General features: G+C 54.9%; 1 protein-coding gene and 1 pseudogene across 1 annotated transcript; one reads left to right on the top strand and one right to left on the bottom strand.

Annotated features, from left to right (window-relative positions):
- The first annotated feature begins 77,933 nt into the window (after window positions 1-77,933).
- LOC121291674 (muscarinic acetylcholine receptor M2-like) lies at window positions 77,934-82,564 on the top strand. Its single transcript, XM_041213169.1, has 2 exons — window positions 77,934-77,941; window positions 81,229-82,564. Exons 1-2 carry the CDS (start codon window positions 77,934-77,936, stop codon window positions 82,562-82,564), a joined length of 1,344 nt encoding a protein of 447 aa, XP_041069103.1.
- Window positions 82,565-88,896: 6,332 nt separating this feature from the next.
- Window positions 88,897-282,962, bottom strand: LOC121291265 (annotated as a pseudogene).
- Between the last annotated feature and the right edge of the window lie 5,396 nt (window positions 282,963-288,358).

Genomic DNA, 288,358 nt, shown 5'->3' with positions numbered 1-288,358 from the left:
ATGTGACCTGTATTGGACCCCTCCCACATTCAGCACGAGCCCCGCCATCCATAAGACCATAAGACATATGAGCAGAAATTAGGCCAATCAACCCATCGAGTCTGCTCCGCCATTCAGTCATGGCTGATAAGTTTCTGAACCCCATTCTCCCGCCTTCTCCCCGTAACCTTTGATCCTCTTACCAATCAAGAACATATCTATCTCGGCCTTAAATACACTCAATGACCTGACCTCCACAGCCTTCTGTGGCAATGAACTCCATAGATTCACCACTCTATGGCTAAAGAAGTTTCTCCTCATCTCTGTTCTAAAAGGTCTTCCCTTTAGTCTGAGGCTGTGCCCTCGGGTCCTAGTCTCTCCTACTAATGGAAACATCTTCCCCACGTCCACTCTATCCAGGCCTTTCAGTATTCTGTAAGTTTCAATCAGATCCCCCCTCATCCTTCTAAACTCCATCAAGTATAGACCCAGAGTCCTCAAACGTTCCTCATATGTTAAGCCTTTCATTCCTGGGATCATTCTTGTGAACCTCCTCTGGACCCTCTCCAGGGCCAGCGCATCCTTCCTGAGATACGGGGCCCAAAATTGCTCACAATATTCTAAATGTGGTCTGATCAGACCCTAATAAAGCCTCAGCAGCACATCCCTGCTTTTATATTCTAGTCCTCTCGAAATAAATGTCAACATTGCATTTGCCTTCCTAACTACCGACTCAACCTGCAAGTTAACATTAAGAGAATCCTGGACTAGGACTCCCAAGTCCCTTTGCACTCCAGATTTCTGAATTCTCTCCCCATTTAGAAAATAGTCCATGCCTCTATTCTTCCTACCAAAGTGCAAAATCCTGCCAAACAATTCCCCCAAGGCTTCTTTGTCTGTCCCCCCTCATCCTATAAACTGCACCACCCGGACGGACAAGGACAGCAGACCCATGGAACACCCCGCACCCCAAGGTCTCCTCCGAGTCACTCACCATCCTGACTGGGAAATACATTGGCCGTTCCTTCATCGTCGCTGGGTCAAAATCCTGGAACTCCCTCCCTCACGGCAGCGTCGGTGTACCTACACCACACGGACTGCAGCAGCTCAAGACGACCACGCAGATGGCTAATAACTGAATGAAATTAAAAACTTGTCTGCAGCCACTTCATCCTGTTCCCCATTTCTTGGGCTTTTCGATTTTCCAATTCTAACAATCCCGAGCTGGACATGCTGAGCGTGATGAAGTTTGTGACTGTGTTAGCTATGAGCAGCCTATCACCTCCATTGCGGTAAGGATAAAGAGGGGATTATTGTGGGACAGAGGTCAGTGAATTCCAATGAATCAGAAGATGAAATGAATTCGGCACTTGTCAGTTATACAGAGCACAGAGGGAGGGCGGCTGAATGTGTCACAGAGAGAATTCGTACTGAGAAATCCTGACTGAACTTTCAGTCACTGGTGAATCTGCGGTGTGTGTGGGAATGGGGTGGTGAATGGTCAGTTGGTCGAGAGGCTGCATTATGAAGTTAAGAATTTTACACTATGGAGCTGTCAGCTGTGGCTCAGTTGGTAGCACTCTCACCTCCGGGTCAGAAAGATATGGGTTCAAGTCCCACTCCAGAGACTAAAACCTCTAACAGGCTCATCCCCAGAACGTTCACATTACAGAATTAACAGGACGCTGCCCAAAACGATCCCAGTGCACAATGAACACGGCCCCTCCCTCAATGACCAGTACAGATTCAACAGTGAACCTTACTGAATGAGTGCAGCTCCAGCAACACTGAAGAAGCTTGACACCATCCAGGAAGAAGCAGCCAGCTTGATTGGCATCTTATCCATCATCTTCACTGTCCAATCCATCTCTACTGCCTTCAACTCACTCACCGATATTTCTTGTGTGCACACCTTGCTGACTCATTCACACATATCCCATTATATCCTGAAAAGCACTCCCTTAGTATTCATCCACAGGTTACAGTATATCACGGGGGAGAAAAGGAAAGAAGAAGAAATGGGAATGCTTCTTGGGTCATGCAAACTCTACCTGATAAAGACAAACAGCTCCTGACCCCAGCACAGAACTGCTCCGGTTGGCAGGGAGAGCTATTATGATACAATATTGAGACCGCTACTTCACATGAAAGCAGTTGAGCAAAGGAACAGGGGTAGGCCAGTCAGCCCATCGAGCCAATAAGATCATGGCTGATCTGATTGAGGCCTTAACTCCACTTTCCTGCCTGTTTCCCATGACCCTTGACTCCCTTGTAGGTCAAAATTTGTCTAACTCAGCCTTGAATATATTCAGTGGCCCAGCCTCCACTGCTCTACAGGGTAGAGAATTCCAAAGACTAACAACCCTCTGAGAGAAGAAATTCCTCCTCGTCTCCATCTTAAGTGGGAGACCCCTTATTTTTAAACTGTGCCCCCTAGTTCTAGAATCCCCCACAAAGGGAAACATCTTCTCAGCATTCACCTTGTCAAACCCCCCCAGAGTTTTATATCCTTAAACAAGATAAACTCTCATTCCTCTAAATTCCAATGGGTATGAGTCTAAACTGCTCAAACTTTCCTCACAAGACAATGCCTTCATCCCATGAATGAACCAAGTGATCCTTGTTAACTAACCATTTCAATCAATCTCTATCAATGAGACTACGACAGACCCAGACACAAAGTGAGGTAAGCCTCAGTAATGGGGAGATTTGGGAACTGTAGGTCCAAGGTCACGAGCACAGGCTGTGTCCACTGTCTACGGGGCTATGATCCACATTATTCACTGCTCAAAATAGTCATATCATCTCTCAACTTTCTCTTTTTCAGTGAGAACACGATCAATTTACATAAACTGCTCCTTATAATCCAATCTTTTCATGGCCTCAGATAAGGGATCCAGTCATTTCCAAACTGTCATAGACCAGAGCTAATTCATGAGCGGACTCCTATTTTCAGGTTAACTGTCTTTAGATACAGCAATTATTTGAAGAATGAAAGTAGATCACAATACAAGGTGGAGATGTAAAGAGGAGGAGCAGCCAAAAGGGCTGTCGGCAGGTTACACACTCTCGAGTCAAATTGTGAAAGGTGAGAGGCAGGTTCCGGCTTTACCATCAAGTCTGATATCGCAAAAAGTTTGAGTACTCTCCCTAGGGGCATATAACGATCGCCCCACAACTCTATTCACCCCTTTGGAAGAACGCATGTGAAAATTCTCAACGTATATTCTCGAAAATGACTTGTCCTGAGGATATCAAGGCCTAATTTGATGAGGATCTGGACAGTTACTGCAAATACGCCACAAAAGAACAAGCTCGTTGTGATCGAGACTCCAGTGCAAGGGCACTTACTGACTATGAGGCTTGGGATAGTGCCCTGGAGAGTAGAAGTGTAGGAAAATACAGCAGCAATAGCATGGTTCTCCTGAGTCTTTGCACCCACTGGATAATGTCAATCATCAACACCATCTTTAGACAGAAGGCAAAGTTAAAAAGATGCACCCAAGAATAGAAAGGTGAGTAGGAAAGTAAGTTGTAAAGAGCACATAAGGAGGCTACGAAGTGACATAGATAGATTAAGTGAGTGGCAAAGATCTGGCAAATGGAGTAATGTGGGAAAATGTGAAGTTGTCCATTTTGGCAGGAAGAATAAAAAGGAAGTATATTAGCTAAATGTTGAGAAATTGCAAAGCTCAGAGATTCAGAGGGATCTGGGTGTCTTAGTGCATGAATCACAAAAGGCATGTATGCAGGTACAACAGGTAATTAGGAAAGCTAATAGAATGTTATCATTTATTGTGAGGGGAATTGAATACAAAAGTAGGAGGTTAATGCTTCAATTGTATAGGACATTGGTGAGACCACGTTTGGAGCACAGTGTACAGTATTGGTCTCCTTATTTAAGAAAGGATGTAAATGCATTAGAAGCAGTTCTGAGATGGTTTACCAGACTAATACCTGGAATGGAAGGGTTGTCTTATGAGGAAATGTTGGACAGGTTGGGCTTGCATCCACTGAAATCAAGGCGACTTGATTGAAACCTTTAAGATCCTGAGGGGTCTTGACAGGGTGGATGTGGAAGGGATGTTTCCTCTTGTGGGAGAATCTAGAACTAGGGGTCACTGTTTAAAAATAAGGAGTCACTCATTTCAGACAGAGATGAGGAGAATTTTTTTCTCTCAGAGGATTGTGAGTCTTTGGAACTCATTCTCAAAAGGCAGTGGAAGCAGAGTCTTTGAATCTTTTTAAGGCAGAGCTAGGCAGATTCTTGATTAACAAGGGGGTGAAAGGTTATCGGGGGTTGGCCGGAATGTGGGGTTGAGGTTACATTCAGATCAGCCATGACCTTATTGAATGGCAGAGCAGGCTCGAGGGGCCGAGTGGTCTATTCCTGCTCCTAATTCATATGTATATTTGTACCTAGGCACAGGCCATCAGATTGACATTATCTTCACCGGGCAGAGCAATGTAAAAGGTGTTACGATCACCAGGGTTATGGGAGGAGCAGCTTACTCTACAGACCACAGGATGCTGCACTCTAAGGAGAAATTTACCATCTCATTAAAAAGAAGACCAACACGCACTAGACCCCCAAGAAACACAGAACTTGGCAACCACAGGGTGCAGTGAACAGCTCAAGCTCGGACCTGAGGAACAGCACAGCAGCAAAGAGAACCTAAGTGATCATGTTGAAGGGGCACAGTCAACCTTCAAATCAACAGGTTCTGGCAACTGCCGATGGTATCCTGGGAACACAGGAAAGGAAACTTCGGGCCCGGAAAGATGAGAACCATGGACAGGTTAAGGAACTGCTTACTGGAGAAAAATGACAGAGCTGCTAAAGCAAAACCACTCCAGGAGAGCAAAGATAACCCGCGAACAGATGTGGAGCAGGATGCAAGGGGCATGGTGGGTCATTCAAGCCAGGGTTTTACCCGTCGGCCACAATGGCAGCTTCTCACGACGTGTCATCCCAATCCCACCATTCCCGGGAAGCATGCCAATTCCATGGTGAGTGGGCTTTCATTCGCCCACCACACTATTACCTAGTCGCTTTATTATGCCGGGCACCATGTTTAAAGTCCAGGCGCGTGCACACCTCTCAGTGCTTCCAACCCACAACTGCTGCACGGAAGACAGGATAGCCCTGAAAGGCAAAAAAAACACTGCAGACCCCCCACAGATTAGCGGATCGTATCTCGAGCACCTTTGGATGTCATGGAGGCCCCGTCTTGATGTCCTCTACCTCCACTCTGGCAACAGGAGGGGCAATGACATCACCAATCCAACGTGGGAGATGGTGACAGTGGAGATCAGTGCCAACACCCTGCAAAAGGGGACAGCCACCCAGTGCCGTAGGAGGATGAATAGTCTCATCCGTTCCATCAGGGTAAGTCACTCTTCTCATCACTCTCAACTCACACACTGTCAAACCCCTCTCACATCCACAGGGATCTCACACCTCAACGGGCAACACCACTAACTCTCACACACACCCTCACATCTCCATCAGGCTCATATCCTCTGGAGCTCATGTCCTCATCTTGTCCATGGTTCCACTCACCACATAAACATTCCAGGCAGTGCCATGCGCCCTTCTCACACTTTCTCCATCTGTTTTCATGCAGGAGAAGCTGGCTCACTTCAGCAGGGAGAGGTCCCAGACTGAGGGTGGAGTAGCCCACATTAGGTCCCTCGCTCACTTTGAGGAGCATGACATTGCGCTGACTGGGGAAGACGTGGACCATTCCTGTGGTGACGGTGAGGTCGGTGGCAAACACCCTCGTGAGGATGCTTGCAGCACATCATCCCTCTCTCAACGCAAATGCAAGTGCTTATTCTCCTGCTTTTGACTGTGCTGCCATGCACTAATTATCTCTAGTTCACAGGGAGCTCTGCCAAGTGGCCAACACCCTCAGTTATCCAGTCCCTCAGCTCCATCCAGCTACTCACCTCCAGCCAAGAGGACATCTCCTCCATTGAAGAGCTGGAAATAAGCAGCCTGAAAGACCCGTCACAGCACTTACCCGAACCCTGTTCCAGCGCAGAGATACACAGCTTGCTGGGACCTGGGTCTAGAGCAGGCTCGGATTCACAATCTGGTGGTCACCGCATGGACAGATGTCCGCAGCAGGAGGAGGCAGGTTCAGCTGAGCTCCCTGGGACTCAGGGGGCTGTTGGGGAAGAGGCATCTGTGTGGCCTTAGTCAGGTGACAAACCTCTGGATTTGGCCTTCCAATTCATCATGGAGTGTCAGCAGAAGGTGGGAGAACACCACACAGAGATGTTGGAAGCCCTCAACAGAGTGGCACGCAAGTCGGAGGAGTCTGATGAAGTGATGCCCACATGTGCGTGTATGGATGTCTCCATGGGGAGGAAGGTAGTTGCCATGGAGACCCTGGTCCAGTAGAATGCGGAGATGTGTGCAGACCTGCGCTCCATCGCAGAAGCCATGGGTGAGTTCCTCGCATTGGCAACGCGAGAGTAAAATGGGCACCTCGACATCCCTCCAGCTGCTCCTTCCCCTCAAGGAGTCAGGACGGGCCCCTTGGGCACCAGGAGGGAGGAGGAGTGGCGGCTGGACACCCCTGGGTTATCCACTCAGGAATCTCAGAGGCTGTCCTCTCCCTCCAAGTCCCCTTTTGCCTGTGACCCCCTCAACCTCATCCTCTATCGCCAATGAGTGATTCTGGAGGAGGAAGTGTGTGTGGGGCAGGGCCTTTCAGAGCTTCGTGCAAGCATTCTCCCACACACATGGAGCCTTCATCCATCACACTTACCTCAAGGGCCTGAGCATTTTCAATGCTGCCTGCTGGGGTTCACTTTCTGTTGTCCATCTGAGCTGACCTGCATCTCCACACATCCACTGGTCACACTCCCTTGCAGGTCCTGATCTCACCCACCACGACTCTCATTTCACTTTCGATTTTGACAACATGATGGTGATACAGTATTTTGTTTGCTCCCCCATCCTTTCCCCTCCCCCAGTCACCCATTTCCTTTCCCCCATCACAGTTGACACCCCAACATCACCTTCCATTTCCCTTCCCTGACCTATCAGCCACAATCCTTTTCCTTCGGGGATGACCAGGTGAAAGTATATGTTCCCTTCCTTCCCAAAAAACCCACCCCTCAATCCACATCAACCTTCCTGACCCCACTCCTTCCCACCCCAGGGTCCCTGTCTGCCTCCAAGTCTCCACCAGTAATCCTCGCCATACCTTCTACCGATACCATTGAACCCTTACCCTCCCACCCTACAACCTCTGCCCTCGGTCATTCTCACCCTTCCCTCATACTACACCGACCCTCAGTTCGCTCCCCAGGAGGCAGTCATGGACTCACCAGAGCGCTCCCTTGCACATTTACCTGGAAAATCACCCCTCCTTCCCCCCCTTGGAACCTCTTGCCCAGTCCAGTTTAGCCAACTCTGTCTTCATACCATTATCATTTGGGTGAGAGATCAATTTCTGACACAGGGTCAGTTTGGGGGAGATGAGTGGGGTGAGGGTTCACTTTAGGATGAGTCTCCAGTTTGGGTGAGAGAGGTCAGTTTGAGGTGAAGGGTCAGTTTGAGGTGAAGGGTCAGTTTTGGAGCGAGGGTCAGTTCAGTGCATGAGCAGTCAATTTGGGATATGATGCCATTTTGGATGGTGAGGGGGTCAGTTTAGGGGGAGAAGGGTCATCTTAAAGAGTGAGGTGTCATGTTAGGGGTTGAGGGGTCAGTTTAGAGGTGAGACATCAGCTTGGAATATAGGGTCAGTTTGGGGTTTAGGGTCGGATCGGGGCAGTGGTTCTCAAACAGACACATCCTGTGAACCCCTTGCATGAAAATGCCAAATCTCGAAAGTCAACTGCTAAGAATAAACTATTTCCAGAGATTTTCTCCCTTACCTGAGTAAAAATTATAAAAAAACAGTGAGCTTGGAAATATTAAGTTTGCTTTTCTTGACACTTTATTGCACACAGTTCATAATTACATGAATGTTTATCACTTCATTATTAATTTTATTACATTATGAAAAGAAGCAAAATTATGAAAGTGGCAACACTCTTCCAAGATTTCACTCTTGCAACTCGAATCACTTTAAATAAACTTGTTGTTGAACTAGTTGTTTCCATCTACTCAATCAGTGTGGCGGATGCGGTTTGCTGCTTTGATTGATATAGTTCTTGGAAATTTGGAACAATTGGAGAAAGGTAGAGTCCCAAGCCTGGCTCAGCATTGGGTCTGCTTCTGTATTTGTGCACACAAGGAAAAAGCTTCCTTGCGTCAATACGCTGTTGAAAGCGGTTACAAAACTGCAGTGGCTTTTCCTGCCAGCAGGGGCTGGGGGGGTTTGGGGGTTGGAGGGGCGGTGGTGGGGGGAGGGGGGTGGGGGGCACTCGTTTCTTCACCTCCGCCAAAAGTTGACCAAGATTATGGACTCCCAAAACTCATTTTCAATTCGTAATCACCGGAGCTCTCAATCAACTTCTCTCTTTTCCTCCTTACTTGATAATCTGCGACAGGAAAGTGGTATCATCAAAGGGGTTGTGAATCCACTCATTATCGCCTGACACAGCTGGCTGGGAAGTATTCCTTGTAAGTGTGATGTTATGTTGATCTCAGCGCACCAATCCGATCGACATTCCTTTTCTGCCAGGAAGTCACAAAGTGTACCGAAAGGCTCAGCCCAAAAGCAGGTCCTCGAAAACGTGGCCCTCAGGGGTGCTATTTGTTACTGTTATAGGTAGGCAATGGTCTTTATTAATATTATATGTTGGTGAATGACTGAGGGCTGCTCCTCTCCTCCATAGGGACAGCTGGGCAGCCATATTGTTTTTCCGGCCCTTTTCATGGCAGGGGGTACGGGGCAGTAAAATGCTGCCAGCCGTCCCAAAGCCCATTGACTTCGGCGGGACCGGAAAATTCTGCCCATGATAATAGGCCACTCACCTGCTTGCTTGCAACCTTCTGCCTGCATCCCCTCCCCCCATCCCCTTCCTCATTGTCGAGCCCCCTCAGACCTCCTGTACACACACCACTTCCCCCTTCACCTTTGAGATGGCAATTCAAACAAATTAGCCCCAAAGGGCGTGAGATAGAGGAGAAAGCAGAATACTCATTAGGGTGGAGGTCAACAAGCGGCTTCAAATGGCCAGTGCACAGCAGGATCCAAAAGCCGGCTTTACCTTGCAGCATTTACTTTGTTTTCTACTCTCTTCCTGTCAATGACCCCAGCCGAGCAGGAGGACACATCCTGCCTTTCATGCCTGTGTGTTAAGCACCACCTGAGTGGAACACGGAGAAGAGGATTGGTCAGCCTTCAGCTGCTCAAGACACCAAGTTGAATTAGAGTCATAGAGGCCTACAGAACAGAAAAAGGCCCTTCAGCCTATAAAGTCTGTGCCGATCGGTCAAACAGGTACCTAACTATTCTAATCCCATTTTCCAGCACTAGGCCCATAGCCTTGTTTGCCATGGCATTGCAAGCGCACATTCAAATACTTCTTAAATGTTGTGAGGGATTCTGCCTCTACCACGCTTTCAGGCAGTGAGTTCCAGATTCCCACCACCCTCTGGGTGAAAAAAAATTTCTCAAATCCCCTCTAAACCTCCTGCCCCTTACTTTCAATCTATGCCCCCTGGTTATTGATCCCTCCACCAAGGGGATTCAAACCTGGGTCGCCAAAGCATTACCCTGGGTCTCTGGATTAATACTCCAGTAATGTTACCATCCCCACTACCGCCACCGCCTGTCTCTAATTTTCTCACTGAGCAATATCTCCTTTAACTTGTCTCATTTCCTCCAAATAGAGGTGTTGCAATGGGTACCCACGTGGACCCCAGTGATGCCTATCTTTCTATGGGGTGTGTGGGACATTCCCATTCCTTGTTCCAGTCCTACTCGGACCCCCTCCCTTAACTCGTTCTTTTTCCCCAGTACATTGACGGCTGCAACATGCCTCTTCCTGCTCTGAGTTAGGACTATTTTTTTCCGAAAAGAGGTGTTTTGGGGAAACCAAATCAAGGAGGGATGGAAATGATTGCGCCAAAAAGCTCTGATGAGATCGATGAAACATTGAACTATAGAACCGTTGGAAAGTTACAGCGCAGAAGGAGACCATTTAGTCCATTGTGTGTGCGCGCTGGCCAAAACCAAGAGAAAAGAAAGCTAGCCGCTCATTTTTAATCCCACTTTCCAGCACCTGGTCCATAGCCTTGCAGGTTACAGCACTTCCGGTGCAGATCCAGGTACCTTTTAAATGAGTTGAGCATTTCAGCCTCAACCACCAACTTAGGTAGTGAATTCCAGATGCCCACCACTCTCTGGGTGAAAAATGTTTACCCCATGTCCCCGCTAATCCTTCTACCAATCATCTCAGACCTATGAAAAGGGAGGAGACTCGCGAGGAGCTTAAACAACAGTACAGAGTTGGGACGAATGGCCCGTTTCAGTTCTGCATACCCTATGTAATCTGATCCCCCAAACAGCAGCTCAGCTCTGCCTGCTTACCAATGAAGGTGGCGGTGACTCTGGATGCTGCAAAATGAATTCCTCCATGAAAAACCCAAACTCATTTCCCACAGAACAACTCAGATGGAATGCAACAAACTGGCGGTCCTGTCTGGGAGAAAAATGTGAGAGCGTCAGTCAAAAAGAGAGCTATGTCCTAAATACCGGATTTCCCCTAAAACACTTTTGGGGGTATTTTCAGATCCCCAGTGATTCCTGGTGTCAGTCAATTGGTGGAAGTCTGAGGATAAATGTTAGATTCAGGAACTGGAATCACTGGCACCTGCCTCTGGGCCACTCTCAGTTGTTTTGTTTATTCATTAATTGAATAATTGATGTAACTGGATATTTCACCGACCTCTTGAACTGCTCCCTGAACTTGGACTGAGTCATCCCATAAATAAATGCATTTGTACAACACGTCCGCCAACACAATTCCAACTTCTGCAAAGATATATTGAAAAATCATTATAACAGTCAGGGTTAATTCCTGTAATGATATAATATAAGAAGTCTATAACATATAAAAAATGCAGGAGTATGAAGCTGCCGGATATGGTGAAGAGTAAAATCACAGACTACTTTCTGCTCTCCATCTCTGGGTCACTACGATTCTCCCACGTGCTCTGACCCCTCAGTCCCTTACGGACTCAACTGGTCACTAAAATGTATCTGACTGTTAATGCGTTGAGCAACAGAGTTAAAACTCATGGGAGCAATGGTGTTAAAACCTTATCAAACCAGTCAAATCCTGCCCATGCAGAGTCAATATAATAAGTTGGCTTTTCATTACAGAACCAGGGAACACTGTCGATTATCTCTCCAGGTTCAAATGTGAAATACATGGGAATGTTTTTTAAACAGAGCAGAATGCAGGTTGTTGCTAGAACCACAGCTGCAGTTTTCTTAGCGCAATATTTTGTTTTCAGATTCTGGCAACAAATGGCCACAAATCGATCAAAGGAGAAAGTGACGGTGAACCAGACAGAACATTCTCCAGCTGCATAAAGCAGGACAAAGATAATACTACTCACAGGTTTCTAGGAAAGATCCAGGGAAATAGTAAGAACTCATCTGCCACAGTTTGACCTCAGCGATAGTGAACAGTAGACCCACGATCGCCATGGCCACCAGCTAGCGAGTGGTGCAGGTGGAGGGACCGTACTTTCCCCAGGACAGGATCACAATCGCCGCTAAATCAACTATAAGAGAGAGAGAGAAGGGAAATGTGGCTGGAAATTACTAACCAAAACACTCTCCATGTCTGGCGGGTTGGGGGTCAAAATTTTAAAAATCACTTCACCAACGCAAATCCGGCCTACTTTTGGGTTTAATGGATGTGGGCCGGGTTTGACCAGCCAATCCATTTCAATGCTCTAATGAGTTTGGCAGCCTTAGATTTTACCTATTTCACAGGTAAAATTAGTCAAGGTTTCCAGGCGTAGGGGAATGTGGCAGCTGAGGTGGGTTGAGGACAGACTCTAGGAGAAGCTAAATGCCTTCAAAGCCCTGCAAAAGGTCTTCCTTCCGACCCCCCCGACCCCACCCCCCCCCCCCCAACCCCAACCCAGGATTAAACACCTACCCTATGCACATAAGGACCCCCCCGGTGTCAGGGATCGGGCCCACAGGGTCAGGTCACCCCATCCCTACTGGGGTCAGGATGTGGCCGGGCTGCTTCTGTGGAATGTTCTGGGGTCTTCCACCCCACTCACAGTGAGACTGCAAATCAGGCTGACTTCCGGGGAGGGTGGGGGGAGCAGGGGACCTGTCGTGGGTGACAGAAGCACACCCTGGAGTTACACACAGGGAAACGCCGACTTTGAGGTTTTCCACTTGAAATACTACCCACGCTTGAATGTCACGACCCGTTAACAGCCAGATCTAAATAATTGAACAAAAGCGAAATACAGAAGCTGCTGCAAATGGGATACAAGGCAGGGAATGCTGAAAACAATAAACTGCTCAGGCAGCTGGTTCCTTCACTGTGGCTAGGTCAAAATCCTGGAACTCCCTCCCTAACAGCACGGTGGGTGTACCTACACCACAGGGACTGCAGCGGCACAAGAAGGCAGCTCACCATCACCTTCACAAGCAATTAGGGACGGCCAATAAATGCTGGCCCAGCCAGCGAAGCTCACATCCCGTGAATGATTGACAAAAAAAGCATCTGCGGAGAGGGAAACAGCGTTAAGGTTTTGAGTCGAAGGCCCTTTTGACATGAACAGAAGACAGCAGAGATGAATAGCTTTCGAGCACTGATTATGCCAGGGAAATATAGGGTCGGGGAGGATAGAACAAAGGGGAAGATTAGTTACCAGGTGGAGGCCAGTGGTGATTCAATGTGGAACAAGATGAAGATTCAAGCAAACGTGATAATTACGGAAACTAAAAGTAGATCCAGAGTACAGGGAAATGATTGAAGCAGAATAACAGAACTGGAGTGAAGGTGGCTCCATTGAAGAGGGAATGTGATGGAGGACAGTGGGTCGGCCCCCGGGGTGTAGACCAGCCCACAGGGCAATGGCCGTGAGAGAATCTGCACCCCAAGCATGAGCCCACGCACCTCCTCTGTTCCCGGTGGCAGGTTGCAGTCGCTCCCCCATCACCAGAATACGCCGTCTGGGAAAATGGGAGCACCGCGTAAGATCTGAAGTTTGTAAGCTGAGCCTAGGTCAGCACCTAAAGCACCTAACCCAAAAAGAAAAGAAAAATAGGGCGCCATTCCTCATTGACTTTAAAGGTACGACAGTGAAGCAGACTGAGGACAGAGAGGTCAGAGTGTGAGTGGGATATAACATTAAAGTGGCAAAGTGACCAGAAGATCGGGGTCACATTTGAGAACTGAATGGTAGTGTCCATCAAAGCAATCACTCAATCTCTGTTTGGTCTCTCTGGTGCAGAGGAGACCTCATAGTGAGCAGTGAATATAGTTACTAAAAAGAAAGTACAAGTAGATCTCTGTTTCATCTTCCCCGAGTGCCTGGAGCCCTGGACAGCGGGTGGGAAGGAAGGAAGAAGGTGAAAGGTCAGCTGTTGCAGGTCATGTACTTGTCTCGAGAGTTGTCAGTGGAAGAGGAGCAGATGTTAGGTGAAATGCAAGAGGGGACCAGGGTGTTTCAAGGAACAGGGGGCAGAAGTGGAGAGGAAGGTGTGTTCGTCAGTGGAATTGCACTAGGATTGGCAGAAATGGTAGTGTAAGTTCTGTTAAATGTGCAACATGTAGACAAGGGAAACCCTATCTTGGTTCTGGCAGCGAGGGGAAGAGGTGACGGCAGTAACACAGGGAATGGGATTGGCACGATTGAGGGTTCTGTCAAGCACACATGGAATCTGAGGGGAAACCAGCCATTTTGGAAGCTCTGATGTGGAAGGTAGCATTGTTTAAACAATTGCTGCAGAGATTGAGGAACTGGGAGAATGGAGCGGATGCCTTCCAAAAGGCTGGGCAGGAAGAAGCCTAATTGAGAGACCTGTGGGAGCTATTGTGTTCATAGTCGAGATTGGTGAACAGCCTTTTCCCTGAAATGGAGATAGAGAAGTCGAGGAAATGACGGAGAGTGCCAAGTGCTGAACTATATGAAGGTGAGGGAGGAGGAGAAACTAGAGGCAAAGTGATTAAATTCAGTTCAGCATGAAAGAAGGAAATGTAACCAACTTAGACATTAATACACCAGAAAAAAAAATATATTAATGACTTGGATGAAGGGGCTGAGCTTTTTGTCAACAAATTTGCTAACAATACAAGTCAGAAAGCAAATTGTGAAGAGGGTGTGGAGAGTCTGCAAGGGGATATAGGTAGGCTAAGTGAATGGGTCAAAATGTTGCAGATGGTCTATAATGTGGGAAAAAAGTGAGGCTGTCCACTTTGGCGGGAGGAATAGAAATGCAGAATATTATTTAAATGGAGAAAGATTACAGAAAGCTGCAGTAGAGAGGGATCTGGGTGTCCTTGCACATGAATCACAAAAAGTTGCAGGTACAGCAAGTAACTAGGAAGGTGAATGGAATGTTGGTCTTTATTACAAAGCAGGCAGGGGGAGGCGGGCGGTTGGAGTATAAAAATAGTAAAGTCTTGCTACAACCGTTCAAGGCATTGGTGACACCAAAGCTTGTACTACAAACAGGTTTGATCTCCTTACCGGAGGAGGGATACATTTGCAATGAAGGCAGTTTAGAGAAGGCCCACTATGCTGATTTCTGAGATGAAGGGGTTGTGCTATGAGGAAGGGTTGAGCAGGGTGGGCCTAAACTCATTGGAGCTCAGAAGAGCAAGAGGCGTTCGTGTTGAAACATATAAGGTTCTGAGGGGGATCAACAGGACGAATGTTGAGAGGGTGTCTCTCCTCAGAGAATCTAGGACTGGGGGGGGGCACAGTTTCAAGATAAGAGGTCTCAAATTTCAGAAGGTGGTGAGCAGGGATTTGTCCTCTCAGAGAGTTGTCAATCAGTGGAAATCTACACCAGAGAAGGGGGTGGCTGGGTCATTGAATGTGTTCAAGGCTGAGTTTGAAAGATTTTTGGTCTACAAGGGAGTCAGGCATCATTGACGGGGGGGGGGGGGGGGTTGCATGGAGGGAACGGGTGTCGGGGTGGGGTGGGGGGAGTTGGTGACAGGCAAGTGGAGTTAAGGTTGAATGAGACAGCAGACCCGAGCAGCTAAAGGCCTGCTCTCATCCTGTTTCTTGTGATCTTACTTTAGGGGATTGAAGTAGAACTGAAACAAAGAATGTTCCATGTATCCCACAGAGAGGCAGCAGAGCTGGGACTCCTTGGGCTCCCACATGGGTAGAATTTCCATGCAGAAGTATCCCAGCCTTTACAGTCTGCACTTAGCGGCAGTAACAGCGTGCAGGAGTCCAGAGCAGGATCAAGTGAGGATTTACATTCCCGACTCAGAGCCAGCAAGGGAGAAAGGAATTCCAATGGGAATTTGCTAACATGTGGAACTAAACTACTCAATTCCAGATAGGCCCCGGGAAGCTTACTAATGGGCCGACAATAAATAAACCTGGTCAGGCATCCACCTTGCAGTAACAATCAAGTCAGACAGAACCAAGCAATCGCACAACCAACAGATCAAATCAAAGCTCTGCCTGTCCTGTCAGATTCAGTTGCGAATGGTACGGACAATTTTTAAAAAACTAACTGGAGGAGGAGACTTCATAAATATCCCCAGCCTTAATGATTGGAGAGCCCAGTGCGTCACTGCAAAAGACAAGGCTGAAGCATTTGCAACCATTTTCAGTTAGATGTGGCGAGTGGATGATTCAACTCAGCCTCCACCGACGGAGGACCAGCTTCGTGGATGCCAGTCTTCATACAATGCGATTCACTCCATGTTCCAGCAATGAATGTCTGAAGGCACTGGATACGGCAAAGGTTTTGGGCCCTGACATCATCTGCAGTAACACTGAAGACTTATGCTCCAGAACAAGCCGCGCACATGGTTAAGATGTTCCAGCACAGCTACAAGCCTAACATCTATGCAAATAATGTGGAAAACTGCCCAGGTATGTCCTGTCCACCAAAAGCAGAACAACTCAAATCTGGCTGAATAATGCCCCATATCAGCAGAGTGATTGTAGGTGCCATCAACAGGGTTATCAAGCGACACTTACACAGCAATAACCTGCCCACCAAGGCTCAGTTTGGGCTGTTCAGGGCACTAAGCTACTGAACTCCTTACAGCCTTCATGCACACACGGACAAACCAGGGATCTTAAAATGTGAGGTGGGACTAACTGATCTTGACATAAAGGCAGCACTTCACCATGTGTGGCTCCAAAGAGCCACAGTAAAATTGAGTCAGTGATAATCAGGAGGCAAAATCTTCAGTGATGGGAGTCATATAGCTGAAGGTAAGGTGGTTGTGGCTGTTGGAGGCCAATGATCTCAGCCCTGGGACCTCACTACAGGAGCTCCTCAGGGTAGTGCCCTCAGCCCAACCACCTTCAGTTGCTTCATCAATGACCTCCCTTCCATCACAAGGTCAGAAGTAGGGATGTTGGCTGATGATTGCACTATGTTCAACACCATTCACGATTCCTCAGATACTGAAGCAGTCCATGTTCAAATGCAGCAAGACCTGGACAACATTCAGGCTGGGCTGGCAAGTGGCAAGTAACATTTGCACCACACAAGTGCCAGGCAATCACCATCTCCAATAAGAGAAAATCTAACCATCGCCACTTGACGTTCAATGGCATTACCATCACTGAATCCCCCACTATCAACATCCTGGGGGTTACCATTGACCAGAAAATGAACTGGACTAGCCATATAAATAAAAACAGAATTACCTGGAAAAACTCAGCAGGTCTGGCAGCATCAGCGGAGAAGAAAAGTGTTGATGTTTCGAGTCCTCATGACCCTTCAGCAGAACTGAGTGAATCTTAGGAAAGGGGTGAAATATAAGCTGGTTTAAGGTTGGGGGTGGGGGGAGAGAAGTTGGGGGGGGCTGGGGTGGTTGTAGGGACAAGCAAGCAGTGATAGAAGCAGGTCATCAAAAGATGTCACAGACAAAAGAACAAAAGAACACAGAGGTGTTGATTTTGGTGATATTATCTAAATGAATGTGCTAATTAAGAATGGATGGTATAGCTCTAGTGGGGGTGGGGTGGAAAGGCTAGCAGGGCATAAAAGATTTAAAAATAATGGAAATAGGTGGGAAAAGAAAAATCTATATAAATTATTGGAAAAAACAAAAGGAAGGGGGAAGAAACAGAAAGGGGGTGGGGATGGAGGAGGGAGTTCAAGATCTAAAGTTGTTGAATTCAATATTCAGTCCAGAAGGCTGTAAAGTGCCTAGTCGGAAGATGAGGTGTTGTTCCTTCAGTTTGCGTTAGGCTTCACTGGAACAATGCAGCAAGCCAAGGACAGACATGTGGTCAAGAGAGCAGGGTGGAGTGTTAAAATGGCAAGCGACAGGGAGGTTTGGGTCTTTCTTGCGGACAGACCGCAGGTGTTCTGCAAAGCGGTCGCCCAGTTTACGTTTGGTCTCTCCAATGTAGAGGAGACCGCATTGGGAGCAAAGAATGCAGTAGACTAAGTTGGGGGAAATGCAAGTGAAATGCTGCTTCAATTGAAAGGAGTGTTTGGGCCCTTGGACGGGCCTTCACGCCTTCTCCTCCCTCCCAGAAACATGATAGGTTCCCCCTTGTCCTCACTTATCACTCCACCAGCCTCCGCATTCAAAGGATCATCCTCTGCCATTTCCGCCAACTCCAGCATGATGCCACCACCAAACACATCTTCCCTTCACCCCCCATGGCAGCATTCCGTAGGGATCGTTCCCTCCGGGACACCCTGGTCCACTCCTCCATCACCCTCTACTCCTCAACCCCCACCTATGGCACCTCCCCATGCCCACGCAAAAGATGCAACACCTGCCCCTTCACTTCCTCTCTCCTCACCGTACAAGGGCCCAAACACTCCTTTCAAGTAAAGCAGCATTTCACTTGCATTTCCCCCAACTTAGTCTACTGCATTCGTTGCTCCCAATGCGGTCTCCTCTACATTGGAGAGACCAAACGTAAACTGGGTGACCACTTTGCAGAACACCTGCGGTCTGTCCACAAGAAAGACCCAAACCTCCTTGTAGCTTGCCATTTTAACACTCCACCCTGCTCTCTTGACCACATGTCTTGCTGCATTGTTCCAGTGAAGCCTAACGCAAACTGGAGGAACAGCACCTCATCTTCCAACTAGGCACTTTACAGCCTTCCGGACTGAATATTGAATTCAACAACTTTAGATCTTGAACTCTCTCCTCCATCCCCACCCTCTTTCTGTTTCTTCCCCCTTCCTTTTGTTTTTTCCAATAATTTATATAGATTTTTCTATTCCCACCTATTTCCATTATTTTTAAATCTTTTATGCCCTGCTAGCCTTTCCACCCCAACCCCACTAGAGCTGTACCTTGAGTGCCCTACCATCTATTCTTAATTAGCACATTCATTTAGATAATATCACCACCTTCAACACCTCTGTGTTCTTTTGTTCTTTTGTCTGTGACATAATTTGATTATCTGCTCCTATCACTGCTTGCTTGTCCCTACAACCACCCCAGCCCCCCAACTTCTCTCCCCACTCCCCCCCACCCCCCACCTTAAACCAGCTTATATTTTACCCCTTTCCTAAGATTCACTCTGTTCTGCTGAAGGGTCATGAGGACTCAAAACATCAACTCTTTTCTTCTCTGCCGATGCTGCCAGACCTGCTGAGTTTTTCCAGGTAATTCTGTTTTTGTATTGGGTTTCCAGCATCTGCAGTTTTTTGTTTTTAGCCATATAAATACTTTGGCTACAAGTGCAGATCAGAGGCTAGCAATCTTGCAGCGAGTATCTCACTTCCTGACTCCCCAAAGCCTATCCACCATCTACAAGGCACAAGTCAAGTGTGATGGAATACTCCCCACTTGCCTGGATGAGTGCAGCTCCAACAATACTCACAAAGCTTGACACCATTCAGGACAAAGCAGCCCACTTGATTGGCACCCCATCCACAAATATTCACTCCCTCCACAACCGACACACAGTAGCAGCAGTGTGTACCTTCTACAAGGTGCACTGCAGGAATTCACTATGGCTCCTTTGACAGTACCTTCCAAACCCACGACCACTACCATCTACAAGACAAGGGCAGCAGAGGCATGGGAACACCACCACCTGCAAGTTCCCCTCCAAGACACACACCATCCTGACTTGGAACTACATCACTGTTCCTTGACTGTCACAGAAAGAAAATTATGGAACTTCCTTCCTAATAACATTGTGGGTGTACCTGCACCAGATAGATTGCAGTGGCTCAAGAAGGTAGCTCACCACAACCTGCTCAAGGGAATCTACAATAAATGCCAGCCTTGACAGCGATCCCTATATCCTATAAAGGTTTTAAAAAAGAAACTGTCCGCAACAATTTGAGGGCAGTTCGGGTTTAATGGACTTTGGAACCTCATTGCTGAGGACAGACATAGGCAGAAATATAAATGGACGCCTGAAGTGCAGCACTGACCTCAGGGGAAGAAAATGATATGTGTCGTGGGATAGTAGGAGCAGCATGAAGCAGTGGAGGTGGAATCAGAGCCTGAAGAAATGAGACAGAGGGAGAGAGAGAGAGAGATGGTTTGAGTGGCAGAACTAAACTGTCAAATAATTATGGAATAAGTAATCAAGCAACTTCCAAAGATTTAAGGTAAAAAAGGTGGAGATAATTAATAATGTAATTAAAGGAGTAAACTGTTCCAGAGGTACAGATTCACAAATAATTTAAAGCCACAATATAGGTTAACAAAGTCAAAAATATTCCAACAGAGCAACAGAGGAGTAGAATTGAGAATAACAAAGAACATATTAAACCTGAATAGAACATTGATTATACCACAATTAACGCATTGTTGAAGTTCCAGTCTTCATATTACAAAGAAAAGGATTTTGAGGAACAGAGGAAGATGGTACATCTTCTACGAGGATTATATCAGAACTGAGAGATTATAATTACGGTATCTGGAAAGAGAAAACGAGGAGGCTGAGGGCAGATCTAATAGCCTAATAAAATTATGAATGGGTTTTATTGAGTTGACATAGAGAACACATTTCCATTTGGTGGGGTTGCAAATTAGGCATAATCTATATAAGATTGTCGCTATTTAAATCTAAGAAGGCATCCAAGATAAATGACTTTACTCAGAGAATGGTTAGAATGTGGAACTCGAAACAGCTTGGGGCAATTAAGGTAAGTGGCATAGATTTCTTTAAGGGGAATCTAGGTACGGACATGAGGTAAAAGCAGCAGAGGGTTATGTTGACCAAGTCAGATGATTTCATGTGGAGCATAAATAATGACCATGGGGAAGAATGGTCTGTTTCTGTGCTCTAAATTCAGTGTAGTTTAGTGTATGCAACTTGAATATGAATTAATCACAGTTATCAGTTCTTTCAAAGCACTACAGATATTGAAATGGTTTGTTTATTGAAGCAGTACACTATTTACTTCATTATCAACAGTTTAATAATGTCAGAATTTACTGTACCCAGACTGATCCCTACTTTTTGAAAACTTCCTCCACCACCGACGCACAGTAGCAGCAGTGTGTACCAACTACAAGATGCACTGCAGGAACTCACCAAGGCTCCTTCGACAGCACCTTCCAAGTCTATGATCGCTACCACCTAGAAGGACAAGGGCAGCAGACACATGGGAACATCACCACCTGGAAGTTCCCCTCCATGTCACTCACCATCCTGACTTGGAAATATATCACTGCTCCTTCACTGTAACTGGGTCAATATCCTGGAACTCCCTCCCTAACAGCACCATGGGTGTACCTACACCACATGGACTGCAGCAGTTCAAGAAGGCGGCCCACCACCTTCTCGAGGGTAATTAGAGATGAGCAAAAAATGCTGCCCCAGCCAGTGTAGCCCATATCCCTTGATGAATAAAAAAAAACTATTCCATCCTCACAAATATGCATGTCCAGCTTCATCTTAATTGCCTCTATATTCTTCTCTCCAATAACTCCCTGTGGTAAAGAGTTCCACACTTTCAGCATTCTTTGGATGAAAAAGCTTCTTCTGAATTCCTTCTTACGTATTGTGTTGACTATCATGGCCTCTAGTTATAAAAACAAAAAAACTGCAGATGCTGGAAATCCAAAACAAAAACAGAATTACCTGGAAAAACTCAGCAGGTCTGGCAGCATCGGCGGAGAAGAAAAGAGTTGACGTTTCGAGTCCTCATGACCCTTCGACAGAACTTGAGTTCGAGTCCAAGAAAGAGTTGAAATATAAGCTGGTTTAAGGTGTGTGGGGGGGGGCAGAGAGAGAGAGAGAGAGAAGTGGAGGGGGGGTGTGGTTGTAGGGACAAACAAGCAGTGATAGAAGCAGATCATCAAAAGATGTCACCAACTCGAAACGTCAACTCTTTTCTTCTCCGCCGATGCTGCCAGACCTGCTGAGTTTTTCCAGGTAATTCTGTTTTTGTTATGGCCTTTAGTTATGCGCTTTTCCACAGAGGAAACATTCTCTCTTCATTCACTCTACCATAATTTTAAAGACCTCACCACTCACCCTTCTTTATTCCAATTTGTCAATCATTTCATGATATTGTTAGAATCTCCATAGAGAGAGAGAGAGAGAAAGAGGGATTTTCCTAGCTTGAAGCACAGTAAATATTCCAGCCTTTTTTCCCCTCGTGAACTCTGTCTCCAAACTGAGTGTGAGCTCCCACCCGCATTCTTCATGGCGAATGATAAAGTTAGTATTTTCTCCACTTAAGGTGCAGACCTGGCTAACATTTATCTCTTTTGGTCCCTCAGGTCTCAGTTGGCTGCAAACAGGACCAAGGTTGCAACTCCCTATGTCTGTGATATTCCTAGACTGAAAGGGAAGCCTGTAACATGACCTTGAAATAGTTTCCCCTATCCCCTTCTCCATGGCAACTGCTCACACGTCAGCCATTTGTCCAAGTAGAACCGTTAACTGGCTATATCTGACCACACAACCTTTCATCTTAGAAACAAAGGAGCAGATTTCAGGACAAGTATTTACAATCTTAATACCAGTAACATTTTGAATGGTTTCAGAGGACTTAAATTCCTTTTGATTGCGGACATAGCAACAATTATGGTTGTATTCAAACGCAAATATCGGTTACTTCCCTCTCAGTAACAGAATGTGATTCTTCCCTTCAATCCTAACCCATTACCGTCCAGCCTTTAGTCAGGTAGATGCCAGTTTCCTCAGCCCATCCAAAGTGAGACAACTTGCAAACACTATCGATATGCAGGGACAGATCAAAGCACTGGAACTGTCAAAGACAACAGGTCTGGTAAGAAACAACATGCTTTAAAATAGAGATAAAGATTGTGTCCATTAACGTGCTTAGTGTAAAATCTACTACGTGATATGTTGCGACCTTGGACTACCTTGCCAGGGTCAAAGCTGACCTGTTGTTTCTGCAGGAGTGTGCAATACCGCACCTCAGCTCCTACAGGCAATTGTCACGATGGTGGCCCCATGGGCCATCGATCTGGTCGGGAGGAAATGACTCACGTTCCTCAGGCCTGGGTATTCTGCTGTGGGGAGGCAACTTCACCATCTCCGTGGTTAAGGAGGTGGTGGGCGGGCACCTCCTCGTAGCAGATGTAATGTACAAGAATGTTCCACTCCGGGTAATTAATGTGTTCGCTCCGGCTCAAAACAGCGAGCAGCTGGTGATCTTTCAGCATCTCCCACTACTGCAGGCGACCTCCAGGCCGGTCATTCTGGGCTGTGACTTTAACTGCATCATCAATGCAACTGGACGATCCGGCAGGGCTAACAGCAGGCTGGACGCCACATCTAGATCCCTGATGGAAAAGTTAAGGATGCCAAGCTGCAAGACGTCTTCAGCAACCCTGCAGATGGACCGCAGCGTAGATACACCTGGTCACGGCCAGACGGGTCCATCCATTCCAGGATAGGCTTCCTGTTTGTGTCCCGGGCATTCACAGTCAGATCCACCGACGTCCCCGGTGTTCTTCTCTGACCACTGCCTCCTACTGGCCGACTGTCACTTATAGGAAGACCAGAGGGTTGGCAGGGGGTCATGGAATCTGAACGTGCAACTGCTGACCCCAGAGAATATTGAGGAACTCAAAAGGGATTACAAAGAACCGTGAAAGCCCTCTTTGAGTCCCTGACACACTCATGGGAAGTGACCAAGGAGAACCTCAAGACATTTTTCATCCTCAAAGGCACCCAGAAAGCTGGAAAGGAACAGAGGGAAATGTCCCGACTCCAGAAAAACATGCAGAACATGCTCCGGATGCAGTCGATGGGGGTCGATGTCAAGGAGGAACTCCAAGAGGTGAAGAGCCAGCAAGCCTCACTCTTTGCCTCGGAGGCCTCCAAGATCATCTTCCAGTCCAGAGTCCGCTCCGTGGAGCAGGACGAGACATGCTCACGTTTCTTCTTCCAAAAGGTACACAGAGAGAGCACTGTGATCAGCAGCCTGAAGAAGAAGACGACTCAGTAAAGTCACCGCAGTCTGATATTTTGAGGATCAGCAAATCCTTTTATGCCGGATTATATGACGTGAAGCCCACAGACAGCACAGCCTCCCTGTCCTTCCTGTCCTCTATCATGGAGGTCTTAGACGACAGTACACAGGAGAGTCTGGACAAACCGCTAACTCCTGATGAAGTGACTAAGGCCCTTGAGTCCTTCAAGAAGAGTAAAACTCCCGGAAGTGACGGCTTGCCGGCTGAGTTGTATTCGGCTCTGTGGAACTGGATTTGTCCAGACCTGCTGGAAGTGCATGAGAGTATCCGCCTGGCCGGCAGTATATCAGAATCCATGTGAAAAGGCATCATCACCCTCATCTACAAGCACAAGGGGGAAAGGGAGGAAATTAGAAATTGGCGACCCATTTCACTGTTGAAAGTGGACTATAAGATTTTGTCCAAGGTCATCACCAATCGGGTCAAGTCTGCTCTGGAATTGGTGATCCACCCTGACCAGACCTGCACTGTGCTAGGCAGGAAGATCTCTGACAGCCTTGCGCTGCTCAGGGATACGATTGCCTATGTACAGGACAGGGGTGTGGATACCTGCCTCATCAGCCTGGATCAGGAGAAAGCCTTTGACAGAATATCGCACACCAACATGGTGAATATACACTTCAAGATGGGTTAGGAGAGGGAATCCGCAACTGGATCCAGCTATTCTACCCTAACATCAGTAGCGCAGTCTCAATCAATGGCTGAGAATCAGAAAGCTTTCCATTTAAATCTGGAGTCAGGCAGGATGCCCTCTCTCCGCTGTCCTTTTTGTGTGTTGCATAGAACGCTTTGCTGAGTCCATCAGGAAGGATCCGGGCATAAGAGGAGTGACGATCCCAGGCAGTGAAGGCACTCAGGTCAACGCCTCACTGTACATGGACGATGTCGCCGTCTTCTGCTCGGATCCGCTGTCGGTGTGCAGACTGATCCACATCTCCGACCAGTTCGAACTGGCCTTGGGAGCCAAGGTAAATCGTGGGAAGAGAGAGGCCATGTTCTTTGGGAACTGGGCTGACCGATCCCTTATCCCCTTCACCGTCAGGGTTGATGGCCTGAAGATGCTGGGGATATGGTTCCGAAGGACCAGGGATGCGTTAGAAACTGGAAGGACGAGTGTCTATGGTGAAAAGAAAACTGGGCATGTGGGAGCGACGCTCCCTCTCCATTGCGGGTAAGACCTAGTCACCGAGGCACTCTCACTGTTGCCGTATGTGGTGCAGGTCTGGCCCAATCCAGACTCCTGAGCGATGGTGATCACCCAAGCCATCTTTCACTTTATCTGGAGGTTGAAAATGGATCGTGTCCGCAAGGATGCGATGTACAAGCCTCTAGATAAAGGGGGAAAAAACGTGCCCAACATCGCCCTCATACTGATGGCCACCTTTGTGTGCAGCTGCATCAAGCTGTGCGTAGACCCTCGGTACGCAAACACCAAGTGTCACTACGTGCTGAGGTTCTACCTGTCCCCGGTGTTGCGAAGGATGGGTCTGGCCACGCTGCCGCGGAACGCTCCAAGTAGTTGGACTGTGCCTTATCACCTGTCCCTCGTGGGAAAATTTATGCAGAGAAGTACCTTTGACCACAAGTCCATCAGGCAGTGGTCGGCACATAATGTCTTAGAGGCCCTGCGGGAAAAGGAGAGGGTGGATCCTGTGGGATGATTCCCCGAGCAGACTGTCAAAGTCATTTGGCAGAATGCCTCATCGCCAGAACTTTCCAAAATGAACCAAAATATAGCTTGGCTGGTGGTGAGAAAGACCTTCCCAGTCAGATTCTTCCTACACGCCAGGAGTCTTACCCCCTCTGCACGTTGCCCTTGAGGTGGCTGTGGTGGGGAAGAGACCGTTGTTCAAATCCCTGTGGAATGTGCCTTTGCAAAGAAGGTCTGGAGAGGGATGCAGTGGCTTCTGTCAAGGTTCATCCTGAGCAGTTCTGTGACACAGGACTCTGTGCTGTACGGGCTGTTCCCAGGGGCACACACTGAGACAAACATCAACTGCAGCTGCAAGGCCATCAACTCGGTGGAAGACGCTTTTTGGTCTGCCTGAAACTTGTTGGTCTTCCAGTGCAAAGTGTTGCCCCCATTGAGTGTTGTAGATTGGCACATTCCAAAGTCCAGGACTACGTGCTGAGGGACGCACTAAAGCTTGGGGCAGCCGCCGCAATGGCACAATGGGGAAGGGTCACTGTCTAAGACATTTCAGCCATAGTGCACCAAGGGACTGGGAATTGTATAGATCCCTTGGCTGTATGACTCAGAAGGAATGTATGCAGTGAATACTAAATGTATATAATTATATTGAAGCACCTCAGAGCGCAACGTGATCTATGTAGATAACATAAATACCATTGCACTGTCTGACTGTCTGTTATGACCATATTGTCTGTAATGTTCCTTGATTGTGTTGAAGCACCTCAGGGTGCAACATGACCTCTGCGGAAAACTTGAATATGATTGCACTTCTGGTGATGGCCATTTTGAAATATTTTGTAATGTTCTTCCAGATATTTTATGAATAAAGTATATTTTTCCAAAAAAATAAAGGCGCTAGCACAAATCACTTGTTCTCTTGTTTCCCCCAAACTTAAAGATGCAGTCCCAAACTATAAACCTCTCAAATCAAATGATGCACTCCTAAGACAAAATAACCATATAAAATACACCATCATAACAATATATATAACCACGCCTTGCTGGCAACATCCATGTAAATCTCCCTTTGCAGCTTCTCCAATGCCTCACAGAATCACAGAGCAGGAGAGGCCCATCGTGTCTGTGCCGACATGTGAGAAACACCTGACCTACCTACCTAACCCCATTTACCAGCACTTGGCCCATAGCCTTGAATGTTACGATGTGCCAAGTGCTCATCCAGGTACTTTTTAAAGGATGTGAGGCAACCCGCCTCCACCACCCTCCCAGGCAGCGCATTCCAGACCGTCACGACCCTCTGGGTAAAAAAGATTTTCCTCACATTCCCCTCTGTGGGTGGATACCCTGTCTATGCCCCTCATAATCTTGTACTCCATATCATTTATATAGCATAGTGACCAAAACTGCATGCAGTACTCAAAGTGTGGTCTGATCAAGTTTCAATGCAGGTTCAGCACAATTCCCTACATTCCAATTCTAACCTATTAGATATAAAACCTTTTATATCTAGTTCTATTGTATTTATGGCCTTGTTAACATGCAGCATGCAGCACAACCTTTAAGGATCAGTCTATGAATACTCCCAGATCTCTTTGTTACTCTACCCGAACTAGACTTGCAACTATCAAGTAATAAGTGACCTTCCTATTCTTCATCCCAAAATGTACGACCTCACATTTAATTGTGTTCAACCTTATTTGCCAATTATTTTCCCATTCTGCAAGTTTATTAATACGCTCCTGTAATTTGTTGCAGTCCTCCTACATCTTGACTATCCCTGCCAATTTGGTATCATGCACAAATTTAGAAATTGTGCTTGATTTCAAAGTCCAAATCATTAATAGAAATGTTGAACAGCAGGTGTCCCAGCACTGATCCTTGTGGACACCACTTCCCACCTTCTGATAGTTTGCGTGATGACTTTTTACTCTCACCCTCTTCCTTCTGTCTTGAAGCCAGCCAGCAGTCCATCCTGCTACTTGCCCCTTAATGCCACATTATCTGAATCAATTCATTAGTATATATGGACGCTGTATCGGAGGTCTTTTGAAAATCCAAATATATTACATCTACTATATTACCATTGTCTAATCTCCCTGTTACTTTATTGAAACAAAACACTAAGGCAGGGATTTTCCGCTCCCGTTGGTGGTGGTGGACGTGAGCGGACAATATGGGGAGAAGGCCAAAAATCGGTTCTACGCCATCATGAAACCATTTTGCGATTGTCCACTCCACTTGGGCCATGTTTCCCACCACCAGACATCAGGAACCTAATTTCAATACTTTAGCATCTCATTATAAGCCCTGCTCGCCAGAGTCAACACCGCCCTCCCCCCAAACCACCCCCCCCCCCCCACCACACTGGATCATGTGAGCACGCCAGTTTATTTCGCGATGATAAATTAGCACCATGCACCTGATGAGCTGCACTTCACTCGGGACTTCGAGGTTTGTTTGCCTACCTAGCTTCGGGCAGCACTCGCAGTCATAAGCGCCAGGCTTCACGGACAGCACCACATCACTATTAGGGGGGATTAAGGCCGGCCATAAGGCGAGGGTGGCCTTTCAATGGCTGCAGGGCCAGGACTTGCTTGGGGAAGGGGGAGAAGTGACCTCAGGCAGGGCGAGGGTAATACTGGGGAAGGAGGGTATCCCAGGGTGTGTGTGGGGACACATGTTGATCTGTGCAAGTGACCTCAAGATGGTGAGGGCTGAGGAGGCAGTCTCCAGTGGGGATGAGGCCAGATGGAGATGTGAGGGTGTGTGTGAGAGAGTGAGTGTGATGTCCCTTGAGCTGGCAGTGAGTGAGGTGCCATTGAATGTGTGATGGGCTTGTGAGTGTGTGAGCTTAGAGTGATGAGATGGTTGCCTTACCCTGGTGGCTGCATAATTAATGAGTTGGGAAACAGATAATACGGCGTGAAAACCCACCTTTACAGCCAGTGGGTAAAACATTTTGTTCACGCCCGCTACCGCACACAGTTCAAATCTGGGATGATTCCGCCCACAGGTAGGTCAAGCAAAATTTTCCCTGTTGAAATCCATGCTGCCTATTCATAGGAACATAGGAACAGGAGTGGGCCACTCGGCCCCTCACACCTGCTCTGACATTCAATTGGATCATGGCTGATCCATTTCAACACCATTTTGCCACACTTTCCCCCCATATCACTTGACATATTTTAATGTCTAGAAATCTATCGACATCTGTCTTGAACATTCTCAATGATTGAGCCTGCACAGCTCTCTGGGGAGAGAATTCCAAAGATTCACCATCCTCTGAGTGGAGAAATTCCTCCTCACCCCAGTCCTAATTGGCCTAGCCCTTATCCTGAGACTGTGTCCTCTGGTTCTAGACCCCCCCTGAGCCATTAGGAACATCCGTCCTGCATCTCCCTTGTCGAACCCGATCGAGCATAAATAAGAATTTTTATGCTACAATGAAGTCTCCTCTCATTCTTCTAAACTCAAGTGAATACAGGCCTAGTTTCCTCAATCTCTCCTTATAGGACAAGCCCACCATCCCAGGAATCAGTCTGGTGAACCTTTGTTGCACTCGCTCCACGGCAAGTTTCTCCGTCCTTAAGTAAGGAAACCAAAACTGTATACAATACTCCAGGTAGATGCATTGGTGGCTATCTTTCAAAATTCTTTCGATTCTGGAAAGATTCCTTTGGATTGGAAAGTAGCAAATGTAACCCCACTGTTTAAGAAGGGAAGAAGAGGGAGAAATACAGACCTGTATGTTTGGCGTCAGTAGGAGGGAAAATGTTGGAATCTATTATAGAGTATGTGATGACTGGGCATTTAGAAAAGAATGGTAAAATTGGGCAGGGTAAACATGGGTTTGTGACAGGGAAATCATGTTTGACAAATTTGTTAGAGTTTTTTGAGGATGTTACTTGTAAAATGGATAAAGGAGAGCCAGTGGATGAGGTGCTTTTGGAATTTCAGAAGGCTTTGGATGAGGTCCCACTCAGGAGGCTAGTAAATAAAATTAAAGTGCATGGGATTGGGGGAAATATACTAGTATGGATTGAGAATTGGTCAACAGACAGAAAGCAGAGACTAGAGAGAAACGGATCATTCTCAGGATGGCAGGCTGTTGCTAGAGAGGTTCACAAGGAACAGTACTAGGGCCACAGATGTTCACAATTTATATCAATGATTTGGATGTGGGGACCAATTGTAATATTTCCAAATTTGCAGGTGACATCAAACTGGGTGGGAACATAAATTGTGACGAGGATGCAAGGGGTCTTCAAGAGGACTTGGACAGGTTAAATGAATGGGCTAAAGCATGGCAGATGGAACACAATGTGAATAAGTGTGAAGCCATTTGCTTTGCTTAAAAAAAAAACAGAAAGGCAGAATATTTCTTAAATGGTGAGAGGTTGGGAAGTGCTGGTGTCCAAAGGGACCTGGGTGTCCTTGCTCATGAGTCACTAAAAGTTAGCATGCAGGTGCAGCAAGCAATTAGGAAGGCAAATGGTATGTTGGCCTTCATCACGAAAGGATTTGAGTGCAGGTGTAAAGATGTCTTGCTGCAGTTGTATGAAACTTCGGTGAGACCTCACCAGGAGTGTTGTGTGCAGTTTTGGTCTCCTTACCTAAGGAAGGATATATTTGCCATAGAGGGAGTGCAACAGAGGTTCACCAGGTTAATCCCTGAGATGGTGGGATGGATTGAGGAGGCTTGGTCTGTATTCCCTTAAGTGTCGAAGAATGAGGGCTGGCCTCGTTGAAACTTACAAAGTTCTTACTTGGCGTGTCAGGGTGGGTGCATAGGTAAAATGTTTCCCCTTGTTTCCCCTGGTTGGTGAGTCTAAAACTAGGGGACGTAACCTCAGGAGAATGAGTAGGCCATTTAAGACCGAGGTGAGGAAGAATTTCTTTACTCAGAGAGTGGGGAATCTTTGGAATTTTCTACCCCAGAGGGCTGTGGAAGCTCAATCATTGAGCATGTTCAAAATAGAAACTGATAGATATCTGGATACTAATTACATCAAGGGAATGGAGATAGCGTGGGAAAGTGGCATTGAGGTAGATGATCAGCCATGATCTAATTGAATGGCAGAGCAGGCTTGAAGGGCCGAATGGCCTACTCCTGTTCTTACTTTCTTCGCTGCAGTCTCACCAAAGTTTCATACAATTGCAGCAAGACTTCTTTACTCCTATCCTCAAATCCTCTTGTGATAAAGGCCAACATACCATTTGCCTTCCCAATTGCTTGCTGCATCTGCATGTTAGGTTGCAGTGATATATGAACGAGGACACCCAGGTCCCTTCGAACATCAACACTTCCCAATTTCTCTCCATTGAGAAATACGCTGAATTTCTGTTTTCCCAACCAAAGTTGAGAACTTCACATTTTTCCATATTTTATTCCATCTGGCATATTCTTGCCTACCCACATTGTCTGTCTAAATTTTTTGAAGCCTCTTTGCATCCTCCTCACAAGTTACATTCCCACTTACTTTTGTATCATCTGCAAACTTGGAAATATTATATTTTGTCCCCAAATCCAAATCATTGATATAGATTGTGAATAGCTGGGGCCCAAGCACTGACCCTTGCAGTACCCCACTAGTCACAGCCTGCCAACGCGAGAATGACCCGTTTATTCCTACTCTGTTTTCTGCCTGTTGGCCAGTTCTCAATCCATGTCAATATATTCCCCACAACCCCATGTGCTCCAATAACCTCCTGTGTGGGACTTTATCAAAAGCCTTCTGAAAATCCAAATACATCACATCCACTGGTTCCCCCTTATCTACTCTGCTAGTTACATCCTCAAAAAACTCCATGTTTGTCAAACATGGTTTCTATTTCATCAATCAATGTTGATTCTGCCCAACTGCACCATTATTTTCTAAGTGTCCTGTTATCACATCCTTTGTAATAAAGCTCTGAAGAGAGGCCATGTAGACTTGAAACGTTAACTCTGTTTCTCTCTCCACAGATGCTGTCAGACCTGCTGGGTTTTTCCAGCATTTTCTGTTTTTGTTAATGACCTCTTTCAGTTTCTCATTCGCACCAGTGCCTTGGTTCTCTCGTATTTCTGGGGTTTTTTGTATCTTCCTCTGTGAAGACAGACATTCAGGGTGGAATTGTCCCAGATTTACACTAAGTGTGGTAGCTGACGTGAAAAAAGATGTTTTAACCTGCCGGTTGCAATGGTGAGTTTTTGCATCCTTCCTGCCTCATAAATTACGCAGTCACGGGAAACACATCAGATCGCTGCCGGGCGGCTGCTGGTTTGCCTGCCATGCCGTTACCTCGCTGCTTCCTCATGCCGTGCACCATGTTTAAAATGCAGTTGCGTGCTGCTCCAGTGAAGACATGGCCCCAAAAGCCAAGGAGAGTGCAGCCTCCCCCGATTCAGTGATGCATCCCTGGGTCTTCTTCTGGACACTGAGGTGGCCCCCCCGACGTTGTCCTCTACCCTCGCTCCTGCTGCAGGAGGCCCATCAGTCTCACCAGTCTGGCTTGGGAGGCGGTGCCAACACGGCACAGAAGAGGTTGGCCATCCAGTGCAGAAAGAGGATGAAAGATCTCATCAGTGCCGCCAGGGTAAGTCAACCACCTCATCACTCTAAACTCACACACTCACAAGCCCATCACACATTCACTGGCATCTCACTCACTGCCAGCTCAAGGGACATCACCACTCACTCTCTCACACACACACCCTCACATCTCCATCTGGTCTCAACTCCTCTGGATATTGCCTCCTCAACCCATCCACTCAGCACACATGCACGGCTGGCACCTTTCTCATTTGGCCTAGCATGCACCTTGCTCACACTCTCTCCATCTGTCTTTTTGCAGGGCATGACCCCGCACAATCAATGGGAGACATCCCAGACCAGGGATGGGTTGCCGGACATCAAGGTCCTCACTCTGTTCGAGAGTCATGCATTGGAGCTGGCCAGAGAGGACGTGGACCGTTCCTGCAGTGATGGTGAGGTCAGGGCGAACACCCATGTGAGGATCATGTACCACATTATCCCTCTCTCAATGCTACTCTGAGTCCACTGTCCTGTGTAAACATGGCTTCCAAGTAATATTAACCTCCACTTTCTGTCCAAGGTACATCTGCCACGTTGCCCTCAGGCAACCTTGACCCCGACCCCAAAGCTGAGAGCGCCTCGAATGAGGACCCTGCGGGCTGCACAGTTGAAGACCCATCCCAGCGCTCACCCACACCCTCCACCAGTGCAGCAACACACACCTCGGTGAGACCTGGATGTAGAGCAGCCCCGGAATCACAATCTGGTGAGCACAGCACACAATCTGTTCCACAGCAGACGGAGACAGGGATACCCGAGGTCGCTGGCACTGGGAGGGCTGCTGGAAGCAAGGAATGTGCTACATCCCAATCAGATGATGAGCCTCTGGACTCGGTCCCCAATCAGTTGCTGAAGCTGCAAAGACAATCACGGGAACATCAGGAAGGGATGTCTGCTGCACTCCTCAGATTGCAAGGGGCGATGAAGAAGTCTCTCTGCCTTCAGGTTGAGGTGATAGCGCCGGCATGCCAACACACCGAGGTCAACACTAGCAAGATGACAGACACCATGGAGCCCTTGATCCAGGATATCGGTCCTGCACTGCTGCGCGGGCTGAACTCCATCACCGATGCCTTGGTTGGCCTCCAACAATGTCAACGTGAGGGGTGTGGGGCAATTCGATCTCACTCCAGGTTCCTCTTTTCCTCACGGAGTCAGCCAGGGGCCCTCAGGCATCCATAGGAGGACCAGCAGCTGGACACCCCAGGGCCATCCACCTAGGTGACTCCGGGAATGCCCGGCTGATCCAAATCCCCTCTTCCTGTGACCCTTGCAACTCCAGCCCCACAGGCTGAGGAGGGTGCAGTTGAACCCAAACTGGGCATCAGTGAGCAGGTTATTGTTAGGCAAGTGACGCTGATAGCATTGTTGATGACCCCTTCCATTACTTTACTCATGATGGAATATAGACTGATGGGGCGGTAGTTGGCCAGGTTGGATTTGTCCTGCTTTTTGTGTACAGGACAAACCTGGGCAATTTTCCACATAGCTGGGTAAATGCCAGTGTTATAGCTGTACTGGAACAGCTTGGCTAGGGGGCAGCAAGTTCTGGACCACAGGTCTTCAGTACTATTGCTGGAATATTGTCAGGGTCCAAAGCCTTTGCAGTATCCAATGCCTTCAGCCATTTCTTGATATCACATGGAGTGAATCGACTTGGTTGAAGACTGGCATCTGTGATGCTGGGGACCTCTAGAGGAGGCCAAGATGGATCATCTACTCAACATTTCTGGCTGAAGATTGCAAGTGCTTCAGCCTTATCTTTTGCACTGATGTGCTGGGCTCCTCCATCATTGAGGATGGGGATATTTGTGGAGACTCCTCATCCAGTGAATTGTTAATGGTCCACCACCATTCCACAACTGGATGTGGTAGGACTGCAGAGCTTAGCTCTGATCCGTTGGTTGCGATAGTGCTTAGCTCTGTCTATCACTTGCTGCTTATGCTGTTTAGCATGCAAGTAGTCCTGTGTTATAGCTTCACCAGGTTGACACCTCATTTTTAGGTAAGGCTGGTGCTGCTCCTGGCATGCCCTGCTGCACTCTTCATTGAACCAGGGTTGATCCTCTGGCTTGGTGTGATAGAGTGGGGGATATACCGGACCATGAGGTTACAGGTTATGGTTGAGTACAATCTGCTGCTGCTGATGGCCCACAGCTCCTCATGAATGCCCAGTCTTGAGTTCTAGACCTGTTCAAAATCTATCCCATTTAGCACACTGATCATTCCACACAACATGATGGAGGATATCCTCAATATGAAGACGTAACTTCGTCTCCACAATGACTGTGTGCTGGTCACTCCTGCCGATACTGTCATGGACAGATGCATCTACAGCAGGCAGGTTGGTGAGGATGAGCTCAAGTATGTTTTTCTCTCTTGTTGGTTCCCTCACCACCTGCCGCAGACCGAGTCGAGTGGCTATGTCCTTTAGGACTTAGCCAACTCGGTCAGTAGTTCTGCAGTTGAGCCACTCCAGTGATGGACATTGAAGTCTTCCACCCAGAGTACATTCTGCATCCTTGCCACCCTCAGTGCTTCCTCCAAGTGGTGTTCAACATGGAGGAGCATTGATTCATCAGCTGAAGCCAGGCAGTACATGGTAACCAGCAGGAGGTTTCATTGCTCATGTTTGACCTAAAGCCATGAGATTTCCTGGGGTCCAGAGTCAATGTTGAGAACTCCTGGGTCAACTGTCTCCCACCTTTATACCACAGTGCCACCAGCTCTCCTGGGAGGCAGAACATACCCAGGGATGGTGATGGTGGTGACTGGGACATTTCCTGTAAGGTATGATTCCAAGAGGATTACTATGTCAGGCTGTTGCTTGACTAGTCTATGAGACAGTTTTCCAAATTTTGGACACAAGCCCCCTAGCTGTTGGTAAGGAGAACGTTGTCACTTCCCGTGCTGAGGTTGATGCTGGGTGGTCCAGCCAGTCCAATTCCTTTTGGATTTTTTTACCAGTTTGATACAACTGAGTGGCACCATTCACTGGCATTTCAGAGGGCACCATTGCTGTGGATCTGGAGTCAAATGTAGGCCAGACCAGATGTATGAGAATGGTAGATTTCCTTCCCTAAAGGACATTAGTGAACAAGATGGGTCAAATGGTCTTCATCAGACTTTTAATTCCATTTCAGATGTTTACTGAATTCAAATTCCACCATTTGCTGCGGTGGGATTTGAACCCAGGTCCCAGAGCATTACCCTGGCTCTCTGGATCACTAGTCCATTGACAATACCACTACATCACTGCCACTGCCTCCCCTCTTCACCAGATTGATATCCATTTTCTAAACACCTGCCAACCAGTCGAGTCTGCTGATCTCTTCCTACAGTCTGCAGCTTTCCTCATCATTATCAATCACAGGACCAATTTTTGTATCATCTGCAAACTTCTTAATTTATAATCAAGTCTAAATCATTGATAAATGCCACAAACAGCAAGAAACCTGCACTAAGCCCTATAGGACCCACTGGAAACAGCCGTCCAGTCAGAAAAACACCCATCAAGAATTATCCGTTACTTTCGGCCATTGAGGCAGTTTTGGACCCAGTTGCCACTTTCTATCGAATCCCAGGAGTTTATAAGTTTCTGATTTTTTTGCCATGTGATACATATCATCAGCATGTTACAATCCACATAGGCTACATTAACCATGATCCCTATTTTTATGATCTTCACCACAATTATTTAAATTAGTCCAACAGTAGGATAAATGGATTACTCCAGTCCCAATGTTCCTATTCAAAACCACCGCTTAACAAATCTATGCTGAATTTCCTCAATTAATACGCAACTCTCTATGTTATTATTTAGCCAGTAACTTCTAATTTGTTCCAATAAATTGCCAACTGAGATTCTGCTAACATACCTGTAAGTGCTTGGACAATCCCGTTTTAAATATTGGTATAATTCGAACAGTCCCCAAGCCCTCAAGGTGAATTCCAATACATCATGAATATGTATATTTGGGGTTTAACAAGGAGACAGGGGCTGCATTTGATTTAGGGTGTGTATAACAAGGACAGGTACTGCAATTATATTTGGGGTATGTTTAATCAGGGACAGGCACTGCAGTTTGATTTGGGGTGTGTTTAACAAGGGGACAGGGACTTCGGTTTGATTTGGGGTGTGTTTAACAAGGGGACAGGTATTGCAGTTTGATTTGGGGCATGTTTAATCAGGGACAGGGGATGCAGTTTGATTTGGAGTGTGTTTAACAAGGGGACAGGGGCTGCAGTTTGATTTGGGCTGTGTTTAACAAGGGGACAGGTACTGCAGTTTGATTTGGGATGTGTTTAACATGGGGACAGGAACTGCAGTTTGATTTGGGGTGTGTTTAACAAGGGGACAGGGACTGAAGTTTGATTTTGTGTATGTTTAACATGGGTACAGGGATTGCAGTTTGATTTGGGTGTGTTTAACAAGGGGACAGGGACTGCAGTTTGATTTGGGGTGTGTTTAATAAGGGGACAGGTACTGCAGTTTGATTTGGGGTCTGTTTAACAAGGGGACAGGGACTGCAGTTTGATTTGGGGTGTGGTTAACATGGGGACAGGGACTGCAGTTTGATTTCGGGTGTGTTTAACATGGGGACAGGGACTGCAGTTTGATTTGGGATGTGTTTAACATGGGGACAGGAACTGTAGTTTGATTTGGGTTGTGTTTAACAAGGGGGCAGGGACTGCAGTTTGATTTGGGGTGTGTTTAATAAGGGGACAGGTACTGCAGTTTGATTTGGAGTCTGTTTAACAAGGGGACAGGGACTGCAGTTTGATTTGGGGTGTGGTTAACATGGGGACAGGGACTGCAGTTTGATTTCGGGTGTGTTTAACATGGGGACAGGTACTGCAGTTTGATTTGGGATGTGTTTAACATGGGGACAGGAACTGTAGTTTGATTTGGGTTGTGTTTAACAAGGGGGCAGGGACTTCAGTTTGATTTGGGGTGTGTTTAACAAGGGGGCAGGGACTGCAGTTTGATTTGGGCTGTGTTTAACATGGGGACAGGGATTGTAGTTTGATTTGCGGTGTGTTTAACAAGGGGATAGGGACTGCAGTTTGACTTGGGGTGTGTTTAATGAGGGACACAGACTGCAGTTTGATTTGGGGTGTGTTTAACATGGGGACAGGGACTGCAATTTGATTTGGGATGTGTTTAACAAGGGGACAGGGACTGCAGTTTGATTTTGGGTGTGTTTAACAAGGGGACAGGGACTGCAGTTTGATTTTGGGTGTGTTTAACAAGGGGACAGGGACTGCAATTTGATTTGGGGTGTGTTTAACAAGGGGACAGGGACTGCAGTTTGATTTTGGGTGTGTTTAACAAGGGGACAGGGACTGCAGTTTGACTTGGGGTGTGTTTAACACAGGGGACAGGAACTGCAGTTTGATTATGGGTGTGTTTAACAAAGGGATAGTGACTGCAATTTGATTTGGTGTGTGTTTAATGGGACCGACTGCAGTTTGATTTTGAGTGTGTATAACAATGGGACAGGGACTGCAGTTTGATTTGGGCTGTGTTTAATAAGGGGACAGGGACTGCAGTTTGATTTGGGCTGTGTTTAACAAGGGGACAGGTAAAGAAGTTTGATTTGGAGTGTGTTTAATAAGGGGACAGGGACTGCAGTTTGATTTGGGCTGTGTTTAACAAGGGGACAGGTACCGCAGTTTGATTTGGAGTGTGTTTAATAAGGAGACAGGGACTGCAGTTTGATTTGGGGTGTGTTTAACATGGGGACAGGGACTGTAGTTTGATTTGGGGTGTGATTAACAAGTGGACAGGAACTGAAGTTTGATTTGCGGTGTGTTTATTGAGGGATAGGGGCTGCAGTTTGATTTGGGATGTGTTTAACAAGGGAACAGGGACTGCAGTTTGATTTGGGGTGTGTTTAACATGGGGGACAGGAACTGCAGTTTGATTTTGTGTGTGTTTAACAAAGGGATAAGGACTGCAGTTTGACTTGGTGTGTGTTTAATGGGACCGGCTGCAGTTTGATTTTGATTGTGTATAACGAGGGGATAGGGACTGCAGTTTGATTTGGGGTGTGTTTAATGAGTGACAGGGGCTGCAGTTTGATTTGGGTGTGTTTAACATGGGTCATGGGCTGCAGTTTGATTTGGGATGTGTTTAATCAGGGACAGGGACTATAGTTTGATTTGGGGTGTGTTTGACAAGGGGACCTTGCTGCATTTCTGTTTGTATTTCGGTCTTTGATGCCAATTTATTTGTTGTCTTGGATTACAACAGCATAAAGTCCAAGAGACTGCTTGGCACTGTGCCAATGACTGCTGTCCAACTTTGACTGAATATGCAGATGCCTTTGACCCAGGTATAGCGACAGAATATATCTTGGTTCAAAGAAGCGATATGTCCGTCAACAAAGAAAACAGCTCCGATCGAAACAAGACAACCAAGGTCGTCATCTATTGCAACATAGTTGGAACTATGATTGGAGCACTACGTTCAGTTATAATCTGGAGAAAACATTGTCACCAGAGAACATTTGTACACCATAAGGAACATGCTTGTCATGGGAGAGCTGGATATTGAACCTGCAGTGGAGGGAATTAGTGAAGCTATTGCTACACTAACAATTGCCAAATCTCCATGTGATGATGCTCTGCTGCCTGACCTCATGAAGCACAGAGAAAGGCATTGCTGCGGCTTCTGCAGAAAGGGAGGGGGCGATTGCTCAGCTTGTACATAATGCAAAGATTTTAACCCTGTTCAGGCACAAGAGTGATTGCAATGATTGAAACAAGTAGTGAAACATCGCCCAGCTGAGCATCATGGGTCAATGTATTTGCCCTTGTTGGATCATTCATATTGGCTAAACGCATCTACCCCGAATTTCAGTGGGGTTTCTGAACTGGAAGGTTCCCAGTTGACATCATTTGGTCAGTCTGATAGCTGGAAGAGTAATGTCATGAACAAGAGAACACATAACACCAAAGACCTTCCGAACATTGAATTGCCCACTGGGTCATGAACTGATGCACGTCCACACCCCCACTACATGGATACCTGCAAGCGAGATATGAAGATGATGAACATTGGCAACTGCCCCTCAATTGTTTAGCCAAAGGAGAGAAGTAGGGAGGGACCTCCTGAGGCTGACTGTTTGGAGGGGTGTTGGAGGAGACCAGCAGAAAGGGCAAGATCAGCTGGCTGCAGACCCAGAGAAAATAGGGGCCAGCAAATCTTTCACCTTATCAATCCACTGCCTTCCTCTGCAGCAAATATGACAGAGAAAGAGTGGGTCTCCTGGTCCACACCAGGCCATGTTTAACACAGGGAGCACCAAGGTGCAAGCTACTATTTTGACGGGCAGATGGCTGAAAAAGAGGACCACAGTTGGGTTTGTGGTGTGCTTAACCTGGGATTGTGACAGAGATTAAGGCATACACATAGTGTGCATTTCACACATGGCCAAAATACTCAACACTCAAGAAGGTTGACACTGTCCAGGACAAAGCCCACTTGATTGACACCACACCCACAAACATTCACTCCCTCCTCCACTGCACACATTAGCACCAGTGCGTACCATCTACAAGATGCACTGCAGAATCTCACCAAGGTTCCTTAGACAGCACCTTCCAAACCCATGACCACTACCATCAAGGGAGCACTATATGGGAACACCACCGTCTAGAAATTCCCCACCAAGTTGCTCACCATTCTGACTTGGAAATATATCCATGTTCCTTCACTGTCACTGGGTCAAACTCCTGGAACTCCCTTCCTAACAGCACTGTGGGTGAACCGCACCACAGGGACTGCAGTGGTTCAAGAAGGCAGCTCACCACCACCTCAAGGGCAACTAGTGTTGGGAAATAAATCTTGGCCTAACCAGCGAAGCCTACACCCTGTGAAAGAATAAATGCTGGAAGAGGTTAACTGAACCTGTTTGTTCAGTAACTGTAATTAATATCAATCTCCACTGAAGGTTGTCACTGGAGATTATCCCTATTCTATTAATAAGGGACTCTTTTCAATGTGTTTTATATCTTCGTGTCAGCGGCTGCATCACTTCTGGCATTAGGAGGGATCAGCAAATCCACAAAAATGGGCCTTTGGAAGATACACTATTTTGTCTTTGACTTAAAGATTTACTATCCTCTCCTCGCTGTGATTGGTGTTCCTGGTAAGTCTCTATATCCAGTTATTTATTCATTCTATGAACTTTGCGGAACAGCGTCCTTTTAAATCCATTAATTCAGATATTTTATTCAGTGAGCTCCTTTTTAATTCTGGGTGTGCCGTTTTAATTTCATTGATTTGATGATTACACGGTAGCCCATTCACTGAGTTCAACGAATGGCACATCCTCAATTTTTCAACATTCCGGCCAGCTGATGTTTTCTCCTTAAAAGACGTCTGGTGCCCCCAACACACATTGGGAATCAAACCCAATTCTCCTGGGTACGGATAATGTAGAGTTTTAGAAACCAGTCCAGGCAGATGGATCACAGATGAATTCATGCCAACGTTACATTTTCTAGATGGTTTGACTTTAGATTAAGCATGAAATATAAGGTGATGCATCCCATTGACTTCCCTTCCAACCATGTTTGTGAAATGATGGAATTCTATGCTGCCTGTCAGAGGTAAGGGGATCTGCCAGTCCCACAGGTAACTTTCTATCAGCTCACGCTCTCCTTTGACGTGAATGCTTCTTGTCTCCTTTTTAATGTTTGCTCCATCGCTCCTCCTTTTCACCAGAACCTGAGAGAAATTGTTGGACCTGCAGCAGCCTTGATCTGATCTCTTACAAACTGCTTTTCCTCATGTGTTACTGCATCCCACATATTCCTTTCCATTTGCTGATTTGTTTTTTTTTTGTCAAGTAGCCACTGCATCCAACAGATAACGATGTCACAGATATGTTCAATATTGATTTCGGGTTCTCACACCCTTCCACCCGTGAGGGGATGATGGGAATGCAACCTCCAAACTTTGGTCAGGTGAGACCATCTGCTTCATACCGAGCAAGCTGGTTCTGCAAAGGCAAACTCTACCTCTAGTACCCCCTCATCCCTTTGTGCGGGGTGGACTCTGCACATGCCCTGTTTGCAGGGCTGGCGTCTGCTTAGGAGTTTCTGAAACCACATGTTGTGGTGGTGGGAAAACTGCCCACAGCTGGTGACACCATTTGCATCAATCATAAACTAGAGATTCTTTTATTGTGGTGGGTGTTGAGGGCATTCATGACCCGCTTGACCATATCCTTTGGGTGCCCTCTATTCTCTTGGCATGGTGCCTTCCCATAGCGCATCCTTCAGGATACAGCCATCATCCATCCTGGGCATTTGCCCAAGCCAGAAAGACAACTTTTTGTTTGATTAGCACTAGTATTCTCGGCACGTTTGCCCTAAAGAGCGGTCTGCCTCTTGCCTGTGATGTTGAGGATGTGCCATAGATGTCAGAGATGGAAAATATTGAGTCTTTGTCCTTGGTAGGTGTAATTTGTCCAGGTTTCACAGCAATTTGAGCATACAGGCCTCGTAAATAAAACATATTGGGCCAGTGGGTCAGTTGCTTGTTTTTATGTCCATTCTGTTAGTCAGTCAAAGTTGGTGGCTGTCATTTCAATGTGTGCGCTGAGCTCGTCATCAAGAGAAAGGCTTTCTGTCACCATAGACTCAAGGTAGCAGAATTTGCTGACTGCTTCCAGTGGTGGCGTTGAGTCTGATCACAGGCAAAGACACAGCACTCTGTCCCATAGGTACAGATTTCTTGACACTGATGGTGAGGGTCAACATAGCATGAGGATGGCACAGATCCATGCGCCTTTGGAGCTGGTCTCTGTGTGCAACTAGAGCAGCACCTTCAGCACAGAGGTTCTCTGATCAGGACATGCAACACTTTTGTATTGGCTTTTAGCCTTGATGGGTTGAAGAGTTTCCCATCTGATCACATGTGGAGGTGCTCTCATTCCATTATGAGAAGGAAAGCACAGGTCAGTAGGACTGAGAAAGACACCAGAATAGAAACAATTCAATTTATCACTGGATATTGTAAAATATTTTCATATATCAGTAAGAAAAGTGAAACTGGTAACTTTGCTCTCAGCCTAATATATAATTTCTGTTTATATCTTCCTTGCAGTTAATGTAGTGAGAATTGTGATCCTGTCTTGAAGAAAGTGTAGTGTCTCCAAATGCGTTACTCGCTACCTGGTGGCCATGGCAGCGGCGGATCTGGTTGTTATCAACCCGATAATGAGGCCTATTCTGACTGTTTGTTTATTGGAAAAATGTTATTGTGTGCTCTATCCTCACCTGTGAGATCCATGTCATTCTGCTTTTATGTAGCCACAGGATGCTCTCTGGTTCACTACTTTTCACCTTAGATAGATTTGTGGCTATTTGTTGCCAAAAGCTGAAAAGTAACTATTGCACAGAGAAAACTGCGGTTGTGGCTCTGGGAACAGTGACTGTCCTGAGCTGTTTAAAGAATATCCCAGGTTTATGTTAACAGATCAGTATTGGCTGTGGAATGCCCCCCGGTTTTGTTCCGCACCAAGGAATGTTACAGAATCGCGAGTCTGGTTAACAGACGTGCTCCTTCACTACATTCTTACACCGGGGGGTCCCGTTTGTTCTGAGTCTGTTGCTCAATGCTTTCACCATTAGACATTTTATTGAGCAGCAGAGCCCACAGGTGACTCCAGGGTCACAGCAGTGGGGACAGTCTGCGAGACTTAGGTGAAGAGTTGAAGGAAGTTTATCATTTTATTGTTTGTGGTTTTGGGGAATTTCATCCTGTTATGGTCAATATTTGGGGTGTATTCTATATGGGCTGGGATTTGGTTCTTGGAGGAGGAATTTGCGCTGATGTCTTATTTTGTACGAGAAATAGGATTCATGTTGCAGCTCCTGAGTTGCTGCACAAACCCTTGCATTTTTGCCGTGACTCAGAATAAGCTCAGAAGGCGTTTGAAGAATGTGGTCAAATATCCCTTCACTCTAGTTGTTAAATTCATTAAATGATAAGAACTGCAGGATTTCCAGCATCAACACTAATTCCCTGTTCTTTTTGATACTTTAACGATCTGGAGTTGGGTCTACAGACCATCATCAAGTTAAAAAGAGGACATGAAATTCAAACACAGTAAACAGTGAGATGAAGAGTAACAGGACACAGGTTGTCAAAATGGGCAGCCACAAGGCTGATAAATTTAACACGGATGTTACTGGGCAGCATGGAAACCAAATTACAAATGTCCTACATCACCAAGGGAAAGAGTCACTGAGAAGGGATAGGTCCCTTTACCAAGAATCCAGCGAGGGTAGGTGGGGGGGGAGGAGGAAGAGGAAAAGAGTAGAGTGTATACCTTAGAGGTCGTCACCTCCGACCAGTTTGGCCTCAATATTAGTGATCAACTTAGTGGAGAAGAGTGTGGGATAGCCCATTTCCTTAAATGCTGAGGGAACACTCCAGAGTTGGATGCTCAGCACTGTTGGAATTCTGCACTATCAGAGGGTCAGTACTGAGGAAGTCATTTAGGAAAATCAGCACTGAGGGAGAGTTGCACTCGGATTGGGGTGGGGGGAGCACAATGTTGCAGGGCTGGAAGCTGCCCTTTGTCAGATACGATGTTAAACTTAGACCCCTCTTCGCCCTCAGCATGATGCAAAAGATGTCATCTCACTATTTCGAGAGCGTGCAGGGGATTATACATTGGTGTGCTAGCCAATATTTATCTCTCCAACATGGTAAAAAATTTATCGGGCCATTGTCATATTGTTTGGAGGAGTTTGCTGTTTGCAAATTGGCTGCTATGTTTCCTGCACTACAACAATGACTACATTTCAAAAGTACTTCATTAGCTGTAACGCACTTTAGAATGCCCTGTGGTCATGAAAGGTGCTGTATTGATACATTTTTATTTCTATTCGATGACCTAGTTCTTGATCTATGCTATCTCCTGTCCTTATTTCATCTGTTCTTTGTTGTCCCTTGTCCACATATTTTTGTACCTGTTTCATGTTTCCTTAGATCCTCAACATGAATTTCACTCCCTTATCTGTTTGCTCCTTGTTTTTCTGTATTTCCGATTCCCCCTCATTGCTTTTTTACTTCAAAACCAGCTGCTGGTAGTATTTGATTTGCCTCAAATGTTAGACACATGCAATGTGAACATTGTTTTGGTTTTTCCTTGCATTGACCCAGTCAGCATTTAGATGGCATAATTAGTATTGGCTTTATACGAACGCCACTGACAGTTTTGCAACCATTGATCCTTCTAAATCTTTGATGTTATAACATGCGTACAACCCTTGAGAAAGGAACGGCGAGGATACCAGAACAAAAACAAAAAATAAAAATGCCTGGAAAAACTCAGCTGATCTGACAGCATCTGCTGAGAGGAGCACAGTTAACGTTTCGAGTCCTTATGACTCTTCAACAGATGGGGTTGAAGATCCGCAGATCCTGTCAGACCTGAGTTTTTCCAGGTATTTTATTTTTGTTTTAGATTTCTAGCATCCACAGTTTTTTGCTTTTATCTAAGGATACCAGAACACTCTACACCTGCCCTGTCCACAGGACTTCATTGAAGTTTGCACCAAGCTAATCAACATTCATAGTAGTTGATTTTAAAACCATGGCAGAAATGCTTTCTCTGTAGATCTTTCCCGTCCCATTCACCTGAACATGCGTTTGCCCTGCAAGTCTTGAAATGCAATTGACAATGGCACTGATGGGGCAATGGGGCATTTGTGAAAAATGAGCAACAGTAACTTAACCAATGAGATTTAAGGAGAGGAAAAAATAGAAAACAAAACAAAGGGACAATGGGAAGGAAGGGTTAAGGGTTGAATCAGGTACAGAAAGAGAAATAAAGCAGGGGAAAGAGATTGGATGAAAGAAAAGTGGCAAGGGAACAGGGAAAAAAATGTTAATTTTAAATTAAAAATCTATAAAAGAACAGGAGTGACCTGATATTGGTCTTTAAGGTCAAGAACGATTTTCATTGACAAAATGTTTCCACTTGCAAGGGAAATCACAACTGTGGGTCGGAAATATAAAGCAATGGCTGAAGAATCCAAGAGGGAATTTGAGATAAGCTTCTTTCCCCATACAGTGGGCAGAGTGGAACTCACTATCTCACGCTATCATTGAGGTGACTAACATTTAACAGGGAACGAGATGAATGCATAAGGGAGAAAGGAATCTAAAGATATGCTGATGGGGTTAGATGAAGTGTGGTGGGGAGGCTCTTGTGGCGCATACATACATCAACCTGTTGGACCAGGCTGCCTGCTCTGACACAAGATTTGAACCTAAGTAATTAATTGGTCAACAAACATTTTGGTTGATTCCTGCCACAATTCTCAGCTAACGGCATTGGAATTGGGGTGGCCGCAAAACAGAAATTGCTCCACTTTTGTCTTTATCATTGTCCTCTTTACCCACATTTACTTTTATTTCCCTGGCCCAGCTTGTTCACTTGTTCACCTTAGCCTATTTCAATCTCTTCATTTACTCTCTCTCTGTCTCCTCCTTGATTTCTGCCTCTTTCCTTTTCTTCCTTCACTCTCTCTGGCTTCGCTTCTGCTTCTCCTGTTTTTTCCCTCATTTTTGTACCCACCACCATCCCCTCACTTTCACCTCTGACACCCCCTGCATTCTGTCCCTTGATTTCTTATCTCGTTCTCTCCTTTAGCCTTTTCAACAATTTTATTTTTACTCCACATGTTGCACAATTGTGACCATCACATGAGGAGGGTGATGAAGGAGGAGGAGCTGGCTAGTTCTCAAGTTAGCAGCAAGGGGGACTTCAAACGGAGCTTGGGAAACAGAAATTTAGATGAAGCTCACAGACTGAGACTTGCAATTGAGCATGGGGAATGTGACTTTCAAGTAGACATAACGCAGAAGCAAAGCACAAAATATATTTTGGGTGGAAATTGGACCACAATGCAGTGATTTTATTGGTGTAAAACAGATGTAATGAGGGCTAATTTCAGGAAGCAACGCTCCACATAAGCCTGTAGGACCTCCCATATCAATATTGGATCTGGCTATTTTGCAGGTGCCTCTGGTAGCCTCACACTTTAGACACGAGGCAAATTTCACATGTAAAGGCAAGAATCAGGCTGCTGAGAAATAAGCAGAGGCTGCTAACACAAGTGATCTCTAACATTTTAAAATTCAATCCTGTGGAGCCAGCAGGAGCAGGGATGCTCCTCAGATGCTACATTACCCCCGATAGCCACCCCCAAACCCACATTGTCGCTCGATATTTAGAGGACTGGTATGTTTTAATTCTGACTAAGGGAAGGAATGACCTCGAAGAAAGCTGCTCCCAAAGAGCCAGTGACCAATGTGGCATGAGTTTCCCCTCTCTCAGCGCCAGTTTGATTTGGCCCCAAAGCAAAGGGATCCCCAGGTTTCCTCAAGCAGAATAGGCAGCCAATCACATTGAAGCATTCTTCACAGAAAACAAATCAACCAAACCCTTCATTTCTCAAATTAAATTTTAGAAAACAGAAAAGTAGATCACAGAGCAACCCATGGAGAGGTGCTAAAATATCATAACCACACAAAAATAAAAATAGGCTGATTTTTGAAATCATAATGGAGAAATTTGTCATTCTTCAAGAACTGAAGTAGCCTCACTGGCCCTGGAAGATTACTTATCAGTGATTATGATCTTGGTACCCCATTCAACAAGGTCAGTCTGACCTGCTCTTGTAGCCACAGTATTTATATGGCTAGACCAGTTCAGTTTCTGGTCAATGGTAACTCCCAGGATGTTGATCATGGGGGATTCAGTGATGGTGATGTTATTGGATGGCAAGGGGCTGATGGTTGGATTCTCTCTTGTTGGTGATGGTCATTGCCTGGCACTAGTGTGGTGTGAACGTTACTTGCCACTTGTCAGCCCAAGCCTGGATATTATCCAGATCGTGCTGTATTTGGGCATGGTGGGGTTATCTTGAGCAAGGGGTACAGCGTGACCACTTAATACTGAAACCCAGAAGCATATGCTTTACATTAGGGTGGGGGAAATCATAGAATGCAGCCATGCAGAATGATGACGTTTGGCCCATGTCTGTGCCCGCTCCTTGAATGAGCCTATCCCATTTATCCCATTCCACTGACCCCAATCAGCCTGGAATTCAACCTGAGCTCTAAAGTTGAAAGATTTTGCATAATACTTCCACACTCCTGGAAGCCTCTCCCCAAAAGGCAATGGATGCTGGATGAGTCAAAATTTTCAGGACTGACGTCGATTTATTTCTGGTAGTGAAAAGCATCACAGACTATGGAGGTAAAGCAAGCAAATGGTGTTGAGGAGCAGATCAGCCATGATCGAAATGAATGGTGGAAACAGCTTGAGAGGCTGAATGGCCTTCTCCTGTTCTTCCCAGATCTGTCAGGGAATGGTGCGTATAACAGGGGGTGGGAGAGGAGCAGAGAGAAGGAAGGGCACATGACAGCTACAGGAAATAATTTTTTAAACATTTAAAAATAATCTAATAAATAATGAACAAAAGACAGTTGTATTGGTTAAAGCAAGCACAAAGAGATAGAAGCTAAAATTGTGTGTGAAATATTGGGCAGAATCATCCCAGATTCGCACAAGTGCAGTAGCGGGCTGGTAAAACAATGTTTTACCCATGAGCAGCGATGGTGGATTTTCACATCGTATCATCCCAAACCTGTCACATTATTTATGCTTTCCTGGGAAACACGCCATTTCCATGGTGGCTAAGCTCTCATTCGCCCGCCACACCATCATCACGCCGGGTGCCATACTTAAAGTGCAGCCACATGCACATGTCTCAGTGCTTCCAGCCCATGGCTGCTGCAGAGAAGATATCCACAAAAGGCAAAAAGACTGCAGCCCCCAGGTTCAGTGACATGCACCTTTTGGATGCCGTGGAGGCCCAACATGGTGTCCTCTACACCTGCTCTGGCCACAGGATGGGCAACTATGTGACCAACCAGGCTTGGGAGGCAGTGGCAATGGTGGTCAGTGCCAATGCCCTTCAAAAGAGGACAGCCACCCAGTACCACAAGAGGATGAATGATAATCTCCATTCTGCCAGGGTAAGTCACTCTTCTCATCACCCTCAACTCTCACTCACAAACCCATCACACATCCACAGGACCCTCACTCACTACCAGTTCAAGGGACATCACCATTCACACACTCTCACACACCATCATTGTCCTCATCCCTCCCATGGGACCAGCCATAGGTCAGGCACATTATCATCTGGCCTAGCAGGTGTCCTGCTTACACTTTCTCCATCTCTATTCATGCAGGACAAGCTGGCACACAACAACAGGGAGAGGTTGCAGACCGGTGGAGTAATGCCTGAAATCAAGGCCCTCACGGACTTTGTAAACAGAGCCACCTAGCTGGCCAGCGATGACTGGGACCTGTCCTGTGCTGATGGTGAGGTCGATGGTGCTCTACCAAGTGAGGGACCATCAGTGCAACATCCATCAGACAACCATGCCGTGAGTGATGTGTCCCCTTTCACAGGCCACTGCCATGCACTAATTATCTCCCCTTGCTTCTGCAGGCACATCTGGGGAGCAGCCGACAGAGTCCATGACCCAGGGCCTTCAATCAGGCCCCAAAGAAACCACTGAAGGGGAATTTGAAGGCACCCTCCTTGAAGTCCCATCACAGCGCTCACCCACCCCTCCACCGGTGCAGAGACATGCTTTTCGGTGGGACCTAGCTTTAGAGTAGCCATGGGATCAGAATCTGATGAGCACATCACACTGTCCAATCCACAGCAGGTGGAGGCAAGGACTTCCCAGGTGTCTGGCACTCAGAGGACTGCTAGAGGCCAGAAATTTGTTGAGTCTGAGTCAGATGACGAGCCTCTGGACTTGGTCATGCTACAGTTGCTGGAGCTGCAAAGGCCAGCTCGGGAACAACAGGAAGGGATGTCCACTGCACTGCTCAAATTGCAAGGCATGATGGAGGAGTCCATCTGCCTTCACTCTGAGGTGATAGTGCCAGCATGCCAATGCACCAAGGCCAACACTGGTAGGGTAGCGTTCACTGCTGCATGGGCTCAACTCCATCACTGATGCCATAGTTGGTCTCTAACAGTGTGAAAGTGAGAGGGGTGTGGGGCAGCCTGATCTCACTCCAGCTACCCACTGTAAAGGAGTCAGCCTGGGGCCCTCGGGCACCCAGAGGGAGGAGGATCAACAGGTGCACACTCTGAGCCCATCCACCCAGGTGACTCGGAGTGTCTGGCTCATCCGAATCCACCCCACCTCCTGTGATCTGAGCAGATCCAGCTCCGCAGGCTGAGGACAGTGCCACTGCCACACAGCAGGACCCCAAAAGCAGGCCAGAGAACGCCTGCCAAGATCATACACAGGGCGTCACAGTCAGCAGGCTGCCTCCACCTCCACTGTGGATGGCTGGGGAGCCCCAAGACATAGCGGCAGGGTTAAGAAAGCGAAGGAGAATTAACTCTTTTGGGAGTCAAGCAATTAGACTAAATTAACAAAATGAGGGTAGAGGAGAATTAGTTGCACAGCCTGGGCACGGGTGTTAATCACTTGTACATAATGTTCACTATTATCAATAAACTCCCAAGAATGCCTCCCTGCCTATGGCTCCTTGTTCTGATGAGCAGTGTTCATGTCACTCAGGTGTGAAACCTTTCTGCCTCTTCCCTGTGCTTTGTGCAGCCTTTAGACCAAAATGATGGTCTGGCCTCACACTCCCTGGACACGTTACTGATGACTGCACCTTGATGGTGTTTGTCACTGCCGCTAGAATTTTATGGGCAGGAGTCAGAGCTGTCATGCTCTGTGTGCTCTCAGCATCTTTAAGGTGGGGCTGGCCCCCATCACACCAACATCTGCAACCAGTGATGCTGTGCTCCTGAAGGGCTCAGGTGCGGAGGGCTTAGAGGATCAGATACTTTTAAAGTTTCACGGCTGTGTCTCTATGATATGACCCTGATCACAGAGCGCAAGCGAGCTGCCCTCAGCCAGACAGGAGTCAGACATTCTCAGAGGCTATGTGAAGATCTACGGAGTGTCCCCACTGCATTTCGTCATCATCCTCCTCCAATGGAGAGACTATTAAGGCTTCCACTGTAACAGAGTGTATGTGCATTGCCATAAGCCAGACTGGAGTCACAGATGCAATGTGAGGATCTATAAGGTGTCTCCTCACTGCATACCATCATCATCTTCAACAAATCTGGCAGCTATGAGGGCCTCCTGAGTGTGCCTGCCTTATCTAGCCAGTGTGAGGGCCTCATTCCCATTATCACCACCTCCGAGGACCTCCTCACCCTCATCACCATCGGCGTTCTCCTCATCGGAGGAGACCTCCAGCTCCTCCATCTCCTCAGTCAACTCCTCTCCCCATTGCAGTGCCGGGTTGTAATGGGAGCAGCAGACAACAATGATGCATGACAACCCCTGTGGACTACGTTGCAGGGCTCCACCAGACCAGTCCAGGCACCGGAACCTCATCTTCAGAATCCCAGTGGCCTGTTCCCACAACCTCACAAGCCACCTCAACAGCAGGGTTTCCCTTGCTGCTCCCCCCTCCCCAGTGCACTTCAAAAGTGAAGTCCAACAGGCGATCCTGGCGAGCGCTGCACATCATTACTGTGTACTCACCTCTGAGTTCCCCTCAAGCGCAGCCCGCCAAGTGTGCACCTTTTGTGTGCTGTGGTGAAATACTTGGGCATGCTTTCCCGCCGATGTGTGCGGACGATCCAGCGAGATGGGGTGGGGACACGAATCCAATGGGCATGCCTAATAATGATACGCAGATGTATTACAATGAGGTTACTGAGGTCCGAAGAGGGGAAACGCGGCCTGCCTTTGGTGGGACGAGTAGTCCACCGCAAACTAGCTCCACGCTGTTGTGAAACTGCTTTGCGCCATACTGTCCGCACAGGCCACGGGACATGCCCGACGCCGGCAGGCACTGAAAATCCCGGCCATCGATACTGAAGTGCCAATAGATTGGAGATTTACTGGTCAGTGCAGTGATTGACAGGCTAATCGTTCCGGTGAGTTATTCGTTATTCAGAACCGATGACAAAGGCCTCATTTCGCTAAGGTGTCAAAAGACCGATTTGAAATGCTGAATCCAGGCAAACTTTCAGCGCAATTTATGCTACCTCATCCCCAGCCAGATTAGATGCTGGGAAAGAATCGGCAAAAGATGCTGGAAATGCAAAGCAGACCGGACTGTGTAGAAAGAAACAATAGGTTGATGTTTCATGAAGAGGTCTTCTTTCATGTCACACGTATCGCGTGATGATCTGCCGAATTTTACTCCGTTTACCCAAATCTTGCTGTACAACATGCTAGCCCTATCTTAACCTGTCTGCACTAAGCAGGTAAGCCTTGGACCTCAGCTCCAGCAGTGGGACCTGTAAGGGAGGGGGCAAGTGCAGGGAGATAAAGGAGGATAAAGCTCGATGCACATTATTCTGAATTTGGAATAAACGTAATTGAGATCAACAAAGGATGAGCTGGTGATGTCACAGCACATGTAAACGTCAGAGACATTGTTTAGCGAAATAAAATAAACAGTAAGATTTATAAGGGGAACATTTTAGAAATGCCTTATTCCCCTACATGCCACCTCCCTGGACCGGAGCGCAGTTTGGAGATGGAGCTAACTCATTGTTGTGCTGTTTCCCTAATTTGTGTTGAGATAGTTTCCCTACCTCTACAAACCTACTGGGTGCTTGGCCTAAATAGCCAAATGGTTATGGTACTGGGTTTGTAACCCCAAGATCAAGAGTTCAAATCTTACAATGGCAAACTATGAAACAATGTAACTTCATCTGAAACAGATGGAAACGTGTTTGTACTCGAAAGAGTTACATCTAGCTTGGCCTAAATAGCCAAGTGGTTATGGTACTGGGTTTGTAACCCCAAGAGCAAGAGTTCAAATCTCACAATACAGCTGACCTGAATTAGGGGCTGTGCCTGATTTATCCCAATTTTGTTTAATTGGTTTCATTTAAAAGATTATCAAGAGTTCAAATCTCACAATGGGAAACAATGTAACTTCATCTGAAACAGATGGAAATGGGTTTGTACTCGAACGAGTTACAAACCTACTGGCCGTGCCCCCTCGCAGGGCCAGCTTAATGTCAGGCCGCCGGACTGACCTCCTTCAAAAGTAAAATCAATGAGCTGCCTGTGGAAGTGTGACAGCTTCCAGCTGCTGTTAGCGGGTCCTTAAGTCCCCCCACTGGACGAGGCGCCGTCAGTTCACCCCATGCCAGTAACCAATTTCCACCCCTCAGCTTCGACTTAAGGTGGCGTGAAGACCGGTCCTGCCTGTCCCAGAGATGTGCAAACTGCTGAGGTTGCTGGTGAAGCTGTGACACTAATTCATTTACGTAATGCAGGGTTAGCCCTTCTGTAAACCAGGGCAAAATTGTTGATATTTTCTCCCCAATTTGATGCACCTGTTCCACAAACCATGAAGTGGACTTTTTTCTGAATGGTTTTGTTCATTTTATTTTCCAATTCACTTTCCTGTATGCACTTAACTCCAAATACACTAAAAATATGTACAATCAATTACATTGCTTTCTCCCCCTGCTGTGTCCTACTGTGGTGCACGTATAAAAATACTGGTTAAACCTTTTTACACCATGGAATGCTTCTTTGCTTTGCCTTTTACCGCCTTTCTCAGTCTCCATCTCGTTCGACATGCCCCTATCTTCTCACCCTCTGTCCCTTGTCCTTTCACTCTTTGTCTCCTTATTTTTTTCTCTTATTCTGTCATATTCCTCTCTCCATCTATCATTCCTTCCTCAGCATTTCATTCCTGCGATTTTCCTTTCTAAATCTCTCGAGTCGGACAAACTTCAGTTACAGGATTGGTCAATATTGTGCATTCTCTCTGGGACATTTAATAGGCATAACATAAGCTATATAAATATTCAAAAATACACGACACGGAGCACATGATTTTACAGAACCAATGTCACTGAAGACTATTGTCATTGTTAATTTTGTGATGCACTTCCTACATTTAATTTGAAATACTGGCATAAGAGAAAATATCCCCATATTTGTATGTAGCACATTCTCATAAAACATGCAAGCTATACTATTATAGAAATGTGAGAGAATTCAGACTGTTGTTAGACCTCTATTAATATGACCCCCATCACTATCTGTTTTGGTGTGCATGACTGACATAAAATAACTCCACCTCAGATTTATCTCTCTCAGACATGAAGCTACGGCCCTATGTGCCCCCACGCACCCCCTCCCCCACTCCGTCTCTGACAGTTTTTTTGAGAGGCTGGTTGTCCTGTCAGTGAGGGAGCGGTAACACTGGTGCATCTGTTGTTCTTACAGCACTTCCCTGAGTGATAGGGATTTACCTGAGCTTGTGGTCTTGATACATGAACTTAAAGGATTGACTACCCTTGACAATTGAATATGTGGAGAGCACAAAGGAGATTCACCTAGATATATTGGGTCAGCGAAACTAAAATCCTGAGAGACATGTTTGTCATGTCACTCACCAACATCTTCAAGTAACTAACTATGAATTCATAATTATTTGTATAGACATTGGTCTATGAGGTGATTCCTAACTAGAACAAAATTCTCCCTGGCAAGGATTTTGAAGTTTATAAGAGCAGATAGCTTTCAATGTTCTTGCTGGTAGAACTTCAATCAGAGACCTGTTGTCCTTTAACTTGAAGACAACTGAAATCTGTTTAATTGTTTTTCTTTCCTGTGCTACATTTCTGCTTCATCAGTGTTAACTAAACATCAGAAAGCAAACTCAATAGAGACAAATAAATCTCTCAACAACCTAACAGGCTTGATTGATACTGAAAGAGGGAGTCCCTACAAAACGGTCGAAGTGGTCTTCATTGTGATTGTGACAGGATCTTTAAGTTTGGTGACCATTACTGGAAACATTCTGGTTATTGTTTCTATCACAATAAACAGACAATTACAAACTATCAATAACTACTTTATTTTCAGCTTGGCCTGTTCTGATTTGATTATTGGTGTATTCTCTATGAATCTATACACCATCTACATCGTAATTGGACATTGGCCATTGGGCCCAGTGTTTTGTGATTTATGGCTTGCTCTAGATTATGTTGTCAGTAACGCCTCTGTCATGAATCTCCTGATCATCAGCTTTGACCGCTACTTCTGTGTGACAAAGCCCCTTAGCTACTCTGTGAAGAGAACAGCGAAGGTGGCAGGGATGATGATCGCAGCTGTTTGGGTGATGTCCTTTATTCTGTGGGCTCCTGCCATTCTGTTCTGGCAGTTCATCGTAGGGGAGCGGACAGTTAGTGAGGGTGAGTGTTACGTACAGTTCTTCTCAAATCCAGCTGTCACTTCTGGCACTGCTATAGCTGCCTTCTATCTCCCTGTTACTATCATGGTGATTTTGTATATGCACATATCTCGTGCCAGCAAGAGTCGTATAAAGGAGATTAAAATAGAGCCTAAATCAAGCAAGGGAATCATTTCACCCTCACTAGTGAAGGACAACAGAATGAATCAGAATAACAACAACATTCCAAATGCCCCTGATGGTTTACCACATGTCAAAATGGAAACTATCAAAATAACTGGTGAAATAATGACTGACAACTGTGGCCAAGGGGAGGAGAAGGAACTCTCCAATAAATCAACTTCCCCCAACGTGGTCCCATCAAACCAGAACGAGGAAGGGATGAGACAAGAGAGCACAAACGTCTCTACTACACAAAGCAGTTTCAGGATGGACAACCCCAAACTCTGGTGTATAAAGGTAGTCAGCAAATCTCATAAAAGTGACGACTGTGGCACTGAGACAGGAATAGTGCCAGGTGCCAGCAGCAAGGATGGGAGTGACCAAGAGATCAGAGTGGGCAATAGGATCATTACAATGACCAATACCCCTGCTAAGAAGAGGAAGGGAGCTATATCCCGAGAGACGAAGGTGACTAAGACCATCCTGGCTATTCTCCTGGCATTTATCATCACGTGGACCCCATACAATGTCATGGTTCTCATTGACACGTTCTGTTCAACCTGCGTCCCCAACACATTCTGGACTATTGGATACTGGCTCTGTTACATCAACAGTACTGTCAACCCAGCCTGCTACACACTGTGTAATAATAATTTCAAGAAAACCTTCAAGCATCTTCTGCTGTGTCAGTACAAGAACATTGGTACAACAAGATAAAAACAGCTACAAGCACAACTTCATTATACAAATACATTATACATATTTCTGTTGGTGACTTTCATAATGTACATTTAAAAGTATATGTTCATTCTGCCAGATAATGGGTCAGGTAGACATCTATTATAAGTACTATTGGAAGCACATTTGAACTATATCCAATGAATCTGTAATATCTTATAGATAAAGGGTGTGCTGATTATTAGAATATATTTATGAATGAACTGGAAGATGAAGTTGCCCAAAATTTAAGCTTCATAAAATATAGCATAAACATGTTTAGTGAGGGATGTCTGCATTTTTACAATATTACTCAAAATGAAATATATTATTGAGCCCCTAGAGTATAACTGAAGGCGGCAGATGAACTCAATTGGCTACATGACTAGTACGTGGATTGGGTTAACACTGATAGCTTGTGGTTCAATTTTCATTCCAGTTGAGGCAAACTCTGCCCCCTACCTGTAGTAAAAAAAAAATCATGGATTGCCGAATTATAGCCAAGAAACCCTGTTCAGGCAGAGAACTGAGGAAGCGTGGTATTTTATAACTTATCCAGATTCTTCAAATCGTACGACGCACATAATGCTTCTCATGCAGATAAGCTCTGGTTACCATTTTAATAATTCTTTTTAAGTTGTTTAGATGCTGAAAACAGAGAACAATTTCCATTTTAAACTGCAGATGGTGCTCCTGATCGTCTAACAATTAATAACCAGGTGGCCCAGGCTGATGCTAATGCACCACATCGGTTCCTCGAATAAAGAATGCTTTAGTGACTGGAAGCCAGTGTCCGGTGGTGTACCACAGGGATCTGTGCTCCGTACCCTATTATTTGTCATATATATAAGCGACATAGATGACAATGTGGGGGGTAGGATTAGTAAGTTTGCGGATGACACAACGATTGGCCGGGTGGTTAACAGTGAGGTTGAGTGTCTTGAGCTACAGGAAGATATAGATGGGATGGTCAAATGGGCAGATAAGTGGCAGATGGAATTTAACCCCGAAAAGTGTGAAATGATACACTTTGGAAGGAGTAATTTGACAAGGAAGTATTCAATGAACGGCATGGCACTAGGAAGTTGGGAGGAACAAAGGGACCTTGACGTGTGTGTCCATAGATCTCTGAAGGCGGAGGGGTGTGTTAGTGGGTTGGTGAAAAAGGCATATGGGATACTTGCCTATATCAATCAAGGCATAGATTACAAAAGTAGGGAGGTCATGTTGGCATTGTACAGAACTTTGGTGAGGCCACAGCTGGAGTACTGTGTGCAGATCTGGTCGCCACATTATAGGAAGGATGTGATTGCATTGGAGGTAGATTCACCAGGATGTTGCCTGAGATTAAACATTTAAGTTATGAAGAGAGGTTGGATAGACTTGGGTTATTTTCATTGGACTAGAGAAGATTGAGGGGTGACCTGATCAAGGTGTACAAGATTATGAGGGGCATGGACAAGGTTGGTAGGGAGCAGCTGTTCCCCTTAGTTGAAGGGTCAGTCACAAGGGGGCATAAGTTGAAGGTGAGGGACAGGAGATTTAGGGGAGATGTGAGGAAAAACTTCTTTATCCAGAGGGTGGTGACGGTCTGGAATGCGCTTCCTGGGAGAGTGATGGAGGCGGGTTGCCTCACATCCTTTAAAAAGTACCTGGATAGGCACTTGGCACGTCATAACATTCAAGGCTATGGGCCAAGTGCTAGTAAATGGGATTAGGTAGGTATGTCAGGTACTTCTCATGTGTCAGTGCAGACTCGATGGGCCAAAAGGCCTCTTCTGCACTGTGATTCTGTAATTCTAATTCTGTGATTCTGTGAAATTTCTAAACTATATCAGCCTTAAACAGTGCCTTCGACTTAATAAGACCATAACAGCCTTGAGCTCAGTATTCAGTGAGCAACAGCAATGCACTGCCTGTACGCAAACTAAAGTTAATTGGAATCCGTAAAATCTTGGCCGGCCTTCACTGTTGGCATACAATCTCATGTGATGGAAAGTAAGCAATTTGGTAAACTCTGTCACAAAATCCAAAATGCACATCTGTGAGTTTTTATTGTGTCTCTCAAGCTATTGAGTCAGTTCTTAATGTCTTAGTTCTTAGCTGAGAGAGTCAGTAGAGAACAGGGAATCTCACCCCTTTACATTAGGGTTGCTCCCTGATCATGGGTTAGGAGACATGCTTATTATAAAGTGAGATTTAAAACAACAAAGCATAGTCATGCGGCACCTAAAATGTACCAAACCCCACAAGGGAGTAACCAGGAGCAAAAATAACCTGCCAGGACCTGATCCTCCCAAACAAATCAAACAAAACCCACTTACTCAACTCTGATTTGAAGATATGTGTGTATAATATTTGGCCATTTTTGGGGTGTTGTATTTTTAGTTTCCAGAATGCCTATTGATATTCCAATGATGTGTAGTTTGGCTCATGCTTAGTGCAGGTGAAATATTTGACTAACAACTAATCCAATAAATGAATACATTTTAATATATTTATAGCTAGAAACAGAAAAGTGTAATGAATTACTCTCCAGGGGTCAGTGGACCCTTTCCCTCAATCTCTCTGTCCAAGCTGTTATGATCCTGGCTGAGGTTACCCGTGGACAAGTCTGATCCCAGAGTGGAACCCAGCTTGATAGATCCTAACTTTTATTTGTTAGCCGTGGAGAGCGGCTACTGGACAGAGTCACAGGAGTCAGCTGGTGAACATTTAACAAAATAATAAAACATTTATTCAACAAGAAAAGATGAACTATATTACAATACTCCTTCACCAACATATACCTTTACACTTATATACAGATTTGTAAGGATAACATAAGTCACAAAAGCTATCTTATACTTTAATGTTCACTGCAAATACACAGTCCATAGAAACCAACAGCCAAACACACCATACTGTGTCATGAAGATATTAAAGTATATAATATTATTGGAAACTATTTTTCTTTTAAAATAGAGGTTTAGCATGTGGATATATCTTAATTGGATTAAAGCCAGCTAGTCTGAGTGCTTTTGAGATGTAAGAGAGGTAGAGTGCATTTGCATTTGCATCTTTTGAATACAGCATTCAAGAAGTGGGATAAAATCTGGCACCTAGCAGAGACCAAACAATATGTTTATATCATTAATAAAATTGGTACTACAAAAGGGGTTTTATTGCTAGAGGTGGAGTTCAAAGAGGCTGGCGATACAATGAGAACTTGCATTCAATGAGATGTACTGGATATAACCGATAACAGTTTTCGTGTGTGCGGGGCAGAGGCAAGATCAAAACAGTTGTAAGCCCACCATTGTGTCTGCAAGGAACCAAAGTGAAAGGAACCTCATTTTGAATTTGTAAGGTGAAAATGCTTTGCCAAGTGTCTGCTTAAAAATTTAAGGGTTGCTGTTGCCTTAGTGGAGAATAGTCTGGGAATTTGTTAAAAGTTATGTTAGTAATTTGCAGCTGTGTGTATGTGTTTAATGTAGTGTAACTTAATAAAATGTTTCATTTAGTTTAATATAAAAACCTCTCGAGACTGGTGGTCTGATTCCTGAATTTTGCATCTCAAACATTCCACTTAAAAATATAGGCTACGACAGTTGTTTAAAATTTCCCTCTGGGATTTTTAAATAACTCCGATTTACCAACTGTTGGGTCATAACATCTGAGACCAAGTGACAGATCCTGCCTCAGCCAGATGCTATAGATCTCTGCTCCATTTGCCCCAGATGCTTGTCACACCATGAGCCAACAAGTCTCATTGAGCTCTGAGGCATTCAGGAGGGTTTCCAATCTCCATTCTCCAAGAACTTGCCTTGGAATCTTCTCCCAAATTGATGTTTTCCCTCAGATGCCTTCCGCAAGGGTTCACCTCCAGGGTTTTGAACTCTCCTTCATATGTTCCTCTTCCCTGGGTCACCGCATCCATTCAAACTGTCTTCCACACACACTGATTCAGCTGTCAACACTATCACTGCTTCACGTGCCCATAGCAAATAGTTACAGACTTTCAGTTGTCACCTTTGACCTTCTGGCCTCTCACAAGCTGTTCTCACTTTAAATCTGCTTTCTGCAGCTTTTGCCTCCTTAAATCTGAAGCTTAGAGCCTTTCTGTCTGCCCCTTACTCTTAATTTCACTGAACAGGACCTTTTCCAGATTCCTGTCCTTCCTTTGACTAGAAGGTTGGCTTGGGACTTTCCCCTGTTTCTGTCTCACTCCTTTGGCTTTGGGACCTTTTGTTTCTTTTGGAAAATCTGCAGCTCCTTTTCCCAGTGTCTAGTCTCTCTAGAGTCTTGGCTTCAAAACTGAACTTAAAACTGCTGTTTCCTTAGTTTTTCTGTGTGTGTCTGTGGCAGGGACCTGATTCTCTGACCCCATTGCTCGGCAACAGCCTAATCCATCTACTCTTGTTTGTTTAATCCAGCTGCAACCGCTGTAAAAAAAAACCTCATTAGAAATGCGGGCACCTTTTTAAAGCGGAACTAAAACTCCATTTGCTCTTTCTTAACAGACAGAAATACAAATCAAAATTAAACTTTAAAGCTAAAACTCATTCCTAACACCTACAAATATCAATGTAACGTACTTAAACTATCTCTATTTCCTAACAAAGTATGAATCTCACCAAAAGCAAAGTACAGCAGATATTGGACATTTGAAATAGTGTGTGTACCATCTACAAGATGCACTACAGAAACTCACCAAGGCTCCTTAGACAGCACCTTCCAAACCCCTGACCACTATCATCTAGAAGGACTTAAGAACATAAGAAATAGGAACAGGAGTAGGCCATTCGGCCTCTTGAGCCTGCTCCGCCATTCAATAAGATCAAGGCTGATCATCTTGTGTATCGATTTCCACATTCCGATCTTTCCCCGATAACCTTTGATTTCCTTGCCTAACAAGAATCTATCTACATCTGCCTTAAAAATATTCAATGACCCCAGCTCCACATGCTTCAGAGGCAGAGAATTCCAAAGTCGCACAACCTTCTAAGAGAAAAACAATTCTCCTCATCTCTGTCCTAAAAGTTAGACCCCTAATTTTGAAACAGTGCCCCCTAGTTCTGGATTCACCCACAAGAGGAAGCATCCTTTCAGCATCCACCTTGGCAAGGCCGTTCAGGATCTTCAATGTTTCAACCAAATCGCCCCTCACTCTTCCAAACTCCAGTGGAAACAAGTCCAGTCTGTCCAACCTTTTCTCATAAGACAAGTCACTCATTCCAGGTATCAATCCATTAAACCTCCTTTGAAACACCTCCAATGCATTTACATCCTTCTTTAAGTAAGAAAACCAAAACTGCATACACTATTCGAGATGCGATCTTACCAATGCCCTGTATAGCTGCATAACATCCTTAGTTTTGTGTTCAACCTCTCTTGTAATAAAGGATAGCATTCTATTAGACTTCTTAATTACTTGTTGTACCTGCATACTAACTTCTTGTGGCTTGTGTACTGTCGAAGGGTCATGAGGACTTGAAACGTCAACTCTTTTCTTCTCCGCCGATGCTGCCAGACCTGCTGAGTTTTTCCAGGTAATTCTGTTTTTATACTAGAACACCTAGATCCCTCTGCACCACAATTATGCAGTTGTTTTCCATTTAAGTAATACTCTGCTTTTTTGATCTTCCTGCCATATTGAACAACTTCACATTTTCCCATATTAAACTTCATTTGCCAGATCTTTGCCCACTCACCCAACCCAGCTATATCCATCTGCAACCTCCTCATGTCCTCTTCACAACATACTTTCCTACCTATCTTTGTGTCATTTGCAAGTTTAGCTACCATATCTTCACTCCCCTCATCTAATTCATTGATGTAAGTCATAAAAAATTGAGGCCCCAGGACAGACCCCTGTGGGACTCCACTCGTCACATCCTGCCAATCAGAAAAATACCCATTTATTCATATTCTCTATTTTCTGCCAGCCAGCCAATCTTCTATCCAAGCTAATATGTTACCCACTACACTATGTGCTTTTATTTTCTGTAAAAATCTTTGATGTGGCACCTTATCAAATGCCTTCTGGAAATCCATGTGCAGTACATCTACAGACTCCCCTTTATCCACTGTGCATGTTACTCCTTCAAAAAACTCCAATAAATTGGTTAAACATGATTTTTCTTTCACAAAACCACACTGACTCTTCCCTATTGCCTTGAGCTCTTCTAAGTGCCCAGCTATAACCTCCTTAATGATCGAATCTAATAACTTCCCCATGACAGATGTCAAGCTAACTGGCCTATAGCTTCCTGTTTTCTGCCTCCCTCCCTTCTTGAATAGAGGGGTTATATTTGCTGCTTTCCAATCTGATGGAACCCTTTCCAGAATCTAGTGAATTTTGGAAAATTAACACCAGCACATTGACTACTTCATTAACCAACCTCTTTTAAGACCCTAGGATGTAGGCCATCAGGACCCAGAGCCTGCAGCTCCATCAGTTTGCTCAGCACCGTTTCCCTAGTCATTTTGATTTCACCAAGTTCCTTTCTCCTGTTCACCTCCTGATTTGCAGCTATTACTGGAATGTTTTATGTATCCTCTATAGTGAACACAGAAGCAAAATATTTGTTCACTTCTTCCGCCATTTCCTTATTACCTACTACTAGCTCCCCACTTATTTCCTTTTATTCATGAGTGTTGCTGACAAAGCCCACATTTATGGCCCATTCCTAATTGCTCTTCAGGATTATGTCCTGAGCTGTTCTAGAAGGGGTTTTTTGTTCTATAACTATACAACAAATTTATAAGAAGGAGGATACTAGAAAGGAGGTAAACCAACCATGGGTTAACCAAGGAAGTTATGGATAGTATCAAATTGAAAGAAAAAACGTACAATGTGGCAAAGATCAGCGGCATGCCAGAGGATTGGGAAAGTTTTAGAAACCAACAAAAGATTACCAAAATAAAATAAAGAGGGAGAAAATAAACTTTGAGGGTAAATTAACAAGTTGTATAAAAATTGACTGTAAGAGCCTCTTTTAAATATATAAAAAGGAAGAGAGGTCAAAGTGAACATAGGCCCCTTAGAGAATGAGGCTGGGGGAATAATAATGGGGAACCAAGAAATGGCAAAGGAGTTGAATAAATACTTTGCATCAGTATTTATAGTAAAAGACACCAATAGCATTCCAAATAGACTAAATAATCAAGGGGCAAAAGGCAGGGAGGAAATAAATACAATAGCTACCACTGGAGAAAAGTATTAGGGAAACTAATGGGGCTAAGGTCTGATAAGTCCCCTGGACCTGATGGGTTGCATCTTCGGATATTAAAGGAAGTAGCTAGGGAGATATTGGATGCACTGATGGTAATCTTTCAAGAATCATTAGATTCTGGATATGTCCCAGAGGATTGGAAATCTACCAATGTAACACCCTTATTCAAAAAGGGAGGGAGACAAAAAAAAACAGGTAAATATAAACCAGTTAGCTTAACATCGGTCATTGGGAAAATGTTAGAGTCTATAATAAAGGATGTAGTAGCAGAGCATTTAGAAATCAAGCAAAGTCAGCATGGCTTCATGAATGGGAAATCATGCCTTACAAATTTATTAGAATTCTTTGAGGAGGTCACAAGCAGGATAGATAAAGGGGAATCAGTTGATGTAATATATTTAGATTTCCAAAAGGATAAGGTACCGCACATAAGGCTACTTAAAAAGATAAGAGCCCATGGTGTTGGGGTTGTATATTAGCAGGGATAGGGGATTGGCTCACTAATAGGAGACAGAGAGTTGGGATAAGCGGGGCATTTTCAGGATGGCAACCTGTAACAAGTGGAGGCCACAGGGATCAGTGCTGGGGCCACAATTATTTACAATATATATTAATGATTTGGATGAGGGAAGTGAATGCACTATTGCCAAGTTTGTGAACTTCGTAAAAATAGGTGGGAAGGCAAGTGATTAGGATGACACAAAGAGTCTACAGAGGAATATAGACAGGTTAATTGAGTGGGCAAAACCTTGGCAAATGGAATATAGTGTGCGAAAATGTGAGGTTCTGCACTTCAGCAGGAAGAATAGAGGAGCTGAATATTATTTAAATGGAGAAAGACTGCAGAAAGCTGCAATACAGAGGGATTTGAGTATCCTTGTGCATGAATCACAAAAAGCTAGCATACAAGTTCAGCAGGTAACAGGGAAGGCAAATAGAATTTTGGCCTTTATTTCAAAGGGAATGGAGTATAAAAAGAGGGAAGTCTTGCTAAAACTATACATGGGACTAGTTAGACAAAGCCTAGAATACTGTGAACAGTTTTGGTCCCCTTATCATTGGAGGCAGTCCAGAGAAGGCTCACTAGGTTGATCCTGGGTATGGAGGGATTTTCTTATGAGAAGTAGAATAGGTTGGGCCCGTACTCATTGGAATTTAGAAGAATGAGAGGCAACCTTATGGAAACATTTAAGATTCTTAGAGGGCTTGACAGGGTGGATGCTGAGAGGCTGTTTCCCCTTCTGGGAGAGTCTAGGACCAGAGGGCATAATCACAGAGTAAGGATCACCCACTTAAGACAGAGATGAGGAGGAATTTCTTCTCTCAGAGGGTAGTCAATCTGTGGAATTCTTTACCGCAGAGGGCTGAAGGCTGGGTTGTTAATTATATTCAAGGTTGAGATAGACAGATTTTTAATCATTAAGGGAATCAAGGGCTATGGGGAAAAAGCAGGAAAGCGGAGTTGAGGATTAGCAGATCAGCCATGATCTCATTGAATGGCAGAGCAGATTCAATGGGCTGAATGGCCTACTTCTGCTCCTAAGTCTTATGGTCACTGTCACTCTCTAGAGGACCAACACTCACTTTACTTACTCTTTTCCTTTTTAAATGCCTGTAGAAACTCTTGCTATCTGTTTTTACATTTCTAGCTAGCTGCATCTCATATTCTAATTTCTTTCTCCTGATTAACCTTTTAGTCATTCTCTGCCGTTCTTTATATTCTGTCCAATCATCTGCCTTGCCACTCATGTTTGTGGAGTTTGGATGCTTTTTCCTTAAGTTTGATGCTTTCCTTAACTTCTTTAATTAACCACGGGTGGTGTGTCCCCACCTTAGAATTTTTCTTTATAGTAGGAATGTACTTATTCTGAACACTGTCTGGTTTCATTCCTTTTCTGTGACTTTGCAGCGGTTTGTTACAACTGAGTGGCTTGCTAGGCCATTTCAGAAGACATTTAGGAGTCAAATATATTGCTGTAGGTCCAGGTATCCCCTTATCTCTATTGATCTATCCTCTAGCCTAGTTTCTCAGTTCACTTCAGCTAGCTCAGCTTTCATCCCCACATAATTGCTCTTTATTATAGAAGAGGTGATGGCATTGTTCCTTTGTTGCTGGGCGACTAATCCAGAGACCCAGGGTAATGCTCAGGGACCCGGGTTCGAATCCCGTCATGGCAGATGGTGGAATTTGAATTCAATAAAAATCTGCAATTAAAAGTCTAATGCTGACCATGAAATCATTATTGATTGTTGTAAAAACCCATCTGTTTCACTAATGTTCTTTAGGGAAAGAAGCCTGTTGTCCTTACCTGGACCTACAGCAATATATTTGACTCCTAAATGTCTTCTGAAATGGCCTAGCAAGCCACTCAGTTGTAACAAACCGCTGCAAAGTCACAGAAAAGGAATGAAACCAGACAGATTACCTGGCGTCGACCTAGGCACCAGAAACAACAACGGCAATCTCATCCCTGTCGACCCTGCAAAGTCCTCCTTACTTACATCTGGGGGCTCATGCAGAAATTGGGAGAGCTGTCTCACAGACTAGTCAAGCAACAGCCTGACATTGTCATCCTCATGGAATCATACCTTACAGATAATGCCTTGGACACCACTGTCACCATCCCTGGGTATGTCCTGTCCCATCGGCAGGACAGGCCCAGCAGAGGTGGCAAGCCAGCGGTATACAGTTGGGAGGGAGCTGCCCTGGGAGTCCTCAACATCGACTCTGGACCAATGAAGTCTCATGGCATCATGTCAAACTTGGGCAAGGGAACCTCCTGCTGATTACCATGTACCGCCCTCTCTCAGCTGATGAATCAGTGCTCCTCCATGTTGAACACCACTTGGAAAAATCACTGAGGGTGGCAAGGGTGCAGAATGTACTCTGGATGGGGGACTTCAATGTCTATCACCAAGAGTGGCTCGGTAGCACCACTACTGACCGAGCTGGCCGAGTCCTAAATGACATAGCTGCTAGACTGGGCGTGCGGCAGGTGGTGAGGGAACCAACGAGGGAAAAACTTACTTGACCCGATTCTCACCAACCTACCTGCTGCAGATGCATCTGTCCATGATAGTACTGGTAGGATTGACCACTGCAGAGTCATTGTGGAGACAAAGTCCCACCTTCACATCAAGGATACCATCCATTGCATTGTGTGGCACTACCACCATGCTAAATGAGATAGATTTTGAGCAGATCTAGCAGCTCAAGCCTGGGCATCCATGAGGCGCTGTGCGCCATCAGCAGCAGCAGAATTGTATTCAAACACAATCTGTAACCTCATGGCCTGGCATATTCCCCACTTTACCATTACCATCAAGCCAGGGTATCAACCCTGGTTCAATGAAGAGTGCAGGAGGGCAAGCCAGGAGTAGTACCAGGAATACCTAAAAATGAGGTGTCAACCTGATGAGGTTACAACACAGACTACTTGCGCATCAAACAGCATAAGCAGCAAGTGATAGACTGGGTGAAGCGACCCCACCACCAAAGGATCAGACCTAAGCTCTGCAGTCCTGCTACATCCAGCTGTGAATGCTGGTGGACAATAAAACAATTCACTGGAGGAGGAGGCTACACAAATATCCCCATCCTCAATGATGGGGGAGCCAGCACATCAGTGCAAAAGATAAGGCTGAAGTATTTGCTACAATCTTTAGCCAGAAGTGCCAAGTGGATGATCCATCTTGGCCACCCCTGGAGGTCCCCCACATCACCATGTGCCAGCCTTCAGCCAATTTGGTTCACTCCATGTGATATCAAGAAACAGCTGAAGGCACTGGATACTGCAAAGGCCATGGGCCCTGACAATATTCCAGCAATAGTACTGAAGGCTTAAGCTCCAGACCTTGCCGCACCCTTCGCCAACCTGTTCCAGTACAGCTACAACACTGGCATCTACCCGGCTATGTGGAAAATTGCAGGATAAATCCAACCCGGTCAATTACAGCCCCATCAGTCTACTCTCCAACATCAGCAAAGGAATTGAAGGGATCATCAACAATGTTATCAAGTGGCAATTACTTAGCAATAACCTGCTCACTGACACCCAGTTTGGGTTCCACCAGGGCCACTCAGCTCCTGACCTCATTGTAGCCTTGGTTCAAACATGGACAAAACAGCTGAACTCCCGAGGTGAGGTGAGAGTGACTGCCCTTGACACCAAGGCAGCATTTGGCCAAGCAGCCCTAGCAAAACTGGAGTCAATGGAAATCAGAGGAAATCGCTCCACTAGTTGGAGTCATACCTAGCACAAAGGAAGATGGTTGTGTTTGTTGGAGGTCAGTCATCTCAGCTCCAGGACATCACTGCAGAGTTCCTCAGGGTAGTGTCCTCAGCCCAACCATCAGCTGCTTCATCAATGACCTTCCTTCCATCATAAAGTCAGAAGTGGGGATGTTTGCTGATGTTTGCACAATGGTCAGCACCATTAGCGACTCCTCAGATACTGAAGCATGTCCAACTGCAGCAAGCTGGCAACTGGTAAGTAACATTTGCGCCACACAAGTGCCAGGTAATGACCATCTACAACAAAGGGGAATCCAACCCTTGCCACTTGATGTTCAATGGTGTTACCATCACTGAATCCCCACTACCTACACCCTGGGTATTATCATTAACCAGAAACTGAACTGGTCTAGCCATATAAATACGGTGGCTACAAAAGCATGTCAAAGGCTAGGAATCCTGCAGTGAGTAACTCACTTCTTGACTCCCCAAAGCCTGTTCACCACTTACAAGGCACAAGTCAGGAGCGTGATGTAATACTCCCCACTTGCCTGGATGAGTGCAGCCCCCACAGCACTCAAGAAACTTGACACCATCCAGGGCAAAGCAACCCGCTTGATTGACACCACATCCACAAACATTCACTCCCTCTACCACAGACGCACAGTGGCAGCAGTGTGTACCATCTGCAAGACGCATTGCAGGAATTCAACAAGGCTTCTTCGACAGTACCACCCAAACCCACAACCACTACCATCTAGAATGGCAAGAACAGCAGATAGATGGGAATGCCACCACCTGGAAGTTCCCCTCAAAGTCAATAAGCATCCTTACTTTGAAATATATTGCTGTTCCTTCAATGTCACTGGGTCAAAATCCTGGAACTCCCTCTCTAGCAGCACTGTGGGTGTACCCACACCACATGAACTGCAACGGTTCAAGAAATCAGCTCACTACCACCTTCCTTAAGGACAACTAGGGATGGGCAATAAATACTGGGCCAGCTAGTGAAGCCCACATGCCATGGATGTATAAAAAAGAAATGTTTAAGATACTAGTCTTAGACCCGCTCTTCTCCCTTTCAAACTGGATGTAAAACTCAATCATACCGCGGTCGCTGCTACCTAGGGATGCCTTTACGCTGAGGTATCCTGTCACGTACCAGGATCAAATATAAACTGCTCTCTGGTTGGTTCCAGAACTATCTAAGAAACTATCTCAAAAGCATTCTAAGAACTCTTCATCCAGGCTACGACAGCCAACCTGATTTTCCTTGTTTATGTTTAGATTAAAATCACCCATGATTATTGCCATCCCTTTATCACAAGTGCACAATATTTTCTACTGAATACTTTGTCACACCATCCCCCCACCATCCCCTCACCCTCTACCCTCACCCCCCGATATTTGGTGTCATCCGGAAATTTATAAATTGTGTTTTTCGATTCCAAAGTTTAAATCATGAACAAGAGTGTCCTCAGTGCTGATCCGTGCGGAAGTGAACTTCACACCACACGGAATAACTATCCTTTACTCCCCCTCTCTGCTTTCTGTCTTGAACCCAACTAGCAATCCATTCTGCCACTTGTCCCCAGGCTCCACATTTTGTGACCCTATTCATTAGTCTATGATGGGACACCTTATCGAAAATCCAGATAAATTACAGGTCCTGTAAATTATCATTGTCTACTCTCTCTGTTCCCTCCTCGAAATTTAATAAGGTTGGTTAAGCAAGATTTTCCCTTTTGAAATCCATGCTGGTTATTCATTATTTCTCATTTCCCGATGCCCTTCTAATTCTTTCTTTAGCAAGGATTCTATTGTTTTTCCTGATGTTAAACTGACTGGTTTATAATTCTCTGGATTTGCCCTGTCCCCCTTCTTAAATATAGGAATAACGAGCTTTCTGCCAGTCCTTTGGCACTGCACCTGATTTCTAATGAGTTATTAAATAAATATGAGTAGTAATGCTTCTGCTAACACTCATTGTGATTCTTTTAAAAGACATGGATTTAACCTATCTGGGCCAGGGGCTTTATTCTCCTTGACCTCAGTTATTAAATTCAATACAACCTTTTTTTATTTGAAATGCACTCATCTCACTGCTCATCATTCAATGTCATGTCTACCTCTTCTACCTCACTGGGGAAATACAAAGGGGAAAGGAGCATTTAACATTTCTGTCATTTCTCTTATTGTATTAGATATTTCTCTATTTCTCTGTGGTATTATCCTGCCTATCCCTGAATAGTCCAAACCATCACAGCCTTCCTTTTTTATTGTTTTTCTGTGATATACTTTACTATTTTGATTTATGCTCTTTAGTAATTTAAATCCACAGTTAGTTTTTGATTTCCTAACTGTAATATTTTTGGACTTCTAATCTCTTTGGAATTTCTCTTAACATGCACTCCTCTATGTAATTAATGTATGCTTCTTTTCTACCCCTCAGTTGTTCCCTTACATCTTCATTCATACATGCTGTATCTTAGGCTAGCCTTGAGTTACTAGTTTACTTTCACCAGTTGGACAGCAGCAGTTCAGGAGGGGCAGCTCACTACCACCTTCTCCAGGGCAATGATGGGTGCCCAGCAAATGCTGGCGTTGCCAGCGATGCTCAAACCATTGAAATAATAATCGGGAAAAAAAATTAACATCTTTATTCAATACTTATTTCTAGTTGTATCAAGTAGTTTCACTACTTTAGTTCTAAATGCAATACAACACTTACTCTTTCCTGGTCCCAGTTTCAATTGGTGCCCTAGTTCACAGAGAGAAAAAAAGGTAACCTTAAAACTCACAAACCAATCGCATGCCTGCTTACCTAATTACTGCTGCTGACCTTCAGCTCTCAGGCCCCGCCTTCTCCCGCTCCCTCTCTTGGGTTGAGCTCCTCCGAGGACATAGAGGTCAGTGCGAGAGCAAGGTGGAGAATTGCAATGTCAGGCTATGGAAAGCTCAGGGCCATGCTTGCGGACCGAACAGAGGCATTCCACCAAACAGTCACCCGGCCTCCACTTGGCCTCCCGGATGTCGACTCGCCACATTGTGAGCAGCGAATACAGTGTACGCACTAAATTGGAAGAAGTCTGTGTAAATTGTTGTTTCACCTGGAAAAAATGTTTCGGGCCTTGTACAGGAAGAAGGGGGAGACGGACAGAATCACCTCCTGCAGTTAGGAACATAACGTGGAAAGGCTTAGCCAGTTTAATCCTGGCTGTTGACCTGTATCGCTGCAGGTTACGAAACATCAAGTGCATATCTAAGTGTTTTCTGCCTCTATCACTATTTCAGACAGTGAGTTCAAAAGCTCCCCCACCCCACCCACACCCTCTGGGGGAAAATAAATGCCCCCCAATTACCCTCTAAATCTTCTAACAATTACTTTAAATTTATGGTCCTGGTTATTGATCTATCTGCTAAGGAAAATTGACCCTTCCTGTCCTGTTTATTTCAGACCCTCATATTTTTTATACACTTCAATTAAATCTCCACTCAGCCTCATCTGTTCCAAAGAAAAGAACGCAAGCCTCTCCAATCCAATAGGGTAAAGATCTTTCCTCAATCAGTAATCTCTGTACTCTCGAGCATGATCACATCCATCTTGTAATGTGGTGAACTGAACAGTGTGCAGTACTCGAGCTGTGTCCTAGCAAGTGTCTTGTACAGTTCTGGCATAAAATCCCTGCTCTTATATTCCAGCCTCAGTTCACAAAGGAATGTATCCCTCATGTCTCCTTAACCACCTTATCCACTTGTTCTGCTACATTCAGGGATCTATGAACATACATTCCAAGGTTTCTCTATGTTTCTCAATAACCCATTATTTATTGTATGGTCCCTTGCTTTGTTTGCTCTCCCCAGAATGCATTACCTCAAACTTCTCCAGATTGAAATCCATTTGCCAATTTACTGTCAGCTGGACAAGTCCGCTGATTTCTTCCCCCAGTTTACAGTTTTCCTTGTCATGATCAACCACATGGCCAATTTTGACGTCACCCACAAACTCTGTAATTTAGCCCTCTACATTCAAGCCTAAGCCATTGATAAATACCACAATGGCAAGGACACATTACTGAGCCCAGTGTAGCCCCATTGGAAACAGCCTTCCAGTTGCAAAAAAACCCACCGACCAAGCATTTCTCCTTGCTTTCTGATGCTGAGCCAGATTTGGATCCAACTTCCCACTTTCTCTTGGATCCCAGGAGCTATCGCTGATTAGTGTGTCATGTGGGACTTTGTCATAAGCTGCACCACAAACAAGGTAGAACGCACACGACCCTTTCCATTGTCTCCTCAAATCTTCAATTGAGTTAGTCAGGCAGAAGGCTAAATGGCCTACTCCGATTCCTATGTTTCTCAGCACAACTTCCTCTGGACAAATCCACTCTGGCCGCCCTTGATTAATCTATGTCTCTCTAAATGATGACTTACACAATCTCTTGGAACTAGTTCCAATAATTGACCCACCATTGAGATCATGCTCTCAGACCTGTGAGGACTCGAGATACCCCTTCCTCCCTTTTAAACCACAGTACAACATTAGCAGTCCTATAGTCCTCTGGCTCTAGGCTGATAGCCGAAGATGATGGACAGTTTGGTTTGAGGTGTGGTTTAACCAGGGGATAAGCACTGAACTTTGGGGTCCCTTTACAGCCAAGTGACCTGCACTCATTCAAAGGTCCGTGCGAGAAGGCTCTAAGAGCTGCTCCGAGTAAAATCCAAAAGACTGTCAGACACAATAGCCAATGACTACGGTGACAACTTTGCCAGAATATCCAGATACCCTTTGGCACTGGGAACACTCGGGAATGTACGACTTGATCAAAAAGGTGACAGGTCCATCAGCAAAGAAAACGGCTCCACTGAAAACAAAGCCAGGGAAGGTCGCCACTGACTGCAATAAACAGTTGGTGAGAGGAATGGGAAACAACCTTGATTTGTGCTCTAGGGAGAACACTGTAACAAAGAAACTCTGCACACTATGAAGAGCCTGCCTCTCTTAGCACAACTGGATACTGATCCCACAGTAGAGAAGCTGAGCAAAGCTTACCATTGCCAAGGCTCCAGGCGATGATGCCATACGGCCTGACTGCATCAAGCACAGACAGGTGGCACTCCTGACACATATACAGAAACGCCTGTCTTTGCTGGAGGGACGAGGCAGTGCCTCGGGAGATGTGCGAAGCAAAGGTTATGACCCTATCCAAGAACAAGAACAATCGCAGTGATTGCAACAACGATCAATACATCTCCACTGCAGAACATCTTGGGAAAAGTCGTGGGCCCGTGTTGCCCTTGCCGGACTGCAGAAATTGGCCGAATGCACCTACCCCGAATCTCGGGATGATTTCAGAATTGGAAGATGACTGACATGATCTACTCAGTCTGTCAGCTGCAAGAGAACTTCCAAAGGCAAAGGGCACAACTGTATACCCGAAAGACCGGACAGTGAATTGTTCACTATGTCACGACCCATTGAACATCCAAACCTCTATTACAAGGTCACCTGCAAGTGAGATATGAGGTTTGTGGACATTGACAGACAACTGGGAGACAGTGAAAGACTGCCATGACCTCTGGAGGATGTCTAGTTGGAGGGGCACTGGGGCATGCGGTGAGAAATGGAAGGCTCAGTTGACTAAGAAGAGGGCCAAGGGAAAACAGAGGCAGAAAATCCTGCACCCCCTCAACCTCTGTCGACCTCTGCATCTAATGTGACATGGATCAGAATGAGGCTCCTGAACAAATCCAGGCGATGTTTAACAGAGAGTTGAGAACTGAGGGTCAAAGCATCATCTCACGAAACAGATGGCTGAAAAAGAGGGCAGCATTTGGGTATGGGATGTGTTTAACCTGGGAGTATGGAGGACACGGCACACATTTCACACATGTTGAATTGTATGCTGTGACAATATAAGTGTCGGATTGACAGGGGTTAACTGAACCTGTTTGTTCAGTAACTATGATTAATATCAGGTTCCACAGATGCAAATGATGTCTCTGGAGGACTCCACTCATCTATAAATAAGGGGATTGTTTCAATGTGTTACATGTTAATGCCAGTGGAAGCACTACCTCTGGCACAAACAAGGATAAGTGGCCACAGGAATGGACCAATGGAAGATAAGTTATTACGTCGTTGTCTTAGGAAAGTTTTATTATCCTCTCCTCGCTGCTATTGGTATTCCTGGTAAGTCTCTACATCCAGTTATTAATTCCATAAACTTTATTCAACTCCATTACTCTTCTCGTCATTTCTAGGTCAGTAGGTTCAACTGTTACATCTATTCAATTAACTCCTTTCATTCTGGGATGCTGTATTAATTTGACTGGATTTGATTAATACCTGGAAAGGTAGGTTGGCTTATGAGGAAAGGCTAGGCTTGTATCTGCTGGTGTTTAGAAGAGTAAGAGGTGACTTGATTGAAGTATATGTGACCCCCTGTCCTGAGAGGCCTTGATAGGGTGGATGTGGAGAGGATGTTTCCTCTTGTGGGAGAATCTAGAACCAAGGAGTCGCTGTTTAAAAATAAGGGGTCGCCCTTTTAAGACAAGAGTTGAGGAGAATTTTTTTCTCTCAGAGGGTGGTGAGCCTTTGTTACTCTCTTCCTCAAAAGGCAGTGGAAGCAGGGTTTTTGAATATCTTTAAGACAGAGGTGGATAGATTCTTCATAAGCAGCAAGGGGGTGAAAGATTTTCAAGGGTAGGCTGGAATGTGGAGTTAAGGTTACAGTCAGTTCAGCCATGATCTTATTGAATGGCAGAGCAGGCTCGAGGGGCTGAGTGGCCTACTCCTGCTCCTAATTCATATGTTTGAATGCTTATTACGCAGTAGACCATTCATTCTGAGCTCAATGAATGGCACATCCTCCACTTTCACCATTTCTACCACCTGTTGTGTTTTTCTTAAGATTAAAATAAATTTTGAGTCTCCAATATAGATTAGAAATCAGAAATCTGATTCTGATAAATACAGTTAATGATGCCGAGTTTTAGAAACTCACCTGTTGGGACAGAGATGCCTCTTGAAAGTCTTTGCTGGAATGACTCATAATCAAACTTCTGTCTAATCGTTCACTTTCTGCCACCTTTGACTTCCTCATATGTCACTGTATTGAAATATTATGTTCCATTTAATGGTAGCTTTTATTGAACAGTCATCACTGTCTCCAGTAAATAACATAGTCACAGGTAGAATTCAATATTGGTTTCAGGTTGGCATCCTTCCATCTGTGAGGAATGATGGGAATGCAACCTTTGAACTTTGATGAGGTCAGGTGAGATCATCGGCCGTACTTCTTTTGAAGGTGAACACGCTGATCCTGGAAAGGGGCAGTCTGCCTCAAATGCCACTCCTGAGGTTGCTGCTTGCTATTCGCGTAGGACGATCTGTGCTGATGCCTTGTTTGCAGGGCTTGTGTCTGCTTTGGGGGTTTATGAAACCTTCCATCGTGGTGGAATACTCCTGCCCTCAGCTCGTTTCTCCATTTTCATCCAATCATCAGCTCTTGATTCTCACTTGTCGTGATTCATGTCGAGGACTTCATGCCTCTCTTGACAGTATCCTTGAATTGGAGCTTTGTGCACCCTCTGTCCTCTTGGATGGGCTGCCTCCCTGTATAGCATATCCTTGGGGATGCGGCTATCTTCCATTATGTGCACTCGCCAATGCCAGCTAAGCCTTCTTAGCTTGATTAGAGCTGGCTGTCTTGGGACGTTTGCCCTAGAATAGACTGCACCGTCGATGATTTTGTCTTCCCACGTGATGCCAAGGATGTGTCGTAGACTTTGGGGATGGAAGTTATTGAGAATTTGTTCTTGGTAGGTGTGAGGTTTCCAGGTTTCATTGCCATACAGAAATGCACTGAGAATACGGGCTTTGTAAATAAGAATCCTGACCTGCGGGCAAGTTTGTTGTTTTCCCATATCCATTTCTTTAGTTGGCCAAAGTTGGAGGCTGCCTTTTTAATGCAGGTGCTGAGCTTGTCATCAAGAAGCAAGTTGTTTGTCACCCTCCGCCCCAAGTAGCAGAATTTGGGTACTTCTGGTCTGATCACAGGCAGAGACACAACACCCTGCCCAATAACTATAGTTTTATTGGATCTAATGGTGAGGGAAAACATGACACAAGCATTTGACAGACAACCCATGAGCCTTTGGATCTGGTCTTCTGCCTGCACATCTAGTGCAGCATCATCAGCACACAGGAGGCCCCTGATCAGGACTTGCCACATTTTTGTCTTGGCTTTCAATTATGATAGGTTGAGGGGTTTCCACGCTGACAGTCTGTGGAAGTCTTCTCCTTCCAAGTTGACAAAGAAAGCATAGATCAGTAGGACCATGAAAAAGAATAGAAACAATTTAATGCATCACTGGATATTGTAAAATATATTCACATCTCAATAAGCACTTATTAACATTGCTCCCAGCCTGATATATAATTTTCCTGTTTATACCTCTTCCTCACAGTTAATGTAATGATAATTGTGAAACTGTCTTGGGGAAAATGTAGTCTCTCCAAATGTGTTTCATGCTACCTGGTGGCCATAGCACTGCTGGTTATTGCTATTGATCTGATAATGAGGCACATTCCAATTATTTATCGGAAACATTTTCTTTTTGTGTACTCAATCCCCACGTGTAATATACATGCTGTTCTGCTTTCTGCACCCAGAGATTGTTCTGTCTGATTCACCACCACTTTCACCTTTGATAGATTTGTGGCCATTTGTTGCCAGAAGCTGAGAAGTAAATATTGCACAGAGGAAACTGTGGCTATGGCTCTGGGAACAGTGACTGTCTTGAGCTGTTTAAAGGATATCATGTGGTATTTTATGTTAACGGATCAATATTGGCTGTGGAATGCCCCTTGGTTTTGTTCTGTACCAAGGAATGTTACAGAATCACGAGTCTAGTTAAAAGCCGTGCTCCTTCACTACATTCTCACTCCAGGGGTCCCGCTTGTTCTGATTCTGTTGCTCAATGCTTTCAGCATTAGACATATTTTATTAAGCAGCAGAGCCGCATGAAACTCCGGGGTCACAGCAGTGGGGACAGTCCGCGTGACCCAGAGGTGAAGAGTCAAAGGGAGCCCATCATTTTACTATTTGGTGCCTCAGGGAATTTCATCGTCTTATAGTCAATACATGGGGTGTATTCTATGTGGGTTTGAATGTAGTTCTTAGGACATGAATCTGTATTGATGCCTGATTTTGTATGAGAAGTAGGATTCATGTTGCAGCTCCTGAGTTGCTGCACAAACTGCTGTGACTCAGACGGAGTTCAGAGGGTAGTTGATGAAAGTGGTCAAATATCCCTTCACTATAATTGTTAAATTCCTTAAACAATGAAAAGGCAGAAGAATTTCCAGCATCAACACTAGAATTTCACCTAATTTTACATTCAACCAGCTCTCCTCCACCGCGTCAGGTGCGGGGGGAGGAAGTGGGAGGCAGGGGGCAACTGAGAAAGAGGTGGAAATAGTCAATACTGAGGGGGTGAAAACTGATGTTTACTTAATAAAATGCATAATAGGGTTTTTTTTATTAATTTGTTCTTGTGCATTGCTGGCTAGGCCAGCATTTATTGCTCATCCCAAATTGTCCTTGTTCAGAGGGCATTTAAGAGTCAACCACATTGCTGTGGGCCTGGAGTCACATGGAGGCCTGACCAGATAAGGATGGCAGGTTTCCTTCCCTATAAGCAGCTTTAGTGAACCTGACAATGGTTTCATGGTCAGCATTAAGACTTTTTAATTCCAGATTTTCATTGAGCTCAAATTTCACCATCTGCTGTGGTGGGATTTGAACACAGGTCCCCAATGCATTACCTTGGCTTGCTGGATCACCAGTCCAGCAATAATACCACCACCTCCACAGAGCTCACAGGCAGCTCACTTTTTACTTGGAAGTTAGCATGTCCAAGAGGGCAAGAGGAAAAAAAGGGATCTAAGAATACAAATACGCCAATCATTAAAAATTGCACCATAGGTTAGTAAGGCCATGAAAAGGGCAAACCAGGCACCAGGCTCTATTTCTAGAGGGATTGACCTGAAAATTAGGGAAGTTATGCTAAACCTGGTGGGGGATGGCATGAGGTGAATTGCTCATTTGTAGAGCCAGTGCAGATATGATGGGCCATGTAGCCTCATTCTGCGCTGTAACAATTCTATGAACCTGTGATTAAAATGGCCATAGTGAAAATAACATGAAATCATTGCCACCAGCAAATATATAATCATTTGTGCTGCACTGTCAGAGGTTCAGTACTGAGGGAGTGCTGCACTGTCAGAGGAACAGTACTGACCGAGTGCTGCACTATCAGAGGAACAGTACTGAGGGATTGCTGCCTTGTCAGAGAGTAAGTATTGAGGGAGTACTGCACTTTCAGAGGGTCAGTACTTAGGGAGTGCTACACTCTAAAAGGGTCAGTACTGAGGGACTACTGCACTGTTAGAGGGTGAACATTGACGGAGTGCTGCACTGTGAGAGGGATAGTACTGAGTGAGTGCTGCACTGTCAGAGGGTCAGTACCAAGAGAGTGCTGCACTGCTGCATCAGTGCTGAGGGAATGCTGCAATGTCGGAGGGGCAGCACTGAAGGAGTGCTGCACTTTCAGGGGATCAGTACTGAGGTGGTGTGTACTGTTGAAGGTGATCTCTCTTGAATGGAATTTTAAACTGAGGCCCTGCCTCCCCTCTCAGGATGATGGAACAGTTTCAAGAAAGAGCATGGGAGTTTTCCTAATGTCCTGGCCAACATTAACGTCTCCATGAATCCACAATACCGATTACCTGATCATTACCACATTGCTGTTTGTGGGAGTTTGCTGTGTGCAAATTGGCTGCTGCACTTCATACGTCACAAAGCAACAATTCCAAAAGTAAATCATTGACTCTGAAACGCTTTTGGAAACCCATTGACTATGGGCGCTATACAAATATACATGCTTTTCTCTGACCTCTTTCGTGATGTGTGCCATCTCATGCTCTTATTTCCAATTCTCCGCTTTCTCAGCTGCTGTTTCTTTGTTATCCTTTGCCCTCATATATTTGTGCCTCTCTCATATTTTCTTAGTTTCTGAACAACCATTTCAGCTTCATTCATTCCTGTAACTGGCTGCTGGCCATGTTAGCTGCTGCAGCAAATATGTCACCATTGCACCTGTGAACTTTCTTACAGAGGCCCAGTCAGCGTTTGGATGGCAAGGCTTGTATTGTCTTTACACAAAGCCACTGGAAGATTTTGCTGATAACTTTGCAGTTCGCACTGACTCTTCTAAACTCCTTAATGTTGCAACATGTGTGCATGCCATGACAAAATTATGGCACAGATATCAAAACCTTCCTCATCTGCTCTGCCCACATGCCTCCCTTCAAAGTTGGATTGAGCTAATCGACATTCTTAGCAATTGATTTGCAAACTATGGGAGAAATGCATTCTTATTATGGCCTTTTTTCTGCCTCATTCATCTTAAAAGTTCTATCACACTGCAAGTTTCTGGAAGTATAATTGAACAATGGCACTGTGAGAGCAATGGAACATTTGTGGAAAACGAGAGCCACAGTCTACCTTCTTAACCACTGAACCTTAAGGAGAAGGAAAGATAGAAAATGAAACAGAGGGACAAAGGAGAAGAAGGATGAATGTTCGAACCAGGTACAGAAAGTGAAATAAAGCGAGGGAAAGATAGATTGGATTAGAAGAGGAAAAAGACAGAAGGGGATAGAAGAAATGTTGAAATTTTTAAAGTAAAAATCAATAAAAGGTAAAACGGTGGAAGGAACTGATATAGGTCTTTAAGAGCATGAAAGATTTCGATTGACAAACTTGCAAGGGAGAGAACATATGTGAGTCAGAAATATAAGGCAATGACTGAAGAATCCAAGAGGGAATTCAGGACAAATACGTTTGCCCATAGAATAGTTACAATGCTATCGCACGGGGCCATTGGGGTGAACGACATTTAACAGGGAACTGAGAGGCATACACGAGGGAGAAAGGGATAGAAGGGAATACTGAAGGGATTAGATGAAGAAAGATCGGGGGAGGCTCCTGTGACCTGTTCTTGTGCTGCAAATAATATGGGCGAGATCTTCGCAGGAGGGAGGAAGGCCCAGGGCCACGTTTTACACTCCTTTGCCAGCAGATTGACAGTCTGGGTTGGTGGGGGTGGGGGAGGGAAGTGCGGGGGTGGTTGGGCTGAGGTGCGTAACATTCCCTGGATTGCCTTCCCACTGCCCACACCGACCTACCCACAGTTTTATCCTGGGCCGGCCCATCTGCTCCAGCTACAATTGAGGCCCTTCAGTGGGAAATTAATGACCATCCGAAGGTCGCTTCCTGCTGGGTCTCAGTTTTAAGGCTGGCAAAAGGGGTTCAGGAGCAGAAGCCCGGAAAGTCACCTGATCAGGCCAAGCGCCTCCTTCAATGACCCCCTTTCCATATCGGGCACCACACCACCCCCCCCCCCCCCCCCCCCCCCCCCAATCACATCTGCACAATGTCCGCTCCCCATGGGTACCCTCCCCTCCGGCCTCACCATCAAGAGCCGCACCACCCTCTCCCCATCGCCCCTGCCCCCCTCCACCGCACCACTCAGGCCTCCCCTCCCCGGGAATATCTATCTGGTCCTGGATATATCCATTTTGCGTTTGAGGGCTTGTTCCGCTCCCAGTACTGCCCACTGCTGCTACTGGCGCAGCTGTGTCTACAGAGCTGCTAGCCAATCAAATTGACTGGCAGCTCTCTAACGTGGGGCAGCCTCCAAAGCGATGGACCGAAGTTCTCTCTCTTGAGCTAATTAACTCTCCTTGGTTGGCTGTGGTGAGGAGGCTGGGGGTGGTGGTGGTGCAGATAGTAGTAGTGGTGGGGATCCTGATTTTTTTGGGTAGCAGGGCAGGAAACGCCACCGTCAGAAAAATCCTACCTCCCGTGAGGAGGAATTGTTCGGGTGGCTAGGTGTAGTACCAATGGTTTTATTTAGTGTGTAATGTACCTTTAAGAATATTACTTGTCGTGGAAGATCACATGATCTGTAGTAACCAATAGGAGAGTAGCGCGGGCTACCTTCGCAGTCAGTGCAGAGATAGAGTTAGAGTTGAGAGCACATGTATAGTGGCTGCTGAATATGACATAAATAAACTTAAAGTTTCCACCGACGAAGTGTCTCCAGATCAACTCTATCATTAACAGCACAACCCAGCCACCCTACAACTCAATATACTCAAGGTGGATTGCCCGCCCCACCACCACCACCCCCCCACTCAACATTGCCAGGAGGAGGCAGTGAAGAGCAGGTGGGTGTACAGGTGGCTGATTAATTAAGGAAGGCAGCATAGACAGAGAGGCAGCCACTGCTGCACAACACCGGTCTCCAGTAAGAATTTACACCTGCAGGGATGAGACTCAGCATTTCAAGTTGAGCCCTTATGGGCCAGCGAGGTTGCTTGGCATTGCGTTTACAATGGTCACGTTGCTTGAAGGGCGCTTATTATCAGCTCTAACTTTCTGCGGTGAGTCTAATTCAGGTTTAAAGTGCACAGCAAGCACAAGTAATTCAGGGGAGGGCAGGGGTGGGGAGGTGTTCAGGGCGAGATTTTCTTTGGCAAGGCAAACTGAAGAGTGGTATGAATTGATCAGCAAGTTATGGTTATTTGCGCCTCACTTGTATCTTGCCTTGACCTGAACTTGCCGTCTTCCCCTTTCATGGGCCTCTGCCCATCATCTATCATTACTTTCTTAACTTTTCCTTTCTGCACCTTTCCTTTCCAACGCCTTGAATCGAGCAGACCATCTGTCAGTCGCACAGCTTTGACCAGCGTGTGTGTTCGCCCTGAGATGGTTAATAGGTATAAAAGCAGATTTTTAAGCATTCGACATTACGCGGTGTGGAGCATGTTTTTAGTTACAGCACCAGCTCTGGTAAAGATTGTTGCCATTTTAAATCCCCTGATTTGTTGACTACATTTGCTTTTTAATACCAGCATCAGGAAAACTATTCTAGTACTCAGCACAGTGTTCATAAAACATGCAAGCTATATAATTATAGAAATGAGAGGATTAAAACCGGTGTCAGGCTTCCATTAATATAACCCCACAGCCAACTGCTTTGAAGTGCATAGCATCGACATAAAGTGGCTCAATCTCAGACAGTTCTCTCCCTCCCAGAGGTGAAGCTCCGAGCCTTTGTTTCCCGTCTGCCTCTGACTGAAAGCTAATTGGATAGGATGCTTGCTCCTTCTGTGAGAGAGGGAGGACACTGGGACATCTGCTCTTCTGCCAACGCTTCCCTAGGTGATAGGGATTTTCAGTGTTTACATGAGTTTGTGGTCTTGATACAGGAACTTAAAGAGATCAAAGGAGTAAAAGTATTCTCCCTTTAGCAGTTGAGTATTTGCAGAGCACAAAGGTGTTTCACCTAGTCACATTGGATCATTGAAACTAAAACCCTGAGTGACGTTAGTAATGTCACTCATCAACACCTTCATTCAGCTTGACACACGTAATTAAATATTAATAAATTGTGCATTTAGTGACCCATGAGATGATTCCTCATTAAAACAGAGTCCCTCCTGGCAAAGATATTGCAGTTTATAAGAGCAGATAGCTTTTCATGTTCTCACTGATAGAACTTCAATTAGCGACCAGTTGTACTTTAACTTCAACACATCTGAAATCTTATTTTTTTTTTATTTTATTTTCTACATTTAGGCCTTGTCAGTGTTAACTACACATCAGAGGGGAATGATGGCAAACTCAATAGAGACAAATAAATCTCTCAGCAACCTAACAGGCTTGATTGATACTGAAAGGGGGAGTCCCTACAAAATGGTCGAAGTGGTCTTCATTGTGATTGTGACAGGATCTTTAAGTCTGGTGACCATTATTGGAAACATTCTGGTTATTGTCTCTATCAAAGTAAACAGACAATTACAAACTATCAACAACTACTTTATTTTCAGCTTGGCCTGTTCTGATTTGATTATTGGTGTATTCTCTATGAATCTATACACCACCTACACTATAATTGGCTACTGGCCGTTGGGCCCAGTGGTTTGTGATTTATGGCTTGCTCTAGATTATGTCGTCAGTAACGCCTCTTCTATGAACCTCCTGATCATCAGCTTTGACCGCTACTTCTGTGTGACAAAGCCCCTTAGATACCCCGTGAAGAGAACAGCGAAGATGGCAGGGATGATGATCGCAGCTGCTTGGGTGTTGTCGTTTATCCTGTTGGCTCCTGTCATTTTGTTCTGGCAGTACATCGTAGGGGAGCGGACAGTTAGTGAGGTTGAGTGTTATGCACCGTTCTTCTCAAATCCAGCTGTCACTTTTGGTACTGCTATAGCTGGCTTCTATCTCCCTGTTATTATCATGACGATTTTGTATGTGCAAATATCTCGTGCCAGCAAGAGTCGTGTAAAGGAGGATAAAAAGGAAACTGAATCAAGCAAGTACACCTTTTTACCCAGTCTAGTGAAGGGCAAAATAATGAAACAGAATAATAACAACATATTGAATGTTCCTGATGATTTACCACATGTCAAAATAACTGGTGAAATAATCGCTGATAATTGTGGCCAAGGAGAGAAGAAGCTCTCCAATGAGTCAATGTCCATCAGTGTGGACCCATCAAACCAGAAGGAAGGGGCAATGCAAGAGAGCACAAATGTTTGTAATGCTGAAAGCTGTTTCAGGGTGGACAACCCCAAACTCTCATGCATAACGATAGTTAGCAAATCTCAAAAAGATGATGACATTTGCACTACGGCAGTAATAGTGCCAGGTGTCATCAGCAAGAATGGGAATGACAGAGAGATTAGAGCAGACAATAAGATCATTACAATGACCAATATCCCTGCTAAGAAGAAGAAGGGAGCTGTATCCCGAGAGGACAAAGTGACTAGAACCATCCTGGCTATTCTCCTGGCGGTTATCATCACTTGGAGCCCATACTTTATCATGGTGCTCATTAACACGTTCTGTTCAACCTGCGTCCCCAACACAGCTTGGACTATTGGATTCTGGCTTGCTTACATCAACAGTACCGTCAACCCAGCCTGCTATGCACTGTGTAATAATAACTTCAAGAAGACCTTCAAGCATCTTCTCCTGTGTCAGTACAAGAACATTTGTGCAACAAGATAAAAGCAGCTGCAAGCACAACTTCATGAACGTCATACCTATTTCTGATGATGACTTTCATAATGTGCATTAGAAAATCATAAGTAATATCTTCGTTGTGCCACATTATGGGTCAAGCTCGCATATATTAAATTGGTAGCACTTTTGAATTATATTCAATGAATGTCTGTTATAAATAAAGGCTCTGCTGATTATTAGAATGTCTTCATAAGCGAACTGGAAGATGAATTTGCCCAGAGTTTAATCATCGTAAGATATAGCATGTGCTTGTTCAGTGAGCAATGTTCACTTCCACAACATCAGTCAGCATAAAAACTATTAATGAGCCCCTGCTGTGTGATGTAAATTATCCAGTTTCTTCAAGTCACAAACATGAACATGAACGCAGCGCTCCTGGTCTGTTCACTGTCTGTAGAACAATTTTCAATTGTTAGTCTACCTGAGTTGTTTCGATGCTAGATCGTTCATTGTTTTGAAAAACACATTTGAAGGCAGAGAACAATTTCCATTTTAAACTGCAGACGGTTCGCCGGATCTTCCAATAATTTATAGCCCTGTGGCCCAGGCTTATCTCGATGCACCAAGTAGATGCCTCTAATGAAGTTCTGAGTTTTATCTGCCTTAAACTATGCCCTCCAATAAATAGGAACATAACAGCATTCATTTCAGAGCGCACTGAGCGACAATAGCCTACTAACCCACTGCCTTTGTGTAAATTGAGTTTAATTAGAATCTGTAGAGTCTTGTCAGGGGTGCACTTGTGGCACAGAGCCTCGTGTAATGGGAAGTAAAGAATTAGGTAAACTCAACCGCCAAACCGGAAATGCATGCTTGTGAAATTATAGCGCAGCTCCCAGCTATGGAGCCTGTTCTTAGTCTCAATCTTAAATCTGGGATTTTCCTGCCCTGTCGCTGCGGAAGACTCGGCGGCCCGGCAAAAAAAAAAGGTCCATTGGCTTTCGGCGGGGCCAGAAAATTCCGTTTTGCTGCGTGAGTCAGTGGGGAACAGAAACCCTTGACATTGGGATTATTGCTATCAAGTAAGAGTGAAAAAGAAAGGCATACTTAGATACCCCCTGAAATGATGGAAAACTTCGAAGAGAATGAGCCAGAAGAAAAAAAATACTGGGACCTGATCGTGGAAAAAAATTGATATATTATCAACCAAAACGCACTTTCTCAACCCAGAGCTGAAATTATTTGTGGATAATACTTGGCTATTTTCTGGAGTGTTAGTTTTTTAAGTTCGGCCATGCAGATTGATATTTCAATGATATATAGTTTGCCACCTGTTTGGTGCATGTAAAATTTTTGACTAATAACGCTCCAGATAATCGGATATATTTGAATGCATTTATAGTTAAAAATGAAAGAATGTAATGAACTGCTCTCTGGAAAGTGGTGGCTCTTCCCCCTCAATCTCTCCATCTGTGTGAATCTCAACAAAAGCAAAACACTGCAGATACTGGAAATCTGAATGGGAAGGTCCTGAAGTTAAATTTCGGTCAGGTTCCTGAAGTAATCCAAACTTCTTCCGGTTTTCCTGGATTGATATTGAGCAGAAATCCTCTTGGATCTGTCGGTTGGGTAATTAAGAAGTGTTTAAGGGAGTTAAGCAATAAATCAAAACCTCCTCCCACGCTGAATCATAGATTTCCCCAGTGATGAAACCCATTTCCTGACCTGTAATTATGTGTTGATGTAGCTTCTGTAACTTGTGTTATCCTTATGGATCTGTATATATCTGCAAAAGTACAGTTGTGGGTGAAGGAGTACTGTAATATGGTTCATCTTTTAGTGTTTAATAAATGTTTTATTCTTTCGTTAAAAGTTCATCAACTGACTCCTGTGACTCTATTCAGTAGCCACTCTCCAGGTATCTAAACTAAAAATAAAGATAGGATCTATCAAGCCAAGTTCCACCCTGAGATCTGGCTTGCCCAGTTGTGACATCAGCTGGGATCATAACAAAATTGCCAGATTTGAAATGCAGGCAGTGGGTGATTAAATGTGGAATAATAATTAGTCTGGGATTACCATTTAGAAAATGGGATCTCTTGTGGACTTGGAAATCCTTGACATTGGTGGGACCTGTGAACTCCTTTAACGAGTACATGGAGGTACAGAGGTGCTGGACTTAGGGTTGGAGTTGCTGTGAGTACATGATACAGGGTGGAATTTGAAATGGCTTTGGAAGTTGCTAAGTCTTTTTTACAGATGGAAGAGGTAACCCTGATTGGTTTACAAAAACTAACCAAGGGTAAGCTCATGGAATTGGCGGATAAGCTGAAGGTAGAGTTACCTGAAGGGGCAAGGAAAGCAGACACAGTTGAGATAATAACACAGCATTTGAAACCGGAAGGGATAATGGAGAGACCATGTTCTCCAGGGGGTGAGTCAATTGAATTAGCTCATATCCAGTTTGCAAATGAAGCAACTTGGACATGAAAGGGAACTGAAAAGACTTGAATTGGAGGCGAAAGAAAAATAATTGGAAGTGAAAAGGCCAGAGGAAGAAGAAAGAAAAAGAGAATTGGAATTGAAAAGACTGGAGCAAAAAAAAGAGGAAAGAGAAAGAACTGGAACTGGAATTTCAGGCAAGGGAGAAGGATAAAGAAAGAGGCAAAGGAGAGACAGAAGAAACAAAAAAGGGAATACTGGCTTAAGAGGCTGGACTTTAAGAAAGAGGCTTCAGATACTGAGGACAGTTCTGATGATGAAAAAACCTTCAATCCAAAACCTAGTGGTGAGATGTTTAAGTTTGTGCAAGCTTTTTCAAAATTTGAGGAAAAGGATGTAGAGGCATCTTTATCTTATTTGAAAATAAATGGCTAATTAAATGAAGTGGCCAAAAGAAACCTGGACATTGCTCTTCCAAAGTATGTTGGTGGGTAAAGCTCATAAGGTTTATGCATCGCTGTCAAAAGAGGTATTGGTGGATTATGATGGAGTGAAAAAAGCTATTCTGAGTGCATAGCAGTTACTCCCTGAGGCATACAGGCAGAAATCTTGTAACATAAGGAAACAGCCTGGGTGGACCTATATTGAGTTTGAGAGGTTAAAGCAAAGTAATTTTGACCATTGGATACCGGCATTAAGGGTAGAGGCAACGTATGAAGCTCTTAAGGAAATAATTCTCTTGGAAGAATTTAAGGATTCTCTACTTTCAGTTGCTAGAACCCAGTGGAAGAACAGAGGGTTAAAACTGCTGGTCAGGCAGCAGAGATGGCAAATGATTATGAACCGGTCCACAGAACCCTTTATCCCACATCAGGCTTACCTCTCCACAAACCTGAGAAGGGTCAGAAGTGGGAAAATGAAAGGGAGGCAGGTAGTCAGGGAAAAGAAGGGCCAGAAAGGAAGGCACTGAGGGTGTAAGTGAGATTCAAAAGCCTAAGTGGTTCCACTGTAACAAGGCGGGACATGTTCAGGCAGATTGCTGGAAAATAAATGGTAAACCTATTGCAGTAGTAGGAATGCCTAAGGAATCCTCAGAAAAGGTTGCATCAGAAAAGGAAATGGAAGTTAAAACTGTAGCAGTGGCACAGGTAAAACATGTTCCCTCAGAACAGATAGGAAAGACTCTGGATAGTCCAGAGAATTCTTGATTACTGGTCAAGGAAGTCAGGCTATAATTGGGTCTGGATGTTTTGTGTTAAAGAGAGGAGTGTTCCCTTACTCCTCCAACAAAATAAGCAGATTAATATTTTGAGACATACAGGGGCAGTTCAATCATTGAAGGTGGCTGATGATACAGTTAGTGTTCCAGATAGTTTTATGAAAGAAAAACTATGAATGAGAGTTATTCATGGAATTTATGAACCTGCTTCTTTATGTAAATTCAACTTACAGAGCCACTTCGTAAATGGAATTGTTGCAGTGAGAATTATTCCTAGATTACCTATTGATGGGGTAGATTTTATTCTGGATAATGATTGGGCGAGTAGTGACAATAACGTGGCAATGATCGTATTGCAGCAGGCAGCTGATCATGTTGATCTTAACCATTTCAGAAAACTACTCTGGCCAAAAATGAGATGCTTATTGCCGATAACAAGCAATTGAAGGAAAACCTGATTTAAAGTAGATAAACAATTCTCATGTATAAAAGAAGAGTTTGCTCATGAAAAACATGCTCATGAGAACAATTGAGAAACAGTCACAGAAGGTAGAACACTTGACTTGAGGATTTGAAAATGTCTAAATGATAAACTTGTAGAAGCAAACTTAACAAAGGTAAATCTTCAGTTAAAACTTGAACTTCAAGTGACAGAAGTTGTTATGAAGAATCGTGGAAAATGCTTTGAGTAAGAAAACACATTATTGGTGAATGAGAATAGTTGCTTGAATGCAGAATTAAAAACCAAGACTAATGAACTGCTAGAACTTCTTCGAGAAAAGAGATTCTCGAACTTCATTGCAAACTGGCGAAAATGAAGGGGAAGATGTAAGGTATGAAGTGTCACAGTTCCAAAGTTGTCCCTGTGAATTAAAGTTACTTGTAACTTCCAAGTAACAATACTAATGTATCAACTTCAGTAATGGACAATATGAAAACAACTAAAGTGCCTGCAGAATTGGAAATTAGGAACTGTCAACAAAAAGAACTGAAAGTGCAAAATAACTCTTCCAGGTTAATGACCCGGGATACTGATTTACAAGTGCTTGCCAGTGTTAATACAGAAGATACAGCAGTTGGAATCCAGGCAGGTGGGCAGTTTGCAAAAGACCATTCAAACCCTGGAAAGGGGTGGAATTTTATAGCTCGTGGGTTATGCAAAAGAGTTGAAAGGTTGGAACCAACTATGAAACTACAAAGGGAGAACATAGTTGGCGCTGCTCAAAGAGGAGGGGAAAATACATGTTCAAAATGAGATTGTGAAAAGCAACAAGAAGATAAAAAGTTTAAAGATCAAACCAAGCGGGAGTATGAAACCTTTTGTGTGAACTTCAGAAGCATTGGAATAACAGCCTTGAAATGGCGAAAAGAGGTTTTGATCAGCGAAGGAATGAGACGTTAACCCACCAAGTTGGGCTCTCTCATCAGCTGCAAGGCGAGAAAACAGAGCGATGTGAGTGCTCGTAACAGCTTGTGTGCAGCAGAGGGAAAGACAACATTTGTGGAGGGTGACCATGGGGCATGGGTGTGAGAGAGGCTATAAGCTGAGGGCGTGAATGTGAGTGTTGGCTGTTCAGTGGGGGCAGTGTAGAGAGAGAAATGACTGGAGCATGATTTCCGATGGTTAATCATTCCCCCGCCTGTCAGGTCCTCCCTGGCACCTCTTGACGGATCATCTCATTTCCTGTCTGTGAGTTTGGTGCGCATGCCTGTTCTGTAACTATATTCAACTATATGACATCATTGTTATCTTTCCCATGGCATTACGTGGAATATCCTAGAGGTTGTGCAAAAGTGGAAAGTGTTTGCTAGATCCACTTTAAATTCCCATGTAGTCCTCAGACCAACCCATCGCCACCACCCCCACCCCCACCCCCCACACAACACCCTGCCACCTGTATTCACAGAATAGAGCTATGCGGAACAGATTCATCTCTTGACAAGACCTTGTTAAAAATCCACACCTCCAGCAACACATACGGCCCGGCAGGAATCTGATTCATCCCTATCCGAGGCCTCCAACAGCGCTGATCGATCCCCTGACCCCGACGCCCAAGCCGACACATCAGTGGGTCCTGATCGACGGCATCCAGAGCCAGCGACGACCTGGGACTTACCCACCTCAGCAGCGGGGCAAACCCAACAAACAAAAGAGCCCCGTCTCAGAGAACATCGTTATCATTTTCCACCGAGAAACGGGGGCGCGGAGAAGGCCAAAAAAAAAACCCCATCACCATTGCCCACCCCCAATTCTTGTAAACGTGGCTTGTAACCACAAGGTAACCTGCTTTTGTACTCGAGATCATTTGGGCATTGTGTTGGAAACGAGGCCCAAGCATATTTACCCAACACCTTTTTTGGCAAGGGGTAGGGGTAGGGGTGGTGAGGCTGTTTAACTGGGTGACATCGCAGGGGAAGCGTCACGTCACGTCACAGTGAGACCAGGTCTCGCGCCAGGTGTGTAAAGTGGGCCAACCTGAGGCAGGAGACTCCGCAGCCAGTTTCAGTGAGGGAAGTGGTACTCCACCGGCAGTTGCTAACGAGCTGATCGACCTTGCTGGTCGGCCAGAGAATTGAACATGTTTACTTTGTGAAGAGACAATGGCAATGGCATCAGTCACTAGATTAGACAGAAGGCTGCAGACGTTGAATGGTTGGCCTCCAAACAGTTACCCTGGGCTGAATGTTTAGAACGGCGAGGGCTCACCGACCCCTTTCACGCTCCAGCAGGAGCATCGATTGGCATGAGGCGGGAATTCAGCCCCTCAGGTCGGCAGGAAGCGTGATTGGCCGCCAGCTCTCCAGTACCTCCAGCCACAGCGCTGCAGTGGCCGGGAGAGGCACTGCAGGAAGCTGCCAGGTCCGAAGTCTCTGGAGCAGGACACCAAGGTGAGCATCAGGGGCCCCAAGGCGGCAGGGCAAAGAAGGGAAGGGAAGGGAAGGCTTGGGGGGGGGGGGGGGGCTGTGGTTGGGTAGGAGGCTTTGGGGATAGGCCGGGGGGGAGGAGAGGGAGGGGAGGGCGCCCCCAGTCCGAAGGGGGCTTCTGATGGAGGCGGCCCCGCCCCCGCCCCGGGCCCCGCCCCCACTTCCAGCTGAGATCGACCTTTCTTGATTTCTGCCCCTCACCCCCCAAACCCCACCCACTACCCCCCGCCAAAGCTCAATACAGGTTGAGCATAACTTCCCTGCTTTTCAATTCTATCCCTAGTCTGGAAATAAATCCTAGAGCTTGGTTGGCCTTGTGATCCTGTGGCACAGCTTTTAGTGATTGATGTGCTTTTACTCCGAATCCCCCTTGTCCCTCCACCCCATCCAGACACACACTTTCCAAGTAACAAGTGACCTCCCAATTCCTCCTGCCAAAACGTGCTACCGCACATTCATCTGCGTTGAACTTCGCTTGCCAATTATTTGCCCGTTCTGCAATTTTATTGTCCTATTAATCTGTTGCAGCCCTCCTCAATATCGATGAATCCCCCACAATTAATGCCATCTACAAATTTGGAGATTGTGCTTTCAACACCAAGCCATCAATGTAAGTTGTGAACAGCAGCGGTCCCAGCACTGATCCATGTGGAACACCATCTCCCTCCTTCTGGCACTCTGAATAACTATCCTTTACTCTCACTCTATGCTTTCTCTCTTGAACCCAGCTAGCAATCCAGCCTGCCACTTGTCCTCTAACTCCACATTCTCTGACCTTATTCATTAGTCTATTATGGGGCAGCTTCTTGAAGGTCTTTTGGAGCTCCTGATAAATTACTGCATTACCATTGTCTATTCTCTCCATCGTCTTCTCAAAATTTCATTAAGTTTGGTCAAGCAAAATGCTCACCAATCGAAATCCATGCTGATTATTCATCAATATAGTTCTCATTTCTAAACGTTCTTCTATTCTTTCTTTCAGTAAGAATTCCATTATCATACCTATGATTATTTTATAATTACAGGATATTCCGCTTCCTACCCATATGTAATATCCCAGGATACACCAGGCCCCATCGTATTGTAATATCCCAGGTTTTTTTTTTATTCATTCATGGGATGTGGTCATCGCTGGCTAGGCCAGCATTCATTGCCCATTTCTAATGCTCTTGTTAAGAGGGCATCTTAAGAGGCAACCACATTGCTGTGGGTCTGGAGTCACACCAGACCAGCAGATTTCCTTTCTTAACGGACATTAGTGAACCAGATGGGTTTTTATGACAATCGACATTGGTTTCGTGGTCATCATCAAACCCACCAGATTTTTAAAAAATCTCAAATTCCACCATCTGCCATGGTGGGATTCGAACCCATGTCCCCAGAACATTACCCTGGGTCCCTGGATTACTAGTCCAATGACAATGCAACTATGCCACCAAATCCCAGGATACCCCAGGACCTGTCATACTGTAATTTTCCACGACATACTGCGTCCTTTTGAGTTCTAATATTATAGAATACACCAGGTCCTCTTGTACTGTAATATCCCAGATACCCCAGGTGCTGTCGTACTGTAATATCCTAGGATACACTGGGCCCCGTCACATTGTAATATCTCAGCATAGTCTCAATTCCTATTCTCTATAAATGTTGTGATGTCTTTGACATGTTGAAAGTTTATATTTATTTCCCTCTCTCTGGTCCTCAGCCTGTCCTGGGCTGCCAGCTCAGCACCGACCCTCCCTCCTGTGATCCTGGTCTGAGGCTGGGTTCTCTCTAACAGTGAGAAACAGTCTTACCGTAAATCACTACCTTCTCCTCCTCCAGCCCGCTGTGTTCCACCCGAGAGGAATACTCAGCCTGATCCTCCGGATCAAACTCCATCCATTTCCGAATCTGGAAGGTCCTGTCGTGATTGGGTAAGATCCCAGTGGACAGGGTTTCATCGATCAACACTCCGTCTCTCCACAGAGTCACCTCGATAGCTTGAGGGTAAAACCCGGCAACGACACAGGACAGCCGGTTAGAATTACCCAGACGGGTAAAGAACACGACGGGGGCATTTGAGAGAGAAAGAAAGAGGAGTCAGTACAGGAGCCTTGAGATAGAGAGTCCTAGGCACCTCTCCCTTCACTGATTCCCAGTCCCTCCCTCACTCACCTACTTTCACTCACCCCTCACTCAACGATTCTGAGTTCCCCCCATTACTCAGTAACTCTATTCCCTCCTCACTTACAGTTTATCAGTCCAACCTCACTCGATGAATTAGTCCTCCTCACTTCCTGACTCATAGTCCCCAATCACGCACCAACTCCCAGTCCCCCATCACTCACCGACTCTCAGTTCCCCCCTCACTCTTTGATTCTCAGTTTCTCTCTCACTCACCAACTCTCAGTCTCCCCTCACTGACTGACTCCCAGTCCCCACCCCCTTCCTAAGTCAACTAAGTACATTATTAATGAAGCGATTAATAATAGGGCTTTGGCCTGAAAAGTTAAGCGATCATTACTTGACCAGTAGTGTATAAGGATCCTGAAGCTTTTGAGCACTTTATCCAGTGGATAAAGTCCAAATCTGCTTTCAGCAGTGATATTAATGTATGTATGGGTACCTTTGGTTGGATTTTCACATTGAATTAATATTCTGACACCTGCTTATCCTTTATCCTCTTCCAGTATCCACCAAGTACAGAATGAACAAGTGAAAAGCTAATCAGTAGAGCACATATATCTGCAACGCTGTTTTAGTTCAATGTTAAACTACATTTTAACAGCTAGTCGTTTGGTAGTACAGAACCTTGAGTATTGCTGAAAAAAAGAGACATACTGTTGAAGTTTTTCACGTTGCACTCATCAAGATAGAAGTGTCTTGATGCATGCAAGGTGAAAAGCTAAGAGAACATGTCTCTTATCAGCAATATTCTAACATCGATGCACTACTAGCTGATCTTTTGTCTTTTAAAGCAGTGCCAACAGAATTTATTAACGGGTGGTTTACAGTGCACAAAATAACAAAAGGAAGGTATAAATTTAGGCTGGTGTAAATTACTCTACACTGGAGCAGGAAATTCATTTTGTTCCGCAATTTTCTTGATAAATGCTGTGCAGCCGCAGATTATGCGAAGGATTCCTCATGATACATGGAAGGATATTCTCACGGCAAAGTGATAGCGGACGTAATTGCTGTTTCTCAGATTAAGAGGCCCAAGATATACAAGAGAGTGACACAAACGCAAACATATATATATGGCCCAGATATCTAAGAACACAGCTCCCCTCCGACAGAGAGAGAGAGGGAGAAGGAGCGAGACAGAGAGGGAGAAAGAGAGAGAGCTTTCCACAGTGTAGGGAGCATAGATGCAGCTGCATCTCCTCTGGGAGCCTAGGAGGCAAGCTCCAAAACCAGAGTCAGATGAAGAGAGAAAAGCGAGGCTTCCCTCCATGAGGTGGAGAGCCAACAGGAAACTGTTGTAATGAAGCTGCACTCAGCCAGACTTGGAGTGGAAAAATGCACAAGTGGGGAGGGCTCACGGCGTACACCAAGTAGTTTTGTGTGAAACCTTCATGGTGAAAGTTACATTTCGTGACATATTTAGTTGAAGGGGGAGGGCGGCACAGCTGCCATATTGGACTTCATACCATGAAAGGGCGAACAGACCTTGGAATGAAGTCACCAAGTTAAATGCCAAGTCATTACCTCATTATCTTTCTTCACCTTTTGATGTGGTCAGAACTTGGACCATTGTGACTTTTGTGAAGCTGTGCTTTGGATGTAGGAAAACTCATCGAAAGAATAGAGAAGCAGCTTTTGGCATCAGCTAGCAGGCATTAGTTAGAATTGGATCTGCAAGTGGTCATAATGCTAAGTGGAATCGCTTTTTTTTGTGTCTGAGTCAGTTTTTCTTCAGGTGGTTGGTATATCCGCAGCTGCTGCTTTTTTAAATTAAAGTTGTCCAACGTTTTCTTTAAATTTAGCAGCATCCATCATTTCAAATTGTAAGAGATATCGTAATTTTAGTGCTCATTGTCAATTGCGAATTCCAACCTTTGGTGTTAGATCTACGCATAGTTTCTTCAGCTGTATATGGACCGGGATTTGATAGCAGTTTTTGTGACTCAGTGTTCCACCTGATCAGTATTTATGCTATAGTGACAGCAGGATGTGTTAAAAAAAAAGCCTTTTTCAAAGAAAAATATAATTCATTCATATTATTCATCTCGATCTGACCCGCTCTCGCTCACTGTCATGCTGCATCGCAGCTGACCCCCATCCTTCGCCTTGCAAGGCAGGTGCACAGAACCATTTCGGGCTGAGTCCAGCCGGGTCACGTGAATGGAAAACACAAGCCCCCTCCCCACAGGCCTGGTTCCAGGGGTGGGTCCCAGTATCCCTGACCCGGAGCAAGGTTCTCTGTGTTATTTCTAGGACCATCATGGGGGATCTTTGGTGGACCGCTTTTTGTCTAGAACCTCACCTTGCACTTGTTCGCCGAGGGCGACCCTAGCAGGAGTGCTGGCTTCCAGGCGACATAGCTCCAAGGTTCATTGGATCATGCAAATCTGTGGTCATGGTTCTCTCCTGGAAAAGAGTGGGTCACTCTTTCTAGGTGAGCAGTGGCGAATGGCTTCCCTTAGTGGAGGAGTTCAAGTATCTCGGGATCTTGTTCGCGAGCAATGGCAGGGGGGGAGCGTGAGATTGACCAGCAGACCAGTGCCGCGGCTGCAGTTCTGTGGGTGCTCTACCGGTCCGTGGTGGTGAAGCGGGAGGTGAGTTTTGGGATGAAGCTTTCAGTTTACTGGTTGATCGATGTCCCCATCCTCACCTATGGTCATGAACTGTGGATAACGAACGAAAGGATAAGATTGTGGGTACAAACGGTGGAAATGAGGTTTCTCCACAGGGTTGCTGAGCGTACTCTCCGGGACAGGGTGAGGAGTTCCGCAATCAGAGAGAGCCTCGGAGTAGAGTCGCTGCTCCGCCGGATCGAGAGGGTCCAGTTGAGGTGGTTTGGGCATCTGATAAGGATGCCCCCTGGTAGTCTCCCGCTGGAGCTGTACCAGGCACGGCTCACTGGGTGGAGCCCTCGAGGCCAACCCAGGACACGCTGGGAGGATTACACATCTCGGCTGCCCTGGGGATCCACCAGGAGGAGTTGCAACCTGTGGCTGAGGAAAGAGAAGCCTGGACAGCCCTGCTCAGCTTACTGCTGCCAGGAGAAGTGAAAATGGATGGATGAATGATTGCCTCATTAAGTATGCTTGACTGAGAGCCCAGACATCCATTAAGCTTGTTGAAATACCTCCGCCACAGAGAAAATATTAATTGGCATCTCAGGCTCTCTGATTTCTGCTGTCAATTTCACAGTGTTTCTTTACACAACATTAAGTGGGTTCAAGGGTTTGTGGTTTTTGATATTCATACCTTAAAGGATCTGGACAATTTACACTTTTATTGGCTCATAGTGAAATGACTTTTTTCCCCAATGTAGTACAAAGTTATTAATCAATTACTGTTTTTTTAAAGCTTTTTTTAGCACACCTTTCTGTCACTAGAGGGTTCATTGGTTCTATATGGTGTATAGTGGGTCAATGGGCTGGAAGTGTCATCGCTTGATATGGTGGCATGAGGGGCCGTGGGTGTGGATGGAAGGGCAGAATTTGGCATGGGAAGACACGAGATTGCATAGATGAGGCATGGGGAGTGTTGGGGGATTAGGGTGTGAGGAGTGAAAGCCTTTGTGCTTTTATTTTACCAGGAATGAAGTCCCACTGCACCGAGATAAGCCTTTTACACAGCCCTCCTCTGCACCCGGCAGCTTCTGTGGCTGCCACCAATTCCTTATTCCGCTGTTGGCCGGCCTGCACAGGTCCCCTGGCAACCAAGATCCACCTTTCTGGGCACCTTCATCTGACATGGGCATGGGCAGGCCGAGCCAGGAATTTTCCCGACTCACATTGTCCACACTCCCGCCCACTCTACTCAAGAGCATGAAAATCCAGGCCTCAGTCCTCTCTCTCTCTCATCAACTCTCAGGATCACGGCCCCCTCACTCACTGACTCTCAGTACCCCACTCACACACCGACTCTCAGTCCACCTTTCACTCACCGACACTCAGTTCCCCACTCACTGACCCTAAGTCCCCCCTTCACTCACCGACTCTCCGCCATCCCCTCACTCACTGACTCTCAGTCCCCCCTCACTCACCGATTCTCAGTCCCCCCTCACTCACCGATTCTCAGTCCCTCCTCACTCACCGACTCTCCGCCCCCCCATCACTCAGCAATTCTCAGTGCCCCCCTCACTCACAGACTCTCAGTGCCCCCCTCACTCACTGACTCTCAGTGCCCCCCTCACTCACTGACCCTAAGTTTCCCGCCTCACTCACCGAATCTCAGTGCCCCCCTCACTCACCGACTCTCAGTGCCCCCCTCATTCACTGACCCTAAGTTTCCCGCCTCACTCACCGAATCTCAGTGCCGCCCTTACTCATCGACTCTCAGTCCCCCCGTCAATCACCGACTCTCAGTGCCCCCCTCACTCACCGACTCTCAGTCCCCCTCTCACTCACCGACTCTCAGTCCTACCTCACTCACCGACTCTCAGTACCCCCGTCAGTCACCGACCCTCAGTGCCCCCCTCACACACCGACTCTCAGTCCCCCCCACACTCACTGAGTCTCAGTCCCACACTCACTCACCGACTCTCATTCCCCCCTACACTCACCGACCCTAAGTGCCCCCTCACTCACCGACACTTATTCCCCCTCCTCGCTCACCGACTCTCGCTCCCCCCTCACTCACCAACCCTCAGACCCACCTCACTCACTGACGCTCAGACCCCGCTCACTCACCGACTCTCAGTCTGCCCCGCACTCATCGACTCTATGTCCCCCACTCACTCACCGATTCTCCGTCCCACCCGCACTCAGCGACTCTCAGGCCGCCCCTCACTCACCGACTCTCAGTCCCCCCCTCACTCACCGACTCTTATTCCCCCTCCTCGCTCACCGACTCTCGCTCCCCCATCACTCACTGACCCTCAGCCCCCCCTCACTCACAGACGCTCAGACCCCCCTCACTAACCGACTCTCAGTCCTCCCCTCACTCATCGACTCTATGTCCCCCCCTCACTCACCGACTCTCAGTCTCCCCCTCACTCACCGAATCTCAGTCCCCCACCTCAGTCACCGACCCTCAGTCCCTCCCTCACTCACCGACTCTCAGTTCCCCCCTCACTCACCAACTCTCAATCCCTCCCTCACTCACCGACTCTCAGTCCCTCCCTCAGTCACCGACTCTCAGTTCCCCCCTCACTCACCGACTCTCAGTCCCCCCCTCACTCACCGACTCTCAGTAGCCTCCTCACTCACCGACTCGCAGTCTCCCCCTCACTCAACTCCTCTCAGTCCCACCCTCACTCACCGACTCTCAGTCCCCCGCACACTCACCGACCCTAAGTGCCCCCTCACTCACCGACACTTATTCCCCCTCCTCGCTCACCGACTCTCGCTCCCCCCCTCACTCACCGACCCTCAGCCCCACCTCACTCACTGACGCTCAGACCCCCCTCACTCACCGACTCTCAGTCTGCCCCTCACTCATCGACTCTATGTCCCCCCATCACTCACCGATTCTCTGTCCCACCCGCACTCAGCGACTCTCAGGCCGCCCCTCACTCACCGACTATCAGTCCCCAACTCACTCACCGACTCTTATTCCCCCTCCTCGCTCACCGACTCTCGCTCCCCCCATCACTCACCGACCCTCAGCCCCACCTCACTCACTGACGCTCAGAGCCCCCTTACTCACCGACCCTCAGTTCCCCGCTCACTCACCGAGTCTCAGTCCCCCCTCACTCACCGACTCGTATTCCCCCTCCTCGCTCACCGACTCTCGCTCCACACCTCAGTCACCGACTCTCAGTCCCCCCCTCACTCACCGACTCTCAGTTCCCCCCTCACTCATCGACTCTCAGTTCCCTCCTAACTCACCGACTCTCTGACCCCCCTCAGTCACTGACTCTTATTCCCCCGCCTCGCTCACCGACTCTCGCTCCCCCCCTCAGTCACTGACTCTCACTGCCCCCCCTCACTGACCGACTCTCAGTCCCCCCCTCAGTCACCGACTCAGTCCCCCTCCCACTCACTGAATCTCAGTCCCCCCCTCACTCACCGACTCTCTGTCCCCCCTCACTCACAGACTCTCTGTCCCCCCTCACTCACCGACTCTCAGAACCCCCCTCAGTCACCGACACTCAGCCCCCCCCCACACTCACTGACTCTAAGTCCCCCCTCACTCACCGACTCTTGTTCCCCCACCTCGCTCACCGACTCTCGTACCCTCCCCTCACTCACCGACTCTCGGCCCCCCCTCACTCACTGACGCTCAGACTCCCCTCACTAACCGACTCTCAGTCCCCCACCTCAGTCACCGACCCTCAGTCCCTCCCTCACTCACCGACTCTCAGTTCCCCCCTCACTCACCGACTCTCAATCCCTCCCTCACTCACCGACTCTCAGTCCCTCCCTCACTCGCCGACTCTCAGTTCCCCCCTCACTCACCGACTCTCAGTCCCCCCCTCACTCACCGCCTCTCTGTCCCACCCTCACTCACCGACTCTCAGTCCCACGCACACTCACCGACCCTAAGTGCCCCCTCACTCACCGACACTTATTCCCCCTCCTCGCTCACCGACTCTCGCTCCCCCACTTACTCACCGACCCTTAGCCCCACCTCACTCACTGACGCTCAGACCCCCCTCACTCACCGACTCTCAGTCTGCCCCTCACTCATCGACTCTATGTCCCACCCGCACTCAGCGACTCTCAGGCCGCCCCTCACTCAGCGACTCTCAGTACCCCCCTCACTCACCGACTCTTATTCCCCCTCCTCGCTCACCGACTCTCGCTCCCCCCATCACTCACCGACCCTCAGCCCCACCTTACTCACTGACGCTCAGTGCCCCCTTACTCACCGACCCTCAGTCCCCCCCTCACTCATCGAGTCTCAGTCCCCCCTCACTCACCGACTCATATTCCCCCTCCTCGCTCACCGACTCTCGCTCCACACCTCAGTCACCGACTCTCACTGCCCCCCCTCACTCACAAACTTCCGTCCGCCCCTCAGTCACCGACCCTCAGTCCCCTCCACACTCAATGACTCTCAGAACGCCCCTCGCTCACTGACATTCAGTCCCCCATTCACTCACCGACTCTCAGTCCCCCCCTCACTCACCGACCCTCTGTGCCCCCCTCACTCACCGACTCTCTGTCCCACCCGCACTCACCGACTCTCAGTCCGCCCCTCACTCACCGACTCTCTGTCCCCCCCTCACTCACCGACTGTCTGTCCCCCCCTCACTCACCGACTCTCAGTCTCCCCCACAATCACCGACCCTAAGTCCCCCCTCACTCACCGACTCTTATTCCCCCTCCTTGCTCACCGACTCTCGCTCCCCCCCTCACTCACCGACCCTCAGCCCCAACTCACTCACTGACGCTCAGACCCCCCTCACTCACCGACTCTCAGTCCCCACCTCACTCACCGACTCTCAGTCCCCTACACATTCAATGACTCTCAGTTCCCCCTTCACTCACTGACTCTCAGTACCCCCCTCACTCACCGACACTCAGTTCCACCCTCCGTCACCGAATCTGCGTCCCCCCCTCACTCACCGACTCTCTGTCCCCCCCTCACTCACCGACTCTCAATCCCTCCCTCACTCACCGAATCTCTGTCCTCCTCGCTCGCCCCCCTCACTCACCGACTCTCAGTCCCCCCTCACTCACCGACACGCAGTCCCACCTGCACTCACCGTCTCTCAGTCCGCCCCTCACTCACGGCCTCTCATTCCCCCCCTCACTCACCGACTCTCAGTCTCCCCCTCACTCACCGACTCTCAGTCCCCCACCTCAGTCACCGACCCTCAGTCCCTCCCTCACTCACCGACTCTCAGTTCCCCCCTCACTCACCGACTCTCAATCCCTCCCTCACTCACCGACTCTCAGTCCCACCTTACTCACTGACGCTCAGAGCCCCCTTACTCACCGACCCTCAGTCCCCCCCTCACTCATCGAGTCACAGTCCCCCCTCACTCACCGACTCATATTCCCCCTCCTCGCTCACCGACTGTCGCTCCACACCTCAGTCACCGACTCTCACTGCCCCCCCTCACTCACAAACTCTCCGTCCGCCCCTCAGTCACCGACGCTCAGTCCCCTCCACACTCAATGACTCTCAGAACGCCCCTCGCTCACTGACATTCAGTCCCCCATTCACTCACCGACTCTCAGTCCCCCCCTCACTCACTGACTCTCAGTCCCCTGCTCAGTCACCAACCCTCAATCCCCCACTCAGTCACCGACTCTCAGTCCCCCCCTCACTCACCGACTCTCTGTCCCACCCGCACTCACCGACTCTCAGTCCGCCCCTCACTCACCGACTCTCTGTCCCCCCCCTCACTCACCAACTGTCTGTCCCCCCCTCACTCACCGACTCTCAGTCTCCCCCACAATCACCGACCCTAAGTCCCCCCTCACTCACCGACTCTTATTCCCCCTCCTTGCTCACAGACTCTCGCTCCCCCCCTCACTCACCGACCCTCAGCCCCAACTCACTCACTGACGCTCAGACCCCCCTCACTCACCGACTCTCAGTCCCCACCTCACTCACCGACTCTCAGTCCCCACCTCACTCACCGACTCTCAGTCCCCTACACATTCAACGACTCTCAGTTCCCCCTTCACTCACTGACTCTCAGTACCCCCCTCACTCACCGACCCTCAGTTCCCCCCTCCGTCACCGAATCTGCGTCCCCCCCTCACTCACCGACTCTCTGTCCCCCCCTTACTCACCGACTCTCAATCCCTCCCTCACTCACCGAATCTCTGTCCTCCTCGCTCGCCCCCCTCACTCACCGACTCTCAGTCCCCCCTCACTCACCGACTCTCAGTCCCCCCCCTCAGTCACCGACCCTCAGTCCCCCCCTAAGTCACCGACTCTCAGTCCCACCCACACTCACTGACCTTAAGTCCCCCCTCACTCACCGACTCTCTGTCCTCCCCTCACTCTCCGACTCTCTGTCCCACCTGCACTCACCGACTCTCAGTCCCACCCACATTCACCGACCTTAAGTCCCCCCTCACTCACCGACTCTTTTTCCCTCTCCTCGCTCACCGACTCTCGCTCCCCCCCTCAGTCACCGACTCTCACTGCCCCCCATCACTTACCGACTCTCAGTCCCCCGCTCACTCACCGACCCTCAGTCTGCCCCTCACTCACCGACTCTCTGTACCACCCGCACTCACCGACTCTCAGTCCCCCCCTCAATCACCGACTCTCAGTTACCCTCCTCACTCACCGACTCTCAGTCCCACCTCAGTCTCCGACCCTCAGTCCCCCCTCATTCACCGACTCTCAATACCCTCCTCACTCACCGTCTCTCAGTCCGCCCCTCACTCACGGCCTCTCATTCCCCCCCTCACTCACCGACTCTCAGTCCCACCTCAGTCTCCGACCCTCAGTCCCCCCTCATTCACCGACTCTCAGTAACCCCCTCACTCATCGACTCTCAGTCCCCCCCTCACTCACCGACACGCAGTCCCACCTGCACTCACCGTCTCTCAGTCCGCCCCTCACTCACGGCCTCTCATTCCCCCCCTCACTCACCGACTCTCAGTCTCCCCCTCACTCACCGACTCTCAGTCCCCCACCTCAGTCACCGACCCTCAGTCCCTCCCTCACTCACCGACTCTCAGTTCCCCCCTCACTCACCGACTCTCAATCCCTCCCTCACTCACCGACTCTCAGTCCCACCTCAGTCTCCGACCCTCAGTCCCCCCTCATTCACTGACTCTCAGTAACCCCCTCACTCATCGACTCTCAGTCCCCCCCTCACTCACCGATCTTAAGTCCCCCGTCACTCACCGACTCTTATTCCCCCTCCTCGCTCACAGACTCTCCGTCCGCCCCTCAGTCACCGACCCTCAGTCCTCCCCACACTCAATGACTCTCAGAACCCCCCTCACTCACTGACACTCAGTCCCCCACTCACTCACTGACTCTCAGTCCCCCCCTCACTCCCCGACTCTCAGTCCCCCGCACGGTCACCGACCCTCAGTCCCCCACTCAGTCACCGACTCTCAGTCCCCCCCTCACTCTCCCACTCTCTGTCCACCCTTCACTCACCGACTCTCTGTCCCACCCGCACTCACCGACTCTCAGTCCGCCCCTCACTCACTGACTCTCAGTTTGCCCCTCACTCACCGACTCTCAGTCCCCCCCTCACTCACCGACTCTCAGTCCCCCCCTCACTCACCGACTCTTATTCCCCCTCCTCGCTCACCGACTCTCGCTCCCCCCATCACTCACCAACCCTCAGCCCCCCCTCACTCACAGACGCTCAGACCCCCCTCACTAACCGACTCTCAGTCCCCCCCTCACTCATCGACTCTATGTCCCCCCCTCACTCACCGACTCTCAGTCTCCCCCTCACTCACCGACTCTCAGTCCCCCACCTCAGTCACCGACCCTCAGTCCCTCCCTCACTCACCGACTCTCAGTTCCCCCCTCACTCACCGACTCTCAATCCCTCCCTCACTCACCGACTCTCAGTCCCTCCCTCAGTCACCGACTCTCAGTTCCCCCCTCACTCACCGACTCTCAGTCCCCCCCTCACTCACTGACTCTCAGTAGCCTCCTCACTCACCGACTCGCAGTCTCCCCCTCACTCAACTCCTCTCAGTCCCACCCTCACTCACCGACTCTCAGTCCCCCTCACTCACCGACACTTATTCCCCCTCCTCGCTCACCGACTCTCGCTCCTCCCCTCACTCACCGACCCTCAGCCCCACCTCACTCACTGACGCTCAGACCCCCCTCACTCACCGACTCTCAGTCTGCCCCTCACTCATCGACTCTATGTCCCCCCCCTCACTCACCGATTCTCTGTCCCACCCGCACTCAGCGACTCTCAGGCCGCCCCTCACTCACCGACTCTCAGTCCCCAACTCACTCAGCGACTCTTATTCCCCCTCCTCGCTCACCGACTCTCGCTCCCCCCATCACTCACCGACCCTCAGCCCCACCTCACTCACTGACGCTCAGAGCCCCCTTACTCACCGAACCTCAGTTCCCCCCTCACTCACCGAGTCTCAGTCCTCCCTCACTCACCGACTCGTATTCCCCCTCCTCGCTCACCGACTCTCGCTCCACACCTCAGTCACCGACTGTCACTGCCCCCCCACACTCAACGACTCTCAGAACCCCCCTCACTCACTGACACTCAGTCCCCCATTCACTCACAGACTCTCAGTCCCCTCCTCGCTCACCGACTCGCGCTCCCCCACCTTGGTCACCGACCCTCAGTCCCCCCCTCAGTCACCGACTCTCAGTCCACCCCTCACTCACCGACTCTCAGTCCCCCCCTCACTCACCAACTCTCAGTCCCCCCCTCACTCACCGCCTCTCAGTCCCACACTCACCGACTCTCAGTCCCCCCCACACTCACCGACCCTAAGTGCCCCCTCACTCACCGACACTTATTCCCCCTCCTCGCTCACCGACTCTCGCTCCCCCGCCTCACTCACCGACCCTCAGCCGCACCTCACTCACTGACGCTCAGACCCCCCTCACTCACCAACTCTCAGTCCCCCCCTCACTCACCGACTCTCAGTTCCCCCCTCACTCATCGACTCTCAGTTCCCTCCTCACTCACCGACTCTCGCTCCCCCCCTCAGTCACTGACTCTCACTGCCCCCCCTCACTGACCGACTCTCAGTCCCCCCCTCAGTCACCGACTCAGTCCCCCTCCCACTCACTGAATCTCAGTCCCCCCTCACTCACCGACTCTCTGTCCCCCCTCACTCACCGACTCTCTGTCCCCCCTCACTCACCGACTCTCAGAACCACCCTTAGTCACCGACACTCAGCCCCCCCCCACACTCACTGACTCTAAGTCCCCCTCACTCACCGACTCTTGTTCCCCCACCTCGCTCACCGACTCTCGTACCCTCCCCTCACTCACCGACTCTCGGCCCCCCCTCACTCACTGACGCTCAGACTCCCCTCACTAACCGACTCTCAGTCCCCCCCTCACTCACCGTCTCTCAGTCTCCCCCTCACTCACCGACTCTCAGTCCCCCACCTCAGTCACCGACCCTCAGTCCCCTCCCTCACTCACCGACTCTCAGTTCCCCCCTCACTCACCGACTCTCAATCCCTCCCTCACTCACCGACTCTCGTCCCTCCCTCACTCACCGACTCTCAGTTCCCCTCCCCCCCTCACTCACCGACACTCAGTCCCCTACACATTCAACGACTCTCAGTTCCCCCTTCACTCACTGACTCTCAGTACCCCCCTCACTCACCGACCCTCAGTTCCCCCCTCCGTCACCGAATCTGCGTCCCCCCCTCACTCACCGACTCTCTGTCCCCCCCTTACTCACCGACTCTCAATCCCTCCCTCACTCACCGAATCTCTGTCCTCCTCGCTCGCCCCCCTCACTCACCGACTCTCAGTCCCCCCTCACTCACCGACTCTCAGTCCCCCCCCTCAGTCACCGACCCTCAGTCCCCCCCTAAGTCACCGACTCTCAGTCCCACCCACACTCACTGACCTTAAGTCCCCCCTCACTCACCGACTCTCTGTCCCCCCCTCACTCTCCGACTCTCTGTCCCACCTGCACTCACCGACTCTCAGTCCCACCCACATTCACCGACCTTAAGTCCCCCCTCACTCACCGACTCTTTTTCCCTCTCCTCGCTCACCGACTCTCGCTCCCCCCCTCAGTCACCGACTCTCACTGCCCCCCATCACTTACCGACTCTCAGTCCCCCCGCTCACTCACCGACCCTCAGTCTGCCCCTCACTCACCGACTCTCTGTACCACCCGCACTCACCGACTCTCAGTCCCCCCCCTCAATCACCGACTCTCAGTTACCCTCCTCACTCACCGACTCTCAGTCCCACCTCAGTCTCCGACCCTCAGTCCCCCCTCATTCACCGACTCTCAATACCCTCCTCACTCACCGTCTCTCAGTCCGCCCCTCACTCACGGCCTCTCATTCCCCCCCTCACTCACCGACTCTCAGTCCCACCTCAGTCTCCGACCCTCAGTCCCCCCTCATTCACCGACTCTCAGTAACCCCCTCACTCATCGACTCTCAGTCCCCCCCCTCACTCACCGATCTTAAGTCTCCCGTCACTCACCGACTCTTATTCCCCCTCCTCGCTCACAGACTCTCCGTCCGCCCCTCAGTCACCGACCCTCAGTCCTCCCCACACTCAATGACTCTCAGAACCCCCCTCACTCACTGACACTCAGTCCCCCACTCACTCACCGACTCTCAGTCCCCCCCTCACTCCCGACTCAGTCCCTCCCTCACTCACCGACTCTCAGTCCCTCCCTCACTCCCCGACTCAGTCCCCCCCTCACTCACCGACTCTCAGTCCCCCGCACGGTCACCGACCCTCAGTCCCCCACTCAGTCACCGACTCTCAGTCCCCCCCTCACTCTCCCACTCTCTGTCCACCCTTCACTCACCGACTCTCTGTCCCACCCGCACTCACCGACTCTCAGTCCGCCCCTCACTCACCGACTCTCAGTTTGCCCCTCACTCACCGACTCTCAGTCCGCCCCTCACTCACCGACTCTCAGTCCGCCCCTCACTCACCGACTCTCAGTTTGCCCCTCACTCACCGACTCTCTGTCCCCCCCGCACTCACCGACCCTCTGTCCCGCCCGCATTCAGCGACTCTCAGTCCCCCCAACACTCACCGACCCTAAGTTCCCCCTCACTCACCGTCTCTTATTCACCCTCCTCGCTCACCGACTCTCGCTCCCCCCCTCACTCACCGACCCTCAGCCCCAACTCACTCACTGACGCTCAGACCCCCCTCACTCACCGACTCTCAGTCACCCCCTCACTCACCGACTCTCAGTCCCCCCCCTCAGTCACCGACCCTCAGTCACACCCTCACTCACCGACTCTCAATCTGCCCCTCACTCACCGAGTCTCTGTCCCCCACCGACTCACCGACTCACACTGCACCCCTCACTCACCGACTCTCAGTTCCCCCCCCCACTCACCGACTCTCACTTCCCGCCCTCACTCAACGACTCTCAGTCCCCCGCCTCACTCACAGGCCCTCAGCACCCCATCACTCACTGACGCTCAGACCCCCCTCACTCACGGACCCTCAGTCCCCCCCTCACTCACGGACTCTCAGTCCCCCCCTCACTCACCGTCTCTCAGTCCGCCCCTCACTCACGGCCTCTCATTCCCCCCCTCACTCACCGACTCTCAGTCTGCCCCACACTCACCGACTCTCTGTCCCCCCCGCACTCACCGACTCTCAGTCTGCCCCTCACTCACCGACTCTCAGTCTGCCCCTCACTCACCGACTCTCAGTCTGCCCCTCACTCACCGACTCTCAGTCTGCCCCTCACTCACCGACTATCTGTCCCCCCCCTCGCTCACCGACTCTCAGTCCCACCTCAGTCTCCGACCCTCAGTCCCCCCTCATTCACCGACTCTCAGTACCCCCCTCACTCACGGACTCTCAGTCCCCCCCTCACTCACCGTCTCTCAGTCTGCCCCTCACTCACTCATTGCCTCTCATTCCCCCCCTCATTCACCGACTCTCAGTACCCGCCTCGCTCATCGACTCTCAATCCCCCGCCTCACTCACGGGCGCTCAGCACCCCCTCACTCACTGATGCTCAGACCCCCCTCTCTCACGAACTCTCAGTCCCCCCATCACTCACCGACTCTCAGTCCCCCGCACAGTCACCGACCCTCAGTCCCCCACTCAGTCACCGACTCTCAGTCCCCCCCTCACTCTCCCACTCTCTGTCCCCCCCTCACTCACCGACTCTCTGTCCCTCCCGCACTCACCGACTCTCAGTCCGCCCCTCACTCATGGCCTCTCATTCCCCGCTCACTCACCGACCCTCAGTCCCCCCTCATTCACCGACTCTCAGTATCCCCCCTCACTCATGGACTCTCAGTCCCCCCCTCACTCACCGACTCTTATTCGCCCCCCTCGCTCACCGACTCTTATTTCCCCCCCTCGCTCACCGACTCTCGCTACCCCCCTCACTCACCGACTCTCGGCCCCCCCTCACTCACTGACTCTCAGTCCCCCCCTCACTCACCGTCTCGCAGTCTCCCCCTCACTCACCGACTCTCAGTCCGCCCCTCACTCACCGACTCTCAATCCCTCCCTCACTCACAGTCTCTCAGTCCCCCATCACTCACCGACACTCAGGGCCGCCCCTCACTCACAGTCTCTCAGTCCCCCTTGCATTCACCGACTCTCAGTCCCCCCCTCACTCTCCAACTCTCAGTCCCCCCCTCACTCTCCGACCCTCAGTCCCCCCTTCACTCACCGACTCTCAGACCCCCCTCACTCACTGACTCTCAGTCCCCCTCTCACTCACCGACTCTCAATCCAACCCTCACTCACCGACTCTCAGTCCCCCCCCCAATCACAGACCCTAAGTCCCCAGTCACTCACCGACTCTTATTCCCCCCCTCACTCACCGACTCTCAGTCCCCCGATCACTCCCCGACTCAGTCCCCCCCTCACTCACCGACTCTCAGTCCCCTCCTCACTCACCGACTCTCAGTCCCCCCTTCATTCACCGACTCTCAGTCCCCCCCTCACTCACCGACTCTCAGTCCCTTCCTCACTCACCGACTCTCAGTCCCCCCTTCATTCACCGACTCTCAGTACCCCCCTCAATCACCGACTCTCAGTTCCCCTCCTCACTCACTGACTCTTAGTCACCCCCTCACTCACCGACTCTCAGTCCCCGCTCACTCACCGACCCTAAGTCCCCCCCTCACTCACCGACTCTGCACCCCCCCTCTCTCACCGAATCTGAGTCACCCCTCACTCACAGACTCTCAGTCCCCCCCTCACTCACAGACTCTCAGTACCGCCCTCACTCACCGACTCACAGTCACTGACGCTCACTCACCGACTCTCAGTCCAATCTCACTCACCGACTCTCAGTGTCCCCCCTCAGTCACCGACCCTCAGTTCCCCCCTTATTCACCGACTCTCAGTCCCCCGCTCACTCACAGACTCTCAGTCCCTCCCTCACTCACCGACTCTAAGTCCCCCCCACACTCCCCGACCTTAAGTCCCCCGTCACTCACCGACTCTTATTCCCCCTCCTCGCTCACAGACTCTCCGTCCTCCCCTCAATCACCGACCCTCAGTCCCCCCCACACTCAATGACACTCAGAACCCCCCTCACTCACTGACACTCAGTCCCCCACTCACTCACCGACTCTCAGTCCCCCCCTCACTCCCCGACTCAGTCCCTCCCTCACTCACCGACTCTCAATCCTCCCTCACTGACCAACTCTCAGTTCCGACCTCACTCACCGACTCTCAGTCCCCCGCTCAGTCACCGACCCTCAGTGCCCCACTCAGTCACCGACTCTCAGTCCCCCACACACTCAACGACTCTCAGACCCCCTCATTAACCGACTCTCTGTCCCCCCCTCACTCACCGACTCTCATTCCCCCCTCACTCACCGACTCTCAGTCTGCCCCTCACTCACCGACTCTCAGTCCCCCCCTCACTCACCGACCCTCTGTGCCCCCCTCACTCACCGACTCTCTGTCCCACCCGCACTCACCGACTCTCAGTCCGCCCCTCACTCACCGACTCTCTGTCCCCCCCTCACTCACCGACTCTCAGTCTCCCCCACAATCACCGACCCTAAGTCCCCCCTCACTCACCGACTCTTATTCCCCCTCCTTGCTCACCGACTCTCGCTCCCCCCCTCACTCACCGACCCTCAGCCCCAACTCACTCACTGACGCTCAGACCCCCCTCACTCACCGACTCTCAGTCCCCACCTCACTCACCGACTCTCAGTCCCCCCCTCACTCACCGACTCTCAGTCCCGTACACATTCAACGACTCTCAGTTCCCCCTTCACTCACTGACTCTCAGTACCCCCCTCACTCACCGACCCTCAGTTCCCCCCTCCGTCACCGAATCTGCGTCCCCCCCTCACTCACCGACTCTCAATCCCTCCCTCACTCACCGAATCTCTGTCCTCCTCGCTCGCCCCCCTCACTCACCGACTCTCAGTCCCCCCTCACTCACCGACTCTCAGTCCCCCCCCTCAGTCACCGACCCTCAGTCCCCCTCTAAGTCACCGACTCTCAGTCCCATCCACACTCACCGACCTTAAGTCCCCCCTCACTCACCGACTCTCTGACCCCCCTCACTCTCCGACTCTCTGTCCCACCTGCACTCACCGACTCTCAGTCCCACCCACATTCACCGACCTTAAGTCCCCCCTCACTCACCGACTCTTTTTCCCTCTCCTCGCTCACCGACTCTCGCTCCCCCCCTCAGTCACCGACTCTCACTGCCCCCCATCACTTACCGACTCTCAGTCCCCCGCTCACTCACCGACCCTCAGTCTGCCCCTCACTCACCGACTCTCTGTACCACCCGCACTCACCGACTCTCAGTCCCCCCCTCAGTCTCCGACCCTCAGTACCCCCTCATTCACCGACTCTCAATACCCCCCTCACTCATCGACTCTCAGTCCCCCCCTCACTCACCGACACGCAGTCCCACCTGCACTCACCGTCTCTCAGTCCGCCCCTCACTCACGGCCTCTCATTCCCCCCCTCACTCACCGACTCTCAGTCCCACCTCAGTCTCCGACCCTCAGTCCCCCCTCATTCACTGACTCTCAGTCCCCCACTCACTCACTGACTCTCAGTCCCCCCCTCACTCCCCGACTCTCAGTCCCCCGCACGGTCACCGACCCTCAGTCCCCCACTCAGTCACCGACTCTCAGTCCCCCCCTCACTCTCCCACTCTCTGTCCACCCTTCACTCACCGACTCTCTGTCCCACCCGCACTCACCGACTCTCAGTCCGCCCCTCACTCACCGACTCTCAGTTTGCCCCTCACTCACCAACTCTCAGTCCCCCCATCACTCACCGACTCTTATTCCCCCTCCTCGCTCACCGACTCTCGCTCCCCCCATCACTCACCGACCTTCAGCCCCCCTTCACTCACAGACGCTCAGACCCCCCTCACTAACCGACTCTCAGTCCCCCCCTCACTCATCGACTCTATGTCCCCCCCTCACTCACCGACTCTCAGTCTCCCCCTCACTCACCGACTCTCAGTCCCCCACCTCAGTCACCGACCCTCAGTCCCTCCCGCACTCACCGACTCTCAGTTCCCCCCTCACTCACCGACTCTCAATCCCTCCCTCAGTCACCGACTCTCAGTTCCCCCCTCACTCACCGACTCTCAGTCCCCCCGTCACTCACCGACTCTCAGTAGCCTCCTCACTCACCGACTCGCAGTCTCCCCCTCACTCAACTCCTCTCAGTCCCACCCTCACTCACCAACTCTCAGTCCCCCGCACACTCACCGACCCTAAGTGCCCCCTCACTCACCGACACTTATTCCCCCTCCTCGCTCACCGACTCTCGCTCCCCCCCTCACTCACCGACCCTCAGCCCCACCTCACTCACTGACGCTCAGACCCCCCTCACTCACCGACTCTCTGTCCCCCCCTCACTCACCGACTCTCACTCCCCCCTCACTCACCGACTCTCAGTCCCACCCGCACTCACCGACTCTCAGTCTGCCCCTCACTTACTGACTCTCAGTCCCACCCGCACTCACCGACTCTCAGTCTGCCCCTCACTTACTGACTCTCTGTCCCCCCCTCCCTCTCCAACTCTCTGTCCCCCCCGCACTCACCGACTCCCTGTCCCCCGCTCAGTCACCGACCCTCAGTCTCCCCCTCACTCACCGACTCTCAGTCCGCCCCTCACTCACCGACTCTCAGTCCGCCCCTCACTCACCGACTCTCAATCCCTCCCTCACTCACAGTCTCTCAGTCCCCCATCACTCACCAACTCTCAGCCCCCCCTCACTCACAGACGCTCAGACCCCCCTCACTAACCGACTCTCAGTCCCCCCCTCACTCATCGACTCTATGTCCCCCCCTCACTCACCGACTCTCAGTCTCCCCCTCACTCACCGACTCTCAGTCCCCCACCTCAGTCACCGACCCTCAGTCCCTCCCTCACTCACCGACTCTCAGTTCCCCCCTCACTCACCGACTCTCAATCCCTCCCTCACTCACCGACTCTCAGTCCCTCCCTCAGTCACCGACTCTCAGTTCCCCCCTCACTCACCGACTCTCAGTCCCCCCGTCACTCACCGACTCTCAGTAGCCTCCTCACTCACCGACTCGCAGTCTCCCCCTCACCCAACTCCTCTCAGTCCCACCCTCACTCACCGACTCTCAGTCCCCCGCACACTCACCGACCCTAAGTGCCCCCTCACTCACCGACACTTATTCCCCCTCCTCGCTCACCGACTCTCGCTCCCCCCCTCACTCACCGACCCTCAGCCCCACCTCACTCACTGACGCTCAGACCCCCCTCACTCACCGACTCTCAGTCTGCCCCTCACTCATCGACTCTATGTCCCACCCGCACTCAGCGACTCTCAGTACCCCCCTCACTCACCGACTCTTATTCCCCCTCCTCGCTCACCGACTCTCGCTCCCCCCATCACTCACCGACCCTCAGCCCCACCTTACTCACTGACGCTCAGAGCCCCCTTACTCACCGACCCTCAGTCCCCCCCTCACTCATCGAGTCTCAGTCCCCCCTCACTCACCGACTCATATTCCCCCTCCTCGCTCACCGACTCTCGCTCCACACCTCAGTCACCGACTCTCACTGCCCCCCCTCACTCACAAACTCTCCGTCCGCCCCTCCGTCACCGACCCTCAGTCCCCTCCACACTCAATGACTCTCAGAACGCCCCTCGCTCACTGACATTCAGTCCCCCATTCACTCACCGACTCTCAGTCCCCCCCTCACTCACTGACTCTCAGTCCCCTGCTCAGTCACCAACCCTCAATCCCCCCCTCACTCACCGACCCTCTGTGCCCCCCTCACTCACCGACTCTCTGTCCCACCCGCACTCACCGACTCTCAGTCCGCCCCTCACTCACCGACTCTCTGTCCCCCCCTCACTCACCGACTGTCTGTCCCCCCCTCACTCACCGACTCTCAGTCTCCCCCACAATCACCGACCCTAAGTCCCCCCTCACTCACCGACTCTTATTCCCCCTCCTTGCTCACCGACTCTCGCTCCCCCCCTCACTCACCGACCCTCAGCCCCAACTCACTCACTGACGCTCAGACCCCCCTCACTCACCGACTCTCAGTCCCCACCTCACTCACCGACTCTCAGTCCCCTACACATACAACGACTCTCAGTTCCCCCTTCACTCACTGACTCTCAGTACCCCCCTCACTCACCGACCCTCAGTTCCACCCTCCGTCACCGAATCTGCGTCCCCCCTTCACTCACCGACTCTCTGTCCCCCCCTCACTCACCGACTCTCAATCCCTCCCTCACTCACCGAATCTCTGTCCTCCTCGCTCGCCCCCCTCACTCACCGACTCTCAGTCCCCCCTCACTCACCGACTCTCAGTCCCCCCCCTCAGTCACCGACCCTCAGTCCCCCCCTAAGTCACCGACTCTCAGTCCCACCCACACTCACCGACCTTAAGTCCCCCCTCACTCACCGACTCTCTGTCCCCCCCTCACTCTCCGACTCTCTGTCCCACCTGCACTCACCGACTCTCAGTCCCACCCACATTCACCGACCTTAAGTCCCCCCTCACTCACCGACTCTTTTTCCCTCTCCTCGCTCACCGACTCTCGCTCCCCCCCTCAGTCACCGACTCTCACTGCCCCCCATCACTTACCGACTCTCAGTCCCCCGCTCACTCACCGACCCTCAGTCTGCCCCTCACTCACCGACTCTCTGTACCACCCGCACTCACCGACTCTCAGTCCCCCCCTCAGTCACCGACTCTCAGTTACCCTCCTCACTCACCGACTCTCAGTCCCACCTCAGTCTCCGACCCTCAGTCCCCCCTCATTCACCGAATCTCAATACCCCCCTCACTCATCGACTCTCAGTCCCCCCCTCACTCACCGACACGCAGTCCCACCTGCACTCACCGTCTCTCAGTCCGCCCCTCACTCACGGCCTCTCATTCCCCCCCTCACTCACCGACTCTCAGTCTCCCCCTCACTCACCGACTCTCAGTCCCCCACCTCAGTCACCGACCCTCAGTCCCTCCCTCACTAACCGACTCTCAGTTCCCCCCTCACTCACCGACTCTCAATCCCTCCCTCACTCACCGACTCTCAGTCCCACCTCAGTCTCCGACCCTCAGTCCCCCCTCATTCACTGACTCTCAGTAACCCCCTCACTCATCGACTCTCAGTCCCCCCCCTCACTCACCGATCTTAAGTCCCCCGTCACTCACCGACTCTTATTCCCCCTCCTCGCTCACAGACTCTCCATCCGCCCCTCAGTCACCGACCCTCAGTCCTCCCCACACTCAATGACTCTCAGAACCCCCCTCACTCACTGACACTGAGTCCCCCACTCACTCACTGACTCTCAGTCCCCCCCTCACTCCCCGACTCTCAGTCCCCCGCACGGTCACCGACCCTCAGTCCCCCACTCAGTCACCGACTCTCAGTCCCCCCCTCACTCTCCCACTCTCTGTCCACCCTTCACTCACCGACTCTCTGTCCCACCCGCACTCACCGACTCTCAGTCCGCCCCTCACTCACTGACTCTCAGTTTGCCCCTCACTCACCGACTCTCAGTCCCCCCCTCACTCACCGACTCTTATTCCCCCTCCTCGCTCACCGACTCTCGCTCCCCCCATCACTCACCGACCCTCAGCCCCCCCTCACTCACAGACGCTCAGACCCCCCTCACTAACCGACTCTCAGTCCCCCCCTCACTCATCGACTCTATGTCCCCCCCTCACTCACCGACTCTCAGTCTCCCCCTCACTCACCGACTCTCAGTCCCCCACCTCAGTCACCGACCCTCAGTCCCTCCCTCACTCACCGACTCTCAGTTCCCCCCTCACTCACCGACTCTCAGTCCCCCACCTCAGTCACCGACCCTCAGTCCCTCCCTCACTCACCGACTCTCAGTTCCCCCCTCACTCACCGACTCTCAATCCCTCCCTCACTCACCGACTCTCAGTCCCACCTCAGTCTCCGACCCTCAGTCCCCCCTCATTCACTGACTCTCAGTAACCCCCTCACTCATCGACTCTCAGTCCCCCCCTCACTCACCGATCTTAAGTCCCCCGTCACTCACCGACTCTTATTCCCCCTCCTCGCTCACAGACTCTCCGTCCGCCCCTCAGTCACCGACCCTCAGTCCTCCCCACACTCAATGACTCTCAGAACCCCCCTCACTCACTGACACTCAGTCCCCCACTCACTCACTGACTCTCAGTCCCCCCCTCACTCCCCGACTCTCAGTCCCCCGCACGGTCACCGACCCTCAGTCCCCCACTCAGTCACCGACTCTCAGTCCCCCCCTCACTCTCCCACTCTCTGTCCACCCTTCACTCACCGACTCTCTGTCCCACCCGCACTCACCGACTCTCAGTCCCTCCCTCACTCACCGACTCTCAGTTCCCCCCTCACTCACCGACTCTCAATCCCTCCCTCACTCTCCCACTCTCTGTCCACCCTTCACTCACCGACTCTCTGTCCCACCCGCACTCACCGACTCTCAGTCCGCCCCTCGCTCACTGACTCTCAGTTTGCCCCTCACTCACCGACTCTCAGTCCCCCCCTCACTCACCGACTCTTATTCCCCCTCCTCGCTCACCGACTCTCGCTCCCCCCATCACTCACCGACCCTCAGCCCCCCCTCACTCACAGACGCTCAGACCCCCCTCACTAACCGACTCTCAGTCCCCCCCTCACTCATCGACTCTATGTCCCCCCCTCACTCACCGACTCTCAGTCTCCCCCTCACTCACCGACTCTCAGTCCCCCACCTCAGTCACCGACCCTCAGTCCCTCCCTCACTCACCGACTCTCAGTTCCCCCCTCACTCACCGACTCTCAATCCCTCCCTCACTCACCGACTCTCAGTCCCTCCCTCAGTCACCGACTCTCAGTTCCCCCCTCACTCACCGACTCTCAGTCCCCCCCTCACTCGCCGACTCTCAGTAGCCTCCTCACTCACCGACTCGCAGTCTCCCCCTCACTCAACTCCTCTCAGTCCCACCCTCACTCACCGACTCTCAGTCCCCCTCACTCACCGACACTTATTCCCCCTCCTCGCTCACCGACTCTCGCTCCTCCCCTCACTCACCGACCCTCAGCCCCACCTCACTCACTGACGCTCAGACCCCCCTCACTCACCGACTCTCAGTCTGCCCCTCACTCATCGACTCTATGTCCCCCCCTCACTCACCGATTCTCTGTCCCACCCGCACTCAGCGACTCTCAGGCCGCACCTCACTCACTGACTATCAGTCCCCAACTCACTCACCGACTCTTATTCCCCCTCCTCGCTCACCGACTCTCGCTCCCCCCATCACTCACCGACCCTCAGCCCCACCTCACTCACTGACGCTCAGAACCCCCTTACTCACCGAACCTCAGTTCCCCCCTCACTCACCGAGTCTCAGTCCCCCCTCACTCACCGACTCATATTCCCCCTCCTCGCTCACCGACTCTCGCTCCACACCTCAGTCACCGACTGTCACTGCCCCCCCACACTCAACGACTCTCAGAACCCCCCTCACTCACTGACACTCAGTCCCCCATTCACTCACAGACTCTCAGTCCCCTCCTCGCTCACCGACTCGCGCTCCCCCACCTTGGTCACCGACCCTCAGTCCCCCCCTCAGTCACCGACTCTCAGTCCACCCCTCACTCACCGACTCTCAGTCCCCCCCTCACTCACCGACTCTCAGTCCCCCCCTCACTCACCGCCTCTCAGTCCCACACTCACTCACCGACTCTCAGTGCCCCCCACACTCACCGACCCTAAGTGCCCCCTCACTCGCCGACACTTATTCCCCCTCCTCGCTCACCGACTCTCGCTCCCCCGCCTCACTCACCGACCCTCAGCCGCACCTCACTCACTGACGCTCAGATCCCCCTCACTCACCAACTCTCAGTCCCCCCCTCACTCACCGACTCTCAGTTCCCCCCTCACTCATCGACTCTCAGTTCCCTCCTCACTCACCGACTCTCTGACCCCCCTCAGTCACTGACTCTTATTCCCCCGCCTCGCTCACCGACTCTCGCTCCCCCCCTCAGTCACTGACTCTCACTGCCCCCCCTCACTGACCGACTCTCAGTCCCCCCCTCAGTCACCGACTCAGTCCCCCTCCCACTCACTGAATCTCAGTCCCCCCCTCACTCACCGACTCTCTGTCCCCCCTCACTCACCGACTCTCTGTCCCCCCTCACTCACCGACTCTCAGAACCCCCCTTAGTCACCGACACTCAGCCCCCCCCCACACTCACTGACTCTAAGTCCCCCCTCACTCACCGACTCTTGTTCCCCCACCTCGCTCACCGACTCTCGTACCCTCCCCTCACTCACCGACTCTCGGCCCCCCCTCACTCACTGACGCTCAGACTCCCCTCACTAACCGACTCTCAGTCCCCCCCTCACTCACCGTCTCTCAGTCTCCCCCTCACTCACCGACTCTCAGTCCCCCACCTCAGTCACCGACCCTCAATCCCTCCCTCACTCACCGACTCTCAGTTCCCCCCTCACTCACCGACCCTCAATCCCTCCCTCACTCACCGACTCTCAGTTCCCCCCTCACTCACCGACTCTCAGTCCCCCCCTCACTCACCGTCTCTCAGTCTCCCCCTCACTCACCGACTCTCAGTCCCCCACCTCAGTCACCGACCCTCAGTCCCTCCCTCACTCACCGACTCTCAGTTCCCCCCTCACTCACCGACTCTCAATCCCTCCCTCACTCACCGACTCTCAGTCCCTCCCTCACTCACCGACTCTCAGTTCCCCCCTCACTCACCGACACTCAGTCCCCCCCTCACTCACCGACTCTCAGTCCTCCCCTCACTCACCGACTCTCAGTCCCCCCTTCACTCACCGACTCTCAGTAGCCCCCTGACTCACCGACTCTCAGTCTCCCCCTCACTCACCGCCTCTTTGTCCCACCCTCACTCACCGACTCTCAGTCCCACGCTTACTCACCGACCCTAAGTGCCCCCTCACTCACCGACACTTATTCCCCCTCCTCGCTCACCGACTCTCGCTCCCCCACTCACTCACCGACCCTTAGCCCCACCTCACTCACTGACGCTCAGACCCTCCTCACTCACCGACTCTCAGTCTGCCCCTCACTCATCGACTCTATGTCCCCCCCTCACTCACCGATTCTCCGTCCCACCCGCACTCAGCGACTCTTATTCCCCCTCCTCGCTCACCGACTCTCGCTCCCCCCATCACTCACCGACCCTCAGCCCCACCTTACTCACTGACGCTCAGAGCCCCCTTACTCACCGACCCTCAGTCCCCCCCTCACTCATCGAGTCTCAGTCCCCCCTCACTCACCGACTCATATTCCCCCTCCTCGCTCACCGACTGTCGCTCCACACCTCAGTCACCGACTCTCACTGCCCCCCCTCACTCACAAACTCTCCGTCCGCCCCTCAGTCACCGACGCTCAGTCCCCTCCACACTCAATGACTCTCAGAACGCCCCTCGCTCACTGACATTCAGTCCCCCATTCACTCACCGACTCTCAGTCCCCCCCTCACTCACTGACTCTCAGTCCCCTGCTCAGTCACCAACCCTCAATCCCCCACTCAGTCACCGACTCTCAGTCCCCCCCCTCACTCACCGACTCTCTGTCCCACCCGCACTCACCGACTCTCAGTCCGCCCCTCACTCACCGACTCTCTGTCCCCCCCCTCACTCACCAACTGTCTGTCCCCCCCTCACTCACCGACTCTCAGTCTCCCCCACAATCACCGACCCTAAGTCCCCCCTCACTCACCGACTCTTATTCCCCCTCCTTGCTCACAGACTCTCGCTCCCCCCCCTCACTCACCGACCCTCAGCCCCAACTCACTCACTGACGCTCAGACCCCCCTCACTCACCGACTCTCAGTCCCCACCTCACTCACCGACTCTCAGTCCCCTACACATTCAACGACTCTCAGTTCCCCCTTCACTCACTGACTCTCAGTACCCCCCTCACTCACCGACCCTCAGTTCCACCCTCCGTCACCGAATCTGCGTCCCCCCCTCACTCACCGACTCTCTGTCCCCCCCTTACTCACCGACTCTCAATCCCTCCCTCACTCACCGAATCTCTGTCCTCCTCGCTCGCCCCCCTCACTCACCGACTCTCAGTCCCCCCTCACTCACCGACTCTCAGTCCCCCCCCTCAGTCACCGACCCTCAGTCCCCCCCTAAGTCACCGACTCTCAGTCCCACCCACACTCACTGACCTTAAGTCCCCCCTCACTCACCGACTCTCTGTCCCCCCCTCACTCTCCGACTCTCTGTCCCACCTGCACTCACCGACTCTCAGTCCCACCCACATTCACCGACCTTAAGTCCCCCCTCACTCACCGACTCTTTTTCCCTCTCCTCGCTCACCGACTCTCGCTCCCCCCCTCAGTCACCGACTCTCACTGCCCCCCATCACTTACCGACTCTCAGTCCCCCGCTCACTCACCGACCCTCAGTCTGCCCCTCACTCACCGACTCTCTGTACCACCCGCACTCACCGACTCTCAGTCCCCCCCTCAATCACCGACTCTCAGTTACCCTCCTCACTCACCGACTCTCAGTCCCACCTCAGTCACCGACCCTCAGTCCCCCCTCATTCACCGACTCTCAATACCCCCCTCACTCACCGTCTCTCAGTCCGCCCCTCACTCACGGCCTCTCATTCCCCCCCTCACTCACCGACTCTCAGTCCCACCTCAGTCTCCGACCCTCAGTCCCCCCTCATTCACCGACTCTCAGTAACCCCCTCACTCATCGACTCTCAGTCCCCCCCTCACTCACCGATCTTAAGTCCCCCGTCACTCACCGACTCTTATTCCCCCTCCTCGCTCACAGACTCTCCGTCCGCCCCTCAGTCACCGACCCTCAGTCCTCCCCACACTCAATGACTCTCAGTCCCACCCTCACTCACCGACTCTCAGTCCCACGCTTACTCACCGACCCTAAGTGCCCCCTCACTCACCGACACTTATTCCCCCTCCTCGCTCACCGACTCTCGCTCCCCCACTCACTCACCGACCCTTAGCCCCACCTCACTCACTGACGCTCAGACCCCCCTCACTCACCGACTCTCAGTCCCCCCCTCACTCACCGACTCTCAGTCTGCCCCTCACTCATCGACTCTATGTCCCCCCCTCACTCACCGATTCTCCGTCCCACCCGCACTCAGCGACTCTTATTCCCCCTCCTCGCTCACCGACTCTCGCTCCCCCCATCACTCACCGACCCTCAGCCCCACCTTACTCACTGACGCTCAGAGCCCCCTTACTCACCGACCCTCAGTCCCCCCCTCACTCATCGAGTCTCAGTCCCCCCTCACTCACCGACTCATATTCCCCCTCCTCGCTCACCGACTGTCGCTCCACACCTCAGTCACTGACTCTCACTGCCCCCCCTCACTCACAAACTCTCCGTCCGCCCCTCAGTCACCGACGCTCAGTCCCCTCCACACTCAATGACTCTCAGAACGCCCCTCGCTCACTGACATTCAGTCCCCCATTCACTCACCGACTCTCAGTCCCCCCCTCACTCACTGACTCTCAGTCCCCTGCTCAGTCACCAACCCTCAATCCCCCACTCAGTCACCGACTCTCAGTCCCCCCCTCACTCACCGACTCTCTGTCCCACCCGCACTCACCGATTCTCAGTCCGCCCCTCACTCTCCCACTCTCTGTCCCCCCCTCACTCACCGACTCTCTGTCCCTCCCGCACTCACCGACTCTCAGTCCACCCCTCACTCACGGCCTCTCATTCCCCGCTCACTCACCGACCCTCAGTCCCCCCTCATTCACCGACTCTCAGTATCCCCCCTCACTCATCGACTCTCAGTCCCCCCCTCACTCACCGACTCTTATTCGCCCCCCTCGCTCACCGACTCTTATTTCCCCCCCTCTCTCACCGACTCTCGCTACCCCCCTCACTCACCGACTCTCGGCCCCCCCTCACTCACTGACTCTCAGTCCCCCCCTCACTCACCGTCTCGCAGTCTCCCCCTCACTCACCGACTCTCAGTCCGCCCCTCACTCACCGACTCTCAATCCCTCCCTCACTCACAGTCTCTCAGTCCTCCATCACTCACCGACACTCAGGGCCGCCCCTCACTCACAGTCTCTCAGTCCCCCTTGCATTCACCGACTCTCAGTCCCCCCCTCACTCTCCAACTCTCAGTCCCCCCCTCACTCTCCGACCCTCAGTCCCCCCTTCACTCACCGACTCTCAGACCCCCCTCACTCACTGACTCTCAGTCCCCCTCTCACTCACCGACTCTCAATCCAACCCTCACTCACCGACTCTCAGTCCCCCCCCCAATCACAGACCCTAAGTCCCCAGTCACTCACCGACTCTTATTCCCCCCCTCACTCACCGACTCTCAGTCCCCCGATCACTCCCCGACTCAGTCCCCCCCTCACTCACCGACTCTCAGTCCCCTCCTCACTCACCGACTCTCAGTCCCCCCTTCATTCACCGACTCTCAGTCCCCCCCTCACTCACCGACTCTCAGTCCCTTCCTCACTCACCGACTCTCAGTCCCCCCTTCATTCACTGACTCTCAGTACCCCCCCTCAATCACCGACTCTCAGTTCCCCTCCTCACTCACTGACTCTTAGTCACCCCCTCACTCACCGACTCTCAGTCCCCGCTCACTCACCGACCCTAAGTCCCCCCCTCACTCACCGACTCTGCACCCCCCCTCTCTCACCGAATCTGAGTCACCCCTCACTCACAGACTCTCAGTCCCCCCCTCACTCACAGACTCTCAGTACCGCCCTCACTCACCGACTCACAGTCACTGACGCTCACTCACCGACTCTCAGTCCAATCTCACTCACCGACTCTCAGTGCCCCCCCTCACTCACCGACTCTCAGTGTCCCACCTCAGTCACCGACCCTCAGTTCCCCCCTTATTCACCGACTCTCAGTCCCCCGCTCACTCACAGACTCTCAGTCCCTCCCTCACTCACCGACTCTAAGTCCCCCCCACACTCCCCGACCTTAAGTCCCCCGTCACTCACCGACTCTTATTCCCCCTCCTCGCTCACAGACTCTCCGTCCTCCCCTCAATCACCGACCCTCAGTCCCCCCCACACTCAATGACGCTCAGAACTCCCCTCACTCACTGACACTCAGTCCCCCACTCACTCACCGACTCTCAGTCCCCCCCTCACTCCCCGACTCAGTCCCTCCCTCACTCACCGACTCTCAATCCTCCCTCACTCACCAACTCTCAGTTCCGACCTCACTCACCGACTCTCAGTCCCCCGCTCAGTCACCGACCCTCAGTGCCCCACTCAGTCACCGACTCTCAGTCCCCCACACACTCAACGACTCTCAGACCCCCTCATTCACCGACTCTCTGTCCCCCCCTCACTCACCGACTCTCACTCCCCCCTCACTCACCGACTCTCAGTCTGCCCCTCACTCACCGACTCTCAGTCTGCCCCTCACTCACCGACCCTCTGTGCCCCCCTCACTCACCGACTCTCTGTCCCACCCGCACTCACCGACTCTCAGTCCGCCCCTCACTCACCGACTCTCTGTCCCCCCCTCACTCACCGACTGTCTGTCCCCCCCTCACTCACCGACTCTCAGTCTCCCCCACAATCACCGACCCTAAGTCCCCCCTCACTCACCGACTCTTATTCCCCCTCCTTGCTCACCGACTCTCGCTCCCCCCCTCACTCACCGACCCTCAGCCCCAACTCACTCACTGACGCTCAGACCCCCCTCACTCACCGACTCTCAGTCCCCACCTCACTCACCGACTCTCAGTACCCCCCTCACTCACCGACTCTCAGTCCCGTACACATTCAACGACTCTCAGTTCCCCCTTCACTCACTGACTCTCAGTACCCCCCTCACTCACCGACCCTCAGTTCCCCCCTCCGTCACCGAATCTGCGTCCCCCCCTCACTCACCGACTCTCTGTCCCCCCCTCACTCACCGACTCTCAATCCCTCCCTCACTCACCGAATCTCTGTCCTCCTCGCTCGCCCCCCTCACTCACCGACTCTCAGTCCCCCCCTCACTCACCGACTCTCAGTCCCCCCCCTCAGTCACCGACCCTCAGTCCCCCTCTAAGTCACCGACTCTCAGTCCCATCCACACTCACCGACCTTAAGTCCCCCCTCACTCACCGACTCTCTGTCCCCCCCTCACTCTCCGACTCTCTGTCCCACCTGCACTCACCGACTCTCAGTCCCACCCACATTCACCGACCTTAAGTCCCCCCTCACTCACCGACTCTTTTTCCCTCTCCTCGCTCACCGACTCTCGCTCCCCCCCTCAGTCACCGACTCTCACTGCCCCCCATCACTTACCGACTCTCAGTCCCCCGCTCACTCACCGACCCTCAGTCTGCCCCTCACTCACCGACTCTCTGTACCACCCGCACTCACCGACTCTCAGTCCCCCCCTCAATCACCGACTCTCAGTTACCCTCCTCACTCACCGACTCTCAGTCCCACCTCAGTCTCCGACCCTCAGTACCCCCTCATTCACCGACTCTCAATACCCCCCTCACTCATCGACTCTCAGTCCCCCCCTCACTCACCGACACGCAGTCCCACCTGCACTCACCGTCTCTCAGTCCGCCCCTCACTCACGGCCTCTCATTCCCCCCCTCACTCACCGACTCTCAGTCCCACCTCAGTCTCCGACCCTCAGTCCCCCCTCATTCACTGACTCTCAGTCCCCCACTCACTCACTGACTCTCAGTCCCCCCCTCACTCCCCGACTCTCAGTCCCCCGCACGGTCACCGACCCTCAGTCCCCCACTCAGTCACCGACTCTCAGTCCCCCCCTCACTCTCCCACTCTCTGTCCACTCTTCACTCACCGACTCTCTGTCCCACCCGCACTCACCGACTCTCAGTCCGCCCCTCACTCACCGACTCTCAGTTTGCCCCTCACTCACCAACTCTCAGTCCCCCCCTCACTCACCGACTCTTATTCCCCCTCCTCGCTCACCGACTCTCGCTCCCCCCATCACTCACCGACCCTCAGCCCCCCCTCACTCACAGACGCTCAGACCCCCCTCACTAACCGACTCTCAGTCCCCCCCTCACTCATCGACTCTATGTCCCCCCCTCACTCACCGACTCTCAGTCTCCCCCTCACTCACCGACTCTCAGTCCCCCACCTCAGTCACCGACCCTCAGTCCCTCCCTCACTCACCGACTCTCAGTTCCCCCCTCACTCACCGACTCTCAATCCCTCCCTCACTCACCGACTCTCAGTCCCTCCCTCAGTCACCGACTCTCAGTTCCCCCCTCACTCACCGACTCTCAGTCCCCCCGTCACTCACCGACTCTCAGTAGCCTCCTCACTCACCGACTCGCAGTCTCCCCCTCACTCAACTCCTCTCAGTCCCACCCTCACTCACCAACTCTCAGTCCCCCGCACACTCACCGACCCTAAGTGCCCCCTCACTCACCGACACTTATTCCCCCTCCTCGCTCACCGACTCTCGCTCCCCCCCTCACTCACCGACCCTCAGCCCCACCTCACTCACCGACTCTCTGTCCCCCCCTCACTCACCGACTCTCTGTCCCCCCCTCACTCACCGACTCTCACTCCCCCCTCACTCACCGACTCTCAGTCTGCCCCTCACTCACCGACTCTCTGTCCCACCCGCACTCACCGACTCTCAGTCTGCCCCTCACTTACTGACTCTCTGTCCCCCCTTCCCTCTCCAACTCTCTGTCCCCCCCGCACTCACCGACTCTCTGTCCCCCGCTCAGTCACCGACCCTCAGTCTCCCCCTCACTCACCGACTCTCAGTCCGCCCCTCACTCACCGACTCTCAGTCCCCCATCACTCACCAACTCTCAGTCCCCCCCTCACTCACCGACTCTTATTCCCCCTCCTCGCTCAACGACTCTCGCTCCCCCCATCACTCACCGACCCTCAGCCCCCCCTCACTCACAGACGCTCAGACCCCCCTCACTAACCGACTCTCAGTCCCCCCCCTCACTCATCGACTCTATGTCCCCCCCTCACTCACCGACTCTCAGTCTCCCCCTCACTCACCGACTCTCCGTCCCCCACCTCAGTCACCGACCCTCAGTCCCTCCCTCACTCACCGACTCTCAGTTCCCCCCTCACTCACCGACTCTCAATCCCTCCCTCACTCACCGACTCTCAGTCCCTCCCTCAGTCACCGACTCTCAGTTCCCCCCTCACTCACCGACTCTCAGTCCCCCCGTCACTCACCGACTCTCAGTAGCCTCCTCACTCACCGACTCGCAGTCTCCCCCTCACTCAACTCCTCTCAGTCCCACCCTCACTCACCGACTCTCAGTCCCCCGCACACTCACCGACCCTAAGTGCCCCCTCACTCACCGACACTTATTCCCCCTCCTCGCTCACCGACTCTCGCTCCCCCCCCTCACTCACCGACTCTCAGCCCCCCCTCACTCACCGACTCTCTGTCCCCCCCTCACTCACCGACTCTCACTCCCCCCTCACTCACCGACTCTCTGTCCCCCCCTCACTCACCGACTCTCACTCCCCCCTCACTCACCGACCCTCAGCCCCACCTCACTCACTGACGCTCAGACCCCCCTCACTCACCGACTCTCAGTCTGCCCCTCACTCATCGACTCTATGTCCCACCCGCACTCAGCGACTCTCAGGCCGCCCCTCACTCACCGACTCTCAGTCCCCCCCTCACTCACCGACTCTTATTCCCCCTCCTCGCTCACCGACTCTCGCTCCCCCCATCACTCACCGACCCTCAGCCCCACCTTACTCACTGACGCTCAGAGCCCCCTTACTCACCGACCCTCAGTCCCCCCCTCACTCATCGAGTCTCAGTCCCCCCTCACTCACCGACTCATATTCCCCCTCCTCGCTCACCGACTCTCGCTCCACACCTCAGTCACCGACTCTCACTGCCCCCCCTCACTCACAAATTCTCCGTCCGCCCCTCAGTCACCGACGCTCAGTCCCCTCCACACTCAATGACTCTCAGAACGCCCCTCGCTCACTGACATTCAGTCCCCCAATCACTCACCGACTCTCAGTCCCCCCCTCACTCACTGACTCTCAGTCCCCTGCTCAGTCACCAACCCTCAATCCCCCACTCAGTCACCGACTCTCAGTCCCCCCCTCACTCACCGACCCTCTGTGCCCCCCTCACTCACCGACTCTCTGTCCCACCCGCACTCACCGACTCTCAGTCCGCCCCTCACTCACCGACTCTCTGTCCCCCCCTCACTCACCGACTGTCTGTCCCCCCCTCACTCACCGACTGTCTGTCCCCCCCTCACTCACCGACTCTCAGTCTCCCCCACAATCACCGACCCTAAGTCCCCCCTCACTCACCGACTCTTATTCCCCCTCCTTGCTCACCGACTCTCGCTCCCCCCCTCACTCACCGACCCTCAGCCCCAACTCACTCACTGACGCTCAGACCCCCCTCACTCACCGACTCTCAGTCCCCACCTCACTCACCGACTCTCAGTCCCCTACACATTCAACGACTCTCAGTTCCCCCTTCACTCACTGACTCTCAGTACCCCCCTCACTCACCGACCCTCAGTTCCACCCTCCGTCACCGAATCTGCGTCCCCCCCTCACTCACCGACTCTCTGTCCCCCCCTCACTCACCGACTCTCAATCCCTCCCTCACTCACCGAATCTCTGTCCTCCTCGCTCGCCCCCCTCACTCACCGACTCTCTGTACCACCCGCACTCACCGACTCTCAGTCCCCCCCTCAGTCACCGACTCTCAGTTACCCTCCTCACTCACCGACTCTCAGTCCCACCTCAGTCTCCGACCCTCAGTCCCCCCTCATTCACCGACTCTCAATACCCCCCTCACTCATCGACTCTCAGTCCCCCCCTCACTCACCGACACGCAGTCCCACCTGCACTCACCGTCTCTCAGTCCGCCCCTCACTCACGGCCTCTCATTCCCCCCCTCACTCACCGACTCTCAGTCTCCCCCTCACTCACCGACTCTCAGTCCCCCACCTCAGTCACCGACCCTCAGTCCCTCCCTCACTCACCGACTCTCAGTTCCCCCCTCACTCACCGACTCTCAATCCCTCCCTCACTCACCGACTCTCAGTCCCACCTCAGTCTCCGACCCTCAGTCCCCCCTCATTCACTGACTCTCAGTAACCCCCTCACTCATCGACTCTCAGTCCCCCCCTCACTCACCGATCTTAAGTCCCCCGTCACTCACCGACTCTTATTCCCCCTCCTCGCTCACAGACTCTCCGTCCGCCCCTCAGTCACCGACCCTCAGTCCTCCCCACACTCAATGACTCTCAGAACCCCCCTCACTCACTGACACTCAGTCCCCCACTCACTCACTGACTCTCAGTCCCCCCCTCACTCCCCGACTCTCAGTCCCCCGCACGGTCACCGACCCTCAGTCCCCCACTCAGTCACCGACTCTCAGTCCCCCCCTCACTCTCCCACTCTCTGTCCACCCTTCACTCACCGACTCTCTGTCCCACCCGCACTCACCGACTCTCAGTCCGCCCCTCGCTCACTGACTCTCAGTTTGCCCCTCACTCACCGACTCTCAGTCCCCCCCTCACTCACCGACTCTTATTCCCCCTCCTCGCTCACCGACTCTCGCTCCCCCCATCACTCACCGACCCTCAGCCCCCCCTCACTCACAGACGCTCAGACCCCCCTCACTAACCGACTCTCAGTCCCCCCCTCACTCATCGACTCTATGTCCCCCCCTCACTCACCGACTCTCAGTCTCCCCCTCACTCACCGACTCTCAGTCCCCCACCTCAGTCACCGACCCTCAGTCCCTCCCTCACTCACCGACTCTCAGTTCCCCCCTCACTCACCGACTCTCAATCCCTCCCTCACTCACCGACTCTCAGTCCCTCCCTCAGTCACCGACTCTCAGTTCCCCCCTCACTCACCGACTCTCAGTCCCCCCCTCACTCACCGACTCTCAGTAGCCTCCTCACTCACCGACTCGCAGTCTCCCCCTCACTCAACTCCTCTCAGTCCCACCCTCACTCACCGACTCTCAGTCCCCCTCACTCACCGACACTTATTCCCCCTCCTCGCTCACCGACTCTCGCTCCTCCCCTCACTCACCGACCCTCAGCCCCACCTCACTCACTGACGCTCAGACCCCCCTCACTCACCTACTCTCAGTCTGCCCCTCACTCATCGACTCTATGTCCCCCCCTCACTCACCGATTCTCTGTCCCACCCGCACTCAGCGACTCTCAGGCCGCCCCTCACTCACTGACTATCAGTCCCCAACTCACTCACCGACTCTTATTCCCCCTCCTCGCTCACCGACTCTCGCTCCCCCCATCACTCACCGACCCTCAGCCCCACCTCACTCACTGACGCTCAGAGCCCCCTTACTCACCGAACCTCAGTTCCCCCCTCACTCACCGAGTCTCAGTCCCCCCTCACTCACCGACTCGTATTCCCCCTCCTCGCTCACCGACTCTCGCTCCACACCTCAGTCACCGACTGTCACTGCCCCCCCACACTCAACGACTCTCAGAACCCCCCTCACTCACTGACACTCAGTCCCCCATTCACTCACAGACTCTCAGTCCCCTCCTCGCTCACCGACTCGCGCTCCCCCACCTTGGTCACCGACCCTCAGTCCCCCCCTCAGTCACCGACTCTCAGTCCACCCCTCACTCACCGACTCTCAGTCCCCCCCCTCACTCACCGACTCTCAGTCCCCCCCTCACTCACCGCCTCTCAGTCCCACACTCACTCACCGACTCTCAGTCCCCCCCACACTCACCGACCCTAAGTGCCCCCTCACTCACCGACACTTATTCCCCCTCCTCGCTCACCGACTCTCGCTCCCCCGCCTCACTCACCGACCCTCAGCCGCACCTCACTCACTGACGCTCAGATCCCCCTCACTCACCAACTCTCAGTCCCCCCCTCACTCACCGACTCTCAGTTCCCCCCTCACTCATCGACTCTCAGTTCCCTCCTCACTCACCGACTCTCTGACCCCCCTCAGTCACTGACTCTTATTCCCCCGCCTCGCTCACCGACTCTCGCTCCCCCCCTCAGTCACTGACTCTCACTGCCCCCCCTCACTGACCGACTCTCAGTCCCCCCCTCAGTCACCGACTCAGTCCCCCTCCCACTCACTGAATCTCAGTCCCCCCCTCACTCACCGACTCTCTGTCCCCCCTCACTCACCGACTCTCTGTCCCCCCTCACTCACCGACTCTCAGAACCCCCCTTAGTCACCGACACTCAGCCCCCCCCCACACTCACTGACTCTAAGTCCCCCCTCACTCACCGACTCTTGTTCCCCCACCTCGCTCACCGACTCTCGTACCCTCCCCTCACTCACCGACTCTCGGCCCCCCCTCACTCACTGACGCTCAGACTCCCCTCACTAACCGACTCTCAGTCCCCCCCTCACTCACCGTCTCTCAGTCTCCCCCTCACTCACCGACTCTCAGTCCCCCACCTCAGTCACCGACCCTCAGTCCCTCCCTCACTCACCGACTCTCAGTTCCCCCCCTCACTCACCGACTCTCAATCCCTCCCTCACTCACCGACTCTCAGTCCCTCCCTCACTCACCGACTCTCAGTTCCCCCCTCACTCACCGACACTCAGTCCCCCCCTCACTCACCGACTCTCAGTCCCCCCCTCACTCACCGACTCTCAGTCCCCCCTTCACTCTCCGACTCTCTGTCCCACCCTCACTCACCGACTCTCAGTCCCACGCTTACTCACCGACCCTAAGTGCCCCCTCACTCACCGACACTTATTCCCCCTCCTCGCTCACCGACTCTCGCTCCCCCACTCACTCACCGACCCTTAGCCCCACCTCACTCACTGACGCTCAGACCCTCCTCACTCACCGACTCTCAGTCTGCCCCTCACTCATCGACTCTATGTCCCCCCCTCACTCACCGATTCTCCGTCCCACCCGCACTCAGCGACTCTTATTCCCCCTCCTCGCTCACCGACTCTCGCTCCCCCCATCACTCACCGACCCTCAGCCCCACCTTACTCACTGACGCTCAGAGCCCCCTTACTCACCGACCCTCAGTCCCCCCCTCACTCATCGAGTCTCAGTCCCCCCTCACTCACCGACTCATATTCCCCCTCCTCGCTCACCGACTGTCGCTCCACACCTCAGTCACCGACTCTCACTGCCCCCCCTCACTCACAAACTCTCCGTCCGCCCCTCAGTCACCGACGCTCAGTCCCCTCCACACTCAATGACTCTCAGAACGCCCCTCGCTCACTGACATTCAGTCCCCCATTCACTCACCGACTCTCAGTCCCCCCCTCACTCACTGACTCTCAGTCCCCTGCTCAGTCACCAACCCTCAATCCCCCACTCAGTCACCGACTCTCAGTCCCCCCCTCACTCACCGACTCTCTGTCCCACCCGCACTCACCGACTCTCAGTCCGCCCCTCACTCACCGACTCTCTGTCCCCCCCCTCACTCACCAACTGTCTGTCCCCCCCTCACTCACCGACTCTCAGTCTCCCCCACAATCACCGACCCTAAGTCCCCCCTCACTCACCGACTCTTATTCCCCCTCCTTGCTCACAGACTCTCGCTCCCCCCCTCACTCACCGACCCTCAGCCCCAACTCACTCACTGACGCTCAGACCCCCCTCACTCACCGACTCTCAGTCCCCACCTCACTCACCGACTCTCAGTCCCCTACACATTCAACGACTCTCAGTTCCCCCTTCACTCACTGACTCTCAGTACCCCCCCTCACTCACCGACCCTCAGTTCCCCCCTCCGTCACCGAATCTGCGTCCCCCCCTCACTCACCGACTCTCTGTCCCCCCCTTACTCACCGACTCTCAATCCCTCCCTCACTCACCGAATCTCTGTCCTCCTCGCTCGCCCCCCTCACTCACCGACTCTCAGTCCCCCCTCACTCACCGACTCTCAGTCCCCCCCCTCAGTCACCGACCCTCAGTCCCCCCCTAAGTCACCGACTCTCAGTCCCACCCACACTCACTGACCTTAAGTCCCCCCTCACTCACCGACTCTCTGTCCCCCCCTCACTCTCCGACTCTCTGTCCCACCTGCACTCACCGACTCTCAGTCCCACCCACATTCACCGACCTTAAGTCCCCCCTCACTCACCGACTCTTTTTCCCTCTCCTCGCTCACCGACTCTCGCTCCCCCCCTCAGTCACCGACTCTCACTGCCCCCCATCACTTACCGACTCTCAGTCCCCCGCTCACTCACCGACCCTCAGTCTGCCCCTCACTCACCGACTCTCTGTACCACCCGCACTCACCGACTCTCAGTCCCCCCCTCAATCACCGACTCTCAGTTACCCTCCTCACTCACCGACTCTCAGTCCCACCTCAGTCTCCGACCCTCAGTCCCCCCTCATTCACCGACTCTCAATACCCCCCTCACTCACCGTCTCTCAGTCCGCCCCTCACTCACGGCCTCTCATTCCCCCCCTCACTCACCGACTCTCAGTCCCACCTCAGTCTCCGACCCTCAGTCCCCCCTCATTCACCGACTCTCAGTAACCCCCTCACTCATCGACTCTCAGTCCCCCCCTCACTCACCGATCTTAAGTCCCCCGTCACTCACCGACTCTTATTCCCCCTCCTCGCTCACAGACACTCCGTCCGCCCCTCAGTCACCGACCCTCAGTCCTCCCCACACTCAATGACTCTCAGAACCCCCCTCACTCACTGACACTCAGTCCCCCACTCACTCACCGACTCTCAGTCCCCCCTCACTCCCCGACTCAGTCCCTCCCTCACTCACCGACCCTCAGTCCCCCACTCAGTCACCGACTCTCAGTCCCCCCCTCACTCTCCCACTCTCTGTCCACCCTTCACTCACCGACTCTCTGTCCCACCCGCACTCACCGACTCTCAGTCCGCCCCTCACTCACCGACTCTCAGTTTGCCCCTCACTCACCGACTCTCAGTCCGCCCCTCACTCACCGACTCTCAGTCCGCCCCTCACTCACCGACTCTCAGTTTGCCCCTCACTCACCGACTCTCTGTCCCCCCCGCACTCACCGACCCTCTGTCCCACCCGCATTCAGCGACTCTCAGTCCCCCCAACACTCACCGACCCTAAGTTCCCCCTCACTCACCGTCTCTTATTCACCCTCCTCGCTCACCGACTCTCGCTCCCCCCCTCACTCACCGACCCTCAGCCCCAACTCACTCACTGACGCTCAGACCCCCCCTCACTCACCGACTCTCAGTCACCCCCTCACTCACCGACTCTCAGTCCCCCCCCTCAGTCACCGACCCTCAGTCACACCCTCACTCACCGACTCTCAATCTGCCCCTCACTCACCGAGTCTCTGTCCCCCACCGACTCACCGACTCACACTGCACCCCTCACTCACCGACTCTCAGTTCCCCCCACCACTCACCGACTCTCACTTCCCGCCCTCACTCAACGACTCTCAGTCCCCCGCCTCACTCACAGGCCCTCAGCACCCCATCACTCACTGACGCTCAGACCCCCCTCACTCACGGACCCTCAGTCCCCCCCTCACTCACGGACTCTCAGTCCCCCCCTCACTCACCGTCTCTCAGTCCGCCCCTCACTCACGGCCTCTCATTCCCCCCCCTCACTCACCGACTCTCTGTCCCCCCCGCACTCACCGACTCTCAGTCTGCCCCTCACTCACCGACTCTCAGTCTGCCCCTCACTCACCGACTCTCAGTCTGCCCCTCACTCACCGACTCTCAGTCTGCCCCTCACTCACCGACTATCTGTCCCCCCCTCGCTCACCGACTCTCAGTCCCACCTCAGTCTCCGACCCTCAGTCCCCCCTCACTCACCGCCTCTTGTTCCCCCACCTCGCTCACCGACTCTCGTACCCTCCCCTCACTCACCGACTCTCGGCCCCCCCTCACTCACTGACGCTCAGACTCCCCTCACTAACCGACTCTCAGTCCCCCCCTCACTCAGCGTCTCTCAGTCTCCCCCTCACTCACCGACTCTCAGTCCCCCACCTCAGTCACCGACCCTCAGTCCCTCCCTCACTCACCGACTCTCAGTTCCCCCCTCACTCACCGACTCTCAATCCCTCCCTCACTCACCGACTCTCAGTCCCTCCCTCACTCACCGACTCTCAGTTCCCCCCTCACTCACCGACACTCAGTCCCCCCCTCACTCACCGACTCTCAGTCCCCCCCTCACTCACCGACTCGCAGTCCCCCCTTCACTCACCGACTCTCAGTAGCCCCCTGACTCACCGACTCTCAGTCTCCCCCTCACTCACCGCCTCTTTGTCCCACCCTCACTCACCGACTCTCAGTCCCACGCTTACTCACCGACCCTAAGTGCCCCCTCACTCACCGACACTTATTCCCCCTCCTCGCTCACCGACTCTCGCTCCCCCACTCACTCACCGACCCTTAGCCCCACCTCACTCACTGACGCTCAGACCCTCCTCACTCACCGACTCTCAGTCTGCCCCTCACTCATCGACTCTATGTCCCCCCCTCACTCACCGATTCTCCGTCCCACCCGCACTCAGCGACTCTTATTCCCCCTCCTCGCTCACCGACTCTCGCTCCCCCCATCACTCACCGACCCTCAGCCCCACCTTACTCACTGACGCTCAGAGCCCCCTTACTCACCGACCCTCAGTCCCCCCCTCACTCATCGAGTCTCAGTCCCCCCTCACTCACCGACTCATATTCCCCCTCCTCGCTCACCGACTGTCGCTCCACACCTCAGTCACCGACTCTCACTGCCCCCCCTCACTCACAAACTCTCCGTCCGCCCCTCAGTCACCGACGCTCAGTCCCCTCCACACTCAATGACTCTCAGAACGCCCCTCGCTCACTGACATTCAGTCCCCCATTCACTCACCGACTCTCAGTCCCCCCCTCACTCACTGACTCTCAGTCCCCTGCTCAGTCACCAACCCTCAATCCCCCACTCAGTCACCGACTCTCAGTCCCCCCCTCACTCACCGACTCTCTGTCCCACCCGCACTCACCGACTCTCAGTCCGCCCCTCACTCACCGACTCTCTGTCCCCCCCCTCACTCACCAACTGTCTGTCCCCCCCTCACTCACCGACTCTCAGTCTCCCCCACAATCACCGACCCTAAGTCCCCCCTCACTCACCGACTCTTATTCCCCCTCCTTGCTCACAGACTCTCGCTCCCCCCCTCACTCACCGACCCTCAGCCCCAACTCACTCACTGACGCTCAGACCCCCCTCACTCACCGACTCTCAGTCCCCACCTCACTCACCGACTCTCAGTCCCCTACACATTCAACGACTCTCAGTTCCCCCTTCACTCACTGACTCTCAGTACCCCCCTCACTCACCGACCCTCAGTTCCCCCCTCCGTCACCGAATCTGCGTCCCACCCTCACTCACCGACTCTCTGTCCCCCCCTTACTCACCGACTCTCAATCCCTCCCTCACTCACCGAATCTCTGTCCTCCTCGCTCGCCCCCCTCACTCACCGACTCTCAGTCCCCCCTCACTCACCGAATCTCAGTCCCCCCCCTCAGTCACCGACCCTCAGTCCCCCCCTAAGTCACCGACTCTCAGTCCCACCCACACTCACTGACCTTAAGTCCCCCCTCACTCACCGACTCTCTGTCCCCCCCTCACTCTCCGACTCTCTGTCCCACCTGCACTCACCGACTCTCAGTCCCACCCACATTCACCGACCTTAAGTCCCCCCTCACTCACCGACTCTTTTTCCCTCTCCTCGCTCACCGACTCTCGCTCCCCCCCTCAGTCACCGACTCTCACTGCCCCCCATCACTTACCGACTCTCAGTCCCCCGCTCACTCACCGACCCTCAGTCTGCCCCTCACTCACCGACTCTCCGTACCACCCGCACTCACCGACTCTCAGTCCCCCCCTCAATCACCGACTCTCAGTTACCCTCCTCACTCACCGACTCTCAGTCCCACCTCAGTCTCCGACCCTCAGTCCCCCCTCATTCACCGACTCTCAATACCCCCCTCACTCACCGTCTCTCAGTCCGCCCCTCACTCACGGCCTCTCATTCCCCCCCTCACTCACCGACTCTCAGTCCCACCTCAGTCTCCGACCCTCAGTCCCCCCTCATTCACCGACTCTCAGTAACCCCCTCACTCATCGACTCTCAGTCCCCCCCTCACTCATCGATCTTAAGTCCCCCGTCACTCACCGACTCTTATTCCCCCTCCTCGCTCACAGACTCTCCGTCCGCCCCTCAGTCACCGACCCTCAGTCCTCCCCACACTCAATGACTCTCAGAACCCCCCTCACTCACTGACACTCAGTTCCCCCACTCACTCACCGACTCTCAGTCCCCCCCTCACTCCCCGACTCAGTCCCTCCCTCACTCACCGACTCTCAGTCCCTCCCTCACTCCCCGACTCAGTCCCCCCCTCACTCACCGACTCTCAGTCCCCCGCACGGTCACCGACCCTCAGTCCCCCACTCAGTCACCGACTCTCAGTCCCCCCCTCACTCTCCCACTCTCTGTCCACCCTTCACTCACCGACTCTTTGTCCCACCCGCACTCACCGACTCTCAGTCCGCCCCTCACTCACCGACTCTCAGTTTGCCCCTCACTCACCGACTCTCAGTCCGCCCCTCACTCACCGACTCTCAGTCCGCCCCTCACTCACCGACTCTCAGTTTGCCCCTCACTCACCGACTCTCTGTCCCCCCCGCACTCACCGACCCTCTGTCCCACCCGCATTCAGCGACTCTCAGTCCCCCCAACACTCACCGACCCTAAGTTCCCCCTCACTCACCGTCTCTTATTCACCCTCCTCGCTCACCGACTCTCGCTCCCCCCCTCACTCACCGACTCTCAGTCCCCCCCCTCAGTCACCGACCCTCAGTCACACCCTCACTCACCGACTCTCAATCTGCCCCTCACTCACCGAGTCTCTGTCCCCCACCGACTCACCGACTCACACTGCACCCCTCACTCACCGACTCTCAGTTCCCCCCCCCACTCACCGACTCTCACTTCCCGCCCTCACTCAACGACTCTCAGTCCCCCGCCTCACTCACAGGCCCTCAGCACCCCATCACTCACTGACGCTCAGACCCCCCTCACTCACGGAACCTCAGTCCCCCCCTCACTCACGGACTCTCAGTCCCCCCCTCACTCACCGTCTCTCAGTCCGCCCCTCACTCACGGCCTCTCATTCCCCCCCTCACTCACCGACTCTCAGTCTGCCCCTCACTCACCGACTCTCTGTCCCCCCCGCACTCACCGACTCTCAGTCTGCCCCTCACTCACCGACTCTCAGTCTGCCCCTCACTCACCGACTCTCAGTCTGCCCCTCACTCACCAACTCTCAGTCTGCCCCTCACTCACCGACTATCTGTCCCCCCCTCGCTCACCGACTCTCAGTCCCACCTCAGTCTCCGACCCTCAGTCCCCCCTCATTCACCGACTCTCAGTACCCCCCTCACTCACGGACTCTCAGTCCCCCCCTCACTCACCGTCTCTCAGTCTGCCCCTCACTCACTCATTGCCTCTCATTCCCCCCCTCATTCACCGACTCTCAGTACCCCGCCTCGCTCATCGACTCTCAATCCCCCGCCTCACTCACGGGCGCTCAGCACCCCCTCACTCACTGATGCTCAGACCCCCCTCACTCACGAACTCTCAGTCCCCCCATCACTCACCGACTCTCAGTCCCCCGCACAGTCACCGACCCTCAGTCCCCCACTCAGTCACCGACTCTCAGTCCCCCCCTCACTCTCCCACTCTCTGTCCCCCCCTCACTCACCGACTCTCTGTCCCTCCCGCACTCACCGACTCTCAGTCCGCCCCTCACTCACGGCCTCTCATTCCCCGCTCACTCACCGACCCTCAGTCCCCCCTCATTCACCGACTCTCAGTATCCCCCCTCACTCATCGACTCTCAGTCCCCCCCTCACTCACCGACTCTTATTCGCCCCCCTCGCTCACCGACTCTTATGTCCCCCCCTCGCTCACCGACTCTCGCTACCCCCCCTCACTCACCGACTCTCGGCCTCCCCAGTCACTCACCGACTCTTATTCCCCCCCTCACCCACCGACTCTCAGTCCCCCGATCACTCCCCGACTCAGTCCCCCCCTCACTCACCGACTCTCAGTCCCCTCCTCACTCACCGACTCTCAGTATCCCCCCTCACTCATCGACTCTCAGTCCCCCCCTCACTCACCGACTCTTATTCGCCCCCCTCGCTCACCGACTCTTATGTCCCCCCCTCGCTCACCGACTCTCGCTACCCCCCTCACTCACCGACTCTCGGCCTCCCCAGTCACTCACCGACTCTTATTCCCCCCCTCACTCACCGACTCTCAGTCCCCCGATCACTCCCCGACTCAGTCCCCCCCTCACTCACCGACTCTCAGTCCCCTCCTCACTCACCGACTCTCAGTCCCCCCTTCATTCACCGACTCTCAGTCCCCCCCTCACTCACCGACTCTCAGTCCCTTCCTCACTCACCGACTCTCAGTCCCCCCTTCATTCACCGACTCTCAGTACCCCCCTCAATCACCGACTCTCAGTTCCCCTCCTCACTCACTGACTCTTAGTCACCCCCCTCACTCACCGACTCTCAGTCCCCGCTCACTCACCGACCCTAAGTCCCCCCCTCACTCACCGACTCTGCACCCCCCCTCTCTCACCGAATCTGAGTCACCCCTCACTCACAGACTCTCAGTCCCCCCCTCACTCACAGACTCTCAGTACCGCCCTCACTCACCGACTCACAGTCACTGACGCTCACTCACCGACTCTCAGTCCAATCTCACTCACCGACTCTCAGTGCCCCCCCTCACTCACCGACTCTCAATGTCCCCCCTCAGTCACCGACCCTCAGTTCCCCCCTTATTCACCGACTCTCAGTCCCCCGCTCACTCACAGACTCTCAGTCCCTCCCTCACTCACCGACTCTAAGTCCCCCCCACACTCCCCGACCTTAAGTCCCCCGTCACTCACCGACTCTTATTCCCCCTCCTCGCTCACAGACTCTCCGTCCTCCCCTCAATCACCGACCCTCAGTCCCCCCCACACTCAATGACGCTCAGAACCCCGCTCACTCACTGACACTCAGTCCCCCACTCACTCACCGACTCTCAGTCCCCCCCTCACACCCCGACTCAGTCCCTCCCTCACTCACCGACTCTCAATCCTCCCTCACTCACCAACTCTCAGTTCCGACCTCACTCACCGACTCTCAGTCCCCCGCTCAGTCACCGACCCTCAGTGCCCCACTCAGTCACCGACTCTCAGTCCCCCACACACTCAACGACTCTCAGACCCCCTCATTCACCGACTCTCTGTCCCCCCCTCACTCACCGACTCTCAGTCTGCCCCTCACTCACCGACTCTCAGTCCCCCCCTCACTCACCGACCCTCTGTGCCCCCCTCACTCACCGACTCTCTGTCCCACCCGCACTCACCGACTCTCAGTCCGCCCCTCACTCACCGACTCTCTGTCCCCCCCTCACTCACCGACTGTCTGTCCCCCCCTCACTCACCGACTCTCAGTCTCCCCCACAATCACCGACCCTAAGTCCCCCCTCACTCACCGACTCTTATTCCCCCTCCTTGCTCACCGACTCTCGCTCCCCCCCTCACTCACCGACCCTCAGCCCCAACTCACTCACTGACGCTCAGACCCCCCTCACTCACCGACTCTCAGTCCCCACCTCACTCACCGACTCTCAGTCCCCCCTCACTCACCGACTCTCAGTCCCGTACACATTCAACGACTCTCAGTTCCCCCTTCACTCACTGACTCTCAGTACCCCCCCTCACTCACCGACCCTCAGTTCCCCCCTCCGTCACCGAATCTGCGTCCCCCCCTCACTCACCGACTCTCTGTCCCCCCCTCACTCACCGACTCTCAATCCCTCCCTCACTCACCGAATCTCTGTCCTCCTCGCTCGCCCCCCTCACTCACCGACTCTCAGTCCCCCCTCACTCACCGACTCTCAGTCCCCCCCCTCAGTCACCGACCCTCAGTCCCCCTCTAAGTCACCGACTCTCAGTCCCATCCACACTCACCGACCTTAAGTCCCCCCTCACTCACCGACTCTCTGTCCCCCCCTCACTCTCCGACTCTCTGTCCCACCTGCACTCACCGACTCTCAGTCCCACCCACATTCACCGACCTTAAGTCCCCCCTCACTCACCGACTCTTTTTCCCTCTCCTCGCTCACCGACTCTCGCTCCCCCCCCTCAGTCACCGACTCTCACTGCCCCCCATCACTTACCGACTCTCAGTCCCCCGCTCACTCACCGACCCTCAGTCTGCCCCTCACTCACCGACTCTCTGTACCACCCGCACTCACCGACTCTCAGTCCCCCCCTCAATCACCGACTCTCAGTTACCCTCCTCACTCACCGACTCTCAGTCCCACCTCAGTCTCCGACCCTCAGTACCCCCTCATTCACCGACTCTCAATACCCCCCTCACTCATCGACTCTCAGTCCCCCCCCTCACTCACCGACACGCAGTCCCACCTGCACTCACCGTCTCTCAGTCCGCCCCTCACTCACGGCCTCTCATTCCCCCCCTCACTCACCGACTCTCAGTCCCACCTCAGTCTCCGACCCTCAGTCCCCCCTCATTCACTGACTCTCAGTCCCCCACTCACTCACTGACTCTCAGTCCCCCCCTCACTCCCCGACTCTCAGTCCCCCGCACGGTCACCGACCCTCAGTCCCCCACTCAGTCACCGACTCTCAGTCCCCCACTCACTCTCCCACTCTCTGTCCACCCTTCACTCACCGACTCTCTGTCCCACCCGCACTCACCGACTCTCAGTCCGCCCCTCACTCACCGACTCTCAGTTTGCCCCTCACTCACCAACTCTCAGTCCCCCCCTCACTCACCGACTCTTATTCCCCCTCCTCGCTCACCGACTCTCGCTCCCCCCATCACTCACCGACCCTCAGCCCCCCCTCACTCACAGACGCTCAGACCCCCCTCACTAACCGACTCTCAGTCCCCCCCTCACTCATCGACTCTATGTCCCCCCCTCACTCACCGACCCTAAGTCCCCCCCTCACTCACCGACTCTGCACCCCCCCTCTCTCACCGAATCTGAGTCACCCCTCACTCACAGACTCTCAGTCCCCCCCTCACTCACCGACTCTCAGTCCCCTACACATTCAACGACTCTCAGTTCCCCCTTCACTCACTGACTCTCAGTACCCCCCTCACTCACCGACCCTCAGTTCCACCCTCCGTCACCGAATCTGCGTCCCCCCCCTCACTCACCGACTCTCTGTCCCCCCCTCACTCACCGACTCTCAATCCCTCCCTCACTCACCGAATCTCTGTCCTCCTCGCTCGCCCCCCTCACTCACCGACTCTCTGTACCACCCGCACTCACCGACTCTCAGTCCCCCCCTCAGTCACCGACTCTCAGTTACCCTCCTCACTCACCGACTCTCAGTCCCACCTCAGTCTCCGACCCTCAGTCCCCCCTCATTCACCGACTCTCAATACCCCCCTCACTCATCGACTCTCAGTCCCCCCCCTCACTCACCGACACGCAGTCCCACCTGCACTCACCGTCTCTCAGTCCGCCCCTCACTCACGGCCTCTCATTCCCCCCCTCACTCACCGACTCTCAGTCTCCCCCTCACTCACCGACTCTCAGTCCCCCACCTCAGTCACCGACCCTCAGTCCCTCCCTCACTCACCGACTCTCAGTTCCCCCCTCACTCACCGACTCTCAATCCCTCCCTCACTCACCGACTCTCAGTCCCACCTCAGTCTCCGACCCTCAGTCTCCCCTCATTCACTGACTCTCAGTAACCCCCTCACTCATCGACTCTCAGTCCCCCCCTCACTCACCGATCTTAAGTCCCCCGTCACTCACCGACTCTTATTCCCCCTCCTCGCTCACAGACTCTCCGTCCGCCCCTCAGTCACCGACCCTCAGTCCTCCCCACACTCAATGACTCTCAGAACCCCCCTCACTCACTGACACTGAGTCCCCCACTCACTCACTGACTCTCAGTCCCCCCCTCACTCCCCGACTCTCAGTCCCCCGCACGGTCACCGACCCTCAGTCCCCCACTCAGTCACCGACTCTCAGTCCCCCCCTCACTCTCCCACTCTCTGTCCACCCTTCACTCACCGACTCTCTGTCCCACCCGCACTCACCGACTCTCAGTCCGCCCCTCGACTCACTGACTCTCAGTTTGCCCCTCACTCAACGACTCTCAGTCCCCCCCTCACTCACCGACTCTTATTCCCCCTCCTCGCTCACCGACTCTCGCTCCCCCCCATCACTCACCGACCCTCAGCCCCCCCTCACTCACAGACGCTCAGACCCCCCTCACTAACCGACTCTCAGTCCCCCCCTCACTCATCGACTCTATGTCCCCCCCTCACTCACCGACTCTCAGTCTCCCCCTCACTCACCGACTCTCAGTCCCCCACCTCAGTCACCGACCCTCAGTCCCTCCCTCACTCACCGACTCTCAGTTCCCCCCTCACTCACCGACTCTCAATCCCTCCCTCACTCTCCCACTCTCTGTCCACCCTTCACTCACCGACTCTCTGTCCCACCCGCACTCACCGACTCTCAGTCCGCCCCTCGCTCACTGACTCTCAGTTTGCCCCTCACTCACCGACTCTCAGTCCCCCCCTCACTCACCGACTCTTATTCCCCCTCCTCGCTCACCGACTCTCGCTCCCCCCATCACTCACCGACCCTCAGCCCCCCCTCACTCACAGACGCTCAGACCCCCCTCACTAACCGACTCTCAGTCCCCCCCTCACTCATCGACTCTATGTCCCCCCCCTCACTCACCGACTCTCAGTCTCCCCCTCACTCACCGACTCTCAGTCCCCCACCTCAGTCACCGACCCTCAGTCCCTCCCTCACTCACCGACTCTCAGTTCCCCCCTCACTCACCGACTCTCAGTCCCTCCCTCACTCACCGACTCTCAGTCCCTCCCTCACTCACCGACTCTCAGTTCCCCCCTCACTCACCGACTCTCAGTCCCCCCTCACTCACCGACTCTCAGTAGCCTCCTCACTCACCGACTCGCAGTCTCCCCCTCACTCAACTCCTCTCAGTCCCACCCTCACTCACCGACTCTCAGTCCCCCTCACTCACCGACACTTATTCCCCCTCCTCGCTCACCGACTCTCGCTCCTCCCCTCACTCACCGACCCTCAGCCCCACCTCACTCACTGACGCTCAGACCCCCCTCACTCACCGACTCTCAGTCTGCCCCTCACTCATCGACTCTATGTCCCCCCCTCACTCACCGATTCTCTGTCCCACCCGCACTCAGCGACTCTCAGGCCGCCCCTCACTCACTGACTATCAGTCCCCAACTCACTCACCGACTCTTATTCCCCCTCCTCGCTCACCGACTCTCGCTCCCCCCATCACTCACCGACCCTCAGCCCCACCTCACTCACTGACGCTCAGAGCCCCCTTACTCACCGAACCTCAGTTCCCCCCTCACTCACCGAGTCTCAGTCCCCCCTCACTCACCGACTCGTATTCCCCCTCCTCGCTCACCGACTCTCGCTCCACACCTCAGTCACCGACTGTCACTGCCCCCCCACACTCAACGACTCTCAGAACCCCCCTCACTCACTGACACTCAGTCCCCCATTCACTCACAGACTCTCAGTCCCCTCCTCGCTCACCGACTCGCGCTCCCCCACCTTGGTCACCGACCCTCAGTCCCCCCCTCAGTCACCGACTCTCAGTCCACCCCTCACTCACCGACTCTCAGTCCCCCCACTCACTCACCGACTCTCAGTCCCCCCCTCACTCACCGCCTCTCAGTCCCACACTCACTCACCGACTCTCAGTCCCCCCCACACTCACCGACCCTAAGTGCCCCCTCACTCACCGACACTTATTCCCCCTCCTCGCTCACCGACTCTCGCTCCCCCGCCTCACTCACCGACCCTCAGCCGCACCTCACTCACTGACGCTCAGATCCCCCTCACTCACCAACTCTCAGTCCCCCCCTCACTCACCGACTCTCAGTTCCCCCCTCACTCATCGACTCTCAGTTCCCTCCTCACTCACCGACTCTCTGACCCCCCTCAGTCACTGACTCTTATTCCCCCGCCTCGCTCACCGACTCTCGCTCCCCCCCTCAGTCACTGACTCTCACTGCCCCCCCTCACTGACCGACTCTCAGTCCCCCCCCTCAGTCACCGACTCAGTCTGCCCCTCACTCACCGACTCTCAGTCTGCCCCTCACTCACCGACTATCTGTCCCCCCCTCGCTCACCGACTCTCAGTCCCACCTCAGTCTCCGACCCTCACTCCCCCCTCACTCACCGCCTCTTGTTCCCCCACCTCGCTCACCGACTCTCGTACCCTCCCCTCACTCACCGACTCTCGGCCCCCCCTCACTCACTGACGCTCAGACTCCCCTCACTAACCGACTCTCAGTCCCCCCCTCACTCACCGTCTCTCAGTCTCCCCCTCACTCACCGACTCTCAGTCCCCCACCTCAGTCACCGACCCTCAGTCCCTCCCTCACTCACCGACTCTCAGTTCCCCCCTCACTCACCGACTCTCAATCCCTCCCTCACTCACCGACTCTCAGTCCCTCCCTCACTCACCGACTCTCAGTTCCCCCCTCACTCACCGACACTCAGTCCCCCCCTCACTCACCGACTCTCAGTCCCCCCCTCACTCACCGACTCTCAGTCCCCCCTTCACTCACCGACTCTCAGTAGCCCCCTGACTCACCGACTCTCAGTCTCCCCCTCACTCACCGCCTCTTTGTCCCACCCTCACTCACCGACTCTCAGTCCCACGCTTACTCACCGACCCTAAGTGCCCCCTCACTCACCGACACTTATTCCCCCTCCTCGCTCACCGACTCTCGCTCCCCCACTCACTCACCGACCCTTAGCCCCACCTCACTCACTGACGCTCAGACCCTCCTCACTCACCGACTCTCAGTCTGCCCCTCACTCATCGACTCTATGTCCCACCCTCACTCACCGATTCTCCGTCCTACCCGCACTCAGCGACTCTTATTCCCCCTCCTCGCTCACCGACTCTCGCTCCCCCCATCACTCACCGACCCTCAGCTCCACCTTACTCACTGACGCTCAGAGCCCCCTTACTCACCGACCCTCAGTCCCCCCCTCACTCATCGAGTCTCAGTCCCCCCTCACTCACCGACTCATATTCCCCCTCCTCGCTCACCGACTGTCGCTCCACACCTCAGTCACCGACTCTCACTGTCCCCCCTCACTCACAAACTCTCCGTCCGCCCCTCAGTCACCGACGCTCAGTCCCCTCCACACTCAATGACTCTCAGAACGCCCCTCGCTCACTCACATTCAGTCCCCCATTCACTCACCGACTCTCAGTCCCCCCCTCACTCACTGACTCTCAGTCCCCTGCTCAGTCACCAACCCTCAATCCCCCACTCAGTCACCGACTCTCAGTCCCCCCCTCACTCACCGACTCTCTGTCCCCCCCCTCACTCACCAACTGTCTGTCCCCCCCTCACTCACCGACTCTCAGTCTCCCCCACAATCACCGACCCTAAGTCCCCCCTCACTCACCGACTCTTATTCCCCCTCCTTGTTCACAGACTCTCGCTCCCCCCCTCACTCACCGACCCTCAGCCCCAACTCACTCACTGACGCTCAGACCCCCCTCACTCACCGACTCTCAGTCCCCACCTCACTCACCGACTCTCAGTCCCCTACACATTCAACGACTCTCAGTTCCCCCTTCACTCACTGACTCTCAGTACCCCCCTCACTCACCGACCCTCAGTTCCCCCCTCCGTCACCGAATCTGCGTCCCCCCCTCACTCACCGACTCTCTGTCCCCCCCTTACTCACCGACTCTCAATCCCTCCCTCACTCACCGAATCTCTGTCCTCCTCGCTCGCCCCCCTCACTCACCGACTCTCAGTCCCCCCTCACTCACCGACTCTCAGTCCCCCCCCTCAGTCACCGACCCTCAGTCCCCCCCTAAGTCACCGACTCTCAGTCCCACCCACACTCACTGACCTTAAGTCCCCCCTCACTCACCGACTCTCTGTCCCCCCCTCACTCTCCGACTCTCTGTCCCACCTGCACTCACCGACTCTCAGTCCCACCCACATTCACCGACCTTAAGTCCCCCCTCACTCACCGACTCTTTTTCCCTCTCCTCGCTCACCGACTCTCGCTCCCCCCCTCAGTCACCGACTCTCACTGCCCCCCATCACTTACCGACTCTCAGTCCCCCGCTCACTCACCGACCCTCAGTCTGCCCCTCACTCACCGACTCTCTGTACCACCCGCACTCACCGACTCTCAGTCCCCCCCTCAATCACCGACTCTCAGTTACCCTCCTCACTCACCGACTCTCAGTCCCACCTCAGTCTCCGACCCTCAGTCCCCCCTCATTCACCGACTCTCAATACCCCCCTCACTCACCGTCTCTCAGTCCGCCCCTCACTCACGGCCTCTCATTCCCCCCCTCACTCACCGACTCTCAGTCCCACCTCAGTCTCCGACCCTCAGTCCCCCCTCATTCACCGACTCTCAGTAACCCCCTCACTCATCGACTCTCAGTCCCCCCCTCACTCACCGATCTTAAGTCCCCCGTCACTCACCGACTCTTATTCCCCCTCCTCGCTCACAGACTCTCCGTCCGCCCCTCAGTCACCGACCCTCAGTCCTCCCCACACTCAATGACTCTCAGAACCCCCCTCACTCACTGACACTCAGTCCCCCACTCACTCACCGACTCTCAGTCCCCCCCTCGCTCCCCGACTCAGTCCCTCCCTCACTCACCGACTCTCAGTCCCTCCCTCACTCCCCGACTCAGTCCCCCCCTCACTCACCGACTCTCAGTCCCCCGCACGGTCACCGACCCTCAGTCCCCCACTCAGTCACCGACTCTCAGTCCCCCCCTCACTCTCCCACTCTCTGTCCACCCTTCACTCACCGACTCTCTGTCCCACCCGCACTCACCGACTCTCAGTCCGCCCCTCACTCACCGACTCTCAGTTTGCCCCTCACTCACCGACTCTCAGTCCGCCCCTCACTCACCGACTCTCAGTCCGCCCCTCACTCACCGACTCTCAGTTTGCCCCTCACTCACCGACCCTCTGTCCCACCCGCATTCAGCGACTCTCAGTCCCCCCAACACTCACCGACCCTAAGTTCCCCCTCACTCACCGTCTCTTATTCACCCTCCTCGCTCACCGACTCTCGCTCCCCCCCTCACTCACCGACCCTCAGCCCCAACTCACTCACTGACGCTCAGACCCCCCTCACTCACCGACTCTCAGTCACCCCCTCACTCACCGACTCTCAGTCCCCCCCCTCAGTCACCGACCCTCAGTCACACCCTCACTCACCGACTCTCAATCTGCCCCTCACTCACCGAGTCTCTGTCCCCCACCGACTCACCGACTCACACTGCACCCCTCACTCACCGACTCTCAGTTCCCCCCACCACTCACCGACTCTCACTTCCCGCCCTCACTCAACGACTCTCAGTCCCCCGCCTCACTCACAGGCCCTCAGCACCCCATCACTCACTGACGCTCAGACCCCCCTCACTCACGGACCCTCAGTCCCCCCCCTGACTCACGGACTCTCAGTCCCCCCCTCACTCACCGTCTCTCAGTCCGCCCCTCACTCACGGCCTCTCATTCCCCCCCTCACTCACCGACTCTCAGTCTGCCCCTCACTCACCGACTCTCTGTCCCCCCCGCACTCACCGACTCTCAGTCTGCCCCTCACTCACCGACTCTCAGTCTGCCCCTCACTCACCGACTCTCAGTCTGCCCCTCACTCACCGACTCTCAGTCTGCCCCTCACTCACCGACTATCTGTCCCCCCCTCGCTCACCGACTCTCAGTCCCACCTCAGTCTCCGACCCTCAGTCCCCCCTCACTCACCGACTCTTGTTCCCCCACCTCGCTCACCGACTCTCGTACCCTCCCCTCACTCACCGACTCTCGGCCCCCCCTCACTCACTGACGCTCAGACTCCCCTCACTAACCGACTCTCAGTCCCCCCCTCACTCACCGTCTCTCAGTCTCCCCCTCACTCACCGACTCTCAGTCCCCCACCTCAGTCACCGACCCTCAGTCCCTCCCTCACTCACCGACTCTCAGTTCCCCCCTCACTCACCGACTCTCAATCCCTTCCTCACTCACCGACTCTCAGTCCCTCCCTCACTCACCGACTCTCAGTTCCCCCCTCACTCACCGACACTCAGTCCCCCCCTCACTCACCGACTCTCAGTCCCCCCCTCACTCACCGACTCTCAGTCCCCCCTTCACTCACCGACTCTCAGTAGCCCCCTGACTCACCGACTCTCAGTCTCCCCCTCACTCACCGCCTCTTTGTCCCACCCTCACTCACCGACTCTCAGTCCCACGCTTACTCACCGACCCTAAGTGCCCCCTCACTCACCGACACTTATTCCCCCTCCTCGCTCACCGACTCTCGCTCCCCCACTCACTCACCGACCCTTAGCCCCACCTCACTCACTGACGCTCAGACCCTCCTCACTCACCGACTCTCAGTCTGCCCCTCACTCATCGACTCTATGTCCCCCCCTCACTCACCGATTCTCCGTCCCACCCGCACTCAGCGACTCTTATTCCCCCTCCTCGCTCACCGACTCTCGCTCCCCCCATCACTCACCGACCCTCAGCCCCACCTTACTCACTGACGCTCAGAGCCCCCTTACTCACCGACCCTCAGTCCCCCCCTCACTCATCGAGTCTCAGTCCCCCCTCACTCACCGACTCATATTCCCCCTCCTCGCTCACCGACTGTCGCTCCACACCTCAGTCACCGACTCTCACTGCCCCCCCTCACTCACAAACTCTCCGTCCGCCCCTCAGTCACCGACGCTCAGTCCCCTCCACACTCAATGACTCTCAGAACGCCCCTCGCTCACTGACATTCAGTCCCCCATTCACTCACCGACTCTCAGTCCCCCCCTCACTCACTGACTCTCAGTCCCCTGCTCAGTCACCAACCCTCAATCCCCCACTCAGTCACCGACTCTCAGTCCCCCCCTCACTCACCGACTCTCTGTCCCACCCGCACTCACCGACTCTCAGTCCGCCCCTCACTCACCGACTCTCTGTCCCCCCCCCTCACTCACCAACTGTCTGTCCCCCCCTCACTCACCGACTCTCAGTCTCCCCCACAATCACCGACCCTAAGTCCCCCCTCACTCACCGACTCTTATTCCCCCTCCTTGCTCACAGACTCTCGCTCCCCCCCTCACTCACCGACCCTCAGCCCCAACTCACTCACTGACGCTCAGACCCCCCTCACTCACCGACTCTCAGTCCCCACCTCACTCACCGACTCTCAGTCCCCTACACATTCAACGACTCTCAGTTCCCCCTTCACTCACTGACTCTCAGTACCCCCCCTCACTCACCGACCCTCAGTTCCCCCCTCCGTCACCGAATCTGCGTCCCCCCCTCACTCACCGACTCTCTGTCCCCCCCTTACTCACCGACTCTCAATCCCTCCCTCACTCACCGAATCTCTGTCCTCCTCGCTCGCCCCCCTCACTCACCGACTCTCAGTCCCCCCTCACTCACCGACTCTCAGTCCCCCCCCTCAGTCACCGACCCTCAGTCCCCCCCTAAGTCACCGACTCTCAGTCCCACCCACACTCACTGACCTTAAGTCCCCCCTCACTCACCGACTCTCTGTCCCCCCCTCACTCTCCGACTCTCTGTCCCACCTGCACTCACCGACTCTCAGTCCCACCCACATTCACCGACCTTAAGTCCCCCCTCACTCACCGACTCTTTTTCCCTCTCCTCGCTCACCGACTCTCGCTCCCCCCCTCAGTCACCGACTCTCACTGCCCCCCATCACTTACCGACTCAGTCCCCCGCTCACTCACCGACCCTCAGTCTGCCCCTCACTCACCGACTCTCTGTACCACCCGCACTCACCGACTCTCAGTCCCCCCCTCAATCACCGACTCTCAGTTACCCTCCTCACTCACCGACTCTCAGTCCCACCTCAGTCTCCGACCCTCAGTCCCCCCTCATTCACCGACTCTCAATACCCCCCTCACTCACCGTCTCTCAGTCCGCCCCTCACTCACGGCCTCTCATTCCCCCCCTCACTCACCGACTCTCAGTCCCACCTCAGTCTCCGACCCTCAGTCCCCCCTCATTCACCGACTCTCAGTAACCCCCTCACTCATCGACTCTCAGTCCCCCCCTCACTCACCGATCTTAAGTCCCCCGTCACTCACCGACTCTTATTCCCCCTCCTCGCTCACAGACTCTCCGTCCGCCCCTCAGTCACCGACCCTCAGTCCTCCCCACACTCAATGACTCTCAGAACCCCCCTCACTCACTGACACTCAGTCCCCCACTCACTCACCGACTCTCAGTCCCCCCCTCACTCCCCGACTCAGTCCCTCCCTCACTCACCGACTCTCAGTCCCTCCCTCACTCCCCGACTCAGTCCCCCCCTCACTCACCGACTCTCAGTCCCCCGCACGGTCACCGACCCTCAGTCCCCCACTCAGTCACCGACTCTCAGTCCCCCCCTCACTCTCCCACTCTCTGTCCACCCTTCACTCACCGACTCTCTGTCCCACCCGCACTCACCGACTCTCAGTCCGCCCCTCACTCACCGACTCTCAGTTTGCCCCTCACTCACCGACTCTCAGTCCGCCCCTCACTCACCGACTCTCAGTCCGCCCCTCACTCACCGACTCTCAGTTTGCCCCTCACTCACCGACTCTCTGTCCCCCCCGCACTCACCGACCCTCTGTCCCACCCGCATTCAGCGACTCTCAGTCCCCCCAACACTCACCGACCCTAAGTTCCCCCTCACTCACCGTCTCTTATTCACCCTCCTCGCTCACCGACTCTCGCTCCCCCCCTCACTCACCGACTCTCAGTCCCCCCCCTCAGTCACCGACCCTCAGTCACACCCTCACTCACCGACTCTCAATCTGCCCCTCACTCACCGAGTCTCTGTCCCCCACCGACTCACCGACTCACACTGCACCCCTCACTCACCGACTCTCAGTTCCCCCCCCCACTCACCGACTCTCACTTCCCGCCCTCACTCAACGACTCTCAGTCCCCCGCCTCACTCACAGGCCCTCAGCACCCCATCACTCACTGACGCTCAGACCCCCCTCACTCACGGACCCTCAGTCCCCCCCTCACTCACGGACTCTCAGTCCCCCCCTCACTCACCGTCTCTCAGTCCGCCCCTCACTCACGGCCTCTCATTCCCCCCCTCACTCACCGACTCTCAGTCTGCCCCTCACTCACCGACTCTCTGTCCCCCCCGCACTCACCGACTCTCAGTCTGCCCCTCACTCACCGACTCTCAGTCTGCCCCTCACTCACCGACTCTCAGTCTGCCCCTCACTCACCGACTCTCAGTCTGCCCCTCACTCACCGACTATCTGTCCCCCCCTCGCTCACCGACTCTCAGTCCCACCTCAGTCTCCGACCCTCAGTCCCCCCTCATTCACCGACTCTCAGTACCCCCCTCACTCACGGACTCTCAGTCCCCCCCTCACTCACCGTCTCTCAGTCTGCCCCTCACTCACTCATTGCCTCTCATTCCCCCCCTCATTCACCGACTCTCAGTACCCGCCTCGCTCATCGACTCTCAATCCCCCGCCTCACTCACGGGCGCTCAGCACCCCCTCACTCACTGATGCTCAGACCCCCCTCACTCACGAACTCTCAGTCCCCCCATCACTCACCGACTCTCAGTCCCCCGCACAGTCACCGACCCTCAGTCCCCCACTCAGTCACCGACTCTCAGTCCCCCCCTCACTCTCCCACTCTCTGTCCCCCCCTCACTCACCGACTCTCTGTCCCTCCCGCACTCACCGACTCTCAGTCCGCCCCTCACTCACGGCCTCTCATTCCCCGCTCACTCACCGACCCTCAGTCCCCCCTCATTCACCGACTCTCAGTATCCCCCCTCACTCATCGACTCTCAGTCCCCCCCTCACTCACCGACTCTTATTCGCCCCCCTCGCTCACCGACTCTTATGTCCCCCCCTCGCTCACCGACTCTCGCTACCCCCCTCACTCACCGACTCTCGGCCTCCCCTCACTCACTGACTCTCAGTCCCCCCCCTCACTCACCGTCTCGCAGTCTCCCCCTCACTCACCGACTCTCAGTCCGCCCCTCACTCACCGACTCTCAATCCCTCCCTCACTCACAGTCTCTCAGTCCCCCATCACTCACCGACACTCAGGGCCGCCCCTCACTCACAGTCTCTCAGTCCCCCTTGCATTCACCGACTCTCAGTCCCCCCCTCACTCTCCAACTCTCAGTCCCCCCCTCACTCTCCGACCCTCAGTCCCCCCTTCACTCACCGACTCTCAGACCCCCCTCACTCACTGACTCTCAGTCCCCCTCTCACTCACCGACTCTCAATCCAACCCTCACTCACCGACTCTCAGTCCCCCCCCCAATCACAGACCCTAAGTCCCCAGTCACTCACCGACTCTTATTCCCCCCCTCACTCACCGACTCTCAGTCCCCCGATCACTCCCCGACTCAGTCCCCCCCTCACTCACCGACTCTCAGTCCCCTCCTCACTCACCGACTCTCAGTCCCCCCTTCATTCACCGACTCTCAGTCCCCCCCTCACTCACCGACTCTCAGTCCCTTCCTCACTCACCGACTCTCAGTCCCCCCTTCATTCACCGACTCTCAGTACCCCCCTCAATCACCGACTCTCAGTTCCCCTCCTCACTCACTGACTCTTAGTCACCCCCTCACTCACCGACTCTCAGTCCCCGCTCACTCACCGACCCTAAGTCCCCCCCTCACTCACCGACTCTGCACCCCCCCTCTCTCACCGAATCTGAGTCACCCCTCACTCACAGACTCTCAGTCCCCCCCTCACTCACAGACTCTCAGTACCGCCCTCACTCACCGACTCACAGTCACTGACGCTCACTCACCGACTCTCAGTCCAATCTCACTCACCGACTCTCAGTGCCCCCCCTCACTCACCGACTCTCAATGTCCCCCCTCAGTCACCGACCCTCAGTTCCCCCCTTATTCACCGACTCTCAGTCCCCCGCTCACTCACAGACTCTCAGTCCCTCCCTCACTCACCGACTCTAAGTCCCCCCCACACTCCCCGACCTTAAGTCCCCCGTCACTCACCGACTCTTATTCCCCCTCCTCGCTCACAGACTCTCCGTCCTCCCCTCAATCACCGACCCTCAGTCCCCCCCACACTCAATGACGCTCAGAACCCCCCTCACTCACTGACACTCAGTCCCCCACTCACTCACCGACTCTCAGTCCCCCCCTCACTCCCCGACTCAGTCCCTCCCTCACTCACCGACTCTCAATCCTCCCTCACTCACCAACTCTCAGTTCCGACCTCACTCACCGACTCTCAGTCCCCCGCTCAGTCACCGACCCTCAGTGCCCCACTCAGTCACCGACTCTCAGTCCCCCACACACTCAACGACTCTCAGACCCCCTCATTCACCGACTCTCTGTCCCCCCCTCACTCACCGACTCTCAGTCTGCCCCTCACTCACCGACTCTCAGTCCCCCCCTCACTCACCGACCCTCTGTGCCCCCCTCACTCACCGACTCTCTGTCCCACCCGCACTCACCGACTCTCAGTCCGCCCCTCACTCACCGACTCTCTGTCCCCCCCTCACTCACCGACTGTCTGTCCCCCCCTCACTCACCAACTCTCAGTCTCCCCCACAATCACCGACCCTAAGTCCCCCCTCACTCACCGACTCTTATTCCCCCTCCTTGCTCACCGACTCTCGCTCCCCCCCTCACTCACCGACCCTCAGCCCCAACTCACTCACTGACGCTCAGACCCCCCTCACTCACCGACTCTCAGTCCCCACCTCACTCACCGACTCTCAGTCCCCCCCTCACTCACCGACTCTCAGTCCCGTACACATTCAATGACTCTCAGTTCCCCCTTCACTCACTGACTCTCAGTACCCCCCTCACTCACCGACCCTCAGTTCCCCCCTCCGTCACCGAATCTGCGTCCCCCCCTCACTCACCGACTCTCTGTCCCCCCCTCACTCACCGACTCTCAATCCCTCCCTCACTCACCGAATCTCTGTCCTCCTCGCTCGCCCCCCTCACTCACCGACTCTCAGTCCCCCCTCACTCACCGACTCTCAGTCCCCCCCCTCAGTCACCGACCCTCAGTCCCCCTCTAAGTCACCGACTCTCAGTCCCATCCACACTCACCGACCTTAAGTCCCCCCTCACTCACCGACTCTCTGTCCCCCCCTCACTCTCCGACTCTCTGTCCCACCTGCACTCACCGACTCTCAGTCCCACCCACATTCACCGACCTTCAGTCCCCCCTCACTCACCGACTCTTTTTCCCTCTCCTCGCTCACCGACTCTCGCTCCCCCCCTCAGTCACCGACTCTCACTGCCCCCCATCACTTACCGACTCTCAGTCCCCCGCTCACTCACCGACCCTCAGTCTGCCCCTCACTCACCGACTCTCTGTACCACCCGCACTCACCGACTCTCAGTCCCCCCCTCAATCACCGACTCTCAGTTACCCTCCTCACTCACCGACTCTCAGTCCCACCTCAGTCTCCGACCCTCAGTACCCCCTCATTCACCGACTCTCAATACCCCCCTCACTCATCGACTCTCAGTCCCCCCCTCACTCACCGACACGCAGTCCCACCTGCACTCACCGTCTCTCAGTCCGCCCCTCACTCACGGCCTCTCATTCCCCCCCTCACTCACCGACTCTCAGTCCCACCTCAGTCTCCGACCCTCAGTCCCCCCTCATTCACTGACTCTCAGTCCCCCACTCACTCACTGACTCTCAGTCCCCCCCTCACTCCCCGACTCTCAGTCCCCCGCACGGTCACCGACCCTCAGTCCCCCACTCAGTCACCGACTCTCAGTCCCCCCCTCACTCTCCCACTCTCTGTCCACCCTTCACTCACCGACTCTCTGTCCCACCCGCACTCACCGACTCTCAGTCCGCCCCTCACTCACCGACTCTCAGTTTGCCCCTCACTCACCAACTCTCAGTCCCCCCCTCACTCACCGACTCTTATTCCCCCTCCTCGCTCACCGACTCTCGCTCCCCCCATCACTCACCGACCCTCAGCCCCCCCTCACTCACAGACGCTCAGACCCCCCTCACTAACCGACTCTCAGTCCCCCCCTCACTCATCGACTCTATGTCCCCCCCTCACTCACCGACTCTCAGTCACCCCTTACTCACAGACTCTCAGTCCCCCCCTCACTCACAGACTCTCAGTACCGCCCTCACTCACCGACTCACAGTCACTGACGCTCACTCACCGACTCTCAGTCCAATCTCACTCACCGACTCTCAGTGCCCCCCCTCACTCACCGACTCTCAATGTCCCCCCTCAGTCACCGACCCTCAGTTCCCCCCTTATTCACCGACTCTCAGTCCCCCGCTCACTCACAGACTCTCAGTCCCTCCCTCACTCACCGACTCTAAGTCCCCCCCACACTCCCCGACCTTAAGTCCCCCGTCACTCACCGACTCTTATTCCCCCTCCTCGCTCACAGACTCTCCGTCCTCCCCTCAATCACCGACCCTCAGTCCCCCCCACACTCAATGACGCTCAGAACCCCCCTCACTCACTGACACTCAGTCCCCCACTCACTCACCGACTCTCAGTCCCCCCCTCACTCCCCGACTCAGTCCCTCCCTCACTCACCGACTCTCAATCCTCCCTCACTCACCAACTCTCAGTTCCGACCTCACTCACCGACTCTCAGTCCCCCGCTCAGTCACCGACCCTCAGTGCCCCACTCAGTCACCGACTCTCAGTCCCCCACACACTCAACGACTCTCAGACCCCCTCATTCACCGACTCTCTGTCCCCCCCTCACTCACCGACTCTCACTCCCCCCTCACTCACCGACTCTCAGTCTGCCCTTCACTCACCGACTCTCAGTCCCCCCCTCACTCACCGACTCTCAGTCTGCCCCTCACTCACCGACTCTCAGTCCCCCCCTCACTCACCGACCCTCTGTGCCCCCCTCACTCACCGACTCTCTGTCCCACCCGCACTCACCGACTCTCAGTCCGCCCCTCACTCACCGACTCTCTGTCCCCCCCTCACTCACCGACTGTCTGTCCCCCCCTCACTCACCGACTCTCAGTCTCCCCCACAATCACCGACCCTAAGTCCCCCCTCACTCACCGACTCTTATTCCCCCTCCTTGCTCACCGACTCTCGCTCCCCCCCTCACTCACCGACCCTCAGCCCCAACTCACTCACTGACGCTCAGACCCCCCTCACTCACCGACTCTCAGTCCCCCCCTCACTCACCGACTCTCAGTCCCGTACACATTCAACGACTCTCAGTTCCCCCTTCACTCACTGACTCTCAGTACCCCCCTCACTCACCGACCCTCAGTTCCCCCCTCCGTCACCGAATCTGCGTCCCCCCCTCACTCACCGACTCTCTGTCCCCCCCTCACTCACCGACTCTCAATCCCTCCCTCACTCACCGAATCTCTGTCCTCCTCGCTCGCCCCCCTCACTCACCGACTCTCAGTCCCCCCTCACTCACCGACTCTCAGTCCCCCCCCTCAGTCACCGACCCTCAGTCCCCCTCTAAGTCACCGACTCTCAGTCCCATCCACACTCACCGACCTTAAGTCCCCCCTCACTCACCGACTCTCTGACCCCGCTCACTCTCCGACTCTCTGTCCCACCTGCACTCACCGACTCTCAGTCCCACCCACATTCACCGACCTTAAGTCCCCCCTCACTCACCGACTCTTTTTCCCTCTCCTCGCTCACCGACTCTCGCTCCCCCCCTCAGTCACCGACTCTCACTGCCCCCCATCACTTACCGACTCTCAATCCCCCGCTCACTCACCGACCCTCAGTCTGCCCCTCACTCACCGACTCTCTGTACCACCCGCACTCACCGACTCTCAGTCCCCCCCTCAATCACCGACTCTCAGTTACCCTCCTCACTCACCGACTCTCAGTCTCACCTCAGTCTCCGACCCTCAGTACCCCCTCATTCACCGACTCTCAATACCCCCCTCACTCATCGACTCTCAGTCCCCCCCTCACTCACCGACACGCAGTCCCACCTGCACTCACCGTCTCTCAGTCCGCCCCTCACTCACGGCCTCTCATTCCCCCCCTCACTCACCGACTCTCAGTCCCACCTCAGTCTCCGACCCTCAGTCCCCCCTCATTCACTGACTCTCAGTCCCCCACTCACTCACTGACTCTCAGTCCCCCCCTCACTCCCCGACTCTCAGTCCCCCGCACGGTCACCGACCCTCAGTCCCCCACTCAGTCACTGACTCTCAGTCCCCCCCTCACTCTCCCACTCTCTGTCCACCCTTCACTCACCGACTCTCTGTCCCACCCGCACTCACCGACTCTCAGTCCGCCCCTCACTCACCGACTCTCAGTTTGCCCCTCACTCACCAACTCCCAGTCCACCCCTCACTCACCGACTCTTATTCCCCCTCCTCGCTCACCGACTCTCGCTCCCCCCATCACTCACCGACCCTCAGCCCCCCCTCACTCACAGACGCTCAGACCCCCCTCACTAACCGACTCTCAGTCCCCCCCTCACTCATCGACTCTATGTCCCCCCCTCACTCACCGACTCTCAGTCTCCCCCTCACTCACCGACTCTCAGTCCCCCACCTCAGTCACCGACCCTCAGTCCCTCCCTCACTCACCGACTCTCAGTTCCCCCCTCACTCACCGACTCTCAATCCCTCCCTCAGTCACCGACTCTCAGTTCCCCCGTCACTCACCGACTCCCAGTAGCCTCCTCACTCACCGACTCGCAGTCTCCCCCTCACTCAACTCCTCTCAGTCCCACCCTCACTCACCAACTCTCAGTCCCCCGCACACTCACCGACCCTAAGTGCCCCCTCACTCACCGACACTTATTCCCCCTCCTCGCTCACCGACTCTCGCTCCCCCCCTCACTCACCGACCCTCAGCCCCACCTCACTCACTGACGCTCAGACCCCCCTCACTCACCGACTCTCACTCCCCCCTCACTCACCGACTCTCAGTCTGCCCCTCACTCACCGACTCTCTGTCCCCCCCTCACTCACCGACTCTCACTCCCCCCTCACTCACCGACTCTCACTCCCCCCTCACTCACCGACTCTCAGTCTGCCCCTCACTCACCGACTCTCAGTCTGCCCCTCACTTACTGACTCTCTGTCCCCCCCGCCCTCTCCAACTCTCTGTCCCCCCCGCACTCACCGACTCTCTGTCCCCCGCTCAGTCACCGACCCTCAGTCTCCCCCTCACTCACCGACTCTCAGTCCGCCCCTCACTCACCGACTCTCAATCCCTCCCTCACTCACAGTCTCTCAGTCCCCCATCACTCACCGACTCTCAGGGCCGCCCTCACTCACAGTCTCTCAGTCCCCCTTGCATTCACCGACTCTCAGTCCCCCCCTCACTCTCCAACTCTCAGTCCCCCCCTCACTCTCCGACCCTCAGTCCCCCCTTCACTCACCGACTCTCAGACCCCCCTCACTCACTGACTCTCAGTCCCCCTCTCACTCACCGACTCTCAGTCCCCCCCCCAATCACAGACCCCAAGTCCCCAGTCACTCACCGACTCTTATTCCCCCCCTCACTCACCGACTCTCAGTCCCCCGATCACTCCCCGACTCAGTCCCACCTCAGTCACCGACACTCAGCCCCCCCCCTCACTCACCGACTCTCAGTCCCCCCCTCACTCACAGACTCTCAGTACCGCCCTCACTCACCGACTCACAGTCACTGACGCTCACTCACCGACTCTCAGTCCAATCTCACTCACCGACTCTCAGTGCCCCCCCTCACTCACCGACTCTCAGTGTCCCCCCTCAGTCACCGACCCTCAGTTCCAGTTTCCCCCTTATTCACCGACTCTCAGTCCCCCGCTCACTCACAGACTCTCAGTCCCTCCCTCACTCACCGACTCTAAGTCCCCCCCACACTCCCCGACCTTAAGTCCCCCGTCACTCACCGACTCTTATTCCCCCTCCTCGCTCACAGACTCTCTGTCCTCCCCTCAATCACTGACCCTCAGTCCCCCCCACACTCAATGACTCTCAGAACCCCCCTCACTCACTGACACTCAGTCCCCCACTCACTCACCGACTCTCAGTCCCCCCCTCACTCCCCGACTCAGTCCCTCCCTCACTCACCGACTCTCAGTCCTCCCTCACTCACCAACTCTCAGTTCCGACCTCACTCATCGACTCTCAGTCCCCCGCTCAGTCACCGACCCTCAGTGCCCCACTCAGTCACCGACTCTCAGTCCCCCACACACTCAACGACTCTCAGACCCCCCTCACTCACCGACTCTCAGTCCCCCTCTCACTCACCGACTCTCAATCCAACCCTCACTCACCGACTCTCAGTCCCCCCCCCAATCACAGACCCCAAGTCCCCAGTCACTCACCGACTCTTATTCCCCCCCTCACTCACCGACTCTCAGTCCCCCGATCACTCCCCGACTCAGTCCCCCCCTCACTCACCGACTCTCAGACCCCTCCTCACTCACCGACTCTCAGTCCCCCCTTCATTCACCGACTCTCAGTCTCCCCCTCACTCACCGACTCTCAGTCCCTTCCTCACTCACCGACTCTCAGTCCCCCCTTCATTCACCGACTCTCAGTACCCCCCTCAATCACCGACTCTCAGTTCCCCTCCTCACTCACTGACTCTTAGTCACCCCCTCACTCACCGACTCTCAGTCCCCGCTCACTCACCGACCCTAAGTCCCCCCCTCACTCACCGACTCTGCACCCCCCACTCTCTCACCGAATCTGAGTCCCCCCTCACTCACAGACTCTCATTCCCCCCTCACTCACAGACTCTCAGTACCGCCCTCACTCACCGACTCACAGTCACTGACGCTCACTCACCGACTCTCAGTCCAATCTCACTCACCGACTCTCAGTGCCATCCCTCACTCACCGACTCTCAGTGTCCCCCCTCAGTCACCGACCCTCAGTTCCAGTTCCCCCCTTATTCACCGACTCTCAGTCCCCCGCTCACTCACAGACTCTCAGTCTCTCCCTCACTCACCGACTCTAAGTCCCCCCCACACTCCCCGACCTTAAGTCCCCCGTCACTCACCGACTCTTATTCCCCCTCCTCGCTCACAGACTCTCCGTCCTCCCCTCAATCACTGACCCTCAGTCCCCCCCACACTCAATGACTCTCAGAACCCCCCTCACTCACTGACACTCAGTCCCCCACTCACTCACCGACTCTCAGTCCCCCCCTCACTCCCCGACTCAGTCCCTCCCTCACTCACCGACTCTCAGTCCTCCCTCACTCACCAACTCTCAGTTCCGACCTCACTCACCGACTCTCAGTCCCCCGCTCAGTCACCGACCCTCAGTGCCCCACTCAGTCACCGACTCTCAGTCCCCCACACACTCAACGACTCTCAGACCCCCCTCACTCACCGACTCTCTGTCCCCCCCTCACTCACCGACTCTCACTCCCCCCTCACTCACCGACTCTCAGTCTGCCCCTCACTCACCGACTCTCTGTCCCCCCCGCACTCACCGACTCTCTGTCCCACCCGCACTCACCGACTCTCTGTCCCACCCGCACTCACCGACTCTCAGTCTGCCCCTCACTTACCGACTCTCTGTCCCCCCCTCCCTCTCCAACTCTCTGTCCCCCCCGCACTCACCGACTCTCTGTCCCCCGCTCAGTCACCGACCCTCAGTCCCCCACTCAGTCACCGACTCTCTGTCCCCCCCTCACTCTCCGACTCTCTGTCCCGCCCTCACTCACCGACTCTCAGTCCCCCCTCATTCACCGACTCTCCGTCTGCCCCTCACTCACCGACTCTCTGTCCCACCCGCACTCACCGACTCTCAGTCTGCCCCGCACTCACCGACTCTCAGTCTGCCCCTCACTCACCGACTCTCTGTACCCCCCTCACTCCGACTCTCAGTCTGCCCCTCACTCACCGACTCTCAGTCTGCCCCTCACTCACCGACTCTCTGTACCACCCGCACTCACCGACTCTCAGTCCCCCCATCACTCACCGACTCTCAGTCCCCCCCTCACTCACCGAATCTCAGTTTGCCCCTCACTCACCGACTCTAAGTCCCGCCCACACTCACCGACTCTCAGTCCCCCCCTAACTCACTGACTCTCAGTCCCTCCCTTACTCACCGACTCTAAGTCACCCACACACTCACCGACCTTAAGTCCCCCGTCACTCACCGACTCTTATTCCCCCTCCTCGCTCACAGACTCTCCGTCCGCCCCTCAGTCACCGACACTCAGTCCCCCCAGACTCACTGACTCTCAGTCCCCCCCTCACTCCCCGACTCAGTCCCCCCCTCACTCCCCGACTCAGTCCCTCCCTCACTCACCGACTCTCTGTCCCACCCGCACTCACCGACTCTCAGTCTGCCCCTCACTCACCGACTCTCAGTCTGCCCCTCACTCACCGACTCTAAGTCCCTCCTCACCCACCGACTGTTATTCCCTCTCCTCTCTGACCGACTCTCGCTCCCCCCGTCAGTTTCCGACTCTCACTGACCCCCCTCACTCATCGACTTTCAGTCCCCCGACTCACTCACGGGCCCTCAGCACCCCCTCACTCACTGACGCTCAGACCCCCCTCACTCAGTGACTCTCAGTCCCCCCCTCACTCACCGCCTCTCAGTCCCCCCCTCACTCACCGCCTCTCAGTCCTCCCCTCACTCACCAACTCTCAGTCCCACCTCAGTCTCCGACCCTAAGTCCCCCCTCATTCACCGACTCTCAGTCCCCACCACACTCACCGACCTTAAGTCCCCCGTCACTCACCGACTCTTATTCCCCCTCCTCGCTCACAGACTCTCTGTCCGCCCCTCAGTCACCGACCCTCAATCCTCCCCACACTCAATGACTCTCAGAACCCCCCTCACTCACTGACACTGAGTCCCCCCCTCACTCCCCGACTCAGTCCCTCCCTCACACACCGACTCTCAGTCCCCCCCTCACTCTCCCACTCTCTGTCCCCCCTTCACTCACCGACTCTCTGTCCCTCCCGCACTCACCGACGCTCAGTCCGCCCCTCTCTCACGGCCTCTCATTCCCCGCTCACTCACCGACCCTCAGTCCCCCCTCATTCACCGACTCTCAGTACCCCCCCTCAATCATCGACTCTCAGTCCCCCCCTCACTCACCGACTCTTATTCCCCCCCTCGCTCACCGACTCTCGCTACCCCCCTCTCTCACCGACTCTTATTCCCCCCCCTCACTCACCGACTCTCGGCCCCCCCTCACTCACTGACTCTCAGTGCCCCCCTCACTCACCGTCTCGCAGTCTCCACCTCGCTCACCGACTCTCAGTCCGCCCCTCACTCACCGACTCTCAATCCCTCCCTCACTCAGTCTCTCAGTCCCCCATCACTCACCGACTCTCAGGGCCCCCCCTCACTCACAGTCTCTCAGTCCCCCTTGCATTCACCGACTCTCAGACCCACCTCGCTCTCCAACTCTCAGTCCCCCCCTCACTCTCCGACCCTCAGTCCCCCCTTCACTCACCGACTCTCAGACCCCCCTCACTCACTGACTCTCAGTCCCCCTCTCACTCACCGACTCTCAATCCAACCCTCACTCACCGACTCTCAGTCCCCCGCTCACTCACCGACTCTCAGTCCCCCCCAATCACAGACCCTAAGTCCCCAGTCACTCATCGACTCTTACTCCCCCCCTCACTCACCGACTCTCAGTCCCCCGATCACTCCCCGACTCATTTCCCCCCTCACTCACCGACTCCTAGTCCCCTCCTCACTCACCGACTCTCAGTCCCCCCCTCAATCACCGACTCTCAGTTCCCCTCCTCACTCACTGACTCTTAGTCCCCGCTCACTCACCGACCCTAAGTCCCCCCCTCACTCACCGACTCTGCACCCCCCCTCTCTCACCGAATCTGAGTCCCCCCTCACTCACAGACTCTCAGTCCCCCCCTCACTCACAGACTCTCAGTAGCCCCCTCACTCACCGACTCACAGTCACTGACGCTCACTCACCGACTCTCAGTCCAATCTCACTCACCGACTCTCAGTGCCCCCCCTCACTCACCGACTCTCAGTGTCCCCCCTCAGTCACCGACCCTCAGTTCCCCCCTTATTCACCGACTCTCAGTCCCCCCCTCACTCACCAACCCTCAGTCCCCCACGCACTCAACGACTCTCAGACCCCCCCTCACTCACCTACTCTCAGTCCCCCCCTCACTCACTGACTCTCAGTCCCCCTCCCAATCACAGACCCTAAGTCCCCACTCACTCACCGACTCTTATTCCCCCCCTCACTCACCGACTCTCAGTCCCCCGATCACTCCCCGACTCAGTCCCCCCCTCACTCCCCGACTCTCAGTCCCACCCTCACGCACCGACTCTCAGTCCCCACCTCACTCACCGACTCCCAGTTCTCCCCTCACTCACCGACTCCGCGTCCCCCCTCACTCACCGACTCTCAGACACACCCTCGCTCACCGACTCTCAGTCCCCCCTCACTCACCGACCAAGTCCCCCCCTCACTCGCCGACTCTCAGTCCCTCCCTCACTCACCGACTCTAAGTCCCCCCCACACTCACCGAACTTAAGTCCCTCGTCACACACCGACTCTTATTCCCCCTCCTCGCTCACAGACTCTCCGTCCGCCCCTCAGTCACCGACACTCAGTCCACCCCACACTCAATGACTCTCAGAACACCCCTCACTCCCCGACTCAGTCCCTCCATCACTCACCGACTCTAATCCCCCCCATACTCACCGACCTTAAGTCCCCCGTCACTCACCGACTCTCAGTCCCCCCCACACTCACCGACTCTCAGTCCCCCCTCACTCACCGACTCTCAGTCCCCTCTCACTCACCGACTCTCAATCTGCCCCTCACTCACCGACTGTCTGTCCCCCCCGCACTCACCGACTCTAAGTCTGCCCCTCACTCACCGACTCTCTGTACGCCCCGCACTCACCGGCTCTCAGACTGCCCCTCACTCACCGACTCTCAGTCCCCCCCTCACTCTCCAACTTTCTGTCCCCACCTTACTCACCGACTCTCTGTCCCCCGCTCAGTCACCGACCCTCAGTCCCCCACTCAGTCACTGACTCTCAGTCCCCCCCTCACTGACCGACTCTCTGTCACCCCCTCACTCACCGACTCTCTGTCCCCCCCTCGCTCACCGACTCTCATTCTGCCCCTCACTCACCGACTCCCAGTCCCCCCCACTCACCGACTCCCAGACACCCTCACTCACCGACTCTCAAACACACCCTCGCTCACCGACTCTCAATCCCCCCTCACTCACCGACTCTCTGTCCCCCCCTCACTCACCGACTCTCGGTCCCCCCCCTCACTCACCGACTCTTAGTCTGCCCCTACTCACCGGCTCTCAGTCGGCCCCTCACTCACCGACTCTATGTCCCACCCGCACTCACCGACTCTCAGTCCCCCCCCCAATCACAGACCCTAAGTCCCCCCTCACTCCCCGACTCTCAGTTCCCCCCTCACTCACCGACGCCCAGTCCCCCCTCACTCACCAACTCCCAGTCCCCCCTCACTCACCGACTCTCAGACACACCCTCGTTCACCGACTCTCAGTCCCCCCTCACTCACCGACCAAGTCCCCCCCTCACTCACCGACTCTGCACCCCCCCTCACTCGCCGACTGTCAGTCCCTCCCTTACTCACCGACTCTAAGTCACCCACACACTCACCGACCTTAAGTCCCCCCTCACTCACCGACTCTTATTCCCCCTCCTCCCTCACAGACTCTCCGTCCGCCCCTCAGTCACCGACCCTCAGTCCCCCCCACACTCAATGACTCTCAGAACCCCCTCACTCACTGACACTCAGTCCCCCACTCACTCACTGACTCTCAGTCCCCCCCTCACTCCCCGACTCAGTCCCTCCCTCACTCACCGACTCTCTGTCCCACCCGCACTCACCGACTCTCAGTCCGCCCCTCACTCACTGATTCTCAGTCTGCCCCTCACTCACCGACTCGAAGTCCCCCCTCACTCACCGACTGTTATTCCCTCTCCTCTCTGATCGACTCTCGCTCCCCCCGTCAGTTTCCGACTCTCACTGACCCCCCTCCCTTACCGACTCTCACTGCCCGCCCTCACTCATCGAGTTTCAGTCCCCCGCCTCACTCACGGCCCCTCAGCACCTCCTCACTCACTGACGCTAAGACCCCCCCTCACTCAGTGACTCTAAGCTCGCCCCCTCACTCACCATCTCTCAGTCCCCCCCTCACTCACAGCCTCTCATTCCCCCCCTCACTCACCGACTCTCAGTCCCACCTCAGTCTCCGACCCTCAGTCCCCCCTCATTCACCGACTCTCAGTACCCCCCCTCACTCATCGACTCTCAGTCCCCCCCTCACTCACCGACTCGCAGTCCCACCTGCACTCACCGACTCTCAATCCCACCCTCGCTCGCCGACTCTCAGTCCCCCCCTTCACTCACCGACTCTAAGTCCCCCCTCGCTCACCGACTCTTATCCCCCCCCCTCGCTCACCGACTCTCGCTAACCCCCCTCACTCACCCACTCTCGGCCACCCGTCACTCACTGACGCTCAGACCCCCCTCACTCACTGACTCTCAGTACCCCCCCTCACTCACCGTCATGCAGTCTCCCCCTCACTCACCGACTGTCAGTCCCCCCCTCACTCACAGACTCTCAGTCCCCCTCTCACTCACCGACTCTCAATCCCACCCTCACTCACCAACTCTCAGTACCCCCTCACGCACTGACTAAGTCCCCCCCCTCACTCACCGACTCTGCACCCCCCTCACTCACCGACTCTAAGTCCCGCCCACACTCACCGACCTTAAGTCCACCGTCACTCACCAACTCTTATTCCCACTCCTCGTTCACAGACTCTCCGTCCGCCCCTCAGTCACCGACCCTCAGTCCCCCCCACACTCAATGACTCTCAGAACTCCCCTCACTCACTGACACTCAGTCCCCCACTCACTCACTGACTCTCAGTCCCCCCTTCACTCCCCGACTCAGTCCCTCCCTCACTCACCGACTCTCTGTCCCCCCCGCACTCACCGACTCAGTCCGCCCCTCACTCACCGACTCTCAGTCTGCCCCTCACTGACCGACTCTAAGTCCCTCCTCACTCACCGACTGTTATTCCCTCTCCTCTCTGACCGACTCTCGCTCCCCCCGTCAGTTTCCGACTCTCACTGACCCCCCTCCCTTACCGACTCTCACTGCCCGCCCTCACTCATCGACGTTCAGTCCCCCGCCTCACTCACGGGCCCTCAGCACCCCCTCACTCACTGACACTCAGACCCCCCTCACTCAGTGACTCTCAGTCACCCCCTCACTCACCGTCTCTCAGTCCGCCCCTCACTCACAGCCTCTCATTCCCCCGCAAACTCACCGACTCTCAGTCCCACCTCAGTCTCCGACCCTCAGTCCCCCCCCACTCACCGACTCTCAATCCCACCCTCACTCGCCGACTCTCAGTCCCCCCCTTCACTCACCGACTCTCAGTCCCCCCTCACTCACCGACTCTAAGTCCCCCCCACACTCCCCGACATTAAGTCCCCTGTCACTCACCGACTCTTATTCCCCCTCCTCGCTCACAGACTCTCCGTCCGCCCCTCAGTCACCGACCCTCAGTCCCCCCCAAACTCAATGACTCTCAGAACCCCCCTCACTCACTGACACTCAGTCCCTCCCTCACTCACCGACTCTCAGTCCCCCCCTCACTCACCGACTCAGTCCCTCCCTCAGTCACCGACTCTCAGTCCCCCCTCACTCACTGACACTCAGTCCCCCACTCACTCACCGACTCTCAGTCCCTCCCTCACTCCCCGACTCAGTCCCTCCCTCACTCACCAACTCTCAGTCCCCCCTCACTCACCAACTCTCAGTCCCCCCTCACTCAACGACTCTCAATCCCACCCTCACTCACCGACTCTCAGTCCCCCCTCACTCACCGACTCTAAGTGCCCCCTCACTCACCGACTCTCAGTCCCCCCTCACTCACCGACTCCCAGACCCCGCCTCAATCACCGACCCTCAGTCCCCATTCACTCACCGACTCTCAGTACCTCCCCCAATCACAGACCCTCAGTCCCCCCTCACTCACCGACTCTCAGTAACCCCCCCAATCACAGACCCTAGGTCCCCACTCACTCACCGACTGTTCTTCCCCCCCTCACTCCCCGACTCTCAGTCCCACCCTCACGCACCGACTCTCAGTTCCCCCCTCACTCACCGACTCCCAGTCCCCCCTCACTCACCGACTCCCTGACCCCCTCACTCACCGACTCCCAGATCCCCTCACTCACCGACTCTCAGTCCCCCCCTCACTCGCCGACTCTCAGTCCCCCCTCACTCACCGACTCCCAGACACCCTCACTCGCCGACTCTCAGTCACCCCCACACTCACCGACCTTAAGTCCCCCGTCACTCACCGACTCTTATTCCCCCTCCACGCTCACCAACTCTCGCTCCCCCCCTCACTCACCGACCCTCAGCCCCAGCTCACTCACTGACGCTCAGACCCCCCTCAGTCACCGACCCTCAGTCACCTCCTCACTCACCGACTCTCAATCTGCCCCTCACTCACCGAGGCTCTGTCCCCCACCGACTCACTGACTCACACTGCACCCCTCACTCACCGACTCTCAGTTCCCCCCCTCACTCACTGACTCTCACTGCCCGCCCTCACTCAACGACTCTCAGTCCCCTGCTTCACTCACGGGCCCTCAGCACCCCCTCACTCACTGACGGTCAGACACCCCTCACTCACGGACTCTCAGTCCCCCCCTCACTCACCGACTCTCAGTTCCCCCCCTCACTCACTGACTCTCACTGCCCGCCCTCACTCACCGACTCTCAGTTCCCCCCCTCACTCACTGACGCTCAGACACCCCTCACTCACGGACTCTCATTCCCCCCCTCACTCACCGACTCTCAGTTCCCCCCCTCACTCACCGACTCCCAGACCCCCTCACTCACCGACTCTCAGTCCCCCCTCACTCACCGACTCTCAGTCCCCCCTCACTCACCGCCTCTCCGTCCCCTCCTCACCCACCGCCTCTCAGTCCCACCTCACTCACCGACACTCAATCCCCCCACACTCACCGTCTCTCAGTCCCCGCCTCACTCACCGACTCTCAATCCCTCCCTCACTGACAGTCTCTCAGTCCCCCTTACACTCACCGACTCTCAGTCCCCCCCTCACTCACCGACTCTCAGTCCCCCCCTCGCTCACCGACCCTCATCCCCCACACACTCAACGACTCTCAGACCCCCCCTTCACTCACCGACTCTCAGTACCCCCCTCACTCACCGACTCTCAGTCCCCGCTCACTCACCGACCCTAAATCCCCCCCACACTCACCGACTCTGCACCCCCTCTCACTCACCGAATCTGAGTCCCCCCTCACTCACTGACACTCAGTCCCCCCCCTCACTCCCCGACTCAGTCCCTCCCTCATTCACCAACTCTCAGTCCCCCCCTCACTCACCGACTCTCAGTCCCCCCCTCACTCACGGGCCCACAACCCCCACTCACTCACTGACGCTCAGACCCCCATCACTCAGCGACTGTCAGTCCCCCCCTCATTCACCGTCTCTCAGTTCACCTCTCACTCAGCGCTTCTCCGTCACCCCCTCACCCACGCCTCTCAGTCCCACCTCAGTCACCAACCCTCAATCCCACCTCACTCACCGACACTCAGCACCCCCCACACTCACCGTCTCTCAGTCTCCCCCTCACTCACCGACTCTCAATTCCTCCCTGACTGACAGTCTCTCAGTCCCCCTTTCACTCACCGACTCTCAGTCCCCCCTTCACTCACCGACTCTCAGTACCCCCCTCACTCACTGACTCTCAGTCCCCCCCTCACTCACCGACTCTCAGTACCCCCCTCACTCACTGACTCTCAGTCCGCCTCTCACTCGCCGAAACTCAGTCCCCCGCTCACTCATCGACTCCCAGACCCCCCCTCACTCACTGACCCTCAGTCCACCCTCACTCACCGACTCTCAGTCCCCCCCCCAATCACAGACCCTAAGTCCCCACTCACTCACTGACTCTTATTCCCCCCCTCACTCACCGACTCTCAGTCCCCCAATCTCTCCCCGACTCTCAGTCCCCCCCTCATTCACCGACTCTCTGTCCCCCCCGCACTCACCGACTCTTAGTCTGCCCCTCACTCACCGACTCTCAGTCCCCCCCTCACTCACCGACTCTCAGTCTGCCCCTCACTCACTGATTCTCAGTTCCCCCCCTCACTTACCGACTCTCACTGCCCGCCCTCACTCATCGACTCTCAGTCCCCCTCTCACTCACCGACTCGCTGTCCCACCTGCACTCACCGACTTTCAATCCCACCTGCACTCACCGACTCTCAATCCCACCCTCACTCACCGACTCTCAATCCCACCCTCACTCACCGACTCTCAGTCCCCCCCCCTCACTTACGGGCCCTCAGCCCCCCCTCACTCAGTGACGCTCAGACCCCCCTCACTCACCCACTCTCAATCCCCCCCTCACTCACCGCCTCTCAGTGACCCCCTCACTCACCGCCTCTCAGTCCCACCTCAGTCTCCGACCCTCAGTCCCACCTCAGTCTCCGACCCTCAGACCCCCCTCACTCACCGACTCTCTGTCCCCCCCTCACTCACGGACTCACAGTACCCCCCTCACTCACCGACTCTCAGTCCCCCAATCACTCCCCGACTCAGTCCCCCCCTCACTCACCGTCTCTCAGTCCCCTCCTCACTCACCGACTCAGTCCCCCCTTCATTCACCGACTCTCAGTACCCCCCTCAATCACCGACTCTTAGTTCCCCTCCTCACTCACCGACTCTCAGTTCCCCCTCACTCACCGACTCTGCACCCCCCCTCACTCACCGAATCTGAGTCCCCCCTCACTCACCGACTCTCAGTCCCCCCCTCACTCACAGACTCTCAGTGCCCCCCCTCACTCACCGACTCTCATTCCCCCCCTCAGTCACCGACACTCAGTTCCCCCCTTATTCACCGACTCTCAGTCCCCCCGTCACTCACAGACTCTCAGTCCCCCCCTCACTCACCGACTCTCTGTCCCCCCCTCACTCACAGATTCTCAGTCCCTCCCTCACTCACCGACTCTTAATCCCTCCCTCATTCACCGACTCTCAGTCCCCCCGTACTCCCCGACTCTTATTCCCCCTCCTCGTTCACCGACTCTCACTACCCGCCCTCACTCACTGACGCTCAGAACCCCCTCACTCACGGACTCTCAGTCCCCCCCACTCACCGACTCTCAGTCCCCCCCTCACTCACCGACTCTCGCTTCCCACCCTCACTCACCGACCCTCAGCCCCAACTCACTCACTAAGGCTCAGACCCTGCTCAGTCTCCGACCCTCAGTCCCCTCTCATTCACCGACTCTCAATCCCACCCTCACTCACCGACTCTCAGTCCCCCCTCACTCACCGACTCTTATGCCCCCCCCGCTCACCGACTCTCGCAACCCCCCCTCACTCACCCACTCTCGGCCCCCCCTCACTCACTGATGCTCAGAACCCCCTCACTCACCGAATCTATGTCCCACCCGCACTCACCGACTCTCAGTACCCCCCTCACTCACCGACTCTCAGTGCCCCCCCTCACTCACCGACTCTCATTCCCCCCCTCAGTCACCGACACTCAGTTCCCCCCTTATTCACCGACTCTCAGTCCCCCCGTCACTCACAGACTCTCAGTACCCCCCTCACTCACCGACTCTCTGTCCCCCCCTCACTCACAGATTCTCAGTCCCTCCCTCACTCACCGACTCTTAATCGCTCCCTCATTCACCGACTCTCAGTCCCCCCGTACTCCCCGACTCTTATTCCCCCTCCTCATTCACCGACTCTCACTACCCGCCCTCACTCACTGACGCTCAGAACCCCCTCACTCACGGACTCTCAGTCCCCCCCACTCACCGACTCTCAGTCCCCCCCACTCACCGACTCTCAGTCCCCCCCACTCACCGACTCTCAGTCCCCCCCTCACTCACCGACTCTCGCTTCCCACCCTCACTCACCGACCCTCAGCCCCAACTCACTAACTAAGGTTCAGACCCTGCTCAGTCTCCGACCCTCAGTCCCCTCTCACTCACCGACTCTCAATCCCACCCTCACTCACCGACTCTCAATCCCACCCTCACTCACCGACTCTCAGTCCCCCCCCCTCACTTACGGGCCCTCAGCCCCCCCTCACTCAGTGACGCTCAGACCCCCCTCACTCACCCACTCTCAATCCCCCCCTCACTCACCGCCTCTCAGTCCCACCTCAGTCTCCGACCCTCAGTCCCACCTCAGTCTCCGACCCTCAGACCCCCCTCACTCACCGACTCTCTGTCCCCCCCTCACTCACGGACTCACAGTCCCCCTCTCACTCACCGACTCTCAATCCCACCCTCACTCACCGACTCTCAGTCCCCCAATCACTCCCCGACTCAGTCCCCCCCTCACTCACCGACTCTCAGTCCCCTCCTCACTCACCGACTCAGTCCCCCCTTCATTCACCGACTCTCAGTACCCCCCTCAATCACCGACTCTTAGTTCCCCTCCTCACTCACCGACTCTCAGTTCCCCCTCACTCACCGACTCTGCACCCCCCCTCACTCACCGAATCTGAGTCCCCCCTCACTCACCGACTCTCAGTCCCCCCCTCACTCACAGACTCTCAGTACCCCCCTCACTCACCGACTCTCAGTGCCCCCCCTCACTCACCGACTCTCATTCCCCCCCTCAGTCACCGACACTCAGTTCCCCCCTTATTCACCTACTCTCAGTCCCCCACTCACTCACGGACTCTCAGTCCCCCCCACTCACCGACTCTCAGTCCCCCCCACTCACCGACTCTCAGTCCCCCCCTCACTCACCGACTCTCGCTTCCCACCCTCACTCACCGACCCTCAGCCCCAACTCACTCACTAAGGCTCAGACCCTGCTCAGTCTCCGACCCTCAGTCCCCTCTCATTCACCGACTCTCAATCCCACCCTCACTCACCGACTCTCAGTCCCCCCTCACTCACCGACTCTTATGCCCCCCCCGCTCACCGACTCTCGCAACCCCCCCTCACTCACCCACTCTCGGCCCCCCCTCACTCACTGATGCTCAGACCCCCCTCACTCACCGAATCTATGTCCCACCCGCACTCACCGACTCTCAGTCCCCCGATCACTCACCGACTCTCAGTCCCCCCCTCACTCACCGACTCTCAGTCCCCCCCTCACTCACCGACTCTCAGTCCCCCCCTCACTCACCGACTCTCAGTCCCCGCCTCACTCACCGACTCTCCGTCCCCGCCTCACTCACCGACTCTCAGTCCCACCTCACTCACCGACTCTCAGTCCCCGCCTCACTCACCGACTCTCAGTCCCCCCCTCACTCACCGACTCTCAGTCCCACCTCAGTCACCGACACTCAGCCCCCCCCTCACTCACCGTCTCTCAGTCTCCCCCTCACTCACCGACTCTCAGTCCCACCTCAGTCACCGACACTCAGCCCCCCCCTCACTCACCGACTCTCAGTCCCCCCCTCACTCACCGACTCTCAGTCCCCCCCTCACTCCCCGACTCAGTCCCCCCCTCACTCCCCGACTCAGTCCCCCCCTCACTCCCCGACTCTCAGTCCCCCCCTCACTCACCGACCCTCAGTACCACCCTCAATCACCGACTCTAAGTCCCTCCCTCACTCACCGACTCTAAGTCCCCCTCCTCGCTCACAGACTCTCCGTCCTCCCCTCAGTCACCGACCCTCAGTCCCCCCCACACTCACCGACTCTCAGAACCCCCCTCTCTCACTGACACTCAGTCCCCCACTCACTCACCGACTCTCAGTCCCCCCCTCACTCCCCGACTCAGTCCCTCCCTCAGTCACCGACTCTCAGTCTCCCCCTCACTCACCGACTCTCAGTCCCCCCCTCACTCACCGACCCTAATTCCCCCTTCACTCACCGACTCTTATTCCCCCTCCGCGCTCACCGACTCTCGCTCACCCCCCCACTCACCGACCCTCAGCCCCAGCTCACTCACTGACGCTCAGACCCCCCTCACTCACCGACTCTCAGTCACCTCCTCACTCACCGACTCTCAGTTCCCTACACATTCAACGACTCTCAGTTCCCCTCCTCAGTCACTGACCCTCAGTCAGACCCTCACTCACTGACCTTAAGTCCCCCGTCACTCACCGACTCTCAATCTGCTCCTCACTCACCGGGTCTCTGTCCCCCCCCCACTCACCGACTCACACTGCACCCCTCACTCACCGACTCTCAGTTCCCCCCCCTCACTCACCGACTCTCTGTCCCCCCTCACTCATTGACTCTCAGTTCCCCCCCCTCACTCACCGACACTCAGCCCCCCCCACACTCACCGTCTCTCAGTCTCCCCCTCACTCACCGACTCTCAATCCCCCCTTCACTCACCGATTCTCAGTCCCCCCCCAATCACAGACCCTAAGTCCCCACTCACTCACCGACTCTTATTCCCCCGATCACTCCCCGACTCAGTCCCCCCCTCACTCACCGACTCTCAGTACCCCCTTCACTCACCAACTCTCAGTACCCCCCTCAATCACCGACTTTCAGTCCCCTCTCACTCACCGACTCTAAGTCCCCCCCACACTCACTGATCTTAAGTCCCCCGTCACTCACCGACTCTTATTCCCCCTCCTCGCTCACAGACTCTGCGTCCGCCCCTCAGTCACCGACCCTCAGTCCCCCCCAGACTCAATGACTCTCAGAACCCCCCTCACTCACTGACACTCAGTCCCCCACTCACTCACCGACTCTCAGTCCCCCCCTCACTCCCCGACTCAGTCCCTCCCTCATTCACCAACTCTCAGTCCCCCCCTCACTCACCGACTCTCAGTCCCCCCCTCACTCACCGACTCTCAGTCCCCCCCTCACTCACCGACTCTCAGTCCCCCCTCACTCACCGACCCTCAGTCCCCCCCAGACTCAATGACTCTCAGAACCCCCCTCACTCACTGACACTCAGTCCCCCCCCTCACTCCCCGACTCAGTCCCTCCCTCATTCACCAACTCTCAGTCCCCCCCTCACTCACCGACTCTCAGTCCCCCATCGCTCACCGACTCTCAGTCCCCTCCTCACTCACCGACTCTCAGTCCCCCCCTCACTCACCGACTCTCAGTCCCCCCCTCACTCACCGACTCTCAGTCCCCCCCTCACTCACTGACGCTCAGACCCCCCACACTCACCGACTCTCAGTCCCCCCCACACTCACCGACCCTAATTCCCCCCTCACTCACCGACTCTTATTCCCCCTCCGTGCTCACCGACTCTCGCTCCCTCCCCCACTCACCGACCCTCAGCCCCAACTCACTCACTGACGCTCAGACCCCCCTCACTCACTGACTCTCAGTCTGCCCCTCACTCACCGACTATCTGTCCCCCCTCACTCACCGACTCTCAGTACCCCCCACACTCACCGACCCTAATTCCCCCCTCACTCACCGACTCTTATTCCCCCTCCGCGCTCACCGACTCTCGCTCCCTCCCCCACTCACCGACCCTCAGCCCCAACTCACTCACTGACGCTCAGACCCCCCTCACTCACCGACTCTCAGTCGCCCATTCACTCACCGACTCTCAGTTTCCCCCTCAGTCACCGACCCTCAGTCAGACCCTCACTCACTGACTTTAATTCCCCCGTCACTCACCGACTCTCAATCTGCCCCTCACTCACCGGGTCTCTGTCCCCCCCCACTCACCAACTCACACTGCACCCCTCACTCACCGACTCTCAGTTACCCCCCCTCACTCACCGACTCTCACTGCCCGCCCTCATTCACGGGCCCTCAGCACCCCCTCACTTACTGACGCTCAGAGCCCCCTCACTCACGGACTCTCAGTTCCCCCCTCACTCACCATCTCTCAGTCTGCCCCTCACTCACGGCCTCTCATTCCTCCCCTCACTCACCGACTCTCAGTACCCCCCTCGCTCATCGACTCTCAGTCCCACCTCACTCACTGACCCTCAGCCCCAACTCACTCACTGACGCTCAGACCCCCCTCACTCACCGTCTCTCAGTCCCACCTCAGTCTCCGACCCTCAGTCCCCCCGATTCACGGACTCTCAGTGCCCCCCTCACTCATCGACTCTCAGTTCCCCCCTCACTCATCGACTCGCAGTCCCCCCCCCTCACTCACCGACTCTCAGTTCCCCCCACACTCACCGACTCGCAGTCCCCCCTCACTCACCGACTCTCGCTCCCCCCCCCTCACTCACCGACTCTCATTGACCGCCCTCACTCACTGACTCTCAGTACCCCCACCCTCACTTACGGGCCCACAACCCCACTCACTCACTGACGCTCAGACCCCCATCATTCAGCGACTCTCAGTCCCCCCCTCACTCACCGTCTCTCCGTCCCCCCCTCACTCACTGCCTCTCAGTCCCACCTCAGTCACCGACCCTCAGTCCCACCTCACTCACCGACTCTCAGCCCCCCCCACACTCACTGTCTCTCAGTCTACCCCTCACTCACCGACTCTCAATCCCTCCCTCACTGACAGTCTCTCAGTCCCCCTTTCACTCACCGACTCTCAGTCCCCTCCTCACTCATCGACTCTCAGTCCCCCCCCACTCACCGACCTTCAGTCCCTCACACACTCAACGACTCTCAGTCCCCCCCTCACTCACCGACTCTCAGTCCCCCCTTCACTCACCGACTCTCAGTCCCCCTCTCACTCACCGATTCTCAGTCCCCCCCTCACTCCCCGACTCTCAGTCCCCCGATCACTCCCCGACTCAGTCCCCCCCTCACTCCCCGACTCTGTCCCCCCCTCACTCCCCGACTCAGTCCCCCCTTCACTCACCGACTCTCAGTCCCCCCCTCACTCACCGACTCTCAGTCCCCCCTTCACTCACCAACTCTCAGTACCCCCCTCAATCACCGACTCTCAGTCCCTCCCTCACTCACCGACTCTAAGTCCCCCCCACACTCACTAATCTTAAGTCTCCCGTCACTCACTGACTCTTATTCCCCCTCCTCGCTAACAGACTCTCCGTCCGCCCCTCACTCACCGACTCTCAGTCCCTCCCTCACTCACTGACTCTCAGTCCCCCCCTCAATCTCCGAATTTCTGTCCCCCCCTCACTCACCGACTCTCAGTCCCCCGCTCAGTCACCGAACCTCAGTCCCCCACTCAGTCACCGACTCTCAGTCCCCCGCCTCACTCATGGGCCCTCAGGCCCCCCTCACTCACTGACGCTCAGACCCCCCTCACTCACCGACTCTCAGTCACCGCCTCACTCACTGACTCTCCGTCCCCCCCCCTCAGTCACTGACTCTCAGTCCCCCCCTCACTCACCGACCTTAAGTCCCCCCTGTCTCACCGACTGTCAGTCTGCCCCTCACTCACCGACTCTCAGTCCCCCCCCCCAATCACAGACCCTAAGTCCCCACTCACTCACTGACTCTTATTCCCCCCCTCACTCACCGACTCTCAGTCCCCCACTCGCTCACCGACTCTCAGTCCCACACTCACTCCCCGACTCTCAGTCCCCTCCTCACTCACCGACTCCCAGTCCCCTCCTCACTCACCGACTCTCAGTCCCCTCCTCACTCACCGACTCCCAGTCCCCTCCTCACTCACCGACTCCCAGTCCCCCACTCGCTCACCGACTCTCAGTCCCCCCCTCACTCACCGACTCTCATTCCCAAACACACTCACCGACCTTACGTCTCCCCTCACTCACCGACTCTTATTCCCCCTCCTCGCTCACCGACTCTCGGTCCCCCCCTCAGTCACCGACTCTCACTGCCCCCCTCAATCACCGACTCTCATTCCCCCCCACACACACCGTCCCTCATTCACCCCCACACTCAATGACTCTCAGAACCCCGATCACTCCCCGACTCAGTCCCCCACTCACTCACCGACTCTCACTCCCCCCATCACTCACCGACTCTGTCGCCCCTTCACTCACCAATTCTCAATCCCACCCTCACTCACCGACTCTCAGCGCCCCCCACACTCACCGTCCCTAATTCCCCCCTCACTCATCGACTCTCAGTCCCCTCCCTCACTCACCGACTCTCAGTCCCCACTGACGCCCCGACTCTCAGTCCCCTCCCTCACTCACCGACTCTCAGTCCCCACTGACGCCCCGACTCTCAGTCCCCACCTCAATCACCGACTCTCAATCCCTCCCTCACTCACCGACTCTCAGTCCCACCCACACTCACCGACTCTCAGTCGCCCCCTCACTCACCGACTCTCAATCCCTCCCTCACTCACCGACTCTCAGTCCCACCCACACTCACCGACTCTCAGTTCCCCCCCTCACTCACCGATTCTTATTCCCGCACCTCGCTCACCGACTCTGTCGCCCCCTCACTCAATGACTCTCAATCCCACCCTCACTCTGCGACTCTCAGTCCCCCCCCACAATCACCGACCATAAGTCCCCCCTCACTCACCGACTCTCAGTCCCCCCTCACTCACCGACTCTCAGTTCCCCCCCTCACTCACCGACTCTCAGTTCCCCCTCACTCACCGACACCCAGACCCCCTCATTCACCGACTCTCATACACTCCCTCACTCACAGACTCTGTCCCCGCTCACTCGCCAACTCTCAGTCCCGCCCTCACTCACCGACTCTCAGACCCCCCGTCACATATTGACTCTCAATCCACCTCTAACTCTCCGACCATCAGTCACCCCCGTCACTCACCGAACCTATGTCCCCCGCTTCACTCACCGACTCTCAGACACACCTCACTCACTGACCCTAATTACCCCCCTAACTGACCGACTCTCTGACCCACCTAACTCACCGACTCTCTGTCCCTCCCTCACTCACTAACTCTCGCTCCCCCCACTCACTCACCGACTCTCAGTGCCCCCCCTCACTCACTGACTCTCAGCCCCCCCCTCACTCACTGACGCTCAGACCCCCCTCACTCACCCACTCTCAATCCCCCCCTCACTCACCGACTCTCAGTTCCCCCTCACTCACCGACTCCCAGACCCCCTCACTCACCGACTCTCAGACACACCCTCGCTCACCGACTCTCAGTCCCCCCTCACTCACCGACCCTAAGTCACCCCCTCACTCACCGAATCTGCACCCCCCCATCACTCACCGAATCTGAGTCCCCCCTCACTCACTGTCTCTCAGTCCCCGCCTCACTCACCGACTCCCAGTAACCCCCCTCACTCAACGACTCTCAGATCCCCCCTCTGTCACCAACTCTCAGTACCCCCCCTCACTCACCGACTCTCAGTTCCCCCCTCACTCACCGACTCGCAGTCCCCCCCCTCACTCACCGACTCTCGCTCCCCCCCCAACTCACCGACTCACACTGCACCCCTCACTCACCGACTCTCATTGACCGCCCTCACTCACCGACTCTCAGTACCCCCCCCCCTCACTCACGGGCCCACAACCCCACTCACTCACTGACGCTCAGACCCCCATCACTCAGCGACTCTCAGTCCCCCCCTCACTCACCGTCTCTCCGTCCCCCCCTCACTCACTGCCTCTCAGTCCCACCACAGTCACCGACCCTCAGTCCCACCTCACTCACCGACACTCAGCCCCCCCCACACTCACTGTCTCTCAGTCTCCCCCTCACTCACCGACTCTCAATCCCCCCCTCACTCACCGACACTCAGTCCCCCCCACACTCACTGTCTCTCAGTCTCCCCCTCACTCACCGACTCTCAATCCCTCCCTCACTGACAGTCTCTCAGTCCCCCTTTCACTCTCCGACTCTCAGTCCCCTCCTCACTCATCGACTCTCAGTCCCCCCCTCACTCACCGACCTTCAGTCCCTCACACACTCAACGACTCTCAGACCCCCCCTCACTCACCGACTCTCAGTCCCCCCTTCACTCACCGACTCTCAGTACCCCCCCTCACTCACTGACTCTCAGTCCCCCTCTCACTCACCGACTCTCAGTCCCCCGCTCACTCACCGATTCTCAGTCCCCCCCAAACTCACCGACTCTCAGTCCCCCGATCACTCCCCGACTCAGTCCCCCCCTCACTCACCGACTCTCAGTCCCCCGATCACTCCCCGACTCAGTCCCCCCCTCACTCACCGACTCTCAGTCCCCCCTTCACTCACCAACTCTCAGTCCCTCCCTCACTCACCGACTCTCAGTCCCCCCTCACTCACCGACTCTCAGTTCCCCCCCTCACTCACCGACTCTCAGTTCCCCCTCACTCACCGACACCCAGACCCCCTCATTCACCGACTCTCATACACTCCCTCACTCACAGACTCTGTCCCCGCTCACTCGCCAACTCTCAGTCCCGCCCTCACTCACCGACTCTCAGACCCCCCGTCACTTATTGACTCTCAATCCACCTCTAACTCTCCGACCATCAGTCACCCCCGTCACTCACCGAACCTATGTCCCCCGCTTCACTCACCGACTCTCAGACACACCTCACTCACTGACCCTAATTACCCCCCTAACTGACCGACTCTCTGACCCACCTAACTCACCGACTCTCTGTCCCTCCCTCACTCACTAACTCTCGCTCCCCCCACTCACTCACCGACTCTCAGTGCCCCCCCCTCACTCACTGACTCTCAGCCCCCCCCTCACTCACTGACGCTCAGACCCCCCCTCACTCACCCACTCTCAATCCCCCCCTCACTCACCGACTCTCAGTTCCCCCTCACTCACCGACTCCCAGACCCCCTCACTCACCGACTCTCAGACACACCCTCGCTCACCGACTCTCAGTCCCCCCCTCACTCACCGACCCTAAGTCACCCCCTCACTCACCGAATCTGCACCCCCCCATCACTCACCGAATCTGAGTCCCCCCTCACTCACTGTCTCTCAGTCCCCGCCTCACTCACCGACTCCCTGTAACCCCCCTCACTCAACGACTCTCAGATCCCCCCTCTGTCACCAACTCTCAGTACCCCCCTCACTCACCGACTCTCAGTTCCCCCCTCACTCACCGACTCGCAGTCCCCCCCCTCACTCACCGACTCTCGCTCCCCCCCCAACTCACCGACTCACACTGCACCCCTCACTCACCGACTCTCATTGACCGCCCTCACTCACCGACTCTCAGTACCCCCCCCCCTCACTCACGGGCCCACAACCCCACTCACTCACTGACGCTCAGACCCCCATCACTCAGCGACTCTCAGTCCCCCCCTCACTCACCGTCTCTCCGTCCCCCCCTCACTCACTGCCTCTCAGTCCCACCACAGTCACCGACCCTCAGTCCCACCTCACTCACCGACACTCAGCCCCCCCCACACTCACTGTCTCTCAGTCTCCCCCTCACTCACCGACTCTCAATCCCCCCCTCACTCACCGACACTCAGTCCCCCCCACACTCACTGTCTCTCAGTCTCCCCCTCACTCACCGACTCTCAATCCCTCCCTCACTGACAGTCTCTCAGTCCCCCTTTCACTCTCCGACTCTCAGTCCCCTCCTCACTCATCGACTCTCAGTCCCCCCCTCACTCACCGACCTTCAGTCCCTCACACACTCAACGACTCTCAGACCCCCCCTCACTCACCGACTCTCAGTCCCCCCTTCACTCACCGACTCTCAGTACCCCCCTCACTCACTGACTCTCAGTCCCCCTCTCACTCACCGACTCTCAGTCCCCCGCTCACTCACCGATTCTCAGTCCCCCCCAAACTCACCGACTCTCAGTCCCCCGATCACTCCCCGACTCAGTCCCCCCCTCACTCACCGACTCTCAGTCCCCCGATCACTCCCCGACTCAGTCCCCCCCTCACTCACCGACTCTCAGTCCCCCCTTCACTCACCAACTCTCAGTCCCTCCCTCACTCACTGATCTTAAGTCTCCCATCACTCACTGACTCTTATTCCCCCTCCTCGCTCACAGACTCTCCGTCCGCCCCTCACTCACCGACTCTCAGTCCCTCCCTCACTCACTGACTCTCAGTCCCCCACTCAGTCACCGACTCTCAGTCCCCCCCTCAATCTCCGAATTTCTGTCCCCCCCTCACTCACCGACTCTCAGTCCCCCCCTCACTCACCGACTCTCAGTCCCCCCCTCAATCTCCGAATTTCTGTCCCCCCCTCACTCACCGACTCTCAGTCCCCCCCTCACTCACCGACTCTCAGTCCCCCGCTCAGTCACCGAACCTCAGTCCCCCACTCAGTCACCGACTCTCAGTCCCCCGCCTCACTCATGGGCCCTCAGGCCCCCCTCACTCACTGACGCTCAGACCCCCTTCACTCACCGACTCTCAGTCAACCCCTCAGTCACCGACCCTCAGTCACCGCCTCACTCAATGACTCTCCGTCCCCCCCCTCAGTCACCGACTCTCAGTCCCACGCACACTCACCGACCTTAAGTCCCCCCTGTCTCACCGACTGTCAGTCTGCCCCTCACTCACCGACTCTCAGTCCCCCCCCCAATCACAGACCCTAAGTCCCCACTCACTCACTTACTCTTATTCCCCCACTCACTCACCGACTCTCAGTCCCCCCCCCAATCACAGACCCTAAGTCCCCACTCACTCGCTGACTCTTATTCCCCCCCTCACTCACCGACTCTCAGTCCCCTCCTCACTCACCGACTCTCAGTCCCCCCCTCAATCACCGACTCCCAGTCCCCTCCTCACTCACCGACTCCCAGTCCCCTCCTCACTCACCGACTCCCAGTCCCCCACTCGCTCACCGACTCTGTGTCCCCCCCTCACTCACCGACTCTCAGTCCCCCCCTCACTCACCAACTCTCAGTCCCACCTCAGTCACCGACTCTCAGTCCCCCCCTCACTCCCCGACTCTCAGTCCCCCCCTCACTCCCCGACTCTCAGTCCCCCCCTCACTCACCGACTCTCAATCCCTCCCTCATTCACCGACTCTCATTCCCACCCACACTCACCGACCTTAAGTCCCCCCTCACTCACCGACTCTTATTCCCCCTCCTCGCTCACCGACTCTCGGTCCCCCCCTCAGTCACCGACTCTCACTGCCCCCCTCAATCACCGACTCTCATTCCCCCCCACACACACCGTCCCTCATTCGCCCCCACACTCAATGACTCTCAGAACCCCGATCACTCCCCGACTCAGTCCCCCACTCACTCACCGACTCTCACTCCCCCCATCACTCACCGACTCTCAGCGCCCCCCACACTCACCGTCCCTAATTCCCCCCTCACTCATCGACTCTCAGTCCCCTCCCTCACTCACCGACTCTCAGTCCCCACTGACGCCCCGACTCTCAGTCCCCTCCCTCACTCACCGACTCTCAGTCCCCACTGACGCCCCGACTCTCAGTCCCCACCTCACTCACCGACTCTCAATCCCTCCCTCACTCACCGACTCTCAGTCCCACCCACACTCACCGACTCTCAGTCGCCCCCTCACTCACCGACTCTCAATCCCTCCCTCACTCACCGACTCTCAGTCCCACCCACACTCACCCACTCTCAGTTCCCCCCCTCACTCACCGATTCTTATTCCCGCACCTCGCTCACCGACTCTGTCGCCCCCTCACTCACCGACTCTCAATCCCACCCTCACTCTGCGACTCTCAGTCCCCCCCCACACTCACCGACCATAAGTCCCCCCTCACTCACCGACTCTCAGTCCCCCCTCACTCACCGACTCTCAGTTCCCCCCCTCACTCACCGACTCTCAGTTCCCCCTCACTCACCGACACCCAGACCCCCTCATTCACCGACTCTCATACACTCCCTCACTCACAGACTCTGTCCCCGCTCACTCGCCAACTCTCAGTCCCGCCCTCACTCACCGACTCTCAGACCCCCCGTCACATATTGACTCTCAATCCACCTCTAACTCTCCGACCATCAGTCACCCCTGTCACTCACCGAACCTATGTCCCCCGCTTCACTCACCGACTCTCAGACACACCTCACTCACCGACCCTAATTACCCCCCTAACTGACCGACTCTCTGACCCACCTAACTCACCGACTCTCTGTCCCTCCCTCACTCACTAACTCTCGCTCCCCCCACTCACTCACCGACTCTCAGTGCCCCCCCTCACTCACTGACTCTCAGCCCCCCCCTCACTCACTGACGCTCAGACCCCCCTCACTCACCCACTCTCAATCCCCCCCTCACTCACCGACTCTCAGTTCCCCTTCACTCACCGACTCTCAGTCACCCCCTCACTTACGGGCACTCAGCCCCCCCTCACTCACCGACTCTCAGTCCCCCCCCTCACTTACGGGCACTCAGCCCCCCCTCACTCACTGACGCTCAGACCCCCCTCACTCACCCACTCTCAATTCCCCACTCACCCACCGCCTCTCAGTCCCACCTCAGTCTCCGACCCTCAGTCCCCCCCTCATTCACCGACTCTCAGTTCCCCCCGTAACTCACCGACTCTCTGTCCCCCCCTCACTCACCGCCTCTCAGTCCCACCTCAGTCTCCGACCCTCAGTCCCCCCCTCATTCACCGACTGTCTGTCCCCCCATCACTCACCGACTCTCTGTCCCCCCCTCACTCACCAACTCTCAGTACCCCCCTCACTCACCGACTCTCAGTTCCCCCCACACTCACCGTCCCTAATTCCCCCCTCACTCACTGACCCTCAGTCCCCCCTCACTCGCCGACTCTCAGTCCCCCCTCACTCACCGACCCTAAGTCACCCCCTCACTCACCGAATCTGCACCCCCCATCACTCACCGAATCTGAGTCCCCCCTCACTCACTGTCTCTCAGTCCCCGCCTCACTCACCGACTCCCAGTAACCCCCCTCACTCAACGACTCTCAGATCCCCCCTCTGTCACCAACTCTCAGTCCCCCCCTCACTCACCGACTCTCAGTCCCCCCTCACTCACCGACTCTTACTCCCCCCCTCACTCACCGACTCTCAGTCCCACCCACACTCACCGACGTTAAGTCCCCCCTCACTCACCGATTCTTATTCCCGCTCCTCGCTCACCGACTCTCGCTCCCCCCCTCAGTCACCGACTCTCAATCCCCCTCTAACTCTCCAACCATCAGTCACCCCCGTCACTCACCGAACCTATGTCCCCCGCTTCACTCACTGACTCTCAGACCCACCTCACTCACCGACCCTAATTACCCCCCTAACTGACCGACTCTCAGACCCACATAACTCACCGACTCTCAGTCCCTCCCTCACTTACGGGCACTCAGCCCCCCCTCACTCACTGACGCTCAGAACCCCCTCACTCACCCACTCTCAATTCCCCACTCACCCACCGCCTCTCAGTCCCACCTCAGTCTCCGACCCTCAGTCCCCCCCTCATTCACTGAGTCTCAGTAACCTCCCTCACTCACCAACTCTCGCTCCCCCCACTCACTCACCGACTCTCAGTCACCCCCTCACTCACCGACTCTCAGTCACCCCCTCACTCACCGACTCTCAGTCCCCCCCTCACTTACGGGCACTCAGCCCCCCCTCACTCACCGACTCTCAGTCCCCCCCCTCACTTACGGGCACTCAGCCCCCCCTCACTCACTGACGCTCAGACCCCCCTCACTCACCCACTTTCAATTCCCCACTCACCCACCGCCTCTCAGTCCCACCTCAGTCTCCGACCCTCAGTCCCCCCCTCATTCACTGAGTCTCAATAACCCCCCTCACTCACCGACTCTCTGTCCCCCCCTCACTCACCGCCTCTCAGTCCCACCTCAGTCTCCGACCCTCAGTCCCCCCCTCACTCACCGACTCTCTGTCCCCCCCTCACTCACCGACTCTCAGTCCCCCCCACACTCACCGTCCCTAATTCCCCCCTCACTCACCGACTCTCAGTCCCCCCGTCACTTCCTGACTCTCAATCCCCCCCTCACTCACTGACCCTCAGTCCCCCCTTCACTCACTGACCCTCAGTCCCCCCTCACTCACTGACTCTCTGTCCCCCCTCACTCGCCGACTCTCAGTCCCCCCCACACTCGCCGACTCTCCGTCCCCCACTCACTCACCGTATCGCAGTCCCACACTCAATCACCGACTCTCGCTCCCCCCCCGCCACTCACCGACTCACACTGCACCCCTCACTCACCGACTTTCGCTCCCACCCCCCCACTCACCGACTCACACCGCACCCCTCACTCACCGACTCTCAGTCCCCTCTTACTCACCGACTCCCAGACCCCCTCACTCACCGACTCTCAGACACTCCCTCACTCACAGGCTCTCAGTCCCCCCTCACTCACCGACTCTCAGTCCCCCCCCACACTCACCGACCCTAAGTCCCCCCTCACTCTGCGACTCTCAGTCCCCCCACACAATCACCGACCCTAAGTCCCCCCTCACGCACCGACTCTCAGTCTCCCCCTCACTCACCGACTCTCAGTTCCCCCCATCACTCACCGACTCCCAGACCCCCTCACTCACCGACTCTCAGACACTCCCTCACTCACAGGCTCTCAGTCCCCCCTCACTCACCGACTCTCAGTGCAGCCCCTCACTCACCGACTCTCAGTGCCCCCCCTCACTCACCGACTTTCAGTCCCCCCTTCACTCACCGACTCTCAGTCCCCCCCTCACTTCCCGACTCTCAGTCCCCCCCCTCACTCACCGACTCTCTGTCCCCGCCTCACTCCCCGAATGTCAGACCCACCCACCCCACTCACCGACTCTCAGACCCCCCGTCACTTATTGACTCTCAATCCCCCCTCACTCACTGACCTTCAGTCACCCCCGTCACTCACCGAACCTATATCCCCCGCTTCACTCACTGACTCTCAGACACACCTCACTCACCGACCCTAATTACCCCCCTAACTGACCGACTCTCAGACCCACCTAATTCACCAACTCTCTGTCCCTCCCTCACTCACCAACTCTCGCTCCCCCCACTCACTCACCGACTCTCAGTACCCCCCTCACTCACCGACTCTCAGTCCCCTCTTACTCACCAACTCCCAGACCCCCTCACTCACCGACTCTCAGACACTCCCTCACTCACAGGCTCTCAGTCCCCCCTCACTCACCGACTCTCAGTGCAGCCCCTCACTCACCGACTCTCAGTGCCCCCCCTCACTCACCGACTTTCAGTCCCCCCTTCACTCACCGATTCTCAGTCCCCCCCTCACTCACCGACTCTCAGTCCCCCTCTCACTCACCGACTCTCTGTCCCCGCCTCACTCCCCAACTGTCAGACCCACCCACCCCACTCACCGACTCTCAGTCCCCCCGTCACTTCCTGACTGTCAATTCCCCCCTCACTCACTGACCTTCAGTCCCCCCTCACTCACTGACCCTCAGTCACCCCCTCACTCACCGACTCTTGGAATTCCAACACCAACAGCTCATTCGCAGCAGTGATCACATTGAGAGCAGTCTCCGATCTCTACTACAAGACATACTGGCAGCCGCTGAAAATTCTGAAGATGATGGTGCAGACTGTTATTAATATGGTGGTTTCAGTCCCCCCTCACTCACCGTCTCTCAGTGCCCCCCCTCACTCACCGACTCTCAGTGCCCCCCCTCACTCACCGACTTTCAGTCCCCCCTTCACTCACCGACTCTCAGTACCCCCCTCACTCACCGACTCTCAGTCCCCCCCTCACTTACCGACTCTCAGTCCCCCTCTCACTCATCGACTGTCAGTCACCCCATCACTCACCGACTCTCAGTCCCCCATCGCTCACCGACTCCCAGACCCCCTCGCTCACCAACTCTCATACACTCCCTCACTCACAGACTCTCACTCCCTCCTCACTCACCCACTCTCAGTCCCCCCCTCACTCACCGACTCTCAGTCACGCATCACTCACCAACTGTCAGACCCCCCGTCACTTATTGACTCTCAATCCCCCTCTAACTCACCGACCATCAGTCACCCCCGTCACTCACCGAACCTATGTCCCCCGCTTCACTCACCGACTCTCAGACACATCTCACTCACCGACCCTAATTACCCCCCTAACTGACCGACTCTCAGACCCACCTAACTCACCGACTCTCTGTCCCTCCCTCACTCACCAACTCTCGCTCCCCCCACTCACTCACCGACTATCAGTCCCCCCCTCACTCACCAACTCTCGCTCCCCCCACTCACTCACTGACACTCACTGCCCGCCCTCACTCACAGACTCTCAGCCCCCCCATCACTTACGGGCCCTCAGCCCCCCCTCACTCACTGACGCTCAGACCCCCCTCACTCACCCACTCTCAATCACCCCCTCACTCACCGACTCTCAGTCCCCTCTCACTCACCGACCCTCAGTCCCCCCCTCACTCACCGACTCTCACTCCCCCACCTCAGTCACCGACTCTCAGTCCCCCCCTCACTCACCGACTCTCAATCCCTCCCTCACTCACCGACTCTCAGTCCCCCCCTCACTCACCGACTCTCAGTCCCAAACACACTCACCGACCTTAAGTCCCCCCTCACTCACCGACTCTTATTCCCCCTCCTCGCTCACCGACTCTCGGTACCCCCCTCAGTCACCGACTCTCACTGCCCCCCTCAATCACCGACTCTCATTCCCTCCCACACACACCGTCCCTCATTCGCCCCCACACTCAATGACTCTCAGAACCCCGATCACTCCCCGACTCAGTCCCCCACTCACTCACCGACTCTCACTCCCCCGTCACTCACCGACTCTGTCGCCCCTTCACTCACCAATTCTCAATCCCACCCTCACTCACCGACTCTCAGCCCCCCCACACTCACCGTCCCTAATTCCCCCCTCACTCGTCGACTCTCAGTCGCCTCCCTCACTCACCGACTCTCAGTTCCCCCCCCTCACTCACCGACTCTCAGTTCCCGCCTCACTCACCGACTCCCAGTCCCCTCTTACTCACCGACTCCCAGACCCCCTCACTCACCGACTCTCAGTCCCCTCTTACTCACCGACTCTCTGTCCCCCCCTCACTCACAGGCTCTCAGTCCCCCCTCACTCATCGACTCTCAATCCCACCCTCACTCACCGACTCTCAGTCCCCCCCCACACTCACCGACCCTAAGTCCCCCCCTCACTCTGCGACTCTCAGTCCCCCCCCACAATCACCGACCCTAAGTCCCCCCTCACGCACCGACTCTCAGTCCCCCCCTCACTCACCGACTCCCAGATCCCCTCACTCACCGACTCTCATACACTCCCTCACTCACAGGCTCTCAGTCCCCCCTCACTCACCCACTCTCAGTCCCCCCCTCACTCACCGACTCTCAGTCGTGCCTCACTCACCGACTCTCAGACCCCCCGTCACTTATTGACTCTCAATCCCCCTCTAACTCACCGACCATCAGTCACCCCCGTCACTCACCGAACCTATGTCCCCCGCTTCACTCACTGACTCTCAGACACACCTCACTCACCGACCCTAATTACCCCCCTAACTGACCGACTCTCAGACCCACCTAATTCACTGACTCTCTGTCCCTCCCTCACTCACCAACTCTCGCTCCCCCCACTCACTCACCGACTCTCAGTCCCCTCTTACTCACCGACTCCCAGACCCCCTCACTCACCTACTCTCAGACACTCCCTCACTCACAGGCTCTCAGTCCCCCCTCACTCACCGACTCTCAGTGCAGCCCCTCACTCACCGACTCTCAGTGCCCCCCCTCACTCACCGACTTTCAGTCCCCCCTTCACTCACCGACTCTCAGTACCCCCCTCACTCACCGACTCTCAGTCCCCCACTCACTTACCGACTCTCAGTCCCCCCCTCACTTACCGACTCTCAGTACCCCCCTCACTCATCGACTGTCAGTCCCCCCCATCGCTCACCGACACCCAGATCCCCTCACTCACCGACTCTCATACACTCCCTCACTCACAGACTCTCAGTCCCCCCTCACTCACCCACTCTCAGTCCCCCCCTCACTCACCGATTCTCAGTCGCGCCTCACTCACCAACTGTCAGACCCCCCGTCACTTATTGACTCTCAATCCCCCTCTAACTCACCGACCATCAGTCACCCCCCTCACTCACCGACTCTCTGTCCCCCCCCTCACTCACTGAGCCTCAGACCCCCCTCACTCACCTACTCTCAGTAACCCCTCACTCACCGACTCTCTGTCCCCCCATCACTCAACGACTCTCAGTCCACCCCGCACTCACCGACTCTCTGTCCCCCCATCACTCAACGACTCTCAGTCCCTCCCTCACTCACCGACTCTCAGACCCACCCACACTCACTGACCTTAAGTCCCCCCTCACTCACCGACTCTTATTCCCCCGTCACTTACTGAATCTCAATCCCCCCCTCACTCACTGACCCTCAGTCCCCCCCTCACTCACCGAACCTAAGTCCCCCCTTCCCTCACCGACTCTCAGCCCCACCTCACTCACCGACCCTAATTCCCCCCCATCTGACCGACTCTCAGCCCCACCTCACTCACCGACCCTAATTCCCCCCCATCTGACCGACTCTCAGACTCCGCCTCACTCACCGACTCTCAGTCCCCCTGTCACTTATTGACTCTCAATCCCCCTCTAACTCTCTGACCATCAGTCACCCCCGTCACTCACCGAACCTATGTCCCCCGCTTCACTCACCGACTCTCAGACCCACCTCACTCACCGACCCTAATTGCCCCCCAACTGACCGACACTCAGACCCACCTAACTCACCGACTCTCAGTCCCTCCCTCACTCTCCTACTCTCAGTACCCCCCTCACTCGCCGACTCTCAGTCACCCCCTCACTCACCGACTCTCAATCTCACCCTCACTCACCGACTCTCAGTCCCCCCGACACACACTGAACCTAATTCCCGCCTCACTCATCGACTCTCAGTTCCCCCGATGCACCGACTCTCAGTTCCCCCCTCACTCACCGACTCTCAGTTCTCCCCCTCACTCACCGACTCTCAGTTCCCCCCTCACTCACCGACACCCAGTCCCCTCTTACTCACCGACTCTCAGTCCCCCCGTCACTTCCTGACTCTCAATCCCTCCCTCAGTCACTGAACCTCAGTCCCCCCTTCGCTCACTGACCCTCAGTCACCCCCCTTCACTCACTGAACCTAAGTCCCCCCCTTCACTCACCGACTCTCAGACCCACCTCACTCACCGATCCTAACTCCCCCCCTAACTGACCAACTCTCAGACCCACCTAACTCACCGACTCTCAGTCTCTCCCTCACTCGCCTACTCTCAGTACCCCCCTCACTCGCCGACTCTCAGTCACCCCCTCACTCACCGACTCTCAGTCCCCCCTCACTCACTGACCCTAAGTCCCCCCATCACTCACCGACTCTGCACCCCCCCACACTCACCGAATCTCAGTCCCCCCTCACTCAGACTCTCCGTTCCCCCCTCACTCACAGACTCTCAGTCCCCCCCTCACTCACCGACTCACAGTCCCCCCCCACTCATCGACTCTCTGTCCCCCCTCACTCATCGACTCTCCGTCCCCCACTCACTCACCGTCTCGCAGTCCCACACTCACTCACCGACTCTCGCTCCCCCCCCGCCACTCACCGACTCACACTGCACCCCTCACTCACCGACTCTCGCTCCCATCCCCCCCACTCACCGACTCACACCGCACCCCTCACTCACCGACTCTCAGTCCCCCCCTCACTCACCAACTCTCTGTCCCCCCCGTCACTTACTGAATCTCAATCCCCCCCTCACTCACTGACTCTCAGTCCCCACCTCACTCACCGAACCTAAGTCCCCCCTTCCCTCACCGACTCTCAGCCCCACCTCACTCACCGACCCTAATTCCCCCCCTTATATATAAAAACAAAAAAACTGCGGATGCTGGAAATCCAAAACAAAAACAGAATTACCTGGAAAAACTCAGCAGGTCTGGCAGCATAGGCGGAGAAGAAGAGTTGACGTTTCGAGTCCTCATGACCCTTCGACAGAACTTGAGTTCGAGTTCTGTCGAAGGGTCATGAGGACTCGAAACGTCAACTCTTTTCTTCTCCGCTGATGCTGCCAGACCTGCTGAGTTTTTCCAGGTAATTCTGTTCTAAATCCCCCCCTAACTGACCGACTCTCAGACCCACCTATCTCACCGACTCTCAGTCCCTCCCTCACTCGCCGACTCTCAGTCACCCCCTCACTCACCGACTCTCAGTCCCCCCTCACTCACCGACCCTAAGTCACCCCCACTCTCACCGACTCTTACTCCCTCTCCTCACTCACCGACTCTCGCTCACCCCTCAGTTTCCGACTCTCACTGCCCCCCCTCCCTTACCGACTCTCAGTCCCCCCCTCAGTCACCGACCCTCAGTACCCCCCACACTCAACGACTCTCAGAACCCCCATCACTCACCAACACTCAGTACTCCCTTCTCTCAAAGACTCTCAGTACTCCCCTCACTCCCCGACTCAGTCACCCCCTCACTCCCCGACTCTAAGTCCCCCCCTCACTCACCGACTCTCAGTTCCCCCGCTCACTCACCGACTCCCAGTCCCCCCTCACTCACTGACTCCCAGACCCCCTCACTCACCGACTCTCAAACACACCCTCACTCACCGACTCCCAGTCCCCCCTCACTCACTGACTCCCAGACCCCCTTACTCACCGACTCTCAAACACACCCTCGCTCACCGACTCTCAGTCCCCCCTCACTCACCGACCCTAAGTCCCCCCCTCACTCACCGACTCAGCAGCCCCCCCTCACTCACCGAATCTGAGTCCCCCCTCACTCACTGTCTCTCAGTCCCCGCCTCACTCACCGACTCCCAGTAACTCCCCTCACTCAACGACTCTCAGTTCCCCCCTCTGTCACCAACTCTCAGTCCCCCCCTCACTCACCGACTCTCAGACACTCCCTCACTCACAGGCTCTCAGTCCCCCCTCACTCACTGACTCTCAGTAACCCCCTCACTCCCCGACTCTCAGACCCACCCACCCCGCTCACCGACTCTCAGTCCCCCCGTCACTTCCTGACTCTCAATCCCTCCCTCAGTCAGTGACCCTCAGTCCCCTCTTCACTCACTGACTCTCAGTCACCCCCGTCACTCACCAACTCTCAGTCCCCCCGTCACTTACTGAATCTCAATCCCCCCCTCACTCACTGACCCTTAGTCCCCCCATCACTCACCGACTCGGCACCCCCCCCCAATCACCGAATCTGAGTCCCCCCTCACTCACTGTCTCTCAGTCCCCGCCTCACTCACCGACTCCCAGTAACCCCCCTCACTCAACGACTCTCAGTCACCCCTCTGTCACCAACTCTCAGTGCCCCCCTCACTCACCGACTCTCAGACACTCCCTCACTCACCGACTCTCAGTCCCCCCCTCACTCACCAACTCACAATCCCTCCCTCACTCACCGACTCTCAGTCCCACCCACACTCACCGACCTTAAGTCCCCCCTCACTCACCGATTCTTATTCCCGCTCCTCGCTCACCGACTCTCGCTCCCCCCCTCAGTCACCGACTCTCAATGCCCCCCTCACTCACCGACTCTCAGTCCCCCCTCACTCACCGACTCTCAGTTCCCCTGCTCACTCACCGACTCTCAGACACACCCTCGCTCACCGACTCTCAGTCCCCCCTCACTCACCGACCCTAAGTCCCCCCGTCACTCACCGACTCTGCACCCCCCCACAGTCACCGAATCTCAGTCTCCCCTCACTCACAGACTCTCAGTTCCCCCCTCACTCACAGACTCTCAGTCACCCCCTCACTCACCGACTCACAGTCCCCCCCCACTCACCGACTCTCTGTCCCCCCTCACTCATCGACTCTCAGTCCCCCACTCACTCACCGTCTTGCAGTCCCACACTCACTCACCGACTCTCGCTCCCCCCCGCCACTCAACGACTCACACTGCACCCCTCACTCACCGACTCTCGCTCCTATCCCCCCACTCACCGACTCACACCGCACCACTCACTCACCGACTCTCAGTCCCCCCCTCACTCACCAACTCTCAGTCCCCCCGTCACTTACTGAATCTCAATCCCCCCCTCTGTCACCAACTCTCAGTGCCCCCCTCACTCACCGACTCTCAGACACTCCCTCACTCACAGGCTCTCAGTCCCCCCTCACTCACTGACTCTCAGTCACCCCCTCACTCCCCGACTCTCAGACACTCCCTCACTCACAGGCTCTCAGTCCCCCCTCACTCACTGACTCTCAGACCCACCCCCCCCCACTCACCGACTCTCAGTCCCCCCGTCACTTCCTGACTCTCAATCCCTCCCTCAGTCACTGACCCTCAGTCCCCCCTTCACTCACCGCCTCTCAGTCCCACCTCAGGCTCCGACCCTCAGTCCCCCCCCTCACTCACCGACTCTCAGACCCACCTCACTCACCGACTCTCAGTCCCTCCCTCACTCACCGACTCTCTGTCCCCCCTTCACTCACCGACTCTCAGACCCACCTCACTCACCGACCCTAATTCCCCCCCTAACTGACCGACTCTCAGACCCACCTAACTCCCCGACTCTCAGTCCCTCACTCACTCGCCTACTCTCAGTCCCCCCCTCACTCGCCGACTCTCCGTCCCCCCCTCACTCACCGACTCTCAGTCCCCCCCTCACTCGCCGACTCTCAGTCACCCCCTCACTCACCGACTCTCAGTCCCCCCCTCACTCACCGACCCTAAGTCCCCCCCTCACTCACCGACTCTGCACCTCCCCTCACTCACCCACTCTCAATCCCCCCCTCACTCACCGACTCTCAGTCCCACCTCAGTCTCCGAACCACAGTCCCCCCCTCATTCACCGACTCTCAGTGCCCCCTCACTCACCGACTCTCAGTCCCCCCTCACTCACCGACTCTCAGTACCCCCCTCACTCGCCGACTCTCAGTCACCCCCTCACTCAACGACTCTCAGTCCCCCCTCACTCACCGAACCTAAGTCCCCCCCTCACTCACCGACTCTGCACCCCCTCACACTCACCGAATCACAGTCCCCCCTCACTCACAGACTCTCAGTCCCCCCCTCACTCACAGACTCTCAGTCCCCCCCTCACTCACAGACTCTCAGTCCCCCTCCTCGCTCACCGACTCTTGCTCCCCCCCTCAGTCACCAACTCTCACTGCCCCCCCTCAATCGCCGACTCTCAGTCCCCCCCTCAGTCACCATCCCTCATTCGCCCCCACAACCAACGTCTCTCAGAACCCCCATCACTCCCCAACTCAGTCCCCCACTCACTCACTGACTCTCACTCCGCCCCTCACTCACCGACTCTGTCGCCCCTTCACTCACCAACTCTCAATCCCACCCTCACTCACTGACTCTCAGCCCCCCCACAGTCACCGTCCCTAATTCCCCCCTCACTCACCGACTCTCAGTCCCCCCCTCAGTCACCGACTCTCAGTCCCCCCCTCACTCACCGACTCTCAGTCCCCCCCTCAGTCACCGACTCTCAGTCCCCCCCTCAGTCACCGACTCTCAGTTCCTCCCCTCACTCACCGACTCCCAGTCCCCTCTTACTCACCGACTCCCAGACCCCCTCACTCACCGACTCTCAGACATTCCCTCACTCACAGGCTCTCAGTCACCCCTCACTCACTGACTTTCAGTACCCCCCTCACTCCCCGACTGTCAGACCCACCCCCCACTCACCGAATCTCAGTCTCCCCATCACTTCCTGACTCTCAGTCCCCCCCTCACTCACTGACCCTCAGTCCTCCCCTCACTCACTGACCCTCAGACCTCCCTCACTCACCCACTCTCAGTACCCCCCTCACTCACCGACTCTCAGTCCACCCCACACTCACCGACTCTCAGTCCAACCTCACTCACCGACCCTCAGTAGCCCCCTCATTCAATGATTCTCTGTCCCCCCCTCACTCACCGACTCTCTGTCCCCCCATCACTCACCGACTCTCAGTCCCCCCCTCACTCACCTATTCTCAGTACCCTCCTCACTCACCGACAGTCAGTCCCCCCCAACTCTCACCGGATCTAAGTCCGCCCAAACTCACCGACTCTTATTCCAACCCCTCGCTCACCGATTCTCGCTCCCCCCCCTTCATTCACCCACCCTCGGCCACCCCTCTCTCTCACAGACGCTCAGACGCCCCTCAATCACTGACCCTCAGTCCCCCCCACACTCACTGGCCCTCAGTCATCCCCGTCACTCACCGAACCTACATCCCCCCCTTCACTCACCGACTCTCAGACCCACCTCACTCACGGACCTACATTCCCCCCCAACTGACCGACTCTCCGTTCGTCCCTCACTCGCCTACTCACAGTACCCCGCTCACTCGCCGAGTCTCAGTCACCACCTCACTCACCGAACCTAAGTCCCCCCATCACTCACCGACTCTGCAGCCCCCAACACTCACTGAATCTCAGTCCCCCCTCACTCACAGACTCTCAGTCCCCCCCTCACTCACAGACTCTCAGTCCCCCCCTCACTCACTGACTCACAGTCCCCCCCTCACTCCCCGACTGTCAGACCCACACCCCACTCACCGACTCTCAGTCTCCCCATCACTTCCTGACTCTAAATCCCACCCTCACTCACTGACCCTCAGTCGCCCCCTCACTCACTGACCCTCAGTCACCCCCCGTCACTCACTGAACCTAAGTCCCCCCATTCACTCACCGACTCTCCGACCCACCTCACTCACCGAACCTAATTCCCCCCCTAACTGACCGACACTCAGACCCACCTAACTCACCGACTCTCAGTCCCTCCCTCACTCGCCTACTTTCAGTAACCCCCTCACTCACCGACTCTTAGTCCCCCCCTCACTCACCGACCCTAAGTCCCTCCTCACTCACCGACTCTGCACCCCCCCACACTCACCAAATCTCAGTCCCCCCTCACTCACAGACTCTCAGTCCCCCCTCACTCACCGACTCACAGTCCCCCCCTCACTCACCCACTCTCAATCCCCCCCTCACTCACCGACTCTCAGTCCCACCTCAGTCTCCGACCCTCAGTCCCCCCCTCACTCACTGACCCTCAGTCACCCCCCTTCACTCACCGAACATAAGTCCCCCCATTCACTCACCGACTCTCAGACCCACCTCACTCACCGAACCTAATTCCTCCCCTAACTGACCAACACTCAGACCCACCTAACTCACCAAATCTCTGTCCCTCCCTCACTCGCCTACTTTCAGTAGCCCCCTTACTCGCCGACTCTCAGTCCCCCCCTAACTCACTGTCCCTAAGTCCCCCCCTTGCTCACCAACTCTGCACACCCCCACACTCATCCAATCTCAGTCCCCCCTCACTCACAGACTCTCAGTACCCCCTCACTCACCGACTCACAGTCCACCCCTCACACACTGACGCTCAGACCCCCCTCACTCACCCACTCTCAATTCCCCCCTCACTCACCGCGTCTCAGTCCCCCCCTCACTCACCGACTCTCTGTCCCCCCCTCACTCACCGATTCTCTGTCCCCACCTCATTCACCGACTCTCAGTCCCCCCTCACTCACCGACTCTCAGTCCCACCCACACTCACCGACCTTACGTCTCCCCACACTCACCGACTCGTATTCCCGCTCCTCGCTCACCGACTCTCGCTCCCCGCCTCAGTCAACTACTCTCACTGCCCCCCTCAATCACCGACCCTCATTCGCCATCACACTCAACGACTCTCAGAGCCCCCATCACTCCCCACTCTCAGAACCCCCATCACTCACCGACTCTCAGCCCCCCCCACACTCATCGTCCCTAATTCCCCCCTCACTCATCGACTCTCAGTCCCCTCACTCACTCACCGCCTCTCAGTCCCCCCTGAAACACCGACTCTCAGTCCCCCACTCACTCACCGACTCTCAGTCCCCCACTCACTCACCGGACCTAATTCCCTCCCTAACTGACCGACTCTCAGACCCACCTAACTCCCCGACTCTCAGTCCCTCCCTCACTCGCCTACTCTCAGTCCCCCCCTCACTCACCGACTCTCTGTCCCCCACTCACTCACCGACTCTCTGTCTCCCCATCACTCCCCGACTCTCAGTCCCTCCCTCACTCGCCTACTCTCAGTACACCGCTCACTCGCCGACTCTCAGTCACCCCCTCACTCACCGACTCTCAGTCCCCCCTCACTCATCGAACCTAAGTACCCCCATCACTCACCGACTCTGCAACCCCCAAACTCACCAAATCTCAGCCCCCCCTCACTCACCGTCTCTCAGACCCACCTCACTGACCCACCCTAATTCCCCCCCTAACTGACCGAATCTCAGACCCACCAACTCCCCAACTCTCAGTCCCTCTCTCACTCGCCTACTCTCAGTAGCCCGCTCACTCGCCGAATCTCAGTCCCCCCCTCACTCACAGACTCTCAGTACCCCCCTCACTCACCGACTCACAGTACCCCCCCTCACTCCCCGACTGTCAGACCCACCCAGCACTCACCGACTCTCAGTCTCCCCATCACTTCCTGACACTCAATCCTCCCCTCACTCACTGACCCTCAGTCCCCCCCTCACTCACTGACCCTCAGTCACCCCCGTCACTCACCGAACCTAAGTCCCCCCATTCACTCACTGACTCAGACCCATCTCACTCACTGAACCTAATTCCCCCCCGAACTGACCAACACTCAGACCCACCTAACTCACCAAATCTCTGTCCCTCCCTCACTCGCCTACTTTCAGTACCCCGCTCACTCGCCGACTCTCAGTCACCCCCTCACTCACCGACTCTCAGTCCCCCCCCCTCACTTACGGGCCCTCAGCCCCCCCTCACTCAGTGACGCTCAAACACCCCTCACTCACCCACTCTCAATCCCCCCCTCACTCACCGCCTCTCAGTCCCACCTCAGTCTCCGACCCTCAGTCCCACCTCAGTCTCCGACCCTCAGACCCCCCTCACTCACCGACTCTCAGTCCCCCCTCACTCACCGACTCTCAGTCCCCCCTCACTCCCCGACTCTCAGTCCCCCCATCACTCACGGACTCTCTGTCCCCCCCTCACTCACAGACTCTCAGTCCCCACCTCACTCACCGACTCACAGTCCCCCCCTCACTCCCCGACTGTCAGACCCCCGACACCACTCACCGACTCTCAGTCTCCCCATCACTTCCTGACTCTCAATCCCCCCCTCACTCACTGACCCTCAGTCCCCCCTCACTCACTGACCCTCAGTCACCCACCTTCACTCACTGAACATAAGTCCCCCCCTTCACTCACCGACTCTCAGACCCACCTCACTCACCGAACCTAATTCCTCCCCTAACTGACCAACACTCAGACCCACCTAACTCACCAAATCTCTGTCCCTCCCTCACTCGCCTACTTTCAGTAGCCCCCTTACTCGCCGACTCTCAGTCCCCCCCTCACTCACCGTCCCTAAGTCCCCCCCTCGCTCACCAACTCTGCACACCCCCACACTCATCGAATCTCAGTCCCCCCTCACTCACAGACTCTCAGTACACCCCTCACTCACAGACTCTCAGTACCCCCCTCACTCACAGACTCTCAGTCGCCCCCTCACTCATCGACTCGCAGTCCACCCCTCACACACTGACGCTCAGACCCCCCTCACTCACCCACTCTCAATTCCCCCCCTCACTCACCGCCTCTCAGTCCCCCCTCACTCACCGACTCTCAGTCCCCCCCTCACTCACCGACTCTCAATCCCTCCCTCACTCACCGACTCTCAGTCCCACCCACACTCACCGACCTTACGTCTCCCCTCACTCACCGACTCTTATTCCCCCTCCTCGCTCACCGACTCTCGCTCCCCGCCTCAGTCACCGACTCTCACTGCCCCCCTCAATCACCGACTCTCAGTCACCCCCTCTGTCACCGACCCTCATTCGCCCCCACACTCAACGACTCTCAGAACCCCCATCACTCCCCACTCTCAGAACCCCCATCACTCACCAACTCTCAGCCCCCCCCACACTCACCATCCCTAATTCCCCCCTCACTCATCGACTCTCAGTCCCCTCACTCACTCACCGCCTCTCAGTCCCCCCTGACACACCGACTCTCAGTCCCCACCTCAGTCACCGAATCTCAGTTCCCCCCCTCACTCACCAACTCCCAGTCCCCTCTTACTCACCGACTCCCAGACCCCCTCACTCACCGACTCTCAGACCCACCTCACTCACCGACCCTAATTCCCCCCCTAACTGACCGACTCTCAGACCCACCTAACTCCCCGACTCTCAGTTCCTCTCTCACTCGCCTACTCTCAGTACCCCGCTCACTCGCCGACTCTCAGTCCCCCCCTCACTCACCGACTCACAGTCCCCCCTTCACTCACCGACTCTCAGTACCCCCCTCACTCACTGACACTCAGTCCCCCTCTCACTCACCGACTCTCAATACCACCCTCACTCACCGACTCTCAGTCCCCCCCTCACTCAACGACTCTCAGTTCCCACCTACTCACCGACTCTCGGGTCCCCCCCGCCCCCGGACTCACCCACCCTCAGACCACCCTCACTGACCGACTTTCAGACACCCCTTTCACTCACCCACTCTCAGACCCCCAACATTCACCGACTCTCAGTCCCCCCCTCAGTCACCGTCTCTCAGTCCCCCCCACACTCACCGACTCTAAGTCCCCCCCCTCACTCACCGACTCTCTGTCCCCCCCACACTCACCGACTCTCAGTCCCCCCTTCACTCACCGACTCTCAGTCCCCCCTTTACTCACCGAATCTCTGGCCCCCCTCACTCACCGACCCTAAGTGCGCCCTCACTCTCTGACTCTCAGACGTCACTCACCGAAACTAATTCCCCCCTAACTCACCGACCCTCAGTCCCCTCCTCACTCACTGAATCGCTGTCCCCCACCTCACTCAGCGACTCTCAGTGCCCCCCTCACTCACCGACTCTCAGTCTCCCACCTCACTCACCGACGCTCAGTCCCCCCCTCACTCACCGACCCTAAGTCCCTCCTCATTCACCGACCCTAAGTCCCCCTTCACTCACCGACTCTCAGTACCCCCCTCACTCACTGACTCTCAGTCCCCCTCTCACTCACCGACTCTCAATACCACCCTCACTCACCGACTCTCAGTCCCCCCCTCACTCAACGACTCTCAGTTCCCACCTACTCACCGACTCTCAGTCCCTCCCTCACTCACCGACCCTCAGTCCCCCCCTCACTCACCGACTCTCGGGTCCCCCCCGCCCCCGGACTCACCCACCCTCAGACCACCCTCACTGACCGACTTTCAGACACCCCTTTCACTCACCCACTCTCAGACCCCCAACATTCACCGACTCTCAGTCCTCCCCTCAGTCACCGTCTCTCAGTCCCCCCCACACTCACCGACTCTAAGTCCCCCCCTCACTCACCGACTCTCTGTCCCCCCCACACTCACCGACTCTCAGTCCCCCCTTTACTCACCGAATCTCTGGCCCCCCTCACTCACCGACCCTAAGTGCCCCCTCACTCTCTGACTCTCAGACGTCACTCACCGAACCTAATTCCCCCCTAACTCACCGACCCTCAGTCCCCTCCTCACTCACTGAATCGCTGTCCCCCACCTCACTCAGCGACTCTCAGTGCCCCCCTCACTCACCGACTCTCAGTCTCCCACCTCACTCACCGACGCTCAGTCCCCCCCTCACTCACCGACCCTAAGTCCCTCCTCATTCACCGACCCTAAGTCCCCCCCTCACTCACTGACTTTCAGTCCCCCCTTCACTCACCGACTCTCAGTCCCCCCGTCACTCACCGATTCTCAGTCCCCCCCACGCACCGACCCTCAGACCCCCTCACTCATCGACTCACAGTCCCCCTTCAATCACAGACACTCATACTCACCCTCACTCACCGACTCTCAGACCGGCCTCACTCACCCACACTCAGTCCCGCCAACATTCACCGACCATCTGTCCCCCCCTCAGTCACCGACTCTCAGACTGCCCTCACTCACCGGCTCTCGGTCCCTGCCCTCACTCACCGACACTCAGTCCCCCCCTCACTCACCGATTCTCAGTCCCCCCTCACTCATCGATTCTCAGTCCCCCCTCACTCACCGACTCTCAGTCCCCCCCCTTACTCACCGACTCTCAGTCCCCCCACCATGCACTGACTCTCAGTCCCCCCCTCTGTCTGCGACTCTCAGTCCCCCATCACTCACCTACTCTCAATCCCCCCTCACTCACCGACTCTCAGTCACCCCCTCACCCACCGTCTCTCGGTCCCCCCCTAACTGACCGACTCTCAGTCCCCCCCTCACTCACCGACTCTCAGTCACCCCCTCACCCACCGTCTCTCGGTCCCCCCCTAACTGACCGACTCTCAGTCCCCCCCTCACTCACCGACTCTCATTCCCCCCCTCACTCACCGACTCTCAGTCCCCCCCTTCACTCACCGATTCTCAGTGCCCCCCCTACTCACTGACGCTCAGACCCCCACCTCACTCACCGACTCTCAGTCTCCCCCTCACTCACAGACCCAATGTCCCCCCTCAGTCACCGACCCTCATTCCCCCCCCACTCACCGACACTCAGACCCCCCTCACTCACCGAATCTCTGTCCCCCCTCACTCACCGACCCTAAGTCTCCCTCACTCTCTGTCTCTCAGAACCCCCTCACTCACCGACCCTAATTCCCCCCCACTCACCGACTCAGACCCCCCTCACTCACCGACCCTAATTCCCCCCACTCACTCACCGACCCTCAGTACCCCCTTCACTCACCAAATCGCTGTACCACCCCCTCCCTCACCGATACTGAGTTCTCCCATTCACTCACCGACCCTCAGACCCCCCCTCACTCACCGACTCTCTGTCCCACCTCACTCACCGACTCCCAGACCCCCCTCACTCACAGAATCTCTGTGCCCCCTCACTCACCGACCCTAATTCCCCCCCCTAACTCACCGACTCTCAGAACACACTCACTCATCGACTCTCAGTCCCCCCCCACTCTCCCACACTCAGTCCCCCCCACAGTCACCGACCCTATGTCCCCCCCTCAGTCACCGACCCTCAGTCCCCCCCTCATTCACCCACTCTCAGTCCCACATCACTCACCGACTCTCAGTCCCCACCTCAGTCACCGATTTTCAGTCCTCCCCCTGCTCACCGACTCTCAGTTCCCCCCTCACTCACCGACCCTCAGTCCCCCCGCACTCACCGACCCTTGGTCCCCCTCTCACTCACCGACCCTCCGTCCCCCCCCCAGTCACCGACTCTCAGTTCGCCCCTCACTCACCAACTCTCAGTCCACCCCCCTCACCGACACTCAGTCCGCCCATCACTCACCGACTCTCAGTACCCCCCTCACTCACCGACTCTCAGTCCACCCTCGCTGATCGACTCCCACTACCCCCCCTCACTCACTGATTCTGAGACCTCACCTTACTCACCGACTCTCAGTCTCCCCCTCACTCACCGACTCTCAGTCCCCCCCCCTCACTCACCGACTCTCAGTACCCCCCCTCACTCACCGACCCTCTGTCCCTCCCCTCACTCACCGACTGTAAGACCCCCCTCACTCACCGACTCTCAGTGCCCCCCTCACTCACCGACCCTATGTCCCCCCCTCAGTCACCGACCCTCAGTCCCCCCCTCACTCACCCACTCTCAGTCCCCCCCCTCACTCACCGACTCTCAGTACCCCCCCTCACTCACCGACCCTCTGTCCCTCCCCTCACTCACCGACTGTAAGACCCCCCTCACTCACCGACTCTCAGTGCCCCCCTCACTCACCGACCCTATGTCCCCCCCTCAGTCACCGACCCTCAGTCCCCCCCTCACTCACCCACACTCAGACACCCAACATTCACCGACCCTCTGTCCCCTCCTCAGTCACGGACTCTCAGTTCCCCCCCCAACACAACGACCCTAAGTCCCCCCCCTCACTTACTGACGCTCAGTCCCCCCCTCACTCACCGACTCTCAGTCACCCCCTTACTCACCGACTCTCGGTCCCCCCCTAACTGACCGACTCTCAGTTCCCCCCCTCACTCACCGACTCTCATTCCCCCCCTCACTCACCGACTCTCAGTCCCACACCTCCCTCACTGGCTCTCGTTCCCCCCCTCACTCACCGACGCTCAGTCCCCCCCTCACTCACCGACCCTAAGTCCCTCCTCACTCACCGACTCTCAGTCCTCCCCGTACTCACCGACTCTCAGTCCCCCCCTCACTCACCGTCTCTCAGTCCCCCCCTCACTCACCGTCTCTCAGCACGCCCCCTAACTCACCGACTATCAGTCCCCACCTCACTCACCGACTCTCAGTCCCCCCTCACTCACCGACTCTGCGTCCCCCCCTCACTCACGGACTCTCAATCCCCCCCTCACTCACCGACCTTCAGTCCCCCCCAACTCACCGACTCTCAGTCCCCCCCTCACACTCCGACCCTGAGTACCCCCTCACTCACCGACCCTAAGTCCCCCCCAACTCACCTACTCTCAGTTCCTCCACCCACAGTCACCGACCCTCAAATCACCCTCACTCACCAACTCTCATTCCCCCCCTCCCCCACCCACTCTCAGTCCCCCACTCACCCACTGACTCTCAGTCCCCCCCCCTCACTCACCGACTCTCAGTCCCCCCCTCACTCACCGTATCTCTGTCCCCCCTCAGTCACCAACAGTAAGTCCCCCCCCAACTCCCTGACTCCCAGACCCCCCCTCAGTCACCAACGCTAAGTCCCCCCCCAACTAAATGACTCAGACCCCCCTAACTCACCGACTCTCTGTCCCAACCTCACTGACCGACTCTCCGTCCCTCCCCTCACTCACGGACTCTCAGTCCCCCGCTCACTCATCGACTCTCAGTCCCCCCCTCACTCAGCGACCCTAAGTTCCCCCCTTACTCACCGATTGTCTGTCGCCCCCTCACTCACCGACTCTCATTCCCCCCTCACTCACTGACTCCCAGTAACCTCCCTCACTCACCGACTCTCAGTCCCCCCCAACACTCACCGACCCTCAGTAGCCCCCCCTCACACACCGAATCTCTGTCCCTCCTCACTCACCACCTCCCAGTCCCTGCCCCCTCACTCACTGACTTTCAGAACCCCCTCTCTCACCGACTCTCAGTCCCCCCCACACGCTCACCGACTCTCAGACCTCCCTCACTCACCGACTCTCAGTTCCCCCCTCACTCAACGATTCTCAGTCCCCCTCCTCACTCACCGATCCTCAGTCCCCACGCACTCACCGACCCTCGGTCCCCCCCTCATTCACCGACCCTCCGTCCCTCCCCTCACTCACCGAAACTCTGTCCCCCCTCACTCACCTACCGTAAGTCCCCCACCAACTCCCTGACTCCCAGAAACCCCTCACTTACCAACCCTAAGTCCCCCCTAACTCAATGACTCTCAGACCCCCCTAATTCAACGACTCTCAGTCCCCCCCTCACTGACCGACTCTCAGTCCCCCCCGTCACTCACCGACTCTCAGTCCCCCCGTCACTCACCGAATCTCTGTCTCCCCTCAGTCACCGATCGTAAGTCCCCCCCTAACTCACCGACTCTCCCTCCCCCCCTCACTCACCGACTCTCCATCCCCCCCCTCACTCACCGACTCTCTGTCCCCCCCCTCACTCACCGACTCTCAGTCCCTCCCTCACTCTCCGACTCTCAGTCCCCCCCTCACTCATCGACTCTCAGTCCTCCCTCACTCACCGACTCTCAGTCCTTCCCTCACTCACCGACCCTCAGACTCCCCCCTCATTCACCGATTCACTGTCCCCCCTCCCTCAACGACTCTCAGATCCGCCTCACTCACCGAATCTCTGTCCCCCCTCACTCAACGACCCTAAGTCCCCCCTCACTCTCTGACTCTCAGAACTCACTCACCGAACCTAATTCCCCCCTAACTCACCAAACCTCAGTCCCCCCTCACTTACCAAATCGCTGTCCCCCACCTCACTCACCGACGCTCAGTCCCCCCTCACTCACCGACTCTCCGTCCCCCCTCACTCACCGACCCTAAGTCCCCTCTCATTCCCCGACTCTCAGTCCCCCCGTCACTCACCGACCCTAAGTCCCCCCTCACTCACCGACCCTAAGTCCCCCTTCACTCACTGACTTTCAGACCCCTCTAACTCACCGACACTCAGTCCCCCCGTCACTCACTGACTCGCAGTCCCCCCTTCACTCACCGAATCTCCGTCCCCCCCTCACTCACCGACTCTCAGTCCCCCCCAACACTCACCGACCCTCAGACCCCCTCACTCACCGAATCTCTGTCCCTCCTCACTCACCAAGTCTCAGTTCCCGCGCCCTCACTCACCGACTCTCAGAACCCCCTCACTCACCGACTCTCAGAACCCCCTCACTCACCGACGCTCAGTCCCCCCCCTGTTCACCGACTCTCAGTCCCCCCCTCACTCAATGATTCTCAGTCCTCCTCCTCACTCACCGACCCTCAGTCCCCCCGCACTCACCGACCCTCGGTCCCCCCCTCACTCACCGACCCTCCGTCCCCCCCCCATTCACCGAATCTCAGTCCCCCCCTCACACACCGATTATCAGTCCTCCCCTCCGTCACCGACACTGAGTCCTCCCCCTCACTCATCAACTCACTGTCCCCCCTCACTCACCGACTCTCAGTCCCTCCTCACTCACCGAATCGCTGTCCCACCCCCTCCCTCACCCACAGTGAGTCCTCCCCCTCGCTCACCGACTCTCAGACCCCCCCTCACTCATCGACTGTCTGTCCCCCCTCAGTCACCGACTCCCAGACCCCCCTCACTCACCGAATCTCTGTGCCCCCTCAGTTACCGACCCTAAGTGGCCCCTCACTCACCGAGTCTGAATCCCCCCCCAACCACCATCCCTAAGTCCCCCCTCACTCACTGACTCTCAGTCCCTCCTCACTCACCGACTCTCAGTCGCCCCCTCACTCACCGACTCTCAGTCCCCCCTCACTCACCGACTCTCAGTCCCCCCTCACTCACCGAATCTGAGTCCACCCCTCACACACCGACGCTGAATCCTCCCCCTCGCTCACCGACTCTCAGACCCCCTCTCACTCAACGACTCTCTGTCCCTCCTCACTCACCAACTCCCAGACCCCCTCACTCACCGAATCTCTGTGCCCCCTCTGTCACCGACCCTATGTGGCCCCTCACTCACCGAGTCTGAATCCCCCCCCAACCACTGTCCCAAAGTCCCCCACCTCACTCACCGACGCTCAGTCCCCCCCACTCACCGACTCTCCGTCCCCACCTCACTCCCCCACCCTCAGTCCCCACCTCACTCACCGACCCTACGTTCCCCCCTCACTCACTGATTCTCTGTCCCTCCCCCTCACTCACCGAGTCTCAGTTCCCCCCTCACTCAATGATTCTCAGTCCCCCCGTCACTCACTGACTCGCAGTCCCCCCCTCACTCACCGACTCTCAATCACCCTGTCACTCACCGATCCTTAGTTCCCCCATCACTCACCGACTCTCAGTCCCCCCCTCACTCACCGACCCTACGTTCCCCCCTCACTCACCGATTCTCTGTCCCTCCCCCTCACTCACCGATTCTCAGTTCCCCCTCACTCACTGAATTTCAGACCCCCCTAACTCACCGACACTCAGTCCCCCCGTCACTCACCGACTCGCAGTCCCCCCGTCACTCACCGATCCTGAGTTCCCACCTCACTCACCGACTCTAAGTTCCCCCCTCACTCACCGATTCTCAGACCCCCCCTCACTCACCAACTCTCATTCCCCCCCTCACTCACCGACTCCCAGTGCCCCCCCCTCACCGACTCTCATTCCCCTCCTCACTCACCGACCTTCAGACCCCTCACTCACCGAATCTCTGTCCCTCCTCACTCACCGACTCTCAGTCCCCCTCACTCACCAACTCTCAGTTCCCCCCTCACTCAATGATTCTCAGTCCCCCTCCTCACTCACCGACCCTCAGTCCCCCCGCACTCACCGACCCTCCGTCCCCCCCCTCACTCACCGACCCTCCGTCCCCCCCCTCACTCACCGAATCTCAGTCCCCCCTCACACACCGATTCTCAGTCCTCCCCTCCGTCACCGACACTGAGTCCTCCCCCTCACTCACCGACTCACTGTCCCCCCTCACTCACCGACTCTCAGTCCCCCCCTCACTCACCGAATCGCTGTCCCACCTTCTCCCTCACCGACACTGAGTCCTCCCCCTCGCTCACCGACTCTCAGACACCCCCTCACTCATCGACTGTCTGTCCCCCCTCACTCACCGATTCCCAGACCCCCCCCACTCACCGAATCTCTGTGCCCCCTCAGTCACCGACCCTAAGTGGGCCCTCACTCACCGAGTCTGAATCCCCCCCAACCACCGTCCCTAAGTCCCCCCTCACTCACCGACCCTAAGTCCCCCCCTCACTCACCGACCCTAAGTCCTCCCTCACTCACTGAATTTCAGACCCCCCTAACTCACCGACACTCAGTCCCCCCGTCACTCACCGACTCGCAGTCCCCTCCTCACTCACCGAATCTCCGTCCCCCCCTCACTCACCGACTCTCAGTCCCCCCGTCACTCACCGACCCTAAGATCCCCCCTCACTCACCGATTCTCAGTCCCCCCACTCACTCACCGGCTCTCATTCCCCCCCTCACTCACCGACTCCCAGTCTCCCCCCCCACTCACCGACTCTCATTCCCCTCCTCACTCACCGACCTTCAGACTCCCTCATTCACCGAATCTCTGTCCCTCCTCACTCACCAAGTCTTAGTCCCCGCGCACTCACTCACCGACTCTCAGAACCCCCTCACTCACCGACTCTCAGTCCCCCCCACTCACCGACGCTCAGTCCCCCCCCTGCTCACCGACTCTCAGTTCCCCCCTCACTCAATGAATCTCAGTCCCCCTCCTCACTCACCGACCCTCAGTCCCCCCGCACTCACCGACCCTCGGTCCCCCCCTCACTCACCGACCCTCGGTCCCCCCCTCACTCACCGACCCTCCGTCCCCCCCCTCACTCACGGAATCTCAGTCCCCCCCTCACACACCGATTATCAGTCCTCCCCTCCGTCACCGACACTGAGTCCTCCCCCTCACTCACCGACTCTCAGTCCCCCCCTCACTCACCGACCTTACGTTCCCCCCTCACTCACCGATTCTCTGTCCCTCCCCCTCTCTCACCGACTCTCAGTTCCCCCTCACTCACCAACTCCCAGTCCCTCCCCTCACTCCGACTCTCAGTCCCCCCCTCACTCACTGACTCTCCATCCCCCCCCACTCACCAACGCCCGCCCCCCTTACTCACCAACTCTCAGTCCCCCCCGTACTCACCGACTCTCAGTCCCCACCTCACTCACCAACTCTCAGTCCCCCCCGTACTCACCAACTCTCAGTCCCCCCCTCATTCATCGACTCCCAGTCGCCCCCCTCACTCACCGACTCTCAGTCCTCCCCGTACTCACCGACTCTCAGTCCCCACCTCACTCACCGACTCTCAGTCCCCACCTCACTCACCGACTCTCAGTCCCCCCTCACTCACCGACTCTCCGTCCCCCCCTCACTCACGGACTCTCAATCCCCACCTCACTCACCGACCCTCAGTCCCCCCCAACACTCACCGACCCTCAGTCCCCCCCAACACTCACCGACCCTCAGTCCCCCCTCACTCACCGAATCTCTGTCCCTCCTCACTCGCCAACTCTCAGTCACCGCCCCCTCACTCACCAACTCTCAGAACCCCCTCTTTCACCGACTCTCAGTCCCCCCCACACTCACCGACTCTCAGAACCCCCTCTCTCACCGACTCTCAGTCCCCCCCACACTCACTGATTCTTAGTCCCCCCCTCACTCACCGACTCTCAGACCTCCCTCACTCACCGACTCTCAGACCTCCCTCACTCACCGACTCTCAGACCTCCCTCACTCACCGACTCTCAGTCCCCCCTCACTCACTGATTCTCAGTACCCCCCTCACTCACCGACTCTCAGTCCCCCCTTCACTCACCGACACTCAGTCCCCCCTCACTCACTGATTCTCAGTACCCCCCCTCACTCACCGACTCTCAGACCTCCCTCACTCACCGACTCTCAGTCCCCCCCCTCACTCACCGACACTCAGTCCCCCCTCACTCACTGATTCTCAGTACCCCCCTCACTCACCGACTCTCAGTCCCCCCCTCACTCACCGACACTCAGTCCCCCGCCCACTCACCGACTCTCAGTCTCCCCCTCACCTACCGACCCTCATTTCCGCCCCCCTCACTCATTGAATCTGAGTTCCCCCACCCATTCACCAACTCTCTGCCCCGCCTCACTCACCGACTCTCAGTCCCCCCCTCGCACTCCGACCCTCAGCCCCCCTCTCACTCACCGACTCTCAGTCCCCCCCTCACTCACTCGCTCTCATTCCCCCCCTCTCTCATCGACTCTCAGTCCCCCACCTCTCTCATCGACTCTCAGTCCCCCCCTCACTCACCGACTCTCAGAACCCCCTCACTCACCGACTCTCTGTCCCTCCTCACTCACCGACGCTCAGTCCCCCTCCCGCTCACCGACTCTCAGTTCCCCCCTCACTCAATGATTCTCAGTCCCCCTCCTCACTCACCGACCCTCAGTCCCCCCGCACTCACCGACCCTCGGTCCCCCCCTCACTCACCGACCCTCCGTCCCCCCCCTCACTCACCGAATCTCAGTCCCCCCCCTCACACACCGATTATCAGTCCTCCCCTCCGTCACCGACACTGAGTCCTCCCCCTCACTCATCGACTCACTGTCCCCCCTCACTCACGGACTCTCAATCCCCACCTCACTCACCGACCCTCAGTCCCCCCTCACTCACCGAATCTCTGTCCCTCCTCACTCGCCAACTCTCAGTCACCGCCCCCTCACTCACCAACTCTCAGAACCCCCTCTTTCACCGACTCTCAGTCCCCCCCACACTCACCGACTCTCAGAACCCCCTCTCTCACCGACTCTCAGTCCCCCCCACACTCACTGATTCTTAGTCCCCCCCCCTCACTCACCGACTCTCAGACCTCCCTCACTCACCGACTCTCAGACCTCCCTCACTCACCGACTCTCAGACCTCCCTCACTCACCGACTCTCAGTCCCCCCTCACTCACTGATTCTCAGTACCCCCCCTCACTCACCGACTCTCAGTCCCCCCTTCACTCACCGACACTCAGTCCCCCCTCACTCACTGATTCTCAGTACCCCCCTCACTCACCGACTCTCAGACCTCCCTCACTCACCGACTCTCAGTCCCCCCCTCACTCACCGACACTCAGTCCCCCCTCACTCACTGATTCTCAGTACCCCCCTCACTCACCGACTCTCAGTCCCCCCCTCACTCACCGACACTCAGTCCCCCCCCCACTCACCGACTCTCAGTCTCCCCCTCACCTACCGACCCTCATTTCCGCCCCCCTCACTCATTGAATCTGAGTTCCCCCACCCATTCACCAACTCTCTGCCCCCCTCTCACTCACCGACTCTCAGTCCCCCCCTCACTCACTCGCTCTCATTCCCCCCCTCTCTCATCGACTCTCAGTCCCCCACCTCTCTCATCGACTCTCAGTCCCCCCCTCACTCACCGACTCTCAGAACCCCCTCACTCACCGACTCTCTGTCCCTCCTCACTCACCGACGCTCAGTCCCCCTCCCGCTCACCGACTCTCAGTTCCCCCCTCACTCAATGATTCTCAGTCCCCCTCCTCACTCACCGACCCTCAGTCCCCCCGCACTCACCGACCCTCGGTCCCCCCCTCACTCACCGACCCTCCGTCCCCCCCCTCACTCACCGAATCTCAGTCCCCCCCTCACACACCGATTATCAGTCCTCCCCTCCGTCACCGACACTGAGTCCTCCCCCTCACTCATCGACTCACTGTCCCCCCTCACTCACGGACTCTCAATCCCCACCTCACTCACCGACCTTCAGTCCCCCCCAACTCACCGACTCTTAGTCCCCCCGTCACACACCGACCCTCCGTCCCCCCCTCACTCACCGTATCTCTGTCCCCCCTCAGTCACCGACAGTAAGTCCCCCCCCAACTCCCTGACTCCCAGACCCCCCTCACTCACCAACGCTAAGTCCCCCCCCAACTAAATGACTCAGACCCCCCTAACTCACCGACTCTCTGTCCCAACCTCACTGACCGACTCTCCGTCCCCCCCCTCACTCACGGACTCTCAGTCCCCCGCTCACTCACCGACTCTCAGTCCCCCCCTCACTCAGCGACCCTAAGTTCCCCCCTTACACACCGATTGTCTGTCCCCCCCTCACTCACCGACTCTCATTCCCCCCTCACTCACCGACTCCCAGTAACCTCCCTCACTCACCGATTCTCAGTACCCCCCCTACTCACCGACTCTCATTCCCCTCCTCACTCACCGACTCTCAGTCCCCCCCAACACTCACCGACCCTCAGTACCCCCCCCCTCACACACCGAATCTCTGTCCCTCCTCACTCACCAACTCTCATTCCCTGCCCCCTCACTCACCGACTTTCAGAACCCCCTCTCTCACCGACTCTCAGTCCCCCCCTCACTCAACGATTCTCAGTCCCCCTCCTCACTCACCGACCCTCAGTCCCCACGCACTCACCGACCCTCGGTCCCCCCCTCATTCACCGACCCTCCGTCCCTCCCCTCACTCACCGAATCTCTGTCCCCCCTTACTCACCTACCGTAAGTCCCCCCCCAACTCCCTGACTCCCAGAAACCCCTCACTCACCAACCCTAAGTCCCCCCCTAACTCAATGAATCTCAGACCCCCCTAATTCAACGACTCTCAGTCCCCCCCTCACTGACCGACTCTCAGTCCCCCCCGTCACTCACCGACTCTCAGTCCCCCCCGTCACTCACCGACTCTCAGACCGCCCTCACTCACCGGCTCTCAGTCCCCACCTCACTCACCGACTCTCAGTCCCCCCCCTCCACTCACCCTCACTCAGTCCCCCCCACATTCACCGACCCTATGTCCCCCTCTCAGTCACCAACCCTCATTTCGCCGCTCACTCACCCACTCTCAGTCCCACATCACTCACCGACTCTTAGTCCCCACCTCAGTCACCGATTCTCAGTCCTCCCCCTGCTCACCGACTCTCAGTTCCCACCTCACGCAACGACTCTCAGTCCCCCCGTCACTCACTGAATCTCTGTCTCCCCTCAGTCACCGATCGTAAGTCCCCCCCTAACTCACCGACTCTCCCACCCCCCCTCACTCACCGACTCTCCATCCCCCCCCCCTCACTCACCGACTCTCAGTCCCCCCGTCACTCACCGATCCTGAGTTCCCACCTCACTCACCGACTCTCAGTCCCCCCCTCACTCACCGACCCTAAGTTCCCCCCTCACTCACCGATTCTCAGTCCCCCCACTCACTCACCGACTCTCATTCCCCCCACTCACTCACCGACTCCCAGTCCCCCCCCCCACTCACCGACTCTCATTCCCCTCCTCACTCACCGAATCTCTGTCCCTCCTCACTCACCAAGTCTCAGTCCCCGCGCCCTCACTCACCGACTCTCAGAACCACCTCACTCACCTACTCTCAGTACCCCCCACTCACCGACGCTCAGTCCCCCCCGCTCAATGATTCTCAGTCCCCCTCCTCACTCACCGACTCTCAGTCCCCCCCCTCACTCACCGACCTTACGTTCCCCCCTCACTCACCGATTCTCTGTCCCTCCCCCTCTCTCACCGACTCTCAGTTCCCCCTCACTCACCAACTCCCAGTAACTCCCCTCACTCCAATTCTCAGTCCCCCCCCACACACCGACTTTCAGTCCCCCCTCCTCACCGACTCTCATTCCCCTCCTCACTCACCGACTCTCAGTCCCCCCCAACACTCACCGACCCTCAGTCCCCCCCAACACTCACCGACCCTCAGTCCCCCCTCACTCACCGAATCTCTGTCCCTCCTCACTCGCCAACTCTCAGTCACCGCCCCCTCACTCACCAACTCTCAGAACCCCCTCTTTCACCGACTCTCAGTCCCCCCCACACTCACCGACTCTCAGTCCCCCCCTCACTCACTGACTCTCAGTCCCCCCTCACTCACCGACACTCAGTCCCCCCTCACTCACTGATTCTCAGTCCCCCCCTCACTCACCGACTCTCAGTCCCCCCTCACTCACTGATTCTCAGTCCCCCCCTCACTCACCGACACTCAGTCCCCCCTCACTCACTGATTCTCAGTCCCCCCCTCACCTACCGACCCTCATTTCCACCCCCCTCACTCATTGAATCTGAGTTCCCCCACCCATTCACCAACTCTCTGCCCCGCCTCACTCACCGACTCTCAGTTCCCCCCTCACACTCCGACCCTCAGCCCCCCTCTCACTCACCGACTCTCAGTCCCCCCTCACTCACTCGCTCTCAGTCCCCCCCTCACTCGCTGGCTCTCATTCCCCCCTTCACTCACCGACTCTCAGTCCCCCACCTCGCTCACCGACTCTCAGTCCCCCCATCACTCACGGACTCTCAGTCCGCCCCTCACTTACCGACTCTCAGTCCACCCCTCACTCACCGACTCTCATTGTCCCCCTCAGTCACCGACTCCCAGTCCCCCCCCCCTCACTCACCGACTCTCGGTCCCACCCTCACTCACCAACTCCCGGTCCCCCCCCTCACTCGCCGAATCTCAGTTCCACCACTCACTCTCCGACTCTCTGTCCCACTCTCACTCACCGACTCTCAGTCCCCCCCTCACTCACCGACTCTTAGTCCCCCCCTCACTCACTGACCCTTAGTCCACCCTCACTCACCGACTCTCGGTCCCCCCCATGCTCACCGACTCTCTGTCCCCCTTCACTCACCGAATCTCAGTACCATCCCTCGCTCACCGACTCTCAGTCCACGCCCCCTCACTCACTGACCCTCAGTCCCCCCTCACTCACCGACTCTCCGTCCCCTCCTCACTCACTGACCCTCAGTCCCCCCTCGTTCACCGACTCTCAGTCCGCCCCCTCACTCACTGACCCTCAGTCCCCCCTCACTCACCGACTCTCAGTCCCCTCCTCATTCGCCGACTCTCAGTCCCCTCCTCACTCACCGACTCTCACTGCCCCCGTCACTCACTGATCCTGAGTTCCCACCTCACTCACCGACTCTCAGTCCCCCCCTCACTCACCGACCCTAAGTCCCCCCCTCACTCACCGATTCTCAGTCCCCCCACTCACTCACCGACCTTCAGACCCCCTCACTCACCGAATCTCTGTCCCTCCTCACTCACCAAGTCTCAGTCCCCGCGCCCTCACTCACCGACTCTCAGAACCTCCTCACTCACCGACTCTCAGTCCCCCCCACTCACCGACGCTCAGTCCCCCCCCGCTCAATGATTCTCAGTCCCCCTCCTCACTCACCGACTCTCAGTCCCCCCCTCACTCACCGACCTTACGTTCCCCCCTCACTCACCGATTCTCTGTCCCTCCCCCTCTCTCACCGACTCTCAGTTCCCCCTCACTCACCAACTCCCAGTAACTCCCCTCACTCCAATTCTCAGTCCCCCCCACACACCGACTTTCAGTCCCCCCCTCCTCACCGACTCTCATTCCCCTCCTCACTCACCGACCCTCAGTCCCCCCCTCACTCACCGACTCTCAGTCCCCCTTCACTCACCGACTCTCAGTCCCCCCTTCACTCACCGACCCTCAGTCCCCCCCCACTCACCGACTCTCAGTCCCTCCCCTCACTCACCGACTCTCAGTCCTTCCCGCACACACCAACTCTCAGTCCCTCCCCTCACTCACCGACTCTCAGTCCTTCCCGCACACACCAACTCTCAGTCCCTCCCCTCACTCACCGACTCTCAGTCCTTCCCGCACACACCGACTCTCAGTTCCCCCCTCACTCAATGATTCTCATTCCCCCTCCTCACTCACCGACCCTCAGTCCCCCCGCACTCACCGACCCTCGGTCCCCCCCCTCACTCACCGACCCTCCATCCCCCCCCCTCACTCACCGAATCTCAGTCCCCCCCTCACACACCGATTATCAGTCCTCCCATCCGTCACCGACACTGAGTCCTCCCCCTCACTCACCGACTCTCAGTCCCCCCCTCACTCACCGACTCTCAGTCCCCCCCTCACTCACCGACTCTCAGTTCCACCACTCACTCACCGACTCTCAGTCTCCCCCTCACCTACCGACCCTCATTTCCACCCCCCCTCACTCATTGAATCTGAGTTCCCCCCACCCATTCACCAACTCTCTGCCCTGCCTCACTCACCGACTCTCAGTTCCCCCCTCGCACTCCGACCCTCAGCCCCCCTCTCACTCACCGACTGTCAGTCCCCCCCTCACTCACTCGCTCTCAGTCCCTCCCTCACTCGCTGGCTCTCATTCCCCCCCTCACTCACCGACTCTCAGTCCCCCACCTCGCTCACCGACTCTCAGTCCCCCCCTCACTCACTGACTCTCAGTCCGCCCCTCACTCACCGACTCTCATTGCCCCCCTCAGTCACCAACTCCCGGTCCCCCCCTCACTCGCCGAATCTCAGTTCCACCACTCACTCTCCGACTCTCAGTCCCACCCTCACGCACCGACTCTCTGTCCCCCCTCACTCACCGACTCTTAGTCCCCACCTCACTCACTGACCCTTAGTCCACCCTCACTCACCGACTCTCAGTCCCCCCCATGCTCACCGACTCTCTGTCCCCCTTCACTCACCGAATCTCAGTACCCTCCCTCGCTCACCGACTCTCAGTCCACGCCCCCTCACTCACTGACCCTCAGTCCCCCCTCACTCACCGACTCTCCGTCCCCTCCTCACTCACTGACCCTCAGTCCCCCCTCGTTCACCGACTCTCAGTCCCCCCCCACTCACTCACCGAACTTCAGTCGCCCCCCCCCTCACTCACCGACTCGCAGTCGCCCCCCGTCGTTCACCGACTCTCAGTCCGCCCCCTCACTCACTGACCCTCAGTCCCCCCCTCACTCACCGACTCTCAGTCCCCTCCTTATTCGCCGACTCTCAGTCCCCTCCTCTCTCACCGACTCTCAGTCCCCTCCTCTCTCACCGACTCTCAGTCCCCCCCTCACTCACCGACCCTAAGTTCCCCCCTCACTCACCGATTCTCAGTCCCCCCACTCACTCACCGACTCCCAGTCCCCCCCCCACTCACCGACTCTCATTCCCCTCCTCACTCACCGACCTTCAGACCCCCTCACTCACCGAATCTCTGTCCCTCCTCACTCACCAAGTCTCAGTCCCCGCGCCCTCACTCACCGGCTCTCAGAACCCCCTCACTCACCGACTCTCAGTCCCCCCCACTCACCGACTCTCAGTCCCCCCCACTCACCGACGCTCAGTTCCCCCCCGCTCAATGATTCTCAGTCCCCCTCCTCACTCACCGACTCTCAGTCCCCCCCTCACTCACTGACCTTACGTTCCCCCCTCACTCACCGATTCTCTGTCCCTCCCCCTCTCTCACCGACTCTCAGTTCCCCCTCACTCACCAACTCCCAGTCCCTCCCCTCACTCCGATTCTCAGTCCCCCCGACTCACCAACTTTCAGTCCCCCCCTCCTCACCGACTCTCATTCCCCTCCTCACTCACCGATTCTCAGTACCCCCCCTACTCGCCGACTCTCATTCCCCTCCTCACTCACCGACCCTCAGTCCCCCCCAACACTCACCGACTCTCAGTACCCCCCAACACTCACCGACCCTCAGGCCCCCCTCACTCACCGAATCTCTGTCCCTCCTCACTCGCCAACTCTCAGTCACCGCCCCCTCACTCACCAACTCTCAGAACCCCCTCTTTCACCGACTCTCAGTCCTCCCCACACTCACCGACTCTCAGACCTCCCTCACTCACCGGCTCTCAGTCCCCCCCTCACTCACCGACACTCAGTTCCCCCACACTCACCGACCCTCAGTCCCCCCCTCACTCACCGACACTCAGTCCCCCCTCACTCACTGATTCTCAGTCCCCCCCCTCACTCACCGACTCTCAGTCCCCCTTCACTCACCGACTCTCAGTCCCCCCCTTCACTCACCGACTCTTAGTCCCCCCTCACTCACCGACTCTCAGTCCCCCCCTCACTCACCGACCCTCAGTCCTTCCCGCACACACCGACTCTCATTCCCCTCCTCACTCACCGACCTTCAGACTCCCTCATTCACCGAAACTCTGTCCCTCCTCACTCACCAAGTCTTAGTCCCCGCGCCCTCACTCACCGACTCTCAGAACCCCCTCACTCACTGACTCTCAGTCCCCCCCACTCACCGACGCTCAGTCCCCCCCCCTGCTCACCGACTCTCAGTTCCCCCCTCACTCAATGATTCTCAGTCCCCCTCCTCACTCACCGACCCTCAGTCCCCCCGCACTCACCAACCCTCGGTCCCCCCCTCACTCACCGACCCTCCGTCTCCCCCCTCACTCACCGAATCTCAGTCCCCCCCTCACACACCGATTATCAGTCCTCCCCTCCGTCACCGACACTGAGTCCTCCCCCTCACTCACCGACTCACTGTCCCCCCTCACTCACCGACTCTCAGTCCCCCCCTCACTCACCGACCTTACGTTCACCCCTCACTCACCGATTCTCTGTCCCTCCCCCTCTCTCACCGACTCTCAGTTCCCCCTCACTCACCAACTCCCAGTCCCTCCCCTCACTCCGACTCTCAGTCCCCCCCTCACTCACTGACTCTCCGTCCCCCCCACTCACCAACGCCCACCCCCATTACTCACCGACTCTCAGTCCCCCCCGTACTCACCGACTCTCAGTCCCCACCTCACTCACCGACTCTCAGTCCCCCCTCACTCACCGACTCTCCGTCCCCCCCTCACTCACGGACTCTCAATCCCCAACTCACTCACCGACCTTCAGTCCCCCCCAACTCACCGACTCTCAGTTCCTCCACCCACAGTCACCGACCCTCAGATCACCCTCACTCACCAACTCTCATTCCCCCCCTCCCCTACCCACTCTCAGTCCCTCCCTCACCCACTGACTCTCAGTCCCCCCCCTCACTCACCGACTCTCAGTCACCCCCTCACTCACCGACTCTCAGTCCCCCCTCACTCACCGACCCTCCGTCCCCCCCTCACTCACCGACTCTCAGTCCACCGCTCACTCACCGACTCTCAGTCCCCCCTCACTCACCGACCCTCCGTCCCCCCCTCACTCACCGACTCTCAGTCCCCCCCTCACTCACTGACCTTACGTTCCCCCCCTCACTCACCGATTCTCTGTCCCTCCCCCTCTCTCACCGACTCTCAGTTCCCCCTCACTCACCAACTCCCAGTCCCTCCCCTCACTCCGATTCTCAGTCCCCCCCACTCACCGACTTTCAGTCCCCCCCTCCTCACCGACTCTCATTCCCCTCCTCAGTCACCGACTCTCAGTCCCCCCCAACACTCACCGACCCTCAGGCCCCCCTCACTCACCGAATCTCTGCCCCTCCTCACTCGCCAACTCTCAGTCACCGCCCCCTCACTCACCAACTCTCAGAACCCCCTCTTTCACCGACTCTCAGTCCCCCCCACACTCACCGACTCTCAGACCTCCCTCACCCACCGGCTCTCGGTCCCCCCCTCACTCACCCACACTCAGTTCCACCGCACTCACCGACCCTCAGTCCCCCCCTCACTCACCCACACTAAGTCCCCCCTCACTCACCGACTCTCAGTCCCTCCCCTCACTCAATGATTCTCAGTCCCCCCCTTCACTCACCGACTCTCAGTCCCCCCCTCACTCACCGACCCTCAGTCCTTCCCGCACACACCGACTCTCAGTCCCCCCCCACTCACCGACTCTCATTCCCCTCCTCACTCACCGACCTTCAGACCCCCTCATTCACCGAATCTCTGTCCCTCCTCACTCACCAAGACTTAGTCCCCGCGCCCTCACTCACCGACTCTCAGAACCCCCTCACTCACCGACTCTCAGTCCCCCCCACTCACCGACGCTCAGTCCCCCCCCGCTCACCGACTCTCAGTCCCCCCCTCACTCAGCGACCCTAAGTTCCCCCCTTACACACCGATTGTCTGTCCCCCCCTCACTCACCGACTCTCATTCCCCCCTCACTCACCGACTCCCAGTAACCTCCCTCACTCACCGACTCTCAGTCCCCCCCAACACTCACCGACCCTCAGTACCCCCCCCCCACACACCGAATCTCTGTCCCTCCTCACTCACCAACTCTCATTCCCCGCCCCCTCACTCACCGACTTTCAGAACCCCCTCTCTCACCGACTCTCAGTCCCCCCCACACGCTCACCGACTCTCAGACCTCCCTCACTCACCGACTCTCAGTTCCCCCCTCATTCAACGATTCTCAGTCCCCCTCCTCACTCACCGACCCTCAGTCCCCACGCACTCACCGACCCTCGGTCCCCCCCTCATTCACCGACCCTCCGTCCCTCCCCTCACTCACCGAATCTCTGTCCCCCCTCACTCACCTACCGTAAGTCCCCCCCCAACTCCCTGACTCCCAGAAACCCCTCACTTACCAACCCTAAGTCCCCCCCTAACTCAATGAATCTCAGACCCCCCTAATTCAACGACTCTCAATCCCCCCCTCACTGACCGACTCTCAGTCCCCCCCCTCACTCACCGACTCTCAGTCCGCCCCTCACTCACTGACTCTCAGACCGCCCTCACTCACCGGCTCTCAGTCCCCACCTCACTCTCCGACTCTCAGTCCCCCCCTCCACTCACCCTCACTCAGTCCCCCCCACATTCACCGACCCTATGTCCCCCTCTCAGTCACCAACCCTCATTTCGCCCCTCACTCACCCACTCTCAGTCCCACATCACTCACCGACTCTTAGTCCCCACCTCAGTCACCGATTCTCAGTCCTCCCCCTGCTCACCGACTCTCAGTTCCCACCTCACGCAACGACTCTCAGTCCCCCGTCACTCACCGAATCTCTGTCTCCCCTCAGTCACCGATCGTAAGTCCCCCCCTAACTCACTGACTCTCCCACCCCCCCTCACTCACCGACTCTCCATTCCCCCCCCCCTCACTCACCGACTCTCTGTCCCCCCCTCACTCACCGACTCTCAGTGCCCCTGTCACTCACCGATCCTGAGTTCCCACCTCACTCACCGACTCTCAGTCCCCCCCTCACTCACCGACCCTAAGTTCCCCCCTCACTCACCGATTCTCAGTCCCCCCACTCACTCACCGACTCTCATTCCCCCCACTCACTCACCGACTCCCAGTCCCCCCCCACTCACCGACTCTCATTCCCCTCCTCACTCACCGAACTTCAGAACCCCTCACTCACCGAATCTCTGACCCTCCTCGCTCACCAAGTCTCAGTCCCCACGCCCTCACTCACCGACTCTCAGAACCCCCTCACTCACCACCTCTCAGTCCACCCCACTCACCGACGCTCAGTCCCCCCCCGCTCAATGATTCTCAGTCCCCCTCCTCACTCACCGACTCTCAGTCCCCCCCTCACTCACTGACCTTACGTTCCCCCCTCACTCACCGATTCTCTGTCCCTCCCCTTCTCTCACCGACTCTCAGTTCCCCCTCACTCACCAACTCCCAGTCCCTCCCCTCACTCCGATTCTCAGTCCCCCCCACTCACCGACTTTCAGTCCCCCCCTCCTCACCGACTCTCATTCCCCTCCTCACTCACCGACTCTCAGTCCCCCCCAACACTCACCGACCCTCAGTACCCCCCAACACTCACCGACCCTCAGTCCCCCCTCACTCACCGAATCTCAGTCCCCCCCTCACTCACCGACACTCAGTCCCCACCTCACTCACCGACTCTCAGTTCCCCCCCTCCACTCACCCTCACTCAGTCCCCCCCACATTCACCGACCCTATGTCCCCCTCTCAGTCACCAACCCTCATTTCGCCCCTCACTCACCCACTCTCAGTCCCACATCACTCACCGACTCTTAGTCCCCACCTCAGTCACCGATTCTCAGTCCTCCCCCTGCTCACCGACTCTCAGTTCCCACCTCACGCAACGACTCTCAGTCCCCCCGTCACTCACCGAATCTCTGTCTCCCCTCAGTCACCGATCGTAAGTCCCCCCCTAACTCACCGACTCTCCCACCCCCCCTCACTCACCGACTCTCCATCCCCCCCCTCACTCACCGACTCTCTGTCCCCCCCTCACTCACCGACTCTCAGTGCCCCCGTCACTCACCGATCCTGAGTTCCCACCTCACTCACCGACTCTCAGTCCCCCCCTCACTCACCGACCCTAAGTTCCCCCCTCACTCACCGATTCTCAGTCCCCCCACTCACTCACCGACTCTCATTCCCCCCACTCACTCACCGACTCCCAGTCCCCCCCCCACTCACCGACTCTCATTCCCCTCCTCACTCACCGAACTTCAGACCCCCTCACTCACCGAATCTCTGTCCCTCCTCACTCACCAAGTCTCAGTCCCCGCGCCCTCACTCACCGACTCTCAGTCCCCCCCACTCACCGACGCTCAGTCCCCCCCTCACTCACCGACTCTCAGTCCCCCCCTCACTCACCGACTCTCAGTCCGCCCCTCACTCACCGACTCTCATTGCCCCCCTCAGTCACCGACTCCCAGTCCATCCCCCCTCACTCACCGACTCTCGGTCCCCCCCTCACTCGCCGAATCTCAGTTCCACTACTCACTCTCCGACTCTCAGTCCCACCCTCACTCACCAACTCCCGGTCCCCCCCTCACTCACCGAATCTCAGTTCCACCACTCACTCTCCGACTCTCAGTCCCACCCTCACGCACCGACTCTCTGTCCCCCCTCACTCACCGACTCTCAGTCCCCTCCTCACTCACTGACTCTCAGTCCCCCCTCGTTCACCAACTCTCAGTCACCCACCACTCACTCACCGACCCTTAGTCGCCCCCCCCTCACTCACCGACACGCAGTCGCCCCCCCCTCGCTCACCGACTCTCAGTCCCCCCCTCACTCACTGACTCTCAGTCCCCTCCTCATTCGCCGACTCTCAGTCCCCTCCTCTCTCACCGACTCTCAGTCCCCTCCTCTCTCACCGACTCTCAGTCCCCGCCTCACTCACAGACTCTCAGTCCCACCTCACTCACCGACTCTCAGTCCCTCCTCACTCACCGACTCTCAGTCCCCCCCCCACTCACCGACTCTCAGTCTCCCCCTCACCTACCGACCCTCATTTCCGCCCCCCTCACTCATTGAATCTGAGTTCCCCCACCCATTCACCAACTCTCTGCCCCGCCTCACTCACCGACTCTCAGTCCCCCCTCGCACTCCGACCCTCAGCCCCCCTCTCACTCACCGACTCTCAGTCTCCCCCTCACTCACTCGCTCTCATTCCCCCCCTCACTCACCGACTCTCAGTCCCCCCCCTCACTCACCGACTCTCAGTCCGCCCCTCACTCACCAACTCTCAGTCCCCCGCTCACTCACCGACCCTCAGTCCGCCCCTCACTCACCGACTCTCATTGCCCCTCGCTCAGCGACTCTCATTGCCCCCCATGCTCACCAACTCCCAGTCCCCCCCCCTCACTCACCGACTCTCAGTCCCCCCCATGCTCACCGACTCTCAGTCTGCGCCCCCTCACTCACTGACCCTCAGTCCCCCCTCACTCACCGACTCTCCGTCCCCTCCTCACTCACTGACCCTCAGTCCCCCCTCGTTCACCGAATCTCAGTCCCCCCCCACTCACTCACCGACCCTCAGTCGCCCCCCCCTCACTCACCGACTCGCAGTCGCCCCCCGTTGCTCACCGACTCTCAGTCCGCCCCCTCACTCACCGACCCTCAGTCCCCTCCTCTCTCACCGACTCTCAGTCCCCTCCTCATTCGCCGACTCTCAGTCCCCTCCTCATTCGCCGACCCTCAGTCCCCTCCTCTCTCACCGACTCTCAGTCCCCTCCTCATTCGCCGACTCTCAGTCCCCTCCTCATTCGCCGACTCTCAGTCCCCGCCTCTCTCACCGACTCTCAGTCCCCTCCTCTCTCACCGACTCTCAGTCCCCTCCTCTCTCACCGACTCTCAGTCCCCTCCTCTCTCACCGACTCTCAGTCCCCTCCTCTCTCACCGACCCTCAGACCGCCCTCACTCACCGGCTCTCAGTCCCCCCCTCACTCACCGACACTCAGTTCCCCCCTCACTCACCGACTCTCTGTCCCCCCTCACTCACCCACCCTCAGTCCCCCCCTCACTCACCCACCCTCAGTCCCCCCCTCACTCTCCAACTCTCAGTCCCCCCCCTCACTCACCGACTCTCAGTCTCCCCCTCACCTACCGACCCTCATTTCCGCCCCCCTCACTCATTGAATCTGAGTTCCCCCACCCATTCACCAACTCTCTGCCCCGCCTCACTCACCGACTCTCAGTTCCCCCCTCGCACTCCGACCCTCAGCCCCCCTCTCACTCACCGACTCTCAGTCCCCCCCTCACTCACTCGCTCTCAGTCCCCCCCTCACTCGCTGGCTCTCATTCCCCCCCTCACTCACCGATCCTCCGTCCCCCACCTCACTCACCGACTCTCAGTCCGCCCCTCACTCACCGACTCTCAGTCCCACCCTCACTCACCAACTCCCGGTCCCCCCCTCACTCGCCGAATCTCAGTTCCACCACTCACTCTCCGACTCTCAGTCCCACCCTCACTCACCGACTCTCAGTCCCACCCTCACTCACCAACTCCCGGTCCCCCCCTCACTCGCCGAATCTCAGTTCCACCACTCACTCTCCGACTCTCAGTCCCCCCTCACGCACCGACTCTTAGTCCCCACCTCACTCACTGACCCTTAGTCCCCCCTCACTCACCGACTCTCTGTCCCCTCCTCACTCACTGACCCTCAGTCCCCCCTCGTTCACCGACTCTCAGTCCCCCCTCACTCACCGACTCTTAGTCCCCCCCTCACTCACTGACCCTTAGTCCACCCTCACTCACCGACTCTCAGTCCCCCCCATGCTCACCGACTCTCTGTCCCCCTTCACTCACCGAATCTCAGTACCCTCCCTCACTCACCGACTCTCAGTCCACGCCCCCTCACTCACTGACCCTCAGTCCCCCCTCACTCACCGACTCTCTGTCCCCCTTCACTCACCGACTCTCTGTCCCCTCCTCACTCACTGACCCTCAGTCCCCCCTCGTTCACCGACTCTCAGTCCCCCCCTCACTCACCGACTCGCAGTCGCTCACCGACTCTCAGTCCACCCCCTCACTCACCGACCCTCAGTCCCCCCCTCACTCAACGACTCTCAGTCCCCCCCTCACTCACCGACTCGCAGTCGCTCACCGACTCTCAGTCCACATCCTCACTCACCGACCCTCAGTCACCCCCCCCCACTCACCGACTCGCAGTCGCTCACCGACTCTCAGTCCACCCCCTCACTCACCGACCCTCAGTCCCCCCCTCACTCACCGACTCTCAGTCCCCCCCCTCACTCACCGACTCTCACTCCCCCCTCACTCACCGACTCTCAGTCCCTCCTCACTCACCGACTCTCAGTCCCCCCCTCACTCACCGACTCTCAGTCCCTCCTCACTCATACACTCTCGGTCCCACCCTCACTCACCAACACCCGTTCCCCCCCTCACTCACCGAATCTCAGTTCCCCCCCTCACTCACTGACTCTCAGTCCCCCCTTCACTCACTGACCCTCAGTCCCCCCTTTACTCACAGACGCACAGTCCCCCCCTCACTCACCGACTCTCAGTCTCCCCCTCACTCACCTACCCTCATTCCCTCCCTCACTAACCAACCCTCAGTCCCCCCTCACTCATCGACTCTCAGTCCCCCCTCACTCACCAACTCTCAATCCCCCCCTCACTCACCGACTCCCCGTCCCCCCCCTCACTCACCGACTGTCAGTCCCCCCCTCACTCACCGACTCTCTGTCCTCCCCTCACTCACCGACACTCATTCCCCCCCTCACTCACCGACTCTCAGTACCGCCGCTCACTCACCGACTCACAGTCCCCCCACTCACTCACCGACTCTCAGTGTCCCCCTCACTCACCGACTCTCAGTTCCCCCACCCTCACTCATTGAATCTCAGTTCCCCCACCCATTCACCAATTCTCTGCCCACCTCACTCACCGACTCTAAGTCCCCACCTCGCTCACCAACCCTCAGTACCCCCCTCACTCACTGAATCGCAGTTCCCACACCCATTCACCAACTCTGCCCCGCCTCACTCACCGACTCTCAGTCCCCCCCTCACTCACCGACTCTCAGTCCCCCCATCACTCACCGACTCTCAGTCCCCCCATCACTCACCGACTCTCAGTCCCCCCATCACTCACCGACTTTCAATCCCGCCCACTCACCGACTCTCAGTCCCCCTTCCCTCACCGACTCTCAGTCCCCCACCTCACTCACCGACTCTCAGTCCCCACCTCACTCACCGACTCTCAGTCCCCCCTCACTCACCGACCCTCAGACCCCCCTCACTCACCGACTCTCAGTCCCCCCCTCACTCACCGACTCGCAGTCGCTCACCGACTCTCAGTCCTCCCCCTCACTCACCGACCCTCAGTCACCCCCCCCACTCACCGACTCGCAGTTGCTCACCGACTCTCAGTCCACCCCCTCACTCACCGACCCTCAGTCCCCCCCTCACTCACCGACTCTCAGTCCCCCCCCCTCACTCACCGACTCTCACTCCCCCCCTCAGTCACCGACTCTCAGTCCCTCCTCACTCACCGACTCTCAGTCCCTCCTCACTCACACACTCTCGGTCCCACCCTCACTCACCAACACCCGTTCCCCCCCTCACTCACCGAATCTCAGTTCCCCCCCTCACTCACTGATTCTCAGTCCCCCCTTCACTCACTGACCCTCAGTCCCCCCTTTACTCACCGACGCACAGTCCCCCCCTCACTCACCGACTCTCAGTCTCCCCCTCACTCACCGACCCTCATTCCCTCCCTCACTAACCAACCCTCAGTCCCCCCTCACTCATCGACTCTCAGTCCCCCCTCACTCACCAACTCTCAATCCCCCCCTCACTCACCGACTCCCAGTCCCCCCCCTCACTCACTGACTGTCAGTCCCCCCCTCACTCACCGACTCTCTGTCCTCCCCTCACTCACCGACACTCAGTCCCCCCCTCACTCACCGACTCTCAGTACCGCCGCTCACTCACCGACTCACAGTCCCCCCACTCACTCACCGACTCTCAGTGTCCCCCTCACTCACCGACCCTCAGTTCCCCCACCCTCACTCATTGAATCTGAGTTCCCCCACCCATTCACCAACTCTCTGCCCCACCTCACTCACCGACTCTAAGTCCCCACCTCGCTCACCGACCCTCAGTACCCCCCTCACTCACTGAATCGCAGTTCCCACACCCATTCACCAACTCTGCCCCCCCTCACTCACCGACCCTAAGTTCCCCCCTCACTCACCGATTCTCAGTCCCCCCACTCACTCACCGACTCTCATTCCCCCCACTCACTCACCGACTCCCAGTCCCCCCCCCACTCACCGACTCTCATTCCCCTCCTCACTCACCGAACTTCAGACCCCCTCACTCACCGAATCTCTGTCCCTCCTCACTCACCAAGTCTCAGTCCCCGCGCCCTCACTCACCGACTCTCAGAACCTCCTCACTCACCGACTCTCAGTCCCCCCCACTCACCGACGCTCAGTCCCCCCCTCACTCACCGACTCTCAGTCCCCCCCTCACTCACCGACTCTCAGTCCGCCCCTCACTCACCGACTCTCATTGCCCCCCTCAGTCACCGACTCCCAGTCCATCCCCCCTCACTCACCGACTCTCGGTCCCCCCCTCACTCGCCGAATCTCAGTTCCACTACTCACTCTCCGACTCTCAGTCCCACCCTCACTCACCAACTCCCGGTCCCCCCCTCACTCACCGAATCTCAGTTCCACCACTCACTCTCCGACTCTCAGTCCCACCCTCACGCACCGACTCTCTGTCCCCCCTCACTCACCGACTCTCAGTCCCCTCCTCACTCACTGACTCAGTCCCTCCTCGTTCACCAACTCTCAGTCACCCACCACTCACTCACCGACCCTTAGTCGCCCCCCCCTCACTCACCGACACGCAGTCGCCCCCCCATCGCTCACCGACTCTCAGTCCCCCCCTCACTCACCGACTCTCAGTCCCCTCCTCATTCGCCGACTCTCAGTCCCCTCCTCTCTCACCGACTCTCAGTCCCCTCCTCTCTCACCGACTCTCAGTCCCCGCCTCACTCACAGACTCTCAGTCCCACCTCACTCACCGACTCTCAGTCCCTCCTCACTCACCGACTCTCAGTCCCCCCCCCACTCACCGACTCTCAGTCTCCCCCTCACCTACCGACCCTCATTTCCGCCCCCCTCACTCATTGAATCTGAGTTCCCCCACCCATTCACCAACTCTCTGCCCCGCCTCACTCACCGACTCTCAGTCCCCCCTCGCACTCCGACCCTCAGCCCCCCTCTCACTCACCGACTCTCAGTCTCCCCCTCACTCACTCGCTCTCATTCCCCCCCTCACTCACCGACTCTCAGTCCCCCCCCTCACTCACCGACTCTCAGTCCGCCCCTCACTCACCGACTCTCAGTCCCCCGCGCACTCACCGACCCTCAGTCCGCCCCTCACTCACCGACTCTCATTGCCCCTCACTCACCGACTCTCAGTCCCCCCCATGCTCACCGACTCTCAGTCTGCGCCCCCTCACTCACTGACCCTCAGTCCCCCCTCACTCACCGACTCTCCGTCCCCTCCTCACTCACTGACCCTCAGTCCCCCCTCGTTCACCGAATCTCAGTCCCCCCCCACTCACTCACCGACCCTCAGTCGCCCCCCCCTCACTCACCGACTCGCAGTCGCCCCCCGTTGCTCACCGACTCTCAGTCCGCCCCCTCACTCACCGACCCTCAGTCCCCTCCTCTCTCACCGACTCTCAGTCCCCTCCTCATTCGCCGACTCTCAGTCCCCTCCTCATTCGCCGACTCTCAGTCCCCGCCTCTCTCACCGACTCTCAGTCCCCTCCTCTCTCACCGACTCTCAGTCCCCTCCTCTCTCACCGACTCTCAGTCCCCTCCTCTCTCACCGACTCTCAGTCCCCTCCTCTCTCACCGACCCTCAGACCGCCCTCACTCACCGGCTCTCAGTCCCCCCCTCACTCACCGACACTCAGTTCCCCCCTCACTCACCGACTCTCTGTCCCCCCTCACTCACCCACCCTCAGTCCCCCCCTCACTCACCCACCCTCAGTCCCCCCCTCACTCTCCAACTCTCAGTCCCCCCCCTCACTCACCGACTCTCAGTCTCCCCCTCACCTACCGACCCTCATTTCCGCCCCCCTCACTCATTGAATCTGAGTTCCCCACCCATTCACCAACTCTCTGCCCCGCCTCACTCACCGACTCTCAGTTCCCCCCTCGCACTCCGACCCTCAGCCCCCCTCTCACTCACCGACTCTCAGTCCCCCCCTCACTCACTCGCTCTCAGTCCCCCCCTCACTCGCTGGCTCTCATTCCCCCCCTCACTCACCGATCCTCCCGTCCCCCACCTCACTCACCGACTCTCAGTCCGCCCCTCACTCACCGACTCTCAGTCCCACCCTCACTCACCAACTCCCGGTCCCCCCCTCACTCGCCGAATCTCAGTTCCACCACTCACTCTCCGACTCTCAGTCCCACCCTCACTCACCGACTCTCAGACCCACCCTCACTCACCAACTCCCGGTCCCCCCCTCACTCGCCGAATCTCAGTTCCACCACTCACTCTCCGACTCTCAGTCCCCCCTCACGCACCGACTCTTAGTCCCCACCTCACTCACTGACCCTTAGTCCCCCCTCACTCACCGACTCTCTGTCCCCTCCTCACTCACTGACCCTCAGTCCCCCCTCGTTCACCGACTCTCAGTCCCCCCTCACTCACCGACTCTTAGTCCCCCCCTCACTCACTGACCCTTAGTCCACCCTCACTCACCGACTCTCAGTCCCCCCCATGCTCACCGACTCTCTGTCACCCCCTTACTCACCGACTCTCGGTCCCCCCCCTAACTGACTGACTCTCAGTTCCCCCCCTCACTCACCGACTCTCATTCCCCCCCTCACTCACCGATCCTCAGTCCCCCCTCACTCACCGACTCTCAGTCCCCTCCTCATTCGCCGACTCTCAGTCCCCTCCTCTCTCACCGACTCTCAGTCCCCTCCTCTCTCACTGACTCTCAGTCCCCCCCTCACTCGCCAACTCTCAGAACCCCCTCTCTCACCGACTCTCAGTCCCCCCCTCACTCACCGACTCTCAGTACCCCCCCTCACTCACCGACTCTCAGTCCCCCCCTCACTCACCGACTCTCAGTCCCCCCCCTCACTCACCGACTCTCAGTCTCCCCCTCGCCTACCGACCCTCATTTCCGCCCCCCTCACTCATTGAATCTGAGTTCCCCCACCCATTCACCAACTCTCTGCCCCGCCTCACTCACCGACTCTCAGTTCCCCCCTCGCACTCCGACCCTCAGCCCCCCTCTCACTCACCGACTCTCAGTCTCCCCCTCACTCACCGACTCTCAGTCCCCCCCCTCACTCACCGACTCTTATTCCCCCTCCTCGCTCACAGACTCTCCGTCCTCACCTCAGTCACCGACCCTCAGTCTCCCCACACTCAATGACTCTCAAACCCCCCCTCTCTCACTGACACTCAGTCCGCCCCTCACTCACTGACTCTCAGTCCCCCCCTCACTCCCCGACTCAGTCCCTCCCTCACTCACCGACTCTCAGTCCCCCCCTCACTCCCCGACTCAGTCCCCTCCCTCACTCACCGACTCTCAGTCCCCCCCTCACTCACCGACTCTCAGTCCCACCTCACTCACCGACTCTCTGTGCCCCCCTCACTCACCGACTCTCTGTGCCCCCCCCTCACTCACCGACTCTCTGTGCCCCCCTCACTCACCGACTCTCTGTGCCCCCCTCACTCACCGACTCTCTGTGCCCCCCTCACTCACCGACTCTCTGTGCCCCCCTCACTCACCGACTCGCAGTCCCCCCCCCTCACTCACCGACTCTCTGTGCCCCCCTCACTCACCGACTCGCAGGTCCCCCCCCCCCCCTCACTCACCGACTCTCGCTCCCCCCCCCCAACTCACCGACGCACACTGCACCCCTCACTCACCGACTCCCAGTTCCCCCCTCACTCACCGACTCTCACTGCCCGCCCTCACTCACCGACTCTCAGTACCCCCCCCTCACTCACTGACCCTCAATCCCACCTCACTCACTGACTCTCAGTCCCCCCCTCACTCACCGACACTCTGTCACCCCACACTCACCGACTCTCAGTCCCCCCCTGACTCACCGACTCTCAGTCTCCCCCTCACTCACCGACTCTCAGTCCCCCCCTGACTCACCGACTCTCAGTCTCCCCCTCACTCACTGACTCTCAGTCCCCCCCTCACTCACCGACACTCTGTCACCCCACACTCACCGACTCTCAGTCCCCCCCTGACTCACCGACTCTCAGTCTCCCCCCACACTCACCGTCTCTCAGTCTCCCCCTCACTCACCGACTCTCAGTCTCCCCCTCACTCACCGACTCTCAGTCTCCCCCTCACTCACCGACTCTCAGTCTCCCCCTCACTCACCGTCTCTCAGTCTCCCCCATCACTCACCGACTCTCAGGGCCCCCCCTCACTCACAGTCTCTCAGTCCCCCTTTCACTCACCGACTCTCAGACCCCCCTCACTCACCGACTCTCAGTACCCCCCTCACTCACCGACTCTCAGTCCCCCCCCTCACTCACTGACTCTTATTCCCCCTCCTCGCTCACAGACTCTGCGTCCGCCCCTCAGTCACCGACCCTCAGTCCCCCCCAGACTCAATGACTCTCAGAACCCCCCCTCACTCACTGACACTCAGTCCCCCACTCACTCACCGACTCTCAGTCCCCCCCTCACTCCCCGACTCAGTCCCTCCCTCATTCACCAACTCTCAGTCCCCCCCTCACTCACCGACTCTTATTCCCCCTCCTCGCTCACAGACTCTCCGTCCTCCCCTCAGTCACCGACCCTCAGTCCCCCCCACACTCAATGACTCTCAGAACCCCCCTCTCTCACTGACACTCAGTCCCCCACTCACTCACTGACTCTCAGTCCCCCCCTCACTCCCCGACTCAGTCCCTCCCTCACTCACCGACTCTCAGTCCCCCCTCACTCACCGACTCTCAGTCCCTCCCTCACTCACCGACTCTCAGTCCCCCCCTCACTCACCGACCCTCAGTCAGACCCTCACTCACTGACCTTAATTCCCCCCGCACTCACCGACTCTCAATCTGCTCCTCACTCACCAGGTCTCTGTCCCCCCCCCACTCCACCGACTCACACTGCACCCCTCACTCACCGACTCTCAGTCCCCCCCTCACTCACCGACTCTCAGTCCCACCTCACTCACCGACTCTCTGTGCCCCCCTCACTCACCGACTCTCTGTGCCCCCCTCACTCACCGACTCTCTGTGCCCCCCTCACTCACCGACTCTCTGTGCCCCCCTCACTCACCGACTCGCAGTCCCCCCCCTCACTCACCGACTCTCTGTGCCCCCCCTCACTCACCGACTCGCAGTCCCCCCCCTCACTCACCGACTCTCTGTGCCCCCCTCACTCACCGACTCGCAGTCCCCCCCCCTCACTCACCGACTCTCTGTGCCCCCCTCACTCACCGACTCGCAGTCCCCCCCCTCACTCACCGACTCTCTGTGCCCCCCTCACTCACCGACTCTCGCTCCCCCCCCCCCAACTCACCGACGCACACTGCACCCCTCACTCACCGACTCCCAGTTCCCCCCTCACTCAGCAACTCTCGCTCTCCCCCCCCCCCCCTCACTCACCGACTCTCACTGCCCGCCCTCACTCACCGACTCTCAGTACGCCCCCCCCTCACTCACGGGCCCACAACCCCCACTCACTCACCGACACTCAGCACCCCCCTCACTCACTGACCCTCAATCCCACCTCACTCACTGACTCTCAGTCCCCCCTCACTCACCGACACTCTGTCACCCCACACTCACCGACTCTCAGTCCCCCCCTGACTCACCGACTCTCTGTGCCCCCCTCACTCACCGACTCTCAGCCCCCCCCACACTCACCATCTCTCAGTCCCCCCCTCACTCACCGACTCTCAGTCTCCCCCCACACTCACCGTCTCTCAGTCTCCCCCTGACTCACCGACTCTCTGTGCCCCCCTCACTCACCGACTCTCAGCCCCCCCCTCACTCACCGACTCTCAGTCTGCCCCTCACTCACCGACTCTCAGTCTCCCCCTCACTCACCGTCTCTCAGTCCCCCATCACTCACCGACTCTCAGGGCCCCCCCTCACTCACAGTCTCTCAGTCCCCCTTTCACTCACCGACTCTCAGACCCCCCTCACTCACCGACTCTCAGTACCCCCCTCACTCACCGACTCTCAGTCCCCCCCCTCACTCACTGACTCTTATTCCCCCTCCTCGCTCACAGACTCTGCGTCCGCCCCTCAGTCACCGACCCTCAGTCCCCCCCTCACTCCCCGACTCAGTCCCTCCCTCATTCATCGACTCTCTGTCCCCCCGCACTCACCGACTCTCAGTCCCCCCCTGCACACACCAACTCTCAGTCCCCCCCTCACTCACCGACTATCTGTCCCCCCTCACTCACCGACTCTTATTCCCCCTCCGCGCTCACAGACTCTCAATACCACCCTCTCTCACCGACTCTCAGTCCCCCGCTCAGTCACCGACCCTCAGTCCCCCACTCAGTCACCGACTCTCAGTACCCCCCTCACTCTCCGACTATCTGTCCCCCCTCACTCACCGACTCTCAGTCCCCCCCTCACTCACCGACTCTCAGTCCCCCCCTCACTCACCGACTCTCAGTCCCCCCCTCACTCACCGACCCTCAGCCCCAACTCACTCACTGACGCTCAGACCACCCTCACTCACTGACTCTCAGTCTGCCCCTCACTCACCGACTATCTGTCCCCCGCTCACTCACCGACTCTCATTCCCCCCCTCAGTCACCGACCCTAATTCCCCCCTCACTCACCGACTCTTATTCCCCCTCCGCGCTCACCGACTCTCGCTCCCTCCCCCACTCACCGACCCTCAGCCCCAACTCACTCACTGACGCTCAGACCCCCCTCACTCACCGACTCTCAGTCGCCCCCTCAGTCACTGACCCTCAGTCAGACCCTCACTCACTGACCTTAATTCCCCCGTCACTCACCGACTCTCAATCTGCCCCTCACTCACCGGGTCTCTGTCCCCCCCCCACTCACCTACTCATACTGCACCCCTCACTCACCGACTCTCAGTTACCCCCCCTCACTCACCGACTCTCACTGCCCGCCCTCATTCACGGGCCCTCAGCACCCCCTCACTTACTGACGCTCAGAGCCCCCTCACTCACGGACTCTCAGTTCCCCCCTCACTCACCATCTCTCAGTTCCCCCCTCACTCATCAACTCTCAGTCCCACCTCACTCACTGACCCTCAGCCCCAACTCACTCACTGACGCTCAGACCCCCCTCACTCACCGTCTCTCAGTCCCACCTCAGTCTCCGACCCTCAGTACCCCCCCCTCACTCATCGACTCTCAGTTCCCCCCCCCTCACTCACCGACTCCCAGTTCCCCCCTCACTCAGCAACTCTCGCTCCCCCCCCCTCACTCACCGACTCTCAGTACCCCCCTCATTCACCAACTCTCGCTCCCCCCCCCCACCTCACTCACCGACTCTCATTGACCGCCCTCACTCACCGACTCTCAGTACCCCCCCCCCTCACTCACGGGCCCACAACCCCACTCACTCACTGACGCTCAGACCCCCATCACTCAGCGACTCTCAGTCCCCCCCTCACTCACCGTCTCTCCGTCACCCCCTCACTCACTGCCTCTCAGTCCCACCTCAGTCACCGACCCTCAGTCCCGCCTCACTCACCGACACTCAGCCCCCCCCACACTCACTGTCTCTCAGTCTCCCCCTCACTCACCGACTCTCAATCCCTCCCTCACTGACAGTCTCTCAGTCCCCCTTTCACTCACCGACTCTCAGTCCCCTCCTCACTCATCGACTCTCAGTCCCCCCCTCACTCACCGACCTTCAGTCCCTCACACACTCAACGACTCTCAGACCCCCCCCCAATCACAGACCCTAAGTCCCCACTCACTCACCGACTCCTATTCCCCCCCAAACTCACTGTCTCTCAGTCCCCCGATCACTCCCCGACTCAGTCCCCCCCTCACTCACCAACTCTCAGTACCCCCCTCAATCACCAACTCTCAGTCCCTCCCTCACTCACCGACTCTAAGTCCCCCCCACACTCACTGATCTTAAGTCTCCCGTCACTCACTGACTCTTATTCCCCCTCCTCGCTCACAGACTCTCCGTCCGCCCCTCAGTCACCGACGCTCAGTCCCCCCCAGACTCAATGACTCTCAGAACCCCTCTCACTCACTGACACTCAGTCCCCCACTCACTCACCGACTCTCAGTCCCCCCCTCACTCCCCGACTCAGTCCCTCCCTCACTCACCGACTCTCAGTCCCCCCTCACTCACTGACTCTCAGTCCCCCCTCACTCACTGACTCTCAGTCCCCCCCTCATTCACCGACTCTCAGTCCCCCCGTCACTTATTGACTCTCAATCCCCCTCTAACTCTCCGACCATCAGTCACCCCCGTCACTCACCGAACCTATGTCCCCCGCTTCACTCACTGACTCTCAGACACACCTCACTCACCGACCCTAATTACCCCCCTAACTGACCGACTCTCAGACCCACCTAACTCACCGACTCTCTGTCCCTCCCTCACTCACCAACTCTCGCTCCCCCCACTCACTCACCGACTCTCAGTCACCCCCTCACTCACTAACTCTCTGTCCCCACTTACTCACCGACTCCCAGACCCCCTCACTCACCGACTCTCAGACACTCCCTCACTCACAGGCTCTCAGTCCCCCCTCACTCACCGACTCTCAGTCACCCCCCTCACTCACCGACTCTCAATCTCACCCTCACTCACCGACTCTCAGTTCCCCCCCTCACTCACCGACTCTCAGTCCCCTCTTACTCACCGACTCCCAGACCCCCTCACTCACCGACTCTCAGTCACCCCCTCACTCACCGCATCTCAGTCCCACCTCAGTCTCCGACCCTCAGTCCCCCCTCACTCACCGACTCTCAGTCCCCCCCTCACTCACCGAGTCTCAGTCCCACCTCAGTCACCGACTCTCAGTCCCCCCCTCATTCACCGACTCTCACTGCCCCCCTCAATCACCGACTCTCGGTCCCCCCCTCAGTCACCGACTCTCAGTCCCCCCCTCAATCACCGACTCTCATTCCCCCCCACACACACCATCCCTCATTCGCCCCCACACTCAATGACTCTCAGAACCCCGATCACTCCCCGACTCAGTCCCCCACTCACTCACCGACTCTCACTCCCCCGTCACTCACCGACTCTGTCGCCCCTTCACTCACCGACTCTCAGTCGCCCCACACTCACCGACTCTCAGCGCCCCCCACACTCACCGTCCCTAATTCCCCCCTCACTCATCGACTCTCAGTCCCCTCCCTCACTCATCGACTCTCAGTCCCCTCCCTCACTCACCGACTCTCAGTCCCCACCTCACTCACCGACTCTCAGTCCCACCCACACTCACCGACCTTAAGTCCCCCCTCACGCACCGACTCTCAGTCCCCCCCCTCACTCACCGACTCTCAGTCCCCCCTCACTCACCGACTCTCAGTCCCCCCTCACTCACCGACTCTCAGTTCCCCCCCTCACTCACCGACTCTCAGTCCCCCCTCACTCACCGACTCTCAGTTCCCCCCCTCACTCACCAACACCCAGACCCCCTCATTCACCGACTCTCATACACTCCCTCACTCACAGACTCTGTCCCCGCTCACTCGCCAACTCTCAGTCCCCCCTCACTCACAGACTCTGTCCCCCCTCACTCACCGACTCTCAGTCCCCCCCCACACTCACCCACGTTAAGTCCCCCCTCACTCACCGATTGTTATTCCCGCTCCTCGCTCACCGACTCTCGCTCCCCCCCTCAGTCACCGACTCTCAATCCCCCTCTAACTCTCCAACCATCAGTCACCCCCGTCACTCACCGAACCTATGTCCCCCGCTTCACTCACTGACTCTCAGACCCACCTCACTCACCGACCCTAATTACCCCCCTAACTGACCGACTCTCAGACCCACATAACTCACCGACTCTCTGTCCCTCCCTCACTCACCAACTCTCGCTCCCCCCACTCACTCACTGACTCTCAGTACCCCCCCTCACTCACCGACTCTCTGTCCCCCCCCACTCACCGACTCTCTGTGCCCCCGTAACTCACCGACTCACAGTCCCCCCCCACTCACCGACTCTCTGTCCCCCCTCACTCACCGCCTCTCAGTCCCACCTCAGTCTCCGACCCTCAGTCCCCCCCACACTCACCGACTCTGTCGCCCCTTCACTCACCAATTCTCAATTCCACCCTCACTCACCGACTCTCAGCGCCCCCCACACTCACCGTCCCTAATTCCCCCCTCACTCACCGACTCTCAGTCCCCTCCCTCACTCACCGACTCCCAGTCCCCCTCACTCACCGTCCCTAATTCCCCCCTCACTCACCGACTCACAGTCCCCCCCCTCACTCCCCGACTGTCAGACCCACCCACCCCACTCACCGACTCTCAGTCGCCCCTTCACTTCCTGACTCTCAATCCCTCCCTCACTCACTGACCTTCAGTCCCCCCTTCACTCACTAACCCTCAGTCCCCCCTTCACTCACTGACCCTCAGTCACCCCCGTCACTCACCGAACCTAAGTTCCCCCCCCCCTCACTCACCGACTCTCAGACCCACCTCACTCACCGACCCTAATTCCCCCCCTAACTGACCGACTCTCAGTACCCCCCTCACTCGCCGACTCACTGTACCCCACCACTCACCGACTCTCTGTCCCCCCTCACTCATCGACTCTCAGTTCCCCACTCACTCACCGTCTCGCAGTCCCACACTCACTCACCGACTCTCGCTCCCCCCCGCCACTCACCGACTCACACTGCACCCCACACTCACCGACTCTCAGTTCCCCCCCCTCACTCACCGACTCTCAGTTCCCCCCCCCTCACTCACCGACTCTCAGTTCCCCCCCCTCACTCACCGACTCTCAGTTCCCGCCTCACTCACCGACCCTAAGTCCCCCCTCACTCACCGACTCTCATACACTCCCTCACTCACCGACTCCCAGTCCCCCATCACTCACCGACTCCCAGATCCCCTCACTCACCGACTCTCATACACTCCCTCACTCACAGGCTCTCAGTCCCCCCTCACTCACCCACTCTCAGTCCCCCCCTCACTCACCGATTCTCAGTCCCCCCCTCACTCACCGACTCTCAGTGCCCCCCCTCACTCACCGACTCTCAGTCCCCCCCTCACTTACCGACTCTCAGTCCCCCTCTCACTCATCGACTGTCAGTCCCCCCCATCACTCACCGACTCTCAGTACCCCCCTCACTCACCGACTCTCAGTCCCCCCCATCACTCACCGACTCTCAGTCCCCCATCGCTCACCGACTCCCAGACCCCCTCGCTCACCGACTCTCATACACTCCCTCACTCACCGACTCTCAGTCCCCCCTCACTCACCCACTCTCAGTCCCCCCCTCATTCACCGACTCTCAGTCGCGCCTCACTCACCAACTGTCAGACCCCCCGTCACTTATTGACTCTCAATCCCCCTCTAACTCACCGACCATCAGTCACCCCCGTCACTCACCGAACCTATGTCCCCCGCTTCACTCACCGACTCTCAGACACACCTCACTCACCGACCCTAATTACCCCCCTAACTGACCGACTCTCAGACCCACCTAACTCACCGACACTCTGTCCCTCCCTCACTCACCAACTCTCGCTCCCCCCACTCACTCACTGACACTCACTGCCCGCCCTCACTCACAGACTCTCAGCCCCCCCATCACTTACGGGCCCTCAGCCCCCCCCTCACTCACTGACGCTCAGACCCCCCTCACTCACCCACTCTCAATTCCCCCCCTCACTCACCGCATCTCAGTCCCACCTCAGGCTCCGACCCTCAGTCCCCCCCCTCATTCACCGACTCTCATTCCCACCCACACTCACCGACCTTAAGTCCCCCCTCACTCACCGACTCTTATTCCCCCTCCTCGCTCACCGACTCTCGGTCCCCCCCTCAGTCACCGACTCTCACTGCCCCCCTCAATCACCGACTCTCATTCCCCCCTTCACTTACCGACTCTGTCGCCCCTTCAATCACCAATTCTCAATCCCACCCTCACTCACCGACTCTCAGCGCCCCCCACACTCACCGTCCCTAATTCCCCCCTCACTCATCGACTCTCAGTCCCCTCCCTCACTCACCGACTCTCAGTCCCCACTGTCGCCCCGACTCTCAGTCCCCACCTCACTCACCGACTCTCAGTCCCCCCTCACTCACCGACTCTCAGTCCCACCTCACTCACCGACTCTCAGTCCCACCCACACTCACCGATTCTTATTCCCGCACCTCGCTCACCGACTCTGTCGCCCCCTCACTCACCGACTCTCAATCACACCCTCACTCACCCACTCTCATTCCCCCCCTCACTCACCGACTCTCAATCCCACCCTCACTCTGCGACTCTCAGTCCCCCCCCACAATCACCGACCATAAGTCCCCCCTCACGCACCGACTCTCAGTCCCCCCCCACAATCACCGACCATAAGTCCCCCCTCACGCACCGACTCTCAGTCCCCCCTCACTCACCGACTCTCAGTTCCCCCCCTCACTCACCGACTCCCAGTCCCCCCTCACTCACCGACTCCCAGTCCCCCCTCACTCACCGACTCTCAGTTCCCCCCCTCACTCACCGACTCCCAGTCCCCCCTCACTCACCGACACCCAGACCCCCTCATTCACCGACTCTCATACACTCCCTCACTCACAGACTCTGTCCCCGCTCACTCACCAACTCTCAGTCCCCCCCTCACTCACCGACTCTCAGACCCCCCGTCACTTATTGACTGTCACCCCCCCGTCACTCACCGAACCTAAGTCCCCCGCTTCACTCACCGACTCTCAGACCCACCTCACTCACCGACCCTAATTACCCCCCTAACTCACCGACTCTCTGTCCCTCCCTCACTCACCAACTCTCGCTCCCCCCACTCACTCACCGACTCTCAGTACCCCCCCTCACTCACTAACTCTCGCTCCCCCCACTCACTCACCGACTCTCAGTGCCCCCCCTCACTCACTGACTCTCAGCCCCCCCCTCACTTACGGGCCCTCAGCCCCCCTCACTCACTGACGCTCAGACCCCCCTCACTCACCCACTCTCAATCACCCCCTCACTCACCGCCTCTCAGTCCCACCTCAGTCTCCGACCCTCAGTCCCCCCTCATTCACCGACTCTCAGTCCCTCCCTCACTTGCCTACTCTCAGTCCCCCCTCACTCGCCGACTCTCAGTCACCCCCTCACTCACCGACTCTCAGTCCCCCCTCACTCACCGACTCTTATTCCCTCTCCTCGCTCACCGACTCTCGCTCCCCCCTCAGTTTCCGACTCTCACTGCCCTCCCTCCCTTTCCGACTCTCAGTCCCCCCCTCAGTCACCGACCCTCAGTACCCCCCACACTCAACGACTCTCAGAACTCCCATCACTCACCGACACTCATTCCCCGCTTCGCTCACCGACTCTCAGTCCCCCCCTCACTCCCCGACTCTCAGTCCCATCCACACGCACCGACTCTCAGTCCCCCCCTCACTCCCCGACTCTCAGTCCCATCCACACGCACCAACTCTCAGTCCCCCTCTCACTCACCGACTCCCAGTCCCCCCTCACTCACCGACTCCCAGACCCCCTCACTCACCGACTCCCAGACCCCCTCACTCACCGACTCCCAGTCCCCCCTCACTCACCGACTCCCAGACCCCCTCACTCACCGACTCCCAGACGCCCTCACTCACCGACTCCCAGTCCCCCCTCACTCACCGACTCCCAGACCCCCTCACTCACCGACTCCCAGACCCCCTCGCTCACCGACTCCCAGACCCCCTCGCTCACCGACTCTCAGTCCCCCCTCACTCACCGACCCTAAGTCACCCCCTCACTCACAGAATCTGCACCCCCCCATCACTCACCGAATCTGAGTCCCCCCTCACTCACTGTCTCTCAGTCCCCGCCTCACTCACCGACTCCCAGTAACCCCCCTCACTCAACGACTCTCAGTCACCCCTCTGTCACCAACTCTCAGTCCCCCCCTCACTCACCGACTCTCAGTCCCCCCCTCACTCACCGACTCTCAGTCCCCCCTCACTCACCGACTCTTACTCCCCCCCTCACTCACCGACTCTCTATCCCTCCCTCACTCAACGACTCTCAGATCCCCCCTCTGTCACCAACTCTCAGTCCCGCCCTCACTCACCGACTCTCTATCCCTCCCTCACTCACCGACTCTCAGTCCCCCCTCACTCACCCACTCTCAGTCCCCCCCTCACTCACCGACTCTCAGTCGCGCCTCACTCACCGACTCTCAGACCCCCCGTCACTTATTGACTCTCAATCCCCCTCTAACTCACCGACCATCAGTCACCCCCGTCACTCACCGAACCTATGTCCCCTGCTTCACTCACCGACCCTAATTACCCCCCTAACTGACCGACTCTCAGACCCACCTAACTCACCGACTCTCTGTCCCTCCCTCACTCACCAACTCTCGCTCCCCCCACTCACTCACCGACTCTCTGTCCCCCCATCACTTACGGGCCCTCAGCCCCCCACTCACTCACTGACACTCACTGCCCGCCCTCACTCACAGACTCTCAGCCCCCCCATCACTTACGGGCCCTCAGCCCCCCCTCACTTACTGACGCTCAGACCCCCCTCACTCACCCACTCTCAATCACCCCCTCACTCACTGACTCTCAGTCCCACCTCAGTCTCCGACCCTCAGTCCCCCCTCATTCACCGACTCTCAGTCCCCCTCACTCACCGACTCTCAATCCCTCCCTCATTCCCCCACTCTCATTCCCACCCACACTCACCGACCTTAAGTCCCCCCTCACTCACCGACTCTTATTCCCCCTCCTCGCTCACCGACTCTCGGTCCCCCCCTCAATCACCGACTCTCATTCCCCCCCACACACACCGCCCCTCATTCGCACCCACACTCAATGACTCTCAGAACCCCGATCACTCCCCGACTCAGTCCCCCACTCACTCACCGACTCTCACTCCCCCCCTCACTCACCGACTCTGTCGCCCCTTCACTCACCGACTCTCAGTCGCCCCACACTCACCGTCCCTAATTCCCCCCTCACTCATCGACTATCAGTCCCCTCCCTCACTCACCGACTCTCAGTCCCCACAGACGCCCCGACTCTCAGTCCCCACCTCACTCACCGACTCTCAGTCCCCCCTCACTCACCGACTCTCAGTCGCCCCCCTCACTCACCGACTCTCAATCCCTCCCTCACTCACCGACTCTCAGTCCCACCCACACTCATCGACCTTAAGTTCCCCCTCACTCACCGATTCTTATTCCCGCACCTCGCTCACCGACTCTGTCGCCCCCTCACTCACCGACTCTCAGTCCCCCCTCACTCACCGACTCTCAATCACACCCTCACTCACCCACTCTCATTCCCCCCCTCACTCACCGACTCTCAATCCCACCCTCACTCTGCGACTCTCAGTTCCCCCCCCACAATCACCGACCATAAGTCCCCCCTCACGCACCGACTCTCAGTCCCCCCTCACTCACCGACTCTCAGTTCCCCCCTCACTCACTGACTCCCAGTCCCCCCTCACTCACCGACACCCAGACCCCCTCATTCACCGACTCTCATACACTCCCTCACTCACAGACTCTGTCCCCGCTCACTCACCAACTCTCAGTCCCGCCCTCACTCACCGACTCTCAGTCCCCCCTCACTCACCGACTCTCAGTCCCCCCTCACTCACCGACTCTCAGTTCCCCCCCTCACTCACCGACACCCAGACCCCCTCATTCACCGACTCTCATACACTCCCTCACTCACAGACTCTGTCCCCGCTCACTCACCAACTCTCAGTCCCCCCTCACTCACCAACTCTCAGTACCCCCCTCACTCACCGACTCTCAGTCGCGCCTCACTCACCTACTCTCAATCCCTCCCTCACTCACCGACTCTCAGTCCCACCCACACTCATCGACCTTAAGTTCCCCCTCACTCACCGATTCTTATTCCCGCACCTCGCTCACCGACTCTGTCGCCCCCTCACTCACCGACTATCAGTCCCCCCTCACTCACCGACTCTCAATCCCACCCTCACTCTGCGACTCTCAGTTCCCCCCCCACAATCACCGACCATAAGTCCCCCCTCACGCACCGACACTCTGTCCCCCCTTACTCACCGACACTCAGACCCCCCTCACTCACCGAATCTCTGTCCCCCCTCACTCACCGACCCTAAGTCTCCCTCACTCTCTGTCTCTCAGAACCCCCTCACTCACCGACCCTAATTCCCCCCCAACTCACCAACTCAGACCCCCCTCACTCACCGACCCTAATTCCCCCCACTCACTCACCGACCCTCAGTACCCCCTTCACTCACCAAATCGCTGTACCACCCCCTCCCTCACCGATACTGAGTTCTCCCCTTCACTCACCGACCCTCAGACCCCCCCTCACTCACCGACTCTCTGTCCCACCTCACTCACCGACTCCCAGACCCCCCTCACTCACAGAATCTCTGTGCCCCCTCACTCACCGACCCTAATTCCCCCCCTAACTCACCGACTCTCAGAACCCACTCACTCATCGACTCTCAGTCCCCCCCCACTCACCCACACTCAGTCCCCCCCACAGTCACCGACCCTATGTCCCCCCCTCAGTCACCGACCCTCAGTCCCCCCCTCATTCACCCACTCTCAGTCCCACATCACTCACCGACTCTCAGTCCCCACCTCAGTCACCGATTCTCAGTCCTCCCCCTGCTCACCGACTCTCAGTTCCCCCCTCACTCACCGACCCTCAGTCCCCCCGCACTCACCGACCCTTGGTCCCCCTCTCACTCACCGACCCTCCGTCCCCCCCCTCACTCACCGACTCTCAGTTCGCCCCCCTCACCGACACTCAGTCCGCCCATCACTCACCGACTCTCAGTTCGCCCCCCTCACCGACACTCAGTTCGCCCCTCACTCACCAACTCTCAGTCCACCCCCCTCACCGACACTCAGTCCGCCCATCACTCACCGACTCTCAGTACCCCCTCACTCACCGACTCTCAGTCCACCCTCGCTGATCGACTCCCACTACCCCCCCTCACTCACTGATTCTGAGACCTCACCTTACTCACCGACTCTCAGTCTCCCCCTCACTCACCGACTCTCAGTCCCCCCCCCCCTCACTCACCGACTCTCAGTACCCCCCCTCACTCACCGACCCTCTGTCCCTCCCCTCACTCACCGACTGTAAGACCCCCCTCACTCACCGACTCTCAGTGCCCCCCTCACTCACCGACCCTATGTCCCCCCCTCAGTCACCGACCCTCAGTCCCCCCCTCACTCACCCACACTCAGACACCCAACATTCACCGACCCTCTGTCCCCTCCTCAGTCACGGACTCTCAGTTCCCCCCCCAACACAACGACCCTAAGTCCCCCCCCTCACTCACTGACGCTCAGTCCCCCCCTCACTCACCGACTCTCAGTCACCCCCTTACTCACCGACTCTCGGTCCCCCCCTAACTGACTGACTCTCAGTTCCCCCCCTCACTCACCGACTCTCATTCCCCCCCTCACTCACCGATCCTCAGTCCCCCCTCACTCACCGACTCTCAGTCCCCTCCTCATTCGCCGACTCTCAGTCCCCTCCTCTCTCACCGACTCTCAGTCCCCTCCTCTCTCACTGACTCTCAGTCCCCCCCTCACTCGCCAACTCTCAGAACCCCCTCTCTCACCGACTCTCAGTCCCCCCCTCACTCACCGACTCTCAGTACCCCCCCTCACTCACCGACTCTCAGTCCCCCCCTCACTCACCGACTCTCAGTCCCCCCCCCTCACTCACCGACTCTCAGTACCCCCCCTCACTCACCGACCCTCTGTCCCTCCCCTCACTCACCGACTGTAAGACCCCCCTCACTCACCGACTCTCAGTGCCCCCCTCACTCACCGACCCTATGTCCCCCCCTCAGTCACCGACCCTCAGTCCCCCCCTCACTCACCCACACTCAGACACCCAACATTCACCGACCCTCTGTCCCCTCCTCAGTCACGGACTCTCAGTTCCCCCCCCAACACAACGACCCTAAGTCCCCCCCCTCACTCACTGACGCTCAGTCCCCCCCTCACTCACCGACTCTCAGTCACCCCCTTACTCACCGACTCTCGGTCCCCCCCTAACTGACTGACTCTCAGTTCCCCCCCTCACTCACCGACTCTCATTCCCCCCCTCACTCACCGATCCTCAGTCCCCCCTCACTCACCGACTCTCAGTCCCCTCCTCATTCGCCGACTCTCAGTCCCCTCCTCTCTCACCGACTCTCAGTCCCCTCCTCTCTCACTGACTCTCAGTCCCCCCCTCACTCGCCAACTCTCAGAACCCCCTCTCTCACCGACTCTCAGTCCCCCCCTCACTCACCGACTCTCAGTACCCCCCCTCACTCACCGACTCTCAGTCCCCCCCTCACTCACCGACTCTCAGTCCCCCCCCTCACTCACCGACTCTCAGTCTCCCCCTCGCCTACCGACCCTCATTTCCGCCCCCCTCACTCATTGAATCTGAGTTCCCCCACCCATTCACCAACTCTCTGCCCCGCCTCACTCACCGACTCTCAGTTCCCCCCTCGCACTCCGACCCTCAGCCCCCCTCTCACTCACCGACTCTCAGTCTCCCCCTCACTCACCGACTCTCAGTCCCCCCCCTCACTCACCGACTCTTATTCCCCCTCCTCGCTCACAGACTCTCCGTCCTCCCCTCAGTCACCGACCCTCAGTCCTCCCCACACTCAATGACTCTCAGAACCCCCCTCTCTCACTGACACTCAGTCCGCCCCTCACTCACTGACTCTCAGTCCCCCCCTCACTCCCCGACTCAGTCCCTCCCTCACTCACCGACTCTCAGTCCCCCCCTCACTCCCCGACTCAGTCCCCCCCTCACTCACCGACTCTCAGTCCCCCCCTCACTCACCGACTCTCAGTCCCACCTCACTCACCGACTCTCTGTGCCCCCCTCACTCACCGACTCTCTGTGCCCCCCTCACTCACCGACTCTCTGTGCCCCCCTCACTCACCGACTCTCTGTGCCCCCCTCACTCACCGACTCTCTGTGCCCCCCTCACTCACCGACTCTCTGTGCCCCCCTCACTCACCGACTCGCAGTCCCCCCCCCCTCACTCACCGACTCTCTGTGCCCCCCTCACTCACCGACTCGCAGTCCCCCCCCCCCTCACTCACCGACTCTCGCTCCCCCCCCCCAACTCACCGACGCACACTGCACCCCTCACTCACCGACTCCCAGTTCCCCCCTCACTCACCGACTCTCACTGCCCGCCCTCACTCACCGACTCTCAGTACCCCCCCTCACTCACTGACCCTCAATCCCACCTCACTCACTGACTCTCAGTCCCCCCCTCACTCACCGACACTCTGTCACCCCACACTCACCGACTCTCAGTCCCCCCCTGACTCACCGACTCTCAGTCTCCCCCTCACTCACCGACTCTCAGTCCCCCCCTCACTCACCGACACTCTGTCACCCCACACTCACCGACTCTCAGTCCCCCCCTGACTCACCGACTCTCAGTCTCCCCCTCACTCACCGACTCTCAGTCTCCCCCTCACTCACCGACTCTCAGTCCCCCCCTGACTCACCGACTCTCAGTCTCCCCCTCACTCACTGACTCTCAGTCCCCCCCTCACTCACCGACACTCTGTCACCCCACACTCACCGACTCTCAGTCCCCCCCTGACTCACCGACTCTCAGTCTCCCCCCACACTCACCGTCTCTCAGTCTCCCCCTCACTCACCGACTCTCAGTCTCCCCCTCACTCACCGACTCTCAGTCTCCCCCTCACTCACCGACTCTCAGTCTCCCCCTCACTCACCGTCTCTCAGTCTCCCCCATCACTCACCGACTCTCAGGGCCCCCCCTCACTCACAGTCTCTCAGTCCCCCTTTCACTCACCGACTCTCAGACCCCCCTCACTCACCGACTCTCAGTACCCCCCTCACTCACCGACTCTCAGTCCCCCCCTCACTCACTGACTCTTATTCCCCCTCCTCGCTCACAGACTCTGCGTCCGCCCCTCAGTCACCGACCCTCAGTCCCCCCCAGACTCAATGACTCTCAGAACCCCCCTCACTCACTGACACTCAGTCCCCCACTCACTCACCGACTCTCAGTCCCCCCCTCACTCCCCGACTCAGTCCCTCCCTCATTCACCAACTCTCAGTCCCCCCCTCACTCACCGACTCTTATTCCCCCTCCTCGCTCACAGACTCTCCGTCCTCCCCTCAGTCACCGACCCTCAGTCCCCCCCACACTCAATGACTCTCAGAACCCCCCTCTCTCACTGACACTCAGTCCCCCACTCACTCACTGACTCTCAGTCCCCCCCTCACTCCCCGACTCAGTCCCTCCCTCACTCACCGACTCTCAGTCCCCCCTCACTCACCGACTCTCAGTCCCTCCCTCACTCACCGACTCTCAGTCCCCCCCTCACTCACCGACCCTCAGTCAGACCCTCACTCACTGACCTTAATTCCCCCCGCACTCACCGACTCTCAATCTGCTCCTCACTCACCAGGTCTCTGTCCCCCCCCCACTCACCGACTCACACTGCACCCCTCACTCACCGACTCTCAGTCCCCCCCTCACTCACCGACTCTCAGTCCCACCTCACTCACCGACTCTCTGTGCCCCCCTCACTCACCGACTCTCTGTGCCCCCCTCACTCACCGACTCTCTGTGCCCCCCTCACTCACCGACTCTCTGTGCCCCCCTCACTCACCGACTCGCAGTCCCCCCCCTCACTCACCGACTCTCTGTGCCCCCCTCACTCACCGACTCGCAGTCCCCCCCCTCACTCACCGACTCTCTGTGCCCCCCTCACTCACCGACTCGCAGTCCCCCCCCCTCACTCACCGACTCTCTGTGCCCCCCTCACTCACCGACTCGCAGTCCCCCCCCTCACTCACCGACTCTCTGTGCCCCCCTCACTCACCGACTCTCGCTCCCCCCCCCAACTCACCGACGCACACTGCACCCCTCACTCACCGACTCCCAGTTCCCCCCTCACTCAGCAACTCTCGCTCCCCCCCCCCCCCCTCACTCACCGACTCTCACTGCCCGCCCTCACTCACCGACTCTCAGTACGCCCCCCCCTCACTCACGGGCCCACAACCCCCACTCACTCACCGACACTCAGCACCCCCCTCACTCACTGACCCTCAATCCCACCTCACTCACTGACTCTCAGTCCCCCCCTCACTCACCGACACTCTGTCACCCCACACTCACCGACTCTCAGTCCCCCCCTGACTCACCGACTCTCTGTGCCCCCCTCACTCACCGACTCTCAGCCCCCCCCACACTCACCATCTCTCAGTCCCCCCCTCACTCACCGACTCTCAGTCTCCCCCCACACTCACCGTCTCTCAGTCTCCCCCTGACTCACCGACTCTCTGTGCCCCCCTCACTCACCGACTCTCAGCCCCCCCCTCACTCACCGACTCTCAGTCTCCCCCTCACTCACCGTCTCTCAGTCCCCCATCACTCACCGACTCTCAGGGCCCCCCCTCACAGTCTCTCAGTCCCCCTTTCACTCACCGACTCTCAGACCCCCCTCACTCACCGACTCTCAGTACCCCCCTCACTCACCGACTCTCAGTCCCCCCCTCACTCACTGACTCTTATTCCCCCTCCTCGCTCACAGACTCTGCGTCCGCCCCTCAGTCACCGACCCTCAGTCCCCCCCTCACTCCCCGACTCAGTCCCTCCCTCATTCATCGACTCTCTGTCCCCCCGCACTCACCGACTCTCAGTCCCCCCCTGCACACACCAACTCTCAGTCCCCCCCTCACTCACCGACTATCTGTCCCCCCTCACTCACGACTCTTATTCCCCCTCCGCGCTCACAGACTCTCAATACCACCCTCTCTCACCGACTCTCAGTCCCCCGCTCAGTCACCGACCCTCAGTCCCCCACTCAGTCACCGACTCTCAGTACCCCCCTCACTCTCCGACTATCTGTCCCCCCTCACTCACCGACTCTCAGTCCCCCCCTCACTCACCGACTCTCAGTCCCCCCCTCACTCACCGACTCTCAGTCCCCCCCTCACTCACCGACCCTCAGCCCCAACTCACTCACTGACGCTCAGACCACCCTCACTCACTGACTCTCAGTCTGCCCCTCACTCACCGACTATCTGTCCCCGCTCACTCACCGACTCTCATTCCCCCCCTCAGTCACCGACCCTAATTCCCCCCTCACTCACCGACTCTTATTCCCCCTCCGCGCTCACCGACTCTCGCTCCCTCCCCCACTCACCGACCCTCAGCCCCAACTCACTCACTGACGCTCAGACCCCCCTCACTCACCGACTCTCAGTCGCCCCCTCAGTCACTGACCCTCAGTCAGACCCTCACTCACTGACCTTAATTCCCCCGTCACTCACCGACTCTCAATCTGCCCCTCACTCACCGGGTCTCTGTCCCCCCCCCACTCACCAACTCATACTGCACCCCTCACTCACCGACTCTCAGTTACCCCCCCTCACTCACCGACTCTCACTGCCCGCCCTCATTCACGGGCCCTCAGCACCCCCTCACTTACTGACGCTCAGAGCCCCCTCACTCACGGACTCTCAGTTCCCCCCTCACTCACCATCTCTCAGTTCCCCCCTCACTCATCAACTCTCAGTCCCACCTCACTCACTGACCCTCAGCCCCAACTCACTCACTGACGCTCAGACCCCCCTCACTCACCGTCTCTCAGTCCCACCTCAGTCTCCGACCCTCAGTACCCCCCCCTCACTCATCGACTCTCAGTTCCCCCCCCCTCACTCACCGACTCCCAGTTCCCCCCTCACTCAGCAACTCTCGCTCCCCCCCCTCACTCACCGACTCTCAGTACCCCCCTCATTCACCAACTCTCGCTCCCCCCCCCACCTCACTCACCGACTCTCATTGACCGCCCTCACTCACCGACTCTCAGTACCCCCCCCCTCACTCACGGGCCCACAACCCCACTCACTCACTGACGCTCAGACCCCCATCACTCAGCGACTCTCAGTCCCCCCCTCACTCACCGTCTCTCCGTCCCCCCCTCACTCACTGCCTCTCAGTCCCACCTCAGTCACCGACCCTCAGTCCCACCTCACTCACCGACACTCAGCCCCCCCCACACTCACTGTCTCTCAGTCTCCCCCTCACTCACCGACTCTCAATCCCTCCCTCACTGACAGTCTCTCAGTCCCCCTTTCACTCACCGACTCTCAGTCCCCTCCTCACTCATCGACTCTCAGTCCCCCCCTCACTCACCGACCTTCAGTCCCTCACACACTCAACGACTCTCAGACCCCCCCTCACTCACTGACTCTCAGTCCCCCTCTCACTCACCGACTCTCAGTCCCCCGCTCACTCACCGATTCTCAGTCCCCCCCCCCAATCACAGACCCTAAGTCCCCACTCACTCACCGACTCCTATTCCCCCCCAAACTCACTGTCTCTCAGTCCCCCGATCACTCCCCGACTCAGTCCCCCCCTCACTCACCAACTCTCAGTACCCCCCTCAATCACCAACTCTCAGTCCCTCCCTCACTCACCGACTCTCAATACCACCCTCACTCACCGACTCTCGCTCCCCCCACTCACTCACCGACTCTCAGTCACCCCCTCACTCACTAACTCTCTGTCCCCACTTACTCACCGACTCCCAGACCCCCTCACTCACCGACTCTCAGACACTCCCTCACTCACAGGCTCTCAGTCCCCCCTCACTCACCGACTCTCAGTCACCCCCCTCACTCACCGACTCTCAATCTCACCCTCACTCACCGACTCTCAGTTCCCCCCCTCACTCACCGACTCTCAGTCCCCTCTTACTCACCGACTCCCAGACCCCCTCACTCACCGACTCTCAGTCACCCCCTCACTCACCGCATCTCAGTCCCACCTCAGTCTCCGACCCTCAGTCCCCCCTCACTCACCGACTCTCAGTCCCCCCCTCACTCACCGAGTCTCAGTCCCACCTCAGTCACCGACTCTCAGTCCCCCCCTCATTCACCGACTCTCATTCCCCCCCACACACACCATCCCTCATTCGCCCCCACACTCAATGACTCTCAGAACCCCGATCACTCCCCGACTCAGTCCCCCACTCACTCACCGACTCTCACTCCCCCGTCACTCACCGACTCTGTCGCCCCTTCACTCACCGACTCTCAGTCGCCCCACACTCACCGACTCTCAGCGCCCCCCACACTCACCGTCCCTAATTCCCCCCTCACTCATCGACTCTCAGTCCCCTCCCTCACTCATCGACTCTCAGTCCCCTCCCTCACTCACCGACTCTCAGTCCCCACCTCACTCACCGACTCTCAGTCCCACCCACACTCACCGACCTTAAGTCCCCCCTCACGCACCGACTCTCAGTCCCCCCCCTCACTCACCGACTCTCAGTCCCCCCTCACTCACCGACTCTCAGTCCCCCCTCACTCACCGACTCTCAGTTCCCCCCCTCACTCACCGACTCTCAGTCCCCCCTCACTCACCGACTCTCAGTTCCCCCCCTCACTCACCAACACCCAGACCCCCTCATTCACCGACTCTCATACACTCCCTCACTCACAGACTCTGTCCCCGCTCACTCGCCAACTCTCAGTCCCCCCTCACTCACAGACTCTGTCCCCCCTCACTCACCGACTCTCAGTCCCCCCCCACACTCACCCACGTTAAGTCCCCCCTCACTCACCGATTGTTATTCCCGCTCCTCGCTCACCGACTCTCGCTCCCCCCCTCAGTCACCGACTCTCAATCCCCCTCTAACTCTCCAACCATCAGTCACCCCCGTCACTCACCGAACCTATGTCCCCCGCTTCACTCACTGACTCTCAGACCCACCTCACTCACCGACCCTAATTACCCCCCTAACTGACCGACTCTCAGACCCACATAACTCACCGACTCTCTGTCCCTCCCTCACTCACCAACTCTCGCTCCCCCCACTCACTCACTGACTCTCAGTACCCCCCCTCACTCACCGACTCTCTGTCCCCCCCCACTCACCGACTCTCTGTGCCCCCGTAACTCACCGACTCACAGTCCCCCCCCACTCACCGACTCTCTGTCCCCCCTCACTCACCGCCTCTCAGTCCCACCTCAGTCTCCGACCCTCAGTCCCCCCCACACTCACCGACTCTGTCGCCCCTTCACTCACCAATTCTCAATTCCACCCTCACTCACCGACTCTCAGCGCCCCCCACACTCACCGTCCCTAATTCCCCCCTCACTCACCGACTCTCAGTCCCCTCCCTCACTCACCGACTCCCAGTCCCCCTCACTCACCGTCCCTAATTCCCCCCTCACTCACCGACTCACAGTCCCCCCCCTCACTCCCCGACTGTCAGACCCACCCACCCCACTCACCGACTCTCAGTCGCCCCTTCACTTCCTGACTCTCAATCCCTCCCTCACTCACTGACCTTCAGTCCCCCCTTCACTCACTAACCCTCAGTCCCCCCTTCACTCACTGACCCTCAGTCACCCCCGTCACTCACCGAACCTAAGTTCCCCCCCCCCTCACTCACCGACTCTCAGACCCACCTCACTCACCGACCCTAATTCCCCCCCTAACTGACCGACTCTCAGTACCCCCCTCACTCGCCGACTCACTGTACCCCACCACTCACCGACTCTCTGTCCCCCCTCACTCATCGACTCTCAGTTCCCCACTCACTCACCGTCTCGCAGTCCCACACTCACTCACCGACTCTCGCTCCCCCCCGCCACTCACCGACTCACACTGCACCCCACACTCACCGACTCTCAGTTCCCCCCCCTCACTCACCGACTCTCAGTTCCCCCCCCTCACTCACCGACTCTCAGTTCCCCCCCCTCACTCACCGACTCTCAGTTTCCGCCTCACTCACCGACCCTAAGTCCCCCCTCACTCACCGACTCTCATACACTCCCTCACTCACCGACTCCCAGTCCCCCATCACTCACCGACTCCCAGATCCCCTCACTCACCGACTCTCATACACTCCCTCACTCACAGGCTCTCAGTCCCCCCTCACTCACCCACTCTCAGTCCCCCCCTCACTCACCGATTCTCAGTCCCCCCCTCACTCACCGACTCTCAGTGCCCCCCCTCACTCACCGACTCTCAGTCCCCCCCTCACTTACCGACTCTCAGTCCCCCTCTCACTCATCGACTGTCAGTCCCCCCCATCACTCACCGACTCTCAGTACCCCCCTCACTCACCGACTCTTAGTCCCCCCCATCACTCACCGACTCTCAGTCCCCCATCGCTCACCGACTCCCAGACCCCCTCGCTCACCGACTCTCATACACTCCCTCACTCACCGACTCTCAGTCCCCCCTCACTCACTGACTCTCAGTCCCCCCCTCACTCACCGACTCTCAGTCGCGCCTCACTCACCAACTGTCAGACCCCCCGTCACTTATTGACTCTCAATCCCCCTCTAACTCACCGACCATCAGTCACCCCCGTCACTCACCGAACCTATGTCCCCCGCTTCACTCACCGACTCTCAGACACACCTCACTCACCGACCCTAATTACCCCCCTAACTGACCGACTCTCAGACCCACCTAACTCACCGACACTCTGTCCCTCCCTCACTCACCAACTCTCGCTCCCCCCACTCACTCACTGACACTCACTGCCCGCCCTCACTCACAGACTCTCAGCCCCCCCATCACTTACGGGCCCTCAGCCCTCCCCTCACTCACTGACGCTCAGACCCCCCTCACTCACCCACTCTCAATTCCCCCCCTCATTCACCGCATCTCAGTCCCACCTCAGGCTCCGACCCTCAGTCCCCCCCTCATTCACCGACTCTCATTCCCACCCACACTCACCGACCTTAAGTCCCCCCTCACTCACCGACTCTTATTCCCCCTCCTCGCTCACCGACTCTCGGTCCCCCCCTCAGTCACCGACTCTCACTGCCCCCCTCAATCACCGACTCTCATTCCCCCCTTCACTTACCGACTCTGTCGCCCCTTCAATCACCAATTCTCAATCCCACCCTCACTCACCGACTCTCAGCGCCCCCCACACTCACCGTCCCTAATTCCCCCCTCACTCATCGACTCTCAGTCCCCTCCCTCACTCACCGACTCTCAGTCCCCACTGTCGCCCCGACTCTCAGTCCCCACCTCACTCACCGACTCTCAGTCCCCCCTCACTCACCGACTCTCAGTCCCACCTCACTCACCGACTCTCAGTCCCACCCACACTCACCGATTCTTATTCCCGCACCTCGCTCACCGACTCTGTCGCCCCCTCACTCACCGACTCTCAATCACACCCTCACTCACCCACTCTCATTCCCCCCCTCACTCACCGACTCTCAATCCCACCCTCACTCTGCGACTCTCAGTCCCCCCCCACAATCACCGACCATAAGTCCCCCCTCACGCACCGACTCTCAGTCCCCCCCCACAATCACCGACCATAAGTCCCCCCTCACGCACCGACTCTCAGTCCCCCCTCACTCACCGACTCTCAGTTCCCCCCCTCACTCACCGACTCCCAGTCCCCCCTCACTCACCGACTCCCAGTCCCCCCTCACTCACCGACTCTCAGTTCCCCCCCTCACTCACCGACTCCCAGTCCCCCCTCACTCACCGACACCCAGACCCCCTCATTCACCGACTCTCATACACTCCCTCACTCACAGACTCTGTCCCCGCTCACTCACCAACTCTCAGTCCCCCCCTCACTCACCGACTCTCAGACCCCCCGTCACTTATTGACTGTCACCCCCCGTCACTCACCGAACCTAAGTCCCCCGCTTCACTCACCGACTCTCAGACCCACCTCACTCACCGACCCTAATTACCCCCCTAACTCACCGACTCTCTGTCCCTCCCTCACTCACCAACTCTCGCTCCCCCCACTCACTCACCGACTCTCAGTCCCCCCCTCACTCACTAACTCTCGCTCCCCCCACTCACTCACCGACTCTCAGTGCCCCCCCTCACTCACTGACTCTCAGCCCCCCCCTCACTTACGGGCCCTCAGCCCCCCCTCACTCACTGACGCTCAGACCCCCCTCACTCACCCACTCTCAATCACCCCCTCACTCACCGCCTCTCAGTCCCACCTCAGTCTCCGACCCTCAGTCCCCCCTCATTCACCGACTCTCAGTCCCTCCTTCACTTGCCTACTCTCAGTCCCCCCTCACTCGCCGACTCTCAGTCACCCCCTCACTCACCGACTCTCAGTCCCCCCTCACTCACCGACTCTTATTCCCTCTCCTCGCTCACCGACTCTCGCTCCCCCCTCAGTTTCCGACTCTCACTGCCCTCCCTCCCTTTCCGACTCTCAGTCCCCCCCTCAGTCACCGACCCTCAGTACCCCCCACACTCAACGACTCTCAGAACTCCCATCACTCACCGACACTCATTCCCCGCTTCGCTCACCGACTCTCAGTCCCCCCCTCACTCCCCGACTCTCAGTCCCATCCACACGCACCGACTCTCAGTCCCCCCCTCACTCCCCGACCCTCAGTCCCATCCACACGCACCGACTCTCAGTCCCCCTCTCACTCACCGACTCCCAGTCCCCCTCACTCACCGACTCCCAGACGCCCTCACTCACCGACTCCCAGTCCCCCCTCACTCACCGACTCCCAGACCCCCTCACTCACCGACTCCCAGACCCCCTCACTCACCGACTCCCAGACCCCCTCGCTCACCGACTCTCAGTCCCCCCTCACTCACCGACCCTAAGTCACCCCCTCACTCACAGAATCTGCACCCCCCCATCACTCACCGAATCTGAGTCCCCCCTCACTCACTGTCTCTCAGTCCCCGCCTCACTCACCGACTCCCAGTAACCCCACTCACTCAACGACTCTCAGTCACCCCTCTGTCACCAACTCTCAGTCCCCCCCTCACTCACCGACTCTCAGTCCCCCCCTCACTCACCGACTCTTACTCCCCCCCTCACTCACCGACTCTCTATCCCTCCCTCACTCAACGACTCTCAGATCCCCCCTCTGTCACCAACTCTCAGTCCCGCCCTCACTCACCGACTCTCTATCCCTCCCTCACTCACCGACTCTCAGTCCCCCCTCACTCACCCACTCTCAGTCCCCCCCTCACTCACCGACTCTCAGTCGCGCCTCACTCACCGACTCTCAGACCCCCCGTCACTTATTGACTCTCAATCCCCCTCTAACTCACCGACCATCAGTCAACCCCGTCACTCACCGAACCTATGTCCCCTGCTTCACTCACCGACTCTCAGACACATCTCACTCACCGACCCTAATTACCCCCCTAACTGACCGACTCTCAGACCCACCTAACTCACCGACTCTCTGTCCCTCCCTCACTCACCAACTCTCGCTCCCCCCACTCACTCACCGACTCTCTGTCCCCCCATCACTTACGGGCCCTCAGCCCCCCACTCACTCACTGACACTCACTGCCCGCCCTCACTCACAGACTCTCAGCCCCCCCATCACTTACGGGCCCTCAGCCCCCCCTCACTTACTGACGCTCAGACCCCCCTCACTCACCCACTCTCAATCACCCCCTCACTCACTGACTCTCAGTCCCACCTCAGTCTCCGACCCTCAGTCCCCCCTCATTCACCGACTCTCAGTCCCCCTCACTCACCGACTCTCAATCCCTCCCTCATTCCCCCACTCTCATTCCCACCCACACTCACCGACCTTAAGTCCCCCCTCACTCACCGACTCTTATTCCCCCTCCTCGCTCACCGACTCTCGGTCCCCCCCTCAATCACCGACTCTCATTCCCCCCCACACACACCGCCCCTCATTCGCACCCACACTCAATGACTCTCAGAACCCCGATCACTCCCCGACTCAGTCCCCCACTCACTCACCGACTCTCACTCCCCCCCTCACTCACCGACTCTGTCGCCCCTTCACTCACCGACTCTCAGTCGCCCCACACTCACCGTCCCTAATTCCCCCCTCACTCATCGACTATCAGTCCCCTCCCTCACTCACCGACTCTCAGTCCCCACTGACGCCCCGACTCTCAGTCCCCACCTCACTCACCGACTCTCAGTCCCCCCTCACTCACCGACTCTCAGTCGCCCCCTCACTCACCGACTCTCAATCCCTCCCTCACTCACCGACTCTCAGTCCCACCCACACTCATCGACCTTAAGTTCCCCCTCACTCACCGATTCTTATTCCCGCACCTCGCTCACCGACTCTGTCGCCCCCTCACTCACCGACTCTCAGTCCCCCCTCACTCACCGACTCTCAATCACACCCTCACTCACCCACTCTCATTCCCCCCCTCACTCACCGACTCTCAATCCCACCCTCACTCTGCGACTCTCAGTTCCCCCCCACAATCACCGACCATAAGTCCCCCCTCACGCACCGACTCTCAGTCCCCCCTCACTCACCGACTCTCAGTTCCCCCCTCACTCACTGACTCCCAGTCCCCCCTCACTCACCGACACCCAGACCCCCTCATTCACCGACTCTCATACACTCCCTCACTCACAGACTCTGTCCCCGCTCACTCACCAACTCTCAGTCCCGCCCTCACTCACCGACTCTCAGTCCCCCCTCACTCACCGACTCTCAGTCCCCCCTCACTCACCGACTCTCAGTTCCCCCCCTCACTCACCGACACCCAGACCCCCTCATTCACCGACTCTCATACACTCCCTCACTCACAGACTCTGTCCCCGCTCACTCACCAACTCTCAGTCCCCCCTCACTCACCAACTCTCAGTACCCCCCTCACTCACCGACTCTCAGTCGCGCCTCACTCACCTACTCTCAATCCCTCCCTCACTCACCGACTCTCAGTCCCACCCACACTCATCGACCTTAAGTTCCCCCTCACTCACCGATTCTTATTCCCGCACCTCGCTCACCGACTCTGTCGCCCCCTCACTCACCGACTATCAGTCCCCCCTCACTCACCGACTCTCAATCCCACCCTCACTCTGCGACTCTCAGTTCCCCCCCCACAATCACCGACCATAAGTCCCCCCTCACGCACCGACTCTCAGTCCCCCCTCACTCACCGACTCTCAGTTCCCCCCCTCACTCACCGTCTCTCAGTGCCCCCCCTCACTCACCGACTCTCAGTGCAGCCCCTCACTCACCGACTCTCAGTGCCCCCCCTCACTCACCGACTTTCAGTCCCCCCTTCACTCACCGACTCTCAGTCCCCCCTTCACTCACTGACCCTCAGTTCCCCCTCACTCACCGACTCTCAGTCCTCCCCTCACTCACCGACACTCAGTCCTCCCCTCACTCACCGACTCTCAGTACCCCCCTCAATCATAAACTCTCAGTCCCCCCCTCACTCACCGACTCTCAGTCCTCCCCTCACTCACCGACACTCAGTCCCTCCTCACTCACTGACCCTCATTCCCTCCCTCACTAACCGACTTTCAGTCCCCCCTCACTCACCGACTCTCAGTCCTCCCCTCACTCACCAACTCTCAATCCCCCCCTCACTCACCGACTGTCAGTCCCCCCCCACACACCGACTCTCAGTCCCCCCCTCACTCACCGACTCTCAGTCCCCCCCTCACTCACCGACTCACAGTTCCCCCCCTCACTCACCGACTCTCAGTACCCCCCCTCACTCACCGACTCACAGTTCCCCCCTCACTCACCGACTCTCAGTCTCCCCCTCACTCACCGACCTTCAGTTCCCCCCTCACTCACCGACTCTCAGTCCCCCCCTCACTCACCGACCTTCAGTTCCCCCTCTCACTCACCGACTCTCAGTCTCCCCCTCACTCACCGACTCTCAGTCCCCCCCTCACTCACCGACCTTCAGTTCCCCCTCTCACTCACCGACTCTCAGTCCCCCTCTCACTCACCGACTCTCAGTCCCCCCATCACTCACCGACTCTCAGTCCCCCCCTCACTCACCGACTCTCAGTCCCCCCTCACTCACCGACTCAGTCTCCCCCTTACCCATCGACCCTCATTTCCCCCCTCCTCAATCATTGAATCTGAGTTCCCCCACCCATTCACCAACTCTCTGCCCCGCCCCACTCACCGAATCTCAGTCCCCCCCTCGCAAACCGACCCTCAGCCCCCCTCTCACTCACCGACTCTCAGTCACCCCTCACTCACCGACTCTCAGTACCCCCCTCGCACACAGACCCTCAGCCTCCCTCTCACTCACCGACTCTCAGTCCTCCCCTCACTCACTGGCTCTCAGTCCCTCCCTCACTCACCGACTCTCAGTCCCCCCCCCTCACTCACCAACTCTCATTGTCCTCCTCACTCACCGACTCTCAGTCCTCCCCTCACTCACCGACACTCAGTCCCTCCTCACTCACTGACCCTCAGTCCCCCCCTCACTCACCGACTCACAGTCCCCCCCCCTCACTCACCGCCTCTCAGTCTCCCCCTCACTCACCGACCCTCATTCCCTCCCTCACTAACCGACTTTCAGTCCCCCCTCACTCACCGACACTCAGTCCCCCCTCACTCGCCGACTCTCAGTCCCCCCCTCACTCACCAACTCTCAATCCCTCCCTCACTCACCGACTCTCAGTCTCCCCCTCACTCACCGACTCTCAATCCCTCCCTCACTCATCGACACTCAGTCCCCCCTCACTCACCGACTCTCAGTCCCCCCCTCACTCACCGACTCTCAATCCCTCCCTCACTCACCGACTCTCAGTCTCCCCCTCACTCACCGACTCACAGTCCCTCCCCTCACTCACCGACTCTCAGTCTCCCCCTCACTCACCGACTCACAGTCCCTCCCCTCACTCACCGACTCTCAGTCTCCCCCTCACTCACCGACTCTCAGTTCCCCCACCCTCACTCATTGAATCTCAGTTCCCACACGCATTCACCAACTCTCTGCTCCACCTTACTCACCGACTCTAAGTCCCCACCTCGCTCACCGACCCTCAGTACCCCCCTCTCACTCACGGACTCTCAGTCCCCCCCTCACTCACTGACTCTCAGTCCCGCACCTCACTCACCGACTCCCAGTCCCCCCCTCACTCACCGAATCTCAGTTCCACCACTCACTCTCCAACTCTCAGTCCCACCCTCAATCACCGACTCTCTGTCCCCCCTCACTCACCCACTTTCACTCCCCCCCTCACTCACTGACCCTTAGTCCCCCCTCACTCACCGACTCTCCGTCCCCTCCTCACTCACTGACCCTCAGTACCCCCTCATTCACCGACTCTCAGCCCCCCCCACTCACTCACCGACCCTCAGTCGCCCCCCCCTCGCTCACCGACTCTCAGTCGCCCCCCGTCGCTCACCGACTCTCAGTCCCCCGCTCACTCACCGACTCTTAGTCCCCTCCTCACTCGCCGACTCTCAGTTCCCCCCTCACTCACCGACTCTCAATCCTCCCCTCACTCACCGACACTCAGTCCCCCCCTCACTCACCGACACTCAGTCCCCCCTCACTCACCGACTCTCAGTCCCCCCCTCACTCACCGACTCTCAGTACCCCCCTTACTCACTGATTCTCAGTCCCCCCCTCACTCACCGACTCTCATTGCCCCCCTCACTCACCGAATCTCAGTTCCCCCCCTCACTCACCGACTCTCAGTACCCCCCTCACTCACCGACTCTCAGTCCCCCCACCCTCACTCACCGACTCTCGGTCTCCCCCTCACTCACCGAATCTCAGTTCCACCACTCACTCTCCAACTCTCAGTCCCACCCTCAATCACCGACTCTCCGTCCCCTCCTCACTCACTGACCCTCAGTACCCCCTCACTCACCGACTCTCAGCCCCCCCCACTCACTCACCGACCCTCAGTCGCCCCCCCCTCGCTCACCGACTCTCAGTCGCCCCCCGTCGCTCACCGACTCTCAGTCCCCCGCTCACTCACCGACTCTTAGTCCCCTCCTCACTCGCCGACTCTCAGTTCCCCCCTCACTCACCGACTCTCAATCCCCCCCTCACTCACCGACACTCAGTCCCCCCTCACTCATCGACTCCCATTCACCCCCTCACTCACCGAATCTCAGTTCCCCCCCTCACTCACCGACTCTCAGTCCCCCCCTCACTCACTGACCCTCAGTCCCCCCTTCACTCAACGACTCTCAGTCCCCCCCTCATTCGCCGACCCTCATTCCCTCCCTCACTAACCAACCTTCAGTCCCCCCTCACTCATCGACTCTCAGTCCCCCCTCACTCACCGACTCTCCATCCCCCTGCACTCACCAACTCTCAGTCCTCCCCTCACTCACCAACTCTCAATCCCCCCCTCACTTACTGACTCCCAGTCCCCCACCCCTCACTCACTGACTCTCTGTCCTCCCCTCACTCACCGACTCTCAGTCACCCCCTTACTCACCGACTCTCATTGCCCCCCTCACTCACCGACTTCCAGTCCCCCCCCGCCTCATTCACCAACTCTCAGTCCCCCCCTCGCTCACACACTCTCGGTCCCACCCTCACTCACCAACTCCCATTCCCCCCCTCTCTCACCGACTCTCATTCCCCCCCTCACTCACTGACCCTCAGTCCCCCCTTCACTCACCGACTCTCAGTCCCCCCCTCACTTACCGACGCTCAGACCCACCTCACCCACTGACTCTTAGACCCCCTCACTCACCGACTCTCAGTCCCCACCTCACTCACCCACACTCAGTACCCTCCCTCACTCACCGACTCTCAGTCCCACCATCACTCACTGACCCTGACTCCCCCCTCATTCACCGACTCTCAGTCCCCCCCTCACTCACCGACTCGCAGTTAACTCCTCATTCACCGACTCTCAGTCCTCCCCCCTCACTCACCGACCCTCAGTCGCCCCCCCCCTCGTTCACCAACTCTCAGTCGCCCCCCCGTCGCTCACCGACTCTCAGTCCCCCCCTCACTCACTGACCCTCAGTCCCCCCTCATTCACCGACTCTCAGTCCCCCCCACTCAGTCACCGACCCTCAGTCGCTCCCTCACTCACCAACCCTCAGACACCCCCTCACTCATTGACTCTCAGTCCCCCCCCTCACTCACCAACTCTCAGCCCCCCCCTCACTCCCCAACTCTCAGTTCCCCCCATCACTCACTGACTCTCAATTCCCTCCCACCGCACTCACCAACTCACAGCACCTTCGGGCTCTATTCAAGATATGCCTTCAGCCTGTCAATGCACTCCCCCTCTAGGTAAAACTTCCGCTGCTGATTTTTCCAATCCCTGATGTGCTGCCCCCATATGGTGCTCTCTCTCCATGGCACTGGTGTGAACCACACCAGCTGATCTTTGTCAAATGTCATGTCATCTTGCCCGTCCACTCCGAACTGTGAGACTCCATTCGTGGTGCTATCATCCCTCAGGTCACAGCTGGCTGTCAGCTGGAAGGAGTGGATCCCTGTCAATCAAATGCACGCAACCAATCTGATCCAGTCGACTGAGAAACACCACCCATTATCCCACACCACCTCGTCAAATATCACATTGGTAGCCAACGGTGTTAAAGGACTCCTGGGGGCATCCAGTGTGGAGGGGGACCGAGAGGGAGGAGGACCTCGTCGTGAACCTGCTCCTGGCCAAGTTGGCCATTAACAGGTCCAGGCAGTGGGCGATCGAGGGGGTCATTTGACCCGACTGTCTGCCCCTCTTCTGCAGCTACATTCGCAGCCGGGTGTCCCTGGAGAGGGAACATGCGGTGTCTGCCAACACCGCTGAGGCCTTCCATGCCCAGTGGGCACCGCCAGGGCTGGGGTGCTTTATCAACTCCCTTAATCACATTTTGATTTAAGGTTTGCAAGTTTCCTTTAAAGTTTGTCTTTGGTTTTGCAATTCCCTAATTTAGGGGGCTGTCTTTGTTTTGTCCCTGATTTTGTTAATTTAGTTTATTTGGTTGACTCTGAAAAAAAAGAGTTAAATGACTCCTGGATATCAGCCTGTATATTTCAAAGGCCCCTTCAAACAAATTTGCATATTTAAAGGATCCAAGAACCCAATGTATACTTAAAGAACCGTCCGAACATCTAATTCTTTCACGGGATGTGGACATCACTGGCAAGGCCAGCATTTGTTGCCCATCCTTAATTGCCCTTGAGCTGAGTGGTTTGCTAGGCCATTTCAGAGGGCAGTTAAGAGTCAGCCACATTGCTGTAGGTCTCGAGTCACGTGTAGGCCAGACTGGGTAAGGACATTAGTGAACCAGATGGGATTTTACAACAATCGATGATAGTTGTCTTGGTCACCACTACCGAAACTAGCTTTCAATTACAGATTTATTAATTGAATTTAAATTCTACCAGCTGCTGTGGTGGGACTTGAACCCATGTCCCCAGAGCATTAGCCTGGGCCTGTGGATTGCTCGTCCAGCAACATTACCATCTCCGCAGTCAGTAGCATTGAGCCATTTAGGGCACTGAAGGAGAACCTTCGGCCCATCGAGTCCATGCTGGCTCTCTGTACTGCAACCCCACCCCCCCCATTTCCTCCGCCATATCCCCTATGTCCTGCACGTTTATTTCTCTGAAGCGCCCATCCAGTTTTCTCTTGAGATTATTGATCATCCCTGCTTCCACCAGCCCAGTAGGCAGCGAATCCCAGGTCCCGGGCTGCATGAAACAAAGTTCTTCCTCACCTCTCTTGCCCAGAACCTTAAATCTGTGTCCTTGTCCTTGTACCATCAGCTAATAGGAAGAGTTTCCCTTGGTATTTAAAGGTCTGATATACAGCTGCTCCCCACAGCCTCCACCCCCCTGTCCTAGGAGATGGAGACACTTTCGCCCATAATCCTGGATCTCAGATCCCATTCCCCTTCCGGCCTCTCTCAAAAGAGGACGAAAGATGGGGTGTGCGAGGACTCACCATCTGACTAATTGGTCTGGGACATGAGCTTCTGAACATAGAATTTGAAATGTTTCTCCTTCTCCTGTGCGAGCATCTTCTTCCTCTCCCAAAACACGGGCTCCTCGCTCTCCACCATCCACTGTTCCTGATGGACCAACTCCTTCCGATCGCTGTCATACACAAAAAAAAACTGGAAGCCGTCCACATAACCAACAATCACAAACTCCGAGAGACCAGAGACCAGTGTCATAAAAGTGGCCAAATAACAGAGAGAGTGGGAGCCTGCAACACAGAGAGACATCAGGACATGAATCCCAAAACACAACTCACCCCAACCCAAACCCTGAACCGTTCCCCCCCCCACAGCCACCTACACACACACAAACACAAGACATGAACTCCAAAACAACAAACCAACACGCAGAGGGACAGAGGGAGAGAGAGAGAGAGAAAGGCATCAGGGACATGATCTCCAAACATCCAACGCAACAAAGAGCGAGATCCCCAATTCCCCCTTGCTCTCCCTCCCGACTCCACCACAGACCTCCTGAAGTCTGTCCCCTCCCTCCCCGATCCTCCACTGACCCCGATCAGGGACTTTGTGTCCCATTTGTTCTCCTCCAGTCTCCCCTACCCCCTACAATCCACACCCCACACCCCCAATCAAAACCAACCTCGACTTAGAACATGAGGCACTAACATGTTAAACATTCCATTATGATAAAGGCCCTATATAAATGCAAATTGTTGTTGTTGTTGTTGTAAGTAACCTTTTCAACCTCCTCCTCCAGCTCCATCTATAGGACAGTGAGGTTCAAAACCCAAAACCCAGGACTCCTCTAACATTACTATTTGAGCACAAGCGTTTTGAACTTTGAGAGGTGGGAGAGCTCTCGATTTTAACCCCAGAGAGTTGTATATCCAAGTTTACCATCTACACTAAGTCAGGTGGCATGGTAAATTGTGCAGACAGGGCCAACTTTTTTTCTACTTATTATTCTTTCACGAGATGGAAGTGTCACTGGCTGGGCCATCATTTATTGCCCTTCCCTAATTGCCCTTGAGAAGGTGGTGGTGAGCTGCCTTCTTGAACCGGTGCAGTCCTTGTGGTGTAGGTATACCCACAGTGCTGTTAGGGAGGGAGTTCCAGGATTTTGACCCAGCGACAGTGGAGGGGCGGTGATATATTTCCAAGTCCGGTTGGTGAATGGCTTGAAGGGGAACTTCCCGGTGGTGGTGTTCCCATGTGTTTTCAGGTGGTAGAGGTCGCAGGATTGGAAGGTGCTTTTGACGGCTCCCAGGTGAGAACTGCAGTGCACCTGCAAATGGCACCCCATAGGCCCTGCGGGCACTGCACACTGTTGGTGGAGGAAGTGAACGTTATGAAGGTGGGTGATTTGCCGATTATCCTGGATGATGTTGAGTTTCTTGAGTGGTCTTGTAGCCACACTCGTCATGCTCCTGACATGTGGCCTGTAAATGGTGGACTCATCGCAGAATTCCCACTATCTGACCTGCTTTTGTAGCCATAATATTTGCATGGCTGGTCCAATTCAGTTTCTTATCACTGGCAGTCCCAGGGTGTAGATAATTGGAGATTCAGTGATAGCAATGCCACTGAATGTCAAAGGGAGACGATCAGATTCTTTCCTATTGGAGATGGTTAGTGCCTGGCACTTGTGTAGCACGAATGTTACTTGCCACTTACCAACCTAAGCCAGGATGTTGTCCAGGTCTTGCTGCATATGGACATGACCTGCTTCAGTATCAGAGGAACTGCGAATGGTGCTGAACATAGTGCAATAACTAGTGAACTCCTCACTTGTGACCTTATGATGGATAGAAGATCACTGATGAAGCAAAGATGTTTGAGCCTAGGACACCACCCTGAGGATCTCTGGCAGCAGGGGCTTGAAACGATTGGCCTTCAATGACTATAACTATCTTTCTTTGTGCTCGGTGTAACTCCAACCAATGGATGATCTCCCCCCCGGATTCCCATCAGCTTCATTTTTGTTAGGGGTCCTGAATGCTACAGTCAGTCAAATGCTGCCTTGATGCCTAGCTCATCTCTTGTGTTCAGCTTTTTTGTCAAGGTTTGACAAAGGCTCATCTGAGGTCAAGGGGCAAGTAGCCATGGCGGAACCCAAGCTGAGCATCAGTGAGCAGGCTACTGCTGTGTAAGTGCCACTTGATAGCACTGTGGATGACCCCTTCCATCACTTTGCTGATGCTTAAGAGTAGGCTGATAGGGAGGTGCTTTAACAGATTAGATTTGTCCTGCTTTTTGCTTTAGATTCTAGATCTTTCTCTTTTATTCTAGACTCTGGTGTCTTTAGCCATTTCTTGACATCATGGGGAGTGAATCGAATTGGCTGAAGACTGGCATTTGTGACCCTGGGGACCATGGGAAGAGGTTGAGATGAATCATCCAGTTGGCACTTTTTGCTGATAAAGGTTACAAATACTCCAGCCTTGTCCTTCGCACTGGTGTGCTTGGGATTAAGGATGGGGATACTTGTGGTGTCTCTTCCTCCGGTTGGCTGTTTAATTGATCACCACCATTGATGAGTGAATCCGGCAGGACTGAAGAGCTTAGATCTAATCCAGTGGTTCTGCAATTGTCACAGGGCCCATAAAGGAACAAATCATCCCCCATCCCCACTGCTTCTTTCCAAAATCGGGTTTAAGGATGAACCCAGCAAGCACAGATCAATCAGCTCAACCTTAGTCATGGGGCAGCTTTAAGAATCAATAATGCAGGACAACATTTAAAGTGAACCGTCCATTTTGGCAGGAAGAATAAAAAAGAAGCTTATTTTCTAAATGGTGAGAGATTGCAGAGCTCTGAGATTCAGACCGATTTGGGTGCCCTAGTGTATGAATCACAAAAGGGTAGTATGCAGGTAATTGGGAAAGCTAATAGAATGTTATCATTTATTGTGAGGGGAATTGATTACAAAAAGTAGGGAGGTTATGCTTCAGTTGTACAGGGCATTGGTGAGGCCATATCTGGAGTACTGCTTACAATACTGGTCTCCTTATTTAAAGAAAGATGTAAATGTGTTAAAAGCAATCCAGAGAAGGTTTACTAGACCAATACCTGGAATGGGCAGGTTGTCTTATGAGGAAAGATTAGACAGGTTAGGCTTGTATCCACTGAAGTTTAGAAGAGTAAGAGGAGACTTGGTTGAAAGCTTTATGTTCCTGAGGGGTCTTGACAGGGTGGATGTGGAAAGGTTGTTTCCTCTTGTGGAAGAATCTCAAACTCATTTAATCACTGTTTAAAAATAAGGGGTCACCCATTTAAGGCAGAGATGAGAATTTTTTTTCTCTCAGGGGGTAGGGCACTCTTTCTTATAAGGCAGTGGAAGCAGAGTCTTTGAATATTTTTAAGGGAGAGCTGGATAGATTCTTGATAAACAAGGGGGTGAAAGGTTATCGGGAATAGGCAGGAATGTGGGGTTGAGGTTACAATAAGATCAGCCATGATCTTATTGAATGGCGGAGGAGGCTTGAGGGGCTGAGTGGCCTACTCCTGCCCCTAAGTCGTATGTTCGTATGTATGTAGTTGGAAAATGTAGATTAATTGAGGGAAACCAGCAAGATTTTTTTTAAAGTACAAATTGTGCTTAACTAACTTGATTGAGTTTTTTGATTAGGTAACAGCAAGGGTTGATGAGGGCAATGCAATTGATGTGTACATAGACTTCCAAAAGGTGTTTGATAAAGTGCCTGGTAACAGGCTTGTAACAAAGTTGAAGCCCATGGGATAAATGGGACAGTGGCAGAAGAAGTAATAAAATGACAGAGTGACAGGAAATAGAATTCTAGCGAAGGGAAGCTTTTTAGACTGGAGAACGATACACAGTGTGGCTAATCGGAATTCGTGTTAGAACTACTGTTGGCATTGATCCATGTTAATGACCTAGACTTGGATGTGCAAGAAACAACCTGAAAATTACCCAATGACACTAAACTTGCAAGCATTTTGAAATTTGAGGAGGATAGTGATCGACTTCAAAAGAATATAGAGAGGCTAATGGAACGGGTGGATGCCTGGCAGATGAGATTTGATGCAGAGCGGTTTGAAGTGATTCATTATTGTAGGAAGATCAAGGATTGGTGTTATAAACTAAAGGGTACATTGTCATAAAATCGGTGTCAAAGCCGGTTTTCTTCAAACAGAAATTCTTTAGTCGTGGTGGAATTTCTTAATTGGCTTTCCTGGCTGTGATATTATTTCTGAGAAATTAGAGTCTTTCTCAGTTGCAAAGCAATAGACATTAATTGGGGTAAGTCAATAGGTCGAAGATCTAATTTCAGCCTGTGGACAGACACAGGTAGGGATAAAAAGTGAAAACACAAGAGAGAACAGGACTGGATAGAGGTGTAAATTAGTGTGTGAGCTAACTGAAAGGATTTCTTTTAGTCATTCACGGGAGGTGGGCTTCGCTAGCTGGGCCAACATTTAATCCCCATCCCTAGTTGCCCTTGAGAAGGCAGTGGTGAGCTGCCTTCTTGAACCGCTGCAGTCCCTGTGGTGTAGACACACCCACAGTGCTGTTAGGGAGGGAGTTCCAGGATTTTGACCCAGCGACAGTGAAGGAATGGCGATATATCTCCAAGTCAGGATGGTGAGTGACTTGGAGGGGAACTTCCAGGTGATGGTGTTCCCATGTATCTGCTGCCCTTGTCCTTCTAGATGATAGTGGTCATGGGTTTGGAAGGTGCTGCCTAAGGAGCCTTGGTAAATTCCTGTGGTGCATCTTGTAGATGGTACACACTGCTGCTGCTGTGTGTCGGTGGTGGAGAGAGTGAATATTTGTGGATGTGGTTCCAATCAATCAGCTGCTTTGTCCTGAATGGTGTCGAGCTTCTTGAGTGTTGTGGCAGCTGTGCTCATTCAGACAAGTGGGAAGTATTTCATCACACTCCTGACTTGTGCCTTGTAGATGGTGAACAGGCTTTGGGGAGTCAAGAGATGAGATACATGCCACAGGATTCCTAGGCTCTGACCTGCTCTTGTAGCCACAGTATTTATATGGCTAGTCCAGTTCAGTTTCTAGTCAATGGTAACCCCTAGGATGATGATAATGGGGGATTCAGTGATGGTAATGCCATTGAATGTCAAGGGGAAATGGTTAGATTCTCTCTTGTTGGAGGTGGTCATTTCCTGGCACTTGTATTGTGCAAATATTATTTGCCACTTGTCAGCCCAAGACTGGATGTTGTCCAGGTCTTGCTGCATTTGGACATGGACTGCTTAAGTATCTGAAAAGTCACGAATGATGCTGAACATTGTGCAATCATCAGTGAACATCCCCACTTCTGACTTTATGATGGAAGGAAGGTCATTGATGAAGCAGCTGAAGATGGTTGGGCTGAGGACACTACCCTGAGGAACTCCTGCAGTGATGTCCTGGAGCTGAGATGACTGATCTCCAACAACCACAAGTATCTTCCTTTGTGCTAGGTATGACTCCAACCAGTGGAGAGTTTTCCCCCTGATTCCTGTTGGCTCCAGTTTTGCTAGGGCTCCTTGATGCCACACTCTGTCAAATGCTGTCTTGATGTCAAGTGCAATCACTTTTGCCTCAGGTCAGGAGTTCAGCTCTTCTGTCCATATTTGAAGTAAGGCTGTAATGAGGTGTGGAGCTGAGTGGCCCTGGTGGAACCCAAATTGGGTGTCAGTGAGCAGGTTATTGCTAAGCAAATGCCACTTGATGGCACTGTTGATGACCCCTCCATCACTTTACTGATGATCGAGAGTAGACTAATGTGGCGGTAATTGGACGGGTTGGATTTGTCCTGCTCTTTGTGTACAGAAAATACCTGGGCAATTTTCCTCATAGCCTCATGCTGGGGGCCTCCAGAGGAGGCTGAGATGGATCATCCACTCGGCACTCCTAGCTGAAGATTGTAGAAAATGCTTCAGCCTTATCTCTTGCACTGATATGCTGGGATCCCCCATTATTGAGAATGGGGATATTTATAGAGCCTCCACCTCCAGTGAGTTGTTTAATTGTCCACCACCGTTCACGACTGGATGTGGCAGGACTGCAGAGCTTAGATCTAATCAGTTGTTTGTGGATTGCTCAGCTCTATCACTTGCTGCTTATGCTGTTTGGCAGGCAAGTAGTCCTGTGTTATAGCTTCACCAGGTTGACGCCTCATTTTTAAGTATGCCTGGTGCTGTTCCTGGCATGCCCCCCTGCACTCTTCATTGAACTAGGGTTGATCCTATGGCTTGATGGTAATGGTAGAGTGGGGTATGTGCTGGGCCATGAGGTCACAGATTGTGTTTGAGTACAATCCTGCTGCTGCTGTTGGCCCACAGCGCCTCATGGATGCCCAGTCTTGAGTTGCTAGGTCCCATTTAGCATAGTGGTGCTGCCACACAACACGTTGAAGGGCATCCTCAATGTGAAGGCAGGACTTCGTCTCCACAATGACTGTGCAGTGGTCACTCCTTCTGATACTGTCATGGACAGATGTATCTACAGCAGGCAAGTTGGTGAGGATGAGGTCAAGTATGTTTTTCCTTCACTACCTGCCGCAGACCCAGTCTAGCAGCTATGTAATTTAGGACTCGGCCAGCTCGGTCAGTGGTGGTGCTACTGAGCCACTCTTCGTGATGGACATTGATTGAAGTCCCCCATCCAGATTACATTCTGTGCCCTTGCCACCCTCAGTGATTCCTCCAAGTGGTTTTCAACATGGAGGAGCACTGATTCATCAGCTGAGGGAGGGCGGTACATGGTAATCAGCAGGAGGTTTCCTTGTCCATGTTTGACCTGATGCCACGAGACTGCATGGGGTCGAGAGTCGATGTTGAGGACTTCCGGTCAACTCCCTCCTGTCTGTATATACGACTGTGCCACCACCTCTGCTGAGCTTATCTTGTCGGTGGGACAGGACATACCCAGGGATGGTAATGGTGGTGTCTGGGACATTATCTGTAAGATATGGTTATGTGAGTATGACTATGTCAGGCTGTTGCTTGACTAGTCTGTGAGACCAGCTCTCCCAAATTTTTGGATGAGCCCCTGGATGTTATTGAGGAGCACTTTGCAATGTTGATAGGGCTGAGTTTGCTGTTGTTGTTTCTGGGGCCTAGATTGATGCCAGGTGGTCCATCCAATTTCATTCCTTTATTGAGTCTTTGTAGTGGTTTGATACAACGGAGTGGCCAGGCGACTTAAGAGTCAACCACATTGCTGTGGGTCTGGACTCACATGTAGGCCAGGCCAGGTAAGGAAGTCAGATTTCCTTCCCTAAAGGACATTAGTGAGCCAGATAGGTTTTTACAACAATTGACAATAGTTTCATGGTCATTATTAGACTTTTTAATTCCAGATTTTTATTGAATTCCAATTCCACCATCTGCCATGGGGGGATTCAAACCCAGGTCCCCAGAGCATTACTTTGGGCCTCTGGATTGCTTGTCCAGTGACAATGCTAGCAGTAATACCACTACATCATCGCCTCCCCAAACTATTGAGACCCTAAAGCTGTGTGAACAGATCAGATATGCTGTGGAGCTGAGAGATTTCTACCGGAGCTGACCATAACATGGATCTGGGGCACGAGTGGTCCAATGAAGGGAGCTCTAGAAAGTCACGACATCCGGACTGTTGTGACCTGAGAGTGAGAGATTCCACAGTCATGTGCCTTGTTGGAGGTGCCCCTTTCGATGGATCTGAGGGAACAAAACCCTTGTTGGAGACTTTATGAGGATCAGACATGTCATGATGAAGAGTGGTAGAATTCTACAGGGTAACCTGGGAAGGACTTTGGGACTTGCACATTGCATCACCTATGGACTAGGAGCGTTGCCCGAGAAATGCATAGCATTTACCCCTGTTGAATCAGCTATGTAAAGTGTATACTCAAGACAGTTTTACTGTTAATTTATGATTAATGTGTATTGATTTTAGTTGGATTGTTCCAGCAAAAGTTTTAAACATTGCAATCTTGTAGTTGTTTGGAAAGTTTGGCTTATTCACATTACTGGTCTCCACAAGGGACGCACGAAGAAGCCTAAAGAGGGTTCAATGGCAGAAGGGCCTGTGAGAACTTGGTGCAAAAGTCAGTAAAGGTCGCAGGGTCTTTGAGGGCACAGTTGATAAAGTATAATGGATCCTGGGTTTTATAAACAGATATATAGAGTACAAAAGCAAGGATGTTTACAGAACACTGTTTCACCCTTAACTGGAGTATTGTTTCCAATTCTGGGCAGTGCAATTTAGTAAAGATGTGAAGGCCTAAGAAAGGCTGTAGAAAAGATTAACAAGAATGGCCCCAGTACTGAGGGACTCCAGTTAGGTGCATAGATTGGAGGAGCTGGAACTGCTCTTCTTGCAGAAGAGAAGACCGAGAAGAGATTTAATAGAGGTGTTCAAAATCATGAGGGCCCTAGTCAAAGTCAATGGCAAGAAACCATTCCCATTGGTGGAAGGTTCAACAACCAGGGGGTTCAACTTTAAGGTGATTGGAAAAAAACCAAAGACAACATGAAGGAAAAAAATACATTTTCACAATGAATGGTTTAGATCTGTAAAGCACCCTGTGACGGTCTGTTGGAGGTAAATCAATCATAGCATTTAAACAGGAGCTGGATAAGCAGCTGAGGAGGAGAAGCCGGCTAGGGGGAATAGGTGGGGGAATGAGGCCAGCTAAGTTGCTCTTTCAGGGTGACGGCATGAACATAATGGGCCAAATGGTCTCTGTCTGTGCTGTGACCATACTACAATTCTACTGAGAGAGTAATGGAGTGGACAAGTTCTATGGTAAATGGAGTTTGATGTGGGAGTTGTGAGGTTATCCATTTTGGATCTAAGAAAGATAAATCAATACATTTTCTGTTGGGTTGGGAACTTGGAATTGGGGAGAGAAATGGAGCAAATCGCAGACCTAAAAATATGTCAACCGGTGAAGCTACGACACAGAACTGCATGCCAAACAACGGAAGCAGCATGTGCTAGACAGTGCTCAGCTTTCCGACAATCAATGGATCAGATCTATGCTCTGAAGTCCTGCCGCATCCAATTGTGCATGGTGGTGGACAATTAAAAAACTAAGAGGAGGAGGAGGCTCAACAAATATCACAACCCTCAATGATGGGGCAGCCCAGCATATCAGCCAAAAAGACAAGGCTGAAGCATTTGCAACCAGCTTCAGCCGGAAGTGGATGATCCATCTCAGCCTCCTCCTGAGGTCCCCAGTCTCACAGATACCAGTCTTCAACCAATTCAATTCACTCCACGTGATATCAAGAAATGGCTGATGGCACTGGAAATTGCACAGGCAATGACAATATTCCAGCAATACTACTGAAGACTTGGGCTCCAGAATGAGCCAGGACCCTAGCCAAGCTGTTCCAATCCAACTACAACACTGGCATCTACCCGGCAATGTGGAAAATTGCCCAAGTATGCCGTGTCCATAAAAAGCAGGGCAAATCCAGCCCAGCCAATTACTGCTGGTTGGAGTCATACCTAGCAGAAAAGAAGGTAGTAGTGGTTGTTGGAGGTCAATCACCTCAGTACCCAGGACATCACTGCAGGAGTTCCTCAGGGTAGTATCGTCAGCCCAACCATCGTCAGCTGCTTCATTAATGATCTTCCTTCTATTGTAATGTGAGAAATGGGGATGTTCACTGATGATTGCACAGTGTTCAGCTTCACTCACAAATCCTTGCATTCTGAAATAGCCCGTCCCCAAATGCAGCAAGACCTGGAACACATTCAGGCTTGGGCTGCCAAGTGGCAAGTCACATTCGTGCCACATAAGTGCCAGGCAATGACCACCCCCAAAAATAGATGATCGAACCATCTCTCCTTGACATTTAATGACACTACCATCGCTGAATTTTCCACTGACAACATTGACCAGAAACTGAACTGGACCAGCCATATAAATACTGCGGCAACAACAGCAGGTCAGAGGCTGGGAATTCAGCCGATAGTAAATCACCTCCTGACGCCCCAAAACCTACAAAGTCCACCATCTACAAGGTACAAGTCAGGAGTGTGATGGAATACTCCCCACTTGCCTGGATGAGTGCAGCTCCAACAGCACTCAAGAAGCTCAAAACCATCCAGGATAAGTCAGCCCGCATGATTGGGACCCCATCCATCACCTAAAACATTCACTTCCTCCACCACCGATATACAGTGGTAACAGTGTGTTCCATCTATAAGATGCACTGCAGCAACTCACCAAGGCTCCTTCGACAGCTCTAAACTCGCAACCTTGAACACCTAGATGGACAAGAACAGCATCACCACACAAAGAACTAGCAGTGCCTCCTCTCTGCAATACCACCAGCTGCAAGCTCCCCTCCAAGCCACACACCATCCTGACTTGGAAATATATCACCGTTCCTTCACTGTCGCTGGGTTAAAATTCTGGAATTCTCTCCCTAACAGCACTGTGGGTGTACCTACACCACATGGACTGCAGCGGCTCAAGAAGGCAGCTCACCACCACCTTCTCAAGGGCAATTAGGCATGGGCAATAAATGCTGGCCCAGCCAGTAACGTTCATACCTCATGAAAGAATAAATAATAATAAATTAAATTAGTAAAAGCTTGTGGACAGGTACAATGAGGATTTGGAAATGTCAATCCTTCTGTTGAGGACTGGAATACAAAGGGTTGAAAGTTATACTGTGTTTTGAATCCACTTGGTCAACCGCATCTGGAGTAAAAGTGTTCAGTTCTAGACAGCACAGCTCAAGAAGGATAGACTTTGTAGGGTATGCAACACAGATTCAACAAAATGATACCAGTGTTACAATTAAGAGATGTAGAAGACAGGCGATTTAAACTGTCTGTTTAATTCAATGCAAAATGGGGTTGAGAATGGGGCATGCAACCCTTTCCAAATTCTGAATGACAACAAGCCTGGTTTGGTTGCTATGGGAACAAGAGGGCCAAGTCCCAGGACTTGCTGAGCAAGGTGCGAAATTCCCACTCCTGGGACAAAGGGCACGGGCAGCTGTGCTAACAGGAAATAGAACTGCCAGCTCCAGGCCTTTCAGCAGCAAAGGAGAGAAATAAAGGAAAGGAACAGCAGCTCGGAATGATCAGCAGAGAGGAGGCGCTGCTAGTTCTTTGTGTGCTACCAATGCCGGATCCAGCAGAGAGATGGTCTCTAGTGGAACTGAGGCATCCCATAGACATCTGAGGAATCCGAGATTTGCCTTGGAGAAATGGCGGCTGGGGGGGTGGGGTGTGGGGGGGTGGTGGGGTGGGTGGGAATGAATCATTGGAGCAGGCTTTACTGTCGTTCATGGATTTGGAAAACTGCCTGAAAACTGAGGGAATCACCTGCAGACAGTCACTCAAAGTTACTACTTGGCAAAATGGGAAGATGCGAACCCATTGAAATCAGGGAGCAACTTTGGACTGTTCGCTTCAAGGACAGTGTAAAGTATACCCATGGAATGTGACTACTGGTTTACAATTAAAGTGGGGAACCTTTTGTTTGTTTAGAGTATACAATGCCACTATGATCTGTTTAGATCTTGGTGCTTTTAGTCATTTGTTACAGTAAACGTTTTAAAACCTGAAATCTTGTGGTGTTATCTTTTCAGCTATTAAGTGGAAGTCCAAAATTCTCTTTAAATGTTATCTGTCTCTATGGAGATCACAACCCCGGAGCTAAAAGGGTTAAATAATAAGGACAAATTGTCTCGGCTATTCCTTGAGTTTACAAGCGTGATCTAATTGAAGTGTTTAAAATGTTGCAAGGTGTTGGGGGAAATCAAGAACAAGGGGACACAATCTTAAAGGAAAGTTTAGCCGTTCGGGGTTGATCTCAGGAAGTACTTCTTTACACACAGGGCAATCAAAATTTGGAACTATTTCTCTCAAAAATCTGTGGATGCTGGGTTCAGTTGGAGATCAATAGCATTTCTGTAGTGAGAGGATATCCAGTGATATGGAGTAAAGTTAATGGGGTTGAGATACTGATCAGCCATGATCTAACTGAACAGTGAAGCAGTCTCTAATGTTGTTCCTGTATTCCTATATTTCCTTCTCTCTGACCCTCCTTCAGCCCCTTTCCTCTGCCCTTCAGTTCTGGCAAGTCTCTCCCTCTAGAGTCTACAGCACCAGTACCCAGACTGGCATTGTCCCTCTCACACACAATTACTCACTGACCAAGGATTAAGGTCCCATACCCAGCCTGGGACTGCCCCTCTCAAACCCCACTGGCCCAGGGTTATTTCCCCAGTACCCAGACTGGCATTGCCCCTCTCAGACACCATTACTCACTGACACAGGGTTAGTTCTCCAGTACCCAGTCTGCCATTTCCCCTCTCAGACCCCATTACTCACTGACCCAGGGTTAATTCCCCAGTACCCAGACTGGCATTGACCCGCTCTGACCCCATTATACACCTGCAGACACCTCTCCACACAGAAGGACCAGCACTAACAGTCCAATCATTGTTGCTTCCCTCAAAGTACTGGGGGGGAGAAGTCTCTGGAACATCCTTTTCCAAGCGAGCATCCCTTTTCATTCTGTGAGATGAGACCTGTACTGAAACCGTGCTTTTGTGATCAGGTGCACCCTGTACATTGAACTGGCTTGTATATGAAAGCAGCAAAAGCTCCTCTTTGTTTAGATACCTCTATTTGGATTGGACACTAACATATACATATGTCAAAACCATCAGAATTAAAACGGCCCGGGTGTCATTAGGCTCCTGCAGAAGACATCCAGGGGATTTGAGTTAGAATCAATAACAATCTTTTCCATTATTGAGAACTATCCTTGACTGGTGAATTTTCAGGTGAACGAGGAAGGAGGCATTGCTGGACCTGACATTGGGGAATGAGTTGGGACAAGCGGACCAAGTGCCTGCGGCAGGGAGGGAGCACCTGGGCAAGAGTAACCATCACGTCATAAGATTTAGATTACTAATGGAGAAGAACAAGGAATGGTCCAACAAGCGGAGTTGTAAATTGGAAGAGGGCTACTTTCAATGGGATGTGAGGGGAATCGAGCCAGGGTGAAATGAAATTGGAGGAAAAATAGTAAGGAAACAATGGGTGATCTTTAAGGAGATGTTTCAGGTACAGTGCTGGTACATTCCAACAAGCAGGGAATGTAGTAGAACCAAAACCAGGGCTGCTTGGATGATGAAGTAGATGGAGAATATGATGAAAGGACAAAAAAAAAAATGGAGTATGACGCATATCAGGTGAAGACTTCAAGCAAGACCCGGCCAAATGTAATAATTTGGCAAGGGAAGTAAAGAGGGCAATAAGAGTGGAAAAGATAGAATATGAGAAGAAAAGAAAAGCAGTTAACATAAAAGGGAACCCAAAAATATCTTACCAGGTAGTAAACGTTTAGGTGGGGCTGATTAGGGAAAAAGAGGGTGATATATGCTTAGAAGCTCAGGGCAAGGTTAGAATACATAAAGAGTACTTTTTGTCAGTGTTTACTAAGGAAGACGATTCCGACAAAATATCTGTAGAAGCAGGAACGTTAGAAGTAGTAGCTTAGGTGAAATTGAATGTAAAAAGTAATAGAAAGGCAAGGCTATGTTTAGAGTGGATAAGTCACCTGCAGCTCCCAGGTTGTTAAAGGAAGTGGGGTGGGGGGGTTTGGAGTTAACAGAAGGGGATCTTCCAAACTTCCTGTGATGACTGTCACTTTAAGATCAGTTCAACTGAGCAGGGCTCACGTGATTTGTTCAACCAATGTGTGGCTAGGGCGGGGGGATAAATCCTAGGGAGGGTACCCGAGGGGAAGAAATGGCTGTATGAGGGTCTAGCTGAATGCAAGCAGCCACGGATGCTCTTGTGTAAATAAGGTTTGTTAATTGAGAAGCCTCCCAGAGCGTGTTTCTACGCTTCCCTGGATACGGGAGAGGCCCCAGAAGATTAGAGCAGCAAATGTGACAGCCCTTTTTAAGGAAGGGTGGAAGGACATTCCTAGCAATTACAGACTGGCTAGTTTAACGTCAGTGGTGGGGAAGGCTTTCATAACAATAACCAGGACAAATAGTCAACAGACACTTAAAGAGATTTGAGTTAATTAAGGAGAGCCAGCACAGAATCCTCAATGGTAGATTCCGCTTGAATCGTCTAATTCAATTTTTTGATGAAGTAACAAAGGTTGATATCGAGAAGGCAATGGATATTGCCTATATCGATTTTAAGAATGCACTTGACAAAGTGTCACATACAAGGTTAACAAAAGTTTGGTTTATGGAATAGGAGGTGTCAGCCTGGGTGAAAAGGACAAAAAGTAGTGCGATGTGGTAAATGGCTGTCTTTCAGACCAGAGGATGGCAGACACCATCAAAATCCATCTGGTTTGAGTGACCTGGAACTCGCTGCCTACCAGGGCGATGGAAGCAGAGATGATCATTAACTTCAAAAGGAAATTGAATGGGTACTTCAGGGATATAAATTTGCAAGGCCACTGGATAGAGCGGGGCAAGTGGGACTGACTGGATTGCTCTGCAGAGAGCCCACAAGGACTTATTGGGCCGAATGGTCTCCTTCTGTGCCTTAGGATGACTCTAGGTTTCTATGTGATCTGGCGGAGTGGGGACAGCCCTGCTGGAAGCGGGTGAGGCTGGCACTCCTGCTCTGACCCCCTTCTGCAGAGCGAGCTCACAATAGCTGCCCTGTTACTGTCCGGAGGGTGATAGGGTAGCTGAGGCCATTCGCCAACTGGAGGCAGCGACTGAGGTGGCATCCGTGGAATCAGCTGATGCGATGGAATGTTCTGGCACCATCTTGAAAGGGTTTTAAGTACTGGAGCCCTGCTGAGGACCTTCCCGTTTGCCAGCTGCTCACTACCTCCAAAGCTGCCTCAGGCGTGGATTCCCACCAGCTACTGACCATCTCTGTAGCCTCCTCAGACCCTGCAGTGCCTCCAGCCAGCAGTGTAGAAGCTGCCACAGGGAGAGCTGCCAAGGCAGCTGGAGGCACTTGCTAGCATGGCAAAAGGAAGATGGGTGGCCCCATCATTCATTGATGACTCACTGCACTTTCTCCTCAGGCTATTTGGGCAGAGCAGAAGGTCCACTTCCTGCTGGGAAATTGAGCAAGCCTGGTTGTGGAAGAGGTCAGAAAGCCATGCTTATTTGTTTGTGGGATGTGGGTGTCACTGGCCTGGCCAACATTTATTGCCCTTGTTCAAAGGGCATTTTTAAGAGCCAACCACATTGCTGTGGGTCTAGATGACAGATTTCCTTCCCTAAAGGGGCATTAGTGAACCAACAATTTAATGGTCACCATTAGACTTTTAATTCCACATTTTTATTTAATTCAAATTCCACCTGTTGCTGAGGTGGGATTTGAACCCAGGTCCCCAGAGCACTAACCTGGGTCTGTGGATTACCAGTCCAGTGACAATACCACTAGGCCAATACCTCCCCTGGAGAACAGGGGCTGCCCTGGTGCCAGTGTGCCAATGGCCTTCTCCACTCTACCAGGGTGAGTACCACACACCTCGGTTCCCTTCAGATCCGTAATTGGACAAGTGTGAGGGTGTGGGGTGTTAGGGAGGGAGAGCCCGCCATGTGGCTGGTGGTGGGATGAGGGGGTAGCATCTCCTTCAAAAGAATTGGCTGCAGATTGGTCAAGTCTGCCTCCCCCTCTGCTGGCAGCAAAGGGACAGCATAGGTACAAAAATTAAGAGAACACTTTAGTTGCACTTGGGCTTCACAGTTGAATAGATAGTTAAGGTGGTGCCATTTGTGTCTAATTGTTTATTGTAATGAAGGTGTTATTTTGTTTTTTTCGAAATTTCCATCTACTGTTGGAGGCCCTCTGGGAGTGCAAGATTCCCATCGCTTGCCTCAAGGGCAGTTTGGGAGGGAACTTGGCATGCATGGTCAATTTTCTGACTGTGCAGGTAGACCAAGTGGCATTGGGCGCAATGCCCTGGATTTGCAACCGAGTTGAGTGGGAACAGTGGAGGGTGAAGGTGGACCTTTATTTACCAGAAGGAAGATGAGGGAAGGATCTTGTGAAGGGTGTACGTCTAAGCACCTCCCAAGCCTCCTTTGCACTCATGTCACTGTGCCTCCAGGGGTCACCTCATGTCTTTCCAGATGCTGCACCTAGTTGCGCAGAGCACAGCAGGCCATCACATTGCAGAAGACCCTCATTGGGGCATACCGAAGTGCATCACCAGAATGATCTAGGCACTCTAAGCAGCTTCAGTTGAACTATGGCCTGCTAAGTGATGGCTTGGGTCACAGTGTGTAAGGTATTGCACTTCTCTGTTTCTGCCAAAATTCCTCAACAGAGTCGGTAGCTAACTCTTTAATGGGCAGCTGTTTTCGGCAGGAATCCGTCCTTGCAGGCACGTGGTGGGGAGTGTAAAGCCCGGCATCTTGGAGCGTCTGAATTTAAAGGTATCATAGATTCTCCCAGGGCACCATGCACACATCTGCAGGATCCACTGGCGTTGCCCACACACCGGTGGTACATTGAGGGAATTAAATCCCTTTCTGTTAACGAAGACCACCGACTGGCCTTTAGGGGCCTTGAAGGCCACAAGCAGGCAGTTGATCACACCCTCCACCCAGAGGAATCGAGCAATGGCCACTAAGCCTCTGTCTGTCTCTCTCTCTCTCTCTCTCTTTCTCTCAGCCTGACTGAATGGAACATTGTGTTAATGGATATATTGGATATAATGGTTGGCCCTGCTAAAGGGGGCATTGGCTACCCTCTTGACATAGATGATTGGGGATGTCACACACGTTCCCAGTGGACATCCAGGAATTTTCTGGAGGCATAGAAATTTAGGCCTTGGTCAGTTCACTGTCAGTGGCTTTGTGGCTCGGAGGGTAAGGTCCTTGCCGTTGAACCAGATAATCTGCATCCAAATGCCAATTCAGGACTTGTTGACAATGGAAGGAGCATTCATGACGTAGCAAAAAAAAATCCTACCCAAGTGTACACCTATCGCAGGTTGTAAGAACAGGAGAGATTCCTAATCAACCGTGTTTTGTACACAGTAGAGCTTCTCAGGCTAAATCTATTTGACTCTACCGCCCCTTTCTATAGCTCAAAGAGGACTTCACCATCACTGGTATTTAATTAGCCGAACCAGGCTCTCAATTACCGGTTTTAGAAAGGCACGGCCAATCGCCACTGATAAGGTACCGCATGATATTACAGAGCAGAGTACTTCCTTCTCAGCCCCATTCACAGCCCCCTCTCCCAACTCACCCAACATCCCTAAGACCCTGCCCAGTACTAAACCCCAATCCCAGAAATAAAACCAAACCCCAGAAATAAACCCAGTAATGTACTGCACATCCGGAAAGGAAAAGAAAAACTATGTCCAAAAATATACCTCGCACCCAGCGACAAATGCACATCTAGTAATAAAAAGCCACACCCAGTGAAAATCCACACGTCCTGTGATAATCCTTCCAAAGCCAGAGGTGTTCACTCACCTATTAAAACGTTACCTTTTCAATAAAGCCAACTGCATTCAAGAGACAAGGCTTATCTTTCCCAAATCCAATATGGCTGTCTCTGATCTGTTCCCATTTGTCCATGCTGGCTTTCTAAGAACACATCCAGTAACTTCCCCACTGCAGCAGTTAAACCAATAGGCCCTTAATTCCCAGTTTGTTCCTCTCAATCATCTTAAATAGTGGAATGCCACTGGCAATTTTACAATGAGAGCAGAGAATTCCGGAACAGAGTGTGTTGTGAGGCTCAGATAGTCAGTTTGGAGATGAAGTGTCAGTTTTGGGGGGGGAGGGGCTGGAGGTCAGTTTAAGCGTAAGGTGTAATGGCTTGATGTACCAGACAGGTTTCAACAAGAAACTTCACTACAGAGAACTTTTCAGATGCTATATGCTTGAACCAGGTCCTTGACCAGAAGTCCTGTCCCTCAGATTATCTGCGCCTAGGGCTCATTGGTCGGAGCCTCCAAGAACAATTACGTGATCCCTGACAGGTGGAAGAAGAGGCTATACCTTCAGTTACTACAAGGGAGTCAATTGAAAAGAGAGGCATGAGTTTGTGGGGTGAGGGGCCAGTTTGGAGTTGGGAGCCAGTGTGAGGCAAAGGGTCGGTTTGGGTAGCGGGTCAGTTTAAGGGCTGAAGGGCCAGTTAGGGAGTGAAGGTTAATTTTGGGGGTGAGTGGTCAGTTTGGGAGTGAGGGGTGAGTTTGAACTTAGGGGCCAATATGAGGTCAGGGGTTGATTTGGGTAAGGGGTCAGTTTAAGGGATGAGGGGCCAGTGAAGGACTGAGGGGCTCAGTCAGGAGTGAAGGGTAAGTTTGGAGGTCAGAGGTCAGTTTGGAATTGAGGGGTCAGTTTGGGAGCAGAGGGGTTAGTTTGGGAGGTGAGAGCTAACCCGTCACAGCAGGCTGAATGGCCTCTGCGCTGTAATCATTCTAGAATTCTATTGAGAGATTAAGTGATCTGGAAAAAATACAGTAGATGGAGTTAAATGTGGGGAATTGTGAGGTTATCCACTTTTGATATAAGAAAGAAAAATCAGAATATTTCCTATCTGGTGGGAAAGAAGGACCATTGAAGAATGAGGAACCATTAGGGATCAGTGGGCAGGTACAATAAGGTAAAAGCAAAATACTGCGAACGCTGGAAATCTGAAACAAAAACTGAAAATGCTGGAAAAACTCAGCAGGTCTAACAGCATCGGTGGAGAGAAAGACAGAGTTAACGTTTCGAGTCCGTATGATTCTTCCCCTTTAGCTCTGAAGAACTGTCACATGAACTCAAAACGTTTACTCTGTATTTCTTTCCGCAGATGCTGTTAGACCTGCTGAGATTTTCCAGCATTTTCTGTTTTTATTTCAGGTACAATAAGAGTTTGGAAAGGCTGATGGAATGTCAGACTTTGTCTCAAGGACTGCAATACAAAGGGGTGGAAGTTATGTTCCAGTTTACAGAAAGCTCTGGTTAAATCCCAGATGGAGTAATTGTGTTCAGATCAGGGCACTGCACCTCAGGAAGGATAGATTGGCCTTGGAGGGGGTGGAGGCAGAGTCACCAGAATGATACCAGGGTTAAAAGGGTTAATTATGACTACAGTTTGCACAGACTTAACTCATGCTCCCCTGAGTATAGAAGATTGAAGGGTGATCTGATTGAGGTTTCAGAGATGTTACGAGGATTTGATAGAATCAATGCAGAGAAACTATTTCCCCTATCAAAGAGTGAGAGGACACAATTAGAACTAGGCCGTTCAGAGAGTCAGGAAGCACTTCTTCACATAAAAGGTAATGGAAATCTCAAAAAGCTGTAAACGCTGGGGGTCATTTGAAGCTTTCAAACAGAGATGGATTTTTGTTGGGAAAGGATTTTGAGGGATATGGAGTAAAGGTGGGAAAATGGAGTTGAGATACAAACCAGCCACGATCTAACAGAATGGCAGAGAAGGCTTCAAGGGCAAAATACCCCCTTCCTCCTGTTCCTATAACCCCCTTCTCTGTCCCTCTCTCCACTCTCCAGCATTGGCCTCAGCGCCTGCATGGTTTCTCTCCCTCTTCAGCCCCGGGAGCCAGCCTGACACTGCCCCTTATCAGGCCCCAGTACCCCTGGCTGAGAGTAAATGCCCCAATATCCCACCTGGCACTGCCCCTCTCATACCCCATTGCTCACCTGCAGAGACCTCTCCAAACAGAAGGACCAGCACTACCAGTCCAATCATTAATCCTTCCCTTGACATTCTGGGAGGAGCGTTTTGAGCGGAATCCTTTCTCCACAGAGTGTCCCTGCTCAGTCCATGAGCTGTGTTCTGTCCTTTAATGATATTTAACCCTGTTCCTGTTTACTCAGATAGCTTAATTGTGATTGGAGAAGAACATACTGCCAAACCAATCATGAAAAAAAAAACAGTCTATGAAGCTATAATCATGAGGCTCTGGCAGTTTATCCCCAGAGAGAGTTTGAGTCAGAATCTGGGAGAAGCTTCCCAAATGATGTGACCCATCCAATCAGAGAAATCCTGCCATTTGCATCATCAGTTGCCATGGGAATGAACTGAGCTGAAAGGAGTTTGGCACAGAAAGTGACGGAGGGAAAAGCATTAGGAACAGCCCTTCGATGCTGATGCACCACCCAAATGGATCATTGCTAATCCGCATCTGAATTCCAGTCTCTGACTTTGCCCCATATTTTTAGATACCGTCATACAGTAAAAATTTATCAATCTTAGAATTAAAATCTCCAATTGTCCGAATATCCACAACTTTTTCGGGGATGGATCTCCAAATGTTTATTACCCTTGGTGTGAAAATATGCTTCTGACTTCGCCCCTAAACATTCTGACTCGAATTTTAGGATTACATCCCTCGTTCAGTTCAGCTTCTGGTCAACGATTACCTCCCTGTGGCCTTGCCCCAACCACAACCGCCACCACATTGCACTCCACCCCAGGATTTTGATGGTGGGGCAAGAGCGATGGTAATGCCACTAAATGTCAAGGACATCCTATGTTGTTAAAAAGCATCATTTCCAGGCACATGTGTGGCACACATGTTACCATGTCACCTGCCACTTATCAGCCCAAGCCTGGAGGATTTCCAGGTCTTGCTGCATATAGGTACAAACATGTGGACAGTGTCTGAGGAGTAGCGAGTGGTATTGAACATTGTGCAAACAACAGGCCATTGATGAAGCAGCTGAAGATGACCGAGTACTTACCCGAGGAATTCCAGCTGTGATGTCCTGAGACTAAGGTGATTGGTCTCCAGCAACCACAGCCATCTTCCTTTGGGCTAGGTATGACTTCTGCCAGCGGAGAGTTTCCCCCCCTGATTCCCATTGAATCCAGTTTTGCTAGGGCTCCTTGGTACAACGCTCTGTCAAGTGCTACCTCGGTGTCAACAGCCGTCACCCTCACCTCATCTCTAGAGTTCAGCTCGATTGTCTATGTTTGGACCAAGACTGTGATGAGGTCAGGAGCTGAGTGGCATTGCCCGAACCACAGCCGAGCAGTTCATTGCTGAGGAAGTGCTGCTTGATGGCAGTTTCAATAAAACCTGCCATCATTTTGCTAATAATTGAGATTAGACCGACGATGCAAAAATTGGCCGGATTGGACTTGCCCTGTTTTTTTGAAGACAGGACAGGTCTGGGTAATTTTACACATTTTCGAGTAGGTGCCAGCATTGTGGCTGTGCTAGAATAGCTTGACTAGGGGCAAAGCTAGTTCTGGAGCATAAGTCTTCAGTACTACCGCCGATGTTGTCCAGCCCTATAGCCTTTCCGTATCAAGTGCCTTCGGCCTTATCTTGCTCTCAGATGAAGTGAATCTTATTGGCTGAAGACCAATATCTCTGATAAAAACAGAAAGTACTGGGAAAAAATTAATTGGACTCGAAGCGTTAACTCTGTTCCTTGCTCCACAGATGCTACCAGACCTGATGAGATTTTCCAGCACTTTCTGTTTTTATTTCAGATCTCCAGTATTTTGATTTCCACTTACCAGTATTGGTAATGCTGGGAACCCCAGGAAGAGCCGAGATGGATCAACAACATGGCACATTCTGGCTTGGAGGTGGTTGCAAATGCTTTAGCCTTGGCTTTTGCTGTGACGTGCTTGGATTCCCAATCATTGAGGGTGGAGACATTTTGCGGAGCCTCTTCCTCTGGTTAGTTGTTTAGTTGTCCAACCCCATTCACGACTGGAAGCGGCAGGATCGTTAATCTGATCCATTGCTTGTGGGGTCGCTCAGCTCCATCCTACTTGCTTAACAATGGGAGGTCGATAGCGAGGCAGTTTTCTCCTCTGTTGGCCTGCTGATATATTCCTGGGCTGCAGTTGGAATTGATTGGTTTCAGTCCATTCATTCGTAATTCCCGCTGGAACATTCTCCACCACCGGCTCTTGGCCTGAAACGAAAACACTCAGATGATCCGGTTCCTGACTCCAGTTCTATTCCCCTTTGCTTAATGCATACATTCGGACCTTGATGTGAATTTTGGGAATTTTCTACATGCAAAATGTATCCATATTGGAGCTTGATGAGTCCCCATTATGCTGCCTTTTTGAGGAGTATGTGGAACAAACTTTGTTCCAATTCTACTCAGATCCCCTAGCATAAGTACATAAGAAACAAGAGCAGGAGTGGGCCATCCTCGGTCTCTCAAGCCTGCTTCGTCATTCAGTATAATCATGGCTGATTGGATTGTGGCCTGAACTCTACATTCTTGCCTGCCACCCATAACTCGTGGCTCTCTTCTACCAAAAATATGTCTAACTCAATCTTGAATATGGTGAATGATCCAGCCTTGAAAACTGTCTCGGGGAAGTGAATTCCTATGACTAACAACCCTGTGAGAGAAGAAAGCCCTTTTCATCTCCCTCTTCAATGGGAGGCACCTTATTTAGAAACACTGCCCCCTGGTTCTAGACTCCCCCAAAAGGGGAAACATCCTCCCAGCACCTATCCTTTCAAGGTCCTTCAGAATCGTGCGTTTCAATAAGATCAACTCTTATTATTCTAAACCCTAATGTGTATAGATCAACCCTGCTTAACCTTTCTTCATTCGGCAACCCTTTCTTCCCAGCAATCAACCTGGCGAATCTTCTCTCAACTGCGTTCAATGCAGACATATTCCTTAAATTAGAGAGAAGAGCTGTTGGCAGTACTCTAGGTTTGGTCTCACCAATGCGCTGCACCATTGTAACAAGAAGGCCCTTCTTTTATATCCAACCCCCATTGAAATGGAGGCCAACATGCCATTTGCCTTCTTAATTGCCTGCTCTACCTGCATACCCTGCATACTGAGCTTTGTGAGTCACGTACAAGGTGAGCTTTTTTGTACCACAACATTCTACAGTCTCTCCCCAATTAGATTATATTCTGTCTTTCTATTCTTCCCACCAGGGTGGTTAACCTCACTTTTTCCCACATCAAACTCCATCTGCCAAATTTTTTTCCCAACTCACTTGAGCTATATATATGTCCCATTGCAGACTCCCAAGTGCTTCCAAAGTGTCTGTTCCCCTCTGAGCTCACTGGGTGGGATTTTCAGCCCCTCCCCGCCCCCCCACCCCTACCAGAACCGTCCGGGCTTTTGGCCGGGCTGCCAAATCTCCCACTGCAGGTCCCGCCACAACGGTGCCGGAAAAGCCCAGCTACTGCGTTCGGCAGGGCCATCAGCAGCGCTAATCCCATTTCCCGCCTTACTGCCAGCACCTCTTGCCAGACCAAGGTCGGGTTTCCATAATCTTCACCTTGCACATTAGACAGAGCCTCTCTCTCTCTCTCTCTCTGCCAATTCCACCAACCGTGGCGCAATTCCACCCCCATAATACACCTTACCCCACCCCCGCCCCCTTCCCCCCACCACACCCCCCACCCTCCTCCTTGCAACACTCTGGCCCGCTCTTCAATCACCTTCAACACCCACTCCATTTCCTCCTATAAAAACACACGAGGTGCAACATCTGCCCTTCCACCTCCTTTCTTCCCACCATCTAGGGCCACAAATAACCAGCATGGGCGAATTTACTTGTGGTTATTCCACTTTGGTAACTGTGTTTGCCACTCATGATGTGGTCTCCTCCATATTGGAGAGATCAAATGCAGATTCGGCGATTGCTTCAATGGAAACATCTGTTCAGGCCTTATGGATGACCCTGAGCTTTCGGTTGCTTTGCCATTTTAATTCTCCATCCCACGTGGACGTCGACCTCGCTATCTTCATCTCCTACACTATTCCACCTTTAAGCTCAATGGGGTAATCTCCCTGTTTGTTGATCAGGCCCCTTTATTAATTGCTGGACTCATTTTACACACTTCAGATATTCAGCACTGCCCCCATTTCCATGGACAGTCTGTTCTGGTAATGGAGGGCAGCTGCATTAAGCAAAGGAGACTGAAGGAGGTGCTTGGAGGTGGCGGTTCCTTCATGGTACACAGCCTGTTGGCTGGTCGACGCCCCGGGACTCGACCTACCTTTCTCCATCACATTCCCTCTCCACTGGAGCGGCCTTCACTTCCCCTCTGTCATCCTGCTTTTACCACTTCCATTTCCTCTGAACCTATCGCCAGTTGTTACATAGGCCAGGATTTTATAACCCCACTCCGGCGGATGAGGCGAGCCATTTAAATCTCCATTCAGTTCGACGGGACACTAATATCCAATCTCCATTCAGTTCGACGGGACCGTAATATCCAATCTCCATTCAGTTCGACGGGATCGTAATATCCAATCTCCATTCAGTTCGACAGGACCGTAATATCCAATCTCCATTCAGGTCAGTGGGACTGTAATATCCAATCTCCATTCAGGTCAGTGGGGCTGTAATATCCAATCTCCATTCAGGTCAGTGGGACTGTAATAACCAAGCTCCATTCAGTTCAGTGGGACTGTAATATCCAATCTCCATTCAGGTCAGTGGGACTGTAATATCCAATCTCCATTCAGGTCAGTGGGACTGTAATATCCAATCTCCATTCAGGTCAGTGGGACTGTAATATCCAATCTCCATTCAGGTCAGTGGGACTGTAATATCCAATCTCCATTCAATTCAATGGGACTGTAATATTCAATCTCCATTCAGTTTAGTGGGACTGTAATATCCAATCTCTATTCAGCTCAGTGGGACTGCAATATCCTGTGAAATCCTGGCCATTGTCGCATTCACCTTATAGCGCCATCCCTTTTGCCATTGGACCCCTCCTGTTCTCCACCCGATCAATGATCTTGCCCTTTGTTTTATCCTCCTCCTAGCCTATAGTTTTCGCTGACTCAATCATTGTTGGAAAACCATTAACCTCTGACATTCTCGATCTTTGACGAAAGGTCATCGCCCTGGAGCATTAACTCTATTTCCTTCTCCACGGTCTCTGCCTAACCTGCTGAGCGTTTTCAGCGTTTCCCCCATCATCAGATTTACAGCAGTCTCAGTAGTTTACTTTTTCCTTAAACTTGGTCAGTTGTGCAGGACGTTGGTAGGACCACTTCTAGAGTACAGTGTACAGTTGTTGCTCCTTAATTAAGAAAGGGTGTAAATGCGTTAGAAGGAGTTCAGAGGAGGTTCACCTGACTGATGTCTGGGGTGGGGTGGAGGGATGGGCGTTATCTTATGAGGAAAGATTGGACAGGCTGGGTCTGTATCCATTGGAGTTCAGAAGATTGAGAGGTGATCTTATTGAAAAATATAAGATCCTGAATTGACTGGGTGGATGCTGAACAGATGTTTCCCCATGTGGGAGAGACTAGGACTAGGGAACACAATTTTAAAATAAGGGGTCTCCCATCTAAGACAGAGATTAGGAGAATTTTATTTTCTCGGAGGGTTGTGAATCTTTGCACTCTCTTCCCTGGAGAGCAGAGGAGGCAGGGTCATTGAATATGTTTAAGGCTGTGTTAGATAGATTCTTGACTAACAAGGGCGTCAGAGGTTATCGGGGATAGGCAGAATGTGGAGTTGAGGCCATAATTAGACCAGCCATGATCTTGAGGATTCTCAGGTCATGGCCGGTTCATACCAGATGCATAATTGTTTGTTCCAGATTATTCCGAATTGCCTGCAGATCAAGGGGACTAACAATGAACACCCACGAATGGAAGAAATTGGAGCAGGAGTAGGCCATATTGTCGCTCAAGTCTGCTCCACCATACAATACATGGCTGATCTTGGGCTTCAGCTCCATTTTCCCGCCTGCTCCCCATATCCCTCAATTCCCTGAGAGACCAAAAATCTGTCTATCCCAGCCTTAAATGTATTCAATGCTGGAGCACCCACAACCCTCTGAAGTAAAGAATCCCAAAGATTCACAACCCTTTGAGTGAAGTAATTTCTCCTCATCTCCATCCTACATTATCGGCCCCTTATCCTGAGACTGTGCCCCCGTGTTTCAGACTCCCCGGCCAGCTGAAACAATCTCTCAGCATCCATGGGATCAACCCCCTTCAGAATGTTGTATTTTCAATGAGATCGCCTCTCATTCTTCTAAAATTCAGAGAACATCGGCCCAATTTACTCAGCCTCTCATCAAAGGACATCCCCCTCATCCCAGGGACCAACTTAGTGAACCTTCACTGTACCGCCTCCAATGCAAGTATATCCTTCCTTAAATATGGAGACTAAAATGGCACACACTACTCCAGATGCGGGCGGGGATTTTTTGGCCCCGTCACGGGTGGGACCCACCGCGGGCGAGGCAGTGCCCCAACCAGGAGTCCATTGACTTGTGGTGGGACAGAACATCCCAGCGGCGGGCGTGTGTGGAAAATCTCACCAGTGGTCTCACCAAAACCAGGCAGAACCGTAGCAAGACTTCTTTATCCGTGTACTCCAATCCTCTTGCAATAAAGGCCACCAGATTAATACATCTCAGGCATTTTATCCAGGGATTGTAAACAAACTGGACAACGATAAGTAACGTTGAAGTATTTACTTTTCTTTATTCTTTCCTGGGGTCTGGTTGTCGCTGGCATGGCCAGCATTTGTTGCCCGTCGAATTTCCCTTGAACTGAATGGATTGCCGTTTCTGAGGGCAGTTACGAGTCAACCACATTGCTGTGGATCTGGATTAGTATGTAAGCCAGAGCAGGTAAGGATGGCAGATTTCCTTCCCTAAAGGGCATTGATCATTGGGTAGATCTGAATTAGATGAAGTTTGACGCAGAAGGAAGGGAATAAAAGGAAAGAAGGAAGGTTTTAATCTGTAATAACTGGGACACTGAAGCACTAATGCGCTGGGTCATAGACTGGTCGGGGTATCAACATTTCCCACTTACATTACCTTTCCCACTGCTGCTTATAGAGCAGGTTTGGCTGCATTTGATGGGCCGACAGTGAATCCCGCTCTTAGTTTCTAACACCCAATTTGTTTCAATTCAGTTAATTGTTTGTTTCTATTTCCTCTACAGAAGCCGATGGTTCCGAGCTGACCAATGTACAGACACTGGCCAAGGCTGGATCAGAGGGGAAATCCATAGAGATCATTTTTCTCCTCCTTTAGCTCATCCAAAACTCTTTAGAGATACACCAGACGGACCACCCGGCATCGACTTAGGCACCAGAAACGACAACGGCAATCTCAGCCCCGTTGACCCTGCAAAGTCCTCCTTACCCACACCTGGGGGCTCGTGCCAAAATTGGGAAATCTGTCTCACAGACTAGTCAAGCAACAGCCTGACATAGTCATCCTCATGGAATCATACTTTACAGATAATGTCCCAGACACCACCATCACCATCCCTGGGTATGTCCTGTCCTACCAGCAGGACAGACCCAGCAGAGGTGGCAGCACAGTGGTATACAGTCAGGAGGGAGTTGTCCTGGGAGTCCTCAACATCAACTCTGGACCCCATGAAGTCTCATGGCATCAGGTCAAACATGGGCAAGGTAACCTCCTGCTGATTACCATACCGCCCTCCCTCAGCTGATGAATCAGTGCTCCTCCATGTTGAACACTACTTGGATGGAAGCACTGAGGGTGGCAAGGGCATAGAATGTACTCTAGGTGGAGAACTTCAATGTCCGTCACCAAGAGTGGCTCAGTAGCACCACTATTGACCGAGTTGGCTGAGTCCTAAAGGACATAGCTGCTAGACTGGGTCTGCAGCAGGTGGTGGGGGAACAAACAAGAGGGAAAAACATACTTGACTTCATCCTCACCAAGCTACCTGCCGCAGATGTATCTGTCCATGAGAGTATCAGTTGGAGTGACAACCACAGAGATGAAGTTGGCCTTCTCATTGAGCATATCCTCCATCGTGTTGTGTGGCACTACCACCATGCTAAATGGGATAGATTTCGAACAGATCTAGCAACTCAAGACTGAGCATCCATGAGGCGCTGTGGGCCATCAGCAGCAGCAGACTTGTACTCAAACCCAATCTGTAACCTCATGGCCTGGCATATCCCCCATTCAACCATTACCATCAAGTCAGGGGACCAACCCTGGTTCAATGAAGAGTGCAGGATGACATTCCAGGAGCAGCACCAGGCATACCTAAAAACAAGGTGTCAACCTGATAAAGCTATAACACAGGACTAACTGCCTGCCAGACAGCATAAACAGCGAGTGATAGACAGGGCTAAGCGATCCCACAACCAAAGGATCAGATCTAAGCTCTGCAGTTCTGCCACATCCAGTCATGAATAGAGGTGGACAATTAAACAACTCACTGGAGGAGGAGGCTCCACAAATATCCCCATCCTCAATCATGGGGGAGCCCAGCACATCAGTGTAAAAGATAAGGCTGAAGCATTTGCTACAATCTTCAGCCAGAAGTGCTGAGTGCATGACCCATCTCAGCCTCCTTCAGAGGTCCCCAGCATCACAGATGCCAGTCTTCAGCCAATTCAATTCACTCCATGTGATATTAAGAAATGGCTGAAGGCACTGGATACTGCAAAGGCTATGGGCCCTGACAATATTCCGGCAATAGTACTGAGGACTTGTGCTATAGAACTTGCCGTGCCCCTAGTCAAGCTATTCCAGTACAGCTACAATCCTAGCATCTACCCAGCTACGTGGAAAATTGCCCAGGAGTCTCCTGTATACAAAAAGCAGGACAAATCCAACCCGGCTAATTACAGCCCCATCAG

The sequence above is a fragment of the Carcharodon carcharias genome, chromosome 19 (genome assembly GCF_017639515.1).
Source record: "Carcharodon carcharias isolate sCarCar2 chromosome 19, sCarCar2.pri, whole genome shotgun sequence".
Taxonomy (NCBI): Eukaryota; Metazoa; Chordata; class Chondrichthyes; order Lamniformes; family Lamnidae; genus Carcharodon; species Carcharodon carcharias.
This window is presented reverse-complemented; position numbering and strand designations above follow the sequence as displayed.